Source organism: Lepisosteus oculatus, chromosome 9 (assembly GCF_040954835.1).
Source record: "Lepisosteus oculatus isolate fLepOcu1 chromosome 9, fLepOcu1.hap2, whole genome shotgun sequence".
NCBI classification, from domain to species: domain Eukaryota; kingdom Metazoa; phylum Chordata; class Actinopteri; order Semionotiformes; family Lepisosteidae; genus Lepisosteus; species Lepisosteus oculatus.
In genome coordinates this window covers 40,713,293-40,959,119 of record NC_090704.1, presented here as the reverse complement: position 1 = coordinate 40,959,119, position 245,827 = coordinate 40,713,293, and the positions used below count along the sequence as shown (strand labels likewise).

Here is a 245,827-nt window from a genome sequence, read left to right as displayed (position 1 = left end):
CATACCTCTCAGTGTGCACTGGTTACACCTTGCTGTGACAATGATGGGGGATAATGAGATCTGTCGAATGTCATACATATCCCTAGTCACAGAATAACCCTGGTCCTCAATTATGATGCCAAGATGGACTGTAGGAAGAACCATATCCGCTCTAGGCTACCTCAGCAGCTTCTCAAGTGATAAACCAATTTGGACCTGAGCTCCACCTCTCTGACATCGAGAGAAGCGCATTTTGTGGTGTCAGCTTTCTTTGCTGCAGACTCAGACCACTAAACCACCATGGTGATTGGATTCAGATGGGTTATCTTAAGAAGTCAGTGAGGCTCTGGTTTGACTGGAGCGATGAATCACTGGCCTGCAAAGTAGAAGAAACTGTCCCAATCTTGCATTTAATAATTCTTTTCAATTTATTTGGGGGTGCACAGCTGTACATAGTATCCTCTCATCTCCCTGTTTGTCAATAAAAATGTGTTCACACACATAGATAAAACGTGAAGCCTCCCTTGCACGTCACTAGCAAGCACACTTCACAATTCTGAGTATCACTTATGTCTAGATAAAGAGAAGTGGAATAGAATGGGAGATATGAGACACTTCTGTAAAAAGAAAAGGTTTTTACCTGAAAATGGCACTGTGCCCTGTAAATATCAAAAGCTGACAAGCTCTGGGATTTGTGCTCATTTTCTTTCCTAACAAGTCACACTCTTAAGTAGGCTTCAGTGCTTTCCGTTTGTTTGTGCTTGAGGATTTTTGTTACAGTCACAGCAAGGCAATGAAGTCTTGGCGTAATCCCTCTTTTATTCAAAAGGTTATACTCCACTGCCTCGCAGCACTCTCCAGCTAGATAAGTCGGCCTGAAATACCTTTTCATTTGCTTCTCATTATGCCTGTCGATGTTGCCAGGCTTTTGTGAGCTTCCTTTGATTCGGAGGAAGAAGAAGAAGAGGCGTGTGTGAGCAGTGCCAGCAACTTTGATATGATCTCTCAAAGGAACTGCCACGGAGGATAGCCACTAGAGGGTGCCAGTACATATTGCCTCACACTATTTATAAAGGACGTTGGTTTTTTGAAATGCCACAAAAGAGAAATAAAAATGATCCGAATGCAGAAAGAACATAATTTTTTTTTCTGTAGTTGCGTGATTCTGAAGTTACTGAGTTTATTCAGTGTTTCTTGTTTTTGTCCTTAAAAACATCTAAATATCCACTTATTTCTTAGTTTTGTGGCTTATTTGGTGCAGCCTGTGTTCCACAGTTGCTTTAGAACCTATTATCGGAGGAATCTACCACTTTGTGATATCTTACATAGCTAAAAGTGCATGCTCTCTTTGTTGTATTTGGGACCTGGAATTTTGAACAGATACATAATAGTTTTTTCCTCATTAACAGTATACAGTTGCTGTGTCTTTGCTTCCAGCAAGTTAAGACAATGCTTTATTCCATTGTGAGCTGAGCAACTGACCTACATGTATCTAAATGTAACCAGATGTGAGCACATTGTACAGTATGCTTACATCTCACTCATTGCCACAACAGGTTGTAGAAATGCTCTGACATGGTTTGGATATCTAAAATATAAACCATTCAAAATACACATGATGTGAAATAATCACAAGCGCCAGACATCTTCACTAATGTCACTCGTGTTTGAAACGTGAAATTTCAATTTTAGCTCCCCAGGTTCATTGTCAGGCTTGATTATGTTCAAATGGGCCAAGTCTGACATCTGGTGGAAAAAAACATACCTTTTACTTTGTGCAAGGAACAGAAAAAATAAGCTTACAGTCAGAGATTCTGTATACTTCACTGACACACTGTTTTAGGTATGTCTCTGTGAGTTACGCAGTTGAAATATGTGTTTCAAAAAACCAGCTTAGAGATCAAATCAACACTTGATACTAACAGCAATTTTGCTCTTGCTTTGGCACAGACTTCTCGGAAACTCTCATGTTAACATGTTCTCCATTACATTACATTTAGCAATGAATTTGGGTTTTTGCAACCTCACATTTATCAATGAAAATGTTGAAATATTTTTGGTCAGTGCAGAAGGCAACATCGTGTCCAATCCGACCGGGGACTTGTCTAATCAGACTTTTGCTGGAGTTCTGGCAGGAGCGCACTGCAGACAGCGCCTGACCTTTCGGCAAGGCCACGCTGCAGAAGCTCTAAATTTAAATTAGCAGAAATAATAAATGAGAAGAGGCAGCCCATTCGATCCACTATCGTGCAGATGCAGCTGGGCTGTGTGAGGAAGAAGGTCTAGCTTGGTTTTACGACCAGTAAAAACCATTTCCCTCCAGCGACAGTGAATCATCACTTTCGCTTCCCCCTGCTGTCTCCTGTGCTGTAACGGTTTCGTGGACGGCGGAGCGGACTCCAGAGGGCTCCCGGTTGATGCTCTCTGCCGTGGAATACATTAGTGGGCGATCAATACAGATCTATTAAAATCAGTCGTGGTCAATGCACTCGGGTATACTGTTCCTGTAAGTGGGCCACCATTTCATCAAAACGCAGGATTGACATGCAGCGGTTTTTAAACACGTTGGACAAGCAGCTTGGATCGCACACTGGCCAGCTCTTGTGATATGATTGTGGCAGATTGGAGTAGTGGTTGGGCCTCTAGGTTTTCAACTGGTGGTAGATTCCAGTTCTGGGGGGGGAGAGACACTGTTCTTGTTAACCTTGAGCAATGCACTCAGTCTGCTGCAGTAAAGCACCCAAGTAAACTTAAAGACTTAAATGAACGAACCCAGGAATCTTGGAGCTTAACACGATCAGTAGGTGAAGTCCGTCACTCCGATATAAACTCAAATTGTCTGAGCTGTTTTTAAGAAAAAAAACTGCAGAATGGGCCTCCTTTGCAGGAAAGCATTCCACGAAAAAAAAACCCCCAAACAATTGACATTTCTAACACGAGGCTGGTGTTACCGTTATTAAAGACATATTAAACACTGAATGTGTTAACATTAATCTGTTTCAACATATGTTAAACATTAATCTGCTTTTTGTCATTCTACAGAGAACATTTGCATGCACACCGTCAGCAAGTTCTTGAAATATCAATATAAGGCATACAAGCATGTAAATAAGCAGTTTTTCAGGTGAAGTGTGTAAATGTCTTTAAATTAAAGGAACAAGGAACACATTAGCCATTTAGATTGAAAACGTGAAGAGGGTGAATATTTCCCCCATTTTCTCTCGCCCTTAGTTTTAAAAGATAAAGTTGGTTAAGGCAGCAAAAAATACTACTGTTCTTGACTCCAGTGAGGTTTGGACACATAGTGTATTGTGGAGTACACGCCGGATTTTAACAATCAGAACTGAGCGACAGGCCTGCATCGATTCAGACGCGCTTTCTCGTTCTCAACGAGGCTGTGCTTTGTAGGGGGTGATGGTCGCAGTTTGTACAGATTGAATGAATTGGGTCAGGCGCTTGTAGGACCGGTGGTTGCGAGGAAGAAGATTGAGTTTCACTGAACCCGGCGTCTGGGGAGAATAAAATGTAATTGCAGCTTTGTATTGTAAAGGCGAACGGTCCCCCAAATGATCCCTAAATTTAAGTCATTGCATTGAAGCCTACATCCACTCCTGCCGCCCTCCCCCTCCAACAAAACTAGTTAAGAGAAGAATGAGGATATTATACAAGTCATCTGCTTTCGCTTTGTGTGTGGACCCAAAGAGAAATGTGTGTCGTAGTTCACTTTTTTAAAGACAGATATTATATCCTACGATAAATTTTCTAGATTGCCCGGATTTACGTGTCTCGAACCTATTAAAAGCAGAGAGGTCACGCAGACTTTAACATTAAACTGCCCTGCCTACGTGTACATTGTGCAAGTGATTTGCCAGTGTATGCGCAGCTCCGCAAAATGAAAACCACATGTGATAACAGACATGATTGTGAAATGTTTTTTTTAAGAAAACAAATTGTTGCGCTTGACAGTGGTCCAGAAATCACACACACACAAAAAAAGGTGGGAAGGGTAGGACATGCACGGCCTCCATTGAAAGATAAAAAGGGCAATTTGTTTTGATAGACTGACGAGAACATGCGCCGGCATTCCCGAACAGGGATCCGAGATCCCGGCGCCTCGGAACGGCAGCCTATTGTTCTGCGCTTGCCTCTTTAAGACATTCCTGGGAAGTGCTGTAATGTTTCTGCTTATGGTGCGCAGATCCCATCAAACCACAGAGCCGAAAAAGGAGCTCAGGTTCCGACAGTCCTCTTCGAAAATGCTTTGCAGGTGGGCTGTCCCGTTTCGAGCCCCCCTGTTCGGCAGAGCCGCGTTCACATCTGCCCCCGGCCAACCACTGGCTCGCTGGACACACTTCTGTTGCGTTTCCCACTGTTACACTTGCGAGAGAAGAGCCCCCCCCCACCAGCGGCGTTTAGTACCCCGCTAAAACTGGCGGAATGTTAAATATTTTGTTTTGCCATTTGCTGCGCATTTCTCTTCAGACTTTCCCTTGCGTACTGCTCTGAGGAATGCTTTACTCCGGAAAGTCACCACATCGCACGTACTGCGCAGTGTCTTGTAACGCACATCAGGATAACGGTCAGTTATAATCTGGGAACAATGTAACTTTTAAAAGATAAACTTTCTTGAGGCTACCCCACCTATACATATATATTTGCTTTTTCGACCTGTCTTACTATATGTAAAAAAAAAAGCGGCGCAGGGTGATTCCAAATTCGCCAAAACACACCAGCTTGTCTCGAAAGCCACAGCTGCTAGTTAGTCCGTTGTTTTGTTTTTGTTTTTGTTTTTTTGGAGGGGGGATACGGGTTTGGGGAGCCGGCTGTCCCTTTAAAGAGCGAGTTTCGGGAGGTGTGGAAGAATGTGCTTTTTGGAAAATATGTGGCCTCGGTCCCTTTAAGCCTTTTTGCCAGTTGCGTAGATCCTTCATGAATGAAACCACGTGACCAAACATCATATGACGTCTGGCTCCGGCACAAGAGAAAGGGATCAACAAGGAGAAGGCGAGGGAGTAAATTTTACAAATTACCCAGAAATAGAGGCGCCTCACTTCCAAATACTCCGATATCAGACCTCCGGCGGTGGGGAAGAGGGTCTCCCTTGAGTTTGGTGAGTCCGATGGCGGGTTTACTTCGATCGCGGACGGCACATTTGAAAGAGATGTGTTATTTTGCTGAGTGTGCACGCCTTTGCTTTGCCTGTAGATCTGTGGTGTGTGCATGTCGATGTGTGTGTGTGTGAGAGAGAGTGCATTAAAGGGCCAGACATGCTGATTCATCACGATTGGGTCATTAGGCATGCACGGCGAGTGCGGTCAGAACCGTGCAGGCACAGGGTTTTTAACAAAAGGATAAGGTGGTTGTAAAATCTCGGTTTTACCGGGGAGTCCCCTTGGTCTGGGACCTCGCTGGGCGAGAGCTGGCGCCGAGCCCCTGTCAGTCACACTGGCAGACAGCGGCGTGGAGCGTGTTGCCGAGAAATGTGTAATGCATCTGAGCTGGACAAACCTGCTGTTTCATCAGAACGGGGGCCGTGCTGAAAAACGGGCGAAAGCCGGGGCGACGGCGCTGTGGTAAGGCGGAGAGAGAGGTCAGGCTGGCCGGCTTTCTGGGAAGGTAAGGTGAGCTCAGCATCGGCTGCCGTAGCGTCGCCTGGTGCCGCTGGCCGCCGAGACGAGTCGGCTCGCAGCGCCAACTCGTTCTGCCCGTCTCGAAAAATGTGATTCTTGCGAGCAGAAAGCGCTCCTTCAGTTAAGGGGGGGAAAAAAATGTCTTCGCTACAGTAAAAGGTGTATCGCTTCATTGTATCGGGGTGATCAAGAACAAACGTTTCACTAACAAAGAAATTGTTGTAATCTTACACCGTGGATGAGAATTTGAGAGAACGGTGTAGGTCGGAGCCCGTGTTTCAAGTCGTCTTCTCACACCGTGTGACCGTTATCTTATTATTATTATTATTTTTTAAAACTATAAAAATACTAAAGGCTTGTTTTCGATTTCGAAATCGGCTCAGAAAGTACCGTATGTGCTGATTCATCACAACGTTGAATTTTGAGGCTGAGCAGGCGGCACTGGACAGGCACTGCTGACATGGACCTGCGGACAGAGGTCTGGGCTCGGCGATAAGGATCGGTGATTTTTATTTGCTGCCGGTTTAGGGAGATGTGCGACGATGCCACAGGGCCAGCAGACGGGTCCGAAAGGGGCCATGTTAATCCCGAAACCCGCAGGGCCGTCACGACCACGAAATGAACAATAAACTTCTTGGTGGTATTTGGATTTTTTTCCCCACTTCAGGTCGAACTGTTGTGGGGTTGTGCTGTAAATCACAAAAGGGCAATGCATGTATCTGTGTGGTGTTATGTAAAACACACACACACACTTTCCTTTTCTCCGTATGAGAATATTTCCTGCTTCTTATTTTGAAGTCACTCAGCGGTGAACCTTAATGAGAAGTGAAACAGGTTACGCTTGCTGTTAGTAGATCGGTGTGGTACGTCTCCTTTTTTTTTAGATGGCCAGCTTGTGACTCAGGTCAGAGAATCGGATGAATTTTGACTGATTTCCATCATGGCCGAAGTGTTCCTCGATTATTGTGCTGGATTGTGGTTTCTATGCCTTACCCCAACACCTGGGAGAATTGTTGAATAGCTGAGCATATCCAGTGGGAGGCATTTTTACCTGTCCCGTTATGACTGTCAATGTCAGAAAGCCTTGTCAGAAACACTAGATGTTTGACTAAAGTTCACAGTTTAGGATAACGCCTTTCTCTTTAAAGGTGGCACTCAAACTGTTTTTAACGGTTTTGATCTGTAAAGCTGTTGCGAAATGGATGTTGTGCTTTATATGAGAAAGGCTTTGCTAGTTATTTTCAGCAGGTGATAACAGTCAGAAGTGGGCGAATCACAATCGATTTCCCAGACAAATATTTTGAAGTATGGCTGAAGGATGAAATGTGCCTTTACTGTCACTGGATGCAATGCTGAATTTGCTGTGATCTGGTCATTCTTCGCTTTTTTCCCCCCCAATACGGGACGGCGGAGTAAATGAACACCTTTTTGTCTTTCCGCACAGAAAGTTTGAGATGTAAAAATCTGGGGAGTCTGGATTGCCAAGTGGCTAAAAGTCTGTGTTTAGTGGAGGCATAGGCTGATATTTATGACATCGAGCGTCTCACAATCTTATCTAGATGCAGTCAGAAGCTCCAGACACCCTCATACTAGAGGATTATACCAGACCTCTGTGGGAGTGTAGTGCTGTCTATTAAAGTCAATACTGGTGGTCTGTAATTACTGTTTTTGGCCTTGTTCTACTTCAAATCAGTGTGTTTACAAGCTGTCTCTAGGTCTGTCTTGGAACACCAGGGAACAATCACTCCAAAAATAGTCATTCCTTATGTGTGCCAGCTCGGCCAGTTTGAAGTAACTTCTGTGCCGTTGAGTTCACCTGCCCCTCCTCACCTTCCCCTTGTGAGCAAGACGAGCCGTACAGTCGTGTGAGGAAAAAGGGCCGTTTGTGGAAGGAATTAACAGGATTGCTGGGGGAAACGTTACGAAAGGGAAGGGCCTTCTGCCACAGCTCTGATACCTCCCACAGTGTGTAAATGACAGCCATCTCCTTCTGACACGCCTTCGGACTCTTTCAATGATGTTTTCTCACACGGTGTATATTTAAGTATATATGCAAAATCTCTCCCATGCTGATACAGCCCCCCAGCTGTGTAAATTCACCGTTTGGGCTTGCGGCTTCTTGTTTTAATTCTGCCGTTGTGGTGGTGTTATAAAATTGTAATGCCTTTTAAACTTTATTTTCAGTCTGGTTCCAAGTTTTCCTTTACTGTTATGTGCGTTTGGTAGCATTTTCCTACATCATCGACTGTACTGATTGTACCAGACAATGTAAGAGACTGTACTGACGCAACAGTGTTGAGGCTAAGCCTTGATAAAGTTATTCACTAAGCTAGCCATAAATTGGCAAATGTTGTTAAATGCAAGATGTTCGGTCTTTTTTGTCATCTTAGTCGGAATTTGTATGCTGTTAAGCAAATGCATAACATTGCCTGTGGACAGTTTTGATTTCCTGAACCCTGGTCAAAAAATTAATTACAGTTTTCAAATGGTTATGGGTAGAATTTTTTTTTTTTAGTTGAGATCAGGTTTGGCAAAGCCCAAAACTAAAAAGTGTAAGCCCAGGGAAGATTACTGAAGTGCCTGACCTGGAAACGTAACTGTTAAAAACAAAAGAAATAGCAAGGATGGTGAAACTACACAGCAAGGAGGTTGTGCTTCACACAAAAAAAAAAACAGCCAGAGAGATCAGAATGTTTAATATTTTTATTTTAAAAAAGGCAGCCCTACTAGTGTTTGGGTTGAAATTCAGACAGTGTTCCTTAAATTCCAGCACAGAAATTGTACTTCTGCTAAAAAAAAGCAATTTCTGTTCTTGCTTGAGAATGATGTAAATCATCTTAAAGGACGTAACGGTGGCAGCCTGTTAAAAAAGTCTTCTTTTCTATGCTCTTTAACAGTCTATAAGAACTGAACGTCTGGCTAGCTTGTGTCAAAGTCTGAAAAGGCAAATTTAAAACAACAACTTTTTCCTTCCAGGAAAATACACTTGTGTTTATTAGACATAAAATAAGCATCAACATGTAAAATACCAGGGGTCTCCAGACCTAGACCTGATTCCAGTTAGTCTTACGGGTTCTTCCTTGAATAAAACTGTTCTCCGTTTCTAGAGATAGGGAACACCTATAAGTTATTAATAAAATAATTTGATCAGTTAAGTTAATTTTTGAGAGAAGAATAGCATTAAGATTGTGGTCCCATATTATCTCAAAATAACTCCACTTAACTAATCACCTTCCTGATCGATACCTGTTGGACCAGGGGCAGAGACCTCTGGTTTATAGTATAACTGCTGTACATTTAAAGTTATAGAGTGGCAATCGAATCAGGTGGCAAGAAGCAAGAATGAATGTTTTCTACTATTTAATTTTTCTGTACACTTTCTTATTATCTATTATTTAAAATGTCCCAAATAGTTTTTAGTACCTGTACTTACACCTCAAAATGTAAATTTTAACTTAAATGTGCTATCATTTTTATGGGGGTTTGCGTAGAATTTAGTGGTTAATGTTAGAGAGGTGTCACTGTGTTATACAGGGAATAGGCAAGGTGTTTCATTTGTATAAACCCCAGTACTAATCAGACACTGTGAGTCTAATGTACAATTTCCATTTGTTGTTCAAATTTAAACGTCTTAATTTTCAGCCTGTGATGGATTTCATTATCCTCATTTGCCATATTTTCTGAGCCATGTGGCAAGAATCTCCTGTATTTAAAATATTATTGGCAAGTGGGTTTGGAATTAAAAATTATTTGCTGGGTTTTCATATGTAATGTCTTTTTTTTTCCCAGCCCCGATTTATTATTGTGCTGTCCTTCTCCATAACTCTTTCCCTGTGCAAAACAAGACTGTCTTTTTGAGGCAAATTCAGTTCAGCATCAGTTACCATGACTTGAAAACTCAGCTGTTAGCCTTCATAAACTGGCGTGGCTTGAGAGCGATGGGTTAGAATGATTATCGAAGGCTGCTCTTGACTTCCACTTCATTTTCTTACATTGTGCTGTATAGTTTCCATCAGGCAGGTGAAGACAGGTGATTTGCACCGTATGTTTTTTAGAGTTAATGGCACAGGTCCATAGTGCGTCCATGCCCCTTGACTGCGTTCACAAGCAATTGGTGTGCCTTGCATTGAATCGAGGTGCGAGAAGCATGCATTTTGTAGTTTAAAACCTGGATTGGTAAAGTTTGGGGAGCCATGACCCAGTACTGAGCTGATGCTCTGCCATTTACTGTAACAAAGAGATTCCAGTTGACTTTCACAGTTGGTTTTACTGTTGGTTGAGCTGCCTTGACTTTGGTACGATGGGATACAGTTTGTGTGTGACCGAAAGGGCACAAACAAGAGAAGGACATTGGGCATATGTGCCACGGTGAAGTTCGATTCTCTTATAACGATGGCTGGTCATAAACGAGTAGAATCTTTGCGTGCTTGCCGGACTCTTTGGGAGGTTTCCTTCTGGGGAAAGTGAAACCAAAAGGCACCCTTTTAGAACAGTAACCAAGCCCTCCATTCTCCTTTGATTAAATGTCAGCCAGGGTGTTTGTTTTGATTGGGTAGTGACACTCTTTGTAATAGTCTTTCTTTCTTCTTTTTTTTTTAACCGACCCAGGTTCATGGGAGAAAACCCCCCCAAGGTATTTAGTTAACTTATCTCCCGTTGCTCTCACTACCTCTGCGGAAAGGGAGACTAAATTAACCTACAAGGTCCTCCACAGGAAAAACGTGGTAAAAAAAAACAAGTTTGAATCCCCTGACAGTGCATCTTTTTTGCTTGTGTTAGGGAATTTGTCATTACACACAGACTTAGTACCTGAAATGGAAAACGTGTAGACAGATTTTTTTTTTGCTCTTTTAATACCACATACCACTGATCTTGTGATTTTTTTTCTCTCTCCAGAAAGCTGCTGAACATTTTTTTTCTGCACTCCTTATTTCACGCTCTGAATACCTAGTAGTTAATAGCTTCCCTCTTATCTGTTCGCGATGCTGTATCTATATATATATAAATAGGATGCGAGCTCCACATTAAAAGAGCATCGCTGGCATAGATGTCTCATTTTTAATTTGCTATTAAATGGTGGACGGCACATGCTGATTGTTAAATTATTTACTTTACACAACAAAGGAGAGCATTGGATCATTTCATTTAAAAAACAGAATGAAATGCAAGCAGTCTTCTGAGTGAGAATTAACAGCAAGCCTCTGGAATAAAGCATAGGAAGACTTGGCTAGACCAGTAATGCCTATTGATCTTTTTCCCTGTTGTGGTTCGAACCGTTAGCCTTTGTCAGACGGAGCAGCAGTTGATCCTAGATAATGGATGTTTAGCAGAACAAAACAGAGGAGTAAAAAGGCTTCCCAGATGCATCACTTTTGGATCCTTTAATTCGAGGGTCCAGGCATAATTATCTCATTGGGCTTTTTGATTTTTGTGTTGGCAAAGTGATTAGAGTTGCTGTCACACAGTGCTGGGGCCCTGCGTTCAATCCTGGTGCTGGGGTGCTGTCTGTGTGGAGTTTGTATGTTCTGCCTGTGTTCACATGAGTTTCCTCCAGTTGCTCTGGTTTTCTCCCATAGTCCAAAGACACACAGGTAGGTTAATTGACTTCTGGAAAACCCGGCCCTGGCGTGAGTGTGTTTGTATCTGTGTGTGCCCTGCGATGGACTGACACCCCGTCTTGTGCCCTGCCTTGCGCCCATTGCTTGCTGGGATAGGCTCCAGCTCCTCTGTAACTCTGAATTGGATGGAGCTGTGAGGAAATGGCTTGAGGGATCCCTATAGTTTCCTACAGACACCCGGCTTGGTCAGTTCAGGCTGGGAAAAGTAGATCTGCTTTGCATCAGGCCTGTCGGCATTTCTGCAGTGAAGGTTTGCTAAGATATTTTAAAATAGTACAGAATTTGTAACAAGCTATACAAAGAAGTAACTTTCCACTGCATCCCAAGTTGGCTGCGGATACAGTCGAAATATGTTTTTTTTTTCAGTGGGCTGCAGGTTGTCTTGTAAAAGATTTTAAGGTTTTGGATGATTGCACAATGTGGCGAACTAAAAAAAAAAATCCCAACCAGAACCTTAAATGTGTAATTACTGTTTACAGTAAGTTTTGCATTGTTGTCTTGAGGTCTCTAGTCAGTGGGGGATTACTTCACTATTTCAGCACAAACCCTCAGGTCGTTACTGGCTGCAAACATCACTGACAGGAAAAAAAACATTTGAGAAGTGTGGGTTTAGGGTGTGGTGTGTACACATTCATGTTGTGTGTTTTAAGAGTTGCCTAAATCTGCCCTCCTTCGCAGTGCTCTGTTTTTTTCTGCCGTTCTGTTGAAATTGAACTGGTCTCATTTCTGGTGTGGACGCCCTGCCATAGTCAATGGTGTGGTTTCCCAGGAATTGTTAATTTTGGAGTCTTTCTCTGCAGCCATCCCAAAATGTTGAAATAGCGCAACTTTGGGAGAGGACGAATTTCAGCTATGTCTCCTGGCTGCATGAAAAAAATGAGAATCCTTTTATCTGCAGGATAAAAAGGGCCATTAAGAATTCTGTGCACAGTCACCCATCAGCAGCAGAATAGTATATTGTGCAGGCCACAACAGGTGAGGTGTGTTAGTCTGTCATTATGGAAAGTCCAGTGCTGGCAAGACAGCCTTTTTTTTCAAAAAATGACCTTATCCAGCTACCCTATTAAAGATGCGAGCATCCTCTGTTTTCTTGTGTGTGATGTTAAAATAAACCTTGGAATTAACCTTGCAGATTGTCCCTTGTGTGTTGTTAGATGCCTTCGCCCTCGCCAATAAATAACTGTATAAATATTCATCATGGGAGATGGGTATTGCGCCAGGGTGCTGTTAAATAATCATGCTGTTAATTAACAAATTTGAACCCCACTTGACAAGCTCGTAGCATTTTCAGAGGCAGCTACAAAAGGATGAGATAATTAAGGGACAACACAAGGCGTGTGAAAACTTGTCACATCAGCTTTTTTTTCCCCCTTATTCTCTTCCACTTCTAGATTTATTAACAAGAGGGTAGTGTGAATGGTGGAATGATAGGAATCTCACTCATGTTAGCTCAAGTTGAGAAAGTTCCTAATTGGAGACTTGGTCCTGGTCGTTGCTGAGATCGGTATTTTTACCCCACCCCCCCCTCCCCTTAAGCTCCTGAAAATGTGTCGAGGATGCAGTTTCAAGAAGGAGGAGAAAAAAAAACTTTCCTTCTTTTTTACTCTGTGTTCACACTCAGCATTTTTTTTTCCTGTGGGTGTGATGTCTCTTCTACAAGTAATCAGCTCTGAGATGTCAGCATTCTTCTAGGCAATTCATAAAAATTCAGCCTGTGCCTGCAAAAGACGCCTCGGTCCCCCGCCAGCGCCCCCCCCCCACACACACACATCTTCTCTCTCCTTCCTCACTAAACAGGCGCAGAAGAGGTGAAATCGTTTACCGGAGGTAACACGTTTGCGTTGTGTAAGAGGAGGCTGCGTTGGGAGCTTTACTGACATGAATATGGAAAGAGCAAACCTGTCAGCGGGGATGTCGCTGGCCGGCTGCCTCCCGTGTGCGGGCTGGCGGGGCCTGCTGTGGCTGCCATCAGGATGTTTCCTCTTCATCGTTCGGGCCTAGTTACCCAGAGGTGCTCTTCTGAAAGTGGGGAGCTCAGGAGACGCGCCGGGGAAATAACATCGTGGTGCACCAGAGGCTAAAGGCATCCATGGGGCAGTGTTTGGTTTTCATTTTTGTCAAACGACTGAAAAGCCCGTGCTCTTCGATCACAACAGGAGACAAACCAGGACAAACCAGGAACCATTTTGTGACTGCCTGTGTGTTTACCCTTTACTGAAGTACTAAATTATTAAAGTAGATCAAATTATTCTTTTGAATGCTTCTCTTCTATAAGTATCGCCGAATTTGTCTCCCTGAATTAACTTTTGTTTTAGTTGTGTGGGATTAAGAGCAGCCCTGTGTTCTCGTGGCTTCCCAGACTATTTTTAGTCCTAATTTGACTTTTTTTTTTGTGTGGGGAGAATTTTAGGTACAGTAACAGCCAGCCTGTTCGCTCCATGTTGTAGATTTCCAGATGCTTGGTCAGTCAGAACTTTGTTTGGTCCCTTCTCAGTTTTTATTTTGGGTAACGGGTGGGTTTATGGCTGGAAGGTGCTACTTGCTAAGCAGGTTCCCTGTTTCATACAATAGCTGCTGTAAAATCACAATTTTGTAACAGCTTGGTTAATGTGGGTTAGTGTGTTCTTTGTCAATACTCCCCCTCTCTGCCTGTGGGCGTCTGCTTTGGGTTCAGTTGTGCTCCGTTCATATCATAGGAATGCTTGTCTTGATTGATACTGTGTTTCTTTATTTAGCTTCAGAGAATTTTTTTTCCTGTTTTATTCTTATTTTTGGTGTGGGGGGGGGGGGGGAATCTCTTTATAGCGTTGTTGGAAAATTGTCCCTGTATGGTTTGGAAAGAGTGATTGCAGTAATTTCTTCTTGAACTGAAATAAAAGAACTGATGGATTGTCGGTAGACTGTATTCAGAAATGAATTTAAATATGTTACTTTACACAGTGGATTCGAGTTACAGACAACCCAAGCTTGGAGGATATTTCCACATTTAGTCCACTATTGGAAACAAATGGTTAGTTCTTTTGTAAATGATTAAAATCCACCAAACATAAATACCTCCCCCCCAAAATTTACATATTTAATATGTTTATGATTTATTTCCACAATATAAATTACTCTCAACTGCTTGCAAAAGAAACAGAAGTTAATTAGGTCTCTGGTACAAATGAATCTGCCTTGAAGCATTTTTAAATATTGTCTTTATTGTCCTCATTAAAATGGAAGAAATCTTATAGGTTTTTTTAAGCAGTCAATGTAAGACACTGTACATTGCTGATGCATATTAGAAAATAATCCATATGATTCCCATAAGTTTAATAATAAACAATGAATAGCAAAGTTAATATTCTAAATTTACTTAATGCTTGTTAAATACAGTATGTAGCAAAATGCAGCCTTGTTCACACGTTTATTTTCTGTTTAAATCAGGTTTAGAACTTAAGGAAATTGGTGAACTGCACTGTGCTTGAGTATCTACATGTATGAAAGTTGTACTGGGAATTGTCTGAAAAGGTTTTTTTTAAGATTCCTGAGAATTATTTTGGAGCGTTTTTTCGAGCCGTTTTTCCAAATCACTTCTGTAGCTTTGTGTTTGTTTTACACCTTTAATTGTTTAGTCTTAGTTCAGAAATTCTTAAAAGTGACAGGAATGCAGAGCAAGTCTTGGAGAGTAATGGAAGTGTATAAAAGCAGTGAAAAGGGTAAATAAATACTGAATCCATTAATTCATGTTCCTTTTTGCTTAGCCTTTTTTAGAAATATTCTCCTCCTCCTAAGTGACTTGCTGTGTGTGTACTCTGTGAGGCTTGTTAGTGCGGAGTTGTGGGGTGGGGGTAGCCCAGTGTTGGTGGAGATTAGGAATCTGCTGAGTCAGGGTGACTTGATCCCATGATATTTGCGCAGTCACACTGCACAATGGTTTGCTTTTATCACGCAGTATTCAAGAAGCATTTATAGAAATCTATGGTGACTTCCACTGGTACTTTGTATACAAAGTTATTTTACTTTTTGTAACTTTCCTGTTGCACCTGTTTCAGTGGAAATCTCTGTGCTACAGACCTTGAATCTTGAAACAGATCAGAGACTCATAAAAGTCCACATGGCCCCGATCCTACTCACTTCCTTAAGATTTCTTCCCTGCAGCCTCAACGTCTTTGAGCTTGTTCAGTTGTAAAAGAAAAAAAAAAACAGCAACTCATCTGTTGCTTCAGTGTTTTCTTCACTTTTTTATATATATATTTGTCTAACAGAATGTTAAGATCTATAGTGAGAACACTTTGTTTTATACATTTGTCTCTGTTATTATATAAAACAATTGTTAGTGTAACCGTAACATAATTGAAATATAAGTTCTAAGTAGCAGAATATAAAGTGCTCAAGGTTTCTTGTATTTTATTGGGCATTAAGGGTGAATTCTCTCTTGCCTTTAAATACCCTTTTTATCGCCATACCTTGATGCAGTCCATTCAGAACTGACTGCTGCATTTGCAGTTGCAGAACGTCCTCACCTGTCTGAGGCTGAGTGCCCCCACCTGCACCTAGCAGTTCCCATGACGATACCCAGGTGGGGTGCCACTCCGCTTCTCCCTGTGTCTCTCAGGCTGGCACCGAGGACCAGCAGCCATTGCAGTGGGAGCAGTGGGTCGCTTGCTGACACAGGCTTTGCCGTCTGTGAAGTTAGCAGTGACAAGCTGCTGCTGAGTGCAACAAAAGCCACTGATGACCCTGTGGCTTCGCTGACCTTCCCTCAGCTTGCTGTGCAATTTGGAACTGCCATGTGCGCTCTTCTGCAGGAGTACGGTTCTCATCATTGTCTCTTTCGAGCAGTTTCTTAGCTTGTCATTACACCCAGGAAATCCCCTGGAATTTTCTTAAAAGACAAAAACACCTCAGTCTTGTTGGGGACCATTTCACAGCCTCGCTTGAAAGTCCCCACGTTTCTTCATCTGCATAATAATAAAAAGAATTGCTTAGCAGATGCCCTTGTCCAGATCTGGCCGAGCATTAATGAAGCTTAGCATGAAGTGCTGTGTCAGAAGGAATCTGATTTGATTACAAGAAAAACATGAAATAATTAAGTATATAAAACGTCTTCATAGATGAGCACAGTAATGCCAGTAAATCCAGTGCAACACAGAAACGGAGGCAGTGAACACCTACAGTAGCACAGACCGCACGCGGGGTGGAGCCAGACATAAGTGGTTATGTAGACATCTGCCTGGTATGTGTTCCATGTAGAGAATTGCAACAAGTGAATTACATGTCAGGATTGAGAATAAAAACATTTTTTGCGGCACAGTGTAAGAATTACTGAAGAGCGGGGAACAAGCAGGGGAAATTAGTTTCTGTTCGGTGTTAAACGTATTACCAAACAGGCTAGATGGTCTCCTTTCAGGGGAAAACTTCCTTGTGTTCTTATGAAAGCCCCTTAATTTGATTGTCTTAAAGGCATCTTTGCTTGGGGAAATGGTCACATCTGGTGCTGCTGTTGGCCCAAGGCAGATAGCACGGAGATGATTCTGACGCTCCTTCCCCATTGGCCGATATGCTCTTTTACGCTGTTATGATTTTAGGAGTGCCGATCGCTGCTTCATGACGACCCCAGGTCTGCTGTGGGACTCTTAACACAGACTCCCAGCGGTGAGGCATACATACGCACGTGGCAAGATGTGCCGCGTTGAATTTTCTTTCGAAATGAGAGGAAAACTATTCTGTAGCTAGGAGTTGGGGAAGTACGTACAGTTACTGTGACTGGGTAGACGTAAGTGGGTGAAAGGTCTTTGGAGTACATCAGCAAAATGACATTTTAGTGTTCCAAACTCAAGTTTCTCATTATTTGTTTTCCATTCTTCGATGTGTCGATGTGAGGTAAAAATATAGCAAGCAGACGTTGAGAGGTTTAGTGACGGTAATGAAATAAGGGATAGATTTTTTTTATTCTGTCGTTTTCTTAGAAATGGTTGAAAACCACTGTGCCACCAAGGAGCCTGCAGGAAACAGGAAACTGGAGGTTGTTATCTTTCTCACATTCAGTGTCCTACTTTTTAGAGTGGCAGGGTTCAGAATGCTTGCTAAACAAAACCTGACAGACTTTTTCGCCTTTCGCGATATGGAAAATTGTTGGGGATTTAGATCAGCTTCTTTCAAACATGCACTTACAGTACGTAGACTTGAGGATAAGAAGATGCAGGATTGAAATAAACATATCTGGTTGTTTTAGTACTCTGTTTCATTATTAAAAAAAAAACATTGTAATAGTAATGTGCAGTGGAGTCAGTTTCTGCAGATACAGCAGTTCCTCACTGGGGAAGTTCAGGTATGGCGGCTGTTGTGCCTTAACGCCTCTCAGTTATTGAAGATTTTAAACTTGTTTTGTTTTCTCTGCAGACCTGTGTTGTCGGAACCGGCTCTCGTGGTATGACGACCGCTAACAAGGGAAGCAAAGCCTTGAAGGTGAGGCAGTAAGGCGCTTGGAAAAGACAAGTGCGTTTTAAAGCCTTTCTCCTTCGGAAATATTGCCTTTGGGCATTTATTAGCTTTGCTTTCTGCCTTCTTCACGTTTGACCTCGATGGAGATGCAAGTTCTTGGTTTGATACCCTGCTAGCCGGTGAGTTACATCATATCGCCTCCTGTGGCAGCTAGCCTGTGAGCTTGCAGTGAGGGCAGCATATCGCCTCCTGTGGCACTGATAGCCTGATAGTTCGCAGATAGTCTGTGAGCTCTCAATGAGGGGAGAATATCACCTCTTGTGGCAGCTAGCCTGTGGGCTTTCTTTAAACACTTCTTTAAAAATGTGGAAACCCTGAACCTGAAGCCTGAGGAGGCCTCATAAGGACCAAAGCAGAATTTAAAGCTGCTTGTTTCTCATCCTGGTTTCGCCAGACTCAAAATCCACAACCAGTCACAACATGTTTATATCCCCAGGAGCATTGCACAGCAGGAAATGATAAAAACAGGCTATCGAATGTGCTTTCACATTTGGGTCACTTAGTTATTAATAACTGAGTGGCCGGAAGTGGTTTGCTACTTTCACCAAAATGGGCTGCTTTTGTTCTTGGTGCTTTTCCATACAAATAAAGAAGTTAGATTTTCTGAAGTGATACCAGGGGACACACACTGGTCAGCATTGCTGCCTGGGAGCTCCGGTGCCCTGGGTTCAGTTCCTGACCTCGGATGCTATTTTTGTGGAGTTTGTACGTTCTCTTCACGTTCCGCGGGGGTTTCCTCCAGGTGCTCCGGTTTCTTCCCACAGATCAAAGACGTACTTGCAGGTTAATGGGCTCCTGGGAAAATCAGTTTGTGTCTGGCTGTGCCCTGCGTTGGACTGGCGTCCCGCCCTTGGTGTCCCCTGCCTTGTGCCCGCTGTTTGCTGGGACAGGCACCGGCTCCACCTGCGACCCTGGATTGGGGGAAGTGGGCAGAAGATGGAAGGGTGGATGCAGTGATGCCGAAAGGAGCCGCGCCGGTTTATCCGTTTTTGATTCGGGTGCTCTCTGGCCTCTTTCAGGTGAAAAGGGAACCGGGGGAGAATGGCACCAGCCTCACGGACGAGGAGCTCGTGACGATGTCGGTGCGGGAGCTGAACCAGCACCTGCGCGGCCTGTCCAAGGAGGAGATCCTGCAGCTGAAGCAGCGGCGGCGCACGCTGAAGAACCGCGGCTACGCGGCCAGCTGCCGGGTGAAGCGGGTGACGCAGAAGGAGGAGCTGGAGAAGCAGAAGGCCGAGCTGCAGCAGGAGGTCGAGAAGCTGGCCTCGGAGAACGCCAGCATGAAGGTGGAGCTGGACGCCCTGCGCTCCAAATACGAGGCCCTCCAGAACTTCGCCCGGACAGTCGCCCGCAGCCCCGTGGCCCCCGCCCGGGGCCCCATCGCTTCCGTCATCGGCCCCCTCATTCCTGGCAAGGTGGCCACCACCAGCGTCATCACAATAGTCAAGTCAAAAACTGACGCTAGGTCTTAGTATCTAGCAGGGCAGGAGCCATTGGGAGGAACTGGTCAGTGCATCATAATTGAGCACAGAGCTTCATTGTTTGTGTTACCCCTCAAACTGAGCACCTCCCCTCTCCCTCCCCACCCCATCTCCCATCACCCCCCCCGCCAGCAGCAGCAGCAGGAGGAGGAGGAGGGGGGGCGGTCTCCTTGGGGGTGCGGGGGGGTGTAGCGCGAGCTGGCAGGGGTCTGTTGTGGTAGTGGTACCCTGCCAGCGTCTCACCCCGTCACCCTTGGGAGGCTGATCGTTTTACCCCCCGAGCGGCCAGGCATCAAGGCAAGACCGTCCAGGGGAAGCTGCCACCTGCACTTAACCGCGACGGTGTAACGTCAGGTCGAATTGGGTATTGCCGGAGGGGTAGGTCGGCCCAGCCGATCTAGATGTCCGTGTGAAGACCTCTCTGGATCAGATTTGTCAGAGTTTTATGGCAGGCGTTGGTCGCAAGGGTCCAAGTGTGAGCTCTGTCTGCTGTTTTCGAATTTGTGGTTGCCGGTTCCTTTTTTTTCCCTGTTTTCGATATAATTTATTTATCAGTGTCTTTTCCGTCCTAATACACCCTATGGGATATTACACATTATTGACTGCACTGGTTTAGAAGGCCCCAGAATCCAGATTTGTCTCCCTAGTTTGGGTACGAGCTTGCAAATCCGAGAATTAATTTCATGCCTTTTTACAAGCACAGCTGAGAATCTTTTAGCAATTGTTGCAAAGTTCAGTGAAATCACAGCACAAAACCATTTCTTTTACGGAGGGGTTGACTGTAGGCAGACCACATTTTATATCCCATTCACATGCGTTTTTCAAACTGTGCCTAATATTTTGCACTGACCAACCGTATTTTGAAAAAGACAAAAATCTGTAAGTGTTCACCTGTTTCAGAGTTGTACAGTATCTGAATGGCAGTGAAATATATTCGCTCAGATGACCAATTTATGTGATTGGGTAGTCCATTTTTTAATTAAACAAAAAAAGGTAAAAAATTGAGGTGTTTGTTTAACTTTTTGGGAAGTTGCGCAATTTTTGTAATATATTCCATGTCTGGAATAAGCTGGTATTCTTTGTAGATGTTTACGAGTATTGTTATGGAGACTATTCAATTGGAAAAGCAATACAAAAATATTTAAGTATGGAAAAGTTTCTGTTTGTCAGTGTTAGGAATCCCAAGCTTTAGTTCTTAAACTATTGACGGCTCAATGTATTGGTTGAATGGAAGAAAATACTTTTCTGATTTGCTGAAGATTCACCTATTCTATTTATTTTTTTGCTCATGATATTTGCAAAGTTAGCTTTTCTGGGTCTCGCACCTAAAATTGCACTTGTGCAACATCAGAGAGCTGCCAAACAACACCGCAGTGTTTTGGAGACCCGATGACAACGTAAGCACATGTGTTGTTATTTCCATTCAATTCGAGAGACGTGTGAAAAGACTCAATTAACCTTTTGTTGTCCATCATTTAAAAACGTCCCATGAAGGGGCTTTCAGTCACACAGAGCCTACGGTAAAAAAAAAATGGCAAATACTTTTTTTTGGTAATAAAATGGGGACTAGCTGACCACATAAATAGACAGATGTGTAATCACAGGAGCTTTACTATAAAATTGTTAGTGTACGTATTTTAAGGATCTTTGTCCGCGTTCAAGTGTTGATTTTTATAAATACATAGAGTATCTTACATTATTTATAAAACCTCTTTAAAAAAAGTACAAAAAAACTTGTTTGATATCCTTTTTGCAATTGTACCAAAAGTGGCTTATTATTGAAGTCGATAGCTTTTCTAGTGCATAGGCGCGTACTGTGGATTAGCGCGTGGCGTGACGTTTAAGTGACAAGGTGACAGTATTGTTCACTATATGGATGTAATGCTGTACTTTTCTTTTTTTAAAAAAAAAGATTACTGGTGATGTAAACAGAGCCTGTTGTCTTTCAGAACCCCCTTTTTTTGGATTCTGTCAACACTGCCTTCTCGCGCTGTTTGATGGCATAACGAAATCATGCGCCGCGAACTATTAAAAAAAATGTATCCCCGTCGGCTCCGAAAATCTGAGTGATTTAGGAATTTATATTGCCTGCTTTTGGCAATAGTTTTGCGTGTCAGTGTGAAAAATGATACTGTGGGATGACTTGCCGGGGTCCGAGTCCTCCCTTCATCCAGCAGGGAAATGTAGGTCTTCTCCTTGGGTTTTAATAATAATAATGGAAATCGCCTCACAGCTTTGAACCCTAAGGGTTTCTGTGCCACATTGGTATTGTGCTTGTGTGTGCGCGAACAACGAAGCGAGAGAAAGCTCAGCCTCATCTTTATGTACGAGATGCACTGTGGTAATATACACATTTTCCAAATGCTGAGAAATTGAAAGCCGTTTCCTTGGCTTCCACAAAGCAGGGCTCTTTGTGTGCGCTCTTTAGAATTGGTGTTCGGCTTCATTAAGTATTCCTGTTGATCTGGCGTGGGGAGATCTGTTCAGCTTTCAGATAACAAAACTGCTGCGGGGGTCTGAAAGTAGGAAACATCAGAATGAAAGCGCGACTGTGTACATCACCTTTCTTAAGTTATTTTTGTGATGTGTGATTTCTGTATATTTCTCTGCTATATTTAAGGCAAAAACATTTTTTTCTATTATTATTATTATTATTATTATTCTGATTATTTTTTATTAATGCCAGGGATGTGTGACTCTTCTGCACTGTGTAAAAAAAGCGTCATAATAGCTACTGCCATTTTGCAAGGGGCCCCATTTTCAATAGAATTTAATCAGAACCAGCAGATTTTACTGCTGAGCAGTAGGTAGTTTCTTGTGAGTGTTTAATAGAGAAAGCAAATTTGCATACTAAAGAATGCCAAAAGAGACTTTTCAGTGTTCTTGGAATTACTATTGGCTGCAGTTAAAACTTTTTCCGTGCAACCAATGAGTTTTTGAAAATGTTAAATTGCATCCGTTTCAAACAATGCTGGTACTAACAAATGTTTTTCTTGGGGGGAAAAATATGATATTGAACATATTAGCTTTAAAGGTAGTTGAAAATAAATACAGTGTATTCCACAACTATAAAGTGCAACAATTTTTAAAACTTCTCAATAGAAGGTATATTTTGTAACGGGTTTAGTTCAAAACCTGTTATTCGTCTTCTAAGAAATGTATTTATTTAAATGCTGTATTAATATCAAGTGCGAAGGAACAACAGGGCTTGATTTTTTTCTTTTTGTATATGAAATATTTAATAATATTTAAAAGGTTGAATGGTTTTTTTTTCCCAAAAAATGTTGTCTTTATGTAACAGTATACAGTATGTTTATGAGGAGAGATTATAATGGAAAACTTTGGTAAACATCAGTAAAAATGGCTTGTAAAGGACCAGAAAGGAAATGTACCTGGGGCAGCACGGTGATGCAGTGATTTGCATTTCTGCCTCGTAGTGCTGGGACCCCGGAACTCAGTGCTGGAGTCCTTGGGGTGCTATCTGCATGGAGTTTGCATGTTCTCCACATATTTAATTGGGTGTCCTCCAGGTGCTCTGGTTTCCTCCCACAGTCTAAAGACATGTTGGTAGGTTAATTGGCTTCTGGGGAAACTGGCCCTGGTGTGAGTGTGAGTATGTACGCCCTGTGGATGACTGGCTTCCAGTTCAGGGTGTACCCTGCCTTGCACGTGTTGCTTGCTGGGATAGGCTCCGGCTCCCCTGCGGCTCTGTGTTGGAAAATGCAGTTAGAAAACGGATGAAAGGAAATGTACTGAAACCGAAATTACTTTTAAAAAATTAAACAAAAGAGTATAAAAGGTTTTTAGTTAAACTAAAACAAGAAAGCAGTGGGGTCCAATGCAAATTGGTCAATAGCACAACAATTGAATGCCTTTTCCAAAGTTTGATGTTCCTCTTTATATCGACAGAATGACAAGTTAAACAGTTAAAGGCCAAGTGTTTCCTATTTAGTTTTATTTTTAAATGTGCTCTCAGAGAAGACATGTTTTGCGCGGGTTGTGTAGTTTTTGCTACAGACGGGTTTGACAAGGTCTGTGTCAGCTCTCTACTGGCCAGTGCAAGGTACAGTAAAGATGTTCTTTACCTTGAAATTCCCTTGATTGAAGTTCCCTGTCCCTCACAGCATTGCACCACTGCTCATATTGTGCAACTGTAGTTGGGAAAATTATTTCCCTTTCTTTGTGAATTGTGAAAAGATCATTAATATACTGCCTTTTTTTGATGGCTTTCTACCAATTAGAAATTTGCTCAGGAATGCAGAGGATGTGAGATCACTTTTTGTAACAGGCTATTCAATGTTTTGGGACCATATCATGTGACACAAGGAGTTGCCTTTAAAACCCAAGACTGGGAGTATGTACAGTATATAAATCGGTCTGTGGATTAGGGCTACTCCCGATTAGTAAGGGCTCATGTTCACTTGAAAACATTTTAAGAAACCAAAATACAAAATGGGATTTCAACAGAGATTAATGCTGCCGAAGGATCTTACACTGAACATTTCTGACATGAGAAACTATTTACCTCTAAAGTGGACCTGAACTCTTCCTCCCTCACACAAGGAAGTACTAAGAATATATATTTGTTCTGACATTTTACAAGCTCTCGAAAAGCCGCAAAATCACATTATAAAGTAACTAAGCTTATTTGCTTTTCCTTCAGAGACCCGACCGTGAATGCTAGGAGAGAAGCTAAAAGATGCAAAGCCCAGGAGACAAAGGTTTTTAGATGAGCTGCTCTGAGTGACAAAGGAGAGAGAACCTTAGCGAATTGCTGGTCTTTTGAACTTGCTTCCTGCTCAACACTTGGCCTTTACAATGCATTTAACTTAAAAACGTCTGAACACTGGAAATCACGCCTGAGGCATTTAATCCGAATAATATGTGTGTATATATATCGCTCTATATATATTATGCATATATCTTCTCTTTTTAAAAAAAGTAATTGACAAGACATGATTTGACTGGTTATCTGTGAAACTGCTCTAAGGAAGATGATCCTGATTCTTGGCATTGCCTTGTTTCAATGTTAACATTCTGTTTTTGCTGTGACGGTCCTGTAGTGTTACCCTCTGTGAACAATGTGTAAAGGTTTTTAAGTGCTTGTTTTGGCAAGCGCCTTGTCATTCATTTCTCTTCTGGAGACGTGTGGCGTACGTGCGTACGTCGTGGTGACTGTTGTGAAAAAGTGAACCTTTTTAAATATGCAACTCAGTGGACTACAGTGAGAGACTAGAGCTCAGAGCTACGAGTAGTGATGTTGTAAAGTGACAAAAGTCAATAGTTTTATACAGAGTGCTTATCTGTCTATGATTCTTCTTGAATTCATTTTCCCTCCCTTTCACCGAGCAAAAGAATAACCCTTTCCTTCCGTCATCTGTACAGTTGTTAAAGTACAGGGTATTTAGTAGGAAATGAACGCTGATTTTTAATGACATCCTTGCACCATGCAAACAATCTTTTCCATTATTTTCCTCATTTGGTGCAGTTTCCTTGCCTTTTCAGTTTTGTGCTCGTAAGACAAGGCAAAAATTGTACTTGTAGAATGAATGCAAGCACAAATGAACCCCTCTCTGCTTCCTCTGTTTTAAAAACAATCTGGAATGCCAATCGTCCCTGTCCAGGCAATGGACAAAACTTTGGGGGAGGAGGTGGGAGTGGAGCCTTCCCCCTCGTATTCTGCAACAGATGAAATATTAGTGGGCTCCTTTCATCAGGCCTGACTTCCTAAAAAGATAGCAGACTTCTTTATCTCCTGTTCCTAGATCAGATAAGTCCTGGTCAAAGGAGAGGACGCAAATGCAGAGTTCCTCCAGATTGTGACAGGGTGTGCGAGTTTGTGTTGAATAGCTGAATAGTCCGTACTGTATTTTGCTGTATGGAGGGAACCATTGTTGACTTCCAGGGTGGTCCCATGCCTTATCAAGTCTGTTTAACACCGCTGGCCACTGGAGCTCCCATTTAAGATAAACTACAATCAGTTTCCATTAGATATACCTGGCTAAGGAAGGAAAGAGGTTTGAAGATTGTGGATGATAATAGATCAGACACCCCTTTTTTTAATCAGGAGGAAAATGGGGCAGCGGGCTTACTCACTGAATTTAGAATTCTTCACATAGTGTTTGTTGTTGTTAAAGAGTTCTAAATAATAAACTCCCTCTGTTGCTGCTAGACCAATTACTATGACTTAGGCATATGTTGAAGTTCTTTATGCTTTGAGTAAATCTGCAAGTATCAACCCCAGCTTCTTAGAAATAATAATGTTTAAGCCCTTTTACAGTTAATTATTGGTATTTATGTTAATAGCACTATTGTGAGTACCTCTGCAGTCATCTTTTACTTTATTGAACACCCTTTTGGTCACGAATGAGATGTAATATATGTATTTTAAAAAAGAAGAAATAGTTTATCAGCACTTACGTGACAAAAATCTAAGCTTTAGACTGCTATTTTATTTTTAATCAAACCACATGTCTTCGTCAACCGGTAAACGTGATTTGGCAAGTTTAAATATCTTGCTCTTCAAGAATAGGTTTCTGTGTCTCAAAAGTGTAAAGTGAAAAAAATTAAAGCTATACAAAAGTAGTGAGTTTTATGAATATGGTAAATAACAATAATAAAATCTGTTTTTGTTATTTTTCTGTCTGGGGTGTAATAAGTTATGATATCACAGTACTTTGTATGAAAAATACATAAAATAAAAGTCCATTTAATTGTATTTATTAACTAAATTATTGTACTTTTTTGCAATCTGTAGATAAGTAAAATGATGTATTCATATATAACAACCATGAAATTAACTGTTTCATTCTCAGTCGGACGCGTCTTTAATTTATTGATGTATATACTGTATGTTTGTTGATATACAGCTTACTTTATTTTGTATATGACCAATAAACACATTTTGAAAAAGACTACCTATGCTTTTTTAATGTATGAGAAATATTGTTTCTGAACAAATGTGGTGTTGAAATACTGGCCCTTAATGACCCAGTTGTTTGTAAAAAAATAAAAAATAAAACCCCAAACTAAATGGGAATTCTTTTGGAAAAGGGTATTTCATCCCAGGCTGGTGTGAAGAGAAGGAGACCATTTAAGCACTGTGATTTCTTTTTGCAGGATCCAAAAAAATAGCAAATGACCCAGTTTAAGCAACCTCAGTGGACGTATTTTTGGCCTGACATTAGTAAAACATGACAGAGTCATGAAGGATGTCTAGGTGTGTTTGTCCTTAATGAGGACACACAGTCGTCTTGATATTTGTCTTCTCAACCCAAGTGCCTAGAGAGGGTTAGGAGGAGATGTGGTACCTTACATGCCAGCAACACCCACATTCTTCATGTGTGACTTCTACACATTATGTGCTGAATAAAACTAAATGACTTGGAATCTTAAAGGGGTACAACTGACTGTGCATGTATGAATGTATATAGATTGTTAATTGGGTCTGCAATATGTTTAATTGCTAAACATATTAAACTGATTTTTCTAACCTTTTTCCAAATACTGTCCAGATTACAGATTGATAGATGGACAGGTAAGCGATGATGAATATACACACACAAGCCATGCCAAAACACAACCTTTACATATCCAAAAAATTGATTGGATAGAACATTCTATGAAGATATTTCTTGTTTGTAGTAAAGAATAGCCGAGCTTTTTGGGGAAAAGCTATCAAGAAGGCACTAATTGTTTAATTAACCTTTTCCCTTCTTCTGTGTTTGCTGTAAGTCGCGCTCAGTCCAGTCAGCAAGAAAGAATGCAAAGAGATAAAAGTGCTTTGTTTGTTTTCCAAAGCAGGGCCAGCCTTATTTGCTTATGGATTTTGTCATTTCAATTTTTCTGGCTTGCTTGAGTGTGTGTTTGAGGACCAAGCAGGGTACTGTGTGCTCCTCTCATCTGGTTTGGGATCTGTCACCCCATCTGATTTGCCCTTTTGCTGCCTCTTGTCATTTTTATTTAAGGAATTCTCAGGATTGGAACAAAAGACATTGCTGAGGACTACGAGGGGACTCCTGCTCTACTGTAGTCTTCGCATTTCAAAAGACATGGGGGCAAAACAGTGCTCTCTGTGGCTCATTCTCCCATCATTCATTGCTGTTTTTACTGTTACTGTGTTTTGTGCTGTTAAGGAAAAAGCTCAGTTTTTCCATAGCTATTTCCTTAAATTGTAAGGAAAAAAACAACAACAACCATCTACTGAACTACTTGAAAGACAAAAACCTGAAAAGCAAGCTGTCATCAATGGCCTTGATTTCCCTTTCAGGAACTATTGATTGCACTTCAGACCAGATTAATTTTTTTGGCCAAATGCGTTAAGGTGATTTAGTGGCCAATCTAGGACGAGCCTTTTCTATCGTAACATTTGTCATTTTTACCTGCTGTTCCGTCTGGCCCAGATCTTTCAGCCCAAGCCCACAGCACAATCAATCTGCCCCCTCCTGTTGCTCAGATTAGCATATTTTGCTTATTATGTGACTGCTCTAGGTGTCTCGCAGTTATGGTACATTACATGCATAAGTGAGGGAAAAAGGTTAGTTTTATTATTTAGTATGTGTAGATAAGAGAGAAATGTTTATAAATGCAATAATATACGATGTTACTATATTCATAGAAAAGAATATTCATAGAAAATATGCTGAACACGTACCTACAGTAGGTCAGACATCTGGTAAGTGCCTTGTATTCTCTAGGGAAATTATGTACGTTTTCGATCTAACATTACGTGGTGCATAAATACTTTTGGGGTCCTCCAAAAGTCTTTAAACAAAACTATGTTAAACTGATTCGTCGGTATCTATATTTCACTACCTTTTTTTCCTTTAGTGAAAGAAAACTGACTCATTTGTACTCGATTTGATATCAGATCAGGCAGCGAAGAAAATAGTGTTTCTTAAGGCTTTAATGCAATCGATTTCCGTGAAACTTGCTTTGGGCCCTGAACTGCACGTCGATACCTCTTCAACAGAGATGAAACGACAGATATTTCTGTAAGAAATATTTTTTTTCAAGTTTTTATGTGAGCAAATGTGTATAAACAAAGCAGTGCATTCGCTCCCGAGATCGCCTGACGTCAGGGTTAAGTGTTTAGTTAAATAAAATATATTACAATATATAACAGATGCGTTTCAAGAAACATTAATACACATCAAAATTTTCCAAACACACTCCATGTACTTTTACGGTATTTAATCCTTCACGCCCGCAGGTGGCAGTATCGTAATTTCTGCGTCTGTAACGACTTCAGAAACCTGCTTTTCACGGAGACGTCGACTCGTTGGCACAAAGTAAGAAGTGAAATGGATTTTCCAATTCTTTGTGATGAAAAAAATATGTAAGCTTATATAAAAGCATATATAACGAAGGATATTGTACTTTACGCACGTAACAGTTTGTCTTGAGATTGTTAATTGAAGTGTTTCATGAGAGTCTTTTTTTCTACTTCGCGCACGCTGCGACACGTAACAGTTACGCAAATTACAGATCATCGTAACAGGTGACCAGTTAAACTCGTACATTAGACTGACTTTAAGCCTGCCTAAAATGGATTTGCATACTGCACGACAAAACTGACAGTGTCCGCAAGTTCATGCTTCGTTTCACTACGTGTTTTTCATATGTGCTTTGATTTTGTTTTGGTGAGTCCGGATCCACTTTGGCGAAATCCAGAGGGTGCGTAACGGCAACCGTTTCAGTTTTCCAAACTGTCAAAGCCGAGAGGAAGCGGGTAAGATACAAACGCTAAATTAAAAAAAAGAGCTCTTTTCTTCCTGGGAAATAGAATTATACACTTAAAAAATATAGAAATTCTTTTGCACTTCAAATAACTTCCATGTATAAAAAAAGCGTCGTTATATTTTGATGGTCTCTCTTGTAAGTGGAGTTGCAGCGATTAGTATTTGAATAGCCTCCCTCTTTTTGTTTTTATCCTCAAAAGTTTAAAAATGCGGTAAGAAAACAAAATCAAACACAATCTGTTTTTATTGAAATTTCTTCGTGTCACACCTTAACTCACAGGACTTTGACGGTGTGTTGGGTATTGCTGCGAAATTAAATAATAAACTGTCAGTTTATACAGATAGACAAACATGTTACATGGGTTACGCCCCTACGCCTGTTTTCTTGTTATTGAATTGCCAAGATGGCCAAGACGGTGTTTAGGCCGTCATAATATCACATTAGTTATAATAAATGCCCGCTTAATCATCACTTAATTCGAATAACTCAGTGTTCATATTTTTTTGCTGTGAAATTCTCTCTTGCGCCTCCAGTAAAATAGCACTCCGAAGTCTTATGACCTGTTTTGCAGAATGGAGAGCTATGAAGAATTTTTCCAGACTCAACTGTCTCTTGTGAAGGAGAGGGCTTTGTCCACAACCGACAAGAATGCAGACCCTGAGCTGGACAGCCGCCGCAGCTCGTCTTGCATACGATTTCATGGAATTCCCATCCTGCCTCCAGTGGTAATATCTTGTGATGTGTAAATATATATGAAATGCTTTTTAGAACATCAGAGTTCATCGCGCCTTGCGTGAAGCGTCAGTCGAGTTTCCAACAGGAAAGGGTGATATTTGGTTAGTTTGCAGAGTGTTGGTCTCGGGCGTGAGTTTTGGTGCATCAGGGAAAGGTGCAGCACACTCTAAACATGATCACTTGCTGAAGGCAGCACCTGTCTTTCTCACCCGCGTTAGTTTACCAGGGAGCGCAGAGCGGAGATGTGGAAGTATAAAGATGAAGCCGTGAACTTCATGAATCAGAAGAGGAAATTGCCCAAGGACCCGCGGATGTTCCGGGTTCAGGCCCTCCTTGACAGCGTCCAGGTGTGGCAGAACATATTCTCACAAGATTCATTTCACCGCATTTATTGTGTAAGGTTTCCGCTTCCACTTTTCTGTTGCTTTGTGGGTCTCAGATGTCTTATTTCTCTCTTTTAGCTAAGGAGGGCACCGACACTGGAGGAATTTGTCCGAGATGACTCTGAACCTTTGCTGAGAGAAAGCAGCAAATTGCAAGAAGCTGCTGTAAAGAGCATGGATGTTGAATCAGAGACTGAGAGAAATGACCATATTGATCCATTACTTTCCTTCAATCTGCCTGCCAAACCAGATCATAATGAAAACATGGACATCGGTTTTCCTAAATTAACATCCTCTGTTGATAGATTTTGTGCTACAGATTCTCCAGATGTCCAAAACACTTACACGGTTCCTGTGACTGATGAAGGGTCTGTGATTGATTGTCACCAGAGTGACACAGTTCAGTCTTCGGAAACCAAAAGTACCATAGCTAGTGACACCCAAGTGCTTCAAAACCCTAAGACTCATAATAATGTCAGTCAGAGATCGATGTCCTCGGGGTACCTAACTTGTGATAATACAGATCTTACATTTCATACGAACAGTGGAGCAGAAAATGGTTGTTTCAGTACCGACGGACATACAGTGACACAAGGTTTTTTCCTACACGAAAATGCTGGTTTGACGAGTAATGTCTCAGACATAGTGGGTGATACAGTAGCCGATTTTAGTTCAAAAGATATTTGCGAAGGAAGCAAAACTGCTGGCCAGGATGTTGTTTCTGAGGATTCAGACCTGAAAACTGTAGGATATGAGAAACCGTGTTATCCTGAGCACCCTGTGGAACCTTACCGTATGAGCCTCCAGAACCTGTTGAAGAAGTCTCAGGAATACAGAAACAAGCAGCGACAATTGAAGAACTCCAAAGCTAGGGCTCTGGAAAACAGCAAGGTTGACAGCCTTTCTGACAAGGAGAATGATACATCCCCTCAGATACTGAGAGGCGAGTCCGGGAAAACAAAAGAAAAAAAATCAAGTTGTGGAAGAGTTCGATTTTTGGTGTCGGAGGGAGCGCTGACAGGAGGCATGGTCTCGTCAATTTCCAGTGTAAATTCGGGCACTCGAATACTATTGGCTGATAAGAAACTGAACAGGCCTGGAATTCTGGAACGTAGTAAAATGGGTTTTGACCAAGAAAAAAAGGAGCATGCCAAGCAAAGATCAGGCATTGAAGCCAGTTCAGTTTCTTTTACTCCTTGCAAACCGATCGTAGTAGATAAGAGTTTTGCCAGTAATGAACCAGAAGTGTTATCATACACCACAAAACAAAATAAAGCAGCTGATCTCCCATACGATGTTTCTCGCTCTTTAACACCACAAGCTTCTTTTATAGATGTAAAAAAGCCTGACTGCATCCCATCACAAAGCACTGTGGATAAAAAATTTAGAACAGTCCCATGTCCCCAGCTGTGTAAAAGCCCAGTTCACTCCCAAAAAGTTAGCGGTCCTTCTAGAAAACTATTAGTGAACACATCTTTGAGTGTTGGAAATGAAATAGAGGGGGAACAAATCAGCAATAAGGCGAACTGTTCATATATGGATGATCAGATTCGGAACAGCAGGAATCAGACAGTACAGATCACGCAGCTTGAGATGAACTTGTCCTCTCTTAAGACCCTGATATTAGACTTGGAATCGACCATTACAGAGGTGCCTACCAAATATGCGTCTGAAGAAAGCATGGTGGAAAATACAGAGTCTTCTGTCAAGAATGTTGAAAATGTGGCTTTCCAGTTGAAGAAAATGCAACCAGACCATAGGAAGGTTCTTGAGGACTGGAAACAAATGTCAGCAACATCCCTAGCACAGAAATCGGGGGTTCCAGACATGTCAAAAAGCCACCTCGTCTCCAGTGTGGGGCCACAGAAGGGACGTGTTCTGGCTGACTTAAGTTCTCGAGCTGTGGCTGATTCAGTGAGACCTCGAGAAACTGAAAGCACGTGGTGTTGCCATTCAGTAAACCAGTCGTATGATGTTGAGATGCCTTCGGGACTTTGGCTTCAAGGGCGGGAGTCAGGGCAGGAGAAAGAAACTTGGGGAAAAGTCCTGACGCCTGTTAGCGAGGGGAATGGGCAGGAATCCCGAGCCAAAAGAAGACTCCTCATGAACACACCAGATTTAAACATCCGAACTGGTCAAGCTGCAACGGAAACCAGAATGGGAGAAAAACTGATGTCAAGCACCCCTAATGGTAAGGCCATAAAGGACATTTTCAGCTCTGTACAAGACTCTTTCAGTTAGACTTAAATGGCATTTTTACTAAAGACATTTAAGCCTTATGAGATTCTGTTGAGAATCACATTGGTCCTACATGTGGATCCTATATGGATCTTGTGGGACAGAGATTGAAGCCTGCTTGTATATATGGAGATCTGGTGAAGCTGTCCCAGAATATTTTACAGCGATGCAACATTTGTTTCCTGTCTTTCAGTCAAACGATCTCTCATGGAAAAACAGCAGCTGCAGTTGAGGCAAGCACATGCAATGCAGGTTCGCACTCTGGTGGAGGAACAGCAGAAAGAACAGCAACACATGCTGCAGGTGACTACCCTAGCTGCTCAGACAGGCTGTGAATCTGCTGCGCTTCCACAGTGCTTTGAAGGATCAGAAGAGCTAAAAGGCTTTTGCTTTTATACAATAATTGGAGAGAACCTTGTTAATGGAATTTTCTGATTTGGGCTTCTGTTCATGCGTTTCTAAAGTGTAATAGGATTCACTGTGTAAATGATGTTCACTCAGGGTAATGGTAGAGTAAAGACTAGATTAATATAGTAGATTCATTATATAGTTTAGTAGTTGTCTACAGTGATATAAAGGGAAATATTGGGAGAAGAAGAGACTTTCCCTTTTCGATTGTCGAAAATGTCAGTTTGGCTTCAGATCTTTTAGGATTAATGCGAATTTCATAAGCCCCACACAATGACAAACATCCAATTTATTTGTTTTCACTGGTTTTGGTATTTGGCAGATCTTTGTAAAATCTCTTTGTAGAGCTCAGGCATTGTTATCATTTAATCCCCAGCATCACTGACTCTGCTCAAATGCTGAATTACTCTTTGCAAGGATTTAAAATCCATTTCCCTGCCTTTCACCACTCCAATTTTTATTTGTAACACTGTCCTCATGCATTTAATTATGGTGTTTAACGTACACGGTTAATAAGGCAATTAATATAAGCTCTTTTGTAATCACATTTTTAATTCTCACTGCTATGTGTATAGTAAATGAATAGAAGCCTCTTATTATTAAGAAGAAATTACATCATGACATACTGTATGATGTATAGACATCATATGCTTTTAGAGTTAAGTGTGTGACTATCCCATTGTGCTTTATTATTCTCAAATTTAACTCTTGCTTTATCCATTAAATTCATTGTGCCTCATTAAACATCCCACTCATTTTTTTTTAATTTACACAGAAAATTGCAACACAGTACCAGTTGTTGCAGCACATTTCAGCCATGTCTCTTAACTGCAGCAGATATTGGAGGGACATGACTTTTCCCAGCACCCCTCTGCTTGAACAGCCTGTTTCACCTCCAGTTGCTGTGCAGGTAGTTAGCTGTTTCAGTTTTGTTTATTATTTTGCTGCTTTATTTTTTATTCCAAATTGCGATGTCCCAATTTAAATCTCACTTCTCTACACCCAGCAGCAGAAGAAGTAAAGCATTGAACACACTTCTTCTTGTTTCATATAATTTTGGAAGGTCTTTACCAAGAAAAGACACTGAAAAGGGAGAAGGAGGACAGTACGATATCATTTGTACCGTGGGAGCTGAGTTGATACCCTGCTTCCTGTTGCTATGAATGACTTCCTGTATTATTCATCTGTTTACAGGCACATGGTGCCCACTCTGTGACTCCGCTTTCCTTAATTACAGCCGTAATTAAAGGTTACCTCACCCGGAGACTGCTCCGTACAGAGCGCGTGGCCCAGCTTGTCCGGACCATTAAGGTAGATCCTGATGGAATTTGCGAGTTTTGGGTGGCAAAAGTAATCCATGATGCTTGCTGCCAAGGCCTTCTCCGTCTGTCTTTTTGTTCAGTCAGATATTACACAAAAACAAATGTTGACCAAGATAGCAAATGCCTATATCAACATGCATCTCTGTCTTGCCAGATTTATGTTCTTATTGGCACAGGCAGGAAGAAAGCAAAAACAGAGCAAACCCAGAATGTAGAATTTCACGTTGTGTTGGGAAAAGCTGTAGTCATGTCTGTAGGCCACAAACATTTCACTTGTCTTCTGAAATGGCTTGTGTTTGACTTAACTTGTGACGAAGATGACAACACTCCTTGTTTTATAGAATAACATTTCTTCTGCTTTTCCAAATAGTGTCTGTAGTTTGAATGAGAATGATAACCATCTGTTAGCAACTGAAAGTGTATTGTTGAACATAAAAATCCATACAGAACTTTGAAAACCCATAATCCTTCTCATTTGCCACCTGTTGAGATGAGCAGATACACAGAGAGCATCGTCGCTGTTGGTTAAGAGCTCAAAATAACTACATTTCAAGAAAGGTTTAAGTCGACCCCCTTAGGGGGTCTCGCACTTGTTCAATATTTTACCATGTTTTTTAATGACAGCGTTTCTAAAATATAAATGTCCTTATTTCTATATGTTTGTGTTGCCCTTTCTGGCTTCCCGATTGTGATCTTGATTTGCATTGTTCAAACCTCAGGACACTCGACACTTCCTGCTCACTCTGCAGCCGCACACCCCGGGAAGGGCGGAGTTCAGTTCCAAACAGGACCAGGCGCTGCGAGAACGAGTCCAGCACCAGGTGTGTCATTCTGCTCCTGGCCGCATTGCTGAAAGCTGATGTCTGGTGATGCAGAGTGTTGTGATCAAATCTAAGTAACGGCTTTAAAATAAAGTCAAACTGAACATTGTAGAAAACAGACAAAATGTCATCTATTAGCTTGCTGTTTGCGTAAGTATTCTGGTGTGCAACGGTCTTAGTCTTGTTATTTTGTGCTTCATGTTTCACTCAGCTTCTCCTGCTTTGTGCAGATCTGTGATTCTTTGGTGGTCGTATGCTGAAATTGGAGCCATTATATTCTAAGACAGGGGTTAATCCTTTTCGTAGGTTTTACAGTACAAAATGTAGCTTTGTGGCTGTGTAGAGATCCATATTAATGATGGAGCGCACTTGACAGTGGTTCAGTTAGTTTTTCTTGAGAAATGGATGCGATTTTGCTTTTGCACTCTCGTAGAATTTACGTTTGAGCTGTTGTCAAGGTGATCCAGTTTTTATAGATGGAAGATCAGTGTGAACTCAAAGATTGCAGTGAAATGACAAGCTTGGCTTCTTCTCACCCAAAACAAGCTTTTTTTAATAACAGAAGTGTTGTAATTGAAGAAGACAGTAGAGGAAGCTTTGAATTCGTTGTGTGTTTATTTCTATCATACATGTATTGTAACTCATCACTGTGTCTATGAAGTATAAGACCTTTGTACCTCAGTCTGTGTAAAACGGTTTAGGTCTTTACGTGAAACACAAAACTGACACTTGATTCCATGTGGTGTTTTTCCAGCTGCGCTCTGCACATTATGAAGTCCACGACATCTTCTTTGGTTTGTCCCCAGAAGAACGAATGCAGATCATCTCCTGGGATCGAGATTTAGTGAGAAACAGAGAAATCAAACAAAAAGTATGTTCTTGTGTACAGTTTACCATTTTTGTCTATAGCAGGTTTTGCACATCTTCATTGTTCTGTACATAGGCTAGGTTTATATTTAATAACTTATACATATATTATTTTTCCTCTTACAATGCCCAGGTACCATTTATTTAGAAATATAAATCTTAAATAGAATCACAAGTACAGATTCTAATATATTTTAATTGCAGATAAAATGATCACAGAAGTTGTGATGTAATGCATTTTGTTTCATTATCTGTACTCCCTCAGAATTGAAAACCTCTTATGTTATATTCAACAAGACGTTGTGCAGCCTAGGGTTGTGTCTATCCCGATGTGCCTTTATGCCAGCATTTTTCAAGTGCTTTTATTTAAACTGCCTTTGAGCAGAGTGCTGTTGCCAGAGTCCACAAGGTGGAGCCATCTTCATTTTCAAGCCAGAGACTAGTGATTAGATCAGAATTACTTTATTTGCCAAGTATGTAACATGCACAAGGGATCTGATTGTGTGTCTGCTTATTTTTACTTAAGCCTGGGTCATGGAAGAGAAATGTAAATTTTAAACAAGTGATTTTGTTTTTTTGGGAGAATGGGACAAAACACAGCAGAGGAAAAGGCTCACTTTCAGCTGCTACAAAGAAGTCACTGGAGAGGAAGAGGAGTTTACTGTGAGTACCGTTGTGATGGGCCTTAACATTGCATAAGCTTCCACAGCAAAACACAAGGACACCTTTTTCACCAACCTTATTTAAGTAGATCTTTCTCTCCATTAGGTAATATTCCCTCTTTATGTTATCAGTTCAGACCACAAGAGACTCGGCTTCACCCCAATACCTCTGTGCACATTCTGGTTTAGTTCTGTCTCTGCTGTGCTCTTTTATTGTATTATACTGTGGTTCAAGGTGTAAATGATCACAGCTTGACTGATGTAAATATCTTCTCTCTTGCATGCTCACAGCTACTCAAGTGTCAGCCTGAAGTGTACTAATTAGTTTTGTATTTTGGACACTGGGAGAATATTAAATCTGCTGTCATGATATTGTTCTTCCCATTCTGTAACCATGGTGATTGATGTGCATCCTCCTGTTGATTTTCAGGTTATGGAAAAGAGTTGCAGAGAGACAGAGGGGGCCAGGGAATGTTTATCCTGGGAGACAGCTCCGTCAGCACAGCTCCAAAGAAAACAGCTCTGCTCTTTCCACAAAACACAGATGACATATACAGACAGCTCATGCACACAGCCTTCTTCGGGATCAAGAGGGAATTCTTACTTAGTGTTACAAGAAACACTGCCTGTGCTGGGTGTCCATACTGTACCACTGCCAACCTCTGCCACTGTCATCTCCAAAGAGCACAGCATCCCACATCTGTTTATAGAAAGTCAGAGTGCTACCACAACATTATATCCTGCACTTGAAATAACCCTGGATAACCTGGGCTAAGTGGGGATTCATTGATCGGAGATTACTCACTGGTTGATCTGGACAGTAAATATAAACCTGAGATAATTGTTATAAAAAATCATCAATCCTAAGAAGCATAAAAACATAAGGTACAGGAAAAAAATAATTTTAAGCCCCATTTTACTGTTACTTGTTCCTTACAAAATTTGTAACTTTTTAATATTTATTTTTAGACGTCCTGTGTAAAAATAAAGTGTTTTCATTTTTCTGAAGTTGAGTTTCTTTTGTTCTCTGGATTCTCCGGATGCATCAGGGGACTTCAGACAAAGAAGCCTATCATGCACAGCACCTTTAACAGACATCAGATGTGCAGGGTGGAAACTGGTGATTATATTTAAATGTAATAGTAAAGCAGTAAAGGGTCTAGTACCTTTACAGTGACTGAACCACATACTTAAGTTTTGTTTGAAAATGTAGTTCCGACAAAAGTTGCAGTTGCAATTTATGATAAACCAATTGTATTTAGAGTCTTTTGGATATTGTCTAATTTTACCCTGTCTTTTCTATTACTTCTTTTACAAAAGCCTGTCCATGGGATAGCAAATTTATGTAATGGAATACGTAAAGTTTTATACCATACTGAAAGAAAAAAGAAAAGAGACACAACGTTTCGGCTGCGGAGCCTTCTTCAGGTGTGTCACAAATCCGAAAGCAAATTTATTGGGCAGGTTCACCCCGGACTAAAATGATCCAGCGAACAGTTGCAGTCGCCACAATGACCAATAGAGGGCGCTGCTTCATTTCGAAGGCGCGTTTCTGAAGCATCACATGTGTGTTTTTCCTCTTTCCTGCGTACTCGTTGTGTTAAATGTCGGCCGGTTGTTTAGATACATCCCCACAACAGGAAGAATGGAGGGGACAGCCAGGGACTGTGGTCGTGTGTCTTCTCGAACGGAGAGGAAAGCGCAAGAGAGAGCTAAAATCTTGCAGCAGGAGAAGCAGAGAAAAACGTTCAAACTGGTAAGAGCAAGAATTCTCAGTTGGGAGCTACACGAGTCTCTTTGTGCATTGTAATTTGTGCACACAGTGACACACTTCTCCACAAACATGGATTTACAAGTTAATCCCCTTATATTGTTAGACTATGAGCTGCTTATATTTTAAAATTCGCTTTTTGATTGTCCGTATTACCTGTCATCATTACAGAAGCAAATTGCGTTCCTTTGTATTGTCTAAAATCTCATCCATAGGTTCATTAATGTAATACAATTTGCATTTTCACATGTGATATGGTTACATTATTTGGGTGTCGCAGCAATGTATATAATCTTTATGTCACATCGGTAAAATGCACCTTTTGTTTTAAAACCTAGAAGAAATAGGATTCCCTAACATGCTTTTTGCGAGTTTTAGACAGAATAATTTGGGCATCAAGTTTCCAAAACACTGTTTCCAGCAATATTCCTCTTAATTAATGACTTAAAAGTTCTGCTGTCTGCCTATGACGTGCATTTTAAGGGCTGGCAGTCTCTCATAATATATATATCTAATTCACGTTTTGGCGGACATCCTGAGTTTCAGAAGGAGTCTTATGCCTAATGTGTGGAAGACCAGTTGTTGCACGCAGTGCTGCTGGCCAGGTCTTTTAAAGAGAATGGAAGGCGTTTTCAGTACTGTGTCAGCTGGTTCAGTTCGGGCTGTGGGACGAGCCTGCCTGCTTGAGAGGGAGGCTGGCAGGCTGTTGCGTTCTGTGCCTGTGCAGGTGTCGCAGATCCTGAAGAAGTCCGAGTCGGAGCGGACGGAGGAGGAGCTGGCTACCCTCCAGCAGTGCGAGAAGATGGTGCAGGAGCTCAGACTGCGGCAGATCAGACGGGACGCCCTGAAGAGGAAACAGGAGGAGGTGGGGCGGCCCCTGTCCAGCTCTGGCTGGAGCGGGTTTGCGTTTACCTTCAGCTCTCATATAACATCCGAATCCAAAGCGCTGCGGTTTAATAAACAGTCAGAATCGGACAGGAGTATCGCTCTATTGTCTAACTGCTTCATCCAAGTTGTGGTCACGACAAGCAAGCGGAGCCAGGCAGAACACACCCTGGGCAGGATGCCAGTCCCCTGCAGGGCGCGCACCGACATAAACACTCACACTCACACCAGGGCTAATATTCCCAGAAGCCAATTAACCTTGCCTTATGTCTTCGGACTGTGGGAGGAAACCGCAGCACCAGAAGGAAACCCACACGAAGGAGGGGAGAACATAGAAACTCCACACAAATCACTGCTCACAGCTCAGGAACTGAACCCAGGGCCCTGCACTGTGAGGCAGCAGTGGTAACCAGTGCACCACCGTGTCGGCCAGGAGTTGTAATACTGGTAATTTAGCCCTAAAATGACCACAGATTCCAACTCTTATACTGGTATAATCAACAAAACAGAGCCCACCTGGCACTAAGACTGTAACCAAAGCTGCCATCATACCCTTCGAACCTGGATGGTGTTGAATTATCCTACAAAAGGGGGTCCCGGCCTTTAATGGGTGAAGCAGAGGTTTCTGCTGTCTGGGGAGCGGTGCTGTGGGTCCACTGAAGTACTTAAATATAAAAAGTGGAGCATTTTAACCCCATCCATTTTGTGTAGGCGTGGGCATTATTTTGAAATTATGTACGAAATAATGCCTGTGAACATCATTCTGTCACTTTGGTTTAGGTGCTTGACGGGCCGGACGAGCTGCAGAGGAAAGTGAAGGAGCTGGCAGCTGCTGTTCGAGCAGCCACGTACCTTGTGGTGTACACAGGCGCTGGCATTAGTACGGTACTGTACTGGAACCCGTCGGACTTGTGGCACTGGAGAAAATGCATGAAGTCGCGAAACATTATGAGAAGGCTTATTCTTTTTAATTCAAATCTGGAATTTGGTAGTCTGAACAAAACGTTAGCTAGCATTTGTGAAATTATTCATCAGCGTTCGTAGAATGCCAAATGGCATGCTAATCTAGATCCTAGCACTGACATTGGTGTCATGATGGCGCAGTAGTTGAATGGGTAATCCTTTTTACACGGGTGGGTAGCTGCGTTGGCATGCGTAGGCTGCAAAGGAACAGGTAATAGGTTTATTCCATTCTGAAAAGAGAAGAAAGAAAACACAACATTTCGGCTGTGGAGCCTTCTTCAGGTGTGAGCCTTCTTCCTTCTTACACAGTCATTCTGATCATCAAACGACGGATATTCTGTAGCAAACAATATTTAAAATGCCAGACACGTGTATGGTAGCAGAAGGATAACATGACCATGCAAGATTTCCAGCGCTTGGAGGGATCTTTACAATCAAGTTACATTGAAGGCTGGGAATCCTTTTCCAGGTCCCACAACAAACTTGCAGCAGTCTGATTGGCTTCTTCCTTGTTTGTGGCAGGCAGCTTCCATCCCAGACTACCGGGGTCCTAATGGGGTGTGGACGTTGCTCCAGAAGGGCAGATCGGTGAGGTAAGGGCAGATCCACCTCTTTGTTTCAGATTAGATACCCTACACTGCAGAAGCGCATATGCACAACCCCCTCTCGCTTGCAGCCTCCCAGTCCAGTTTGCTAGTTTGGTGGTTTAGCAGCTGAGTGAATCTAAAATTTCATCTACTGTAGTTGTTTTGCAAAGGAGCCCAGAGTTTGGATCTGAATTACCTGGCTGGAAAGATTATTCCATGTGCTCTACAGCTGTTTCTATAAAACAGCTGGCTGTGCTTCAGCGTCAATTAATTCCCATGAAGTTTCTTGTTCTTGATTCACTGTGGTGTCTGAAATACTTTGTCATGAAATAGTAAGTGGGTTGAACCGATCTATACCCTTCAGGATTTTATACACTTAAAACCACTCAGCCTCCATTCTTCAAGACTGAAGAGATTTTTGCTCCTTCCACCTCCTCATATGTGGCAATCCCATGAGACTAGGAACCATTCTTTTTTCTCCTCTTTGAACTTCTTCTAAGGATTTTGTTTGTGTTATTGTGACTAAAAATTGAGCATAGTATCCTAAATGAGGTCTGGTTAGTGCAGCGTCAAGCGTCAACTTCCATTATTTAAATTCCTCACTTCTTGCTGTGTAACCAAGGATTCTCTTTGCCTTGATAAGGAGATAAACAATCGACATAAACGCCAAGATCCCTTTGGTGAGCAGTTTCCCTCAGCTCAGAATCACCCGTGAGATATGTATAACATACTGTATGTTCCTGTCTCTTGCGTGGACTACTTTGTACTTATCAATGTTACATTAAGTTTTGCAAGTGTCTGCCCAGTCCATGAATTTGCATTTTTGGCATTTTCTTGCCACTGTTTCTGTTTTTTCCTTGGTTACTGTTTTCATATCATCAGCAAATTTAGCTAGTTTGCTAACTGTACTAAAATCTACATAATTAATATAGATCAGGAGGAAATACAAGCCAAAAAGAGACACCTGTGCTATACCACTGCTTACATTTGCCCTTTAGAGACTATTCTCTTGCAGATGATGAATGGTATACTGTTTGTTACTCGTTGTTGATACTTGTGCTTAGAACGCCTTGGATTCCTGTGGTGTTTAATTTAAGGGATTATCTTTGTTATGGAAATGTAACTGCCCAATGTTTGATGATTTAGTGCTATAAACTGTTCTTGTTCCTTGTTTGAAGAATTCTAGTAAGTTAGACAAGATCCATCTGTTATAAATCAATATAGTCTGTCTATTAATAGTTTTCTTAAAATTCCTTTGTCTGTAGTTCTCTGCCTCAGTTTTAGTCTGTTTTCTTTAAATTTGAAATTCAAATGTGCAATTCAAATTTGCAGTTCTCCATGCCGAAAGGTATGTTCCCCTGCTAGGTGACAGTTGAAACATCCTAGACAGGGGGTCTTTAAATAACATCCGTCTTTCCTTAATTACAAGAAAATAGCATCTGCCATCAGCAATTTATTAGTTTTAAGATGTGTAAGATCTCACAGTCTGTTAAGCTACAAGTGCCCAATATTCATGGATGTCCTTTTATACCATTGGGCGTATTATTGATGACATCTATTGTAAGAACCTGTGAGAAATATTCATTTAGCATGTTGTTATTTCTGTTTCACCTTCTGTTATTGATGCTAGTGAAAAAGATCTATCATATTTTTGCCCCTGTTAGTCACAGAGAGACAGAAAAGAATATTTTGGTACAGTTTTAATCTACACCTGTACCTTTCTATATTCCCCCTATGTTTTTGACTTTTGTGACAACAGAAAGGTTAAGCTTTTGTAGGCAAGTGTTATCTTATCAAAGAATACAGTGGAGCCCGTACAGCTAAAACAGAATGAGCCTGTTGAAGTTAAATGTGTCAGAAACCTGCCCTGTCCCCTTTTTGCATAGTTTTTTTTTTTAAAAAGTAATTTAAACCCAGAGTAAGAATAATCCTGGTGTGTTTATTCGAAGAGGTTTTCAACAAATAATGCTGTTTGTGTTTTTTAGTGCTTCAGACCTCAGTGAAGCAGAGCCCACTTTGACGCACATGTGCATTGGAAAGCTGCATGAAGAGAAGCTGGTGAGAGGAAATTGAACCAAATAGCCATTAAAAATAAAATGATGAAACAGGGTTTGATGTTTTTTTTGAGAAATTGATGATAATGTATCGACAAATGTAACAGAAATCTGGCATTTGTATTGCTAAATTCTTTGGGAGTGCTTCTGCTTGTGGGCAGACTACAGACTGCAGACATTGATTTTTGCAAAACCTGAGTGCAGTTATATTTCTACTCTGAAATGTAGCTTGGCACAGGAGTGACTTAATTATTTTTGGAATACATTTTATCGCTCACTATCTTTTAACATTTTACTAGGCTGGTGTCAAGCAGTTCACTGCCAGTATGTTTTCTGGCAATGACTGTATAATTGTGGAGGTAGCAGTGGTGAGGATTGTTGAATGCGTGTTTGAAGAACGTACATGTCTGTGTGAAGGTGCAGCATGTGGTGTCTCAGAACTGCGATGGACTCCATTTACGAAGCGGACTGCCAAGACAAGCCCTCTCAGAGCTGCATGGGAACATGTACATTGAGGTGAGCAGCATCCTGTGTCCTTTTCCATTCAGCCCTGTTTTTTTCTTGGGCAGTAATGTTTACGCTGTGTGACTGTGGTGTTTAAACCAGCCCAACAAGCCTTTAGCTGGCTTTAATTGCACTTAGGGTTTGAACATAAAACCGTCTTCCACTTCATGTTGTTCTGTATCCACAAGGCCAGCATTGCAACTGCAGTCACTAATCGAGCCAGACAGTTCCTGTCTGTAGATACTGAAAGCGGAGTGCCTTCCAATTCAGTGTTCGAAATTAATGTCTAAAGTGCTCTTAGACATTGAAAGAATACAAGAAGCAGCATACAGTATGTGGATTAAAAGCAGGAGTATTCAAGTAGACCTTAACACGCACTATACATTATAGCAACCCTGAACGTAAGAAGGGTTACAGGTGACAGGAGGCCAGTCTCAGTCTGCCTGGCCCTTTGGGTCCAGCTGGCATCCAGATGCTTCCTGAATGAAGCCACTATGTCAGTGTGGCTGGGCGTCTTGATCTGTAATCCGCACAACCTTTGTGTAAAGAAATACTTCCTGTTATGAGCTCTAACTATGCTTCCCTGTAGTTTCCACTTGTGTCCTCTAGTTTGCACTTGGCAATGTCCTTGAAGGTGCTGCGTTCCTGAATCTGGTCCCCTTGTAGTCTTCTCTGTTGAGTGTGGCGAAGACTGTTTCCTACCAGAGTAGGACTTCTACTCTAAGCCCAGGGCTGTATGTGGTGAAGGCTGGTAGTTCTGTGTGGCAGGTGTGCACCGCCTGCTCGCCGCCCGAGGAGTGTGTGCGTCTGTTTGACGTGACGGAGCAGACAGGCCTGCACAGGCACGGGACGGGCCGCCATTGCTCCCGCTGCGGCGCCGAGCTCCGGGACACCATCGTCCACTTCGGCGAGCGCGGCACGCTGGACCAGCCCCTCAACTGGAAGGGGGCAGCTGAGGCCGCAGCGAAAGCAGACGCCATCCTCTGCCTGGGCTCCAGTTTGAAGGTACGGCCTTCTGCCCTGTCTGTTGCCTGGTTAGACCGTGATCACAGGGGCTAAAGTTACACCCCTTAAAAATGCATGTTTCACATCCCGGTGGATGAAGGCAAAATATATAGCCTCTTGTCCACAGTTTGCTGTTTATTTTTAAGTAAATGAGGTGTTGCACGTGCCATTTCAAATGATCTCTTATTTTGAATTGGGGAATACTGAAGAAATTAAGTATTTAGTCATCAGCTGCACTCACGTCAGAAACGGATTATGATTTTCTCTGTAACAGGTCCTTAAGAAGTATGCCTGTCTGTGGTGTATGAACAGAACTCCTAACAAGAGACCCAAGCTCTACATTGTTAACTTACAGGTGCTGCATTTACTTCATTACCAGCAGGTTTTTTAATAAAAAGAATATGATATAGATCTTGTTGTTATCTGTACATAATGTGTGAATTTAGCACTCCTATACAGATATATGCTTTCAGCAGGATATTTTTTCTCTGTTTTTTAAAGTTTATTCTGTGAAAGACTTAATTGGCTGCTTGTTATTGCCTTAGTATCTTGTGCTGAAGAGCGTTAAGTGTAAGGCTTGCCAGGAATGAATTGAAACATGAGGTACCTGTTTTTTTCTTTTTAAATATGAATGGAATTGAGTAATTGAAAAGCCTGTGGCAATCGCATTTAAAATTTCTTTCAGTGGACGCCAAAAGATGACCTTGCGGCCCTCAAAATCCATGGGAAGTGTGATGATGTAATGAAACTTTTGATGGAAGAACTGGACATCCAGATCCCAGAATATGACAAGTACGTTTTCTTCCTTGTCGAAAACCATGTGCACTGTCATTCAGACAGGTCAAGAGCAGATTGCGTGTCAACATATGCATTAAGAGCCTGCAACAGACTCCGCCTTTTCCTGCCAAAGAACTTAAAAATAAGCCACCTTTTGTGCCTTTATTGGCATGTCCACGTGTCACTGCTTTTCATGAGCAATTTAACTCCACAAGCTAAACTCGCTAAAGTTTAACCTCAGCCAAATCGACAATGGATGATGTTCAGTTTTCAGTAGTGAAATCAAGCCAAGTAGCAGGTGATACCACAAATACGCAAATGCATTTAATATATTGTTGGGTGTCGGTAACCTACTAATTGTAGATTTATTTCAAAAGATACAAATTAAATCGGAGTATATATTTTACAGTGTGTTCCTTTCCGCTTAATAGTGACTATCAATTTGACTATGAGCTCAGTTGATAAAGTAGGCATTGATTGTAATTATATCTGGGTTTTCATTGTGCTGCTTTAAAGTCCCATTCCCTACCATGTGTCCAGTTATAATATTGGTAGCTATTAGACTGCAAATCAAGTCTGTTTAAATTAGGGTATATGAATAGCGAACGCTTACCCAACCACTGTCCTCGCTGAGCATTGCTGATTTCTAAGTACTGTCTTTGTGTATAATTCCTTTTATGTATGCCTTTGTCTTTAACCCTCAGTGTAGTCCTTGCACTGAGGTTTGTTATCAAAGAACCAACATCAGTAAACTGCTGAAAAATGACACAATGAAAAGCTGAGTGTTCAACTCAGCGCAAGATTGCATTAGCCAAACACCAAACTGCCTAACTTTCATGTGGCCGAAAGTGCTAAATGCATAAGATACGTTTAATTCTCCAGTTCAACAATCCTGACCTCTTCCAGAGCTTTAAATTAAGGCTGTGCTGTCTTGTCTTTTTTTCTAACAATGAAAGATGAGTAAACAGGCAAGATGAGTAAACTCAAGTTCAGATATCACCTTGTTTTTTGTGTTTTTTTTTTCCTGGTGGCAGGTCCAAGGATCCCATTTTCAGCCTTGCTACTCCGCTGAGGCCAGAGGAGGCGGACAGTCACCACCGAAAGCTGATAGCGCCACCTTCAGGACGGCCAGCAATCTTCCAGGGCTCTGCAGAGGAATGTGGCAGGGCTCCTGTGCAGGGAGGGTGGTTTGGCCGTGGCTGTTCCAAAGGAAGGAAGAAAAAGAAGCCGTTGAGTTAAAAGTGACAGGAAAAAAAAACATGAAAGTATTCTGCAGTTGTGCAGCTGAACTGTTGATCGACAGTGTTAAGATCTGTAACAGAAGAACTTCTGTTGTCACCCTCTTTACCATCTCAAGAATTCCCTGAAGGTGCAGACAGAACGTTGGAGTCTGTTTATTGCATTTTAAATTTGCGCCTTATGTTCTGCTCAGGAATTTAGTCAGAGTGGCACCTTAGCTTAAGAGGTACAACTATTGCACTGACAAAACGTCTGTGGCCTGGAGCCCTGGAGTAAAACTATCTGTTAGAAAATGAAATAAGAGGAATTTACCAATCGTTTTACTAAAGAGCAATACATTTCAAATGTATAACTTGGGGTTTCAGCTTGGTGCTGTAGGATTTAACCATAACATTTGTTTCAGTTGGATGCCTTATGATATATATATATGTATTTTCTGGGCAGATTTAAAATGAGCCTGCCAGTGTTTACAGAAACAAACCTCAGGAGAGAACTCAGGGGAGAAGCGTTTAAAAACGGGGGGCCTTCGTGCTTGTCTGAGGTGCTTAAGCCATGTTGAGCTTCCTTGTATGGTTATACTTGAAGACTTGAGAAAGCGTCTGCAGCCAACTCTTACTTATGTACCACCAGTCCCAGGTAATTTTTTCTACACTTCTTTTTCTAGTATAATTCTATTTATGGTGGTTTTGATTTTTTCCCCTCAAACTCTTAATATTGTGACTGCAATAGTATTTCCGAACGGCTGAGACGAGCACGGGTCTTGTCACCTTGCTTTCTGAACTGTTTACTTCCTCTGAAGAATTTTTCAAAAGTGTTTGTAATAAGACCTACAGTACTTGTGTTTTGGCTATTGAAACGCCTTTTGTTTTCCCCAGCGGATTTTCAGTATTGCTGCTGCATTCATTCTCCTACTGCTACCTGGACAGTAAAACTGGAGATAATAAAATAACCTTTTGGAATATTGTGGATGTGCCTTTGGTCTTTGTGTCTTGAGAAACAACCTGACGGGACGTGAAATTACATTACGCCCACCACATTCTTTTTCACCGTGATCTCCATCCGTATTTAAGCAATAGCAACTAGAATGCTAATCGCATTGACTTTTGCAGATACTAAATGAGTATCTTGAAGAAAATAGCTTTATATGATGTTTAAAGACTAGGCTTTGATAAAAAGATAATGCTGTTAAATCGGATTCGTGGTTGACAGACCGTGATTGCTCTTTCGTTCAATGAAATTAATGTAAAGAAATCGAACCACCAGCTGATCATAGGGTGGTGGCGGCGAGTGTAAAAAAAAAAGTCACATGACGGTGGAAACCTGTACCTGTTAAGATGTCGGCCACCAGAGAGGGTTCAGTCATGTGTCTTTTGACGTAGCCAACTCCTCCCATGACGCCATGTCCCCGGCACGAATGAGGTTCTTCCCTCCTGCCTTTCCGTCACTCCTCTGCAGACACCGGCTAAATGTGGAGTGAGGGGCTTTAACATCTGTCATTTCCCCTTTATAAACTTGTTTTTTTTATCGGTTCATGACGGATTTTGCTATTTTAATATATATATATATGTATTAAACAATTACCCCTAACGCAGTCGCATTGATTGTATTTGTAGAAGGCCAGATCTCTGTGTTTTAAGATGATCAAGAACGGTCACCACGCAACCAAGGAGTCCGGGAACGAAGTCGGGGCTGGTCCTGGGGGCACCGCCGGCAGCCCGGAGAAGAGGAAGCGGGTTGTCCGTGTGTGGTGTGACGGCTGGTGAGTGCGGTACAGTGCGCTGGGTCGCGGGCGATTCGGAGAAACTGACATCTTCGTCCTGAAACTTGACGGGGAGTGCATGTTGGAACGTCATTGAGTTCAGTCACATTTTGTAACGTTATGCAACGGGGATTTTGGTACAGCGTGTACCCGATTTAATTCTGCAGTAAAGAAATCGGAAGCGGCCTTTTTTTAACGCGGTTCTCATATGTGATTCTGTTCATTTAGCGAGTTGCCCCCTCCTAAGTGTCAGGTTGCGTAATTTTACTACTTCGCGAAGCCTACGTCTGTTATCTGGTGGTGGGGTTTGGGTGTCAACTAAAGGCGAGCATGTTATTTTAATTTCTTCGGTCATACTTAGTTTGAGAATTCCTTAAGATGCTAATTCCTCCTACCTGCTACTTTTACTCCTTTTAAGCTTTTATCACAGTCATCGTCTTCGATCAAATTCCGAGTGTGCACAGTGATGATGCACATTGCTCAAGCGTTAGCGCCCAGCTGTCTAAATGACCGATCGCGTAGGCAGCGTAAGCACCACAGCAACATTTCTACCTTTTAATAATTTGTGAGGTCGAAACAGAGCCGTTTCAGCATCGCGCTGATCAGAGCTGTATGTGCTGGAAGTGACCCCCGTCTGTATCTCCAGCTGCGGTGCCACCCAGGCCACGTGATTTAAAAAAAAACAGATGCAGATTCTTAATAGCGTTCATTAGAGCCCGTCAGGCGTGTCACAACTTGGCTGTTTTGTTTGTTAAATAGAATTCATGAGCTGCAGATAATCCCGCAGGATTGAAACACTCAGCCTTTAGGAGCTCATTATGGTAGAGTAGCTGGATGGAATTCCTCTGCCATCTTCCTTTTTAAAAAATAAATGTCATGTAGCTACACATGACAGAACCACACTCATATATGCCTGATCATGTGGTGCATTTTCACATAATTGGAAGAATCGGGGTTTTATGAACCCATAGGGAATGTAGCTCTGGAAATTCCTGAGTGCAACAGAAGAGATTCACTAAGCAGTGTGAAGTCCACGTTCCTGTTCCTGTTCGCAGGTGCTGAGAGTCGAAAGTATTGATTCTCTTGGATGCTGGGATGTACATCTTCACCAATATCTTCCTGTGCTGCTAGTGCTAAGTATTATGGGCTGGGAGAGTCGCTCTGTGTGCTGAAGAATAGCTTGGCCTTCAAGCTTGCACTTCTTAAACATTCCGGAAGACAGTGTCTAATATTCTGCTCCGTCAATGCACAGAGAGCCTCCTCCACGCTTTGTCATCAGTAGCACAATAGAGTATGTAAGTGCTGCCATTGTTCTGAACTGCAGAGCCAACCCACTCAAAGCATCTGGGCGCTGTGCTGCAGTCGAATAGTGTAAATCACTGTTCGGTAAACTTTGAAACGTAAATCGTTGGTCCGTGGGCCTAGTTGGTGAAACAGTGTCCTTAAGTGAAGTGAATTGCTGAAGACTGACAGGCTATAGTCTCACCTGGTTCCCCTGCCTTCAGACGCTGGCTCTGAGTTGTTGTGACTCATCTTTCTGATAACGTGGATGAACTTGTACGTGACGTTGTTTCAAGGGAGGGCCTCTGCGATAATAGACTTGCCTCAGCGACTGCACAATTTATTTGATGTCTTGTGTTGACGTCTATAAGGGTGGTGCAGTGGTTAGCATTGTGCTGAGCCCTTAGGTTCTACTCTGGTTCTATCTGGGGTACTGGCTGTGTGGACTTCGTATGTTCTTTTCGCGTTTGTGTGGGTTTCCACTGGGTGCTCTGGTTTCCTCCCACAGTCCAAAGACATACAGTACTTGTAGGTTCATTGGTTTCTGGGAAAACCGGCCCTGGTGTGTGTGTCTGTGTGTGTCTGTCTGCCCTGTGATGGACTGGCGTCCCGTCTAGGGTGTATCCTGCCTCGCGCCCGTTGCTTGCTGGGATAGGCTCCGGCTCCCCTATGACCTTGACCTGGAAGAAGCACTTAGAAGATGGATGGATGGATGGATGTTAAAAAAAAAGGTTACTGTGTTGAGAGATGTGTTGCTACCCTCTAGCCTGGTCTTGTCAGACCTTGAAAACTAAGCACAGCTCAGGCAGGTCCTGGTCAGTACTGGGAGGGGAGACCTCTGAGGAGATGTAGGTTGCTGCTTTCAGTTGTGCCAGCGAACTGGTAGGTGGACATCTTTCTTGAGCAGATTTTCCAAACCATTGCTCCAGTATGGCGATCGGGGATACGGGGATAAGCAGGCCGTTGTAAATAGCCTCCGCAGCCTCAGCTCACAGCCTCAGCACAACTACAGTCATATTTCTTTTGGTTCACAAGGAAAACGAACTGAAAACGAGTGCCAGGTGACTGTTTATGTTCCTGATAAAGCCGCTGACGGCTGGACACATGGGTCCTGTTTTTTTTAAGTTCATTCTAATTTTTTAGAAAGTGTGTGTAGGCAGGTTGCGAAAGATGGATTTTTATGAGGAAGAATCCTATGAAAGCAAAATAAGGATGACACATAGATAAAAAGAATTTCAAAAAGCTGCTGAACAGAAAGAACTGTCATCTGCCGAAGGTTCAGCCCAGGCGGTTTGAATTTGTTTGTGTGAAGGACAGGATTATGGTGGCATTGTCTTGTAGGATTCCAGTAATTTCCCTCTCTCTCTCTCCCGCCTCTAATGTGACCCAGTGGAATGTTGGCGATGAACTTGTGTACCAAAAAGCTAAACAATGAGATGCATCTGAGCATGGCAGGTTGCTGTGTCTTTTCCACACGTGTCGTTGATGTAATTTTCCCCCGGAATGTGCAGTCCTCTCTTTCTGGAGGGGAATTTCTGTCTGCATTAAGCGCGCGCGGTATTCTGGCATGAGAGATCAGCAGTTAGCGTGGCCGGCGGGAGTCTGAACTAAGTTTATAACAGTGCTGCAGCTGACTGTCACGGGTGCTGCCATTGAGGCTGTCAAAAGCTGCCTTAAAAAAAAAGCCCACTGAGATCCTGTAGTAAGGGGATGATAGAGGTCAAAGCTTGTGTTTACGAGCAGCCAGCATAAATATAGTAACGTCATCACGTCGGTTCCAAAGTCTTTCCCAAGCCCCAAGCACTACCTGCTCCACTGCTCCAGTCCCAGTCCCTGGCAGGGTAGAGGAAGAGTGTTCAGTAGTGTGCAGACCTGCACTGTTTATTCACTGGGGACAGAGGGTGAAAGGGGAAAGTCTTTAGACTGCCTGCACTGCTCTGTGACGTTGGACTGACACCTGCCCCACTTTTGAATTTCAAAATATTAAACAAAAAAAGTCCTGTCCTTAGCAGGCATGCCTGCAGAAGACTGCTACATAGATAAACTGAGTGTTAAAGAATAAGAACATTTCTTATTGATGAATGAAGCGCCAGGTAGTGAAGTTGCCATTCATCACTACAAAGGAAGTTCTGTAATGACAAGCCACCCTGCCAGGACCATCACACTCGTTAAGGCCAGCCTTCCCATTGGCCTTAACAAGGTGTCATGACTTACAGCCTTCGGTCTGGAAGACCAACATTAGTGGGCTATTAGGCTGTAAAGCTTTGCCAGCATAGATACTGTTGTATTGCTGGCTGTGAACATCCCAGACTCTGAGTGACAGTGCACAGACTTAGTCCAGCCTCCAACATACTGAAAGCACGAAGGTGTCGCTCTTCTGAAAAGCAGGGGATATTGGTTCCTTTCTGTGTTTTTTTTCTTCCTTCATCTTCAGGACTTACATTTAGTAGGCTAAGTGACGTCTCTACCTGTTTCCAATCAGCTTTTTCACCAAGGAGCTGTTAATGATCACTGAATAAATGAATCAAATAAATGAATATTTAGTAGTGAACTTGATTACAGATGTCTTTGCACCTGCGCTGCTTTGCACTGTACAGCTGTCAGGAAGAATGACCTGCAGTTACCTTTAGTTTACCAGAGGTAGGCACCTATCTGAGGCTAATGCTGCAGTAAAGTTACACTGACACAGGTGGCCCTGTTAGCAACAGCTGTTTTACCTGCGCCCCAGCAGCAGCAGCTAAAGTCCTGTATTTATTGTAGATATTAAGGATGCTGATAGCAATCAGTACAAGAGCTGTCATTCTTAGGTGCAACACAAAGTTAATCCCTTCTTACCTTTTTTAATATTTATCAGCGAGAAACAAGTTCACATTTGGCTTGTCAGTCACAGGAGCAGTCTTTTTTCCACCCACGTTTATAACAGTATGTGCCTTTGTTTCCCACTTTAAGGTAGGCGCTTGATGTTAGTTTACAGTCAGCAGCTGTGCTCATTAATATTTCAGCACAGTTCAGAGTGCTCTTCTCGAGTACTGCTCCACTCCGAGAAACAGAGTGACCATTCCTCTTCCTTGCATAGTTTTTCAGTTTAAATGCGCCAGCTGTCTTGTTTCTTTGTAAGCTCCCACACATTTTGAATTGACAAACTGAAGTTGTTGCAGCTACTTCTACTGCTACAACCCTCATGGTATCACATTACAATGATATACAATAATGTTACTGTCCCTCACTGCCTCTTATCCTCTTGAAGGTGTTGTCTATGGGACCTAGACTGATATTGTCTGTCAACTGGATGGTGATTTTGTCTCAGATTTGTTTGTGGAGTAATCTATATATTTCAGGGTTTTCTCTCTCTCCAGTCCCAGATCACTGCTGCAGCTTTAGGTGTAGGAGGGCCAGTCAAATCACATTTGTTTTTTTCAACTGCAGTGCAGATGAAATTTAGCAGACATCATAAGGTTTGCAAAACTCCTAACTTGTGTGCTTTCTCCTGTTTGAGGACTAAAGTGATCGTAAACTGTAGGCCTTGGTCTGAATGACTGCTTGGCTGTTATTTAAAGCTGTATCATGGGAGCCTTTATTACAAGGCAGTTCCCTTACCCAAGGAATTATAAATCATGATGATGGAGATAAGATCACTTTATTAGCCATATTCAATTTCTTGCATTAGGAATTTCTTTTCGCATACCCCAGCTTGCTCTCCATGGGACACACGGCGGGAGAGAAGCCTGGGGTCAGAGCACAGGGTCAGCCATTGCACAGCACCACTGGAGCAGTTGGGGTTAAGGGCCTTGCTCAGGGGCCCAACAGAGTAGGATTCCTCTGCCGCCCGCGGGATTTGAACCGGCAACCTTCCAGCCACAGGCGCAGATCCTTAGCCACAGAGCAACTGCTCTGCCCAGTAATCCCTCCGAGAGTTTGTACAGTATATGTTGAGTGATGAGGTGTAAGTAATCTGAAACTTCAGTGAGATACAGATGTTCTTAATATATGTCAGCAGAATGGAAACTATTCTGTGACGAGATTACATTTCTGTTGCTGTTAAGACAGAGGAAGGCAACATGGGCCCGATGTACTGAAAGGCTCCTGTTTAACTTAAGACCGCAAACATTTTAAGTTATTGAATTCTGCCAAGTAAGTTCCTAGGGCGTAAATAGGCAGCAAGCCAGAAGTCATGGATAGTGCCTTGTGGACTAGTTAACTCAGATTATGGATTGCAATTTAGGTAATATTCTTATACTTTTTTTAAGTGGCAGATTTGTGACTTGATTCAGAAAAAGAGAGGGTTAAGAAATTTACCGTTGTGCCTTTTTGGCAGCATGAATATCTGAACTCTGTTGATGCATGATGACTGCTCAGATGAGGACTCTGACTCGGAGGAATCTGGCTTTCATTTGAATTTAAGTTGTATGTGATATGCAGTGTCCTTCCACTGTAGGCACAGAAGCTGGTGAGGTGGTACTGTACTGTAGGGGAGATACTGGGGAACAGATTTATATTAGTGGAAGGCTAAAATTAAAAAGGTGTTGTGGTTTTAGTAAATTTAGTAAAAAGAGTACGGCCAAATCAAAGGATGTTTTGAGAAGGTAAAAGTTATTTTTTTGTGAGTTTTACCCACCTCACCCTCCCGCAACCTCAAGGATAAGGATAATTTTATTGATGTGATGCCCCTGAAACAATTCATTCAGGGTTGCAAGTAAATCATGGTGAGGTGGGATTTTATGTGGACTGCAGCATACTGCCTTAAAATACATGCCAAATTGCTTTATCTTCTTGCAGAGTGAGAGGTTGGCATCCTAATTCAGATAAAATCTGTGGTATAAGTAAGCAGTTGGGATACGCCATTCATAACTGCTGTGTGGGCTTTTTATAATCCCGAGTTGGTGTTAATCTAATTACCACAGGATATACAAGAAGAATTTTCATGGATAGCACTGAGGTCAACAGATGATAAAACCTGTCTGCTGTAAGGAGCACTTTAACTTCCCATTGACCTCGAATTGAAGATAAACTGCAGGATATTTTGTCTTTATTCAAAGTAAGTTATTACTTTCCATCTAATAAGGCCGTGTGCATTTCAAACAGTAGTTGTTTGGCAGTAATAAAGCTTTTGGACTTTGTACGCTACATTTTCAATTGAGCTTGCCCTGATCCAGTGTGGTGACTACATTTTCCTGTACCTTATCTGAGGGAACTGCTCAGTTCAGTAAATAGCAGGAGAATAAACCTCTGTGGGAACCTCACCTAAGGTTCCCAAAGCAGTAGAAAAAATAACAATTTAATCCAAAAGTAGACCAGAGCCTGTACAGTGCACTGGATCATAAATCTCATGCTGTGCCCTGAGGCTTAGAACTGCCCTTTGGACCCTGCTGCTGGGTAGTGTGTAATCCTGCTTTTATATATTTATATATAGCCAGTAAATTGTAATTGGTGGTATAGACACTTTGAAGAAAACTCTTCACTCAGCAGAGTCCTTTATTCATGCGCATGGAGAGGATACAATCATACAGATATGAGAGCAGCCTCACCAGATGATGTCAAAGGTAGTGGGTTTTATACAGCAGATTCAGGGTAACATAGCTCATTCTAAATTTCCATGTTAGGAGCTGTTTTTCTCTACAAATGTTTCTTTGCAACTGACCACTTCTTAAGAAATGAAAATTCACCTTTTATTTGGTGAAAAGGAAGTATACCAATAGAAGGTGTGAAATCAGAAAGATAAAAAAATGTGCCTGCAATTTATTCCTTCATACTGTTGCTAAGTAAAAGGCATATTAGCAAAGACAAATAGTTACTATTCCTCACGCAGAATCCAGAATGACTTCAATGCTCCCCGCCCTTACTCCTGCACCTCATGCTACCTTCAATAGCCATTTCTTGGTGCCTCGCGCCCTGTGTCTCCCGCGAAAGCGCCAGCATGCCCTTGTGTTTGTGTTTCAGCTATGACATGGTGCACTACGGCCACTCGAACCAGCTGCGCCAGGCCCGGGCCATGGGCGATCACCTCATCGTCGGCGTTCACACGGACGGTAAGCTGGAAAGACAGTTTGCCGCGGTTGATTTCGATAAAGCAGAAGCCACCAGCGTCAAACTCCTACCTGGACATCAGGCCGGCGACGGCCAGATTCCAGCGTGGCCCGTTTCTGGTATCCCCTCCTAACTGACTGTGACCCGCTGTGGGCTCCTGTGGTAAAGCACGGGTCCTGATACATGAGAGCACAAGTTACGGCTAATCCACAGCGGAGAAAAAAGGTCAGCCATTTGCTCTTTCTGTTGAGGTCCCTACCAGCAGAAACTCACAGCGAGGCTGTTCCTTATAAAGGGAGTGCGCTAGTAAGAGATCTGGTGTTTGGTACTCTGCACATGTTCTCAAAGCTTCAAGAGCAGCTCGTCAAACCGTGGCTCGTCATCCATCCAGCGATGACTAATGGAGCGCGTTCAGGGTAGAATCCAGATTCATGCTCTGCGTGAAGAGGGCGATGATTCTCCTGGTTGATTCTTGTTTTTGTTTGCCTGCCCTGTCTCTCTCCGTCCTCCACACCCCAGAGGAAATAGCCAAGCACAAGGGTCCTCCGGTGTTCACCCAGGCCGAGAGGTACAAGATGGTGCGTGCCATTAAGTGGGTGGACGAGATTGTGGAGGGGGCCCCGTACGTCACCACTCTGGAGACCCTGGACAAGTACAACTGCGACTTCTGCGTCCATGGGGGTAGGCGATCGTTGGCGCAAAGATGCCCGAAGGAGATGTAGATGTTAAAGAGCAATGAGAGCAAGGCAGTTTGTTTTTTTTGCGCAATTAAACAAAAATAAAGTATATATTTCATTTATTGTCTAAATCGAAACATACTAGCTTCCTCTGGGCCCTGACTTTACAGAGACATTGAAGAGTTTGAGATGTTAGAAATTGGGGATCCTTAAAATAAGTAAGCAAGTGATTAGAAATGATGTTTGGAATAGAGGATTGAAACGGCACTGAAATCAAATTCAGCATTCAGCAACCTTTAGCTTTTTATATTATAGTGATTTAACAGGTGCTTATGACCAGAGGTGTAAGATATGCGTCAACAAGAAGTGGTATAGAGTCATGTACATTACTGCCTAAGTGTTAAAATTTCTTGGGGTAACACAGAGTGATCCGTGTGCCTGAACTGGAGCCCCTCTCCCTTCTCTGCAAGCTCAGCCCTGGACGTTCACGTACAAACAATGAGAAAATGTTCCTGTTTCATTGCAGATGATATCACGCTAACTGTGGATGGCAGAGACACATATGCAGAGGTTAAGACATCAGGAAGATACAGGTACTGTAGGATTAAAGGATGTAAAAACATTTAAAAGGATCTTAGACACATGACTTGCTTGGGGGTGGATCTTAGGATGACTTCATTTTAGCCTGATATTTCTAGAAATACGGAGACTTGAGGGGTGCATTTTCTCTCCTTTCCTATATCCACTTAAAATCCAGATCGTTTCCAGTTTTTTATTTAAAAAAAAGTCCCATCAGTTTCTCTTTTTGCACCATTGCCCTTTTTTCATGCTGAATATTCCCCTTTACACATTCCCTCCTGACTTGCAGACATTTCTCTGAGTGGTGTGTTTCTGCTAACTACCGTTTCCACAGAAAGACTTCTCTAAACATGGGGAAGTGGTGTAAGGTAGTGTGTCAGTCTTGTACAGTCTCCCCCTTTTAACTGTTTTGTTTGTGTCTTTATTTTTGTTTTATACCCGTCCAATTTGAATCCCCACTTGTTCCACTGAACTGGGTGGGGAGGGTGTGGTTGGACAGACGCCCTCCCACTCCCCACGCCACGGTGGCAGCTAAAGCCTATAAGACAACCGGCTCCCTTTAAAGCCCTGCTCTTGCATTTAGCCAGTTCTCTCCATTCAAGAGGCCATCAGCTCCAGTGTTCAAGTATCTGTCTTTTACTTTGTCTTAACCAGCCAGGTCAATTGAGAGCAATGACCGCCTGGGCTAGATGCTCACATCAGTACAGCAGAAACCCATGACACAACAAGTTTAAAAGAAAATAAATAGGGAGCTGCTGTTTCACCCAAACCTGTCTTACCAGTAGGGTAATGTAAGCTTATATTTGTACGCTTGTATCATAAGGGATATGATGGCAGAAGGAAATATTGGGTATTTAAACTCTTCTTACTTTCTGCAAGTATTGGCTATGGTTTACCTTCTCGTTTTAACTAGGGTATATATGCAGCCATGTTTTCTGCAACACTCTTAAGCTCAGAGAACACTTAAGGGGAAAATTAACTTAAGGCTTTTATTCAGCTGGCCATAGAACGTGACTCTAACTAAGACCTCCATGCAAACAGATTAAAATACGCGCCAGTGTCTCATTTCCGTCATTTCGGAAATCAGACTGCGGCCTCTCAGTTCTCAACCAAGGGCATTGTGTGTTGCAGGGAATGCAAGCGGACACAGGGCGTCTCCACCACGGATCTGGTTGGCCGAATGCTCCTCATGACGAAGGCTCACCACAGCAACATTGTGAGTGCCCCTCTGTTGGCCAGCCCAGCAGCAGCCCTGCTTTCACTGGGCACGGTAGAAAGGGACAGGGTTCGGCCCTTTTTCATCTTTGAACACTAACAGGTTTAGCCACAGCTCCCCAAAAATTACCTTTGATTCGTCAAATAGAAATGAATATTCTTAATTAATGCACTGAACCTGTCTATGCATTGAGAGTGGTTTTGTTGTACGATTAACTGATTTGTTTTGTTAAAGATTAGCCAAGGCAGTCAAACACCTTACTGCCTTCTGGTGAAAGATGAGGCGCGTCATTACAATTCTAATGCAGTGAAGGTTTAAGACAAACGCCTTCACGGTTCATTCGGTATCGGTTTGCCAAAGTCTGCATTGGTTACTTATGAAAATGTGTTGGTTTTTTTTGTCGCTCATTTAATGTGAACAGCTTTTTTTCATTAATCTGTTCTTAATCTCTTTGCAGGATAAATCAGATTACCAGCAGCATACGGACAACTTTGGAAAGGTGCGTTAGTCTCAATTCTGCATTTTCAGCTGATTAAATTTTAATTTGTCTGAAAGGACCATGATGGAAATGCCAATCCTCATATAGGTACATGTATACAATTAGGCAGGTGAGGAGAACTTAATAAAGTATTTAAAAAATATAGCAGAGGCTGTCAACACTCTGTACTGCTTTTCCAACACCAAAGCAATAAATAGCTTATTTATAGCTATTATGCCAGGGAGGCAGAAGTTTTGCCATAATCAGCTTGCTTGAATGATGTTTTAGTGGCTAGGAGTACGGTGCTCCTTTTTTACTGGGTTGCGTATCGAGTGTTGTTTAGTATCAACACAACCTTTAGACGGTCTGTCCTTCTTCTGCGCTGTTCTGTTTTAATGAATGGCTGGCATCTGTGAATGCTAGCTTGGCTAAAAACAAAGGAGTTTGTTGTGGTCAGTTTTATAGTTGATACTAAGGTGGCTATGGCCCAAGAATAGGGAGCTTTATTGCAGAATAAGATATTGTTCAGTGATCAGTCACTCAGAGACACTGCAGATCTGAGTTTGTGTAGTCAAAGGTTGCTGCATTTTCAAATATGACGAAAAAAGCATAACGTGTGTAACATCTCCATGAAACGGGCAGAAGTTATTTTGCAGGATGAAACTAGAACAGTCATGTTAATATTTATTGTGGCCACATGGTGGTGCGTTGAGACCAAGTAGTGCTGTGCTCAGAAGTATTTTATCCTGCATGTGAACGCTTTACTTTACTTTCTTTTTCATCTCTGGTTGATTTATTTCATGATAGCGCACTGGTTAGAGTGGCTGCCACGCAGCACTGCGGACCTGGGCTCAATTCCTGGAGTGCAGTCAGTGAGGAGTTTATATTTGGAGTATATATATCCTGTGGTCCTGACCCTGGTGTAAATGTCTGTGTGCCCTGTGAAGGACTGGTGTCCCATCCAGGGTGTACCCTGCCTTGCTACCGTTGCTTGCTGGGATAGGCTCCAGCTCCACAACCTGATTTGGACGTAGGGGTTAGAAAATGGGTGGATGGATTATTGATTAACATTACAGAATGGGGTACCTTGAAAACGACCTATATTTCAGGTAAAAAGATCCATGTCAGCAGCCACACCGAAGGTTATGTGCAGAAATTCTGTAGTTTTGCAGAGTTTGGTGGCCAGGGTTTTTATTGTGATGAGGTGTCTGTGTTCTGTGAGCCACAGGGCCCTACAAGCCGCAGTCCCTGGACAGGCGTATCCCAGTTCCTGCAGACATCCCAAAAAATCATCCAGTTTGCCTCTGGGAAGGAGCCGGAGCCCGGAGACACTATCATCTACGTGGCAGGAGCCTTCGACCTCTTCCGTATCCTTCTCACTACTTCGCAATTTTAACATTTAAAATGAAAATTAAAAAAAAAAACTGAAATTGCTGATTGATTAAATTATTGATTGGTGAATTTCAGATTCTGTTCAGAAAGGCAAGGGAAAATCACTCAGAGCTTTCTGTGGATTCAGGGGAATCTTTTGTCTCTTACAATCTCAGTATTTTACCACAAATTACTTTGCTTTCAGGTGTAGAGGGCTCGGGAGGGATTTGACTGGTTTGAGGGGGCTATTGAGGCTTTGTTTGTGGGTCTTGTCAGGCCCATATTATGTACTATGGATCTCCAGGTAGAGGTAGAGATGTCTGGGTCATTGTTACAAAAGAGTCAACTAAATGCACCCTTCCCTCTCTAATCGAGCTGCTGTTTGTAGGCTTCACAAAACAATAACTTCTCTCTCCAGCTCTGTAGTGCTTGCTTCGCTCCCAGTTGCCTGTGGGCTGGCGTTGGTTTCTTCTCCTTCTTGTTCGGACTCTTGGTTCCTTGCAATCCAGAACGTGTCCTGCAAGCGCTAGCTGACCCACGTTTTCCTCCAGCATATCAACCGATAGTGTTGGTCTTCCCATTTTATCCTCTGTCCATGACTCTTCTCCCTCACTGTGGGGTTGGACTAGGAGGACTATCTTCTTCCTCTGTCTCTTCCAGACTTGCTAGAATCCATAAGGCACCTCCAACCCTCATGACACCACACTACCCCTGCCTGCCCTTAACAGCACCTATAGATATCGGCCATGTGGACTTCTTGGAGAGTGTTTATAAGCAATCGGATAAGCCATATGTAATTGTCGGGCTGCATTTTGACCAGGTAAGCCATAAGGTTTCCAAAGCTTGTGTGAATGAAAACAGCATGAGTGTTATAGTACTTGCTTCTTAACGCATTATTTCTGCTGATGTGCAACAAAAGATTTTTAATGCAGAAGGCTTTAACAGATCGCATCTTGGGCTAGACCTGATTAGCAGTAAATAAACGTGATTGTCATTAGATACCAGTCATCCTGGATTTTTAGGGAGTGTTTGTGAGAGCTGTATGCAAGTACTTTAGCACAGAAAGAAACTATTTTCTATGAATGTGTTGGCAGAATGCATTGCTCAACAGGATCTTCTTTCTGCATTTTATGAGAGGAAAAAGAAATGCTGGTGTGTCTTTGCAGGAAGTGAACCGGTACAAAGGAAAGAACTACCCCATAATGAATGTTCACGAGCGGACTCTCAGTGTGCTGGCCTGCAGGGTGAGTGCTCTGGGCTCTCACACATCCACACTGCACACTGGCAATCGGCAACACACAAGTGGACCTTCACATATTCACAGGAAGTCAAAGTAACTAAACGTTATCTGTTCTGTGCCAGTGAAAAGCTGTATTATTTCACCCTTGGTGAAAGAAAAGGGTGAAAGAGGAAGAGAGCCGCAAAAAGACAGCTGACTGCATTTATACGCTGCCCTGTAGCAGTCAAAGTTACCAGTTTTACCAGGAGATCTTATTTTCAAGTCATTGTTCTAGTGCTCACCCTGAAAATGAGAAATGGCGGGAGGAGCTAATCACATGCGGATTTTTCCCAGGATTCCGTCGGGAATAATGCCAACCGATAATGCAAAAGTGCGGCCCATTGACTTTAACGCTCTGCGCTGTGTTTTTCCCAGTACGTGTCGGAGGTTGTGATCGGAGCGCCCTACGCTGTCACTGCAGACTTGCTGGATCACTTCAAGGTAAGAGGGGGAGAGACGTTGCCTGCAAGGGGAAAGGGGGGATTGGCGGTGAGGTTTGCACTGCTGGCGGTCAGCCCTGGTAGCTTACACATCCCTCCCTCTCTGCAGATTGACCTGGTGTGTCATGGGAAAACTGAGGTGTTTCCAGATAAGGACGGGTCTGATCCGTATGCTGTGAGTACTTTTGCACGATAACCATCCACCCTGTATTTTCCGTGGTAAGGTAGTGTGTGAAGGCCTAGGTCTGTGGGGACGACAGCAGAAGCAGAAAAGTTCTTACCATAAACGTAACGGCATCATCATTCTTGTGCTTTCCTTCGCACTTGACTATTCTTATCGGAAATAAACCCATTTTATGGCTCATTGGTAGTCTGGGAGATCTACACTGTTGTCCTTTGGTTTGATCATTGTGTGTATGGCAAATGTTTTCTTTGTTCAACCTGTTTCCCTTTAAATGTAGGAACCCAAGAAACGGGGCATTTTCCATACTGTTGACAGTGGAAACGACCTGACCACCGATGACATCGTTCAGAGGATAATTAAGAACAGGTGAATCCTGCTCCATGGTGGCTGGCTTATTTCAGAGCTCTCTAAAGCAGGGGTTTCAAACTCAGCCTAGGGTTGATTGATTTTTGTTCTGTCTCGTTCTGACTGTTTGGTTTATAGTTTGCCTTGTTATTCAAAACTTCTAACAAGGCTCGGAAGTCTTTTATGTGCTGAGTGTCAATGGACTTGCGTCAGTAGCATTTGTTGCATTTTTAATGCCTCTTAGTGTAGGTAACGGTAACTTAATGAAGTGAGTAGTTAGAGTAATCAGCTATAAAAGACCTTAAGAAAAATCCTGTATATATCTCCCTGAGATAAAACTTAGTCTTATATTGTTGCATCAATTAATAGCAAACACTCAGCACTGTACAGCAGTGGTTCTGTGTCTTGGGGTTGTCAGACTGCGTCAGAGGACGAGGCACAGCCCACCGATCAGTGCGGGCTGGACCTCAGTTACACCAACTGTGTTTCAGGCTCCAGTTTGAGGCACGAAACCAGAAGAAGGAGGCCAAGGAAATGGCAGTGATACAGGCCATGAAGAAACGAGAGGAGGAGAAAACCAAACAGGAGCAGGACCAGACTCTGCCACAGGACGAGCAGGAGAACTGAGCTGTCTGGAAAACACCGGGGGGAGGGGGGGGCTGTGCTTTCTGCACAACACATAATACAGTTGCTGGCATCAGCTGGTCTGTGTTTAACCTCAGCAGTAGTGGCAACAGGGGGTTGACCAACCTGCACACAACACTTCTTGTTAACTTCTTGTTGTCATGGTTATTTGCCCCATCTCTTTCTTCATTCAGCAAGGTGTCAGTGAGCCGGTTGTATTTATTCCTTAATGCATTCTATTCTTCCCTGGGATTCCTGGTCTTTATGAAATCCTTTTGCCAGAAAGATTAGTCAAGGTCATTTCTATTAAGAAGTTCCATTTAAAAAGTTAAAAGTTAACTCAAACTTAAAATTAATTACAGGAAACACCTGTTGTGAAATCCAGCTCTCAGTACAGGAATAGATTTAACAAAGCGCTACAGCAGAAAATATGGAATAAATTCACGATAACTGAGCTTTCTGATTACTTCTAAAATATTCTGTAGTCTAAAGAGAAGTAATAGACAAAATTAAGTGACTATTTTAAAAGGCACTCCTTAAGGATGGCTTAATATTTTACATTTTAATAATTTATTATGTTTTTAATGGGGGAGAATATGGCAGATGTTTTAAGTGATATGAGCCCAGACCATGGGCCATACTTATAAAAACAGCACCTTTTTACGTTTATGGAAAATAAATCTGAGATTTTATTCATCTTGTTGACCAATCGCCATTGAATGCATTTAACGTTTGGCCCGTCCTGACTTTGCACTATAATATTTTTCAAAACTGGATAAGCATGTCATAATTTAAATTTTTCTCCAAGCTCAGTTCAATTCAAAATTCCTTATTCATTCATTCAAGTGAGGAGGTAACTTTCATTAAAATACTCACTGGGTGGGCTCAAACCACCAACCTTTCAGTTAACAGCCAAAAGCGCTAAGCGATTTGGGCCACAGAGACTCCGGTAAATGATCCAGTTCCTCTCTCTATAATACTACAGTATATGTATAATATCAATACGTTGTGATCTGATCTTCAGCCGAGATCTACTTGTATGATGCTTATAAAATTATTTGATTTTGTTGGATGGTATAAAGGGGCAGCAATCCCAAAGTATGGGGGGCAAGACCACTTTGTACAAAAAGGTTTCAGATATTGCAGAAGCAAGAAATGCAACCTTTACGTCATCTAACAGATCGACTGGATGATATAGAGAATTAAACACTACTTATTTATAGCAGCCTGTGTGAGGGTGTTTTGCCATAGTGAATAGAGAAACTGCTTTATCCTCAGCTTGTACAGTTTTTTTTAAATTGTAATTGTTAATTTATATGACACTGTACAAATTAAAATAGTTCTGGAACTCGATGCTAATTTGAATGTTGATAATGCCGGAGTGGTTTTCTTTAGTGCAATAGTAATAATGGTTACACTTTGAAGAGACGAAACTTCATTATTGCGCGGCTGAAAGTGATGAGAGATTTTTCCCTGCGCGCAAGCATTTTAATGTCCTCTACCCTTGTACGTGTTTTGCTTTAACACTTTTGAGGTCACTATTAAGTCATCCTGTTTTTATGCCTATGTTTAGTCACTGCTTTCGTTATAGTAGACTCATTCTGTTATGTCAAGTACAGTATTGTGGATGAGCAATCTGAGAGTCTGGGTGTGCTGAGAAAGCGTTAATTGCGTTGATGCCTTGGGTGAGAAATACTCATCGTCAGTGTTTATTACCCTGAGTCCTCAAAAGGGATTGCCTTACCTTCTCCAGTCCTATTGTGTCAAAGGAACAGCTGTGGACAAGAAGCAGGGAATTGTCTTCCCAGTCCGTTCTTGTTGTCCGTTTCTGTTTTTCCTTTTGAACACGATGGCGGCGCACTCGCAGTTTGTCTTTTAATAATCTGTGCTCTGTAACGTTGTCTTTCGTTTTCCTCACTAAGTGGCACCGTTTATATCAGAACGATGGTGGTAAAACTGGAAATAAAATCGGCATTTCCTGTTACCTTTGGTCAGCTGGACACAGCGGGTGTTGGAATCCTTTTTTTGTTATTTCCAGGTACACGAGTATGCTGGTTGTTTTATTTCACTGCTTTTTTAGCTGCTTTTTCCGTGTATTTTCCTGCTTATTCTTTGAATATACTCATGAAGTTCAAAGTGTGAAGTGAACCCAGAGAAATAGCTCCCTGTGACCTCTGCCCTTGTCGTGTCTCCTGTGAATGGGTTTGGTTCTGTCCAGCTGTGGACCTGACAGTACACGAAGCTCTAAATACGATTTGTTTTTGGTTCACTGATGAAGAACTTTAATATAAAGCGAAGTTTCTCTGGCATGGCAATCCCTACTATATATCTGAAGTGATGTGGGCTTTGCTACACCACGCTGCGTGGAGTCGAATGATAGAGCTGAAAATAATAGCTGCCTTGTCTGCTTTCATTGTCTTTGCGACTTCCCTCTAACAACAGGTTTAGGACTCTTCCAATCCCACAAGGATTGAACGACTTCTAAAACTACACAGCTGAAAGTTTACTGCCTCTGTTAGTTTAATTTTCGTGCGTATCCGGTAGAAAATGTACATTTCAGCTGTTCGGAAAGGTTGCAGAAGGGTCCAAATTTATGAGTTGCTATATGGTCTCTAAAACATTTATTGAGGAACACTTGTAACAGGTAGTGTCGTCAGTATGTGCTGCAGTACACCACCTCTTCCACTAGAGAGTAGTCCCTCTATTTTTCTTTTAAAAGTTTGACGATTTGAAAATGTATTAATTGACCCTTCACGTAAAGCGATTTAGACACTTCCTAGAAGCACACTCATATCTTTTAAACCCTTGAACTAACAGAAGTATAATGTACTGTGAAAAACACTTAAGAACCTTATTCGGGCATTTACATTAGCCTGTCGTGCAAATGCACTTCAGTTCACCCGTTTCACTGTGTAGCTTTTCCTAACTCGACTTACACGAAGGCTAAGTCGCCTTACATCATAGCCGGACACTATGATTTGTGATTTTAAAGAATGAGGCAATCGTATACAATACTAAGCAAAATAAGTACCAAAACTGAAAATACATCGGTTTTGTCCGTGGCCATAGACAGGATATTCAGTTTTATATCCTATGTATTGGTGCTTAGATCTCTATTTTTGCCTTTGGTCTACATGGAGAATATACATAAGGTTATCCTCGGAATTGATTTTTGGTCCGTAGCTGATAAACACTCACCAGGGATCTGAACAGACCACTGCGAGTTATTTTTGCTGGACATTTCTGAAGGTCACCTACGTATTCCTCCCTATTTTTAACTGGGAAGGACACTGTAGGTATGGAGCTTTGATCACTGTAAATGAGCACGGTGTGGGCCTACGCTTTCTGTCACATCCCTTACACTCATAACCCCTTCATACTGAGAACCGCTAAATGTCAGTTCATTAGGAGAGCTGTGATGCTGTTTTTCCCATTCAAGCGCTATAGGAAGCAACGCTTCATGTGGAAGCAATCAACTTTGGAAATCGTCGGCAACCCGATTACTTACTTAAAGAGTTTTGAGTAACTTAATTAGGAAGCCTGAGCAGTCCTTCCTCTGCAAGACATCACGAAATGGCTGATAACAGAGCATTCCTCGGCGTTTTAAAAAAATATTCCTCTCTCCGCGAAAATACAATCCTTCCCTATACAGCCCATACAAGTATATAGTGGTGTAATGTTGCCTTTAAAACAGGGATTTCTAATAATCATTCCACATAATTTTCAGTGCTTTCCTGCAGCTGTATTTGTATTTAACATCAGATAAACACTAGGAAGCATTCTTTCGACAACCACCTATGGATACAAGATTTTAAAAATAAAAATAGTTTCTATATTTTTAACGGGACTATTTTTTTGCACTCTTATGAAACAGCTGACATTACGTCCATAAGGGCGAGGTACAAATCTTTTACAAGATGATGTTTCACAATCAAATAGTCACGGTATTGGGAATCGTTTACTTCATTTTTTTTATTGATTTCGTGGAAATGATCATACGATCGAACCAACGTCTCAGAATTTTCAATTTTCAAAACATCAAAAACATTAAAATCGACAGGTTGTTCCAGTAATTACGTATCAGCAAATTAAATCTTAAAACTATTAATTGCAACCATACTATGCAGTATCCATCTGAATTTGATACCGTTAAACTTCACATTACCTCAAAACTGGCAGCAATTAGCAAGAATCAAATCAGCAGTATCTTAGCAGTTCCACTGTTATGATGTGGGCGCTTAAGTAAATATTTGTATCTCTTTCACATTCAAGTGAGTTTCGGGTTTATGTTAACTTGCTTTAAAAAAGCTACATTCAGGTGTCAATTTTCTCAAAATTACGTCACTTCCCTTTGTAAGCCGAAACTCTACAACAGTTCGTAGTAGTAGTCGCCGAAGTAGTTGGACGGGGTGACTTCTTAACTAAGTTTTAAAAGTTTTGCACCGGTGTGATTTCGCCTGTTCTAAATCCATTGCGGAAAAAAAGCCTCAATCTCAAAAACAAGAACATAGCAGCAATAAAACACAAATATATGCATTTTATATTTTTCTGCTTGTCTGAACGCTACAGGTAACTGCAAAAAATAGGGCATCCCTGTGCTCTTAACGTGTGTTAGGGACGGCAAAGCATATTTCGGAATCAGGTATGTGCAGCGTAATCTCGAGGAATAAAGAAGCATTTAAAAAAGCTGGAAGAAATGAATCGAGTTAAGATTTTTGAACCTTGGAGGTTCGCTTTACTGTGAATCTTCAGCAAGGAAGATTTTTTTTCGATCGTTTCTTGAAGAAATGAGCGAAGAAGATGGGATTGTGTTTGGGTTCTGAGATGACAGAGGAGGAAAAGAGAGCCAGGATTCACAGTGACAAAATCGACCGAGATCTCTATGAGTATGCTAAGCAAGAAATGAACGTGGTTAAAATTCTGATGCTGGGTAAGTGATCAGACTAGCCTGAGATTTCGAAAAAAACAAAACGCCGGTTTTTGAACATTTAATGTGAATGCAGCTGTGTGCGTGGGTTTAAAGCGAGGGTGCTCTCTCATGTTCAGTAGCATATCTCAAACTGCGTTCCTGGGGCGTCTAGTGTCTTCTGTTGTTGTTTTTTTTTGTCACCTGAGATCTGTTACATAATTGGTCTAAGTGTTGAAATAACTACATCATTGTAATACTTCTTTGCCGGGCTCGCAAGTATTTCATAAGTATGTTTACCTTTAATGAAGCGAATGGTTTGAGTGTTCAGCTGTAATAGACCTTCAGCATACTAAATGCATGCATCTGCGAGAATTACCAGGTTAATCGTTTTGTGGACTGCTCGGATTGCAAAACAGACCTGTCCCTAGCCTTTCCAGGATCTACCTGAAACCCCTGCAAGCACACATTTTGGAAATAATGCCAGCTGCCAATTAGTTACCTATTCGAAGAATTTAGTTATGAGCAATCTAGGTGTGTACTCATATTATGGGTTTCAGAAAAGTCGTGTATTCGTACATATTTCATATGAATCCACACAATTCAACAATATTTTTTACATCAATAGGAGCCGTAAGGCCACATGGTGAATACTCTAGAACCAGATAAACACACTATATTTGGACATCCAAGCGCAACTGTAGCTGCCCGATCTCGCATAGCTAAGACATATGTGAACCAGCCTTTTAATTAAAAAAAATCTCTGGGTTCCCTGTACGCTAGAGCTTAGGGTCATGGATGTCCAAAACGCTGATGCTTCTCTTTGCCCTGAAGTGCGCAGCAGCGATTATTGGAAATCTGGTTATTCCTAGTAAGGAGGCTGCCTTCTGAGAGCATAGGGCACAAGACTTGATATAGGACAAGTTTAGAGCGGTATTGTTATAGAGTAGAATTCCAGTGTGTCGGCAGGTTTTCTAGATCTCTTGAAAACACCTGTACCTGAAGATCTGCTAGAAGCATTCAGCCAGTTATGAGCTGATTGAGTTTAAGATCTGTGTTGGAATGAATAACCTGCGAAGACTCTGGCCTTCTGGGACAAGAAATGCTCACACCTGGTTTAGAGATGTGTCTAGCATGTGTTTGTTCAGTCATAGATGTGTATGTTCCTGTTCTGGGGGAGTTTGCAGTGCTATGTGATCCTACGAGTGGAAAAAACCCATGCATGCTTGAGTTTCAGATTTCTAGCAGATGGGATTGCCGGCCAGTCAGGTGGGTTTTGTTCTGATGGTTGTCTTGATGGGTTTTAGGAGCTGCTGAGAGTGGGAAGAGCACCCTGGTGAAACAGATGAAGATCATCCACAGCCATGGGTTCACAAGGAAGGAGCTCATTAGCTTTAAGGTGAGGGTCTGGAGTTCTTTGTCATGGATGATCTCTGCAATGCTAAGCAAGGTTGTCTTCTCTTCAGTCTGGAAAAAGCCTCCAACATACTGAGACAGTTAATCCAACAGGCCACTTCAGGATCAACAATGAAATCAAGACCCAGGGAGATGGTTGGAAATTAAGAGATACTGCTTTTAAACATGTCTTTACAAAAAGAGTTATGGCTATCTGGAGCATTGTTTGTGTTATTCACACATGATTAACAGGAGCTTGGGAGTTTGGATTGTTTTTTTCTCTTGACTCCTTATCCCTTTAAAAACACTACAGTTAATTCCCTGCATTCTTGGAGCTCAAACAGAAGTGGGCATCCATTCAGATACATCCGTCCATCCATTTTCTCACCTTCAAACTCGGAGGAGCCAGATCTTGGCAAGCAACGGGCGCAAGGCAGGGTACACCCTGGACAGGACGCCAGTTCATTGTTCATTCAGACACAAATGCACCAGGGACCGTTTTCCCAGAAGCCAGTTTACGTACTGTACCAGTATGTTGTTGCTCTGTTCGAGGATTCCCATATTTACAGGGAGAATATCCAAACTGCATTTGGCAGTGCTAACCACTGCACCACCATGCAGCCTTGAATTCAAATACAGTGCCAAGGAAAAATCTCATTTAGTGTTCAGACAAGCTGATATAACCATTTAATAAGCAAAGCACAACAGACAAAGCCCTTTGTATTTTTAAGCAATGCACAGTGTGGACAAATGCTAACTTCAACATTACCCAAATTGCTCTGAGACTCATAATGTGCCCAGGAGACAGAACTTCATTTAATCAGGAATACAAAATCACAGAGGGAGAGCTCTTAGTGCGAGTTTTATTTATTTTTGTTTATGGATTCCTTTGAGAAAGTAGGTCCTGTCGGTTTCATGATTATATGGCGCTGATATTAATGTATTTATGCACTTGTTTTGTATACCTGTATGTTGTTTGGAATTTGTGGTCAAATAGTTTGAGTGACTGTGAATTTCTAAAAATCAAGTATAACATGCATTTAAGGTGGGGTTTTTCAAAGCCATGAAAAGGATTGTAATTTTAGAAATTATAGAGAAATGGTGAAATCATGAACAGTGAATTTTTTTAAGTAGCAACTGCTTATTCCTTGGGTTGGGGCTTTAGTGAATTTAATATTTCAAAATGGACAGTATTTCAAGGTACTACTTCATTCATGAAACTGTGTAGTAGTGAGCTAATAACAGTTTGAAGAGCAAATATATCTGTCTTTAATAAAGTGTGACACCAGAAGGAGATTCATAGTGAAAGGTGCAGCAATAAATATGCCTGTCCTCTTCATTCGGAAAGTCCATCACCAGCTCTTTTTGTACTTCATTCCCCCTTGTAGTACGTAGGTAAGCTTATTGATGTATAAAGGGTTAAACAGCTTTATTTAAAGGATTACTGTTCACTAAAGTCTAGCCAGGTGCATAATAGTGAGGCATGCCTGAGGCTCATCTGGTTAATCAAAGATCAAAGAACCCATAGCATGATATTCTGATGGTATTAATCTCAGCTTTAACAAGAGGGTGTTCTGGTCTTTTCTAAGGTGTTCTGCGTTGTGCTTTGTTCCATGTCGTAGAAACTATTGTTTTAAAAGATGACAAATGTAAAGGAGAGTTTTTTTGTTCCCCAAAAAGCTGGACATACTAAATTTCACCGTCGTTATTTGTGTAAAGAATGACATTACTTTATCCTATAAAGTGAAATCGGCAGATCAGCTCCGTAGTACTTAAATGTCAGGAATAAGTATTCCCCATCACCAAATTCCCAAGTAGTAAATGTGTGGGAAAGAGGGCAGTAGATAACTGCACAAGAACATTAGTTGGTTAATCACAAACTCTGATTCCTGAAGTGGAAGACCTATCGTTAATTAAACAGGTTAATATCTAATTTAGGTGGGTAGCTGCGTCAGCATGTGTAGGCTGCAAAGGAACAAGTAATAGGTTTATTCCATGCTGAAAAAAAGAAGAAAGAGAACACAACGTTTCGGCCGTGGAGCCTTCTTCAGGTGTGGCAGACACCTGAAGAAGGCTCCACGGGCGAGACGTTGTGTTCTCTTTCTTCTTTTTTTCAGCATGGAGTATCTAATGTAGCCCAGTGTACCTTCAGGTTGTAGTAAGATGTTAACCTGATGTTAGCCTAACCCTACAGGGGGGGAATAGAACAAATGGTTCAATCAAAAGGGGGTTTAGATTTGATATGCGAGCATTTCACTGTAAAATACGGATACACACTCCGTCCCATTAGAGCAATCCATGCTGTAGGTGTTGCTGCCGAGTCCAAAAAAAACTCAGAGTGCTGAAAAATCTCCAACTTCCCTGCCAAATGAAACATTGTGAAGGATAGAGTGATGTCTTGGTTCTTAAGTATTTGTCAATGTGTACAGTTACAGTGAAATGTGTTTACTTGCAGACCGGGCAAGAGAGGGCAGAACAACAATTGCACTTGAGTTCACAAGGTCAAATAGGGTGGGAACTACTCAGAGTCCAGGATGAGGAATTTGAATCCTTAGGTGTGTTTACATTAACAGAGAAGTGAAGGAATGAACATTCACAATCATGTTTTAGTATAGGTTTACATTTTAAACATTATGTTCTTATGAAACCTTTCCCCTCATTGTCTCAAAAAAATTGATGTCACCTTGCAGACACAGCCACAGTATTCAGCGGTGGAAATGCATTGAATGTATATCTGAAACCACTGGAGAAAATTCACAGAAAACATGGCACGCTCGCCAACAATGTCTTGAAGCTGTTGCCTTCCCATATGTCAGTCTGGAAATTGAATTCAAAAGAATTGTAATTGTATTTATTTGCTATTATAGTACTTTGTGGCGATGAGTCTGGTCATTTGTAAATTGACATGCGGTGAGTTCCACAGATCATAGCAGATGTAGTGCTGAATGGAGGAGCTCTTTCTTGCCGGTGTGGCTCATAAAGTCACAGCAGTCGTAGTTGTTCCAAGATCTGAGAGTGCTAAGAATCCTCAATCCCAGTGCTACTGTATGCTGGTAGTACTCAGTCAATGGTGCTGTGCTGCTTTGGACACCCTGGCTAATAGGCAAGTGGGATTGAGATTCCTTTGAATAGAAGCATTTCTTTAAAATACAAAGTATGGATGCTTAGGCTTCTATCCTGGAGGACATCCTTCCTGCTACATATGACTTCACCTCAGTGGACTGATTCTGGGACACGGGTGTAAATGAGTGTAGTAGAGAACACTCCTCAGACATTAAGTGCTGAGGAATGCAGTACTTTCTCAATAATTCTCAACCTTTTTTTTGTACCAGCAATCAGTTCCAAAAGATCCTTTTTGTTTGCAGGAGAACGCCTATAGAATTCCCCCAGTGCAACTGTGCCTCTCTGGCTCTGTCTGTGAGGTCACAGCTGGGGCTGGTCAGGATTGCTCCAGGGACCAGTGCCAGTTGCTCAATCCATAGGGGACAGAAATCATTGTGCAGCTATACATGCTTACAGCTTGTATAACATCCAGTACACCATATAACATCCTACCCTCCCCCTCTCTGTAAATATTTTCTTCCTTCTCTGTCACATCCTTTTACTTAATATAAAGTACAAGCACGTTTGAGCAATAAATTAGTTTGAGCAATAAACCAGCAACGTTGGACCCAGTTAAATCCCAAGTCCTGGTTTGCAGCTCTTCTTGAGGAATGGAGGGGAAAATTGTCTCGTAAACTAAATGGTGACACATTTGTTAATTCAAGATTCAGGAGTGGATCAATATCCTGGATTATTTTGAGCCTGTCGTGGGGAGGTGGGTGTGGGGAGCAACTTTCAATTTCTGAATATGGCATTTCACAATTACTGGTGTACTGTTTTCTCCCATATAAAACAGCCTAAGAACATTGCTGGAAGGGAGAGAAAATAGATCCATGTTGTGGAAGAAGTATTGGCTGATATATACATACCATGCCAATATTAAATGTGCGTTCACGTACACTTCACTGCTATAATAAAGCAATTCACTGTTTCAGTTGTGGGCAAAGAACAGTTATCTATCTCTGGGCCCCAGTGAGAGGAGACCACCTCAGAGAAACAGAGACATCCGATTCACTACTACTGTGTCTACTGGGAACTGCCTGCAGTCAGAATGTAAAGCAATCCAGCTGTGAACTCTTCCTGTCCCCCTGTGCCCAGAAAAAGAGGCGACTCTGGGGTCTTCAGGAATGTGAAGATTAAAATTGCTCAGTACTTGCTGTGCAGTATGGAATGAAATGTTTTTTTTTTGGGGGGGGGGCAGCACCAATGCACAGTGTTTGTCCTGGCCTCCATCAAAAAAAAATGTTCTTGGCAGGCAGCTATTAACGTACCGAAAAGATTACAATTCATGTAGAGTTAATTATTTTTGGAACAAGCGCAGGATTCCTTTTGTGTACTGAAAGTCCAAAGGTCTCTCTCTGTTCCCTGTGGTTCTGTACAGGAATGTGCTTTGCTGTTGAAAAAACATGGGCTTGCAGCCTGATATACAGTCCTGTCTCTGTCTTCCTCAACCCACAGAACCCACTTTCCCATTAACATGAGTAGATGAGGTGTGAACAAGTGGTGGAAGAGTCAGATGCTGTTTTCACCCCTTTTGGTTCTTCCCACTGTGCTTTTGACAAGTTTCTTCAGCATTTTATAAATTGAAATTGCCTACAACTTTCACAACTGTTTGGTTTGGACATATTTCCTTGAAACGTCAAAGGGGGCAATGCTTAAACCTCATGGTTAACATTCCAGGCAAGGGAGCTTGTTTGAGAAGATTCTTCTTGAACAGGTTGACAAAAATCACACTCGGATTCCAATAGAAAGGGTCTCAAAAGTGGCGGCTGTCACTTTTGTCTGTTTTCCAAGTTCCTTATTTTCCCAGATTAAACAGGTCCTCTGAGGTAGGATGATTTGTATTGGCGTTAAAACTCAAATTCAGAAAGCATAAATACATTTTCCATTTATCGTTGAGATGACACCTGCCTTTGCTGGCATTTTTCTGCTCCACTTGAATGTGTACACCTTTTTTGTATAAGGTTGAGAATTTGAGAATAATGTGTTCACTGGTGTTCTGAGGTGGCGACAGTGTTGTTGACCCATGTTGGTGTCTGTTCTGAAATCAAAACAGTCTAAATGAACTAGTCAGCATCCACTGGCAGATTACTTTATTGAATCCAGCCAAGCTGCCTTGTCTTTTTGGCATTTTACGCTTGTAAATATTTTTGCTGAAGTGTCCTTAGGCAAGCACTTCACCTGCCAGAGTTGGCTCATAAAGGGATCTCTTTTTAGATGAAAGTGAAATCTGGGCACATTCAAACACAACATCTGAAAAATGCAGGTGGTTGACACTGGATATCTGATGACCTGTGTGAGTTTAAGCCAACTAATAAAGAGCAGCTTTTCATTCCACAGTCTCTGTGTGAACCTTGAGTTTTTTATTATGAGTTCCTGATGCTGCAGAATGGAATCCTTTTTAAATGAGGGGCTAGTCTGATTCTCGGGGGGAGATCATTTGTGCAAAACTAGTGAAATTCGCCAGGGGTCTTTATAGGATTTAGTATTATATTAAGTACATGTTTGACAGAGCTTTCTGAATTTTAAAGGGTTTGAAGAGCTCTAAAAGTTAATTGAGAGGTTCACATTTGTATGACTTTGTCTTTGAGTATGTATAACTCAAACCCTTAAAAGTTTACACTCAGAAAGAGACAACTGAAGTGAGATGATGGAACCGACTGGGATATCGTAAGGGTCCTGATGTCTCTCTTCATTGCTACTGTATGTGTTGGAGTACACTTTCAAGCTTCCTGCTGTAACGTTTGCTTTCAGTAAACAGAGGATGATCTGGGTGAGGCTGTTGTTTCGCATTCATGACCAGTAGTCTCTCTGCTGTGGAAAGTCACTCATTGTGCTTGTATCACAACATCCTCTGGTTGCCAAAAAAACACAATGAAACTGTCACGGTGCCCTTCCTGGATGAAACAAACAAAGCGATCTCAGTTGCTGCTGTTACTGGTTCGTTTCAACTGTAAAACGAGTAATGTTGGGAAATACCACTCACATTAGTGTCAGCCATCAGCTATCCTACAGAATATTGTCAACAACACTTTGTCAGTGTTAGCCCAAAACACATTTAAAACTGGATTTGTTGTTTTTTTCTACAAAATGCCATAAAGATGCAACTACTATTACATTTTCTGCTGTACAGTGGCAGTTGTGTGTGTGTGTGTGAAGAAAAAAAAAACTTCCTTTTAAATATGACCTTAAACAGTTCTTTTATTCTTCCCCCTGCTTTTTGTGAAAAAACAAAATAAAGGAATTTTCTAGCTCTTATTGGGGTTCTTGAGTATATATGTAATCTCAAGGAGATAGAAATGCCAACACTCCTCCCCTCTCAGTATATAGCCTACTGTGGTTTAGGAGCTTTTTATGTAGTTATATTAATTTCACATTGCTTAGAACTTGTGAAGTACCATTGAAGTTAGTGTTAGCCATCAGCTATCTGACAGAATCAAACTCTGCAGGCTGGCGTTACTAAAGGATGGATGTAGTTTGAGTTCTTTTCAGTTTGGCACATCCTAATTATGAGGAGTGTGGACACTTTAATAGCTTTAAGTGCTTTGCCTCCCCACAAGCTTGAATACAAGAGTTGCTCACAACTGAAGGCTGTCAGGCAAGATAATGACTGTTCATGCTTCATTGAGGTCTTTTCTCAACCTCTTAGTTAAAAAACTGTGGCTCTATGGCTGCTTCCCAAAATTCTCAGCTTTCTCTTTTAAGCTTCCTTACAGCAGTACTTCTGAAAATAGGAGGCACGCATTTCTGTAAAAAAAAATGATATACTGTCCTTTAAGGTACAATGTTTTTTTTTTTTTACTGTGGAACAATCGTTAAAGTATTGGTTTATCGATTCCTGATCTTCTAAAACACTTAAACACCAGTGAGCCTTGTAACAGCCTTGGTCAAATAAGACAAAACACAAGGCAAGTCAACTAAAGGGATTTCTTTAGATTATGTTTAAATATAATTGTTTTTTTTTAACAAGGCAAACAGAATTATTGTAGTTATTCTCTTTAGTGCTCCTTACTTTTCTCAGTAATTTGGATCAATACTGAGATCTAATCATTATTTTCAACGCTAAATAAAATCAGGTGTTCTTGTCGCTAATGCTACAACAGCCAACTGGTTATTATGAATGAACAGTTCTACCTAGAGCTTGTGTGGCTTAAGGCCACAAAATATTTGTTTCTGGTGTGCTTTTTTTTTTGGTAGGCTACGTGTGCTGTAAATATGACCCGATAGTTTCGGGATATGATCTTAAAACTGATGGAACCTGTTCAGGTCTCCACAGCCGTGAGGTGATGAAACTGTGGCACAGTTCAGATGTGGGTTGGTGTGAGGACAGAGAAACAGTTCTCGAGATTGGACTGGTTAATAATTACATGAGAAGGCGGACCAGTTTTGCGGCATTCCAGATTTTTTAATTTATAGTTAAAAAAACAAGGGTATTATCAGACTTATTCCAAGACTTCATAGAAAACCATATCTTTGAGTTGCTGTCTGTGTAATCTCGTGAGGACAGTAGGATATTCTTGGGAGTGGTGGTTTGGCATGCAGGAGAATCTGAGCATGAAAGCAGCGTTTTTTTTCCTCCCTGCATAACCCATAGAGCACCCACTTCAAAGCCTGCTGCAAATAAACTGTTATTCACTTAATTATATTGAGGGTATGTGAGTCTTAGTGGGGGGGGGAATGCATTGCTACTCGTGTCCTAACAAGATTCATTCATCTCCTATAAGCGACTCTGTGATCCGGAGACTTTCCCTCTAAGACCTCACAAGATGACGTGTGGAAGCTGAATTAGGGTTAAAAGCAGAAGATCACCTGAATAACTCGAGAGGAAATCCCTGTCTGTGGGCGTGAAAGTTGCCTAGGCTTGAGTGGTTTTTACTGCCTTATTTTATTCCAATGAAGAATATAATCCACAACATTAGTCTGTCCCAGTCATTTTAGAACATTGACTGAAACAGAAAAGTAAACTAACCTTTCCCTCTATGGAAACTTGCTTTGCCAAGCAATGAATACATTCAACTGTGAAAGTGAATTAAAGTAAAAGTCTTCAAGAAAAGTGAAATTAATTTGGTATAGCTCAATAACAGTGGCAATTTCCAGACATTATAGGTTACTTAGCTAAAAAAAGCCCATCAAATAAATTCCTGTAATATTTGGTGTTTCTCTCACTGCAAGAGAGGACATCTCAAAATAACCAGTTGGGGAAAACCATGTCATAAAAAGTGTGTTTGACTGAAACAAGCACATGCCTTTGCCTAAAAACTGAAATAAGAGGAAAAATTGCTGTTTTCTGCACCAGTTTGTCTAGTGTGCCTTACCAGTTTCTGAAAAAGATTGTTTCAAACAGTGTAAAATGCAATGCAGCTTTTACCCTGGACTGGTGCCATAGGATGGAGGGTTTCAGTGTTTATGCTGAAATGGAAGCCTGTGACCTCCACTCTCTTTCTTTTTATCCCTTTACAGTGGAAGGAGCTACCTGGGTTTGCCAGGAGGCCTTCAGGCACTTGCTGGGCAATTACGAATGCATTGCACTTAAGGATGCACTGATAAAATAGAAAGCCGATGCATTAAGTATGTTTGCATGGTTCTTTTTATTATAACGCATTATAATACCGTCTGAATTGCAAAGGGAAAACGAGTTCCCTGTTTAGTAATTTAAAATGAGGTACAGGGAGAGATGTGGCTCATATGGCTGAAAGCTTTTTTCCCCCGCTTCCTCTGAACATTGTGACTTCATTACTAACCACAGTGTTCCTGATGGCCTGTCATGCATCAGCCCTTTCAGGCACTGATCTCCCCACAAGCACAGGAAAGGCTATTGTTCCCATGTGAAATGAGAAACCGGACTCAAACTCCTTGAAAATTTCTTTTTTTTTTAAGTCTATGCATGCACAGAAACTTGAACCTTTCTAATAGGCACAGTGAATTTCACTCATACATTTTAAAGATAGAGGAGTTCAGAACTCCAAAGTTTAGAAAATGCAAAGCATTCCGAATTCCTGCACCCTGTTGTTAACGCAAACATATGTAATCTGAGCCTTTGTGGAGGAAACAAAGGAGAGACAACAAAATTAGCTTGGCTGTGTTATCTTACAGCATATGCAGCATATGGTCCAGATTTAGTGGCTTCAAGGTATTCCTGGCATTCGTCTTTCTTGATTGAAATGCTGCAGTTATAAAGTTACATATGACCTGAGGGCCATGAGCGACTTCTTTGTTTTGGGCTTCTTAAGCCTAGTCCTTACACACTTTTCTCAGGGTTAATGAAACATGGCATGATTTAGCTCCAGCATCCTCAATTAGAAAACATTTGTAAAGACTGTGTAAGTATGAAATGGCTTTGTAGTAAAATCTTAAGGGGAAAAATAACTCTACCGTTCTGGAAAATGAAACATTTGACACTAAATGCAAAAAAAAAAGCCATTATATCGGGCCACATGAATAGATTTTGGACTGCTTTGGCTTCTTGTGTCTTTGAGGGCTGAGCGTGACCTGATGTGGATCAGTTGAAGCAGACTTGTGGGATTCTAAAACGGGAATAGGCCTTGATTTGCGAAGCAGAATTTGTTGAGTTGAGTAAAAGACCTGGCAACCTGCGCTGACACTGAATCGCAAAGCCGCCTGCGATACATCCGGACAGAGCTGTGAACAATGGAATCTGTGTGGAGTTTGGATTTGCAATGCAGCCTTGCTCCACAAAGCAGCTGACCACAGGATTAGGTTAGAAGGCGGAGTCCTGACAGCAGGGGCAGGTGGCAGCAGGCGTGGCATGGCCTGTCTGCAGTTCACCTGTGTCCTTTACAAACAAAGCCAAGAGCCTGGTTTAGACTCCGCTGCCTTGGAAACCTAATATGGTGAAACCTTCTCGATCATACTAAACAGAAATCAAACACAATTCTGTGAATATGAAAATAGCAAACTGAAACAGAAATGATGAAGCACCTGAAGCAACTGATTCCAGCCTAACAGGTTTAGTACGATTTTGTTCAAAACTTGAACAGCTTGCGACAAAGAAATTAAAAATGTAATCAAGAAATAATATACAATATTCTGTTATATATTATTGCCTTTAATTCCTGTGGGTTTAGAAGGTTTAGTGCTACAGCATGCAAACTTGTGCCTGCTTTTAAAAGATTACTTAACATTAAAAGATGCCTTTTACAAGATCACTTAAAATAATCCAAACAACAAACTGACAAGAAAATGTCTAGGCGTTTTGAAAAAATAAGAGGGAACCCGACTGTGCTTCATTTAAAGGAGCGTACAGTGTGTAATTTTAAATGATTAATTAATTCACAGAATACACTTACACCTCTCTTAACACACATTGCATGTAAAGCACAATTCAGCTGGCCACAGTCTATACACTGACCCCACTTGAATTGTGACTTCAATATTGGAGAGAGCAAACAGCAAAACTTTATTACAGCCGATCTAGTAATGTGTGCCGCTTCTCTGGTTGTATTAATGGAGAGTGTATATATATTTGAAAGCACTTTCATCTACTTCAGGATTGCAGTAATGGAGTTGTGAAGGGTGAAAGGACGAGGCAAGCCACTGAACTCGGGATCAGCTGCTGGAGGGGGAGGCTAGCCCTCTCCAGTCTGGATTCTGCTCTGCACGCTTGACAGGAGCTGCTCTTTCTCTGCTGCCGATCCCCTTCGCTCAGCATGAGCTGCCTCCGTTTCCTTTGTCTTCATCTTTCTGGATCTCGCTTCCATCTTCAAGACTGCGGGTCACTCTGATGTGGCACTGCTAGTCCCCAAGCCATCTTCTTCTGGGTGCAGTCCCGTCTTCTGAAACACCCTGTCACGCCCTGAGCTTTCTTTCCTCTGTAGGCCTCTCCATCACCTTTTCCTCTTGACTGCTACAGTACCTCACCCTCTCCCATGAATCGTGGTGGTTCTCTTCACCCCCCCCCTCCTCTGTTTCCCACACATTTCTTGTTCTCCACGCTCCAGCAGCTTCTCCTTGAGCGACATTTGCAGAGTCCTTCCCTCCCACTGCAGCTGTTCTGCCCAGCTCCAGGCTCTGGTGCTCACACACAGACTGTCCCAGCTCCTGTTCGCCAGTGCTATCCGCCCGCTTCAGCAGCTCATCCCAGAGTAGTGCGGCTTGCCTCGTCTTTTCACGTGCAACTCCCTTACTTCAGTCTGTCCTTTGGCTCCTTACTGCTGCACACTTTCAGTTCAAAAGCCCATTCCTGTCTTCCGCTGTCAAAACTGCTCACTCCTGCTCTCTTTCCTTTATCTTTGCCTGAACTCCCCCTTTCTCCTCCTCTCCTCCACCAGGATAACAGCTGTTCCCATTACCTGTTTTCCCCACTTCGTCTGTCCAGAGAGCACCTTTAATCCGTCTGCTCTCAAACCACATCTTTCAATAAAGGTGAATTGCGCTACAGCGTATACTCACAGTGGGTTTCACACCCTTAAATGTGCCGTGTGTGTTATGCTTGCACTGTGATGTGGTACTAAAGTGTTTTTGCCAGCAGGAGTCCTCATGTCAAAGGCAGGAAGGAGGAACCAATAGTTCTGGAATTGCAGCAATATCCCCACTCTTTGATGATAAACAGGAAAAGTGTGGATATAGGATACAAACTGATACTAATGGAGTATATAAATTCCAGGTGATAGTTTGATATTTTCAAATAAATGCACTTGTTTTTGGTAGTGGTGATGCAAATCAACCTGGTTTCCATTTTTTTTTGCGGACATTTTGTCTGTTTTATAACTGTGATTGTGCTGTAGTGTGAAACGCATGACTGGACTACAGGGATTTTATTTTTTTCTGATCTAAAATGCTGCAAGTAAACGCAGTACTGTGATTCACCCTCTACACTGTATTGCACTAATGGTTCAATTCTCCCTATAATTATCTAACTTGCAAATTACACGTGTTCATTGTGGAATATAAACCAACAGACTGATTACATTACTGCTCTGTATCCACACTTCCTGTACATGGTTTTAGTTTGTGATATTTTTATTTTGTTTCTTTGGCATTTGCTTTGCTCTTTCAGTTTGTGCTAGTGTTATTCAGCCATGAGCTATTTCATTATTCTTCACCTTATTATAACTGCATGATTGTTCCTCGTACTAAAAGTAATGTAAATCTTCTGTACTGTAAGCCAACCTGGGTAAGGGTGATAGCTTAGCAAATAAGTATATTGTCAAGTATATATGCACACATTAACCCATCGAGCTTGAATGACAAAAGCCTGGAACCTCTTATAAAATGCCGCCTTGTCAGTTGTAGTGAGATGGGTGGCAGGGTATTTGAGTATATAACGCTGGGAAAGGAAAGTCTGAAGTCTTGCAGTGATAACATAGTGAGCTGGTCATTTGGTATGGAGTTAGGGAACTGTCTTTCTCCTGAAGTTTAGTAATTCAGCTGTATATAACACATTCATACTGTAGATATTTTTTGGATCTACCCAGTCAAGTCCAATTACTAATTATGTCACTATTAAACTTTTAAGGATGCAAATGCTACATTTTCACGTACTTACAGTTGAATCACTTATTAGTGTTTTGGTTTAAACCTACATTAGAGTGTGGATGTGTATTGTAATTTGTCTGTTTGTTCTTTCCAACTAATCCTTTTAAGAATTATAGAGTGTTTTAAGGAGTGAATAAGTGTTGGCATTATCTTTTCTAATTGTTTCTCTTTAGCCTGCTGTGCTGGATAACCTGCTGACATCCATGAAGTTTGTTCTGCACGGAATGGGCGTCTTAAGGATCAATTTGGCGAGCAGTAAGAACAAGGTAAGAAGTCATCAAAGATGAAACTTTGACTTCCAACAGCTGCACAGACCATGGATCTTAATCAAGAAGAAGCAGCATTTGTCAATGATATTTTTGAAATTAGAAGAAAATCGGAATTTGTAATGATGAGAAAGAAGGTTTTGTTCTTAAAAGATTAAGATGAAAAATGGGTTAAAGTGAAAAGACCTACATACTGATCTGCTACAGTACATACTCATCCCAATGAGTAATGATTGTGGGTTATCTTTGAGGTTATTGCAATGGCTCTTGTGGAAACAAGAGAAAACAGTTTATCTGTGCACAAAGCTTACATTGTCAAAGATATTAGAGTAGACTGCATTAGACTTCTGTTAAAAGGAATGCATATCTAAATTGTCTCCTTAATTGCATAATCATGCCAACACCAATAGGCTCCTCAAATACTGAACACACCCTCAGTGCTATGAAGAATGCAGGTATTTCTATTTTACAGAGGCGTTTCCAGTTCTTGAACGAGGTCTACTGAGGACAAAAATCTGCTTGTGGCTGCTTTGGTAAAGCTAGAAGCACCACTATGTTATTATGTGTTATTTTAAGAAAGTAGAACAACACTAGGTGGCAGCTATGCACTGCCATTTCTTTCTCATCAGTGGTACTGTGATGTTTGGGTCAAGGCATTTAGCAGGTTTCTGTGGTCTGTAAACTGTGTACTTGGCTGCTGCTTCAGAGACTCATATGGGATGTTTATATTCCAGTACTGTACCTTGTATCTGCACAGCTCCTTACTAAGTTAAAGGTTTGTTCTTAAAGGCAACATAGATCTTACTTATCCAATAATGGCTTGATTTGCTCTCCCAAGGCAAAAACTCAAAACGAGAGATTAAGGGCAGGTTTTGGGATTTGGATCGTGTATTGACTTGTCTTAGTTCATCTCTCAGATGAAGCACATGATAGTGTTTCACCTAATACTTATCCTTAGATCGCGAGTCTTAATGTCACTGTAGTGTTTTCGACTGTGCGTTTTGCTGCTGTTCCATGAAAATCTTGCGGCGCAGATTGAAATGTGCTCTGTTGGCGGCAGCACACAGCATGCCTTGCCACACTGAATCTGTTTGAGCCGGAATGTGGGAAGTCTTGGCAAGGAGGACAGTGAGGTTATGGGCAAAAAGGCCAAGTTGGCATGCCAGGCTTGCATCACCGAGGAGCCCTCTGTGGCAACTCTGCCCTTTCTGCTCTGGTTGCAGGGTGGTGCTGCTGTTCTCGGAACAAGATGAGCATGTTTGGATTTGAATTTTATTTAAAGTCTTCTGATTTGATGTTCATATTGATTTAAAAAAGTAAGTCACGGCAGTAAATGCCACCTGGACAGACGAGGGAGGGAAGTGATGGATGGTATGTTCTCGGTCACGATCGGGTCTCTTTTTAGTCTTTGTTAAGCTGCGCAGGTGGTTTGCTACAATGCACAACAATTTGCCTCATAAATCTTCTGTCAGGATGCACTGCTGTACAGCACAGCTCAGCGTAATGCCCCCCAAGATCTATTTGTCTTAACTTCCAGTCGCTCCGCCTGTCCTCGGATTCTTTTCAGTGGACACAGCTGTAAGGCACTAAGGCAGCTGTGTAGAAGGCATCTCGTGTCTTGTGTTTCTGCTTTCCCCTGATTCTGTTTTTGTTGTTCTGTGTTTGCAAATGTCTCTCTTGTCTGTAGCGATTCACTCTCCCTCTAAGGCTGAGTACGTTTTGTGTGCCAGAACAATGTTTGCCCAACGTTTGGCAGTTTCAAGAAACTCACTCAGGCATCATTCCTTAAAATAGTTACGTGCCATTCTCTTTGAATAACGGAGAAATAGGGGGTTGAGGTTAAATAACAATAGCAAAAAGAGATGTAATTATTATTTTTTGTATTATTTAGGCACTTAGTTAAATTACAGCTTGTCTGCTCATTATCTTTTCATTAGGACAACAGATGCTTTAATTAGCAGCTGTTTTAAAGATGATACTGTGCAATGTAATTAAGCATGTTTAAGCATTCATCTCCTCAATTATGTGCAAAAGCTAATAGCTGTGAGTTAGATATGAACTTGAAAAAGAGATTTTCATTCAGACTTAGTTGCTCGACTAATGTTAAGTGCTATTAAGCGTGCCTGTAATTAAGCTTCTAATATCTGCTAATATGTTTGGGACTTTGGCTATAATAATGTGCATTGTAAAATGTAATTGAAACAATGTTTTAAGACTGCCCAGTTTGAAATTAATAAAGAGCTGAAAGAAAAAAAAATGTGACAAGCTGTTATTTGGTGCAAACTTACAGGATCTGAATCCAGGTGCTCTTTGCCATTATTTGCCTGGTGTATGAAAGCTTGGTTTTAGTAAGTTAGTTTGACCCACACAGCCCTGGCAAATCACGAAAGGGTTTAATACACAATACTGGCTTTTGTCTTGCACAAGGCGGCCACACACTTACATTATACGACTGAAATCAACAGTACTGGCGGATGGGATTGCAGCCATGGTTTGTTAATTTGTGCCCATTTAGCTGAAGTGCCTTGCTTGAAACAAAAACTGGGCCCTGCTAGGATCTGAACCTGCAGCTTTCCAGTTATGAGTCCAGAACCCCAGCCACTCCACTCCTCTACAATGCTGCCACTGGCCGCACCTAATTGAGAAACCTCCACTTCTTGTTTTTGCCGCACTATTGTAGAGTCTGTTGATCCAAGCAGTAATGACCAGATAGTTTTTTTTTCCCTCTCTGGCCGCACCTCATGAATGAATGTCTGCTCTGCTTGTCCCATCCCTGCAGTAAGTCGAGTGAGTGCATGTTCGGTGCCTTTTGTGTATGTGTGTCTTGCCCTGTTCTACCATTCATCTGCATGTGCTCTGGTTATATGTGGGTCATGTTAATTGTTCTCAGTCAACAATTGTGTATGGTACTGCTCTTGCAAGATGAGGAGGAGATGGCAGAGCTCATTTTCTCTTAAATCTCTTTAACACGCTCTCTTTTCCTTTTAAGGTGTTTACTTTGAGATGACGTTGCTGTTAAAACGAAGGGAAACCTTTTAAAATACGCATTGTCTAGGTTAGCAATGCACACAGCTTGTATTTAAACAAAATGTAACTGAAAAGAAGAGATTCCTCTCTTCTGTGGTGCTTTACAGCACAGGTAAGTCCTAGCGAGCCCTTTCTGGGTGCTGTTCTTTTCTGCTTGCAGGTGTGTGCACATTTTGTTCTTTTTGGTGGTGCTTTTTTGTGATTTCAGCTGCTTGCTTCTTGCCCTAATAAGCCCTCGCTGGCTCGTCCCCAGGTCCACGCTCACTCGGTGCTGTCCTGCGGGCGCTGCTTCGACGAGGACCAGGTGCTGTTCCCCTTCGTGAGTCACGCCCTGCGCTGCCTGTGGGCCGACCAGGGCGTGCGCGTCGCGGCTGCTCGCGGCTACGAGTACGAGCTGAATGATTCGGCCATGTAGTGAGTACTGCCCCCCTCCCCATCTCTACCTGCAGGAGAGACCCTGCCTTTGTCAAACCTCTTTGCTTGAGAATGCTGTCGCATTCATTAATGGACAAGTGCTCAAAAATTGACTTCTCCAAATGCTGAAATGACGTACATGACCCCAGCCTCCTTTGACGTTGAAACTCATCTCCTAATTTGCTTCCTAATTAAAAAGGAATGCATGGAATGAATGGCCCCCTTTGAATGCTTTTTGGTGTTTTAGTGACGAAGGAATACCATGGCTAATTGCTAACTTTAAAGCCGTCTCTTTATTTGCTGGCTGGAGTCTCACCTTGAACAGAATCTCGCAAACAGGGTCTGGGGATGGTGGAGTAGAGTTTGGAGGGAGGGGGTAAAGTTTTTTTTTTCTTCAAAGGGCCTGTAAAGGTTTCTGTCACAGTGTTGATTAAAGACATCGTGGTGTCCTGGGAGTGAGAGCTTTGGATGGTGAGGAAGGCTTATCCGATGGAGAGAGACAACTGACAACCAGAAAATTATTACTTTCATATTGCCAAATAACAAGAGAAAACTCAGACGTTCTGGCAAAAATTGAGTGACCTGCTGTGGCAGTGGTTCTCTGAAAGCATCATCTTACGTTTTATGGGCAAGACTCCATAGTATCTGATGTGTGTGACTGATGGCTGGTGAATTCTTTCTTTAGAATTTCTTTTCAAGAATTTTTTAAACATTGTTTGAGCACAACCTATTGCTGAAGTTCATTGGTTCTAGAATGGGATGTGGAGATGAGCTGAAGATCATTTCAATCAATCTCTGTTAACTTGTAATTTCTCCTGTCTCATGTCATTTACTCATGTCATGTATACTCATTACCTAGGTGACAGAAGGTCTTCATCTTAATCAGCAATTAACTCCTCATTCCAATATTGTTCAGTTCAGTGTTTCAGTGGATGGCACTATTGAAAGTGTTATCTCATGGGGCAGGCAAGACCCACAGTTTAATTACAGCCATTTCTTGATTACAATCCATACTTCATGACTTCTGCTTATTCATACTCCTTATCTCTTCTGCTACTGTAGTCTTGCCAATTTTTTTAAAGAAATACCTGTGATTGCTCTTTGAACACTTGTCATTTTGTATGTTCGGAGTTCAGTATTTGCCAGAGAAAGAAACAAACAAACAAAAAAAAAAGCCAGGTCATTGAATAGCACAGAAAGGCCATCCTACTCATCAGGTTCAGCTGGCAAGAAATTAAAACAGACTTACTAGTTTCACTCGACTATAATATATTTGTATCAAAAACATTGTGCACAATATCAAAAAATGAGAAACTTTTCTGCCAGATTTATTTTCTTTAAAAAAAACTCTGAAACTTTAATTGAATTAAATTTAATTTAAAAAATGTTTTGAATTGAAGATTCTAATGTTGGCTTTAACTTTTTTCTGTTCTCAAACGTATGTTAGGGTTAGGGAAAGCCTGTCCTCTCTATAGCTCCGGTACTCCCTTACATAAAGGCAGCAAATGTAGCTGGAGAAAACCACAAGGCAGGTTGCAAGTGTCTGCTGAATTTATGATACTGAGCATTTTATCTGTAAAAAAAACGCTTTCACAATTATGATATTTTCCCCGTGAACTTTAGTGACACAAAACTAAACTTGCCCAACTTATTCAAATAATTTATACCAGCAGTGCGAACACATCTATCTTGCCATCAGGGCAGTGTTGCTATAGACTTTTTCTTCAAGCACAGTTCATCAGCTGAGAATTTGTGTTTCTGACATTTCAGAAGGAATGTTTGCTTCTTGGAGTCTAATTGACAGTTAACAATATAAAGCAAAGCAGAAAGCCAATTAAGGCCAAGGCAAGATAAATTTGATGTTGGTTTGGTGATGCACAGAGTAAATGTCACTTAAACACAATTTCTGTTTTTTAAAGTCTTTTTTTATATATGCAAACATCATTTGCGGTATGTTACAGCCATCATATAATCGCTTATATTATCACTACTCGGCGGTCACTTTAACAGAAAATGGCACAGAGGTTGTGCCATTGTTGGAGCATTAATGTACTTCATTATTAAAAACTGAAAACCTGTCCTGGAATTACTCTTGTCAAAATGAGATGTTATTTATACTATAGGTTTCAGACAAATAGAATGTTTGTTCCTGTTTAAATACCTTTAACTTAATGATCAATTTCTTAGTTATTGTTGTCCTATCTGGGTTTTTCAAGGCATTTATTAAATGGTAAATCACACATTAGAGATCCAATTTTTTTTTTTTATCATAGCCGCAGTCCCTTTGAAGCCCATAGAGAGTGACAGCATGACAAATAATGGAGATACCTCTAGCTTTTCCATTCATTTACAGCAGAAAAATGTTACTGAAGAGGCAGTACCCTCAAATAAAGTTGCTATGGAGCATGTCCTGATGCAACTGCAGTTCGACGGCAAAATTACAGCAGAGCTGGAAGGGAATAGCTTCTGGTACAATTGCGCATTAAAAGCTTACGCAGAAACAGGAAACATGGAATTGTTAAAAAAAAAAAAGAAACCCTCCACACACTTGGTGGATTTAGAACTCATCTAAAGTAAGCGTTTCCATCTTTCCATTTCCATTCGCCTCTTCAATATAAAGCTAAAGGTTTCTAAGAAAGGTGAGACTAATACAAAAGTGAGCATGACACTAACAGGAACAAAGACCTGAGAGAACGAATGTGCTGTAAACTTCCAAATAGATGATGGCTCTTATTTTTAAATGCGCAGTAGCTGAAATTATGTATTTCTGTGTTTCACTAAGTGATAGTATTAGTATTTTAAGGTGTTTTCTCATTATAAGTAAGAACTCCAGAAAGCTTATAAATAAAAGGGAGCCATTTGTCCCCTCTTGCTGGTTGGTTGCTTCTAGTTTAATGATCCCAGGATCCCTGTGAATTGTTTGTTGAATGCTTCGATGGAACCAGCTTCAACAACATGATTAGGCATTTGCTATTTGGATTCCTACAGTCTTCCGCTCTGTAAAAAGCATGGTCTCCTCTGTCCTGAGTGCTCGCAAGCTTAATTTCAGTTACTCAGTTTTAATTCCAGCAGCTACCATAACCCCCTGAAAGCATTGTACAAACAAAATACAGTAAATGCAACTCACAACTGGCAGCCCACTGAAGCTCAGCAGGTGTGAGCCTGGGAAAGCTCAGGTTGCTGCTGGAAGAGGTGTTAGTGGGGCCAGCAGGGGGCGCTCACCCTGGAGTATGTGTGGGTCCTAATGCTCCAGTATAGTGACGGGGACACTATACTGTTAAAAGATGTCATCGTTTGGATGGCTGTAAAACCGAGATCCTGGCTCTCTGTGGTAATTAAAAATGCCAAGGCGTTTCTTGAAAAGAGTAAGAGTGTTCCCCTGGATTTGACCAAAAGTTCCCATTGGCCTTTACCAGTCATGGCTTCCTAATAATCCCCATCTCTGAACGGAGAACTCTGTTCTCTCCCCACTGAGGACTGATGTGTGGCGAGTGTACTGGCGCACTCTGGCTGCTGTCGAATCATCCAGCTTTGAGTGGAGTGTCCAGAAAAGCTCTATATAAGTGTAAGGAATTATTGTTAAATGGTTCATTATGTTAAATAATAGCTTAGATGGAATACTCGCAAGATTTTATCTTTTTTTGTAGCTTCGATGGCATGAGATTTTTGTTTTCCAGCCACTTTTGATTTTTGTCCTCAGGGAGAAACTGAGACTGTATAATTTTTTTTCTGTGGTTTCATAGCTGTAGATTGCTTGGGGCTCCAGGTGGTGTTTAATCACATCTTCTCATTTAAGAGGATTACTCTCTGGCACCTTGAGGGTACTTAGACATGCTTCTTTTGTCACAGCCTTCTTCTTCTCATTGAATTTATTTTAAAGAATAAAAAAGCCAGGCATATTTCACACACACCGTGTTCTTTCTGTAGCATGACAATGTGAATTCTTCCTTTGGAATTCTGCAAGGCATCTGCATAATTTGTCAGGGTGTTTTTTTTTTTGTTTTGGAGCTCTTTGAAACTTTTTTCAAAAGCAATTTTTTCTTTTTGGTTTTGGAGTATCCCCAGTAACACTATGCAAAAATAAATCTACTTTAATGGTTTTCTTTCACTTGTGTTGAGAACAGAAACAGATTTGTTTGGGGATTCATGAAATCTATATGAATTAACTCCATTAATAAGTCTGTTATTCCATATGGAATCTCAGGTTTATTTTTCAGTGAACGTTCTTGAAAATTTGTCTATAAATTAGAGACTGTGACTTATTTCATCAATAGTGTAGCTAGATGTTCAGATGGGTGCATGATTGTGTGTTTGTCTCAAACAAAAGAGAAAAGAGAAGGCTTCTGGCTCTTTTCATTAGCTTTGAAATGTTTAAACACTTATTTAAACAACTGGTGGACCTACAACCAGGGAAACCCCCCGAGTGTCTTCTCAACAGACTGTAGGTAATTAGCTAAATGAAGTGAACAAGCTTCCTGTGTTCAGCCAGTTCGCAGCCACACGCTGGCTGTCTGAGTGTCTGAGCATCAATGTGCTGCAGAGCAGAGGGATGTTAACAGCAATTAGTGCCCAGTGCAATCCGGGCAGGTTTTAAATGTTGAGCATTTTTTTCCCGTAGCTAAATTAAATCTTTAATTCATTTCTTCATGTTGTGGAGGATCAGGGAAGGAGATTTTTCAAGTACAATGAAAGGATATGGTATGTGTTCATTATACCAGTTCACACCCGAAGAAGGCTCCACAGCTGAAACGTTATGTTTCCTTTCTTCTCTTTTCAGCATGGAATTAACCTCTACTCGTTCCTTATATTGTTTGCTTGGTTCATGAAAGACTCAGAATCTTGGGAATTTAATCAAGTGTGTGTCTCCAATAAGGATATTGCCTTGTCCTTGGCATGAAATATGGGACTGTGAGTTTCATTGCAGGTCTTTTGTGCTTGTAAAAGACAACTAATGCTTTATAAAATATGCTGTTTTCCTCTTGGTTTTTGTGAGGTGCATGCAGTTAGCATAAAATGCCTAGTTACAGGACTCTGCAAAAGCTGTGGTTTTTAATTTTGTATCGATTTACCTAAAATATAAGATGTGGGATTAACTCCAGACACTGATTTCTTATATAACAAAACATATTTTGGAAGCAGAATGGAATTTATTCCACCAGTTTAAATGGTGACATAACAATTCTGGATGGAATAAGCCAGACTTCAGCGCTGTTCTGTATATCTGAGGGGAAAGAAGGATGCCTCAAAATAAGAAAAGGTCAGGCTCTCAAGTTTCAATGTTCTTTGATATATGACTGTTGATGTTTTTCAAAATGGTGGGACAGGAAGGTAGTTTCCAAAGGGAGCCTGTGCCCTTTGTGTAGCTTAAACACAATACAAGTCTTGACACCTGTCAAAACATTTGCTACCAGATATAGTGTCTTATCTGTTTGAATGATCATAAACTCCAGTTTCCCATTTCTGCTGAGAAGCGAGTGGGTGCCTGGTTCTGTCATTGTGAAATACATTGATAGTTACAATTTGTCAGGGCAGTTCTGACTCCATTGACACTCTGAATTAAACACTGTAGCATGATAGCACTGCCTTTCTGCTACTTTTTGCCTTAATTGAATATACTGTTTATTATTACACGTATAAAAAAGTTTAAGAAGCTTTGAAAATGTGGAAAGATGATTTTTTTTAACACTTTGTATTTCAAGGTATCCATTAAAGGTGGAATTCTTTGTCTCCCTTTTGCGTCTTACTACAGCAGGAGAAAATAAACATTATCTCGGGGACCAGGTGCTGAATATTATAGTGTGAGGGACAACCATTTAGCAAGCTGTCAGACTTGGAGGGAAAAGAACAGGCAGATTCGTCATTTGAAGTCAATAATGTGTCTGTCAGTAGAGGCCTGATGTCAGCATGGCATTTGGATTATCCCGGCATGACAGTTTACACAAAGAGGATGCAGTGAGCCCTTTTTTTCGGCTGGCGTGTTGGCAGGTGCTGTCTGAGGCGACAGAAGTCAGGCCTCCTGTTCTCCTGCCCCTCTTCCATTTGTGCGCCGACTGATTCCTTGGAAAAAATAATCATATCTTGGTTGTGTTCCATGTCACTGGGGGAAGGTTGATCATCTTAACTATCTGAAATGTTAAAAGGGCTGAGCAGGACTTTATTCTTTTGTCTGACAGAGCCGAGGTCTTGTTTTCCGTATCTCGAAATACAAATCCAGCTATGACCCGACAAGGCATGGTACTTTTCCAGTTATGATTTCTGTTATATTAAACAGAGGTACATCACATTAGATGAGTTTGATGTAAGACAAGAAATAAACAACTGAAGGAGATTGCTCTTTTATTATTCCATTTGAAAGCTGGGTACAGTGCATTCACACCCAGTTCTTTAAAAGTTCGTGTAGCGCATTTAATTTTAAGACGTTTAAGGAAGCCAAGTAAATTTAGGTCACATTTTTGTGCGCAAGGCTGCCCAGTAAAGATGCTTCTCTTGCAGTTTTAAATTGCTTTAAGTCCAGACTGTAATCCTTGAGTTTGAATATAAATAAGAAATTAGGAGGCACTTTATTTCATTGTAACCTCCAGAGTGTTTATTTCTCATGGACTGTTGTCGATTATGGAGATCACATTTCAGGAGAAAAAGAAAGGAACCGTCATATTACAAACAAATGTTTAATCTCTCCTCAGTAATGCATCTGCTCAAGAAAAAAACTTTTTAGGTACAATTCAATCCATCCATTTTCTAGCCTTTTTTTCCAATTTAGGATTGCAGGAAAGATGAAGGCTATTCCAGCAATATTTGTTTTGCCTGTCAGTACAGGTTCTTTTCCACATAAAGTCTACATTTCCATCAAAAAGAAAACGCTATTTTGTCTCCTAAAGTAATGCAAAAAAGAAAGTGAGGATTGCGATTCAGTTGTCAGCATTCTCGATGCTAAAAGATCTTATGACCTATCACAACGCAGTCTGCATTTGCTCACTGAAATCTATATGAATCTGCAAGCCTTAATATTCCAATCATTTGTAAAGCGCTCTAGATTGGAATATTTGGTTAGACAAGACATTTGAGCCCTGCAGTGCCATTCCTGGTTTGCATTCTGAATGCCAATGGAAAGTCATGCAGTTTTTGGTGAGGGATGCTGTGGATCATCTGACTATTGGGTTTGGATGCAATTTGTGTGAGCCCCACAAGCGCCTGGATTCTGCAGGTAGCTATTATGACTGTGCTGTGCAGTCAGCTCCGATTATCTCTATTTCAGCCCTGTCTCCACAGTACATAAAATTAGCAGGACAATCCTAACACCTCCTGTGGGTGTCACACTGATTTTGCCTGCAGCTGGGCAGGCTGTCTAGCAATGTAAAATACAAATAGGATCTTGTACCCAAATAGTTTTTCATTTGTGTAATTAATTAACTATAGATAGATTAATTCTGACCTAAAATAAACTCACGTTAAAAGTGGAGATGACTATCGGCCATTCTTTTGCCTTGGTTTTTAGAAATGTCGGCTTGAGGAAATGTGATTTATCTAAAGCTGCAACAACTGTTCTTTTGTAAAGCTACTGATGGCTGTGATGGGCTTTCAAGGATTTCTGCTAGGAACTTCAGGCATTATTGTTGATTAGCTTTAGGCCAAAACAATAACCGGAGTATTTAGTAAAAAAGACAGACTTTAGAAGGCTTCTGATAAAATGGTCCCATCTTGTTTTTCCTCTTCTGAGTATTCTAGATGTTTGTCTGTGCTGATCTTTGAAGTGGTTAATGTTGTCACAGCTGACCTATCATGTATAAAAACATTACATTATTAAAGTTGGTTCAGCGAGGAAGTGAGAGATAATTTCTCAGTGAGTTTTTCAGTGGGTCTTGAAACCTGTTTTTTTCCATCTAATGAAGTTTAAGCTGATGATAGATTGGGTGGATTGGATAGCACAAACTAACATCAGTGACTTCCATGTTCCTTTTCTCTGCAGGTAAAAAGACAATTCAGTCTCCAAATTTCGGTATTTGTTATTTGTCTAGATTTTTATTTTGTAATTTTGTTTAATGCTAGCTTTAGTTCCTTAATTCGTGTTATACATTTGTGAGCGCCAAGTGGTCTTGTCCACATTTTCTAAATAACAGAAAGTGGGCTGTTGTCTGGTTTCGTGTAGCTGAGAATTTCTCACACAAAGCATATTTTAGAGGTTGTAATGTATACCTCAACTTTGTTGTAATACCTGTGATGCAGCTAAATTGTTCAATATGCAGACCATTTTCCTCTATTGAGAATTGAGAGTTCATTTTCTGTCAGGGTGGTGCGTGTTTTTTTTTGACACAAGATGACTAAATGCTATCAGAGAGTGCTTAGAGGCTCACATATGGATGCAGACATTTAGAGTCCTTCAAAGAATACAGTCAAATTAAAATATCGAAGTTGTCTGTAAGATCAGTCTATAAATATTATCAATTGTTCAAATGAAGCCCATGTCCCCCTAGTGTGCTGGTATCCCTGTCGGGGGCTAACAGATTCCTGCAGCAGGCCCCTGTAACTCTATGGGGTTCTGTAGCAGAGCTGAGGACAAGTCCTCATGATCGATTCTGACCGCATTAAAACTGTCATACAGGCTGTGCTCATCCTGTAACCCACACTAATTAAAAAAGCCACAAAGCCAGAGCTATAAGTTACCTCTTTTCTTTCTGTCATTTTAATTCCTACTCCTGTCTGTCTTCCAGTTTTGCATTGTCCACCTAGTATTTTGTACCCTCACTGCCCAAAATATTGGGAATGCCCTAGGTGAATGTGAATTAGTGACAGGAAATACGATGTTGCCTTGAGGAACAAGAAACACCTTTCCTTTCTGGCCCAGTTCCCCGAATTCTAATCCATATCAAAAACGTGAGGAACTGGTGGAATTTGAAGTTGGATCCCATAATCCAGCACTCTCAACACTAGCCTTTGAGGTAATCCTGCTAGAGGCGAGATACTTCCAACCTTTGTGGGATACGTGCTGTGGACTGTTCACCCAATTGGTACTCCTTGTAGAAGAATAATATGTTATCCACTGGGGATTTCTAATAATTTGGCCAGTATATGTATTTATAGCTCACAGGATCCAAACTGTAATAGCATGCTGATTTTTAACCAATGAAAATTAGAAAGACGTTCTTAAACTATCAAGGTGGTATAAATTGTCTTAAATGGATTTATTTTCCTAGCTAAGAAAAGTTTTGGAAAGTCATATGGTTTTTAATTTATCCAGACTTGCTCCTAACAAGACTGTTCATTTTGAAATTAGACAGACTCCCTCTTATCATCCACCTAAAGTGGGACAACAAGAGACTATCTTTAAGACTATGCATTCATGTTCATTGGCTGCAAAGCAACAAGAAAAGGTTAATTCTGTGCTGTAAAACACAAAGTGCTTCTTCTATTGAGCCTTCTTCAGGAGAGAGACCATCTTTGTCCAGCCTATTACTTAAAATTTTGCTGTTCCTCCACAGTTTCTTTGACAACATGAATCGGATCATTGCCCCCGAGTACATACCCACTGAGACAGATGTGCTGAGAGTGCGGCTTCGGACTACAGGCGTGATTGAGACCCAATTCAAAGTGAATCATCTGGTTTTCCGGTAGGTGAATTTAGTCACCAGGAATGTTTTTACTGCATGAACATAAATAATATGTAATTGGTGGTTCACAGCTATTTAAATCGATCCCAGAAAAAAACATTTTCTTATGAAAGTTATCATGACCTTATTTAAAAAAAAAATAAAGGTACTAAAATAAAATCTGAATTTATATGGTTTTCCTGCATAGTGTCCATCAATAATTCTGGACTAAATCCACCTTATTGTTTATAATATGACGGCTCAAGATTCCTGCAGTAATAGGATTATTGACATTTTGATTAAGCTAAATGTTTTTTTTAATTAAGTCTTTGCTAGCTGGGTTAGACATTCATATGACAGGCGTATAATTAGTGGCACTGCGACCAGATTACCATACAAAGAGGGAGTGCAGATGGACTTAACTACATCAGTTTCAGATCATAGATAGTGGCTGGGGAAATACATTGGATGTGTTCTGTGGTTAGGCCAGTATCATAGCTTTGTATTAATGTTTCATTATATGGTTTGAGCAGCAGCTGCCACAGTATCAAAGGTGATTGGCCACTTAAGCTTGGATGTTCTTTTTTCAGCAATCTGTTTGGCATGTCGTGTTTAGAAAACTTATCAGCAATATGATTGTCAAATTCTTGGCACCCGAATTAGAATTCCGTTTTACATCATATCATCTTCTATGGGGGAAATGAAAGGCAAACAGAGTTAGGATATCGAGTAGTAGAATTTAAATCAAGGGCTCTTATATTAAAGTTGTACAAATAACTTGTCAGATCTCATTTTGAATGCTGGCCTCTGCATTTAGGTTTAGGAGACTAGGCTTGCTTTGAATATTTTGAATATGAACTTGAACTTCTGTAAACTTCAGTATTGAATTCCCTTAGTAGATGGGTAGTAATTTAACTGAAGACAGAGTGTTTTTAAGCCTTAGGGGTGTTTTAAGTCTTTGATCTGATATTTGCAACTCTGTGTTCATTACATTTAAGTGTCGAGGAGTTTCTGCAAGCTTTGGTGTAGAGCTCTGGATGTTATATAGTTTCTCAAATTGGTTAGCTAGAGTAGGCTGGAATAGTCTTACTAATTAAGACCCAAGAAACGTTCACATGATTCAGTAGCATGAAATTGTCACTGCAAGAGTAACAGCTCCAGTCATAATATTGCACTTATGAAGAGTTACAAAAAGCTATATGAGGATTGTTTTTAAGGGGATGACACCACAAGTTCCCAAGTGTCATTTATGCATTTTAAGCTTTGCATTTGATTTATAGAGTCTCAATGGACACATCTGCTAGAGCACAGCAAGTGCCTCCTTGCACCTGTAGATTCTAGCTCACTCATTCATGTAATATCCCCATTACATTTTTACAGCTGTGGTTTTATTACCTCTTAAGAGTCGAGGTGTTTTGAAGTCTGAGGCTGGACCTAAAAATAATTTCGGATGTCAGCTCTATGACCAGAAAGTCTATGAGGGGTTGGTTTCGTGACTCTGTTGGGTTCTCCCTGTATATCAGCCTGTGGAGTTTACGGGTTCTGTCTAGAGTGTGATTATTTAACAAGACTATTTGCAACAGTGGTATTTCCAAATAATTTTCCGCTCTGCGGCTCGCTACTGATTTGAATGGTAATGGCTTCTCGCCGAAAGAGCAGATTTTCCGAGTAAATGCCACACATCATCCCTGATGTGGTCGCAAGTGGTTGAGATGCCGAAACGCCAGATGAGAAAATCTGAGCGAGAGCAGGTGTGAGAAGTGTTGGGCAGCCACGTAATGTCTTTAGTTGTTTAGCATTTTAATCAGAGTTTAGAACCCCCGAGGTATTTTGTGTTATACAGTTGTTTGCTGCTTTTTAGGCATTTACCCATGGCCAATACCTAGACATGGTGTTGAGCTGTACAAAAATGACAAATAGCTCAAAACGTGTAGCCATTGGGTTGTCTTGGAAACAATAACATTTGAAATTCCATTATATTAGGAGACTGATTTAAACTTTCCAACAAGGTAACCTTTAAAGAAAGTTGTCCCCATGGGTAGCTCAGCCAAGTAAGGCAGGTTGTTGTTCTGGATGCAAGCTGAGCCCTCTAGTGCAGACATCATTGTTTCATTGGAGGGCTTATGTCCTTAACTGATTGGGGCTGAAGTAACTCAAGCGACATTGTGTTGGCTGTCCTGCTGTCGAGTAGGGTTTACTCAGCAAAGGCAGTGCAGCAGTGACCTCTGTAACTTGTCTCTGTGAGCTGATGGCAGTGAGGAGTGTATCTCTCCTCCACAAGTGAGCACAGCAGGGCATGTGGCAGATGATGCATAGATTTTGGAAGAAAGCGCACACAGTGCTCATTGCTAATAAGAGGCAAAGCAGCGAGCCAAGTTGATGAACTGATAGCTGTCCTAAATTACAAGTTATTAAAAAAAAAGTAATTGACATCAGCATTTCTTTTTCAAAAGTAATTTCTCGTGGTATTGTCAAAGTTTCAAATGCTTTAAAAATTCATTTTAAGATTACTTTGAATACTTTCCATCTGCAATTGTTTTTATCGAGTACTCCAGTAACATGTAATTCAAGATGTAAATTCCATTAACGCTTGATGTTTAAAATGATTGTTCAGTCCTTTTTTCTTTTGGTTGTAACTGTACTTACTGAGTGCCTAGTCTTAAAGACTGATGTAATGCAGACTGTATGTAGGTATGTTTATTTTTACACTTTTGGATTGTGAGATCTCGGGTCATTAGGAATTGTTGACACCTAATTATATGCAGGTGGTAATATTATTATCCTTGTTGAGGTGCTAGAAAGAGTGTGCTAATCGTCTTAGTTAAATGAGATTAATTGAAATTGCTAATTGGCAAATGAGGATTTGGTTAGCTGTATAAAATTATTAGTACATGGGGGCTAAAACCTTGCATGATTTTAGTTGCTGAAAAAAAATGCAGTTTAATTGGATAATGCAGAACTATAATTATGGTCTTTCAGTAAAAGGCAAGGTCGAATGAATTCTCATTTTAAGATTTAAAATTCTTAAGATTTCAAAAAGGTTCTTGAAAATAAATCTTTAAAAGGCAAGGTCGAATGAATTCTCATTTTAAGATTTAAAATTCTTAAGATTTCAAAAAGGTTCTTGAAAATAAATCTTTCTGAGTGCCTTATGTTGATATTGCAACTCTTTCATATAAACAGTGTATTGTAATTTAGTTGTTTTTCTGCAGTTTCATTTTGAATCTATTCATCTTTGAAATGCTACATTATAAATATTGCCAAATGTTCCTTATCTGAGTTATTGAATAATATCCTCAGTAAATTCCGCATAGACAGTACAGTGTAGGTTTTGGAATGTGAAAAACTTCAAGTATTTTCTCATAACTGCATTCCTGATGTGTATGAGCAGTTATCTTCATTTTACTTTTGTTATATCAGTAGCAGTAGAATTAGTTCTAATTCTCCTGTTTCAAATTTGCCATTCTGTGAACATGCTTCTGGGTCATTTAAGTTCTTTTAATACTGGAGTTTGTAAAATTGAATTTTTGCCAGTGATCAACATTCCTCCTAACCTATGCTTGAGTTTCTGTTCAAAACTTGACCTACAGTATAAAGACCAGTAGGACTCCTTATCCTGGCCCTGGAGGAACACTCTCTGTTCTGATTTTTACTCCAGCTGTGTTCTGAATCACAGTCGATTTGAATTCAATTGAATTGAGCTGTGTATAAATTTGCTTTCAGCTCTTGAAAGGTAAAATGGAATTTGTAACTGGCATCGGCCCTGTCCCAGTTTCTGATTTTCAGAACAGCCCTCGTTCAGGTGTGCCGTCTGAAACGTGACCAGCTCTTGAAAGGTAAAATGGAATTTGTAACTGGCATCGGCCCTGTACCAGTTTCTGATTTTCAGAACAGCCCTCGTTCAGGTGTGCCGTCTGAAACGTGACCAGCTGCACCTTACCCACTCTGTGGAACGATAAAACACCGTGGACGTATCTGATACAAAGTTATTCGTGCCCATGTCTGATCATCAACAGTAATTAAGAGCTGTTTAGTCAGAAATAAGAGCAAGCACCTTGATGTGCTTGAGGCTGTGCACAATTCTATATGTTAAATTTGTTGGAAACAAAACCCTTGAAGTCGGTTGTTTCTACCACTCAGGACAGACAGGAAATTGCAAATTAAATTAAAGGAAGCAGCTCAATAAAGTCATCAATTAACCGTGGAGATGTAGAACTCAGCTGCAACGAAAAAACAGTTTGCAGTGTTCCTCTAGGACCAGGGCTGTAAAACCATTAATACAGACCATCAAAGGAATAAAAAAGTTTTACTGTCATTAATTTAAGATGCAGTAGGAATATATTCTTTTTAGGATTCTGTTTCCAATGTGATGTTTTGTAATCTGGTGTCTTGACATTGAAGCAGCCTAGAACCAGTGAGTAGATGTTTTAGACTTTCATGGGCATATACTGTATAGAGAAGAAAAGTGGAACACCCCCGCAAACCTGAAATAGCATCAGTACTGATTTTTCCCTCCCAAGGAGTCCTAATCTCTTCCCCCTTCTTTGGGTTTACTGAGATATCAGGTTTGCTGCAGGGCTGCCAATAAAAGCATGAATCAGCCATGAAACATTGATTAGTTTATGCCACGAGTCGTGGGTGCTCTATGAGCTCTGCAAGAGAGACGTCCAAAAGTTCTTCCCCGTGTGGTGAGATGCAGTTGTAATCTTCAGCGAGGTACTTCAATCAGATTACTTCAGTAAAATGTCCTGTCGTGTCTCCAGGTTGTCATTGTTCTCAACTGACTAATCTGGCTGAATTGATTCCTGGAGGTGTTGAGGAGGATGGGTGATCACTTCACAAACTGGAAATTATTGATTTTTATTTGCATTTCTCGCAGTTGACCCCCCCCCCCCTCCTCCCGGCATTATCGAGCCTTTGAAAGTTTTAAAAATGTTTTGCTGCAGTAATCTGATGTTTTCATTCACGCAACACGGACACATTTATTTTATACCCACTAGGGGGCGCCCTCACATACACATGGCTAGTAAATCTTTGCTCAATGTGTAATATTCTCTAATTGTGCTTTAAGAAATGCTGGAATACGTTGACAATTGTCAATTTTTAACCTCTCCTTTACTGTCAAAATAGAGTCAGTTCCTATAAGGGTGCTTTATATTAATTGTCCGCTTTGAAGTACAGTGTTAATGAGCTGACACCATTTCCATGACACCAATGGAACCTGATGTACAAATTAGAATAACATTCTTCAATAATTAGCACACACTGCTGAGATTTGTTGTTGCTGCACTTACTAAGAGCTTTAATATAGACAGTGGATTTAATGTCCTCTAAAAGCTTTAAATTCTCCCCACAGCCTGCTTTAAACATTTGTAACTGGTCCCCTAGCACCTTGGTATTGATGGCAGTACGTGGTTTAATTCTCATGACAGCATGCTCACAGAAGCATGCATTCTTTTGTCAAAACAATTAAATTGCCCTTGTTATTTTAAAAGTTGTTGTCAAAATTAGGCACATTCTCCTCCACAGGCACTGTCATTTTCCTGGCAAATGGTGACTGTGGGGGCTGCTGAACTTTCTCACCATCTCAGGTGCTGATAAAGCCGTGCAGCTGACATTATGAATTCTGTCAAGCACACCCCCAAAATTGGGATCCTTCACAGTGGATCTCGTCAAAACCCTGACCACGTCCACCGAGCGAAATATAAGAATCCCAGGAAGGATTTTCTGATAAGTCCACAAAATATTTCCGTAATGGCTTAATGCTACCATGATCCTTCAGTAATTCTATGAGAAAACCCTTGAAAGGTTTTGTAATAAGTGTCTATTTTCTAATGGCAAAAGCCGATTACAATAGCGTTCGTACTTGTGAATAGTTGGTGTATAGCTTCCACATTCTTGAACAGTGTTCTGCTCTACCTTCAAAGGTATTTGAAGGCTATGGAGGCTTTAGTGCCTTTGACTGTATGACGATCTGTTTATAAACCTCTTTACCGTTGGTACCAATGTCATGCAGGTGCTTCATGAGATGCTTATTGGAGGCTGTCTAATGACACATCATTTAACCTTCTCTTATATAAGTGCCATGCATCACCCGATAAAAGATCATGAATGTTTTAATAGTGTTTTAAATACCAGCACTTATTTTTATTGAATATATTTTGTCTCCTTTATTACCAAACGGTGATCTTTTGTTATTCTCTGATCTCAAGAGGCAGTGCAACTGGAGCTGTGGAAAGATTCTGAGGATGTATGAGGCCTGAAAGAAGATTTTGAACAAAGCAAATCGGAATGAGAAACAGAATTTTCCTGTTTTTATCCAAGAACTTGAAAGAGCAGCTTCATTAGTAGCATGTTTTCAGATAAGCAGTCAACTGTACGAATCCCACGTGTATCCTTACTCACTTTTGTCACTCATTTTATAGGTTAGTTGTGAAAAATGCACAACTGCGATGTATAACATTTTCTATTCCTTTCTAGGCGTCTTTGTAATTGAACAGTAGTTTTGTGAACTTGTGTTTTAATTGCTGTATGCAAGCGAGATGTTTACATTGGTGTGCCTGATGTTTGTAACAGCGAGCTCCATAGACGAGTTTAAATTGATAGAATACACAACACGCCACAGTGATTCTCATACCGTCCTTAATGTTCTCAGGGTTATAAACAAATCAAATCAGGTGTATAAGGTGTTTTTTCAGATTTAATGATTCCATAAGGTTGTCTTATTTATATATATATATGCTAAACTGAAAAATAAGAATTCACTCTCTCAGCCTGCGCTGAGACTCAGTGTGTAGTTCAGGACGTCTCCAGTGGGCGAGGTTTTGGGCCTGTCTTCTGCCTGGGTCCAGGCTGGTATAATGACACTCCCCGGCTCCCTCTTTTTGAGATATTGCCACTCTGTGTTTTTTTTTGTTTGAAAGATAATTAACTATGCAATGAAAATCAAGTGAGCGGAGCGGTTTATTAATCCCTGACATCAGATTGTTCCACGAAAGGCGTCCGGCGTTGCAGTGAGAGGCATTAGCATACTGAAAAGCGCAATGAGCAGTGACTGACTTGACGCCTGGAAGAATCTGAAAGGCTCCATTCTGACCTCCTAGAATGGGAAAGAGATTAGGAAGCTTTGTCTTAAGAGGCTCCATTTGCAGATCAAGGGGCCCGGTAATTAAAAAATGATAAGTGGCTGTTAGCAACAAAAGAATTCTTGATGTTGAGTGATGCACGTCATATTAAATCTTGATTGAACTGCTTATATAGTTAAACTTTTCTCTCAAATGTTTTAAAGGGATGGAATCTTCTTTTTCAGAACATCCTAATTTTTTGAGAGAGGAAGCAAAGGTAGATGGCATATGTTGTCCAAATTACAATCATTTCTTTTTCCAGAAGTGTGAAACGGTCAAACTAGAATAAATAAAAGGTCTTCTTCATGAATGTTTTGTGAAACCAAGCTTGTTAAATGAAGACGGCACTGTTATGTTGCTCACATTAATATATTTCATATTTAATACCGAAAATAGCAGCAAAGGTATGAGCCAATGCCTGATTTCTTTAATCAGTTGCCTTAGAAATAAGAAGCAACCTTGAGCTGTGTTTAAAATTCCCCCTTTCTCGATGTAGTTTCAGCTGTAAATTCTCCCATGTAATAAAAAAGTGAACTATGGAGGGAATTATATTTCATAGCAGTGAAATACCAATAAAGTTTTTCATTTTGCTTTCTTTTCAAACAAACAAAAGCATTAATTTTGAAAAATGAAGTGGAACTAAAGGTCCCATGCATCATTTACACTGTGCGTGAGTGTTGAGGGAATCAATAAAACGCACTCCTGTGCTTTAACAAGTGAGCCATGCTTCCCCCAGGGCCTCAAGCAGATTTTATAAATTTCTTGATAGATTTAATTTGAAATACTATAGATGAAATTTACATAAATACCAAGATAACCACTGTATGTATTAAGTTTGGTCAATTCCTGATGGGCCATTTGATCGCTGTGTTCCTTGCATTACTCAGTTCTTAACTGACCTGTACAAATGAGAGAAAAAAACAGCTGTCTTACCACTAGACCACCAGGTGGTGGGTTTATTAAAACTTGTTCTTACAAGTTTTCTGAAGCAGCCTTGTTTTCAAATGCAAAAAAAAAACAACCACAGACCTTTCTTTAGCATTGTTTCAATTATTCTGATGAGCCTCAGTGATCCCATTTTGTCTCTTTCTGAAGAGTGTTTTTAACCTGTTTTAAGATCACCAGTGTTAACTGCTGTGCAAATGGCCAAATGGTTATTTCCGAGCAAGAGGTCCTACAGTGGGAGAAAAAGGAGCAAGAAAAACAGCTGTCTGACTGCGTTTGGCTGCCTGCAGGGAGTATTAACTTTGAGAGCAGTCGTCAAGTCTGTCACGCAGGAAAGACGGGTCGTTTTGCATAGTTCTAGTGATTTATGGTGTGCAGTGGGTAGATTATTGTTCTTTTTTCTATAATGACAAGCAGTGCATGTCACGGTTTCTGTGCAGCAGAACAGGTATCGGGTGTTTTTCATTTTTCTTGATGTCATGTTTTCAAACTAATCGCCAGGGAGTTCCACAGCTCCCATCTCATCAAGGTGCAGTGAGGTGCCATATAATAAGTGTTAAATGCAAATCTGGAGAATGTCCGGAAGCGTTAGCTGGATGGTGTGTTCAGCTATCGTATGATTTTGCTTCCGATTCGTTGGGCAGTGTTCATGCAACTCTCCCCTGTGGCACTTTGCCTTTCCTCGTCTCTGGTTTAGGATGTATGACGTGGGAGGGCAGCGGACAGAGAGGAGGAAGTGGATCAGCTGTTTTGAGGATGTCAGGGCGGTGCTGTTCGTGGTGTCCCTCAGTGGCTATGACATGACTCTGGTGGAAGACTCCTCCATGGTGAGCACCCAGGAATCTGCCGCCATACCACCATGACCATCGCGCTGATGACTGCACCCGCCACTCTCGGTGCCAACATTCAAGCACAGTACCAGAGAAATCTGCTTTCCTCCTGCCAAATCCAAACTCTAGCAGTACTCAATTAAACTTGATGTTAACACAGAGTTTTATGTGGCTATACTTTTAAAATAATAGTGTCCTGGTAACAGTGTTTCTTGGGCGGCAGTTCCTTTGCCTCAGAGCAATTCCATTTGACAGGAGGTAGTGGGATATATTTACAGCACTGTACAGTGAGAACATATATTTTGTCATCTTTGGTCCAAAGTTCATTATTGGTTACTTTACTTTATATTCCCATGAAGAGGTCCTCCTCTTTTGTAATCTTATCTTTTCGTGGTGGTATTGCTAAGTATGGTTTTTTTAACATATTTCAGTTGTTCACCTAAAAACATTTGTTTCATTATTCATGTTACGTTACTTCATAAAAATGACCATATGCTAGTCTGAACAAAGTTGAGAAAAGTACATTGATGGATGGTTCCGTTCACCATCTCTCTCAAAACCCGTTAATGTTTGTCTCTCTCCAAAGAATCGTCTTCAAGAAAGCCTGAAGCTTTTTTCTTCGATCTGCAATAACGTGTTCTTCAAAAGTACATCAATGGTAAGTACTGGCATAAGTACCTGCAAAATCACAGGAGGGAATCAAGAAGTGCTCATAATACAGTATACTGTATCTCAAACTTACACTCTTACTTCTAAACAGCTGTTTTCCTGTTATTCTGTCAGTTTTATGTTTGGTCTGAGGGCCACAGATATTTTATTAAAACTTGACACACAGACTTCCAGAGATCAGGTCTGAAGCTCTTCCATATTAGAACAGCCCAAAACCAATTTGTTTAAATACAGTCTAAAGGCATCAAGTTTCTGCATTTGTATAAGTGCTATTGACCAGATATTGTCTGTGCCTGATGTGCGTTTGTGTTGTAACTAAGGGAATGCTGCAATTTGAAGATGACATTGCTTGAAACATGATGGAGAAATGGAACCTTCAGTTAACTTTGAAATCTTTCTGCAGCTTGTAAGAGAAAGTCACCATGCTTTTGCAGCACACCAGAATGACCTTTGCAAAGTGTTGGTTGTGATTATATTCACCTACACACAGAGCACGGCATGTTCCTCAGCACGATCTCCGTGTTGACCGAGACGCGGAGTGTGAGCGTGACAGCCGCGCTGCAACCCTTTTTCGCAAGGGCACGATGAAAGCCATCATTCGGCAGTCTCATCTTCGGAGTCTGAAAAGCCCTTTGTATTTCCTTCACTTCGATGAACTGTTAATTGTCAGAAAACAAGAAACCTTAATGGCATCTACTGAAGTTCTCGTCCCGGTGAAGGCAGTGGCTTTATCAGAGGAAGCTTCCAATTATGAGATTCCATAAGATGTGGCGCAGAGTCTTGCTTGGCTAACAACGCCCGCGATTTATATTGCCGTGATTAAAGCCCGTGACCTTCCTCACCTCAGCTTGGTTGCTATTATAGCTCTCCCTCTAATTGCTTCTGTCATTTGTAATTAAAATGCAAGGCATAATTTAGGTGTGGAGGATAATTTCAGTTCTGCTTGACAGTCCGAGTTACTGTTAAAAAGCGTGTAACGAGCCTGTTTAATTGGTCTCATTTAGCCTGTTATAATGCAGCATTAGTCATCAGCTGGTGGCCAGATAGGGATAAATTATGGTTAGTTTTTGCCTGCTGTGCTTGTTTAATTACATCATTAGGTTGGCTGCCTAGACCACCCCTTAGCCTTTCAACGCTCCTTCCTGCCTTGTTTAGTTTTAATTACAAGTGTGTTGTTTATTTATTCATTTTCGTAGGTGTTCACAGAACGCCTGCAACTGCAGGCTTTTAATTGGTCAACAACAACAAAAGGCTATTTTTCAAGTTGCCAGAAGACCCTAGTTTGAGCAGGAAGACAGGCTGGTTTATGACGCAAGAAGTTTATGACAAGACAGAAACAAGTTTTGGCAGTGATTAGAAGTGGTTATTTAGCAAATAACTTTCTGGTGATGAACCCTGCGTATTCTTGTAATGCGAACAAAAAGTATAATGACACTGGGAGGACTTGTGCATATGTATGTGGTTTTCCAAAGATAAAGTTTTGCTAAATTCCAGCAGTTAAGATTACAAATGTACCAAGTGGCATTAAACCATAAGTTAATATTAGAAGTGATATTTGTTCATTTTTATTGCCTCTTAGTCAATTTATTAAATTGAGATTTTTTTTGCATGTGTAATTTTGCTGTTTGTAATCCAACTTGCTTGCTCCAGCCTGCATATACTTTCATAATCCATAAGGGCAGGACCACAGTGATTATACTGTCTGTTAGTCATATTATTTACGTGCCATACTATTCATATTGATCAGTTTATTAACAGAGGCTCATAAATTATATTGTTTATTTAACAAAAAGGGAGGTCTCTGAAGATTTAGCTTGGTTTTAGTGTTATCCTTGCCATAATGTTAGTATAGTTTGCAGTGGGGGTAATTGTTTCTCAACTTCCATTTTGGCAGCTGGCTGTTTCATGAGAAGAAGGTAGAGGCGCCTGTCTGGTTAATATTCTTCTGTTTGTTTTCTTTACAGATTTTGTTTCTGAACAAAATCGATCTTTTTCAAGAAAAGATTTTACACTCTGGGAGACACTTGAGACTGTACCTCCCACAATACAGAGGTGGGTAACTGATTATCCTGCTCCACTATCAAAGAAACGTGTTTATTAGCGACCGTCGATTGCAGTTCAAGAATTCGAGAATTGGTCGTTACCAAAGTAGCGCCAGTGATTGAGATTTCACTCCTGTGCTCTTAATATACCTCGTTAATAGGCTTTAAGAACCTCCAGTGATCATTTGAATCGCTTGCACTATATCTTCCAGAGCAGGCTGTGTACGTCTGAGTCCTGTTACATATGGCTACTTAAAAGCATCACAGACAGATAAAGTCATTCTGGAATTACAGACTCTGTAAATGTACAACTGTACACGGATAAGCCAACAGGAAGCATTAACCTAAACAAATACTGAAATTTTGTGCACCATTGGTATGTACTTTCTGTCATGATTCAGAGGCTTTGACACAGTAACGGAAAACATTTTTGTTTTGTGGAAAGACCGTTTCAAATCCTCAATATACACGTGGACAACTGAAGTATTTTACATGGAATTTGTTAGATCTCCTTATGAAATTAATGTACTAATTGACATTTTAGGAATGTAGTAATTGACATTTTCACAAATATACTATGGTCATGAGGAAATTGCAGGACAAATGGAACCACGTTAAATCATTTGTTTATTTGACTGTTGTGCAGATATTGATTTTGTGGTGAAACCGTCAAATTTCATGGATTTATTGATTGTGGGTCAATCTGTTTTGACAAGGTAATCCGATTAACAGTGCTGTTATTTGTTGTTCTTCGCCGTTCACATTAAATTGATAGAATTTAAGTATTATTTAGGTGCTAATAAACATCAGAATCTAATTTTTAACTGAAGTCCAGCATCTTTCTCTGTGTCCAAACTGTTCTTCAGTCTCGAATGGCAATGTTTGTAGGCAGGACAATACAAAGCACCCTTACAACACAAGCCTGAAAGGTGGTTTGTTTCTGAATGTCATTTCATTAGTAAAATTTTGTTTCTAGACAAAGATGGTGATGTGTATATTTATGGGTCTGGTGCAGAAATAGAAAAGCTAGCAAAGTCTGTTCTTGGTGTAAAAGTTTTCATTACAAAAAATTAGGCTGTTTACCAACTTTTTGTTATAGGTGTGCACAGATTATTTAGAGCTTTGAATGTGGGGACAACTGACACAATAACTGCAGAGTATGCTGTTACTCATAACTGCCCAGTTGTATTAGAAGTTAGATGCTAGCTGTGTCAGAGAAACTATACTATTGCCGAAGATATACGAACCCAATTGTGTGCCCCACCTAGATACAGTACCTGCCTCTTTCAAGCCGGCTTCTATCGGGTCCATATCAAGTGTTTAGCAATGCTTGCTCCTCACTAAGGAGACTAGAGGGTGAGTTGGGCGGATCATACTATGGGTCTGGAGAAGGATGCAGAGAAATAACCATGGCAGGTGGTGCCTGCATGAGTTTTCCGATTTTGTCACCATTTCATTTAACTCAAGACCTTCTAAGAGAGAGATTTCCCTGAGGGCATATCTGGAGGTAAACGAAGATGTGACAGCTCTGTAAGATTACGTACAGAGGAAGAAGGTGGCGAGGGTGTCGCCAAGTGCATATGGTGCCATTGGTGGCACAATTTGTGATTTTGGTTGAATGTATTTCTCCCAGCTTTGTGTGTGCGCTCTCCAGAAATAATTGTAACCTCTGTCAAGATTTCTTTGTTCAGAAGTAATCATTGTGATATATATTCCCTGACCATTTGATCTATTGTGTAATCTAGGTCTGTTTTAAATTGTATATCATGAATGGTGCTATAATAATAACATTAGATTAATCTTTAGATATAAAAATATCTTGCTAATCTAAATAAAGCACTATGATCCTCAGAATTCATTCTACAATGAGCTAAATGCCTGGTGTAAAAAGCATGGAAGACGGGCAAAATAACATAAATTCTTTCATTTGAAAAATTATAATAAAAACAACTCCTGGTACCTTAGGAATTTTAGACCTAAACAGAATGAATGAGAGTTCTGCTCTTGGTACATTTGATAATCGCTTTTGTACAACAATTACACCTTTTTGTACCTCTACTTTTTTGTAATTACTATAGATTGTTGAAAGATGTCTCGTGTAGTGACAACGCTGGGGATTTGGGGTGTTGGAATTTTATGCAGGCTTCCTTTTAAATAATTTACCGGACTTTTAACTCTCCATGAAGCTTTCCCTTGAATGTGAGGCTCCACTGAGATGGATTAGATAGTGCCCTTGACAACAATGTTCTGCAGTTGTAGTTTTTGCTGATATGTTGCGACACATCTTAAAACAGCCCTCGTCATAAGGCTGATGAAAAGAGGATGTGTGCTTATGGATATGATAGGCAACTTTTAGGCACCCTCTGCCTTGTGGTATGTAGCCAAGAGAGATTAACTCAATAATTTACTGTCTGTTGACTCAGTCATTTGATTTTCATTCATTAAAGTGGAGAATTTCAGCACCGTAACGTGAACCTGACCCATTTCAGACTGCATCCGTTTCTCCCAATCATTTTGTAACTCTTTTTATTTCTCATTTCCTCCCATGATTGCCTTTAGAGTTCCACGTGATGGTTTTCCCTCAGCAGCAGCGATGAACTCCTTTGACCCTCCTATATTGAGGATACAGGGTTGTATGGGACTACGGCTGCTTTTATAATTAACAATATTTATGTTTGCACACAGCAGCTTTTCACTGCCTTCAGAAGCCTGTGGTGTTGGCAACCCCTAATGAAGATCTTTTTAAAGATGTTCCCATTGTACTCCAGCGAAACATTCACTTTCCCTTTTGACTTCCGGATTACTGTTAGTTTCTGCAATGGCAGTGAGTAGATCAAAATTAATTTTTTGTAAAACCAAAAATATTGGAAGGATAGATTAAAATTTGAAATAACAGAAGAAGAATATTCAAGTTGTATGAAGATCTTTTGGATTACTCAAAACGTTAGAATTTCAGGACTTGGACTGGAAAAGTTTTTGTTTTGTTTGGCATGTTCTTCCCCCTTATTCATTAAATCAGATGTTCCGCATGCCAGGGCTCTGCTATAAATCGCCTTCTGCAAGTTGTGTTGGGCCAGTGGCCATTGTCACATGTGTCGTACCCCTCTTGCATGAACAGATAAAACAAAATTACAAAATGAAGTCGTATTCCAGTTGCACTTATTAGTTACAGGTCAGAAAGATGACTGAAAGTCCAGTGTTGTTCTGTGTTCTATCCTCCTTCTGTGAGTATCCTCAGCCAGAAGCAAGTGCCTCCACCTACCAACCCATGTGCTTTGGTGATTCCCAGACAATACCGTTGACAAGGCATCAAAAAATCAAAATATCTCTTAATGCTAATCTCAATTTGGAGGCAAGGGAAGAAAGATTGGATTTTATAACTAAGGGTCAACTAATCTGCCCTCTTCACCTTACTTATACATACCCTTTTCCGATCTGCAGGGATCGAAATGTAATCATGCATTTTTCAATCTTACCATGGGCAAGCTATGCTTTATAAATAATACATGGAAATGATTCAGTTACCATTTGAAATGAGTGAATTTTTTATATTGTTACTGAGATGTTTTTCTCCTCCTTTCTTTTCCGCAATGTCTAGTGTGTTCTTTCATTTTTTGAATTGCTGGTGGTGATATACATACAGAGCAGCTTATAGATGGAGATGTGCTGTTTTATCGGCCTATGTGTTGTCCAAAGCAGTTAATGTGCCTTTTTTATACAGCAGCCAGCTGCAGTTGTACCGAACACAGAATTGAGAAATTAATCTCATGCAAAGAAAAATAATTTTTAGTATGCACAATGCATTTTCAGATGAATGCAGCTTTTTATATCTTGGTTTTACTGCCGAGGGAAGTGTTGGAAATTACTTTGTCTGCTCTCCCTGAAACTGAAAGACACGAGGGCTTTCATTGACTTATTTGTTTTCTGCGCCATGTGGTATGGATCGGGAGAGGAAGCTCACACACAGGGAGGATGAAGAGGCGCAGACAAGACTGTCACGCTTCTGTGCTGTTGCAGGCCCGTCCCAACACCGTGTGCTTGCTCTCCCCACAGGTGCTGACTGTGATGTCGACTCAGCTGCTCGATACCTTGCCAGCATGTTCCTCTCACTCAATAAGACCCCCAGCAAACTCATCTACCACCACTTCACCACCGCGACAGACACGTCCAATGTGCAAATTGTCTTTCAGGTCGTCATGGACACCATCATCAAGGAGAACCTGGAAGCTGTGTCATTGCTTTGAGAGGAAAGCTCCGTCTTTTTCGAATGAGAACTGAGCTGAGAACGTTGGATTGCAATTATGCTTCTGCGTTCTTGCCTGAAGCCACTTTTAAATTGAAGTTAAATGCGTCTCGGACAAGAGCTTCGTAGCTTAACTGTCTTGTTTTTAAAGGAGCTGCATCAGGCAGATTTGTTTTTCTAAGAACTGCAGTATTTGTACCTTGTATATTTATTTTCTAATCTCTGGAGTTCTTCGCATTTTCATGATGCATCAAAACCTTAATGCAGCGACTGCTTCAGTTTAAATAGTTTTTCTCTGCTTGCTACAGGGATGTAGCAACATCCCCTTCGTCCACTGCTTGCCAAGCATGCTTCCTGTACCTGTCCTGAAGTAACTAACAGATCACGCAACACTTGTTTTGAGAAGACGGAACCTTTTAAAGAGCAATGGGCAGGCTGAGGCTGTCATCAGGTCTGTTGCTGCTTCCACAGAATGGAGGGTGAAATAATAAACTGCAGACATGCTCAGAGGTTTTGTCCAAGAAGCTGAGTAGCAGAATGACAGAAAGCTAGAGTGTGTTTGGATATTTATTTGTAAACCAGATTTACTGTTGCCTCCAGAGCTTTACCCATGCATATGCATCACCTTTGTGCACCTTATAAATCAGTAGATCTGTCCCAAGTCAGGCTCTTGTCTGTCACGGGGATAATTGCACCTTTATCTTGCTGAGAAAAATGCCCTTATTTACTGTAATAAATCCATGAACACTGCCATCCTTCCCAAGTAATTAAAGAGCTGCATTGCCTCATGTCAGAGGGATGTATTCTTTATTGTCAATGTCCTGAAAACATGCACCAGGCAGTGCAAAGACACTCTTTGTGCAATTTCTGCTTGGAATCTGCCAGGGTTCTGCCATGGTAGTTTATACCTCAGGGGTACTGTAGGTATCTGTGCTCCTTGAGGGCCACAGGAGATGCGCTGGGCCCCAATCGGCCTTATTTTATCAATTTCTGTCAACTGATGCATTTTAACCCTTTTATCAGGTCTTCAACAGGTGTTGGTTTAAAGCAACTTACAAGAACACTTGCTTTGACTGCTGCCCTCAAGTGTATAAAAAAGATGGTTTAATTCACAGTCTAAAATTTTGTCTAAAGTAGATTTTCTTCCTGGAGGGCAAAGAGTATGGAATAAGCACACTGTGAACTGAATTATTTGATACCGATTCTACACTTCACTGCCGTTCTTTTGAAATGAAAAGGAACAGCATTGATGTGTGTTTGAGATTTTTTGCCACTTACAAATTCCTTATTCAAACTCTGTTTTTTGTTACTGTTTTTGGCATTGGTTCCATTAAACACCATGATAATTGTTGGAAGTACAGTACTACATAGAAGACTGCATTTCTATGTTAATAATTGGGTTTGAGTCACTAAATTGTATAGTCTAGAAGAGGCTTCATACTTTTTCATTTTGCAGTGAAGCCTTAAGATGTTTGGAACACAAATGGGGTTGTTCACCAGCAAGCTTCAGTTTGTACTTTGGGTGTATTTTCTGGTAGGTACAGTGCTGTGAAAGTTAGTTGTTAGTTATTTCTCTTGTAGTACACTCGAAATACTCCAGTTTGTTTTAGAGTCACACATCAAGCAGGAACACAGCAATTTCTTGTCCAGACTGTGCACTGTTTCCTCAGTGCTGGGTTGCACTGCTGGACTTAAGTTGAGTAGTCGTGAGTATGAAGCACTGTTAGACCTGACAAAAAGGGAATTATAACCTTAACTGAGACTGTCCTATTGGAAAAGACCTGTGAGTGCCTTTTTGTAATGCAATTATTTTGTCATTTTGTACATTGCGTTTTATTATATGTATCAAATTATTAAATTAAATATAATATTTTGTGGCTCAGCTGGTTGAATATTTAATGTTGCATTCAATACGACACTGTGAATAGACGTTTTTAATCTTGTGTTAGTTGTGCAATGAGTAGACTTTGCTGGTAGAAAAAGTAGCATCTGCCTTGTGCTATTTTTAATCTTAGAAATGTGATGACATTGATTCCAGGATCGTTCATAAAGATATAATTTATAGACCGAGCAACATCCTCAAATCTGTTCTTATAATGTACCCTTTTAAAAGTCTGTTTGTGTTAAATGAAATGCAGAACACAGATACAACACTGATTACTGTATGTGTCTGTAAGGGTGCATGATTTTGTATAGTTACTGCATGTCACTGTGCTTAGTGTTTTTGCCTTGCCATGCTGGGGGCCCTGGGTTCAGACTGGACTGGGGTGCTAGCTGTGTGGAGTTTGTATGTCTTCTCCATGTTTATGTAGGTTATCTTCCTGGTGCTCTGGCTCTCTCCCACAGTCCAAAGACATACTGGTAGGATAACTGGATTCTGGGAAAATTCTCTGGTGTGAGTGTGTGCTGTCTGTGTCTGTGTGCCTTGTGATGGACTGGCGTCCCATCCAGGGTATGTCCTTCCTTGTGCCCATTGCTTGCCAGGGTAAGTTAACCAACGACCCTGAACTGGATGGAGCAGTTAGGAAATAGATGAATGGGCTATGTGGCTTTTCCTACAATGTGCACCAAATCACCATGAATTTTTAATATTAGTAGCACGAATAGTAGTAACTGTAGCACTCAATCAAAAATCTGCGTTGAAGAATAAACCAACTGCTGTGCACTTAAAAAAATCCAAAACACAAAGGTATTTTAAGGCTGATATATTAGTTGAACAAATCAAATATAATTTATTTTATGTTGCTTTTTTATATAGAACATTAATACAAATGTACACATAAAGTTCACAGTTTATGTAAATTTTAATAAATAAAAATCGAAACAAAATAAAGGATAAATCTTCGAGAAGTTCTGCTCAGCAGTTAACAATATATGATCATTTAATACATTTGGCAGAGGCGACGTTGGATATGGATGTAGGGTAGGGGTAGGGTATCAAACTGAAATAACCCTTCTCGCACACCGTACTTTGGATTTTTTTTTTGTTACATCTTCACATATGGTGAGAAACATTCAATGTCATCGGTCCGTCACACTTGGTTGTAGTTGTAGTACTCCGTGGAAAGAGGCGCTGCGATCAGTGTGTTTTGCCGGTGAGGGATCTTTAGGCGTTGACGCAGTCCTGTGAGTCGAGGGAAAGGTACACGTCTGCCTTACACTGAAACGTGCTCATCCCATCCTGCACAAGTTCACAGCTTTGCAGGTTCGGAGAAATGTCTTTGACACACACAGCCTGTGGAAAAGTTAAGCACATACTGTTAAATCGACTTAGACAAAGAATGCAGTAATAACACAGTATAGATCGCCACGGATCTTTTTTTCTTACCAATGCCTTTGCGCTACTATACTTCCCAAACTGGTGTTTTGTAATGGCTCTTCATGAATAATATTAAAAGCGTTATTACGAGTGTTAAACATAGTTTTCCCCCATAATTGTATTGATTTATCCGCTCCCTTTCCAGTATACAACGGATTCCTAATTTCGCAGCGTTGTAACATTAGGCTAGGAATTTAGAAAGCTGTCCGTCTTTTCAAGATTTAGACATTTATCATGTATATGGAATAAGAATTTTGTGTCCTAAAAATAAAATCAGTTATGTACGTGTATGATACATTTGGATTTTTTAACGGAAAAGTTGGTGTTGCTTTTTGCTGTCATTAAGGAACACCATGAAGTAATAAAACTCAGTTTCTGAACAAAAGCATTCAAAAATGTATTTGGAAGCTCCGATCGCTGTTTTCCTTTGTGCCTGGTCAAGTGAGCTTTTCTTTTTCGTGTTGATGAAGTTCACGTATTAAGGTGATGCTCGCTGATCTCCGTCAGCAGCGGACTCCGTACAGTACATTCGTGCAGATTATGGAAGTTAGCGCCCTGCGTCGTGGTGCTGAAGGGACAGCGCCCGATTACGCGCATCATTGTTTAATGTGGAGAGGTGCCGTTTCAGACGGCACACCTACTAAATTCTGTCAGTATTTGGACCAAAATACATGACACTAGGAGATACAAAAAGTCTGCCATTGCGTTTACTGGTTTAATGAACTTTTTCCTTCGTTGTATCGTGTGGTTGGCTAGGACACTAACACTTCGAAATTGTATTCCCTTTAAGGCGACTGCACCAAATGAAATGTCACTCGCATATAACATTAAATACTTTGCGATTGTGGAGGGTTTGTGTTAGAACTGATCTTTTTTTTTGTGCGAAACGTTACGAATGTTGTAATTACGACTTACTCCCGTGTGTTGAAACATCAGATCTCAGGTTCGTAGTTTTGACGTTTGTTTTTGTAAATGAATGAGTCCTCATTAAAAAAAAAAGCTACTCACCATATTCTTCAGGAAGGCTGTCTGTCGGGCTTGGCTACCCATCTCCGTCATAAAGTTTCCAGTGGACTCTCCGCTTTCGGCCATAGCCTCAGGTTCAGACCTTCTGATGTAAGGTGATCTTCGGATGCCGGACAGCAAACCTGAAGCTCTCCCTACGGAGTAGTAGCTTGGGCCAGTCGCTTGCTTGTACCACGCCGCCGTGGGGTGGCAAGAAATGAGCATGGAGATGGCCGCCACCACCAAGGCAAATTTCATCGATCTCTCCATGGCGAACATCGCTCGACTGTTTCAGGCAGCGAGACGAGTGGTCTTGATCCTGGAGCGACTTTCCGTTGAGCTCACTTCAAACTCTTACTCTTTCTGTTCTGCTGGTAACTTTATGCTCCAACGCAGAAAACGCCGTCTCTTATATAGGAGCCCCTCGATCGTAATCACATTCGTCAACTTAATCGGAGAAGGTGATTCATGTTTCCGCTGGGGAGAATTCCAATCTGAATTGATCGTATAATTTGCGTTTCAGAAAGTATCGGGGGGGTCTCGGATAGACTAGGTGAGGTGAGTTGTATGAGGGCGTCATTCTTGATCACAGTTGGACTTAGGGGTTTAAATTGACGAAGGGATGTGGGGTGACGCTTTCCCCAGTCTTTTTTTATGAGTCAGACAACTGAAAAAGGCCACTACGCGCTTTTAGTAGTTTTGATGGTTAAAAATAATTTATTTTGATTCATTATATATGCAATAAACATAATTAAATGGTTTCAATAGGGCAACCTTAAAGGGCAAATTTCTTACATAGTTTAGCTTAACCATACCAACTTTTTTCTGCCGTAAAATGTTCCAGCGAAATACTTCACACAATTCGACAGAGTTTAAGCCTGTATGATGGGGATACTGCACATTGAAACAGATTAAGAGTTTCATCTAAAATATAATTGTCACTTACTGCATGTTGGCACAAAGGGTTTTTTTTAACTCACAAGCAGCACGATGACAGCGTGCACAATACAGATTTGCTGGACCATTGACTCTCGAGTTGCCCGAGAGCAGTTCTGTACCTTCTGCCCAGTGTCGCATGAAGCATTGTCCTTTTTGGTGTGAACCAAAAGCATCCTGATCAATACACGTACAGTACATGTTCCAAACTACGCCATTCGTGCAGCCACAAGAAATCTGTAGTTCATTCCATTGTAATTAATGCAACAGCGCCAAAAGTAGGTCATTCTAATGCTGATCTACCTTAATTATCAAAAGATGATAAACCGTGAAGTATTGAGTTTTTTCTGTATTATATTATAAGCCGTTTAGCATTTTGTATCAGTTTTGTAAAAAAAAAACGGACGAGAGACTGAAAGTATTTCTTTACTTTCCTCCGGATAATGTAATGAAACGCAACACAAATAGAATGTAATTAACTGACCGTGCAAATTTCAATGGGAAACAATTCGTCGAGGTTCCTCTCGACACTGCAGAATTTACTGCGGTCTCAATAACTTAACCTTATGCTGTTATCTTTTTTCATCGGACACCACAGCGTTCTTGACTTGAACATCGGTTCAAAACCTGCGTACGTTGAACTTTTAGCATGAAGGTGAATAACAATATTAAGAAAAGGAAATAGCATTATGAACCAGTCTACAATCTGTTTTATCATCATTATAGGTGTTGTAATTCACCCGCTGGTAACAATAGGAATCCAATACCGCACTGCAATCTCACAATTTTACGATACCTATAGATTAACTTGTTCTCGCTAATAAACTTATTCAGTGTATCATTTACCATTTTATAACGTCTTTCGCGTTTGGAAATGAAAATGTCTTTGAGTATGCGCATGATTTTTACAATGCTTTTTGTAATGAATCCGGTGTATCGTTCTCGAAGATCCTCAAATAGCGTATCCAATTCACAGCCGCTATCATGAGTTCATTTCTCTCAGAGCCGTTTACCGAAGTAAAAAAACTCAGAAGGGGGAAATACTCATAAGAAAATATATCATTGCTTTTATAAAACATCTATTATTTCGTTTTTCAAACGATATTTTGTATATGTAGTTTATTTATTAATCAAATAACTGAAAACGTAAAAAGATCTGACATCCAACATTTAGCTCTTAACTGCAGAGAAGTGTTAAAAATAGTACCCTAATTTTTATTTTACCGGAATAATAATTTTCTGTGAGTTTGAATGAAGATTTGTAAAGTATTCCACAACCTGCACAGTAAAGAACATGTTTTTTTACATGTTCCAGCTTTCAAAAACCATCGAAGCCAGTCGGCGTTCATTATAAAAGATGAAAGCTACTTAAAAAAAAGTCACAGCACAGTACAAGCTAATCGATGGTTGTTAAAGTCAGATTTAAGACACAACTCAAATCAGTGGCTTGATACTAAATTGTCTTTTTAAAATTAAATTTAATTCTACTAGATTTCTGAATCCATTTATTTTATAAAGGTATTTAGGAACTTGATATCAGCTTGCCAAAAACTGTAGTTGTGCAGCTTAGTTCTACTCCCAATCTTCCTAATGTACAGATTCTAAAAACAACACTCTGGAGTGTAAAGGCAAAAGTGAAACTCGCTTTTAAATAGATATGTCTGCACAATTTTACCTGAAAGCCATGTTTCAACTGAAAACCAGTGTATGACTGGCTCGTGATATTAAAGTCCACAGTCGGAGCAGCATGACATTGAAGTGATTTATACTTCTTAAAATGAAACTATAAATTAAATACAGCTTTTATCATCAAATTAGATTGAAACACAATGAGCTGTTTAAATGTTTTTTAAAATGTAAGTTTTTAGTGGTCTACAACAGATGAAATATTATTACATAGGTAAAAATAACCTACAGTAAATGTAAACCGCGCATAATGTTTTGAAAATTAAAAAAGTGTAACATCAGACTATTAAAAATGCAAAGCACACCAATTTAGTAAAGCCATCTCTCACATTTTTACATTTCCCCAAGTCTTACAGTTAGATTAAGATTATTTTGATTAGAACTTTTAATAAAACCAGTCTAAATAAAATAAAAGGTCTATACAATTCTACTTGCTTTTCTAAAATGCAGAGGTACTGTATTCACACATGGGAGATACGATGATTGTGGTCATGAAAAAACTTCTGTTACCAAGCCCATCTGCACTGTGATAAGACCATGAGCCTTACCGCTAGGGGAAACTATAATGTTATCAATCAGTACAATCTGATGGCTTGAATCGATCAGTTCCATTAAAAATGTTTTAAAATTTTAGTTGAGAACCGTCTGGATGAGGGAAACTGATTTTAGAACTACAGCAAACATGACTAAAACTCCTTCAACAAAAATAACTTTTCATTTCATGAGAAAATACAAAATGCTTTTAGCTGCAGTGTGATATAATTTACCAGGACAGCACCAGATCATGACATACAGTATAGGACTGTGTGATTTATTTCATCTGTTGTTTCACCAAAGAGGTGGTCCCTGTTGGAAACCAACCTTGATTGGGTTTGAGGGTGGCATGGTGGCGCAGTAATTAGCATTGCTGCTTTGCAGTGCTGGGGCCCCGGGTTAAATTCCCATCCCAGGGTGCCATCTCGGTGGAGTTTGCATGTTCTCCTTATGTTCACACTGGTTTTCTCTGGGTGCTCTGGTTTCCTCCCACAGTCCAAAGACATACCGGTAGGTTAATTGGTCCAAGGTGTGAGCCTGTGTGAGTCTGTATCTTTGTGTGTCCTGCCTTGCCTTGTTGGGATAGGTTCTGGTGCCCTGAATCAGAAGAAAATGGCTGGATGGTTGGGTTTCATTGTGTTCTTCGCCGGTTTTAGAGTGAGAGGCGTCCGTTCACGTTATAGGATCCAGCTTTCACCAAGGTTCAAAAGATTTGACTTTTTGTTTTCTGGCAATGCCAGGGACTGAGATTGACGGGCACCAGGCTCAGCCCAGCCCATTGAACAGAGGCCTGCACTGCGGAGTCAGTTTCGATTCCAGCACGCCATCGGGGGCACACACCCAGGGGTCAGAGGTCGCCCACTGCCACTTCAGCAGCTGGGCTTTGAGGTGCTGCAGTGTCTCCCCGTAGGCGGGGTCAGACGCCAGGTTCCTGATTTCCGAAGGGTCCGCTCTGATATCGTAAAGCTCCCAGCGGTCTCTGTAGTAATAGCTCTGGAGCGTCTTGAACCAGTGGGTGGGCTGGCCGCTCTGGGTCCTGCTCAGGAGGTCCTGGAAGGTGGGGGAGATGTAGAAGTCCTGGTCGATGGGGAAGGGCATCTTGAAGTTGAGGTTGTGGATGAGGCGGTAGGAGCCCTGCTGGACCGCCCTCATCGGGTAGTACATGGTGACCTCGTGGTGGCCCTGGCTGGCGTAGACGGTGGACCAGGGCTGCTCCGAGGTCAGCGCTGGCAGGAGGGACTTCCCCGACAGCTGGACAGGCTGCTGCGTCCGGAAGATGCTGTACTCAGGGTAAGGGATGGAGAACCAGTCCAGAACAGTAGGGGTTATGTCTGGTGGGGAACCAGACCAATGGCAGGTTAGAAACATCACTGTTTTTACAATGAGGGGGAAGACCTGTACTTCCCCCACGTTAACAGAAATATAAAAGTAACTGCATGACTTTATGACTGCTCTAGGTCACTAAGCTCACCTGTATATTTTACATGTATGCAGCTGTTTTTTTTTGTTTTCACTGTAATATACTGTAACTGGAGTGTATGGGGGATAGTTTTGTATCTACAGTAAAAATGTGCACACACAAGAACTTGTGATGAGGTATCCTCAAGCACATGAACACGAAAATATTTGAGAAACCTTTGTAAGTGTTTTTATTTTTTCTGTTGTTGGGCTTGTGCATGGAAACATGGAAAAGCTCAAGAAATATTAGGTTGCAAAATAAAAGAAATGTCATGTAAGTAGAAAAACTCTGTGAGTTAAATTAAAAGTACTTTCCACATCCCATGATTCAGAATATTTGCAACTTACAGTAATTGCAATTTAATTTTTAGAGGACATTTTTAGAGGTGCATCTGTCAGCATATTCCTCTTGTCGGTCCTTGCTTCATTTTACAGGAAGTTATAACTCTCATGTAAGGTCAGCAACTGAATATACATTTCTGTTTATGATAGTTATTTCCATACTGTTACCCGTGCTGGTATTTCAACAATACTCTTCGATATTTATTACTTTTAACCTCCACATGTGTTTTGTCTGCCAAGCCTGTTTTATAGTGCAAATCCTAGCCATTTCCTAGGGAAAAGGTTCCTATTTGAGCACGCTGTTTATCACAAGTTAAACTGAACAGGCTGTGGCACAGGCACCTGTCCTGTAGCGCCACCATGTGGCTCTAATTTTGACTGCTCTGATGCCACAATGTCTTGAAAACAGATAACAGCTCTTGCAGCAAAAAATAACACTTCAATGTTCTAAATATCTTTTCTCTATACCTGTCAGCCTGATGATCTGACCACAGACACTTTTACCCCACAGTAAATGTCTTTATCAAACTTTTTTGGAAACAGGATTTTCTTAAGTGCTGTGTTTTCACATGACCAGAGACACAAGAGGGTCTGCTCAAGCTGCTTACCTAGCAGGCTGACGAAAGACTGGCTGACTTGGGCCCAGCGCTGAGGGTGCTCAGGAGATGACACAAGCATGGGCTCCGCAGTGCCGGACCAGTACAGGTTAGTCCTGCCGTTGGGGAAGGGGATCCCGTTGTCTGAGCTGTATATCACCAGCGTGTCATTCTCAAACCCGGCATCCTGTAGTTCCTTCAGAACCAGCCCGATTCCTGAGACCAAGGGGTTAAAGAAAAGACAGTGTCAGCTCCTCCGGCGGACACGCACGACTTGAAATGTACCAGTACTGTGGTAATACATGACAGGTGTTTTGTCCGTTTAGCTCACTGACAGGCAGGGAAAGAAGCGTACTGCACTCACCTTGATCCAGTCTGCTCACTGTGGTGTACTGTGCAGCCAGGTCAGCCCTGGCTGCTGGTGTATCCGGAATGAAATATGGGACCTGTTGAATTTAAAAGTATTAAAGTAAAGAAACTAAAATAAAACTAATTAATTCTTACAATCTACAGATACCTTCAGAAATAAACAAGCTCACGTACTCCAAATTCCTAACACATTCCTAATTCCTTCACTTCTTATCATAGGACCACAGAAAAAATTACATACTGTAATTACATGGCCATAGGATAAAGTACATAATTTCTGTGAACTTAACACAACTTCCCCCATCGCTTGGAAATGAAATGCAATCTAATAATTGTGGCTCTAAAGAAGCCATTTCCTTTATTATGAAAGGATTTCAGACTTGATAGAAACAAATAAATTGCGTAAAAACAAAGAAATTAGAAAATGTTTTGAAAACAAATCTACAGTGTCTTTCCACAGCAGAATTGCTCTGAGACAAGCTAAGATCTGAAATGTTCTGAACTGAAAAAGCGACTGATTACCGGATAGATTAAAAACCAGACACAGGAAGGCAGCTGCCGGGACTGGGACTCACTTGGACCTGCTCTGGGGTGTAGTGCTCGGGTTTCCAGTCAGGAATCCAACCCATTCCACTCTCCCCATTCCCAAACTTCTCGCAGAAGACTCCATACTGGGGCTGGGAGTGGCCACACCGGTGAGGATCATGGAAGGCAACGTACAGGAAAAATGGCCTGAAGGGCGAGAGACACAGAAACAGCATTTCAAACCGCCAGCTAACACTCGACACTGACAGCACTTCCTCACTCATTTCTCTAGTGCAATGTCCCCGGATCTGAGGCTCCTGCAAAACCCTGTTTATTCACAGAAACCTGATAAAGGCTTTCAGGGCAGTTTGCATTTTATTGATTAAGAATTTGTTTGCTACAAATACACACATATTTGTGGGGTATGGTATTGAAGTGGTTACCATTACCGCCTCACAGTGCGGGGGCTCTGGGTCCAATCTGGGACGCTACTGTATGTCCACGGGGTTTGCATGTTCTCTCTGAGTCTGTGTGGGATTCTTCCCCCAATCCAGACATACTGTTAATTGGCTTCTGGGAAAACTGGCCCTGGTGTGAGTGTGTGGTTCTGTTCCTGTGTGCCCTGCAACGGACTGGCAATCCTGCCCTGCGCCTGTTGCTTGCTGGGATAGGCTCTGGATCCCCCATGACCCTGAACTTGACAAAGTGGTTAGAAGATGGATGGCAGGATGGATGGACATATGTAAGTGTTCTCATGTTTAGATATCCAGCACAACAAACTCAAAGCACCAACGTCATCCAGGGACAGGGAGATTGGGAGGAATATGCATCTGTATCTGCGTGTTTTAGTGCGATAGATTCAGGCCTGAACAGATCTGGGTCAGCACACCTCACATCAGAATGTTTTATTGTCACACATACCTGTCATCCTTGGCCTGTAAGAACTGCCGCACCAGCAGCTTGATTTTCGTGATGTTTCTGCCCACCTGCAGCACGGAGCTGTTTTCCTCGGTGTGAGCAAAATCGAATGGGTAGACTGTCTGAGGACCAACATGTTTTTTCCCTATAATACCTACAGGTGCAAAGCATCAGACAGAGTGAATTCAGGGCATGCCGAGATTTAAAATAGAAACAATGAGCGGAAGTGTCAAACTATATACTTACATGACTAGTCCAGGGGAAAGTGAGAGTAATGATGTTCGTTATAGATGAGCTATACTGCACAGAGTCACAGGATTTCTAAATCAATAATCAATTAGAGTGCCAGTGCTTCACTGTGTAAATTATAATGCTATGATTTAGTTTGCAATAAAATAACATCTTACCTTACTTTAAATTCAGTGTCTTAGATTATAAAGAAAATCATACAATAACAGGATTATAGCTATAGTACGTGCTGTATGCAGGAGTACAATATAAAAATAAGCACGGATGAACTATTAGACAATCTGACAATCTTTCTGGGACTTTCTAATGCTTGGAACTCAGTGTGTGCCTTTATGTAGCTACAGCTCTTTTGCCTTCTTCACCTGTTCGAATGCCGGCTTGACTCAGCAGGAGGGGCAAGCTCATTACGCCATCAAAGGAGTTGAAATGGTGCACATCCTGATGGAGGCCGTACATGCCATTCTGGTGCTGGAAGAGTGGATGAAACGCAAGGTGAGAAGGTCAGAGCCACACACTCGTACAGGGCTGACCGACACAAACAACGGCAAACGTGGGTCTAATTGTGAGCACAGCTTCGGTCCGTATCCAACAACTCTGAGTCCTTTGTCCTGTCTCTTCTAACTACCCGTAACCATTGATTAAAGAGCTCATATGCACTGTATGCTAGAGATCTGGATTATAATTACCTTTCGCAGATGCAGCTTAACTGGTTTTCACCCCCCTTCTTCACTTGGAGAAATTACTTCAACCCAAAATGTTTCACAGTGCATTGGATCAGCCACAGCACCCTGGCTACATAAAGCAGGTTTTTGGCAGCTTACATACATTACTTGTTTGCCTTAACTTCTGCTAAATCTGTATTTCTCAAAGTAGATAAAAGAATGAGACACATATTCAGTAATTTCCCGCTTCTCTGACCACGTTAATGTTTTAATAACTTCTAAGCTCCTTCCTGCTATGTGTCTAGCTCACAGCGCTTCTTATGCTCTCACGCGTGTAACCGATTTCCACCACGGTCCAAGTGGTCCACGATCCAAGTGACTTTCTCCAAGTCCTCTCACTTATTGTTCAGTTAAACCACGGAGTTTAACTGAACAATAAGTGAGAGGACCAAAATCACATTCCGGATTTGACATTCGGGGCGATTCCCCCGCAGTATTTGTCTCTCCGGGGGTGTGACGTGCCGGGAGTCACAGGCCCGTAGTCGTGGCCAGTCATGGTGGAGCGGCGGAGGGCTGGACCGATACCTGAGGCAGCCCAGTGAGGATGGCGGAGCGGCTGGGCGAGCAGCTGCTGACCGAGGTGAAGGCGTTCCTGAAGACCAGGCTGCGCTGAGCCAGGGCGTGGAGGTGAGGGGTGCGGATCGCGGAGTTGTTGTACACATCAGTCTCGAAGCCGGCGTCATCCGCTGAGAGGAGAGTAACGAGGAGTGAGCGACTCTGCTACTCTCTGCGTAGTTCAGCAACGATAAAGACTCTAGCATACAAGAACATATACAGTATATGCACACACGCACCTCTAAACATTACACTGACCACAACTGGGTCTGATTTAACAGAACTTTTTCAGATTCTTTCATATCACTGCTGCACTTTGGCCTTTGTTGATCAAATGAACAATAAGCGAGTGATCAAATTAACACTTCTGCACCCTGGCTTTTCTTGATCATAGCCGTGTTGTAATTACTGTAAATGTTTTCTCGTGTGGCACTTAACAGCACAGGCGAAAAGCTGCTCGAATTGCACGTTGGCTTAACTAACATGTTATTGCAGTGTAAACGGATGCGGTCACGTAGCAGGCTGAATCTGATATACAAGCATTACAAGGATGACTCGTACATCCAAAATACTGCAGTGTTTGTTACACGTTGACGTACTGTATGTGTACTTAGTAACGTACTATGCATCTTATGAGCTAAGCCACTTGTTTTAAGGTCTTCCAGTGTAATTAAGCTGTTGACTCATTAAACTCACCAATTATAAGAAGTACGTTTCTTTTTTTAGCCCCCTCGATAGCACAGAGGATTAAAAGGATAAAGAAACAAATAAAAAACAGGGAACTACGTACGAAGCCCATTTTAAATGCGTCAAGACATTAAATTAAAAGTTTTTATCAAAACGAACATTTAAAAAAAATCATCATTTATGATCAACGTCGAGGTTCGAAGTACAACCCAGAGCCATTTGTTACAATAAAGTTAAAAAGTATACGCGTATCAGCTTGAAATCTCTTGTAATTTCTGCTTATTAAAGCATGTCGTACAGTACATCCCATGCCTATGCGCTCTTCCTGGACAGCTGACAGCCTTTCTGGATCACATGACTTCGGTCACATGAACACAGCTCTCTCGATTAAAAAAAACGCACCAATAAAAGCTGCGATAACGGGTGCTGAATCGTTCCTCTTATACTGCAACATGAGCATAGTAGATGGAGGAAGTGGGCAGGCTTTGTTGTTGCAGTGATTATACCAAGGTTATGTCATGTCTTTTAAAGATTTGGAAGTGAATCCTGTAAGATTGCTTGAAGTAAAAATAGTAAAACATTAATTAGAAATGATAACTACATTACGTGCAAAGGCCGGGGTACGTATGTTTTTTTGTGATTTCTGCTGAAAGGGTTGTTTTTAAGTCAAGTTTTATTTTTATACAGCCTCTCAATGCCTTTGTATTCTTGCTTTAAGTAAGGCTAGGAAAATAATATATATACTGTATAGTGTGGGGAGATACTTTTAGGGAGAAAACATCTGTCATGTTAAAAGTCTCAGAACGCGTCTTTTAGATTGAACTGTTGTTCATTATTTTTAATGTCGGGTATAATGTCGTTTTAGTGTTAGAAACAAATAACAATAACTGTCATTTGTATAATTTCTTATGAATCTGGTAGTGTTTTGTTTTGCAATGTGTAATATAAAAAATACGTTGATGTTTGTTTTAAAGTTATGTGAGATACAATGAAAATACAATCTGGTTCACGAATGCTGACCGAAGTTGGGTCGTCAGTAAAACATGCTAGTATTTATTTTTTTCATTTAGTCGAATAAAGTAAATAAAACTATCGTTTTAAAAATGGAAGTGTTTGTGCGTAAGTACAATAGCCTCGAATTATGATAGCTTTATTATTTGCTTATTCATACATGCCTTTATTGTAAATAATGTGAAGGATTAGTGAAATGGAGTTGTTCTTTGGAGAATAGTTTGCAGGAATGAAAACGGTTGTATTGGTTTGTACTTTTAAAAAATAGACATGTCTACCTACAGAATTACAAAACAATAAGTAACTTTAAATAGGCCTATCATAACAATTCTTTGGACTAGGCTTACCTGTTATATTGCATAGTCAGTGATGAAGGTGATCTCACCTGAGCGAGATTAACAGCTCTCTGTACTCTGAAAAGTAACCAGAATGTGACAGGTAGCTGAGAGAACTGCAGCAGCTATATTTCACCAAAATATGCTCTTACCCACAATATACAGTCATGCAATGACAATTCAAGGCTGTTATTCCTGCAAGAATTTAAAAACCTTGTAGTGCACAACCTTTGACCAGACTAACCTAACCTGTTGCATGGGCTTGTGTCGTAGTGTCTTGAAATAGAAATTTAGTATGAGTATTGAATAAACACAAAGGGAATGTTTTTTTCAAAAAGAGAGTCAGATTTTAAATGAGCATGAAAATATGCTTTCTTTTATAGGCAAGGCATGCTTATATTTATTATATTAAGTTTGTAAATGGATTTTAAAAAAGTTCTGTTCTACCTTGTTACACTAAGAGCAGATGTCTTTTTCAAATATATAAATTTGTGTCGTCTAATGATCTGTATGTATTTTCCAGATGCACTTCATGCGGATGACTATGTTGTTAATCAACAAGGAATTCTGTGTGCCTTGTACTTGAAATTCCAGTTGTTACAGAAGAAAGTGGACAAGGAGGTGGTTGACATTAAAGGACTCGTGTGTCCTAAGCAAAAACCCAGCAATATTTCTCAGCCTCGCTTACTTTTGTGCAAAAACGGATGAGATTAACAGCGCATGTGCGGAATTAACAATGTGATTTCCACTTGCAAGAATTTTGTAAATATGGCTGTTGTAACATAAGGAAGATTCGATATCAGTCTTTTTCCACTTTATCCATACTTTTGTGAGATATGTAGGTGAGCACTTTAGTGCACACAGTGCAAATGACCATTTCTTCTGAAGACAGTAGGTGACATTTGATAAGACATGTGCTTGAAAGCAAATACCTCATGCTTTTTTCATGTGGAGTGTTCCTTACTTGTGTTTACTGACGCAACACCTGGAGCACTTTTCTTTGTTTGTAAACCGACCTGACAAATTTCTACGCACTGCACACGGCTTCAGGAGCTTATGAACGTCCTCATTTTTTAAAAGTTTTGTTCGTAATAAGCTCCTTCAAGGGAGAAAATGGAGACGGTGATGGACAGGTGCAGGAGAGGTGGCTGGTGTGCCAGGGACAGGATTAGAGGATTTTGCTCGTTCAGTACTCTAAAGAAGATACTGCCGATTCTGGGGTGGCTGCCCAGGTATTCTCTGCAGTGGCTGTGGATGGATCTCGTTGCTGGAATGACAGTGGGGCTGACTGCAGTGCCACAGGTGCTGGCTTATGCAGAAGTTGCTGGCCTACCTGTGCAGGTATGTGCCCCTTGTTCCTGATGGTTACCACACTTATGAAAGATCACAATGCCAAAGCATTGTTAAGCATATGACAGAATGATGATGAAATGCTATTCCAGTGATATAATCTTTAATCATAATTTTGTTAATGTCTTTTAGAAAGCATCAATTCTAAAAGAGTTTTGTCACATATACAGGTTTTGGTAGGAGGTAGTTGTGGGATTTTTGTAGTTTTGGTGGAGTTTCACTCTTACTGGTTGTCTGTTAAAGGTGTTCTTGCTGTCACTGGCTTTAAAGGCTGAAAACAAACTCTTGTCCTGGACTTAAGTAAGCTATAACTGTTCATTGACATTCTTTCCCTTATGGCTTGCAGTACGGCCTGTACTCTGCATTTATGGGCTGCTTTATTTACTGCCTCTTTGGGACCTCAAAAGATGTGACACTGGGCCCAACAGCAATCATGTCCCTGCTGTGTGCTTCCTACATCGACCACGATCCAGTTTACGCTGTGCTGCTGACTTTCCTCTGTGGGGTCATCCAGGTCGCCATGGCAGTTCTTCAGCTAGGTAAAGTGTTTCTGGGTGGATGCCCTTTTTGTGTTAAGGAAACCAGAAGGAGGGTGGGTAAGCAACAGGCGAATTTCATTACACATAAAGTGTATAGGCCCTTCCAATGTAGTACTAAAAAATATCATGTACATTTGGCTTTGTAGGGAACTCATGATTATAGTTGTGTGCTGTTGCTACTGTTTATTCATTGAATGTTCATATATTTTAAAATAATTTTTATGTGTTAAGGATCAGCCTTCATAAACATCAGTTTGCATCTGCCGTATTACAACAGTGTTTCCTTAACGCTGCTTTGCTTTGATTTCTATTTATATTGTAATCTTTTTTAAGGTAGTGGTTCAGGTGGGTAGCTGCGTCAGCATGCGTAGGCTGCAACGGAACAGGTAATAGGTTTATTCCATGTTGAAAAAAAGAAGAAAGAAAACACAACGTTTCATCCGTGGAGCCTTCTTCAGGTGTGAAGAGGCTGAAGAAGGCTCCACCTGAAGAAGGCTCAATGGCTGAAACGTTGTTTTCTTTGTCCTTTTTTTCAGCATGGAATAAACTTATTACGTATTCTTTTTTAAGGTAGGTTTGGTATAGCAGTTTGAGCTCATGAATTCTTGTCAAAAGGAGAGTGAACAGACACCAGCATTTAGCTTACTCTGCAAAAAGTTACATTACCTTTTATATGTAAGAAAAAAAACTAAAAGTAAAGAAGTGGTTGAATATGTAGACCTCCCAGTTACAATTACAAAGATTTTCTGTTCTTTATTTGATGTTTCATGTTGTCTTGAACCGTGTTTTGGTGAAGAAGCAGGGGTTAGACCTGGGGTTGGCATTGGCTATACTACTCTGAAGCCAGTATCAGAAATGAAACAAGACGGGGGTTAAAATGAGTCTTAAAATGAATCGGAAGCTTCAAAACTAAATCAGGTTTCTTTAGAATGTGGACAGGTGGGCTGTTTTCTCTCTGAAGCAACAGCAGGGTGATGAGAAAGGTTGAGCCTGCATATGGTCATTAATGCTCCCACGGCACAAATCCTAGGAGTAGAATTCCACTTCAGGCTTCCTCTGTCTGTTGTACCTAAATTTCTCACTCGTCGTAGTGCATTTCTCATGGATGTGCCACAGTGAGATGCCAGTACAGTATGGCTGCTCTAGGCGAGATACAGCTCTGTCTCGTTGCGGCAATCTCTCCTGATTTCTCTTGCAGGTTTTCTGTTGGAGTTCATTTCGTATCCGGTGATTAAAGGCTTCACTTGCGCAGCTGCTGTTACCATTGGCTTTGGTCAGGTCAAGGTAGGAATAACTGGAAAACACCCTGGAAAACCCCGAGAGGGGTGTGGAGAAGGCTCCACGGCCGAAACGTTGTTTATTTTCTTCTCTTTTCAGCATGGAATAAATCTTTACTTGTTCCATGACAGATTAATGATAAGTATGAGGTAATGATATGTTGCCATTTAAGTAATTGTGAATTAGATTGACTGAAATTATAGAGATTTACAGAACAGTCAAGCATAGTTTTTATTGTTTTTTAACTTGATCGCTTCACGGCGAATTCAACTTTTATTGCACGTACTGCTTCCATCGAACATGCTGTTGAAAAGCCCTTAGCTAGCCGACAATGCGCTGTATGTTGCCGACTCCTGTTCTAAAAAGTAATTGTATATCGATGTCCTGATTCCGATGCTTTGCTTGTTGTTTGGAATAATAAAAAAAATGGTAATTTCTCCGATTTACAGAACATCCTTGGTCTTCGGAACATTCCCCAGCAGTTTTTCATGCAGGTTTACTACACATTCCACAACATATGTGAAACCAGGTTGGTATTATTTTCTGATCCCTTCTTTTTTCCCCACTGGAATGAATAGAAGATGAAACGTCTTGTTGCTGAAATCTGTTTACGTGTGGAAATATCTGTTTTTCATAACCTTGTGATTCTTCAACAATGTCTAGCAGAGTACACACAGTACTAGAGTAGTGACCTGACTCCTACAAAGCAGGTACAGAGCTGCAAGCTTCACTGCTGTGCTGGGCATTGTTAGTGTGCAGTAAACACAGCAGAGGTATTATTGTGTCTCATTCCAAGTCCCTATTGATTACAAAGATCTAAGAGGATGTTGGAAACTGTAAAAGATTGGAAAATGGGAGATTCTGACTCTGCTTTTAATCATTGGTCTCCTCTTGTTCTTAAATTCGGCAGAGTTGGAGACCTGATCCTGGGTATAATCTGTCTGATGGTGCTGGTGCTGCTTAAGCTGATGAAAGACTGTTTCAAAACACATGGAGTGGACTTGCCCCTTTACGTCAGGGTGTCTCGTGGAATAGTGTGGTCAGCTGCCACAGGTCTGTATCCGCAGGAAATCCTCATGCTAAATCATGTCTGTGTGTTTCACTTCTGCATTCTCCAGAGCCATTTTTAATTTAATACTTCAAACAAGCACCCCTCTGAATATTTTCTTGTGTTTCGTTGTTGCAGATCTTAAGTATAAAATATTTTGATGGGCATACTCTATGAATCTTTGGCTGTTTGTTGTGTTTTTTGTGTTGTATAGGGGTATTCTTATAAAATGAAATGGATCACACTGTAAACACATACCCGACCATACACTCCCTGGATATTCATTCAGGAATCCCACATTGTTTGAGGAAAAGAGTTTTGTTAGTGATAGGTGATGCTTGATTGGCTTAAGAGGCACAGAACATCCATCACTTTGACCAGAACAGTACCTAAAACCCAGTCTCTCTAAAAACATACAGTAAACCTAGGAAATTTTGGAATGTGCCTTTCAGTCCTGTACACTATTACGCCCATCAGAACCTCAGTTAATGGGGATCCTGTTAAAGGAATAGTATAGTACTAGGCTGCAAGTATTTCATAAACATGCTTTGGAATAGTTGCTGCATCCTGTTTTTCTACAGTTCTTGCCACTTAGATAGAGACACAACACACTGGGGTTTCCGAATGATTTGTCCACCGACAGTATTTAGACAGTTCAGAGAAGTTGTGTTCAGGTCCCGCCGTTTTGCAGCCAGAAGGGTTGAAAGGGCCCCGTCTTGTGTTTTCCAGCCCGCAACGCCCTGGTAGTGATTGCCGCCACTTGCCTGGCGTACGCCTGCGAGGTCACAGGGCACGGGTACTTCACCATCACCGGGAGCACAGCCCAGGGCCTTCCGTCATTCTCCCCTCCTCCCTTCTCCGAGACGACGGAGAACGGCACGGTGATCGCCTTCAGGGAGATCGCTCTGGTGAGCGGCCCGCTGTCCTGCCTGCAGCTGAAGGCTTCCGTACGCCTGCTGGAAACAGAACCTAGTGGCGGCAGATTCACAAGTTCCTGTTTTCAACAAACGGGGTGGTTTTAAGCATGTAAATGTATTGCCTTTTGAGCGTAACGGCACTTGGTAGCGTTGGTCTATCTGTAGTTGCATTCATACTGTAGATTTTCAGGGTTTTTTTAAAATGTGGGACAGAGGACGTGCTGAAAAAGGACGGGATTAAAACTGAATAGATTAAAACCAATCCCTCTCTGGGGGGGATTTTTCTCATTCTTTTTCTGTTTCTAGGATTTAGGGGGAGGTCTGGCTGTCATTCCACTTATGGGTCTGCTGGAGAGCATTGCTATTGCAAAGGCATTCGGTAAGCGTCGGCAGTCCTGAATTTTGTTAGTTTAGTGAGCGTGTGCATTTGTACACATCCAGATGTTCTCATGTGATTCTTCATCCAACAGTGTGTTTTTCTCTTCCCCTCCCCCATAGCCAGTCAGAATGACTACCGCATTAATGCCAACCAGGAGATGTTTGCAATCGGTACGTACTTCATGACAGTGCTGGTCGTGCCCTTCATTTGCTCTCTGCCATTTCGAGTTTGCACTCTGCCATGTCACGGCCACGAAAGATACTTTGCCTGTTGTCTTGTTTTGTAAGGAAAATTGTGCTCGCGTGATATCCCGACAAGAATGGGATATCTCACCATCTCCTGTTAAGACACGGCTGGTTTGTTCTCATCGAAAAGTGTCTCGGGTTATTATGCGCGGTTATTTAAAATAGTGAGGCTAAAAAAATAATGAGAATGAATATGTTTTTAGTAATGAGAGAGTATTTATTCAGCAGGCTCCAGAAGATTAGGATTCTGTTCATTTGAATAATGTCACTTCATATTGCATGAAATTACAGTGCGCTTTCTATATTTGAATGATGAAATGACTCCTTATTCTACTGCAGCTCATTCAAGTAATTCCAGGTTTGCAACATCACACCATTGTTGCCAATGTGTCTTCCTTATGTGATTAAAATTTTGATTTGTTAGATGTACTGTTCATGTTTTGTCCTACAGGCCTTACAAATATCATGGGGTCCTTTGTTTCTGCCTATCCTGTCACTGGCAGTTTTGGAAGGTAAGGCAGTTCCAAGTGTTGATGCACATTTTATCGCAATAATGTACAAATTGTCCAGGGAATTCTGGGTTCTTGTGATGTCTCCACATTGCCAGGAAGCTTCTTGTGGTTTTGTTGCTGGGAGTGCCGCACTCGGACGTTTCCTCCTTTATGTCTGCAGGACTGCGGTGAACTCTCAGACTGGGGTGTGCACGCCAGCAGGGGGAGTAGTCACTGGTAAGCTAGGTCTATTTCCCACTTAAGGCCAATACATTTAAAGCAACTGATATTGACCTAACATCTGAAGAAGGCTCAACAACTGAAATCATGTTTGACTTTTTAGTGTGAGGTTATTCTGTTGAGGTCCCAGATCATGTGTCTCAACATTAAAAAAAAAAAAAAGTACAGCAAGACAAAGATTACCTTTCCAGTGTGGAATGTTCCATTTGTACATTAACCTGACTGACTACGCTGCACAGAGAGAATGAGGGCCTTTGATGACCTGACATGCTGGGTGAATAGTGCCTTACAGGAAATATTGTGCAACAAATCCCATATCACGTTTTTTAATTACATTTTTAAATTTCCACAGTCATTCCCAGAGAACGCTGTTGTCAGATAAGCCTAAGCTACCTCCGCAAGCATAGAGCTATACAGAAATCTAAGAGTTATGGGTTGTGTGGCTCCACTGTGAATTTACACTACCCCAATCTGGGAATTGCCTTTGTATCTCAGTGTGTAAGGGTAATACTCAGGAAATCACACCCTCAAACAGTGGAAAATAACTCTTATCTCCTGAAGCGCTGCTGGACTGTGTTCTTTGTTGGTGATGTTTGTCTATTTTTTGCACACTGCTGTGAAACAGATTTCCCCTAGGGGATAACAAAGCTTGAATTGAATTATGGTGGTCCAATCATGCCAGCTCAATCTTGGTGGTTTTTGGCCAGATGTGTGCCACTGCAACACTGTACCCCAAAGGTTGGAGAGTCCCAGCCACTGCTAGCGGTCCGAATCCGGCTCCCACCAGCACCTACAGGGCTTGACCGGGGCTCTGACCAAGTGCCTTCACAGGTTGTGCCAGTTGGGAGCCTACTGCTGTCATATGGTTGTCATATTCAAGGACTTGGGGCACTAATGGAATCTCTGTTCTCTGTGTCTCAGGTGTGATTGTGCTCCTGTCCCTTGCATTCCTCATGCCCCTCTTCTGTTACATCCCAAAGGCAGCCCTGGCTGCAGTCATTATCTGTGCTGTGGCTCCCATGGTTGACTGCTCCATAGTTCTGAAGCTCTGGAGAGTGCAGAGTAAGTAAGGGCTGTGACCTGATGTTTGCTGCAGAAGAATAGTGAGAGAGGGATATGGGGGATTGGTGTGAAAAACTGCAAATGAATATAGCGAATTTAAAAAAGAAATTATTAATAATAATTCCTTACATAGCACTGGACACTTCACTCAAAGTGCTTTACAGGTAACGCGGGGACTCCTCTCCACCACCACCATCACACACCAGCTCTCAGTGGGGGAGGAGAGCAGAGTGATGAAGCCAGTTCAGAGATGGGGATAAGAAGGAGGCCATGATTGGTAAAGGCCAGGGGGAAATTTAGTCAGGACACCGGGGTAACACCCCAACTCTTTTCGAGAAATGCCCTGGGATTTTAAATGACCACAGAGTCAGGTCCTCAGTTTTACGGCTCATCCGAGGGAGAGCGCTTTTTTACAGTATAGTTTTCCCATCACTATACAGGGGTATTAGGGCCCACACAGACCGCAGGGTGAGTGCCCCCTACTGGCCCCACTAACACCTCTTCCAGCAGCAGCCTTATCTTTCCCAGGAGTTTCCCAGGTACTGTCCAGGCTCACACCCACCTGCTGAGCTTAAGTGGGCTGCCAGCTGTGAGTTGCAGGGAGATATGGCTGCTGGCATTACTAACTGCTTGAAGTACCTGGTCTAATTTCAAAATACAATAATACAAATTATCATCTTTATTCATAATAACAATTTTTAGCAAAATAATAACATCTTATTTTTTGTTGAAGTTGAAGTTTGTTTCTCTTCTTAGAATTGGACCTCCTACCTTTCCTGGTGACACTCCTGTTCAGCTTCTGGGAGGTGCAGTATGGCATTGTTGGAGGCGTTGTTGTGTCTGGTTTCATGCTGCTTTATAATATCGCACGACCAAAATTACAGGTATTTTATCAGTGCAGTGTATTTCCAATGAGCCTTGACCTAGTCTGTGACTAATACAAAATATATCCCCGGACATTTTTAGAGTTGCTGTCCTCTTCATGTGCAGGTGCTGGACCATGGTGTGCTTGTGGTGGAGCTCGAGAGCGGATTGAACTTCCCTGCCGCTGAGCACATCAGCGAAGTTTTGTTCACGGAGGCTTTACTGGGTAAGACCGGGGCACAACAATGGTAAAGAGTGAAAAATCTTTATTGTGTTTCTCTTTCTTTCGGTTTTCATTTTTTAAACTTGGAATTGCCAGTTGTTAGTCATCTCCACACAGTGCTCCCTCCCCTCTGTGCAGAAAGGGATACAGGACAGTCCTGTGTGTGCACTCCTGCCGCAGTCCCATCTGTGAGAGACATTCATTGCTTGACCTGTCCGGAGCTCTGCATCACCTTACAGGAGAATTATCAACATTGGAGGAAGCGGTATCACATTTTGGAGCTGCAGTAGGCTGTAGTGGCCTCATCAGGCCTGGCAGTACTTGAACAGTCAAGCAGCCTGTTGTTTGGGGGATTCTGGCTAATGTCCAAGTTTGTTAGAGCAATGTCTCTTCCAGCCTCTCTCTGACAGACTGTTTTCAGTGTTTGATGCCAGGAGCCTCCTTGTTTTTCCAGCTGCTACTGGACTTGAAAGACCTGTTTTTTGGACGCGTAACATGCAAATGAAAATACAAGCAGTATCATCACAGATTAGGTGATACGTGCAATGCACTTTTTTTTAAATTCAAGCTTGTATTGTGAAACATTTAAACTAAACCAGCAAGCATACTTGTGTTTCTTGTTAAATGCTCCATGTTTTTCCTTTTCTTTGTTTGACCATTTTCTGTGACAGTTTTTGTAATCTCATCAGTGCTGTTCTAGTCTTACCGGCATATGGAAATGAACAGCATTTTAGATCTATCGGCCTGTTGAAGTAAAAGGAAGCTTAACAAGTCCCCTCCGAAGTGATATTTTAGAGACAAAGATATAATTGTCAGGTGATTAGTAAAGATACAATTTTACTTCTAGAGGTGGGAGGTTGCATCTGTACTAAAGTCCCATATCAAATTTTGAAATGTAAAAATCACTTAACCTTGCATTGTGAAATGCTAAATATTTCCTGTCGCCGGCAAGATCTTAGTCAAAGCTGTTGATGATAAACCCAGTTCATCTTTCAGAATCTCTGTAATGGACGCTAACCCGTATGTTTAACATGGCTGTGCCACTGACACATTGACATTATTGGGGGTTATTGTGTCCTTTTACAGTGTCTCCTCCTCGCTCTGCCATCCTTGACTGTCATCACGTCAGCAATATTGACTACACTGTAGTGAATGAAATCAGGGACTTGCTTCGCCAATTCAAATCCAGGAATGTCTCTCTGGTCTTCTCTGGGCTACCGGTAAGCCTGCTAAAAGTAATCTTAATGAAAAATGACTTGATGCACGAGTTTTAATGTAGCAGTGCTGTTGTCATTGCAAAATGGCAGACTCCCATCAGATCTCTTTTTTTTTTTCTTCAGGCTTCAGTTTTGGAAGTGCTGCTGGCAGCTGACCTGCCTGGTTTGAAACACACCGACAGCTTGGACTCCGCTCTGCAATATCTCTCTGGTAACTAGGCTTTTGATTAATGCTGCAGAGTCTCAAAATCATAACGTGTACAGGTACATGATTTCTGCAACTTGATCTCTAGTTGACTGTGGGGTCAATCCAGTTAGAAACAGCTACTGCTATACTGTAAATCAACCAAGTGGTTTAATTAAGTTCAGTTGAGAGAACTCCGGTCCTTGAGGGCTGAAGAGTATTTTCATTTTGAGCTGATTATAAATGATCATAAAATGACTTCATTTATCAATCACCAGTTCAATTAACCACAATGAAGTTGTTCAATATCTTTAGAACATTCGGTTTAATTAAGATCGACATACTCTGCTGGTATTGGGGCTCTCTAGAAACAGAGTTGGAGATCTCTACTGTCCCACTGTCTTGACCGGTTTTCTGCAGAGATTCCTTTCCCTAAATTTATTTTCCTTGTATCAAGACGTGTATCTTAATAACACATTGAGCTAATATAGTTGGACACAATGGTGAAAACCAACAAAACAGCTGTATCTTAATCTGTGCAGATCAAATAGCAATAAAGTTATACAAGCAAAATATCGACTTTAAGTTGGAAGTAAAACTTGCAGACCAACTGGAACTTCAGGACCCAGATTGGATGTCCCTGCGCTGATGACTGCTGAAGTCAAGGCAATAATTCTAAGAAGGGGACTGTTTTCAGTCATGGGTTTTGAAACCTCTAGGTGCTTTTTCACACCCCCCTTTCACTGCACTTCATTTTCTTTTCATTCTGTGGCCAATCCATTTTTTATGGATTTATTCATTCTTATTTCTTCAAATCGGCATATCAGAAAAACGGGAAAAGGGAGCTAAATTGGCTTTAGCTATCAGTCTGAATTAAGTGAAAACTGGGAAAGCTTTGCTGCAAAGAAATCTGAAAAACAATCAGAAGGCTAAAAACTAAATCAAAGGTGACTGCATGAAGAAAAAGTAAGTTTACCACAAATTGGATTTCAGTTATGTGAACCATGCACTTTGTATTCATAAAGTACAAACATTTTTGTGGTGTCTGCTGGTCATAAAAGGTGTTTCTTTCAGGTATTTTTACAGTTCTGGAAAGCAATTGGAATTTCATTTTGGCCAGAGGGTCTGTTTTATCTTTGGAACTTGACTTACTGTAAACCCTAATAATAGTAATCAAACTACATCATCAGTTGTCGTGACCTGGTCTAGGAGGCCAGAACTCAAGTATGAAAGTGCTGCTCTTAACTGAGTAACACAACATTAACTACAACTAAATTACAGACTTTCCTTTGCTTAATGTCAACAGAAAAGAATCTCTTTGAAGAACCTGATCAGAGTGAACATCTTCTAAGCAAGTAATGAGGATCGACTCTCCTTTTGGATGTGGAAACCAAAGGTTTTTGATTGTCTGAACCCAAAGAATGCAATGTACTGTACATCACGCATTTTATTCACATTTTTATAAAAAAACATGGTTACATGTTGGCGAGATAATTATACCTTATGAATATGCAAAAAAATCCCTGATGCACTACAATGAATATTAAGTAGTACTTTATTTTTACTAAAGAAATATTTCTTTGGAAACTGACTTGCTGAGTTGCTTTTATGTTTATAATTGAAGTGTTGGAGATGTTCTGTGAAAACCATGATCATGCTAATCCAAAGCAAGATGTCTATAATTACAGGGCTGGCATTTTATTATTTTAGCTTACTGATTAAACAAACTGATATGTAGTTTATAGATTAACTAGGCCAAAACTCTAAGAATAACGGTTAATAATTTTTGTACTAATCTTCTTAAATATGATCACCAGCTCAGTACATTCCAAGATGTAATTTAATTGTTGGAATTATTTTTTGTGAGATTTTTCTAAAGCACACTAGAATGTTAAATATTTACATTCTTATAGAATGTATTGCCTAACAAAGCATTTAAATTATGACTGACAATAAATTTGGAAGGGTTCCAACAAATAGAAAACTGAAATTTGGATGTTTTCTTTAGTGTTGTTAAAGTTATTTAATGTATATTTGACATTAAAGCAATATGTTGGGTGAGAAATTGTAGCATTTTTACATTTTAAATTCTTTCAAACACTTTAATCTAAAAAACCTTTGCTAAACTACATTGGGTGGCTTGGGCACTGCAATGTATGTAAAATATTTTGGCATAAAAGCCAACACATCAAAGAAATAAATTAAAAACATTTAAAGCAAAAAAGCCTTTTATTTAACAAAAATGTAATTTTGTTCTGTGGTCCAGTCTTAAAACATTATTAAAAGCAGTGTGCTTACATTTAGTGCTTAAATCTTTTGCCATTTTTAGATCTTTACAGCACTTTAACTCATGTACTAATTATTGAATTCCACACCGGTACAACAAAAAGCTAGGGCTCTACAACATCGAGGGTGTCGCAGTGAAGACACATTTTTTTGTTTGTAAAAGTACTTTAAAAAATTCAATTCACTGCATTCCAAAGAGCAATTTAAAAAAAGGGAACTTCATATTATCGAACAGTTCTTGCTTTAAACTAACTGCTTGTCTGGATCATTTTAACCAGGTTAAAGGTCAATCCCCACTTGCACAGTAATAACAGTGACTGCACACGTATAGAAAACCACCCACGTTACAGTATTTCCTGCTTTCTCAAATAAAATACAAACTGATTGTTTTCTAACGGCGATCGCTTGTAAGCTCAAGAGCTCCTTTAAAACTTCAGCAGTGTGGTGAAGAGGGAAGTTGAAGCTAAAGCCTTTATTTCAAATCTTAAGCATTGGTTCCCTCTAGTGGTTAAGTATATAAACCATTCTATTACAGCAACCGTTGGGAGCTGTAAAAATAGTGACTGTAAGAAAGGACACAAAAAATGGTCCTCTTGGTGTACACCTATCATAGCACCGCATTATTGAACTCCTTCATTATCTCTGCATTTACTTGTGGATTTTTACGACGGGCCCATAAGTTAAAGACACCACCAGAACGTAAAATATGCATTTTTCTGAAATGGGCAGGGTCCTCTGTTGAATTTCTCAATATTTTGCACTGAAAGAAGTCCTTATCTTGTTGTTATATATCAGGCCCAATTAGACAGATTTGTGGATTGATTCCCTTTATTCTTGAGGAGATTACAAAGAACCAAGAAAAGTGATTAGCATTTATTAGCAAGACCGGCCTGACACAATGATTGAGGCTTAAAAATTAAAAAAGGGCCCGAGAACACAGTTGGAAAATAAAGATAAAGCACTTCTATGATGTAAAATACAATAGGAGATGTTTGTAAGGTTTGCAAATCTGTAATCGATTATCTAGAAATATTCAGAGTGACTCCCAGATCTGAGTCCTTCTGATAAAGTCTAAGAGAAAGAGCTATTACACTGTAATGAGAATAATAATGAAGTTACCAGGGTCTTGGAAAACTGCTGAGTCACAGTGAATGATGAAATGGTATAGGAAAAGCCCATTCTTATCCTCCCGAGGAGCTGGGAAAATCCCAGGAAACCTGACTCCTGCTGCTGGATGGAAAATTGATTGTGGGAATGCACTATATTACAAAATACAACAAATATTGCCTGAGGAGGTTGCTGCTGCAGCAGGCTGCATACCTCTCAATCAATAGACCACGAGTGTGTAAAAGCCACAAACATATTCTAGGCTTTATGGCTCAGTTGTTCTTTTTCCCCTAACGAAAATAGTTTAGGAGTTTAACCACACAAAAAAAACCCCAACAACAACACAACCCTACACACACAAGCCATAGCAGTGGGATGGGCATCCCTATGAAACCTGGCGCGGTGCAGTGAAAATAGAGCTACAGTCTATCCCCGCTATGGTAGCACATTGCACGAAATAAACGTTTAAAGTCTTATTTCAGAAAGGACATAACTGCCGCTATACACCGAAGTGACGAAAACCCACCACAGCAATGCAGGTTGTTATTATAGTATTATTTTCACTTTTTTTAAGCGTGGAAGGCATATCCTAATCTGCTGCTTGAACACTGGTGTTCCACACTGCAGGAGGAATAAGTACAGTATACAATAGGAATAGAGTATGCAGAAGTCCCCAGTTCTAGTCCTGAATCTGGAAACGGCTATCTGCGCGTTTTCTAGCATCGGCACCCAAACAGCAGTGAGACGTTGGTAACAGGTCTAAATAAACGCAACGATTATTTTATTCTGGTCTTTATAACCCCAGTTAAGACGGCAAAACTGCTAACATACCGCCCCTCCCGGAACAGGACTGGGGTACCCCGGCCTTTAAAGTTGAAGTAATACAAAGCTTATCCCACAACAAACAGCGTTTCAAAACATCTAAATTTACAGAGAGGAGTGTTTGCTCACGCTGGTATAAAATTAACATGTCCAGACACACCGTTTTGCAGCAACGTAAAAAAAAATCAACTTTAGGAATCATGAAATATGGCAGATTTTATGAAGCCCACAGAATATATATCGTCCTAGCTGAGGCATTTTTTGCAGAGGATTTGTATTATTGAGCCGTGGATGTTGTATTACTCGTTGTAAGACTCGGTTATAAACTAACGAGAAAAACAAGGCACAACAATAGCAAGTTCGTCATGCTGCCGATATATTTGATCTGTCGGAAGTCCCCAGCTCTTTCACAAGGGCTAGTCATTAAAACACTGCGCACAGCAAATAAATTGTGCGGCGAAGCGTAGGCTGTGTTGTGACGTTCAGAAACGGAAAGCTGCAACTTTGCACTCCCTGTTCAGAGAAAACGAAAGTTTATTTTCAGTTACCGCACACGGGTTGCGGTAAGATTTTCGTAGCAGAGAAGACACGGAGAACGAACAGCTATTTCGCAGAGGTAATGATAAAACGATTAATTATCACGGAGTGTAAAGCTGCAGTATACGTTTTTATCACGTTTGCAGACATTGGTGTATGTGCGCTATTTATAGGACATTGTTGTGGAATAGTTTACTCTACAAACTTGTATATATTGTATGTTGTACAATAGTTGTTATTTTATTCCGTATTTCAGCTCTTACTAGTATCAATGCGAAACGGAATAGGGCCTTTAAAATGTTTAAGTTCCTATCAAAATGTCCGCTACAGTTCTGCTTTGGGCGAATGCTTTTAATCTGAAAACTGGAGGACTTTATATTATATCAACATAACTAGTTTAAAATGTTCAACTGCATTTGACGAGTGAGCGGCTACTGACACGCGTCCAGCCTTAGTGATGCGACTTGTGGTCTGTTTTGATTAAGATTTTGATTGAAACGTAATGGTGGCTTTTATGCCCGATTATTTTTTTTTAGGTTATCGCATTATTAAATAAGGGGTATTTTTCTGAGGTGCATTACAATACCGAACTCCATTTTATTGAGCGGAGAAGGAATTGCGTTAACTCGGACGCTTCGCCAGGCCATCCGGGGTTTGCTACATTGTGATTGGACAACTGTTTTAATAATCGTTTCCCATTGGACAATGGCAACCCGGCAGTGTGTTGTCTGCTGCGCGAATGGGTGGTCCGGGATACACGTGAAATAGCTCAACTATGTCAGGTGTTCTAGTTCAGAAAACTAAAGGGAAAAAACTCTCCAACGTCCTTAAAGCAAATACTATAACTAAAGTGAAACCAGAGGTGTATATAGCAAGATACAGCTTCATTCCTTGAGATGTGTAACAAATTTAAGTACACATATGTTAAGAAGTATCTATCACGGTTCCTAAATGGATTTTAAAATAATATTTAGTAGTCGTCAAGGCTGGTACCCTATACATTGCGTACTCCACCTGGCCCTCGTTGCCTACCAAGATAGACTCCGGCTTCCCCCGCGACCATGAATTAGAGGAAGAGGTTAACAGGTCAGGAGTTCCAGGTCCTGGCCGAGGATTCTGAAACATCTGCTGGTTTTCGTTATAGACAATATTAATTACTTAATTGAAACCGTAATTGAACGAATACGTTGCTTGATTGGAATATTCGCAATAGTTTTATCTCTTCAGAAGTTCGGGTTTTTATTTTACTCATGAAATGCGGTGGTTAAAAGAGGGCAACATCCCACGTGTTTAAGAGCTGAAAACTGTCAGTTCCCGTTAATCCTGCTGTTAAGTCAGTTAGGGGTTCAATTGTATATCTGAGAGCCGGCCGGAACTAAAACCAACTGAACTAAAATCTCCAGGACCAGGATTCGGAAATCCTGGACTAGGTAGTAGTATTAATTTTTTTTTAAAACCATGGTTCAGAATTAGTTGAATAAAAAGAGGAAATGACAGAGCTCTTTGTATAAACAGTACACTTTGCACATTCTAATTACAGAAAAGTGGTGGTGTAAGCATTGCTGTGTCACAGTGCCAGGACCCTGGGTTCGAGTCCATACCTGACGTGTAACAGTATACGCGCGTGGTTTGTACAGTACGTGGGCTTTGGATGAGTGCTCTGGTTTACTCCCACGGCTCTAACACATTCACACTGTTAGGTTAATGGGATTCTGGGAAAGCTGGCCCTGGGGTGAGTGTGGGGACTGTATGTCTCTTTTTGTCTTTGTGTGCCCTGCAATGCTCCTTGTGCCCAGTGGTTTCTGGGATAGGCTCCAGCACACTGTATTAGATAAAGCGGTTTGGAAAATGGATGGATGGAAAAAGGTCCATTCATCATTTGAATAATTTTGATAAAAGTGAGTTTCTCTCACTCTATGGGTGAGATAAATCTGTGTCTTAAGTGTTTATTACAAGCCATAAACCATATCTTCCTATTGTTCCTTCGGGGGAATGAGCTGGTTTCATTGAGTTATGCTGTGATTATTATAATTTTGAGTTATTAAACCTGGAATGCTTTGCGTTTTGTAAATTTTAATTCACAACAAGCAGATTTGAATGCTTTTGAATGGAGTGTTGCGTCGCTGTGCGTTGGCTTTATTTCCAAGAAGGAAATAAAGGTTAATTCCAAGCTCAAAGAAACAGTTTTGCTGAGCCTTCTGACCCCTGAAGAAGGCCCAGCAGCTGAAAGTTTATGCTTCTCCTTTCCAAATTTGGAGATTGACGACTCCTGAACAGGGACAGCTTTCGTTTGTATTTTACTGCTCTTCCCATGTTTCCCTGTGTTTTATTCCTCCCACCTTCCAAAGACATACAGTATTGGATAAATTGACATCTCAGTGTGTGTCTTGCAATTGTCTGACATCCAGTCCAGAATGTGTTCCTGTATTCCAGTGGCTTTCTGATGTTGGATAAATGTATAAAAAATAACATATGCAAGATAATGTCTCGCTGTCTTTGCAGATAAGTGCTACATAGTTATTGCAAAGCATTATTTGATTTTTATCATTTTTATTTTCCATGCTAATTTAAACTAAAGTACAAATATGGGTAAATCAAGTAATAAGTTTCATTTAAAATAAAGCAGCATTAATTGTAGTCAGTGCCTTTCTAGTTTAAGTGATTCTCTAGGAAGTCAATTGCTCCATGTGACTTAAGTCAAGCAGCAGGAAAATGTGCGTTTCATCGTCAATCATTAATTATCCCTCTTGCAAGTACAGTTAGCAGCTTTTTCTTGGCAACATCCTGTAAAAGGAGAATAGAAAGTGAAAGAATTTGCAGTGAGACATATGACTTTATGAGTCAGCCTTTTTCTTTAAACAAAACTGCAGCTAGAAGATCCCTTCCTTTTCCTCCCAGACTCTGATTCGAGACTGTTGTACTGAAACTGGAACATGAAGTGCTCAGACTGTGGACATGTAGCAGCGGAGCAAAATGCTAAATTCTGCAGTGAATGCGGGAAGAAACTTTCACAATCTCAAGCTCCCAGCCAAGGTTAGTACAGTGCTTTCCTACTTCTTTTCTCTTTCTTTCTTACAAAACCTTCGGCTTCAGTGTTCTGGATTGAAAAATATTGATCCGAGAATCTGATCTGAGATAATGTACCAATGTGTTTCTTAAAGCATAATGTTTTATGGCATTTCAGCTGAGCAGCAGTTTTCAAATTTAGAACTTCATACTCCAGCCATGTCTCTCAATAGCTTAAATAATGGTGCACAAACCTCAGACCTCAGACCTGGAGGGCTGCAGCATTTTTCTTTCACTTTACTTCTTAACAACCTAATTGAGATATGTCCGGGTCTAACTTGATCAATTTAACACCTGCTAAAGGATGGAAGGGCAGCACACTGGAGCCCAGGGTTGATCATTATTCTTGAGGCTGAGGTGTTGGCTCATTTGCCTCTAAAATTGCATCTAGAAAGAGTGTTTTGCAAAAGTGACACAGGATATTAAAGCAATGTATACCTGCTGAAATGTAGATATGAATTACTTTTTCAGTGGAAAATAATATTTTTTAAATATTTAATAACTTTATTCTTATGAGTTAATACATTATATAATTTACAGTACATACAGTATAGTAATTTAGAGAATTATACAATGGGATTTTGAACTGAAAATAATTGAAACATCCGCAAATTGTCTATTTTGTAGACATCAAATGCATTGTGAACCATTTACCCTCTTGTTGACAGTGTTTTCCTTACAGTCCCGATGGCGTGGTAGTTAGGGCTCTGGAGTCTGAAAGGTTATGGGTTCAGATCCCAGGTGGAACACTGCTGTAGTAAAAATTGAGCCTCATGCTTCTCCCATGTTGCTAAAGTAAATTAGTTATGGCAGATATAATGTATAGCAATTCCCAAAGTATACTTGGTTGTCCACATACTGTATATGTGTATTGTTTTTTTGTGTTTAGACATATGTTACTTGTTGTATATGGGGTTCTAGTAATAAAGGAGGTGTATTTGGGAAAATGCTGCAGTTCTCCAAGGTGGGTAGGTAGAGAAGTGCATGTAGTAACTTTCCTGCTGCCGGTGCTAAACTTCTCTGAATCTGAAAGGACAGTTGTATTTATGATGTGAGTGAAAACCTGAAAAAAGTCAGCATCCAGGTGGTAGAGAGCTGAGTCGACAAGTGACGCAAATTGAGGCCTGGTGTGTTATTGATTACAGGCAAGACGCCCCCAGTACTGGAAGATCAATTGAAAAGAGGAGATGAGCAGAGGACAGACAGTGAGCCATCATCTGTGGAAAGCACAACGATGCAGCACAACGAGCAGAAACGGCACAGTGAGGATGAGGACTGCCCAAAGAAGAAGGTGCAGTTATTACCTGGGAGACGTGTATACAGTATATACTGTATTTCTTTTGAAAGGAAAATGTATTCTTTAACCTTTGATTTTAGCAATCTTCGCAAATTTTCCCATATGTTTAGCACAGGATTGTAAGTAATAACTGACTGTTTTTAAGTTGCACCTCTTGGGTTTTAATAGTCCAAGCAGACTATTTGTTCTTTTTTCACTGTTTGTTCTTTTGCACAGTGTGCATGGTCATGTAAACCCTGATTGTACTGGGGTAAAGATAATTGTGAGCTTTTAGCCCTTGTTAATACAAGTGTAATTTTTTAATAATATTTTCTTCACACAGAGGAAAAAAAAGAAGGATAAAAGGAAGAAAAGCAAACAGTCTTCCTCTCTGGAGTCTGAGGAAATGGCGACGGAGCTTTCTGACATCTCCTTGGCTGACAAGCCCACCTCAGCAGTCGAAGAGGAAGCAGTGCCCTCTGACAGCGAGGATGAGTCTGGTGCAATGGATGACACTGCTGCTTTGGTACAGGAAGCAGGCAGATCTACTCAACCTGTAAACACCAACACGGCTTCTCAGGAGCCTTGCCCAGGCAGTCCTGCACAGGTTCAGAAAACCAGAAAGATGTCTGACTCTGCACCCTTTGAAAAAGCTACACGGGAGACTGTGAAGACCAACATACCACCTCGTGTGCCGGCTGGAAGCACTGAAACGAGCGCAGAAGGCAGGGACTCCTCTTTTATTCCATCTCAGGAGCAAACAGGAAGTGTTGTACCCAGCACAGAAGGCAGCAGCTCCTCTCGCTGTAGCCATCACTCCACACCAGAGGCTTCTGCGTCTTCTCCAGGGGCCGTGCAGAAGCCAGCGGAGCCTGAGAGACAGAAAAACCCTGAGCTTGAGCAGCACACAGAAAGCAGCAACTCCTATCTCATTCCACCTCAAGCGCAGACTGGAAGCACTGAACAGAGCAGAGAAGGCAGCAACTCCTCTCCTACTCCACATCGCGCGCAAACTGGAAGTGCACAACGGAGCACAGAAGGCAGCAGCTCCTCTCACTGTAGCCGAAATGCCACACGAGAGGCTTCTGCGTCTTCTCCAGGGGCAGAGCCGAAGCCAGCCGAGCCTGCGAGACAGCAAGACCTTGAGCAAAAACCTCAAGCTGCAGGCAAACCTAAACAACCGCAGACGAAGGCCACGGATAACAAAAGTGTCAAGAGCGGAAAGGACATGGCAAACGTGCAGCAGACAAAACTTGTTCAGAATGCTGCCGTGGAGCAAACAAGACAGACAGCAGAGCGTTCAAAAAATGATGCACTGCAAAACCAAAAAATAAATACCACAACTTCTGCTAATAAAGGAAAGGCCCATGCTTCACAGAATAAGGCGAAGGTAATATAACTTTGTTTTTTTTTTAAGAAAAGATGCAGAGTTTTTTTTTGTCTGTTTTTAAGCTCTATTTTATCCCAAATATAAGAGAGGACACTATCAAAAAGTGGAAAGTAAGGAAAGATCACTTTATTGGCCCTATACAATTTTTTCTATTAGGTATTTGCCTTTTCGCATACCCCAGCTTGCTCTCCTTGAGACACACAGACAGGGAGAGGAGCTTGGGGTCAGAGCGCAGAGTCGCCCCTGCAGCGCCCCTGGCAGTTGGGGATAAGGGCCTTGTTCAGGGGTCCAATGGAGTAGGATTCCTCTGCTGGCTGCGTGATATGAACCGGTACCCTTCCGGCCACAGGCGCAGATCCTTAGCCACAGAGCCACCGCACCGCTCTGGTAAAAGTGTCACATTTATTAATATGGAATTTTAGAAAGTCCTGGATTAATTGATTTAAAATTGAAAAAAAAAACAATAAACAATTATCTCTCAAGGTGACTTGTTACTTGTTCTATAATTCTCTTCCCCAAATCCAAAAACAAAAGCAGGACTGTCAGAAATCCTTGCTGGAACGCCTGCAATTCTGAAGCCTTTTCACTTCCTTGTTTGGGAAATAAGATATTCAGTTATGCCTTTGTACTTGCTGCTTTATAATGAATTGTTTTTGGTTGTCTGGTTTTTGAACACAGGCAGACGAGAGCGTATCCCATGGAAATAAGAGTCTAAAAAAGGAAGAATTGGTGGAAAACTCCTTGAAATCTCGAGGTGAACAAATTGAGAGCACGGAAGTGCAGCAGTCACCCAGCAGCACTGATTCAACTCCTATTTCTTCGGGAATCTCGGAGCAAAAGGATTCAACCCACGAGCAAAGTGAGAATGATGATTTTAAAGTGGTAACCCGGAAAAAGAAGAACAAGGAAGTGGATCCACCTAAGAAGTATGTATTATGATATAGTTATGCAATTGTGTCTTGATTTTCTCTTTCTCTCTTAGAGTTACAGTAATCCAGGTAGTGCCTTATCACAAAGCATTCAGAATTCAAAATAATTTGTTTGCATTAATTGTTCTTGATTTTCTATGAAAGCATTTATTTTTACATTTTTATACAGATTTTGCTGTCTTAGGAATGTCTTGGAATGACGCTGTCGAATGTTTCCGCTGTGAGGCAGCAATGCTATTTACATTCATAATTTAAATTGCAAACTGTTTTCCTTAACAAAAGGAAAATGTTTGTTAAGATTTTTAAATAACCTTTTTAACAAGGGGCAAATTATTTATTTGGTTTTCATGTATAAAGTTTGATTTTGGACACTTGTAGTTTCATCATCCGACTTTTATAATTCTTGTGGATGAACTGAAAGTTACACTGAATTTCTCCTTTTTTATTTAACCATTTTGCAGCTTAGAGCCTTCACAGCTTATTCCTGCTGCTGACAGACTCACCATTTGCTTCCATGCTGTCCTCTCTAAGGATTTTAAACTAAACCCACAACAGGATTTAGTTTACTTGCGAGCTGGAGAACGGATTGGTTCATGGGACAAGGATACAGTTAAAATGGATGTTACTCGGTAAGCATGCATATTTTTAAACGTACTACATGAACAACCTATTGGAAAAATCTTTGTTAAAATAACAACTAAATCCTTGGATTAAACAAACGAGCTTTGTATTAAGTCAGACATTTGTATTTTGTTTTGCAGGAATTTAGGGGAACATGGGTTTCTTGTTGAAGGCCGGCTAGTAACATCCAAAAAACATGCATCTGTCTCTATACCATATAAATATGTTGTATACAAATACAAAGGAAAAAAGTATGAGATGGAGTTTGAGCACATTTATAAACTGGATACGCAGAATTTTGTTAACAGATGCTTATTCATCAAGCCACATCTTTTAAGTGAACAAGGTACAGCAAGATATATTCTCTGTTTGTCTGGACAGAACTCTGACAAATATTAGATGCCTTCTGCCTAGTTAAGTAGTTTCTGATAAAAGAAAGTACGTATTTCATGTAAATATTTAATAAAATGTTAAAGTGGCGCAATATACCATTCCTCTTTTTCTTGTGCTTTTTAGGAGAGTGGCATCAATATGATGACATAATCTGTGTTGAGCCTTCTAAAGGTGTGATGGCACGTCTTAAAAACCTGGTCTGGTCTGAAGAAAAGAATAAAGTTGTGAAAGGAAGACAGATTGCTGGCAAGTTCATGCTGGAAACAATCTTTGAACCTCTCCAGCTCTGGGGTGACATTAATTGGAAAAGTTGTTTCACCCAACTTAATCAGTTTTATGAGACATACAAGGACCCATTTGTGTATGAAGACACCCATAAGAGGTGGTCCTCTCTGGAGTATGGGGAGAAAGAGGTAAATCATTTTTAGGCTAAAGTGTATTTTTAATAGAAGGGTTCCAGTTGTACTGGCCTCCTACTGATTAAGTAATAGGTTGATATCCATTATGGCAGATCATGTGTCTGAACCTGTTTAAGAGACAAGTTAATATTTTTTCCATGCCATTGGTAAGGTTCAAAATGGAAGCACTAGTAACTTCATTTTAAACCATAATTAAAAGCAGAACAAATATCCATATTATAAAATAGGAAATACAGAACAAAATCATTCATTGTCTTGGAAGCAAATGAGGTTCAGATTTGCTGTGTATTTTTGTTTTCTTCTTGTTTCTTGTTACTTGATCTCTTTATGTGATTCGCAATAAATCAGTCATTGGGTGTAACATGTAATGTGTAATTTTTCTTTCAGGTAAAAAGCCTCTTAAAAGAGTTCATGATTGAAAGGATTGTTCCTCAGTTGCAAAAAAATAACGAATTGAGTCATGGTTTGATCAAAGACCCTTTAAAGGCTGGTGTAATTATGCTGGTCATTTGGACCAAATACCATATCTCTCTGGAAACTGGGGAGATGTCAAGGTTATGTAATCTTTTGTGCTTGCCGAACAAAACAAAAGAAGAATTCATTTTGTACTGGACAGACTTCATGCAGAGTATAAAGAATGAACAATGGTGAGTAATATAGTGATATTTTATAAACCAGATTGATAGCTACGTTGACAATTTCTTTGATCTGCAGAGAGAACAACCAGTTATGTTTGCATAAACAGTCTCAGGACTGCATTAGAATGTGCAATATTATGTTGAGTGTTATACTGTTCTTTTAGGATTCTTTGAGGAATCAGATTTATTGTATTACAATGCAATACATCCATCCACCCATGTTCTAACTCCCTTCAGGCTGTGGGAGAAACAGACTCTATCCTGGCAAGGTGGGGTACAGCCAGGATGTAATGTAATGCCAGGCCATCTCAGGGCACACACAGACACAGCAAACACTCACTAATGCCAATTTTCCCAGAAGTCAGTTTACCTACCAGTATGTCTTTGGACTGTGGGAGGAAAACAGAGCACACAGAAGAAACTCACATGAACACAGGGAGATTATACAAACTCCATACAGATAGCACCCCAGGTTTGGAATGGAACCCATACGAATCACTGCCCCATTTGTGCCTGCAATGCCATTCATGTGTGAAGAATCTAATGGAGATTTCATCCACCATCCATGGATGTTTAGCACCCACCAGGGTGGCACGTCAGTCATCATGTCTCAGTAGTACTACCACACATTACACCAGGTTTGCGGAGATTAATTTAGTTGGGACACAGCAATTAAAGCATAATGATCTATTGGTCTGTGAACTCAGTTAAATGTCTCATCCTTAGGATGGTACCTCCTACAGCATCTATCCCTTGGTAATCTGATGAGAACATTTGTTTAGAATTTCTAGTCCAGAGGAAAAAGTGCCACCAACTGGTCCACCAGCACCACTTATAGTACAGCACTAATTGGTTTGTCAAGCCTAATTTCTTAAAAGCTTCTCACACTTATACTGACCATACTGACCATGCCCAGCTTTCCTTAGCTTCTCAGATCTGATGCGATCAGGCTAGAGGATGGTAACACTGCTGGACTTTCCTATATTGAAGGAATTATTATTATTATTATTATTATTACAAGAGGGTTCTAGTACTACAGTATATAAGATAATAACAGATGAGTGAAAATCAAAACTTGTAAGTTAGGGAAAACAATGTATAATCACTAGGACACAGCTGATTGGGTTAACTCCCTTTATTTTATCTTTCAGCATCTTGGATTCTGTGAGGATGTTTTGTCAGGCAGGAGTAAAGTCCAAACTAGTCAAGTGGGTTTTGATAATTCCTCTCCTACACTTATTGAGAAGCGACTGTCAACCATTTGAGTCTTTGCCAGTGAACGCCAGCTCAAAATATACTATGTCCTGGGTTGGGCTTGAAGGAATCAAGTTAATGGAGTTTGAGTCAAGCTCACAAGACCGAAGGTATGCCTATCATAGAATAGACAATTGGTGCAGAAACATATTCTTAGATGTATTTCCTATGGCTAAAGTATAATTAGGTCTTTAGGATTATTCTTTCATTTCAAAATATTAATGAAACTGTAACTTTATGGGTACTGAATATCAATACGTATCTCATTCTGTATTCATGGTTTAAGGAAAATAAAGTATGGTGATTCTGGAAATCAAATGTTTTGGTGTAATTTTGATTAATTGATCTTTCAAACCTTATTGTGACACACTGGAGTGACTGCAAGGCTTAGTGCAGGTGATGCTGTATATGGTTAACAAAACTGCACTGTGTAAGAACTTCTTAATCACCCATGAATGCCTTTTTAAAGGGCTATAATGAAGGTGATGACAGCAAATAAACACCTAGTTGAAGTGGACCGTCTAGTGTCTCGCTCATGGATGTGCTTGTTGAATTTGGAAGACTTGGCTGAGTATAGTTCTTCTGTACCAGTTGATCTCTTGGACATTTTGCACGGATTTATGTTCAAATTAAAACAAGAAATTTCCTACTCTAACTATGAGGTTAGTTGTTATTTTTCTCTTTCAATTTTTCATCTGATGTCAATCATCATTCAAGACACTTACAGATCTGCTCTTTGCTGCACTTTTGCATTCACGTGCAATGGATGATAATAATAATAATAATAATAATAATAATTGCTTACACTTATATAGCGCTTTTCTGGACACTCCACTCAAAGCGCTTTACAGGTAATGGGAACTCCCCTCCACCACCACCAATGTGCAGCATCCACCTCGATGATGCGATGGCAGCCATAGTGCGCTAGAACGCTCACCACACATCAGGTATCAGTGGGGAGGAGAGCAGAGTAATGAAGCCAATTCATAGATGGGGATTATTAGGAGGCCATGATTGGTAAGGGCCAATGGGGAATTTGGCCAGGACGCCGGCCTACACCCCTACTCTTTTCGAGAAACGCCCTGGGATTTTTAATGACCACAGAGAGTCAGGACCTCGGTTTTACATCTCATCCGAAGGACGGTGCATGTTTACAGTATAGTGTCCCCGTCACTATACTGGGGCATTAGGACCCACATGGACCACAGGGTGAGCACCCCCTGCTGGTCCCACTAACATGATAGTATTTAAGATACATAATGTAAATTACAGCTGTACTCATGTTAAATATCAATCACTTTTGCAGGTTATACAGCAACTATTATCCCACCTCTTCAGTAAAGCCAGTGAGCAACAGTACAGGTATGAACTTAAGCTTGATATTGTAGGTTTGGACTGCATAATTTTGATATTTATTTTGTAATTTGAGCTGCAATGCCAATTAATTAAAAAATCATTTATTTTAAAAAGTATAGGTTGTTGCTTTGGAAACTACATGCTAGTAACTGAATTTAGTCTGAGGAATAAAGCTGTAGAAAAATAGAAATTGAGGAAATTAAAATTAATTTTCCTTTAAAATTAATATATATTATTTACTGACTGTAATACACATTATTATAAACAGATTACAGTGAAATACCATCATTTTCTGTATAAAGAAACTATCATCTATCATCATGATTAAGAATTTTGGTCAGTTTTTGAACGAACGCCACAAGTTTTTGATGCACAGTCATATGCCCTCAGTTTGTTGAGATGTTAGCAACTGAGCCACATTTCTTCTTTTACAGTTGTGACAGTTATGGAGAGACTTGCTTCAAAACAGCTGTGAAACTTTTGGAAAACATCTGCAATTTAACAAAAGATCAGAGGTTTTATGAGATTCCCATTAGCTGCATGAACCTAGTCATTGTGATGGCTGAATTTGCTGGACTTTTTCCTCCTGTGGTATGTATCAGCATGCCCTCTGATATTTTTATGAAGATTTTGAAATCATGTGCATGCATTTACTTTTTAAAGTTCTTTGAACAAAATTCTCGCTTTAATATTTCAGCTGCAATAAATGATCTATAATGTGGCACACAGATTCCCATTCTTTTTTAAAGATAAATAGCTTTGCACTGCCCTTTAATTTATCAAAAAGTTATTGTATGTGATAATGTGTATATAAATATTTCTTTACTTATGTCGTAGACAATGGAAAGTGGTGACACTGAGTTGGAATGTAAAAATAATGAGTTACAGGAGACACTGCAAATGATTAGAAATTGGATAAAAAGCACATTCCGTAACAAACTGCTGAATGGCACTTACTACATTGATTTCTCTTCTAACAATGAAATAGAGGTAAGATTTGCTGATGTGTACGGTGTTGGCTGAGCTAGTTTCTGAAATCTGGGTGGCATCAGCAGGGGCATGATGCCTAATATTTTTAGGACTGCAGGGTCCTGGGTTCCAACCTTAAGGGTCTGTCTGTGTGGAGTTTGCATGTTTCTCTTGCACCTTCTAAAGATCATGGTGGGTGTCCCAGACATTGGATTTATCCATTTTTATAAATCATCCAACACTGACATTCAAAAATGTGAATTAAGTATAGCAACACAGAACGTTAAATCATCTTAAGGGCAACACTGCTGCTCTACCTATTGAGCTGCTCCAGGTAATCCAGCTGTATAAATGGGGACTAAATCTTGTAGAGAGAATTGGAGGTTTAAAATCATTTTGGATAAAACCATCACCAAATTCGATAAGACAAATATTTTTTATGGTTCTTGAGAAAATATTCATGTCATTAAAAACTTTGTAAATCATTTTCTAATTAAAATGTAAAAGAAAAAAAATCATAAGAATGTATAAAACATTTTCTTAAAACATTTCAGAGCCCATAGAATAAACCATTATCCTTATCCCACTTTCCAGTGTAACAGTGGTAGAGTGTAATACTGTAAGTGCTGTGTGCAGCATTTTAAGACTGCATCTCAGAAAACCTTTTCATCTTCTGGACCTTGGACAAAGATTTAAAAACATAGGAATTATGTCATGTGACTAAAATCATGGGAATGATGACTAATTCTGATCTTTTGTTAGAAATTGTGCCCTTAAATATGAAGAAGGTAAATTACATGGGATATTAATAATGCAAGGAAATTAAGTGGCAAGTGTTGATATTTAAAGTTCAGTAGTTCTCAGCAACACTTTGGGCTCATTGAACTTCCTACTGATGTTTGGCATCATGTTTGGTTATTTGTGATTGCAGAATGGATCATCTTGGGTTTATAGTGCACTTCATTACTTAGATAAAGTTTAGGTGTTGTGCAGTTCACTTTCAACTTTATATTTTGTATGTTTTACCTTTTTTTGTTTCTTCAAAAATGAATTAATTTAGGCATGGAACAGTTCAATGTCCCTGACATTTGGAAGTAAAGAATTCACCAGTTTCTGGAGGGATACTCTTCGGAATGATTTTGAAGGAAAACTTAAACGGGTAAAGAAAAGTCAATTTGCAGTGTGGCTTCTAAATAGATGTTTTTGCAAAAGCGATTGTTTAGATAATCATAATAAAACAAAGAATAACAATGGTAAATACAGTATGCAATGTGGAATGCTACTAAAACTCCAGCCTGTTCAGCAACTTCCTCATATCACTACAGGGGAGGGAGGATCAAAGCCATTTCCCCTGAAACATGCATGCTTGAGCCATGTGCCATTGTTTTGCACTGCCAGCCTCATAGGATCTATAGTAGAGAAAGGATCAGACAGGAGTTACATTTGTCCCTGATAATACTTCATCCTCACAGCACTTATCGTTCCACAAGCTGAAGATCCTGTGACTACTGTACCTACCAGACCCTGCTTGTTCTTGGACAGCTGCATGCTGCTTAGAATCTCCTGTTCAAGGCAGGCTAATGACACTGAGAGACTCAACAGGCAGTTTTACTGGTCGAGTCCCAAATTATTATGCATCTAAAATGAATTTGATCACCTATTCAGTTGAAGAAGTATTCAGTTCTCTGTGCATAGACCGAAATCCTGTATTCCATTAATACAGATGGTATATACTGTAGGAATAACAGTCCAAAGGGAAAACTAGACCTGGAGTTAGTGTGTGTGTTTGTATCTGTGTGTGCCCTGTGATGGACTGGCGTCTCATCCAGGGTGTATCCTGCCTTGTGCAGGTTCCTTGCCGAGATAGACTACAGCTCTCCCGTGACACTGTATTGTATTGGTTAGATGATACATTGCTGGAGATATGGATAATAATCAAATACATGGATGGATGCGTTTGATTATGTACGGCATGCCTTTTCGTAAATATTGTTTTTCACTTTATGGTGATTTTGTTTTGCTGTTTTTGTTGTTGTTTGTAAGGAGCCTCCAATGAATCAGATTGAAATTTACTGCAGTAAAAATGAAGAGATGAGCAATACTCATCCGCACATATCTCGATGCCTTGAAAAATGTGCCCTGGAATCTGTCAATTCTATTTGCCAGGTATACATCTTTGTTTTCTGTCCATAATTGCTTGAACTGTTACAGATTTTAAATCTTATTCATCCTTTTTTATCTGTATTGTAACATATCTGTAAGTATAAGTGGCTAAATATTCTTCACTTTAAATTGATTTGGGGTTACAAATCTCAGATATAGTAGTTGAAGAATTAAAGTTTATCTATAAAATAAATGAATGATAAAATATTGGTTAGGCAGCAGTCTAAGGCCTGGTTTCTTCTTCAGATTCCAGCAATGCAGTATATATTCCAGTCTGACTCTATGTGGTATGCCAGAGATACATTAACTTAAGTTGGGTTCCTTTTTGAAAAATGCCCAGCCTTTCTCATGTCTCTTTTTTGTTAACAATGTTAACAACATGCCCCCCAGACAGTGTAGAACACAAATATGTCTGCAACACCATTTTTTCAATGCATGGTTACATGCGTAAGTTGAGACCCAAGTTAAATGGCTGTAGTACATATCTTTTTCAGATTGCTTTTATTGTGGATCATGATAAGTTCATAATTTCCGTGTAAGATAATATTTAATATACAGTAGACAGGTGAAGGGTTTTACATGTAGGTAGTAAAAGCATACATTGTTAAATGGGAAAACAGTGAGTTACAAGATGCTACTAATGGAAAAGACGTACTTGTTCATGATGACACATCATTTAAATCTTCTAGAATAGTGGGTCACAGGGAAGAAAGCAAACTAAGGGGTTAAAAGCAGTTCCAGAACTGTAGGCGTAACTTACTGTAATGCTTTTCTTAATATGCTGAGAAGTTGATATGCCAAAAAACATTTTAATTACCAGGAAAAATCAGAAGGGCGTCTCTTCGAAAAGTTGAAAAGACATGATTTTAGGAAGTTTGGAAAGCTGGTGTCCACAATCATCGAGAAGTCCTGGCCGAGAGACTCAAGGGGACAGTATCGTCAGGGTGATGAGGTCCTTGTCGAGCACTTGCTCAACTGGTCTGCAGCCAAGAACATCTTCCAGTTACAAGGTGCTTATGGGACAATTCACAACAGCATCAATTTAATGATTTTTGAGTTAGAAAACTTGAAAACATTGATCACTTTAAAAACATTCTTTGGGTTCGGGTGCAGTTCCAGGTTCTCTTGGTATCATTTTGCCACCTTTTTAAAAGAAAAATCTTGACTACTGACCATTATTTTACTCTTCTTATATTCTCAGTGAAGTGGAAAAATAGCAGTAATAAAAATTAAAAAACAGCAATAGCAATAAACAAAAAATGTTTATTGAATTTAATTGTCTAAATCTAAGTACACTTTCTAGAGAAGAAGCTACTGTATGACTGTATGAATTGTATTTTATGACAATTCCATTGTTGTTGTTCCATTGAAATTTTTAATCACAGTCTATGATCGCTAATTAGTTTTATTTTTTTCCCTCATTCTTTACAGGTGCAGATGGGAAACTGGTTGATCAGCTTACAGATGATGCAAAAGAGCTGATTGCTATTGCAAGCTCAGCTTTCGTAGCCATTACAAACCAGTTCATCAGAGGAGACATCCAAATAAAGATTCTGAAATACATCTTTCTAAAGAAAACCAGTTTTATTGAATTACTGAAAATAGGTAAGTTATGTAGTGAATTGACTCTATTTCCAGCTTAAAATAAAAGATTTATGTTTGAAATATTCGTTTTTTTAACAAATGTGTTGTAATTCCATCTGTGTATTTGTTTTATGCACTGAACCTCCTTGACTGCAGCAAGAGTTTACAGTGGCAAAAGTTAAAGTATGGAACTCCATAAAAAGGATTGTTTGGTTTTGCAGAAGGCCTCTCTGACTGTGAGCAGTGTAAGGACACTGGGGCCATGAAGAGATTGCTGCAGTGGCGGGAAGCTGAGGTGAAGTCTGTTATGCATGAAAAGAAGCTTGTAGAAAGTCTTCTCGCAATGTGCCGGAAAATCAATGAATATGTAAAAGGTGTGTATGCTCAAAAGAAAACTGATATTCCAAAAAAGCATTTTTGAAAAACAAATCACCTTGAGTTGAGAATTGTCCAGCTTTAATTTTTAGTAGCCCTTGGTCAGCTGCACATCAAAATCTCTATGCAAAATCAATCCAGATATTTGACATTCTCTAATACGTTATAAAAGAGTAGCATTTCAGAATATGTCTTAAATCTACAGTATGCTAATGTGCACTTGAACTGAAGGCTTGGTAACTGATATTGAATAGTTGTTTAAGAAATACGTATTACAATGAAATATCAATAAAAGAGAAGATGTAAAAAGAGATTGCACTATTCAAACTGTTTTCACTATAATTCCAGACTGCTAAAATATGCTGAATAATTCTGGCATGAGAGTTGGTAAATTGTGATTTTTATACATTCTTGAAGTAGTACTCGTTGGAAGCTTTATGAAGTTGTATGTTTTTAATAAAACATTTTTATAATATCACATACCACAGTCAAAAGGTGGGGTGTGAATTAGGAATATCTTTAAGATGTTTGCCATATTGAAAAGGCATGTACAGAATATGACCAAGACATTTCTCTCATTCTGTATGTATTACAGTAAATTTGGAGGAGCTGGAATCAAAGTGCCAAAGCAACATAGAGGTGAAGAACTTGGGTGAGTTCATGGTTGTACACAGACTGGAAGAAATATCTTCTGAAGAGGCGGGGCTGGTCACATATTTTCATCTTGACGAAGAGACCAGACAGATGGCTGAAACACTGCACACTTTGAAAGACAGCTACATCTTTGAAATGTGCTGGGAGAATCAAGCAAAAGAACTGGCTGCAGGGGATCTTAATGAAGATGAGGAGACAGAACCAGAGCTTGTTTGCCTGACGACACCTGGTGTGATCAATGAGGAGATATTTGAGCCATGTTATGAAATCTATCGTGACATCTATTCAAAACTTAAGAAAGGTATACTGACATTGGAGGAGGTGGATAACGTTTTTGAAGTTTACAAAAACCGCTATGTAGAACTGGAGAAAGAGCTCCAGAATATGTGCAAGGTTAACCCATCTGATGACAGAAGATGGATAACAATCAGGATCCAGCAGATCCAGCAGTATCATGAGCTCCACCTGGCTGTAGAATCTGCTCAGGTCATTATGGATGTGAAGAACACACTTCAGCTTAATGGGGATTTCCAGGTTCTGCAGACATTATTAAGTGTAGTAAGTGCTCAATTTTTTCTTCTTTCACTTTGATTTCAACATGATGAGCCTTTATTGTATCTGCCTTACTTTTTAACTTAATAATTTACATACACATTAGTTTATTTTATAGAATTTTGTTGTGTTTTGTGGAACAGGTACAACTAATTGATAGTCATCCAACTGCCTTGCAAGAGAAGTTTAATGCATTATTGTATTTTCAATGATACTTTCAGACACAAGAGGATTTTAAAAGAGAGAGTATGGACCGCATTGACAATGACTTAATCCAGGCTAAGAAGATTCTTGTGGATATCACAGAAGACCGCAGGAAATGCCTTTTGGAGCTTGGTTTAAGGAGAAACTTTGTCTTTTGGGTGAAAGGAGCTCTTGAAGGTGGGCTATTTCAGAATGAGCACTTATTAAAGAAAATCAGTATTTTGGTTATTTGTACATGCATACCATTTATTTAAAATTGTTTTGGTTATGGGTTGCTCTTTGTGGATTTTATTTCTTGAATTTATGTTGTTAATTTTCATTTTAAAAAGTGTTTTGTTTCAATTGTAGATATCAATGAACTGAAGGTATTTGTTGACCTGGCATCTATATCTGCGGGGGAGAATGACCTGGATGTGGATCGTGTGGCTTGTTTCCATGACGCTGTCCTGGGATACTCCTCCATATTGTATGACTTGAAGCCAGATACTGGTTTCAGTGCTTTTAAGGATGCATTAAAGAAATTGTGGAAGGCATTTGATAATGATCCTAACCTTCCAAAGAAACTGGTAAGATATTCATCCTCTGAAACAACATAAGGGGTTTTGTACTGCCGTGTTAAAGGTTGTTAATGGAGATTTAACTACATAGCTCAAAAGAAGTAGTCCAGAGAACTTAAACATAACAAGTATAGACATCCATGTTTGCTACTATGGAACAGGCAAAGAGGGTAGATTGACAAAGCAATTAAGATTGTGGTTCTCTCTCTGGTTTCAGTGTGACACAGCACGCCACCTGGAGTGGCTGAAAACGGTGAAGGACAGCCATGGCTCAGTGGAACTGTCCTCACTCTCTCTGGCTTCAGCCATTAACCAGAAAGGCATCTATATCATCAGCTTGCAATACCAGAAGAAGGTTTGTGATGAGGAACAAATATGTTTTTTAACAAAGAATACAAGTTATTTGGCAGATGGGTGACCTGAAATGATGCGTTGCTAGTTTTTAGGATGAAACTCGTGCACTTCTTCAGCATGATGCGTTTATGTGTTCTGAGACAGTAGTCTGTTATTCTTGAACGGAAAGACGTACTGACTTATCCCACCAAGCATGAATATGACGGTATACAAAAAAAATCTTGAACCATTTGATCATGAAGCTGATGCTAGCTTCTCTTGCTGTGTCCACCAGGTGAATTTAGACACCGCTCTCAAATTGAAGATCCCTGAGGAGCATGAGGATGGCCAGGACATGCGCTGCTATTCCCTGGAAGACCTGAAGGAGCTGCAGAACAAGCTGATGCTGATGTCAGGGAAAGGAGAGCAGGGGCAATGTGAAGTGGAGCGCTTTGCAGAGGTGAACCTAGCATTCCTTAGGCAACTGCTCACGACTTCCACTGTTGTCTTTCTCAGGGCCTGTATCAGTGCAGGTCAGGTACAAATAGACCCTCTGAAAAGTCAGATTCTGATCCTCTAACACTTGTAATGTCACATTGTCTGCTGTCTGCAGAAAAGTGCATTGGTGTCACTTTCTAATTAGATAACTGTTAAAGTCACCATCAAATTATAGACAAGTAATTTTTTTAAGGTTATATTAATCAGGGTTACAGTCTTCATTTATTTAGAATGAAGAGTTAAGATCACACAACCCAATTTTGCACAACCCAATTGCAACCCAAACTGGAAGTTTTGATCTGATCGATATCAGGGAAATGTGGTATTATGTTTGTACCATTAATCTCTGGTTAAATGACTATGAGACAATTATGAAATGTTCCTTTGTCACTCCAGGTTTTTTCCAGTGTTCAGAGACTTGCTATATCATTTATTGATCTACATGCTGCTGGGAACATGCTCTTCAGAGACTGGGAAGCTAATATTAACTGCAGTGAGCACAGTGAAGCTAGTATCATCATTGACTTCAACCTTGAAAATACAATTGGGGAGATAATGTTCTCTGGATCAGTGGTAGAGGAGCTTCCAGATATCTGCAAGAAAATGGAAAAATGCTTGAAGTTCTGGAAAGAGTTCATGGATAGGAAGAGATCCCAACATTACTTCCTCAACTACTACACTGCAGAGCAGATTGTCTATTTGTGCAAAAAACTGACTCCAGACAAACAGGACAGTCTTGAAGACCAAGTTCTAATGTTGCTTTCCTTCATTACACCCAACTGCACAATCAGTGATATAAGGGAATGCTGGCACAAGTGGCAGTATGATGATCTTAAGGATATCTCTCAGCCAGATGAAGAGATGGACTTTCAGACATTTGTTGATGAAACCAACATGGAAGTGGATATTTTCCTGGAGAGCAAGGAAGGTACTTACACCCTTGAAGACCTGCCAGCTTTACTGCACAGTGCCAAGGGGGCAGAGAAGCTGGATCTGGTGTGGAACTTTTACATGAGAGACATGAAGCATTTTCTGCCCAATTGTATAGACATCGGAACACTTGGGAAGCTGCTGGAAATTCTAGCTACCAAAGAAGACAAGGAGAAGAAGACTGTCCAAAGGAATTTGCCAAATGGCCTGCAGCAGGGGTGCCCAAACCTCATAATTTGCCCACATGATGAAATTTTGACATCCTGTATTTGCATCTACATGAGCAGCATGGATGAGGACCTTCCTACCTATGATGAGGTGCTCCTCTGTTCAGCCAGCACCCCGTATGAGCAGGTGGAGATCTTCCTGAGGAGGTGCCTGACAGAAGGTTATAAGGGAAAGAAGATTTATACCATGTTGTACGCAGATGAACTGAGCTATGACGTTAGCTACAGATTTGAGCAGTTATTTCAGAGGCTAAAGATGGAGTGCAGGGGGGATTACAGGCTGGTGATCATCTGCAACTCTGACAGGGAGCACTTTTACATTCCCTCAGCCTTCAGCCAGCACAAGGTGCACATGATCCCCCATGAGCGTCTGGACAAAGTTCAGGCCTACCTCTCCGGGCACTACACTGTTTCCACAGAGGTGCCAACTGCAGCGTCGGTTTTTAAGGACAGAATGTTTGTAGGAATTGTGTCCTCCAAAAGGGCTGGAGTTGGTAAGTACAGCAGATCAATGTCAGTTTTTTTTCTGATACAACTCTATTGAGAGAATGCTTTACCACCATTCTGTAACATTTTAAGAACATAAGCAGAGGGAACAGAATGAGAAGGGGAGCAGATTCGTCCCATCCAGGTCGTTTAGCTTTTCAGTAGCCAGGTTGTTTATCGTGTACTCCCACATCCATTTGTCATGAAAGAGTTCATCCTGTTCTAAGTTTTATATAGTATGGGTCCCTATATTTTCCAATTATGTCTTCAGGTTCATGTTTCAATGTTGGAACATGAAAACTGTAATGTATTACATGTCATATTTCGAAAATACAGTATGTTTGTTTTAGTAATAGTAATATCTTCATATATCTGCTATCTTGTATATTATTACTATCAACAATGCAACTATTTCAATGCTACCTGTTTTTAGGCAAATCCCTGTATATCCGGAGGTTGCAAGAAAAACTGAAACAAAGCACAAGAGATAAGAGTGCATTGCTGAAGTGTATTCGCCTAATTGAGCCAAGAGTCAATGAAAATGCCATCCTTCAGTCCTTGTTGAACACACCCAAGAAGAAGAATCAGCTAACAATCTTTCATTTTGATATCACATCTTCAGTAAGTACTGTATGTTCTCAACTGTCTTAAAATTGTAGAAATGTTTAATTATCCAAATATGATAGTGTAGTGCTTTTGGGTTCAAGTGGGTTTGCGCCCTCGCCACTGCCGCCTCAGGTCGGCCGCCCACCGCTGGGGTCTGGAACCCGGGACTACGGCGTCACTCAACAGGGAACCAGCCAGCTGAGCTAAAGGGAGATCTCCCATCAGCCCAGCGGCTGAGGACCCTGCTATTCACAGGGAAGGCCGGTGACATCACCGCGCTGGCAAGCCGGCTCGTACAAGCAGTAATGTCGGCCGTATGTGTTACACTGTCCCCCGCTTAATTTGGCGTCCCTGGCGAAGGGCTATCCAATCCCACTTTTAACACCAATGTAGCATATTGGGGTTTGGCAAGGATGGACACAGCCAGAGAGAGAGAGAGAGAGAGAGAGAGAGAGAGAGAGAGAGAGAGAGAGAGAGAGACACACAGGGGTCTATTCGTGTAGTCACACAGAGATAGGGTGGCAATTGAATACGAGTAGAACAGGGGTGCGAATCCAGGGAACTATTTACAAGAATCTGGGCGATCTCACTAGACTGTACGCCCGTTTTGCAGTGGGTCAGCTGCACTGGTCAGCGGCTTTCCTCGTCCCCGCCCTGACCACTACTACTCCCCTCCTGCCCCTCGCCGCGTATCCCAGCTGGGCGCTCTTCAATAGGGATTATTGTATAGTTTTATGCTTATTGATAAATATAATTTATTACAGATGATAAATACACAGTGAAATAGGGATTGTATTAAAACATTGTGATTTGCAGCTGTGAGACATGTTCTGAATAAGTATAACAACTAGTGGATAGTTTGTTTATCCTCATTTTTGTCTGTCTCTCAGTTGGGGTTCAGTTTCCCTTGGTCTTTAATCTTAAGTATGTTTCTTTTTTTTATTTAATTAGGTTCAGAAGGGCCTGTATGAATTTCTCTTCACACTGTTAGTCTTGCACTATTTAATGGACACGGAAGGGCACATGTGGAAATGCAGCAATAAGCACTTGTATGTCATTGAAATCCTGGAGACTTCAGGAGGACTGCCCAGAAAATCTTCAAGAAATGCAAGTGCTTTTTTTGTTATGTTGTATAGTAAGCCACTGTCCGATAATAACAATGAATTCTCTGAAAAATTTGGTTGTGTGCACAATGCTTTATTTTTGCAAGTGCAGCTGTCATAATTTTAAAATGAATACAAAGGCCAAAAATGCCCAAATTTGCCAAAAATGAATACAAACCTAATTTTAGTTTGCATTTTAATGAACACTAATTTTATTTTTTAGGTTTCTAAAGCTCAGTATGTCTTTCTGGACATCTTCCCTAAAATATTTTGCCGACCCCCTAAAGAGGTACTTGAGTTGGAGATGAGGATTCAAGATGACAGGATGACAGATGTCAGTGACCCACTCATGGATGACCAAGAATTCAGAAGTGAAGCCTATCAAAGACCCTATCAATATCTGACACGGTTCCATAATAAGATGAACCTTGACAGCTTCACCTACAGGGGTGTTGAGGGAACACATGTAGAATGTCTGCAGATGTTTTTTGTCTATTGTGGCATAGTGGATCCTTCATGGGCAGAGCTGAGGAATTTTGCTTGGTTTCTTAATCTTCAGCTGAAAGACAGTGAGACATCTGTGTTTTGTGATGTCAACTTCACTGGCGACACTTTGCAAGGTTTTAAGAACTTTGTGGTCGACTTCATGATTATGATGGCCAAGGATTTCGCTACCCCATCACTCAGCATCTCTGATCAGAGCCCTGGGAGGCAGCAAGTTGATCTAGCTGGGGTCAACGAGGAAGACCTAGCTCCTTTCCGCATCAGGAAGAAGTGGGAGTCGGAGCCCCACCCCTATATTTTTTTCAATGATGACCACATTTCCATGACGTTCATTGGTTTTCACCTTCGGTTAAATGATCAAAATATGGTCGATGCCATTGATCCATCAACACAGAAAATTATTAAGAAAAACATCATGACTAAGCAACTATATGATGGCCTTAGGCTTCAGAGAGTCCCTTTCAATATTGACTTTGATAAGCTCCCCCGAGGTGAAAAGATCGAACGTCTTTGCAATGTGCTTGGCATTCAGTGGCCTCTGGACCCTGATGAAACCTATGAACTCACCACCGATAACATCTTAAAAATGCTTGCAATCCACATGCGGTTCAGGTGTGGCATTCCTGTCATAATCATGGGGGAAACAGGCTGTGGAAAGACCAGGCTTATCAAATTCTTGTGTGAACTGAGGAGGAGTGGAGCTCCCTCACAAAACATGAAACTTGTCAAGGTTCATGGTGGGACAAGTGCAGAGATGATTTACACCAAAGTTAGAGAAGCAATGTCCTTGGCTTTAATCAATAAGGAAGAATTCCTTTTTGATTCAGTCCTCTTCTTTGATGAAGCCAACACAACAGAAGCTGTGAGTAGTATCAAAGAGATCCTTTGTGACAATACAGTTGAAGGAGAACCGCTCTGTCAAAACACAGGCCTTCAGATTATTGCGGCATGCAATCCTTACAGGAAACATACAGATTTGATGATTCAGCGCTTAGAGTCGGCTGGTCTGGGATACAGAGTGAGAGCTGAGGAGACTGAGGATAAATTGGGTTCCATCCCACTTCGACAGCTTGTCTACAGAGTGCAGGCACTACCTCCAAGCATGATCCCTTTGGTGTGGGACTTTGGGCAGTTAAATGACCAAACTGAAAGAATGTACATTCAGCAAATTGTTCAGAGAGTCATTCAGACCATTTCAATTCATGCCAATTACATCAAAATGATTACAGAGGTGTTGTCTTGCTCACAGATTTACATGAGGCAGATGAAGGATGAATGCAGCTTTGTTAGCTTGAGGGATGTGGAACGCTGCATGCAAGTCTTTGTGTGGTTTTACAGAAACCATACAATGTTGCTGGAAGAGCTGCATGCATTTGAAACCAAAGATCACAATCAGCACAATGATCACAATACAAGAGATCCAGTTGTCTGGTCCCTGATTATGGCAGTGGGAGTATGCTATCATGCGTGCTTGGAAAAGAAGGAGAAATACAGGAAAAAAATCTGCAAGCACCTTCCTGAAACAAACACCCATGTAAAAGTAATGCAAGAAATCTCTCTCATGCAGGACCTGCTGTTGAGTGGTGTACCTTTGGGTAAAACAATAGCAAAAAACAATGCTTTAAAAGAAAATGTCTTCATGATGGTAATCTGCATTGAACTACGGATCCCCCTATTCTTGGTTGGGAAACCAGGAAGCTCCAAGTCATTGGCAAAGACCTTAGTTGCAGATGCAATGCAGGGCCATGCAGCACACTCAGAGCTGTACAAAAAGCTGAAGCAAATTCACTTAGTTTCCTTCCAGTGCAGCCCTCACTCAACCCCAGAAGGCATCATTAATACATTCAAGCAGTGCGCACGCTTCCAAGAGGGGAAGAACCTAACAGAGTATATATCAGTGGTAGTTCTGGATGAGATCGGCTTGGCAGAAGATTCACCAAAAATGCCCCTGAAAACCCTTCATCCTCTCCTGGAAGAAGGGTGCATAGATGATGAGCCTCTGCCACACAAAAAGGTTGGCTTCATTGGCATCTCCAACTGGGCCTTGGACCCTGCCAAGATGAACCGAGGTATTTTTGTGTCCCGTGGAGATCCAGATGAAAAAGAGTTGATTGAAAGTGCAAAGGGTATCTGTTCTTCGGAGCCGATGATTCTGAAGAAGGTTCAGGGCTTCTTTCAAGTTTTTGCCAGGGCTTATCTGAACATTTGCAAAGAACAGGGCAAAGAGTTCTTTGGCCTGCGGGATTATTACAGTTTAATAAAGATGGTGTTTGCGATGACCAAGGCCTCTGATCAAGAACCCAGTGCCAAGCAGATTGTGGAGGCGGTGCTGAGAAACTTCAGTGGCAGAGATGATGTGGACACTGTGGCTGCTTTCACTTCTAAGCTGAAGGAGAATCCAGAGATCAGTACCATGGAGCTGGTGAGGCAGAACATTGAGGCCGTTGGTCAGGATGACGAGTGCCGATACCTGCTTGTCCTCACAAAAAACTACGCTGCTCTTCAGATACTTCAGCAAACATTTTTCTCAGACCAGCACCAACCAGAAATAATCTTTGGTTCCAGCTTCCCAAAAGATCAGGAATATACCCAGATTTGTCGCAATATCAACCGTGTCAAGATCTGCATGGAAACTGGTCAGACAATTGTCCTTCTAAACTTGCAAAACCTCTACGAGAGCCTGTATGATGCACTAAACCAATACTATGTCTGTCTTGGTGGGCAGAAGTATGTGGATTTGGGGCTGGGGACTCATCGTGTGAAGTGCAGGGTGCACAGAGATTTCAGGCTCATAGTCATTGAGGAGAAGGAAGTGGTCTACAAGCAGTTCCCTATCCCCCTCATTAACAGGCTGGAAAAACATTACCTTGACATCAACACTGTCCTCAAAAGTGACCAGAAGCAAATTGTGAAAGAGCTGGAGAAATGGGTTAAAGATTTTACTGCACTGAATTTGCAGCACTCACTCAATCCCCAGGCACATAATTACGTTCCATCTGATGTCTTTATTGGCTACCATTCTGACACCTGCGCTTCTGTGGTCCTGCAAGTGACAGAAAAACTAAAGGGGAACTTGGGAGCCTCGGAAGAACAAAGAAAAGTCCTACAGGAAACCAAACTCGTCCTCCTGAACTGTGCCACTCCAGACTCTGTGGTTCGGCTAAGTAGCACCTGCTTGTCCAACGTGGAGACTGAAGAACTGGCAAATGCATACTTCGAGACCCAGAAGCACGATTCGCTTGCTAGCTTTATTCTTTCACATGTGCTGCAGGAGGAAAGGAGTCAGACATCTTTCACGGAGGTAACCCTCATTTATCACCTGCTTTTAAAGTAAAAGTAAAAAACTCTTGACCCTTTTCGTATGAGAATACCACTTCAGTCTGTAGGATTATAGTCGTTGTAAACATACTTATCTGCAGCGTTTTCTGCCCCACACATTTAGTTTGTAAATTGTTTCCTTTTTTAAAATGGAAAATGTCTGACAAGATGTCAAGATGAAACGATTGATTTAGTTTTTCTAACGTATTTTTGTGAAGGTTACAACTTTCTCCAGACTCCTCACCGCATCTGATGTTGACAGACTCCTCCAGGATGTCATATCTTTTCAGAATGTTGAACTCCTTTCCCTGCAGCAGTTTGACACTGAGCACTCCTTCCTCAAAAAGATCAGGTGTGTTCCTCATTTCCTGTCTTCCAGGAATACCTTATTATAGTTGCCGAGAAAGAAAAACAAACGTGTACTTCTCTTCAAAATCTTTGTAAAACAGGCATTGCCATAATAGTGTCACTTTGATATTTTCAGGAGTTTTCTGGATACAAGATTTGGAAACAAAATCCTTATTATTCAGACGGACTTTGTTGAAGATTCGCAAAGTAGTAACCTGATTGCGTCTGCAAAGTAAGCAGAGTTTTGAAATGAATTGTACATTCCTCATTACCGAAATGACTACAGACCTGGCAGTGGACATCATACGTTTACATTTCAATTTCTCTTTTAGGTATTCTGCAATAAATGAGATCAATAAATCTAGAGATGAAATGACAGAGATTTTAGTGTACTTCATTACTAAACTGCCACGAATGGAAGGTGGAACATCTTATGTTGGATTCCATGGAGGTAAAATTGTAAATTTACTCTACTAGATGAAGTCAAAACCAATGTAATGAAAAGACTTAATTTATCATAAAAATATTATTTGTGTCCATTTGAGATCATTTATAATAAACCAATATACATTCATAATACAGTACATACTGTATGAATACTCTGCATATTCTTTATAATGATGGACTTGGAAAGTGTGCATTTAACATTTTTTTTCTTTTGTCCTTGCGAGAATAGGACCCTGGAGGTCAGTCCACATTGACGATCTCAGGAAGTCAAAGGACATTGTCTCTGACATTACTACCTTGAAGAGTCTCACTATCAGTCAGCTCTTTGAAGAACGTGAAAAACCCAACAAACCAGAAGGTCTTAAAATATTTTTATGTCGATTTCTTGATGAATATGGTGAAATCTTAATGGTCACTGAGTTTCCATTCACTATGTGAAGTATTGAAATAGGAATTAGGATGAGACTGTCTAAAACTGGAATTTAGAAAATTGTCAACATTTAGGGTGACTAATGGTGTTGAGCCAATGTGAGGTTTTAGAAGAAGAAAGAGAGATTACAAGATCTGTGTATATAGGCCCATGTATTGCTGTATGGAGTTCATGGACGGATGATGAGAGACAGCTATACAGTACTATATGTTTAAGAAAGTATTAGTATTACTTGTGATGGGCATTGCCTACTTAGCAGAGTCGGTATCTTTCTTTATCTCTATGTTATTAACAACTTTGCTGGTAGTGTATCTTAATTGGAATTTTATTAACACTTTTCTAGCAATGGAAACAGATGACACTAAGATGGAAAGCCCTACGCCGGAAGAGAATGCCGTAAGTATCTTGCACTCTGAAGGCGGTGATTACTATGTATCCAATATTATGTACCATGCAGTGAGTACAATATTGTCAAATTTCTTTGTTTCTTCAGTGTTAACAAGCACGTTTACTTCTGTATTTAGTATGACACTAGTGGTTACATGTCATATATTCCTTTATATAACTTTAAGACTATTTTTATTTGCATTTTAAATATTTTACATCAGGGGTGGACAACCCTTGTCCTGGTGGGCCAGTGTGTCTGCGTGTTTTCCTTCCAACCCAGCTGTTGACAAGCTCATTTAGCTCATTATTGCCTAAATGGAACTTATAGTTTTCCAAGTGCAGGTACTTTGAAGGGAGCTAGAAAACCTGCAAACACACCAGCCTTCCAGGACCAGGACTGGACACCCATGCTCTACCGCTGCCAGCCCGTGCTCAAGAGGAGGCCAAGAGATGATGTCACTGTGTTCCTCTGCTGGCTTGTTTCAGGACTTGGAGGACATCCTGGACACCACGGCGCTGGTGCGGAGCTGTGTGCAGAGTGCGGTGGGCATGCTGCGCGACCAGCACGAGGGGGGCAGTCGCAGCACCAGGAGACTGGAGATACTGCTGACGCTTCTCGCAGAAAATGAGGAAACGAAAGGTGCCAAACGACGGGAGATTTAAGTTTGTCATAGCTTTCCTGACTGCAGACCGGACATCTGGGAATTTTAGTGAATGATTACTACCTCTGCATTTGTTTGGTATTGGATATAGACCAACTCAACCATGATTCTTAGCTAGAAAAAAAACACACTTGGTTGAAACGAGGAGCATAAACTATTTCCTTGTTGTATAAGTGACGGTGATGGATTTTAAACCTTACTTGGTTTCTGTCCTTCTAGCCTCCTTTTTGAAAACCATGAAGAGACGGCTTCACGCTCTGCTGGTGACGCATGATGAAAACACTCCATCGCCCAAGAACTGGGTGTTCAAGGAGGCGTCGAACATCGACGCCCTGCAGGAAGGTGGAACCTTCAGGTGAGTCAGAAGGATCACTGGTTCTTTTAGTGCAGAAAGGATTAAGATATTGCCACAGTCCACTAATTACATCTGACCCAGGTTCAGGCTTTTCTAGCATGATTCATATGTTTTCAGTTCAACAAAATGTACAAAATTGCTGTACTGCCATATATCTGAAAACTGTTTAATTTTCAGACAGAGTACTGTGGGCTTATGGTGACAGATTGAACTGATTTTATTAAGGCAGTTTTTATATGCAGCTTTACACTCAAAAGTATGGAAATATATACACTGTATATTCACTTATGTTTAATAAGGGTATGCAAGTGAATGTACAGTAAAAACACTTTGACTGCATCTAACTTCTAATGTTGTAAAAAATCAAACCTTAGAAAAGCAAACCTATAAAAACTATATAGAAGACTTTTCAACAGTAATGTAGGCTTATAGTAAAAAGTACTCCTGAACAGGAACAGGTATTAAAATGTACAAATAGGATCTTCAACATTACTGACACACTAAATTAAAGGAAGGGTGAATCGTTTTTCCTACTTCAAATAAGTAAAAACTGAACATGTAACCTGGTGTTTGTTTATGAATAGTATATTTATCTGTAGGCTGAGCAAATACTGAAGACTAGTATTGACGACTGTCAGTTGTTAGAGACTTGTTGTTCAATGGGTCAATCCACAGACACAATTAGAAATGGAGGTTTTTCAGCTTTCTGGAGTCTGTATGTGTATTGAGAAATTTTTAATTGATGATCGGATTTCTGTCTTTACAGACACACTCTGTGGAAGCGAGTCCAGGCTGTGGTCATTCCATTCCTGGCCCAAGTCATCTCCATGATTGACCGCGATTGTAACCTTGACCTCCTGGTTGATAGCAACTCTGTGGAGTCTGTGAAGAAGCTTTGGTTGGAAATTTTTGGGAATTTGAAGTTGCTGTACATACCTTACACAAAAGTGGACCGCAAGTATGTATTCTGTGTTTCAAATGTGATTTGTCATCAAACTTGTGTTCTTTGTATTAGATAAAATGTTTTAGTTTGATAAGTAAGCTAGTAGTAGATAAATTTAGTACTGGGTAGTCTAGACTAGACGACATCTGCCAATAAGAAACTGAACAGAATGCAAGTATCTCTCTACTCAATTTTAATATTAAAAATGACATTTCAGCCATTTGATAGGAAGCTAATTAAGGTGACTTAAATGATCAATGATACATGGTGAAAGAATGTTCTTTCAGATTGTTAGTAATATTCATATATTTGGGGGAACATTATAATATACTGTACTGTAGCTGGCTTTAAGTATTTTCTGGAATATATCTTTATTATGCAGTGTGGTAATGAGTCAGGATTTCTACAGGATTTAGATCTAAATCCATTGTGTCCTGTGATTTTTAGTTCCGAGTCCAAGACGATCCTTGTCCAGAACTACATGAAGCTGGATCACAACCTTTGCAGCACAATGCCTTTCAGCTGGAGGATCAAGGATCATCTCGATGAGCTCTGGGTTCACGTTCTGCAACGGGAAGGTAGAGATGAAGTGCATAAGGAGATTTAAAGATATTTAATTTTCTTTTAGTGATTTACACTCAAGTATGTTTTAAAAATAAATCCCATATTTAGATTCTAAGGAATTCGTATGCAGGTGAAATCAAGATCAGGACAACATGATGGGCAGTATGATGTATGACCTTATTTATAACATATATGCTATAATCAACTTGCTTTATAAAATAAGTTGATGCTGCTTTGTTGTACCTGTTCATGTTGTTTAATTTTAATTACAGCTGCAACAATATTAAAACATTTTTGTCATGACACTGCACATTCATGTGGTACCAAGGCATATTCCTTGCTACCATGCCCTTGTGATCCTCAGTCATGCGAGTTGAAGCTAATGAATCCCCGAGTTTATCAAAGCCAGACATTTTAACATTATAGGTTTATTCCATGCTGAAAAAAAGAAGAAAGAGAACACAACGTTTCGGCCGTTCTCTTTCTTCTTTTTTTCAGCATGGAATAAACCTATTACTTGTTCCTTTGCAGCCTACGCATGCTGACGCAGCTACCCACCTGAACTACTACATTTTTACATTATGTTAAGGTGTGAAGAAGTGAAGCAAATGACACACATTCTTTTTTGTTGTTTCTCAAGGGCACACACACAATCAGCTTGAGGAGTTCTTCAAGAAAACACCTCTGGGAAGGTACATTGCAGATGCTGATGAGGAAATGCAGAAAGAGTTTTTCCACAGGTATCTTCAGGATTTCATCTCCATGACAATGAAAGTTACTTCTCCAGATGAACTAATGGTGAGTTTTCATTGTGGCATTCATTCAGGGATCAGTGAGAGAACTTGCTTTGTGAATATAGAAATGGACACATTAGGAGAGGTGGGGAAGTACACTCACCTATTTCATTTACTATGTTCACGGTACAATATGAGGACCATAGTCTCATTATGTATTGTCAGAGGTGTCTATTTGAATTCAAACTTTGCGATGTACAATAATTCATCCTGGCAGCGAAAAGGTAAATCCACTCTTAAGGAGTCTTCAGGTGACATGTATCATACTATCATAGAGGTGTCTTCTTCTTCTACCTCTTTAAACAGTACTGGCTTCTGTTTTGAGTTGATGCATGTAAGCCGACAGATCACAGGCTTGGAGCACAGGGACGTTCTCTGTAAGACCGTTTCTCAATAAGCCTTTGGTCCTTGTCTTCTAGCTTCTCCGCAGTGCTCTGCTATCCTGCGTCAACGAGCTTAAGATTCGCAGCAATGCCAACAAGGAAAAAGTAACGTCACTACCCTGGGTTCATACTGCTTATCATGAATTCAAAACCCGTCTGCAGAACCTCTCAAGAATGATCACCATTGAGCCTCAGGTGGCCCAATTTCTGCCTAGGGAAGGTGCAGAAATGGTAAGACTAATGTAATCCTCAAACTGTTGTTTTAGTGGTTTGAGCTCCTTTTTCAGGTATAAAAGATTACAGATCCCTGGAATACCATAGTGCACTGTGCATGTATACAGTATTTTCAGTAGGACTTATGAATTGCTCTTGTGGTATATGGCTCACAAGTAATTTTCAGTATTCCAATTTTTAAAAGAAAAACATTAAAAAGTAAAACAACATTAATACAGTATATAATATATAAGAATTTGAAATTTGAACACTTTCTGATATAGATTTTTTGCTACTTTCTTACCAATTTGAATCTGTCATTATTGAGTGGCTGTTTTAAAAGCACCCTTAAATGTATTCTGCACTGTACTATTCCAAGGCAAACCCTCTGTACCACTGCTGCAAATGAAGATAAACCATTCTCAGCAGAGTCCATGAATGCCCAATTCATTGCCAGTTGCAACCTTCTGACACTGCTGTCCAGGTTCTTGATGTGTACGCGGCTGTGGCCTGTGTTGAGCTCTTGGAGCCACACAACCTGGACACGGATGGGCTGTGCCTGGAGTGGCTGAGGAGAGTGAAGAGACTGCAGGTGCCCATCGAGCTCGTCTGTGCTGAGGAGTGCGTGCAGAACTACGGCTCGAGAAGCCAGGAGCTGGTCAAGTTTGTCCGGTGAGTTTATCTCCGCAGCTCAACAGAATATTCACGCTGTATATTACATGTATTCAGTATTTTGTATTCTATTGTATAAATTCGGAATATACTTTCTGAATGTTAATAATTCCATTTTAATTTTAAAAAGACTCATTTCTTTTTAAATTCTCTCTGTTCATTTATAGCTCTTTCACACCCATCCCCCATATCTCTCTTCCTGCGTGTGCTCTTTCTCACATGCTCTGATCCCCTGGGCTTTTTATTCTCAGCTCTCCTCTCTCTCATGCACCTAAAGAAGGCTCAACAGCCCAAACATTGCATTTCTGCTTCCTATTTTTTCAGTGTGGAATTAAACTTTACAGAATATGAATGTCTCTTGTGAGGGATTCTCTGTTCTTTCTGCTTAAATACCTGTTCCAGAATGAAATACTTTTTACTGTAGTCATAGTTTCAGAAGGAACTGGGGAAAGAAAAGCAATACTGCACACTTCACTTTACATAATAGATTTTGAAACTTCTCTTCTGTATTATTTCTTAAAGGAGTGGCTGGAATCGCATCTTTTCATCATCTCTGTTTGTGGAACATGTGCTGCTGGGAATTGAATCCGTACAAAAAGATCTAAAGGTCCTGGTTGTGGCACATGCTCGCAAGTTGTGGAAAGTGAGTAATTGAGGTGGAAGTTATCATTGATTGTAGAGTGCTTGTTCTTCATATTATTAGAAATGACACGGACCTTTGGCACGAGGGTGGTATTACAAAAATATAACATTATATAAGTGATCATAAGTGACAATATAAGTGATCTGAATTATTCAGTTGATACCAAGAAATAAAAATGCAGTTTAATAAGCTTTTGAATGGTTAAAACTGATAAAATGATGGTTATAATTTCTTCCATTGTCATTTGCTAATCTTTAAGTGACAAAAACTAGTATCCTGTACATACTGTACAGCAGCTACTGTAAGTCCCTTTCAACCTTAAGAGTTTGTTGGTAATTCTATGGCATTTATTTATTTATTTATTTATTTATTTTTTTTTTCTTCAGTCTCTGGAGCAAAACTCTGACTTCAAAATGGAGCAGCCCTTCTTAGCTGTGATTGAAGTTCTGAAGTCCTGCAAAGATGAAGCCAGTGAACGTCTTTTCAGGTAATGGGTTTGATCTCAGCATGACTGGTATTTTTACTAAAGTATCTGCCCTTGGACATGTTTCCACAGCTGTTTGTTTGTAATGTGTCCTAGGTTTGGAAGACAGCTGTGTGCTGTGTGTCTGGGGGAGCCCACGGACCCTCTGTGCCTACCATGTGAACATATTTACTGCCTGGTTTGTATAAAACAGTGGCTCCTACCTGGGCAGATGTACTGTCCTTTGTGCATGGTAGAAGTGCCACAGAACTTTGAACTGAAGGTGTCCGAAGATATAAGGTAAGTTTAGATTAAACCATAAAACGCATTAGAAGGTAAAAACATAGGAAATAATGCAAATGAGAAGAAGCCATTCAAACTTGCATGTTTGAACACTGCTAGCACCCAGCGCTTTCTTGAAAAATCTGATTTAATAAGCTTTGACTACATGTCTATGCAGCTTGAAGTGACTAACCACAATTGATGTAAAAACAGGCTTTATATTCTCGGTCCAAAATGCACCACCTATTCATTTCTCATTGTGTTCTACCTCCATGTTTCATTCTTTATCTTGACATAGTCCTTGCTTTAACTCCTTTTCTTAAATCTTCTCTGAAGCTCCCTTTCAATTTCATCTGTTTCGCACTGAATAGATTTCAATTCTTCTATCCTTTCTTAACAGAATGTTAAAAATTATTCAGTCTGCATCTGTAAAAAATTGAAGATGTGACTGAGACAAATCATGTGTATTGTATTTTGTCTTGTTTGCAGACATCTTGTCCAGTTGTATGCCCAGTTCAGGAAAAGATGCAATGCTTTTTTCATCGACATGGTGTCCACTTTATGTTTCAAAGACAACTCTCCTCCTTCAGACAGTATTATTTTGCATCTTTTGTCTTTCTTGATGGTCGATACTAATGCAGTTCCAAACATTAAGAAAGGTAAGCTGCTTTTCTACACACTTTGCTTTTCTGGAAGTCACAAAATATATTTTGAATATACTTTACAAACATATTGTGAAAGGATTTTACACCAAATGCTTCTGATTACAGTTATTTTTCTCTACCTTTTAAATAGGCCGCAGGGTGTATACCAAAGCTCTCTCACCTTTCAATGACTCTGTGGACAAAAATCCTGTAGTCCGATCAGTGGTGCTCAAATTTCTGCTGAAGTACAGGTGAGAGGATGATATGCATTTTTAAGTATTTCTTACACCATTACTCGCAAGTCCAGTTTTACTCATTAAAAAAACATTTCATTAGAGAAATTCAGCACCTTTTTAAAAATATTGAGCCCTTAATTCTGTCTTTTAGAGACATAGCCAGTCTAAAAGAAAAGATCGGTCTTTGTTGTTGTAACCTATTAGCATATGGTTTTGTTCTGCTCACTTCTGATGTTACAGTTTATGAACCCGTTATGGCTGTGGGTACTGTAATTTTTTGTTTCTTTAAAAATTGACTTTTAAATGTTTTTTATTTCACTTCTTTCAGCTTTGATGATGTTAAACGTTATCTGCAAGAACACTTGTCATCGGTTGAACAAAGCAATATTCTGGAGAAAACGGATAAAACAAAGCTCTGTGCTCTGTACATAAACTGTCTTGAGGTAGGATAGGATACTTTAGATTCATGTACACATAAATTATTATTAAGATGACATTTTACCCAGCCTTCTCTAAAGTGTTAACTTGTATACTCTTTACTAATGAAAATACCGGAACAAATCGAGCATGTGTACGATTCTTTTCTGAAAGTAGTTTGCTCTTGAGGTTGTGAATAATATCTGCATATAAACAGTAAATCAGCATTTATAATTGCCACTATTATTCCTGCTTATAATAAAAGTGTTACCCTCTTATATTCCAAAGTGAAAATGCATACTTTTCTTGTACACAGGACTCCATGTATGAGAAGACACAGAGTCAAACAGAATTAGAAACGGTGGCATCTCTGGAGCAAGAGACTCGGTTCCTGCAATGCTGTGTTCAAAATACTGAGGCTGGTCCCGAGAAGATTTCAATAGAATACCTGCAGAGTATTGCCAGAATCCGCCTCTGTCTGGACACTGCTGCATGCTTGCTGGTTAAAGACCTGTCTGGTTTAGGTAGCTCAACTTACCTTTAACTAGACAATACCTAATATTGATCTGTGCCAATCAGCCTTGAACACCTTAAACTTAATGATGCACACACATATCAGATGTCTCATGTTTCGCAATGTAGACTAGGGCCGATCTTATCTGAATGTGATCACCTTCACTCCCATTAAGCTTACTGTAGAGCATGTGCACACACAGTCTGACCTATTGTTCTACACACACTTCAGATTTGGATGCTGTGCAGGGAGGTTATGCTTTTTTTAGCCATGCTTACTGTACCTGGGAATATTTTTCACTCCACCTTACTTGGAACACATGTAATTCTGCTGTGTAAACTCAAAGTATTACTGGATTCAGTGGATGCTCTTTGTAGAATGAAGGCATTAGCACACAACCATATGTAGAGAACAGGAATCTGTTGATCCAGTAAACAAGTATAAACTACTGTAGTATTTTGCTGGTGATTGTTAAATAAGCATGACTTATTATTGTCTTCATTGATCTAAATACACTGACCATAGTGCAGACTGGAGGCATGCTCATTTAGTGAAAGGTTGTCACCTAGATGTTATCTATAGTATATGTATTTGTAGTGAACAGATTCAAATTGAAAACAATTTGATTACACAATACAGATTGAAAATGTATCAATTTGGTCATCTCTGACTTCTCAGACTCTTGCTGTTTTCAGTTAAGGAAACTAAAGTTTTATTTATCAGAGATATTTATGCACTGTTTGTCATTTTCTGTTGGTGAAGCCACAGGAACACAACAAGACCCTGAGGTGTACAGGAGGATTTCAGCATTCCTGAATCATGTGATGGAGTTCTGCAGAAGGAGCAAGAATGACTGGTATCGCATTTACATGATACGGAAAATCTGCAATCAAAAAGGCATGGAGTTTGTGCAGACACTCCTAACGAAACCAGAGTTTCACTGGTTGTTCCCTGAGGAAATTGTTCAACAGGTAGCATGATTTTCTTCCAATACCAAAAATATATATGAAATACTAAGTCTTTTAAAGCTGAGAACAGGCTCAGTTTTTTTAAATGTACAGTAGTCATAATTCATGTTTTGCAACAAATACAAATTCTACATTTTTGGTTGCCTCTTCATTCTGACCTCTATTCTTTATATTTTTCATTAAGTCAAGGATATAAATTAAATAAGATGGGTAGAATCTGCTAATGAATTGGAATATAATAGATTAGATGAATATGGATGGTCTTTTTACTTCACACTTACAGTATTTTTGGGTGAGAAAATAAGAGTAGTCAAACCTGGTGTAATGGAGTAGTCAAGAAGATGTGGTGTAATGGATGTGGCATTATCAATTTCATCATCTGTGATTTCATCTCTCAAAAGTACAAAAATCTTGCAGTTGAAGAAGAGTCAATGAGTTGATGAACAAGTAACAAAGCAGAATTTATATATGTATTTCCAAGTTATTAAATACTTTAACCAATCTACTGTACATTTTTTCTGGTTTTTAGAATGAACATACTGGCCAGATTGACCAGTATCTTGTCTGCGGAATCAATTACCAGGCTTTCCGAGATGCAGTTGGTAGGGCAATGATCGAGTGCAAAACTGAGGGAATAGAGGAGGCAAACAAGGTATACAAGTTTTTATTTTTTATACTATCTTTCAGAGCCTTCATTCAGAAATAATACTGTAGAATTCATGATGCCAGACTTATGTCACGGCTTTATGATGGTCACAAATTGCATAAGTGAAGAGGTGCATTCTCCTGGCTTGTGAGATTGGGATCTTCTGGTAGTTAGGCCTGTACATACTCCTGACAATAGTGTTTATAGTGGTATCAGTGTTCTTAGCTGTGCTTCTGCTGTTAACCTAGAATTGCAGAAGTCCCTTGCAGAAGAAAACAGCACGTCTGCTCCTGGCCATCTTCAGAGAAGTTACCACACTGTACAGAGCCGCAAACCAAAACGTCCATCCCAAACCTGAAGTAAGTGTGATTTAGAATGGTGAAAATATTGCAGGAACAGCCTGATCAATTGCAAATGGACCTTTGTATGAAAAGGCAATGTGAAATAATTCATTGTATAAGGATATGTTTTTTATAGATGCCTGGGTTGTTCATTCTTCTTTTTTTTTAGATTGTAGCTGCCTCATAATGAGTGATGAGTATCATTGTCGGCTTGTTGAGTAGTAGTTATAGTTACTGGTATCCTATAGTAAACGCTTAACCACTTTTATCATCCTATTCAGCAATGTCAAGCAATTGAGGACTTCATCAAGGGGTCACAGATCTTTGGTAGCCCTGAACTGAAGAACCTTGCCACATCCTTGGTATATAACAGGCTTGGAGACCTATCTGTACGTCCTGATTGTACCAGTTCAGAGCACACCATCACTGAACTCGCCATTCACTTGACGACAGTTCTGTTATGTGGACAAGATGGAATCCTGACACCCTTGAAACAGCTAGCTTTGGCACCTGTGAACATGCAGGTAGAAGCTCTAGGTTTTTGTTATATATAATTTAATTATGTATAAAGCTTTTCACTTGGTAAGCTGAGAGAATCTGTGTTTGTCTGCAGAATGCCTTCTTACCAACAATGCCTGAGGACATGTTGGTAGTAGCTGTTCAAGTCTTAGGGAACTTGCAGTGGTATTGTAAGTACAAATTTATTTACCTATCCTCTTATTTACATAACTGACTCCAAGCTCTTTCAAATATCAGAATTGCTTGGTTAATTAGGCTTCTGCAACTGATATAATAAATATAAGCCATGTCTGGATAAGGTCAAACATGCAAGTTATGTGATGAAATAACTTAATATATTCCTCTGCATTCCTCCCTTTATAAATGCATGTAATCATAAATAAAATTAAGAAGATTCCAAGTCATATATTTCGTTAGAGGGAAGAGCAGCCTGAGATAGTGCAATGATTTCACACAATTGCTTTCTTCTTCACAGCTTGTCCAAATGGCCACCCATGCACTATTGGGGAGGTATGTACAAATGCATTTGTGTTTTTACGTACCATAGTGTGTATTTACTTTATTTACAAATGCTTTATTTAACAATCATTCGGCTCTTACGGTTTGGTTTTTAGTGTGGACAGCCAATGGAGAGAAGCCATTGTGTGGACTGTGGTGCTGTTATTGGAGGGGACAACCACAGAGCTGTTCAAGGATTTCAACAAACTAACTTCACGTAAGTCTGTGGGATGATAATTCAGCATTTTGTGCTTATACAGTAGTTTATTGATACAAGCATCTCATCCAACTGTTTCCTGAAGCATCATAGGAAATCAACTTCAATTACATACTGAGCTTTTTGCAGACCTCCATAACCTTTTGTGTTAAGCAACGTTTTTTAATTTTACTCATAATCCAGGATGCTTTAAGAGTATATAGTCTCAAAATGCTTTTTTTTATTATGCAACAAAAAAGCAATAGCAGTAACAATCAAATGCAAATATGAAAGATATGTTATTCAGCTATTCCTGAACTGCAGCTTGTCCTGCAGTTGGCATGAATAAGAACTATTGAAGTGGTATGTTCAAACAGTGGGGATCGCACCCAGACTGGCCATGTCCTGGGAGACGCAAGGAGGAGAGACAATCCTGACATGCTGGACACTAAGAGCATGTCCCCTGCCCCTTTCATACTGATCCGACTCCTCACCCACTTGGCGATGCTGCTGGGAGCTTCACGTGACCCTCGGGTAACTACTTTATCACAGCTCTGTCCCAGGGGCCTAAGTAACTGATGTCACTTAGGTAAGCAAAAGCAAAAATATTTAGGGTCATGTGTAGAAAAAGTAAAAATGATTAAGACAAATAACCAGCAGTTAATCATTACACGGATCAGTCACGGAGTCTGCTCAGATAAATTTATTTACACTTGTGTGTTTCCTTCATTGTTTTTTTTCCTTTCATTTTTTGTAGTCCATATCACAAATGATTAAACCTGCTGTGCAAAACCCACATGTCTTTCTGGTGAACCACCTTGTCAAAGACATGGAGCAGCTGTCCAGGACTCTGGGGAAGGGCACTGACGACTCAGTGAACATCGTCCACCTGCTGCTCAGCCGTCTTCTGGAGCCACACCAGGCCCAGCAGTGTAAGTAGCACCTGACGTAGTGCGCTAGGTGTTTTCAACCTCCCCTACACTCCCTGAATCCACAATTCTGTCTTAGTTAGGAACAGAACTGTACTTTTTAGAACAGTAAAAATTACAGTCATACTTTGCAAGTTATAGTTCTTGGTGGGGCGACAGAGTGCTACAGTGGTTAGCATTGTGCTCCACAGAGCTGGGTTCAGTTCCTGGGGTTCTTGTATGATCTCCTTGTGCTCAAACGGGTTTCCCCCCGCAGTCCTACAGTCCATAGACATGCTGGTAGGTTAATTAGCTTCTAGGAAGATTAGCACTGGTGTGAGTGTGCCCTGCAATGGACTGGTGTCCCATCCAGGGTGAATCCTTCCTTGTGCCTGTTGCTTTTCGGAAGAGACTCTGGCTCTGCCGGACTCTGAATTGGATAAACAGTAAGAAGACGGCTGGATAGTGAACAGCACTTTCTTTTTAATTGTGCTTCTTTTGATTTTATAACACTTGATGTTTCAGGGCCTGTTCCTTATGATAATATACTTTCAACAAAAGAAGCACGTAATGGTTGGGAAACCGTCATTGCTACAGAAATCATCACACCTCAACTCAAGGTAACTTTCTAAACTTTCAAACTTCTCCAACTATCAATTTAAGAAAAGTTGTTTTAAAAATTTATCAAAACGAGTACCTAACTGAGTTTTTTTTTCCAATTTAAATAGAAGTACACGTTTTTTCGATTAGTTTTGCCTTGCATTGAGCATTCGTAATTTCCCATGTTCTGCAGGTTTGTCGGTGTTAAATCTTCCCATCTTTTTTTAACATTTTTAAACAGTCTTTGGAACGCAGGCTGAAAGAAGTCAACGACCTGATCCGGAAAGACTCTCGTGTCTCCTCAAGCCCGATCATGAAGGTTATTTATGGAGACCCCCACATATTTCTGAAGGCTCTGCCTCTGGATAAGATTTTCCACTGTTCAGCCATTTGGAGCTGCAGGGAGAGAGTATCTGTGCAGAACCTGGCTCACATTGTCGAGCAGCACGATGGCAAAGACACCTTGCCAGTGCTGTGGAAGTTCCTGCAGAAGGTAGGTACAGGGCTCATAAGCTGTTGTTTCAATGCCAAGGAAAAATCTTGAAGCACTACAACTCAAGCCTGGTTTAATGCTTCAGAGATATAATACAATTGTAAGTACCAGGTTAAAGTGGAGGAATAGTTCTGTGGAGCTTGGAATAAGAGAGGTTACCTTTCCCTGATAGGAACACCACCTGTAATAATTTGTTTTTCCAAAAATTGAGAATGTACCATAGTCTCCACACCTCAAAAATATATTACATATTTGTGTTTTCTAGGTCTCTGATGTTATTTGATTTTTACTCTGCCTTTTCCTAAAAGTGTTTTCCTTCAGTCCTGGCTGGACTAGCCAAGAGTGGACCTGGACAAGCTCTGGACTTTGAAGACTTTGTCTTTTTTAATGACATGAGCTGTTATTTTAATTTGGTTATTTAGGAGGCTGAACTGAAACTGGTGAAGTTCCTACCCGATATTCTAGCCCTGCAGAGAAATCTGGTGAGGAAGTTCCAGAATGTGACCGAACACATGCACAAAACAATTGGCGACTTTATTCAAAGTCAGAAAGCAGGTACGTGTGGTGACAGGATTGTGACTTCCTGTTCATAAAATCATGTTACAAAAAATATAAATGAATTCTTTATCACCGGTCTTTTCCCTGCTTTTATTCAACAGAATCACTAAAAGCCTGGTATGAGACACGAATCTGCACCTTTTTGACTGTATGGAACCAACTCAGAGCGTCACTGGTCACTAATGGTAACTAGAGATGTATCCTATAGAGTTGCAAAATGTGCAGCATCTTCCTCATGTTTATTCCCTCAGTTATGAGAACAAATACTGATTTAAAGTAGCTCTATTAAAGATAGAACACAACTTTTACTGTATCTTGTTTGTGCTAGATGCTTAAAGCATTTGTAAATTGTGGTGAAACCTTTTTTTCCGCTGCTTCATTTATTTTTTAAAAAATAATTCCACAGGTGAAATTAAGATATCTGAAGATTACTGCAAAGAGGATCTAAACCTTGACAGTGAATTCCAAGTGCTTCTGCCTCAGCGCCATGGTCTGGGACTCTGCTCCACTGCTTTAGTTAGCTACCTGATCGCCCTCCACAATGAGCTGGTCTACACTGTGGAAAAACACACAGGCGAGGAGAACAGGTTTGTCACGTCTTTTTAAAGGCTGGCAAGAAGAGCCATTTTTCCATTAAAACTATTTAGTCTTTTGGGTTACCCATATAAAAGTTTAGAGCGGTACAGGTAGTCCCCTTTGAAGGTTACCCTACTATACAGTACATTGTTTCACACTTGCGTCATTGATGAACTTGATGTCACATTTCCTCACTCTAACATAATTTTTAAATACACCAACAGTCGGCAACATAGGTGGTTTGTGGATTATTTTGAATCTATGAACGAGAGCTTTCAAGTCGTCTTCCACCTTCCTAAGCTGATGAGCAGGAAACAAACTGGGTGAACTCACTAAAGCATTTGTTTGTATAGCTACTCGGTGAGTCCGGCAGACCTCACAGACTTGCATGTGATCAAGTATGAAGTGGAGAAGGACCTGATTCCCCTCATCCTGTCCAACTGCCAGTACAGCATGGAGCAAGGACAGGAGACTGTACTGGAGTACGACCTGCACAAAACACAGCAGCAGATCCTCAACCACTTCCTGCAGGGGAAGCCTCTCATTACTTTAACTGTGAGTCTGCTGCCCAGCCTTAGGTCCGTCCCAGAAGTGGAATCAGATACTGAAGCCAGCGCAGAAGCTTCGCAAACCCGAATTTTCTTAGAATTATCTAAAATTTTATTGTATCAAAATATCTAAATTATCTATCTATCTAAATTATATTATTAAAAGATTAGTAACAGTGTCTGTGAAACTTCTGGAATTAAGTTGTTTTTTCCTTATTCCTGAGAATGTCTGCATGCTATAAGGATTTTTGCAACAGTAAGAAAAATAGAAGAATATAAAGATTTAATATAGAATGAAATTGTTGTGTTTTAGCTTAAATAATAATGAAATCGTGAGATGTGCCTTCTTTCTGGAGACATTTGATTTTATTTGGAGATTTTATTGAAAGGATTTAACATAGTTAATAATGTAATCTTGGTTCACTGGTTTAAGTGGAAGAGTATATGCAGGCATGAATACCATTTAAAGATATTAGATGGTATAAAATATGAGCTTGTTGCTGAAAGCTGAAGAGCGGACCTGCCTCTACACCTCATCCCAAATCCATACCACATCATAAACTTCTCAAACCACTTTAAACAGTACCTCAGTGATAGATTAGTTTAACTGACCTATTAAATTAATTTCAGGGGATCCCAACTCTGGTAAACAGACAAGATCGAAATTATGAAAATATCTTCAAGGACGTGAAAGGGAAACTCATGCAGGTTGGTCTTCATCAACACTTCCTCCATTTGAGATCTGAACAGATCCGTGACTACTGCTTTTTTCTCTTTTCTCACACAGAATAGTATTGATTAACTCCCTCAAGGTCACAGTTTATGACCTTTAAGATTCTTTTTTTGATGCAGTTAAGATGAATTCTGATAATTAAAAATTTGTCACATCTGGTTATTATACATTTTTAATCAAAAAGGATATAATACTTATTCAGTTGAGTATGAACCTTTTTTACTTAGGATTCCCTGCCTGCGCTGATGCTGAATGCCTTGAGTGGTGAGCTGCAGTCATATACTGATGTTTGCGAAGCTCTCTCTGTCGTGGAGGTGACGCTGGGGTTCTTAGCCATGACAGGGGGAGAAGCTGAGATGCAGCTAGTAAAATATGTCCAGGATATCCTGCAGATGGGAGACCAGACAGCCCCACACATCCTGAAGGTTAGTTCCATCTTCGTTGTTATTGTTATACAAGGTGCATGCTAAATTTAGAAACCACTTATCTAAGGTTGTATTGCGATTTCCCTGATTTTAACGGTAATAATTTCACTGCAAATAACAAAGAACAAAATCCTGTCTTGCAACTTACAAGATAAAGAGACGTGAAAAACTGTAGGACGCCTGCTGACTGGGCCAGAGGTAGGATGCCAGACAGACCTGGGGCTGAGGAGATGGCAGCAAGAGTTGAGGAGGAGGAACCTGGTGTTGAAGGCACCAAAGAGGTTGCGACTGAGCCACATTGGATGCTGGAGATAGAGGCAGAAGAGAGAAATAGATTAAATTAATGAATGTGAGGATGAGGAAAATCGTATGGTGTATGATAGTGCGTGCTTGTTATTCACCACAATGGTGCATTCCTTTTTGAAGGCAATGCTGTGATTATATGGGGATTGCAGTAATGGGAAATGCAGAACGGAAGCAATGTGGTAGCAGAGGAGGTAGAAACAACAGGCTGATTATGAGAAGCAGAGATTCCGAAAGTTCTTTGAGCAGATCTGTAAATTGATCACAAAGAAAAATATTTTGAAAAAAGAAACAGCTGACTTTCTTTCCTTCTGTCCTATAGATCAGGGGTGTCCAGACTTTTTTCACTGAACATACAGAATTAAAGTTTTGAAGAGGGTAAAGTGAAGGAGAGGGGGTAATCAGTTTCGAGATGTGATTTTACGTGATGGCACCTAGTGTTCAAAATAGGAACTGCATATTTTTTACTTAACATTGGACCAAATCTAATTATAGTTCTAAATTAACTCACGGGCCGTTTCAGTAACATTGTCTTGCCGCAGTTGGGCCATAGTTTGGATACCTCTGGTATAGATCAAAAGTCAGTAATGATTGTAATGATTAAAACAGCAGTGTGAGATTGGCTTATCTCTGTTGTTATCCCTCCCTAACTTTGGTTAGGAACTTTAATTTAACATCTTACTTTAGCGTCTCTCTTCTAGAGCTAAAGAACTAGCTAAAAGAGAGAATTTTGCTTTAAAATCTTTATGTCTGAAGTTTCTCTTTGTTACATTTGCACAGGCATTAAGCAGGTGCACCCTGAAGCACTCCATAGCTCTGTGGCAGCTGTTGACCTCACTGAAGTCAGAGTGTATGTTGCGCTTAAAAAGGGTAAGAAGGTGTCTTTGAAATACTAGTCTTAAAGGACAAGGGGAGCAGTATAGGTCAACCATTATATAATGAGTATTCACCATTGTCTTGTTTGAGAACTCAGTCAGTCGGTTTCCCTATTACCTGTATGTATTTAACAGAATTATTATTAAAATAATTTATTCGACAATACATATTTTTACGATTGCATATTTTTAGTATGAAACTTGTACTGTGTTTGGAGTTTAACATGTCTATACATTACATGTAATATAGTACTTTATGGTACTAGAAAAAACACTGCTTTAAAATCAGATAGCTCAGTAGCTTACTGTTAGTGTGTCTCTCTCTCTTCAGGATCCATTTTTGGAAATCTCAAAGGTTTACAAGAAACCTTTACTTGATGGTGATAAGAAGCTATTGACAGGGTTTTTAACCAAGGGATGTGTAGACACCTTTGTACTAGAGATGCATGAATTTCTCCTCCTGAACCTGAAGAAAGTCAATGCACCTGAAGAATTCAGGCCTGACTGGAGGTAATGTAATGTTTGTAATGTAATGTTTCTTTGTTAGCCCTGTACAATTTCTTGCATTAGGAATTCGTCTTTTCGCATACCCCAGCTTTTCTCCATCGTGACACAGACACACAGACAGGGAGAGAAGCTTGGGGTCAGAGTGCAGGGTCTGCCATTGTAAGGCGCCCCTGGAGCAGTTAGGGTTACGGAGTAGGATTCCTCTGCCGGCCATGGGATTTGAACCGGCAACCTTCCAGTCACAGGCGCAGATCCTTAGCCACAGAGCCACCGCTCCGCCCCATATGATGTGTGACACTGTTCCCATTAATTTTATGTTTCAAAATATTACCCCTTTTCCAGTTTGTGTCCCCAGAAGCATCCAGTTCATTGCTTTTTTTCTTCCTTAGCCTGAAACACACACTGGTGTCTTATATTGAGCGCAAAGACCTGGATGTCCCTCCAGACATGGAAGAGATCCTTCCCGAGGAAATCTGTCTGTCCCAATTTGTGGAAACCTGGAAGTTTGCTGTGGCCTTCAGACAAGAACGACACCAAAGATAAACTTGTGCTGCCTATTAACTGCCATCTTAACTATTGCCAATATTTTGTACTTTTAATAGTGCCTATGAAACCCCAGCAATGCAAACTCTTCGCATGAATTCCTCTTCCACTGTATTACTACAGAAGCGCTGAGAAAATAATATGTAGTATATGAAATAATATGAAGAAAGATAAGTGTGTTATAGAATCCCCTTCGGATGTAGCCGTAGATAAAGCTTTTAGCTGAACACAATATTCATAAGATAGTTATCTAGTTAGCAGTAGTTTTCTGTAGAGGGCAGAACTCACCGTGTAGTAAAGCCAAGGTATGTTTTTCCCTGTTTTTGATAGTACTGTATGTTAAGGTGTATTTACAAGCATTTGCTTCAGGGTTTTGTTTACAAATTTAAACCAAAACTAGAGCTACTGCAGTTTTGAAAGTGTTATTGCTTAGCTGATAGGATATTCTCAGGGAGTCAGTAAGATTCATTTAAGAGCAGTTAGGAGGTCTACAGATTTAATAAAGCCTTTTTAGTACTTTATCCTCAAATGACCACTGTCTAAGAATTTGATTGTGATCTCCAAGTTTACAGTTTTGAAGCTTGCCTGATGATAATATGGCACCACTTGAGCATAATGTGCTTCCTCTCTTCAGCGGGTTTCAGAAATGTGTTAGAACCAAGGCAAAGCATCTTTGCCATGTAATTGAAGATAAGTTTACTGCTTCGGCTGTTTTGTCTACTTTAATGTGAAAGACACTTGGGACCATAAAGCCCACAATTGTCATTTTGTAATATTTAATTAGTTTTTTTTTTATTTTGTTTACTCTTAACATTTTCCCCTTGTGCTCTGTGAGCTGAAAGTTTTGTTAATTTTGTTTGTTGCTTTGGTGTGTTTGATGCTATAATCATATGGTCCTGAATGCATAAAAAATATTGCTGCTGTTATAAAAATGAAATATTCTGTTTTTAAATGTTCAACTTTGTTTTAAGTAATCTTGACATTTCTTTTCAAGACATTAAGGATATTACATGAAGATAATCTATCATAGTAATTTCTTATTTTGTTTCAGTGAGGAATCGGTCATTGTTAGATTGTAGTGACATAATATTTGATAGTTTTGTGCGTTAAAAAATTGTTAAAATGAATGAAACCTTATTAATGGGACAATAATGACTACGCTGTCCATTCCTGCTAATTAATAACCATTTATGGACCAACTTTGTTTATTACATTAAAATCACAGACCAAGATTCTGTAAAATACAGCATAGTGGAGCAAACTGTTGCAAAGATTGAGTTCAATTAAAAAGGTGCCTTTAATCATATAAAGTCAGAAATTATACATGCGCTTTTTATAATCCATTCTGTATGCAGTACCAACAAATGCATGTTATTTCCTATGTTTAAACTTTTTTTCCCGAGTAAAATCAAAATAGAAGATTAAAAGATTTGTCATTTTCCTCTTTTACATTTTGATTCCAATCATTTCCAGGTGACATTGAGAAGTTCATGTTGTAGATCATCTGTTCGATTATATCTGTATATTATCTTGTCTGTTTTACTGATTGGTAATGAGCACATGATCCTCATGCATAAAAACAGACTTTTTTTAAATTAAGAATACTTCCATACTTAACATTGGAAAACTAACACTTGGAGTAGCTACATCCTGTATTATAATTGAATGTTGAATTTCCATAGAAATCACAAGACCAGATAACTATACACAATAATTGTAAGAGATATGCTGTAACGTCCCTTAACTTCTTCTTGGATGAATTTCATAAATAACTTATAAGTTACAAAACCAGTCTATGTATTCAAGCAGCCATATGTTTTCACTGGCTGTTAAGGTTTTCTACATTTTTCTGTGATCAACACTAATCTTTAATGTAAAAAATGTCCTTTCTGTGTGCCATACATCTTTGTCAGAAATAATACTGAGCTTTAATTTTTTTTTAATGAAATGACAAGATTTTAGTTTTTTTAAGTCGTTTTCTTTTACCGTAACATCCCAGATAGTTTAGTAAAGGTTGAATTAGAGAACTTGGAGCTCAGACATGCACAACAATGCCATTTTTTAAATGCTTATACTGTACATGCCTTGCTCAGTAATTTGAAGTGGTCGCCATCTTTTCTGGTTTGAAGATAGGGTTAATTTGAAGACGGGCAGATGCTCAGAAAGCTCCAAACTAAACACAAAACAGCACAAGAACACAATGTATTGTAGAGCTGTGGCAGTTCAGATATTGTAAGATTTGAGTCAGTTGATATTTTTTCTTTCATGTGAAAAATGTTCCTTACACACTGATGTACTTCCTCCCTGACATCACTAGAGGGGGATAAGGACCTATAGAATGAATGCACTGCAGAACAGTAAAATGCCACAAACCACTAGGGTGCAGCAGTATAGAGAAGATGCAGAGTACCTTCCTAAGTATTTGTCTGAATTCTATAAAACTTTATGGCTCTTATTTTTAAAGTGTCTGTACCACATAACTTATTCAAAAATATCATATTGCAATATAACATTTATGACATGGCCAGAGTAATTAAAGGGCTTTTCCTTCTAAAACAATTCTATGCTTGGGTCAGAAACCTGCTAATACAGACATTACGTCTGATTAATTTTATGGTGTAAGTAATCGTTGAGAGTCAAAAAATCAAAATGTTTCTGAGTGCGGTAGTTCAGTGTTGTATAGAAAACAAAATGTTTACAGCTTTTATCAAAATGTGCCTTCTATTCCAATTCAGCGCAGTTAGCATGCTTTAAGAATTGAACTCCTGTGTTTCAAATCGGTCATCTCTAATTGAACTTCTAATGTAATATAATTCCCACACTGAAAATTTCTGCATCCTATTGGGATGCATGTCTAATACCCATTATTCACCATTGTTTCCTGGTAGTCTTAAAAGACTTCCATACTAAACATTTGTTCGCTAACCAGTAACCAGTCAGTGGAAATGCATTTTGAAAAAAGCTCACAGTATTGAAACAGAGATACCAATTATGTTACCTGCACTTTCAATGAAAGTGTTCTGTGCTGAAATATGGTTGGTACATGTCCCATTCCCACAACTCTCACACAAATCAGCACGAGAAAAATCCATTTCCGTGTGTTTGTGTGACACTGAGGGGGTGGCAAAAACAGGAAACCCCCTGTAACCTGTAACCACTCAAAATGCCCCCTTTGTGCTCGAAGTCAGATGACCCCTTGGCGTGCCCTTTGACCTCTGTGTCAACTTTTGCCTGACATCACCTGATGACACAGTGGGAAGCAGAGAAGGTGGAGGAAGCAACCTCTCTGAACAAGGGCGGTATGATGGCAGGTTTCATTTCTGGAACAACTTCAAATATACACAGCTAGCTTCTTGGGTAGATTTAACTGGGACCTTTTTTATTTAAAGACGGGGTAATGCAACCAGAGGCTTTGTACTGTAATATATAGGCAACTTTGCAGTCAGGTCACTGCTTAGATTAGAGGGAAAATGCCTTGTTCATCTCCATTGTCTTTCCTGCATAGCCTATTGCTAAGGAGACAGACAGTAGAATGATTTTTAACCCTGTTTGCTTGGGGTATTTTCAGAGGTAACCTAGACCTTGTTCTCAATACCATCATTATCCGGAGCTGTGCGTGGGTTGCTTTCACTGCCGAACACTATACCGCCTTTTTAAAAACTCAGAAGAGATTAAAGTGTGTCTTTAAATAGCTACTGAAAGAAACTTTAAATCCAGCGGGCCCAGTCTATCATTTATCTACTGAAGTCACCCCCCTACGCAGCCATAGAGCAGGGTCATTGCCAGTCCAGGCATTGTTTGCACCTGCCTCCACAGGAAGTAAAATCACAGCCCCCCCCCCGTTCTCTCCAGAATCATTAAAAGGCTCACAATACAACCTCTCTCCCTTGTTATCACCATCCTGACCCCCGGTAGCAACTCCGTTATTTTACTTCTGTTAATTGCTTATTTTGAGATGTACCACACAGCAGCTCAGTCGAAAGACCAGGAGCTCACCAAGCTCTTTCTCACAATTACGAACACGAGCCTGTTTTAAAAACAAAACTTTCTAGATCAAAATGCACTTTTTGTAGAGCTCAATTTGCAGTAGCTCTACAAACAGTGGAAAGGGACCCAAGTCGCAGGTTTATTCATTTATTATAATAACAAATGTATCAAGACATATTGACTTTCATGTAAGAAATGAGCCCCCGCCTTTCATTTTGGTACATAGAGTTTTCCAAATGGTTTAAAAAAGTCAGTTTTCTGTTGTCCCAAATGCAATGTCTGTTCTCCCAATTGCAATGTGTTTCAACAGCAATTACTTTTGTTTACCATTGAAAGCTTTTGTGAAGGCAAACAAAGGCGTGTAAAGCATTTTTTATTTAAAGGTTGTTCTGGATAAATTTGACCTTGAATAATCTGTATTGGCAAACAATAGCAGGAGGCAAAGACATTTTTTCACATGAAAAAATTTCAAAACATAACAGAGATTTAACAACATGGTTTTTAAACTTCAAAATGCTACATATTGTCTCTGGGCACAACCCAAAGCCCATATTGCCGCTCTTGCAATTAATATGCCGTTACCAGACACTGTATATTTCTGCGTTCTTTTACATTGTCTAGGTAACACTGCATTCAGTTTATTCTGGGATTTGTTGTGTGTGAAAAATGACCGCAAAACGAACACCCACCATGATTTATCCAACTGTTTTGTTGAACTATTTGTCAGATGTATAGTCACATATAATACTATAGTATTTTGGATATAAAAGGGGACCCAGAAGGAGGAGATTAGTTCATACAAAGGGTTGTCCCCCTGCTACTTCCTGTCCCTGTGTGTCGCAGGTGTTTGGCTCCGTTTCCTAATGCTGTCATGCTAAAAAAAACTCTGCCGTTGCCCCTTTTAACCTCCCAGCATGGCAACCAGTAGCAGTCGTCACCAGTCTCCTGAGTTTATTAGGCAATAAATTACCCACAACCCACTCAGTCCAAGTCTCTCAGCCAACCAGTGTTTGACAGAATGCTTCCGGTAGCCCAAGCACACAGTATTATAATCTGTTTTATACTGAATCGGGGTGAAAAACTTTGACCTCTCAACTGGGGGTAAGGCTGAGAAAATTCATCATCTGCGGGGAAAGATGTTTTTTTCTGGAGAAGGGGGTGTTGGTGGTGGGGATGGCAGCGTGGGAAGGACATGGTAGCGTTTCCTTGAATTTTCAGAATTATATGAAGTTGTTTGGTGCAGTATTAACTTACAATTTGTACGATTTGCCCATTTGTATGATTTAGGCTGGTTTGCTGCCAAGACTTTCGCTCTAGTCTTATCAGCCAAAATATTTACCAAATGGTTAAAATAATTCTCATAAAAATGATGACAAACAGAAAAACAAGACAAGTTCAACAGGTACCATTAAAGATTTAACTGATGAGCTCTTCATCAAATTGCTCAAATTCATCTGAAACGAGAAGAGAAGACAAACATTCCTTTGGCTCAATTCACATGAAGTCAAGAGACGAAAACCGTAAATTAAGCGTTAAGCCTCTATGAATTCAGACCCAAACTAAAAAAAAGATTAAGCAGAACGCTGTAGCAATTGCATTAATAACAGAATGTTTAGACAAAAAAAATAATGCTCTGGAGCTTGGACTGCTTGTGTCTGATTTTGAGTCTACAGAAGTGCTTTGCCTTTTACTTGGCGGTGTTGCTGGGGAGTTGGTGGGGGGTTAGATGGCTGTGATAGATGGTGTTTTAATTGAATAGCTGGACAAGTCTAAGGAGAGAAAGAATAAGAACCCTGCAGGAAGTCATTTGAATAACAAGGGGGCACATCTGCACCAGAAGGGGGTGGAGGGAGTGAGTTAGTCAGAAAGTCCAGTGAGACTGAAGCGGTGCGCGGGGAGTACCCCGTCGTGTGATATCCTTCTCCAGTTTTGATTGACTTGAAATCAAATCAAACCCCACATTTGCAATGGGTGTCGCCACTCAAGACTTTCCACTGTGTGAGCAATGCTGGCAGTGGAACAAGCTTCCACAGAGAATGCTTCTGCCCTTGTTTTTTTTTTTTCATTTCACACTAGAGGTATAATAAAAGCCAGGAGTGGATTAAGTAGAAGAGAAAATAAAACAGGATGTTCTGATCAGTATTAGATCACTGAATTAAACTACAAGGCATTTAATTTGTAGAACAGAACATGGAAACCATATTGCAACCAAAAAGAGGCAGAATTCTCCCAAATATGTGTTATGATGCTCAAGGCACAGAAAAGGGAATTTTAACTGTTTCAAAAACGTAAAATCGTTTTAGTGGTGGTTGAAGTCACAAATGATGAACAAATATTTTCATCTCAGTTTTTTTTTTCTACTCATCATGCTTCAATATGTTTTAAAGCTCAGAGGTTGGAAATTAGAAGGAATGATCTCAAAGCCATAGTTTTGAGCTTTTATAATTAAATTTCCTCAGCTGAGCCTTTGTTTAACATAACAATGTCAAATGGGTCAACGTACTTTTCAAAATATAACCCTCTTTGGCACTTGGCCCTTTTATTCAGCCACCAGGAGTAAATGAGATCTCGTACACAAGTTACAGAAAAGAATGTTCTGCAGTTCCTAAAAAATGTGTGCTGACTCAAATGTGCTTCCAAGGCCTCCAGAAAAATCCATTATCTATTGTATTTAAATGGAATTTCAATTTTGTTTAAATTTACTATCTGATCACTTCTGTAGCCTTGCTATATATTAACCAACGGCTCCATACTGCTTGCAAAACACAGAAAGTTGTATTTCATATGGGAAGAAGCAGTTAAAGCCATAAGACAGACTTTTGACTTACTGTACATTGCTACCTTTTCACAGACTACAATTGAAATGTCATTTCCAGAGAGAAAACCCATGTGAATTCGCACTATATAGCGAGCAAAGTAATTGGGTTAGGTTACTCATGTTTCTCATATTTTCATGTCCAAATATTAAACCTGTCTTCAGAATAATCATTTTTCCTTGTTCATGAGCATTCTGTCAGTGTGAGTGGAATTCGGCTCCCTTCTTTTATTTTCAAGATTGACTTTGTTTTTCCTTCTTTTGCACAGCACATTGAAACTTGAAAATGTCAACGGGAACTGTTGTCCACTTAACTGATCTTAAAACACGTTTTAAAGCGGTCTTTAAGGATTTCTCTACAGTATATTCCACATGGAAGCTTTGACATAGAAAGGAGATTATGTTGTGGTAAAGGCATTCCTTGATGGCACAAGCAGCTTGAATAATGTAAAAACCTTTTAACCCTGGCTTGTGTACGGGATAGAATTTGCTTCCCTTGGCCATAAATCTCCCCGTCAGAGATTCTCATACTACAAAAAAACATTTTCATGACATTGAACTACCCACAAAACTGAAGTAACTTCAGCAACCTGAATATTCCCATCTTATTAGCTGCATTGGACGATAATGCAGGAATCTTTAGTAACCTGTTTATTTACTCATTTTAATTTCCAGGCTGATCTTAAAACATGTGTACTTTGAAGGCAATGCCTATTTCACTATTATATTCCGGCCCACAGAGAAGTGCAGACCTCTAAAGTTGGCCTTTTGCTGTTGAGTGACGCACACTCTGCCGTGGAGCTTGAGAACGCCTAGAGCTCTGCTACACTCTGTTCTCAAAGCTACAGAGGAGGCTGCCTGATGGTATACTGTAAGCTGGCACTAGGTTGGCACATTCTGTCCTTGTCTGTCAGAGGCCAACACCTATTCTATGAGCCCCCAGTGCCTCCGTATTCATTAGCACGCCCGACAGAAAAGCACATGGGATAAAACTGTCGACAATGGGGTGTCAGGCGTGATTTAGGATGCTCGGACACTGAAAGCAAGCTTCAGTGAGCAAGCTCAATCGCTCGTTTTCTACTTTGTTGGGCTTCCAAGCAACCACATAAAGAGGGAGGGGAAGAGAATAAAATAAGGACAAAGGAAAAAAATTGAATGCCCTGCCTCCCATTGTTTCTGTGCCTTTGAGAGAAATAAATTAGTTGCAAAATGTAACATGAAATTGATTTCTAATAATGGTCTTTATAGACAACCGTCCAGAAGACCTTCCACCAAAACATGGGTGTGCGGTTTGGAAAATGTGTTGCCGTAGGTCACCACACATGAACTGTCGTCTCGCGGAAGAAGAAAGAGCTCGGGTCCAGGTTTTTAAATCTAATAGAAAAAATTAAGATGATGAATATTCATTTTCATTCATCAGGCTTACCTGTGACAAACTGGGAGAAATGCTAACATATGGCCTAGTCATTGCTATACACGGAGAGCAGGAAGTCCACTGCACTTAAAAACAAATAAAGAAAATCTGTTAGCTTTCCTGGCATATTTTCATACAATTTCAATCTGTACTGCTTGTTTGCATTCTATTTTTTTAAAACATTTGAAAACACTTAAAACCAAAACACAGAAGGCCCGCTTTGGAATTATAATGCTGTGGAGAAGAGATAAGTTACAAAATACTTGTCTGAGCTGTGGCTACCTACGACATGAGAGAAAATATTACCAAACTGCAGTATTTTTCTTTGGCTTTTTTGTGTGTTACTGGAAAAGGACCCTGCCAGTTTCATTAATCTCAAAGTCAATATGAAACAGGAAGGAGCTTGGACAGGTCATAACACTTACTGAATATCAAGTCAGTAATGTTTACTGTACATGATGTTTTCTGTTAGTCATGTTTTGAAGTACATTAGCAGGACTTTCTCGTTTTTGTTGTGGGATGCTTCCATAAGCACTTCTTTGTGATTTTTATAGTTTCTACCATCTGGATAGCAAAGACCAGTGGTTTATAATCTTTAAAACAGGCGTTTAGGTTTTGTTTGGCAGTGGCAAGTTACATCATCTTCAAGTCAAGGTTTAAGATGTTTAATATAAACCTGCCAGACTGTGGTCACAGATAACTGTGAACTGTCATTGTCAGTGACTGTTACCAGAGTGTATGAAAGGCAAAACATTGTATATTTCGAAGTAATTTGAACTATGTTTTCTTCCTTATTAGAAGGATATGCCACGTAGTTATGGTAACTAAGTTTTTTACAGACTAAAAATGAGAATAATCTTAACCATGACAGTAGGAGAAAGGAGGTACATAAGCAACAGTGAACAGTGAAGTCATCCTTTTATACTCACACATGTTAGAGGAGGACTTAGAATACATTTTGTAGGTGTCCAATAGATGGAGCCATTCACCAGTGCTATCAGCCAGAATAAAATAGGGTTAGGAGTAAGCAATATTTCAGGTTCCAAATGTGAAGTTGTAAAATGTATAAAATGGTTAAGATGTGGAGAATCATACATAGGTCAATACATGTATGGCCTTTTTCAAAGATATAGAAGCTCCATGTTTCAGCACACACCCAAAACATTTGTTGTGGCTGCAATCAAACGTGTGTATGTTTAAAGTAACACTAAAAAGTATTTAAAATAGTGTGATTTGTGATCAATATAAATTTGCCTGTGCTTAGGCAGAGATTCAGAATTTAATATCCATGTGGATTTCAGTAAGTGTTCTTTGAAAAGCTTCATTGTTTATATATTTTGTTTTATTTTGTTATTAATATTAAGTTATCACTCGTCTCCTCCTTCACAGAATGTTAGCTAATAATCAAACTGTACAGGACATCGAATGAGGGTGTTTGAGAGATTTGTTGGTCTGTCTTTTTCACATCTGTTTCAGCAATGTACTGTACCTTTCTGTACTTCTGCATTGTGTGGGTTTAACAAAGGTCTACATCTACACCTCCTCTGTTCTCTCCTGGATAGGGGAATAGGAAGGATTTCTGGTGAAAAGAAAGGTATGCAAGAAAACAGTTTATGCTTTCTCCTAAAAGTTTTTTTTGTTGAATTTGTAGTTTTGTTACAAAAGTCATTTCAATAAAATATATAAAAATGTATTTTGCTTGTAATAATAATGTACAGTAAGTCTTGAAATCCAGAATGAAACACTTCATTTTTCACTTTCGTAAGCAATGCTTCTGCAGATGATAGGAAAGAATCTGTGCTATGTGCTAATGAACAAACATTCTTTATCTATGAGACAACTGGTCTTCAGTAATTACACTTCTGCTTGCATTCGTTTTGGTTTTAAACTGAAGTTAAAGGACAGCTTTATCCCACTGTGAATGTTACTGCTGGTTTTAGATATTAGATATTCTGCCCGACTTTCACTTTTGCTGACAGGAAAATACTTTCTAAATGAGAAGTATCGCCAACAACATTTCTTGGCCTTATGGACATAAATACGTTTTGACCTCGCTTTTTTCATAATGAAAGCCCACGAAACAAAAGACTACTTCACTCGTGAAGCATCATCAGCCATTAATCCAGGAAATCCTTATTTTTTAACCTCTGGAAAACAAAGGCAGACTTCCCTTCTTTTGCACCTTGGGATCCAATATCATTAGCCACTGGGAGTGACGCCACACAGGCTCTCTGAAAACCAAGTTAAGATGTTAATAATTACAGTGTGAAATTATTAAATTGAAACCGATTACCCTGCTTATGGAAAGGTATACACAAAACAGGCTACTGTAACTCCTTGGGGAATTAGACTCTTGAGAGAGGCCTGGGTAAACGCCTTTTATGATTAGCCTGCTGTGGTGCTGGTGTTATTGCTTTATTATCAAATTAGTGTATTTTAATTAGAACGTCATAGGAAATATATGTGGGACTGGGTCAGAAAGAGGTTACTAGGGGCCTAGAGCTAGGCCCCAAAACCTGGGTTGCCTACATTTAGCCTTCAGTGAAAAAAAAAGGCAGGCCAACTTGGTACATCTGTGAACTATATTCCATCCAGTGTTGGTGTTATTCTCTGCGTCGAACACTTCTCTTGCCCTCCAAACACATGGAAGAAATTAAAAGAGAGCACAGCAGTGTTGTTCTATTAGATATGTGAAGAGAAAATACAATTATTGCTAAAGTGGAAACATACCACAAGGGATTATTTGAAGCATGATGTTTCATGTTTTTAAAGTGATTTAATTTTGTTCAGTTGAGAAAAAAAGAAGTTTGGGGCAGAACCTCAATGTTCGTTAGTAGTTTTTTTCTATGCCATTAATTTCTAATTCTTTTTCCTCTTTTAATGCACTTTAGCAAGTTGTTGAAAACTCATAAAAAATGAGACCTTATGTATCACATTCATTTGCGATTTCCTGGTCTAAGAAATTTGTAACAATGATGGCATACTGGAATATGCAATTGCACCTGGTCACCAGTTTCATCATGGCAATACACCCACACCAGGCCAAAAGCTATTAATGCTGTTATGTTTGCATTTAGATTTAAATATATTTAAATATATAAACATGACTGTTTCAAAGAACTTTCTATACAGAACCAAAGGTTCCTATCTGCATTAACACTAAAGTTCCTATGGATTTGTTAAAAAATCTGATGTAACCTGTGAGCACTGGTATAGAAGCATAAAAGATGCTAGACAGATATATAATGGGCCCCAGATATTTTATTGTACTTTAAATTAGTCTTCAACAGTACACTAATACAGTATCTAGAGACTTCAAAGATTTGACTCCATTGTGCTGCAATATTTGGTATAGATTTCTAAGTGTGTGACAAGTGCTTGTGTAATCTCAAAATACTGCCTAGACTTAACAAAGAGTAATATAGCAGACTTTGTGATTTATTACGAATTATTACAATACCAAACTCTGCTTTAACCGACATCTCCTCTCTCTCACTCAGTTGATTAAAATAAAACATATTAAAGTGACTTGTTATAGTAAAATGATAGGCTGTTTGAAAAGCACAGAAATATGTCTAGCATTTCCCAAATAATAATGCAAGCGGGGCACTCCAGGGTTGTGGTATCAGGTAATGTATTACATTAACAGTGAAAAAATGCTATTCACTTATTCTGCAGAGCTTCATGCAATGATGACACTGACACATTGGAATCAGTTCTGGGTTCCAGAGATTTGATTTCTCTGCACATTAATCTGGATTGTTTTTATTCGGGCCAAATGTTTGGAGCCTAATGTTGTAAGGCAAAGAATAAGAAAAAGTGATTTCTACGCAAAGCTGAAATAAAACTGGACTCTATCACCTCAGACCCCTCCCCCCCCAAAAAAAGCTGACGTATGGCCATAGAAAACCTGCAATTCAATTGACTAAGGCTATTTTTACGAGCTAGACTACAGCCAAAGTTTTTATTGATCGGAGATTACATACATCCTGCTTTATAAAACTGAAATGGCTAAGCTGAAATAAATGAGGTGCCATGTCCTGTACTTTCCATCAGTACTGGGCTGAATTCTTGCTTTTATTGATCCAGGCTAAATTTCTAGAAAGTCTGCAATGATGGATCTGTTCCTTGCAGAGGGTACGATTCACGGATTTTACATATTCTATCACTGGGTTTGAAGGGCTGGCAGTACAGATGGGGAAGGTGAAGGGTTTTCTATTCTTTTGGCTCAATTGATGAGTGTTGATATCTTCCTCTCCCTTTCCTCCCACAAATACACGTCTCTTCCCATATCTCAGCACGTTTCACAGCCATCTCCTCCTGGGTACACTCCCATCATCTCAAACTCAGCCTGTCAAAGTTAGACCTATGATCCCTGCCTCTTTCTCCCCCTCTGTGGACTCCATCACTTTTTCTTCTTAACTATTCCTTCTCCCCTCTGCCGAGAACCTTGGCGTCATTCTTGTCCCCTCCCTCTCTTACTCCCAACACATTTCTTCTCTGACACATTCCTGCTGCTTCTTCCTCAACAACACTTTTAGAATGTTGCTTTTTCTACGCAGATCCTAGTCCAGGCCTCATACTCTCCAGCCCTGGCTATTGTAACTCACTCTTGGCCAGCCTCCTTACCAATGTCATCCCCCCACTCTAGGTCATCCGGAAAACTTGACTTTTATTTTTTTTTGCTTTTGCAACTCAAATACTCCAGTCCCTCCGCTATCTCTTGGCTGCCCTATGCCCACTCTGTTTCTGTTTGCCTCTGTCCCCTTACCTCTCTGTCCACCCCCTCCTGCCCTCCCTGCTCCTCCTCTTCCACCAGACTCTCAGTAACCCCTCTTCATTGTCCACTCCCAGTGTCTCTTTGGTTACCACTTTTGTTTCTCAGTGTTGGAACTAACCAGCTCATAGTCATGACAGCACATGTGAACTCTGAGCATCCTTCCATAACTCTCACACTGCCTTCTACTGATATTAGATTAGGCATACTGTACATACTGTACAGTACCTTCAAGGTTTCTGGCAATACTGTTCCACACTATCTGTGGAGTGTTTTATTTCTTACCATTTCATATGTTCGCTTAGCACTTGTGCTACGTGCTCCTCCAGTTTGTGCTAACCTCTTTGTCGTTGTTGATTTAATGTACTGTAGCAATTAATTTGACCTTTTTCCTGTACTTTTTCTTACAATTCCTTGCGCTTACAATTTACCTTTCTGCATTGTAAGTGAAATAAAGCAGGTAAAGCAAGTGGTAGTCACCAAATGAACAGGTAAAGCTTCATTCCACGCTGCAAGGTAAAAATGTTTTAGCTGTGGAGCCTTGTGTTTCTCTTGTTTACCTCTCTGCATTGAATTAACATTTACATATTCCTTTGCAGCCTACACAGGCTGATGCAGCTCCCTACTCAAAGTTTTAGTCACCTCTTTTTAACCAGTTCCGCCTCAGTGTTTCTAGATGGCAGCTGTGCTTAGTAAAGGCCTGGCAGGGAATGGCGATGTGATGCTCAGGTTAGGATAAAAGGGTGGTGTCAGTGCTGTGAGAGGAGCTCTGAGCTCTTGGTTCTCTGCCAGACTGCAGCAGTTGTCAGTGTCATTCATTTTACAGTAACAGGCGAAAAACTGCAAGACAGCAAATCGAGTGTTTATAGTAAAACAAAGGTGAATTGTCATGTTTATATCTTTACTGCGTGCATCTGATTCAAATGCTTAAAACTTTGATTAGGCACAGTAATAGGTCAGTAGTATGAGTTAGCATGATTCTTATTACAAGGGTGCTGCACAAGTACCAATGCCATGACTTCATAAGAAGTCATTAAAGTCAACAAAGTGAGAATTTACTAATTCATTTGCAGGCTGTAGCAATCTAGCAGTTGTTATTTTTACCATTTTATTGTTGGTGTAGCCCCCCTACCTCTTCCAGATATTTTGGTAGTTTTCAGAATACTTTTGTGCAAATCCTTTTTCCAGCCTCCCACTCTCTAGTCATGCCATGATTTCACTGTAGACTCTACAGTATGAAAATTCAATTCCCTAGTCCTTGCAAATTAACATATAATTATGCACATAAACCCAATGAGAGTAAGTATTTTTGCATAAAAACCAAACACGATTCTGACAAAGAAGTCAGAGTTGAAATGGCATATACTGGTGAAATAGACCTGGTCCTGTTGCAGATTACCTACTGAAGGGGTAACTAGCAGCACTGTGCTGCTATGCTTAAAAACCACAAAATAGGGCTTTGAAAAGACTTAGGACATACTAAGGGTGAAAATGAGAGTGCTGAACTTACTGTACGTTAAACAGAAGAGGGAGCCTTCTTAAAGCAGTCAGAAGGATAGCATTAGTTTCAATAATTAAGCTTTGTGTTACCACATTGAACAGATTGTGTACCAGAGATGGAGGCAAGAGAAACCCTTTAATTTTCGGTTAGGGCACAGAGTATTTGTTGACTTCTGTACCTGGTTAAGCGTTAGATATTTTTCGACATTTCAAAGAAAGTAGTGCCACTGTTTCCTTATGAAATGCCGCTTCTCTTACTGTCTTTCCAGCCCCCCCCCTTCTTGCCTCTCTGATGAAGGCGCAGCTGCTGCTAATTCTCCAGGCCCTGATAAAATTTCAGCTGTTCCCACTTTCTCAGGAGTTCCTGTGTGAGGGATTAACACTTTGGTTCTGGTGGATTTTGGGTCTTAATGGATGCCAGAACTGAAGGCCACACATAAAACACAGTAGGAAGCAGTTTTTGGCTCCAAACTACCTTTGGTTCAAAACCAGTTCTGCTTTTTTGAGGATCTCTTGAAATATTGCACAAACAAAGGATGCATGTGCTAAAAAGTAGCTGTGAATTGGCAAAAGCAAAAAGAAGAGTTTTAAGAGATCATCGATTGTTAATCATCTACTGAGATTCACTTTTATTGTTGAAAAAGCGTGTTCTGGATGTTCCTCCAGGAACACGTCTGTGTCAAATTCTTTTCCATTCCTTAGCTCTCAATCGTCCATCCTGACAGCCCACACCCTGTTAGAAAAGCTGATTATGTAAAGTAAAGTTAAACATAAGCCTTTGCTTACTCCACGTTACATCCTAAGCGACTATAAAGGAGAAGAAAAACAGGGATTGTCTAAATATCTTCAATTTTGTTGGCTAGCTATCATTGCAGACCATCGCAATCCATTAACCCATCTTGACATCTGCTGTTATGATATAAGAGTGTGGATGAACGTGCTCCCTGCTGCACTGCTCAGCAATTAAACTTTTCAGCACCTTGTCTTCTGGCATTAACACAGGCTACACAGGGGCCTCATACTTTCGGCAGAGGAAAACTCTCAGAAAACCAATCTGTCTTGCACCTGCCCCCTTCTTTCCACCAGGGAGGGACGAAAACACATAAACAGACAGCACTGCCTGCGCTGGGCTCTTCCCGCTTATGGGCCGAGCCACTGACGGACACACGGCTGCACGGTAAACAAACTTTTGGAAGCAGCGGTGACAGATTGGTGAGACTCCCAACAAGCGAGAAGGCAGCGGAGCTTTCATTTCACTTCCTGTTGCCTGAAGCCAAAGCAGAAACTGTGGACAAGGCCTGTAACTCACTGCCCTTGATAGGTGATCAAATTCTGCCTCCAAAGGTGAATACTTTCACTATGTTGGAAATTATTCATCCTGCCAGAAAAAAAAAGAGTACATATTCTTGCTTTTCCTGTTTTATCTGATCTTCCATCAGCTTTCAAATGATTGATTCTTTCAATACGCATTAGTTTAACCTAAACATGATTATATAATTAGCCTATAACTTAGTGTGACAGTCTTAGGGCTTTCAGGTCTTACAGCTCAAACACTAGTATAGAGTAGTATATAGAATATATACAGTATAGTAACACATCTTTTCTCAAACTCCAGAAACATTCAGAAACAGCCGCTTGCCTTCTGCTAGTTAATTCAACAGGTATAGAAAAAGCATCATAGAAGGACTTAAACAATATTAGTGTCTTTGTCCAGAGTTGTGGTGGCCATGTCCTGGTAATATATGATGTCCTGTGGATATCCAAATGGGGAACCAAGAACGCAGGTGAGATGTGAAGCACAGGCTTGCTCTGGTTCTTGACGAATAGTCAGTTGGGAATCACTCCCAGCTTTCTCATATTGATTGGTTGGTTAACTGAGGAAATTTCAGGCTCTAGACAACTAGAATCATTGGATCAATTCCCTGTTTTTCTTCCCTGGTCTCAGTCTAAGGCTGGAGAATCTGCTGGGTTAGAGATTTCACTGCCCGTCCTGATTGGCCCAGTGTCTATTAAGCTTGTAATTAATTAATTGCACCCCTAATCATACTTCTTGCTTATTTAAACATATCTGTCTTCAATTCATGAGAATGTTAACTATTTCAAATGAATTAATATCATGTTTTGTACATAATGTGAAATGTCTGCCTGAACTAAAAATGAAAATATTTTTTTTTGTTTTCGATAAGCCCCTTTGGATCAAACTCCTCTCCTTTGTAACCCTTCTCATATTGTAAATTGCCACGACATCATATTGAATGAGGCAAATCGAGCTAGTCCTGTTGAAGCTTGACCTGCTGTCTTGTAAAAAGCTGTTGTTTTAATGAACTAAGAGGAATAAATGGTGTACAAAGTGAAAGCATCAGGCATTGCAAAATTCTAAATAAATCACAGAAATCAAGAAGATGCAGTTCACTTTTTCAGTCCTTGGGATGTGCCGGTGTAATCTGCACCTCTCCACTGAAGATGAGGTTGCACGAATTTGGATTTGGAAGCCGATTAGAAAAACATCTCTTTGGTTATTGCCTGAGAGTGCTGCTCGCATCTCCTTTTACTGGAGCAAATGAAAGATGACAGGGTACGCATACCAGAGCAGGTCACTGCCACTCTTCACTCTGTTGTCATTATCAGGTTTCGCTGCGGCACCGGTAGGGCGGGAGACCTCCGGCAAGCATCTGCCAGCATCCCTGCCAACTTCTGAAAGCCAGGCTTCCTGTGAGACCAGATTCCTCGGATTACTCTCTCCTGCAGGTTCTTAAAGCAGCAGGTAGTGGATTTGAAAATGTGGTTCTCCTTCAGATAGTCCCCATAATAGAAATGGCTTTTTCTTCTGCAGGTAAAATAATTTATAAAACTTTTTTCGTAGCCTAAAACACTAATGCATACTTCATATCATGTTAATGAGAGGTAACGACAACAATTCTTTCTATCAATGGCAGTAAATATAGTCCCCTCAGTATTGTATATACAGTACTTACATATGTGAAATGGAATTAGAAGTTGGATTAGACAGTTCACTGAATTAATATTTACTGTATAATCCGATAATTAATTGCAACATGGTATTTAGCTTTTGATCAGGAACTAGATATCTTTTTTTGTGCAATACATTTGACATTTTCTTTTCAGTAGTGTATCATCTCACTTATTTTGCAGAGGTTGTGTGTATACTGTATCAACAATTTTTTGTTAAAACCATTGTTGTAATGGAGGGACAAGGTTACTTAATTGGTATAGACCTTGTCAGACCCAGTAAGACATCACACAAGTTTAACAGTAACAGCTGTTTTCACAAACATTTGTTAAGATGCAAACTAAGTCATTGTATCACTGAGAACAATGTTGTAATTGAGATAGGGCTGCCAGTATAGGGAAACAGCCTCACTCCTGCTGAACCCTTTGAGGAAAGGCTGGCCAGCTCTGACAGATAGTAATGTGGATCTGCTAGAGCACTTTTCAAAGCCTAATTTACATATTTCTCTCATTAGATTGTGAAACTGTGCAGAGAATCAATAATACTCCAAGTGCATGCATTTTTGGGTGAAATCAAAAGTTGATATCCCTTGGATTCTTTGCGTTAATTTTTCATTGCAGACAGCCAGTCAGAGTTTAAGAAACTGCATGGAAAGTAAATCAATTTTATAATCTTTTGTTCACTCTGCACTCCCTTCACTCCACATCAATTCCACCGACTCCTAAAAATGGCTAAATAATATTTCAGATCCTCCTTGGGCAGCATGTTTAATATACCCATGCAGAGGAAAATTAAAGAGACCAATAAACCTAAAATTCTTTCAGTCTAGATATGACACACCAATTTAATTTTCCCCCCCTTGATTTCAGATTGAAAAATACTTCATTAATGTGCCTTATCTTGTATTCAACTAGCGGTCTCACGGGTCCCTGTGAGATTGTGGGTATTTAGGTTTGAATAAGCACAGGAACATCTGCAGCCGCTCCAGGCTTTCCAGGATCACAACACTAACGTAGGCCTGGCTCCCCAGTGAGGTGGGGGGACTCTGGAAGAGGGCCTTGCCAACTCAGATTGAGGAGTACCAAGTGAAATGAGACAAAACAAATTCGTACAAGTCACTGGCCGTTGTCTTTCCAATGACAGTGCCTGTTCTGTTATTCCGGAGTTAACTATGATGAATAGCTCTGCCCCAAGCACCCTTCGGCTCTGCACCAATACACCAGCTAGAGCCATTAATCACAGCCTAACACTCTGTTTAGATTCTTCAGTGTGTGGCCCTTTGCTCAGCTTGACCTGCCACTCATGGTATCAAACACGCACCCACTTAAATGTACTTAAAACGTCAGAGGCCATTAGTGTGTCATTGGGCAGGCTCCTCCAGTCCGTAGGTATGGTTTTGTACCACACAGTAATTCCACTCTCAGTCTGTCCCTTGATTATCTGCTGTTTTTCTACGAGCAGGGGGTGAAAATTGGCAAACTGCTAGCTCCAGGTTACTAAAACATTGATCTGTGGAGTTTCAAAGTGTGTTTTATTATGAAGCTTTCGCCAGCCTGATGTGGAATGCTTTTATAGTTTTGTCAGTCACAATCGTGAAAAGTAACAATGGTGGCGCCAAACCATTCCTCTTATTTGGAGTCTCTCTTGTATTTTTTACTCTTTTGCAAAGCACGATACATTTTTTTCTGACTTCATGTTTCTGTGCAGTCTTTAGCAAAATTCTTCATTGTAATCCACCACACTGTTCATTTGTGACATATGCTTCTCAGCTTTCTCCGATCAAGTCATTATCCAGTGCTTTGATAAACACTTCTCCCATCAGAGTTCTTGTGGACAGGAAGTTATAGGAAACTTGATCCCGGGTTTATGAATATGTTGAAAACAGCACTGAGAAAACCCAGATAAAACTCAACCCAGTTTATCCTCTTATAAACAAGAGCACAACAAGAGAATTAACAATAATTGTCACTGGAGCCTCTGTAGTAATCCCTTATGAAATCTGATCATATTCTATAGCTGTGTTGAGAACTTTTTCTATACAAGGTGTGAGAGAGCATTTGGTGATTTCGTGATTTTATTTTTCTTTCCGTATAAACAGCAAGACGTAATGGCAAAATTGAGCAAGAGATATGCAACATAATTACACACGTTTTGCTAGTACAAATTCTTCAGGTCCCTAGCCAGTTAAACTAGAGCATGTCATATCCTACCTGACACAGAGGCTATTGAGTTGCACACAACATGCGAAGTGTTTTCATGTTGTGATCTGGGTAGAAAAAGCATTACTTGTTTTTCTTGTGCCTGAGCTGTGAAAGACTGGTGCTTTCCTTACTGATGCCAACATTCCCTACAGAGTGCCAAGTGAGCTGTCACTCACACGCTGGGTGCAATAGTGGACTAATGCGGACTAATGCACTGACAATGTGCTCACCTTTGACTCAGAACTCCTGGGACACTACCAACGCAGAAGTTGCTGGTCTAACCTCCAGCAAAGTCCCACATGCAAAACCTTTGTTGGTTTCAGTTTTCAGACCTCATCCCAGAGCCTCAACAAAAATACACAAAGTCATCTTAAATTGCACCTAATAATATTTATGCTTAATTATAATTGCATAAATACAGATTCCAGGCTAAAGTACAGTGGCAGAGGAAATTTTGGGACTGGGGCCTTTGTTTCTGGCATACCCTGCCACAGTAAGGTTTTGTCCCCGGCAGGATTAATGGACTGCACAGAGGTAGTGTAGTAAAATAAGCAAACTGGTCATGAAAAGCCTTTTTTTGGAAGAATTATGAAAATATGTAAAACAATGGGAAATCATGAAAATATAATATTTAGAAAAGTGTTGTTAAAGTTCTTTTAGATAGTATGAATACAGTGTGTTGGATATGTAAAATCCAGACATTAAGGATTTGAAGTAAGGTAATTGTTTTTTCCATTAGAGATTAACATAGTCCACAAGTGGCAAAAAATCAGCCAAGAATTTTATTTAATCAAAAACCCAGTTATGGTTTTGGTGTACAGAAGATGTGGAAAGTGTTTTATAGCTCAGCAAAAAATGGCAAAAAAAAGTTCGGAGTAAAGTATCACTGTTTACAGACAGGCTACAAGAAATCTTGGTAAAGTACAAACCCATAATCTTATAGATAAAAACAAATGCTTTGTTCTTGGCACAGAACTTTGTGGTTTGAAATAAAGCATGCTGTATGTATTAAACAGTACCTTTCAATAAAAGTCTCTAAATATGGCTTATCTGATTTGTCTTCAGCCATGTTTACAAACATGCCTGAATTAGAAAACGAACCTTTTGAAATCCTGTATAACCACTAGTACTACAACTACTACAAATAAGCAATGCTGAATCCGTGTTGGAAGGCTGAACGTTTCATGTTAATGTGTGTGTGCATGCTCACACAAAAGAATGTCAGCGCTTTCTAAAAAAAAAAAACTTTGGTTTTCAACACTTGGCATTTCGCTTTAGTCAAAACACTCCTGTTGTATTACATGAAACAAAGCACAAACGGACCAAGGTCAGAGAAGCACTTTAACAGGATCTGGCCAACAAATTGTTATTTTTTTCCAAGTAGCCACTTCACTTCACCTTTTTACCATTTAAGAGGCTAGACGCTACTTCATATGGGAAATTGTTGTGGTTAGATGATATTTAAGATCACTGAAATGTGGAGTTTTTAATATCTGCAGAGTTATTACATTTTCCTGTTTCTAATTATCCTGGTAATTATTCCGTCGGACTAACACTGGATTTGCCAGATGGAACAATGAAAAGCTGAGTGGTTTTAAAACTCATGTAAATACCTTTAAAATGGACTCTGACTTATGCCAATACCGCTAAAGTCACCCTTAAACCCAATCTAGGCAGGCAGGGTTGTGTAGTTGATGCCTATATCCACTATGCCAGTATCCACATAATGGTTAGTCTATTGCTCCTCCAATGGCAGTGATGAAGATTAAAACAGACTGTATAAATAAACTATGCTGGTTCATTACACATTATGACCACATTGCTCTGCTTCCAGTGCTCAATGTACAGACAAAGTCACTATGATTTTTCCTTTTCTGTGATTGTCATGTCACTGTCCAAATTCAATTTTCCTGATGTTTGAAAAACTGTAAATGACGAGTACATACAGTATTTGAAATTAAATGTGTGCATACAAATTACACATGTATGTATGAGGATGAAGCATGATTGGTTATCTTTGCAGGTTTCAGGTGGCGAATACAGTAAATACTTAATCATCCAAATACTTAATCATAACCTAATTGTCATTCGCTCTGTCATAAATATCTGTCCAGCTACCACAAATAACATACATGTAGCAATTCGTTGTGAGTGTTGGCCACTCTTTATATTTGGAAAAGATATTTGCATGTGTGGAAATTGTGGGGTGGCTGAAAATGTTGATTTTGTTCTCTATATGATTCTTGTTCAAATAAAACATAATAAATTGCTCACATAAAATATGGGTTGGTTTTGCACTTCAAATATTCTCCCAAAACAGTGCCTGTGGAGACTTCATACTGTATATAACTCTGTCTTTGTGAGCATGATCTCTTCATCTGTTTCTTCTTCTCTTTGCAATGAAAGAGGGAATATACTGTATTTCAGAAGGGCACTTTTGTAAAGGGAATAAATGTGTGTTAATGACCTGTTCTTACTAGATTCTTTGACAAGTTGCAGGATGAGACTAGTTAAAAGGCAACTGTGACCCTCCACAGCAGAAAAGAGACAAAACAGTGGGCTGAGAATGGTTCAGTTCCTTCTCCCCAGCCTTCCCACTTTGCACCAGGCCCAAATGACATCAGCAGCTGTTCACCAATGACTGCGCTATCCCATGAACCACCTAAAGCACAGCTGTAAACATCTATCACACCCCAGGCAGAAGGATCTCCATATGGAAGACATATACTGTAAAGGTTAATTTTTCATTTCTTTTCATTTTTTTAAACTTTGTGCTGATATCTTAATAGGTCCCTTGTTACTTAAGGAGTGTTTTATACACCATGTGTGCTTGTCCTTGGATCCTCATCAAACTCCTGCTTTGGAACAGAGGATCTGGAGACAGCAAGTGGTATCGTATCAAGGTACAGTAGGACTAGTTTACCCCCTACAAACGTCTATACTCCAAGTGCTGTAGCTTTGTTTTTGCAAAGTGTGTGTGGGAGTTTGTTTTACAATAGTCTTGGAGTAAGTGACCTCTCTGCATACTAGGAGAAATTATTTTAAAAAAGGTAATCAATCCCATTTTTGCCTGAACTTTTGAATACCCATGGCTCATTTAGAGAATTATTTTCACAAGCTGCATACTATACTGTATATGATGTCACTTGGATAAAGTTTTGCAACTGAAATGGAAACATTTCCTTGAAATCTTGAATCTCGATAAACAGAAAATACATTTTAGCAATTTATTTTAGCAATAACCATGTTGCAAATTTTAGAAACAACCAGTAATTATAAATACTGTTTTCCCTTCCATGGAATCCAAGGTGTTTTGTGGTCTGAAAATCCAAGAAAACGGGGAAATAGGAAAAGTGTACAAGAAATATTAAGCAATCTGGCCCTTTAATGTGTAACACAATTTGAAAGATTTGTACAAAATTATTGTTACTGGCAAAGGCATTTTGGGGCAGTCAGCAAAATTTCATGATGTACAGGTACGACACGCATGTCTGAAGGTTGGATTTGTAATTTCCTGCCAGGGGCAATAATTTCTTTATTACTGGCTTTGGCTGGCTGGCTGGGGATGTTCTGTCTCTCATTTCCAAAATGAAACATGTATGTTTTTCTTTTTCAGACAAAAGCAATAATTCTAGGCAAAATCAATCCAAATTTTCTGTGGATTTTGGTTTATAATAGACCATTTAAAACATCTGAATTGGCCCATTTATAAATATGCTTCAAAACCACTTTCTGTTCAGAAATACAGTCCATGTATATGTAACAGCTTGTAATGTGTAGCACGAAGGATTTATAAACTATATATAAAAACTATACCATAACAATACTTGTCTAATTGAGCAGAGCATCTTAAATTTCTTCCTGAATAGCTTGCTAATGGAAAGCTGATAACAGCTGGGTTAAATATCATTAAATTTTATTAACAATCTGGCTCCCTTCAGCCTTTTTCCAAAAATACACACACAATTCCCAATACAGTTGTCAGCTAGTTTTTGAATGTCTTAATTTTGCACTGAATGAAAAATATTGTCTACATTATTTCTTCAGATAGTCAAGTGTATGTTTAACGGCTACCATGGTAACAGGTTTAGTACAGTTTTTAAAGCCAGCGTTAAAATAAATGCTCTTTCCAGAGTTTTTCTTCTCCTTGTATGATGGCTGTCACCTGTGATTTTTTGGCTCTTAAACAAACAGTAGCCACTTCTCTCCAACCTCTTTAAAGGAGGTTACAACGTCATCATTACTATGAAATATGCGTCTGGCAGGGTCCAAAGTCATTTCAAATGCAAAGCACCACTTTTCACAATATTTTTTTAAGTATGACGGAAATACAGTTATTTCATGATAAAACAAATAAGAATTTGGTCGTTATAATCACGTAATAAAAAGAGAAAACATTAAATAAAATAAACATTATAATGAAATTAATTTTGTTCACTTGAGTACGATCAATTTGGAAGAGTCACTTCTGTGGACAAATAATAATTTTGTCTTGTTGCAAAATAGTTTTTTCATATCTAATCAGTCATTTAAGAATACCCTTTACATACTCACACTGCCGTGTGGTGTATATTTAATAGAACATAGAGCAGTCAGCTCCTACACTGGTCCTTGACAACCCCAGTTCTTGCAGGTGCCTTCAATTAGTGGCTAAAGGTCATGCTTATCTTCACTAATTAAGCCAATAACTATTTGCAGCAACTGGTGACTGTGCTGGAATGAAAATCAGAAGACCTCTTCCAAGTCAGTAGAATTCTGGAGTCCTTTCACTCAGGAGTATGTTTAAAATAGTCATGAAGTCATGCCTCTTTGTACACATCTGAACGTAAAACCATATACAGTATATTATTCTTTATAATCATAGATTATAAAGTACGTCAAACATTAGAGCAGCTACAAATGAGAGGCCCCTAATGTTAATCAAGCTAAAAGACATTTGAGAGAAGCCAGTCAAACTACTGTACATGCATTGGCAGGCGTATCTGGCAAAAGATCAACAGGCAGAACATGCAAATTCCACACAGACAGGAGCTCAAAACTGGAACCAAACACAAGAACCTGGAGCTGAGAGGTGGCTGCACCAGCCTCCACGTCACTGTGCTGCCCTCTCAGGATCACGACTGGCCCAGGCTCAAACCTCTCTAGGTTTATGTACTCTATACACTGGTACAGTAATATTTAATGGTTAGGCATCAGAACAATCAAAAGAAACAATCAAGAAACTGGGAAACCCTAAAACAAATAAATATAGTAAAATACTTTAAAACATTTGTTCTAATGAGCCAACAATCTCTTTTGCCTTCTAATTTCTTGTTAATTTTCTGGGAATAACAATGCATGAGGGTGGCACTGTGGCACAGTGGTTAGCATTTCTGCCTCTTAGTGCTGGGTTCAATTACGCACCTGGAAAGCTATCTATATGGAGTTTGTATATTCTCCCTGTCTTCACATGGGATTCCTGCCACGGTCCAAAAATATACTGTACTGGTAGGGTAACTTAACTTTTCTTATTTTTTCAGATTCACATCTTTATGTAGATGATAGACAAAGCAGCATTTACCACATCAGTACATCACCCATACCTTTAACAATAGTCCATACTCCAACCTAGAGTGTCATCAGGGCAGACTCTATCTTGTTTTCTGTAAGTGGATTAAGAGTACAGTATGTGACACGCTTCTGGGATGTTAGGTGTATGCAGGGTTACCTCTGGCCCTGAAAAAAGCAGCCCATTCCATAGAATTCCATAGAAAAGCAGTGTTGTTAGCAGTCTTGAAACTCAAAGTATCACCAAGCTAAAGAGTTGTATTTAACTATTAAAAAAGGAGTTAAAACATACTTCCATCCAATAACGCACACCCCAATGTTTTGCGAGAAGAGCCTTACTGTCAATATTATTTTTCTTTCCAGAGCTGGGTTTTAGAAAAACAAAAGAAAACAAACAAACAACAGGAACCTTCAAGTTTTGAAGAAGAAGAGACAAGCACAAGTAATCACAGCTGACAATTAGTATTCTGGAGTCATCAGATTGCTGGCCCAGCATTCTGCACAGCCGGTGTTATGGGCAAAGAGCCAGGCTGCCTCTAATGGCTGAATTATGAGTTCCAGGCAGCTGGGTCGAGCAGCTAGTGGTACAGATCATTTGGGGGCATTCTTTCATTCTCTGGGCATTCAATAATAACAGGAAATACAGATTAGATGGATGAAGGGGACGAGTACAGACCTGAGCTGTCTGTAAAGGCAGGATTTTGCCAGCTAAGTGTTTTACATCGTAGGGGAGGTGCACACAGTTATCAAGTCAGAGTCATGGCAGCATAATGACCTCAGATAGAGCATGACGGAAAACAGTACCCATAGATTGTTTCTTAGTTAAATAACTAACTTAGATGTGTAAATGTATATTGTCTGTTTGGTGGTGTAAAGGGAAAATCAATGAGAAAAAATAGCGGAAAAGTGACAACTGCATATTTACTTTTGGAAGCACAATTAATCTATTTGGTAAATTAGTCTAGTTGGTAAAATGTGTGTTCTGCACACTCTGAATTGCACAAGTTCTTCCTGTGTGCAGTAAAAACAACAGTGTGGAGAGTAACGAATGAAAACAGCTCAACGGATCTTCATGAATTATTGCTGTGTTATCATTTTACCAGCACAAAGGCAGATTTGACAGTGCTTGCTCCTAACAGGAAACCTGTCACACATGACAGGCTGTTGTGGCACTTTTCAGGTTTAGTACAGAAACAACCTTGCTGGTAATCATCCTCCCAGTGTTTATCTGAAAGCAGCCGGAAGACTAGAAAACCAGGAGTCAAGGCAATGCCGAGCTGTTCTTATTCAGCTGCTGATTTCTTCAGCTTATCACAACTATTCAGACCCCCAGGCAGAGTCTACAGTGAAACCTTTTCATCGGCTCTCAGTTGAGAAGCTTTACTGTTACAGTCATTGCTGATAAAGCACTAGAATGAGTTCCAGCACCCTCTGATACCAAAAGGACCTCTACATCACTCATGGCTTTTAACACTTTCACCAGCTTTTTACAGCAGGGAAACCCTGACTTATTTAAAGCAAAAGACCCCTTTGTTATAACACCCTTGTTAACAGGACAGTGCTGAAGTAGTAATTCGTATCACTGTACCAGAAACGTGTCATACCATGCTTGCATATCCAGTATAAAACAAAGATGAAATATTACCTGTACAGCTTAACAGCTATGTATGGAAAAAACCTACAGTAAGTGCAAATGAGTCATCTCTCAATGTGGAAACACTCTGGTAACACTGGCAAACAATTTCTCTGCTAGTTCATCCTGATATCAACAGTTTTTGGGGAGGAAAACTAACTTGCTGAAAAAATGTAAAAAGCATGTTTTCTGCCACAAACAGCTGGGTAGAGTCATACAGAATAAATGCATTAGTTTGACTTTTTCTTCAACATTAGGAAGATAACATTCCAGAAAGTGCACCCACAGCTAGCTTGGACCAATTCAAATGGTCAAGCCCATTCTTGGGGTCAGCACAGGCCCTGCAAATGGCTACAATAATAAACAGTGCTGGGGTAGGATGAGAAGACCGCTGATGGATTTAGTGCTGAGCTCAGGCCCTAATCAATGTGTACCTGTCACCAGACATGTAAATCAGACTTTTCAAATAAACAAAGTGTAATTCACAGGGAGCTGTGAGTCTTTCTAGGCCAGCCAATGACAGAGGTCAGAAAACTTGGCTCTGTGATAGCTTGTGCTAATGAAAGAATAAAATATTAACATCTGTTATATGTATGTGGTTTTTTTGACAGGATTCATGTTCAGGCAAGAACCTTCTTACACAAAATGATGTTAAAGTATTATACAGGGCTCTGCCTTTTTCAGCTCCCTAAATAGTGGAAATTTCCATATTTTCCACAATCCTTCATCAACACCAGCTTCGTGTTTGATTGTCTGCATCAATTCCTGCCTGTGACAAAAAGCCAAGCTACAGATACATTATAGTTCAGGTGGGTAGCTACGGCAGCATGCGTAGGCTGCAAAGGAACAAGTAATCGGTTTATTCCATGCTGAAAAAAAAGAAGAAAGAAAACACAACGTTTCGGCCGTGGAGCCTGAAGAAGGCTGAACGGCCGAAACGTTGTGTTTTCTTTCTTCTTTTTTTACAGATACATTATGTATGTTTGTGTGTTACTGCAGCAGGTTGTCATTTGTATTTTGTTGCAGCTGTGCAGTTTCTATGTTGCTTCAGTTGAAAAGAGAGGGACCTGTGTCATGCATATTTAGGTAAAAAAGCTTTATGAGAGTCAAAAACTTGATCTTGCAGGCCATGTTCTGCTGTGTTGCTTAGTATACAGTCTTTTACTATCGGACAAAAAATTAGGAAGACAATCACATCCCAAGCTTCTCTCTCATCTGTGCGACTGTGTGTCTCATGGAGAGCAAGCTGGGGTGTACAAAAAGACAAATTCCTAATGCAAGAAATTGTATATGGCTAATAAAGTGATCTTATCTTATCTTATCTTATATTCTGGATGGTGAGTCATCAACAGGGCGGAGGTGGAGAGGACAAACACTTTCACCAGCTGTAATATAACAGCAGGAGATGCAGGACCTATTTCAAGAAGGCAGAGGCATTTTAATTAAATCAGTTCTTTTGATTCGGCAAATATACACAGACAATGGAACAAGTAATAGGTTTATTCCATGCTGAAAAAAAGAAGAAAAAGAACACAACGTTTCGGCTGTGGAGCCTTCTTCAGGTGTGACGTGAGAGAGACAGGGCAGTAGGCAAAGGTAAAGTAGCGGGAGAACAAAGGTTGGGAGGGAGGAGGAGTGAGAGGCGGGAGCAGGGGACAGAAAGAGAGGCCACCTCTTGATTGGCCTACGCATGCTGACGCAGCTACCCACCTGATACACAGACAATGTAAAATATGAAATAATCAACCAACTATTCATCATTTTTGGACTAGGTCAAAGTTAACCTTTTCAAAACTCACTTCTAGGTCCATCAAAAACCCTTGAGTCCATGACATCATCATCGTATAACTCAACATCAAATGATCAAGACTTAAGGTATTGAATAAAACTGAACTGTCAATGACCTAACTTCATTTTCTATGGATTAGAAAAACACAGAAATACCTGTTTTACTGATAAAATATCAATTTTCTTTTGAACTCAAAAGCCTAGCATGTTTGGGTATGACATCATCTCCTGATGATTTTAACACACAGTTCCAATTCCCCTGTTGGGCTCATTTGTCTTCGTTAGCGGGTAAAAAGTATAGATAAATACACAGTGAAGAATTACAGGGATTTAGATTTGTTTGCCAGGGAAATGTTTAACACACTTTGAACTGGATTAGGGCTTTTATCACTCATCAATAAGGGTTTCCTTAGGTGAAGGGCATGAGACTAAGTTTTTTCAAAAGACTTACCCCATGACAATGAAAGCATTTTCACTGTTCATTTATACTGAGCTGACAACCCAAAAAAACGGGGAAAAGAATTTAACTAAAAGCAAAATCAAGACTTTTCTTTGGAGAGTGTTATTGGGATGATAAGCAGAGAGACTCCAAGAAACTCTTAGCCTTTGTTACATCATCATTGCATCCTGAAGAGCTTAGACTCCTAACTGGAAAAGACTGCACATAGTTTGTGTACTGTACACCTTAAAGATAGTTCCAAGTCCACCATTATGTCTAAAATACTCAGTAGTGCTTGAAAGCATAGAAAAACAAACATTTTGAAAATAAGAACACAGGGAAGGTTACTGATGAGAGGAACCCACTTGCACCGTTTCTTGAAGCAGTGTTCTTAAAACCTATCTGAGTAAACAGGACATAACTGGATAGTTTGCTTCAAACTCCCACAGCTCGTTGTGTAAACAGGTACCTTATGTTTTGAGTTTTAAATGCATCGCCCTTAGTTTCCAATTCTTTTGTGTTTTGCCGTCAATTCTGAATCTGTCCATTTTTATTGATTTGTCAATACTTTTAAAGATTGTGAATATTTGAACTTCTCAGCTCAAAACTAAAAAATAATTTATTTCAGTGCCAGTGTAGGCCATTGTTTTAAGTCCAGTAACGGATGTGGTTGCACTTTTCTGAACTGATTTCAGAGCAGCAGTATATATACATAAGTTTGTAATGTGGTGACACAGTCCTGTGGGGGTGGTACAATTTTACCATACCATACTTTAATTTGATTTCAACACTTTGAAGATATATCTATAGCATTTTGTTTGCCTTTTTAGTGGCTTCCCTACATTGTGTAGAGGATGTAGATTTTGTGTCAGCATCCAGCAATCTGTTTTTAACAGCTTTACCCACTACAATCAAACACAGAAAATGATTAATATAAGCAGGTAACGTGGAAAAAAAAACAAAAATCAACAATTCAGGCTGAATGACACCATCACAAAGGGTCCAACTTTATCACCTTCAAGTATGACAGTTGCCTGATGCATAATTGGAAAATACAGAGCAGTGTCAGCATCTTTAAAGTATATTTCTTTTCAATTTCAGACACTTCGCTGCCACACCTTCAAAATGGATAATTCTTAAAAATGACTGTTGGCAGAGCAACAGCGGGAGACATCCTGAGCTTTGAAGTCATCGCAGAGTTTAGTTAAGAGGCAGCCAGGGGATGCAGACTGAAGGAGAAGCCTCTGGCTCCCCAAAGACATCTTGCAGCTTTGAAAGTCATTACTGGAGGCACGTACTGTACGTCAGTGAAATGAGAGGCATGCAGGTGGGCACTGCAGCTTCAGAGAAGCCAAACTGCTACAGGATCGCCCCCTGCCCCAGTCTACTAGCAGTTCCATTGTGGGAGTAGGTTGGGTGTAATGACGACACAATATCCACGAATTAGCTGGTGCTCCAGGCAAAAATGAGTTACGGCACTTTGTAAAACGTCATGGGGGATTTGGTTGGTTGCTGAAAAAACCAACAGACATAAAGGGGACTCTTAAATCAGTAACACAGGACATCCTTATTTGGGAAACAAAGAAGGGTTTCTAAAAGGTAAGTATTTTTTCTCTCTTAGCCCTTCTTATTATTAAACTAACAATTTATGATACAGTAGCTTTTTAAATGATGACTTTGGGAGACTAGTAATACATTAAGTAGGGTAATTTCTCTTTTTTCACATAATTCAGCTGCCAACAAAATAACAACAGGCTTCGTCAAAGATGAATGGCATGGCATTTGCAACAACTCTGGACTAATTCAAAAAGCATTTTAACTCTATTTTATGTCTTTAGGCCAACATCCCCCTCAAAAGTTGCCTTAGCTGAACATTTTAAAAAATGATATTTCTGAATCTTCACATTCTGTTTCCTCCATAGAGCATTTCTGGAAAACCCACTAAGGTTACACTTTGCTGTCTATCTTTTCCTTATGGTTCTCTTCCAATAAACAGCCTGAAAAAATATTATCTGAAAGACGTGCTAACAGATTTATTGAATCCCCAAGCACAGCGCTCTCATACATTAAAGCCTGTGTGGGATGGATGTACTGTACACAGAAGGAATCACAGAAGAAATGCTCCCCTATTTAATAGAGTGGAATATAGTGATTGTGTACTGTATAGGTAGCGATGACACAAAACCTCCTCATAAAATAATATTTTGTGAATCTGTCATTGCATCTGCTATTACCCTGCATGCAGTACTTCAAAGTCAAAGACTTACTCTGTCAGCAAAAACACTTACATTTATCAGAAATCCATTATTATGGAGTTCTAAATTGTTTCGAGATAGTATAAGACTGTTCCTTGAGCCCTACTTTGAAAATGTATACATCTGGGTCAATGAACGCTGGTCAATAGCAGTAATGACCTGAAAATTGTCCGTTATGGGGCTGTTAAAAAAGAGGAGGTTGTGAGGTGGGGAACGGCTTTAGTAAATGTTTTCTGGAAAATAGAAACTTCCTTTTGGAGGCAAAACTTTTCATGTGAATTTTAAGTGACAAGAAAGCAGAACCGATGGCTTCAAACTCCTGTCAGTGTATACTGCACAGTGTGCTTGAAAGGCTCACCTATATTAAGGCCTGTTTGAAAGATATGTTCCTGAGCGTCAAAGGTCCTGAAAGCCAGTATCTGTGTGACGATCAAATGGAAGAAAACAGTCTTGTTCTGCATTTCTCTGTGTCCATTATCACAGACAAACTTCAAAATGACCTGCACTAAACTCTTCTTTGGGCCTTTCTTTGGGCCAAAACACATCTCACACTTTAGAGCCATTGAACTTGATGTGAGGGAGAACCGTGGTACCACAGAACCTCGCACTTTAAATGCAGCTGAATTAGAATGTTATCAGCTTGGGGAATGTCCGGATGTTTAATCTACTCCAGAAGCAAAAATGGAAACAAGCTGTGTTCATCTGTAGAATGAAACAATGCAATATGCCATCTTGTTAACTGGGATTGGGATGCACACATCGTTTATGAGAACATAAAAAAATACACAACAGCAGTTTTCCTAGTCCTGAATGACTTCTAAAACACAGAGCATAACACTCTAAAAAAGAGACAGGCAAAGGGGATACTTGGAAAGAACTGGAGCAGGCCAGTAAATTACCCACTTGTTTGGCAATTTACTGTACTGTATGACATCAAGGAAACTACCAGGCATTTTTTCTGTATTTCTACTTTTTTGCCTTAAAGAGATCTGCCTGGCAAGAATCACTCTTTATGTTTAGTTTTTAGAAGCATCCAAAAATTATAATTATGCATTATTACTAATTTTTGTGTGTGCTAAGGTTAGCGTTATTTTTTTATTTAGTGCACAAAACATTGAAAGAGGTAGAAGATGGGATGCTTTATTGTTGCTTATCATGTGGATGTACTAAGCTTTCTATGTATAGACAAGACATTGCTTTGTTATTCTTAAATGTGCCCTGTGTGGTACACTAAATGTCCTTGACTATGATATCCAGTTTGAGAAGGACGGGAGAACTGAATAAAAGAGTTTCTAGTCAAATCTAGGGACCTCAAATAACCTCTGAATGGAAAAGAATCTTAAACCTATTGATTCCGAATGAGTTCTATTACTTCATGCTTTACTAGTTAACATCAGAAGCCCTGCATGTGTACAGCTCATTTTCTGTTGCTGGAGTCTCACAGGTGTACAATATCTCCTGTGGGTGTATTTCCTCCTGCAACGCCAGGCACAAAGCACATGGCCACCCTGCAACACAGTGGAAAACTAACCAAACAACTGCTTGGAGAATAGCCTGGCCCCAACCTAGGACCTTACCATATGCCTCTTATGCCCCACAATAAACCGAACTATAAAAGTTAGTAATGCATGACGCTGGCCACCTCACCCATCTGTCATGGAATTTTTATATTTTCCTCTGTATCACTGAGCTCTGCCTTAAGCTCCCTCTCCGTTGTTAGTTCACAGGGTCATACATTATGTTCAGCATTTGTAGGCTGTCCAAGAACAGCAACAAAGAAGGATTGAACTTCACGTGGATGATGCACGGAGACCTGGAACTTGTTATTTTAATATTCGGTTCAGTTGCAGTTGTGGAAGAAATTTACATTGCAGTATGAATAGAAATTATACATATATACATACGTATAATTTAAGTGTCTATCAGAGACTAGTAAAGCCTATATTGAGCACTCTAAAATGCAACACTGGAAGCATTTTTTTGTGCTATTAGGCTACTCTATTTATTGAATTTTTATATAGTATGTGTTTTATAACTACCTTTTCAGTTCTGGAAAAGCAAACAATAAATATCTAATTTATTGGTGAGAAGCTTTCTGCTAATCAATACTGTGGGAACACTAAGCTGTTGCAAAAACCAAGAAGCAAGATTTTAAGAACAACTGTTTAATTGTAATTCTGAACATGTCCCTGACAGTGCTAGGGACTGTCAGGGACTAGCATGCTTTAGCCAAGAAATATCCACTGCAAATAACTGAAGCTAGTTCAATTATGATGCTACATTGTTTCATTCTCACTCTTCTTTAGGTGAAAGGTGAAAGCAGTTTATGTATGATAAATATTATCTAGACAACCAGGGAATGTAACTGAATCCCAGTTTTTTTTTCAAATACTACATTTACTGTAAAGAATTACAAATAAATATAAACTTAAATTAATTAATTTAAGGTAAATTAGGAATCTTGCAAGTAATTCATCCATTAATAACATTTTTACATTTGACCAATATACAGTACATCTCTAATTTACATTTACTTTGTGAAACATAAAGAGCCATTTGTTCAGGACAACTTCATTGCATAAAGAAAAGCACAATAACCTGTGTTTTGTGAAACGGCTAAACCTGCACTCTCCCTGTGGTCAAACTAAGTGATGAAAAATCCCCCTGTAGCGCAGTGATGTCTATCTGACAAGTATTTTACTCCTTGAATAGTAAAAAAGCATGAAGTCTACTCTTGCCCACACACTGCCAATCAATGAATACCACTGACGGACTAATGAAAGAGATGACAGCCTTCTTATTTTTTTTTACAAAGGAACGTGCATTTGGAAATTTAGACAAGGACTTGCCAACCAGATAACCTGCGATCAACAAACCTTAATTATTTTGTTTTAGACTGCTGAGCCTTGTGCTTATTTGAACATTTTGAAAGAAGTCAAAGCTTCCATCTGTCAAAACCTCCCAAATGTTCAGGAGCTCCAGCACATTACAGAGGCAACACGCACTGCAAACTCAGCTCTCAACAAGGGGGCTGATACCATGACAATAAACAGAAACATTGCAGAAAAGAAAGAAGAGGTCATTGGTAGAGGAAAATAAGCATGGATAAAAATAATACAACTTGCAAGGCAGATTTCAATGAGCTTTTCCATTAGCAGCGAAGATTTCCATTTTCCTGCCTTCTGTTCACAAAGCAATGTAGAGCTACTGTACAGTATGCATCTTGGAAGCTTTGCTGCCATCTTTGGGATGTGTTTGACATATTGACGTTTGACGCCTTGAGCTATTCACCTGGGGTGAGAAGGTAACTCTGAGAAACAGTTGAATGAGGCTGTGTTGTAAACGAGGATGGCGTCTCTCCATGAATCATCTCTGAACCCCAAACCCAAAATTGATCTTGACATTCTGTAGCATTTGGCAGCAGAGCATGTCAGAAGGACAGAAGTAGAATTAAGATGACAAATTGTTTAGTGTAGCAGCATGGGACACCATGAGGTAAGGTACAGTTGGGTGAACAACTTCCCAGAACTGTGTCTGGGTTTGGCTCAGAAAGATGAAGAATCGTGTCATCAAATGATATAGTTCTATTCTGGGGCTGCAAAACTCACACTTACTGGGTTCTGCTTGTGAAGAGACCTTTGTGTAAGGTTTTATTCGGTAAGACTCAAAGGAAGCTGTATTAAGTTACATTAAACACTTTATATGAGTGGGTAAGGACTTTAAAATGCATTAATACAGTATTCATACTGTTTTCAGCTAAAAAATAGGCATATGCAATGTTTTTTTGTGGAGTAATTTGTTGAAGATGGCTCTTGCATGCTATTATTTTTGTGATATTTACCATCCATCCATATACTACATAATAATATGGTTTATGTTTAATATCAATATAACCAGAATAAAATTAATGTATCATCTTGCTATCCTTAAATTAGTTTTTGAGTCACAGTATTTTTAAAAGATCAATTTTAAATTTTGAAATAGATTATACAATTTGAAACAAATGTACTGGAGGACATGGCAAATGAAAGAATAAAAAGAGAATTTTAACTAGAAATGTTAAAGTGATTTAAGTGGAAAGCTAAATGAATTTGCATTTTCTTCCCGTAATTAAGCACCACAGATTCAGACTCAAATTTGATCTCAAGTGAAAACAGAACTTGCATATGAAATGTCTGCAATTCCTAATTTTAGCATTCAGAATTAAATTATATGGAACATAATAAGGTATATAAATTATCAAAATATACTTTCTATACTTTTTGAAGTAAAATTTGCGTGAACTTTGCTACTGCAGTGCGATGAGTGTGCTAATAGCCTTTTCAGGATAATTTTGTAAAGTAACACTGAACATAATAATAGATACATGTGAAAATGTGTAACTTGGTTAACCACCTGTAACATAAATTCAGTGTAACACAAGTCAAATTAAATACAGTACATGCTCCACCACAGATTTTTAAAAAGTGTAAGTAGAACAAACCTTTACGATTTGCATTTACAGTAAGTGGTGTGTTTTTAATGAAAGCTCGGGATAACAAATACTTTCCTTTGCCCTGCTATTAAAACTGATACTCCTCCATAAAGTAACTTCCTGAAAGGTAAGAAATGCCATACCAGTTGTCTTCCTGCACAGACTGTGTGTATGCTAACACTTGCTACCACAATCGATTACTTTCTCCCCATCCACTGCTGATTCGTTTTCTCCAGCTCCAGCTGTTTGGGGTTTTTATTTATTATTTTTTGTTGCATCCTTCTGCTTTGGAATTGTTACCACAACAACGTGGTCCTGCTACGACCTCTAAACAAGCTTGAGCTGAAACAGGAAATGTGGCCGAAGCACTGCACGTGTGAGTGCACGCCAGTGTGTGCACGCATCGCAAACTGCACTTAGGCGGCTCTGCAGAGGTAGCGACTACTGACTGCTCGCAGATAACACAGATAACACTGCAAGTTCGCCTGGCAAGAGTCAAGGACAGCTCTGAAACACTACCCTGCTCCTGACAGCAAGTTGTGCTTCACTACTGTGAAAATTCTGACCAGAGCTGTCTAATGACCAAGGCTTGAGTGGGCAATGCATGAACCACAGGGCTCAACCTGTGCACCAAATTAGCATCCAAATTGGAGCCACTCAGAAATCAGAAATGCATAACTTTTCGTGAGTAATTTTACTGTTTATTGTGTTCTTACAACTCCTGTTTATGTAAAATTTAAACTATATATTACCATAGTACTATATACTAAGCACTATATATTCAAAACAGTTTTCTTTTTCTTCAGATTACAGTATATCAGAAGGACATGGTGCTCTCTGAAAAATATTTGAAAGCAGGCTCACTGATGAAGGAGAATAAAACTTTAAGTAGATACGGTCAAAGCACATCAGCTGTGAATGTAGATACAGTATGTTTCATTCAACTTTTGTTCACCTGGACAAAGAGCTTAAAAGCGTGTTGCTTTGTCTCCAACCTGTATATGACATTCATTTCATTTTGAGAGTTTTAAATGTTAACACAAAGAGGCTAGGGATCTGATCATCTTCCATTGTTATGGGTTTGGCAGATTAACTAGAAAAACATTTTGAGATGGCCATTGAAAATTCATTCCATCAGGCAAGAAGTTGTCTTCAACCTGTACGCATCAGAAAAACCTTTCACCACATGTACAGTATGTTAGCTGAAGTTTCCTTTCCCCTTTTTTGAATCTTCAGTTTCCTTACTCTCTGAAATCCCAAGAGTCTTGCAGAATAAGTTAAATTCCTTCTCAGACATCTGCTACGGTTTACTTTGGCAAACACATTCCTGGACATTCCACCATTGTTATTTCATTGTTCAGCTCTTTGGAAAGAAAATAAAGATCTTACAAACAATGTCTACACGGCAAAAATGGTCAAGGTGGTCTCAGAGTGCATATAAAAACACCTTGTAGAAAATACTGGATATAGGGCTCTTTAAGTAATTAAAGTCTTTGTGGAGCACAAAGCATCAGTTTTGTGGAAGGATTTTTGTAGCAAAAAGGACCGGTTGGCTGAGTCTTGATACTTTTCTTTCTGTCAAAAATAGTGCAATGGTGTCTGCCATTGCTAAACATCTTTAAGGTTGTTTTTGCAAAGGCAAAACAGCCTCCCACTGGTTTTAAAACTTGAACTGTCCTTCCCACAATATTTTTTTAGTCTTTGCCAGAACGTTAAAACAATAATTTGTAATGATTTTTCAATTTGCTGCTGTGAGGGCAACGTTTCTCCCAAACCCTTGGGACCATGCTGCTAACAATTGATAAGGAGGAAATCAACTGGAAAGGGAAGTTCCAATAGAAATTCAGCTATGCTGTGGTTTCAAATAGAAATGATCTATTTCTCTGTTCCTTTGAAAGAAATTCTGTCTTCCTAAGAACCATTGAACGTTCAGAGAGAGGTGGTGTACGGCCTGGAACTCTGCCTAAGAATGCCAGCAAGGCATGAGATAGGCCTATCATTTCATTGAAAAAAACTGTTTCAGCAAATTAGCTTCAATCCAGTTATATGAAAAGTGGTGTTACTTAGGAATTTGGACTGCAGGTTCCAGATTAAATGATTTTAGTTTTCTGTACCCAGTTGCTACAGGAAAAAGGCAGCACGAGAATTCTGAGACTAAAAAGGGATTTATCTGCCCTTGATAGAATAACCACAATGGCAAAGTGAAATTTTCAGTGGTGGAATGTAACTGCAAAGCTGGCTTTAATTGTGCTAAATTAGAAAGATAAGATTGTGGAGCCCAACACCTCATGCTTTCACCGATCTTGTTACAGCATGTAATCCAAACTGATGCCGAAAAAGACCAAGAGAATACAGGACAGATAGTCTTATAGTGATTCACTCCAAGATTTGTGGGGGGTCACAAACATACCATGGAGGGGGAAGAGGGAGTAGGGGAATTACACTGAACATCTGTGCAGCTGTTCATCTTTAACTGTCAAAACTGAAAAAAAAAAAACCCTTAAAATCCCATTTTAACCCGCCACCTACTTTTCAGTGCTTCACCAAGCTGCTGGCATGAGAGCATTGCAGTGTAACATGTATCCATGTCCCTCTCTGTACTGCAGCAGGTAGTGCAGCAGCATGGAGTGACAGGGCATTCTGTCACCTGCTGAGGCTCGGGCTAATCTGTTGTGAAACAAGACTGAGATTAACCAATGCAAGTTTTGCAAGTTCAACACATTTTATTTCGGCCTTTGCGAAACAAAAAAGAAAAACATATTGAATGGGTCTTTCGAACAGCTCGGGTCTATCTTTCTCAGTTTTGATAAATTGTTGTTAGTGGTTTTTTTCTCTTGCTTGACTAAGGATGAGGAGAACAGAGGGCAGCCCAGGCCTTGATAAAGAACAGCAGCTTTTCTCGGGAAAGGCTGAACTGTCTAGTTTGCAGATGAAACTGTCGAATTGACAAAGGAGTGCCTGTGTTGATATTAGCCGCCCCTAATCGTCCCGCTAATTGGACAACCATCGGAGACTCGGTGCGAAGAGGGATCACCTTTCACTTTAACTACTCATCCAGATGAGAGCAGACCCCAAAGCCAATACTTTATATCAACACGGCAGAATGACTGTAAAAATAATACCACATGTGCTGGGGGCTAGCTGGTAATAAGTGTCTTCCTTAATTTACAGAACTGTAATTGGCACTTCATTTCACAGCATGCACAGTCTTTAAACAAGCTCACTGCAGTATTGTCTGGTAAAAAAAAATAGCTAAGCTTGATAAAGGCAGTAAGTCTATGGCCATGTGCTATAAGAAGATGAATATGAAGCGTACCAAGATATGAAAAATGAAGATAAATGGCAAGGCCAGAGACGGAAAGCATTGTGATTAACATAAGATTCTTTTCAAACATACAGTACTACAACTTTAAGTACAGTGCTCCTTCAAAATACTGTAGTTCAACAACAGCCTCGGTTTCAGTGTGTTGGTAAATCCCCATGAGAACCTAAAGGCAAATCTTATTTAATAGTCTAATTTTTCCTTATTAAAGTTTTTTCACAAAAACTGAAAAGTAAATGGAAGAGTTAAATCACATGATGTTCTGATCTGCAACACCAAAATTACAAACGCCACACAAATTTGTTCTCCTGCATGCTGGTATAGAATAAACTATTTCCTGGCTTCTACCACAGATGACATTTAAACATGTCTTTCCAAACTGGTTTCAGGTCAGCCCTGGAATTTATAAAAGTCAATCTTTTCATAAGGGTTAGAACTTATGAACTGCTGCTGCCAAAATGATTTTTGATTATTAGTCCTCTTGGTATGATATATGTTTTCATTCTATAACTTACAGCTGCTGTCCTGAAATAACATACAGATCTTAATAAAATTTTGATTCTTTGGCTTCTGTCCATCATTTTTGCAGAGTTTAGGCTATTAAGCTCTCTGTGCAGCCCTAGTTTACAGACCATTTTCCTTATATTATCCAAAGCTCACTTTAGTTGTATGGACATTACTTTTTTAGCTCCTGAAAAAGACCTTATTTGAAGTGACCTAAATTTACTTTTACGAATAGCAGATTTTCTCAGTTTTCATATTTATTTCGGGACAACAGATACCTGTTGAGATTTTCCCAGCTGTAAAGGAAAAGTAATGACTGAAAATTAACTAGCCGGGAAAATAATAACTGGAAAGAAGACACTTTCATTTTTTTACAACACAGTGTGTTTTTCAGAAGTTAAAAACTTATGGGGTGTCTTCCAAATTTGAAAATATGTCTACATCCAGTGGGTTGCTAACATATGCTCACCATGACAAGATGCTCTATAAAATAAAGATTAATGGACTTTGCTTTCCTGGTTTACGGAGAATTATTCAAAGTTAGAATGATCCAGAGTTAAGCACTGGAAACTAGCTCAATCTGCCAATTGCCTCAGTAAACTTCATCAGTGTGTAGGCAGCTTTGTTTAACCATATTGTCATCTACATACAGTATAGCACAGCTTACCATTATTCGTTTGCATCCACAATATGGTACATAAAAGGCCTCACAATATACTGTACAAATCTTCACTTGCATAATATACCACTTCTATCAATCCTGAAAAACAGCCTTGCAAAGTCAAAAAACCAAAACCTGAAGCATTCAGTCCCAAAGATTATATGCTTATATTCAGGAAACATACATGTATATTGGAATTAATTCCATATGTGTTTTTTTAGACACTTACAACAAGTAAATTAGTTTGTTTCCCTGTACAATACTTCTTGTACAGTACCACAATTTAATTAGTACATTTGTTTTGGCCTCATTAATTAGCTTTATTATAACTTAACTTGCTATAGTTGAGCAGGGAAAAGTTAAGCATGGTGGTTCTGTATATTTATTGGAGCAGCATATATTTTTTTTAAATGATAGGCAGATTCAAAGAAATTATCGAGATATCGAGATACATTATTATTACTATTCCATTATTAGGCCCAATACAGCGATTAAGCAGCAATATCTTTAGCACTCAATTTGCATGTTAGTTTATTTCAGTTTCAGGTCTACTTTACCAGTCTTAGTCTTTTATATGGGTTTATTTTCCTGTTTCAACTTATTTTTGATTTAACTTGCTACTCAAGTATTGGAGCAAAAATACAATATGCTCAAGAAGTACAGGTAGAAACAGACTGGTTTAAAGTTTAACAAAAGCAAATGTGTATTTTATTCTGAAGTGTCTTTGCTAAGTGCTGTGGTCTGAATTCAGTTAAACTCAAGGATATTCAAGAAATGGTTGGTTGAGATCCCTGGATCGATTATCTATTAACTACCAATTATGCAGAACAAGCAGGGGATTAAACAAAAGCAAAAGTGGGATTCTGTGCTCAAAATTGCTCATTTTGAGGCTCGTAAACAATTTGTGTGGGCTTTGCTTCACCTGAATTTCAGTTTCTGTTTTAAGCGCTACCTACAGGGGGCACTGTGGCTCCACTAAATTAGCCAGGGGTGGCAGCAGCACATTTCCAGGGTGATAAATCTCTGAAGGGAAATCTGTCTTAGCACGTCCAACTCAGGAAAAGGGGAATTATAACAAGTAATTAAAACGTATTGACACCAGATGTACTCCACCTCTCCATTTGGGTTTAAGAGAAGGTGTTTTTGTCTAATTGCTGCCTGCCTTCCAACAATTATTATATAACATTAAATTGAGCAGGCAAAATGTTACAATGTTTCTCTCCTATCAACTGAGAAGAGCCGTCAATAATTTGTCATTACTGGGCCATATATTAACTATACGCAAACAAGGATAGAAATTTTGGAAATATGCAGTTTAAGTCCAGCAATATTACACTTTTCCTGTATTAACACATGCAATTTATACCCAAAATATATGGAGTGAAAAAAAGCATTAGAATTTCATCTAGGGTGATATTTCTGTCAAGCTTTACAAAGATCAATAGTGCCAGCAGGATAGATGAAGTAGAATAAGAACATAAAAAATGGGTTGCAAATGAGAGAAGTCTGTTTGGCTCATCTGACCTGTTTGGTGGTCAGAAGTTATTAGAGAAAAAGCCAGGTTATCAATAGCATTTTAAGCACTGTTGCTTACCCCCACAACCCTTTGCGTAAAGACGTGCCCACCCCGCCCCACGAACAGCTTCAGCTACAGTCTAGATTCAGTTGTGTGTGGGATTTGAAAATGCAAATTGCAGGGGTCCCAGATACAAGGCTGTTTGAAAAGTTGCCTACCATATGAGAAAAGAATCACCAAGGCTGCTTCAAAAGTACCAAACCAATATCATGCAGAAAGATTCTCACAACAAAACCTTGCTCCTGGGGTGGAAGAGTATATTTATTTATTAGAATCCCATTCACATTTTTTAATATGTATTACTTAGAGTGTTTGGATATAGGCATAATTAATAGGAATCAGCTGGAAGCCTCGCTGTGAAAGAGCAGAGGAGTAATTAAACTTTTAAGGAATCTTTATCTGTTTATCAAGATACATCAAACTACTGTATCTGGAAAGGAAAATAATGTTCACTTTACAAGTTACGGGACTCATGAAGTTTCTTTTCTGTGAACACTCTTAGATTTATAGTGGGATGCGCATACAGTGATAGCAGCGTGTTGAAGAAAATTGTTAGGAAGAAGGTAGCATGTGTCATGTCAGTGTCTTTTATATGTTTTCAGTTATTGACAGTGTGGCACAGCATCACAGTTAGCATTAATATTCTGCAGCGTGTGGTCTCTGGTTTCAGTTCCAAACCTGGGATGCTATCTACTATATACTGTATGGTGTTTCCCTGTGTTTCCTCCTAGTGCTGGTAAGCTGGGAAAATTGGTCCTGGTGTGAGTATGTGAGGGTCTGTGTGTCTGCCCTGCGATAGACTGGCATCCCATCCAGGGTGTACCTCGCCTTGAGCCAGTTGCTTGCCATGATATGCTCCAATTGCCCTATGACCCTGAATTGGACCCTGAAATGATTACAGAATGGATAGATGGATAGTTATTGTCTGACAGCTGTTTAAGACGATGCAGAAAATACATCAAATAATACATGAAAATCTACTAAGATAGCACATACAGGATCGTCACATAAAAAATAAGTTTACTAATGCATTGAATACTACACATATACTATAAATGCTTTCAGAAAACAATCACGCTGCCATATGTTTGCAGCTTGATTAGAAGAATAATAATCTTTCCACAGGTGGTAGAATGTCGAAGAAACAAGTACCACAGAACTTGACTCACTGAAATTAGGAAATCTGAGCATCTTTCTAAGCTTTTATAGCTTTGCACCGTTATTGCTTAAAGCCTCTTCCGCACTGTTGAAACTGTCATACTCCAAATCTTTAGGGACGTGCTTTAAGAAATTTGATTTGTTTTCTTTGTTAAAATGTAAAAATTGAAGAATAAAAAACCAGACTGAAAGGTACAGTGTGTCCTGACCCTTCAATAATATTTTTTTTTAAATATAACGCTAAAACCATTGAAGCCATTCCTATTTGGCTCAACTAGATGTGTTAAGCTTTCCAGAGCTCTGACTGGAAGCTGGATTGTGTTCTCCATCTAAAACCTAGAAGTCAGTACCAATGAAGGACAACATTGATTGAGATGTGTTTTTTATAAAGTGAGCTAGTCTTATTTTCCATCAACAAGACTGGCATTGTAGAAAATAAATATATTACCATTAATCACTATTACCTATGTTAAGAATATACTGTAAGAAATGACAGGAGGACATCTGGCTTATCTAGCCCATTTGGTAGTGCAGGTTGATGCACTCAGCTATAAAAAATATATACAGTACACCATATAGTAGCTTATATGCAGTAGGCTGTTCATCTATCTTTCTCAATCCCAGGAAAACAAAAGCTAACTGAACTGTTTAAACCAGTGCAGTGAAAATTAAGCTCTGATCATTGAGGACTCTCATGTTTGTCCCACAAATTACAACCCTATGCTATCTAGTACAGCTCCATCCCCCCTCCTGCAAGACAACCACTAAAAAGTCTTATTTCTTCTGTAATTGACTGTGACATGAGGTCAAAGGTTATCAGGAAGCTCTGCGGCTGACTAGTGATGTCACCAGCACCCTTGGGGAAAATGAGGTCAGTAAGTGGGCTGTGCAGGGTGATAAGAACCCTTTAAAATAAACAGGAATATCATATAATTACCCAAATCTACTGAACGATGATTAAATTGTTTAGGAGAAGCCAAACGTTGTACCGTTATGCTCTTTGCCTCTAAAAGGACCAGAAAGAAAATCTTGTCAAACTAAAAAGAATTGCTTTCAAAAGGCATTTCTTTAGAACCACAAAAAGATACACATGAGGATTATATTACTCTTGCACATATAATGTACATATGCCTACCCAAATAATATGAAGATCCAGGTTCTTATCTTCCTGGCAAACTAAATCCTTGCAAAGATGGGCTTGGTAGTACAGCAGGCTTAGGATGGGCTGGGGTGTCTAGATTTATGAAAAAAATTATGATGTTTTTAGACCCAAGAGAAAACCATGTTGTACTAAATCCAGGAAGGGGTATAGAGAAATCAACATTGTTGTGGCTACTAAAGCAGCATGCTGTAGAGAGTACAAAAATGAAATAAGGAATAGATGCAATTTTATGCTCTAAATATCAGACATTTTGTAGTGAAAAAACCAGTGTACAGGTGAAGATCAGAAAATCCCAAACCACAAAAGCGGTATATCTTTCTGTTTAAATTAATCAGTTAATCTCTGAACCAAATCGTTGCTTTTAAAGTAGGATTTGAATCATATTAATTGACTGACGAGACATAACTAGCTGAAAGTGCCACCTACACTCCGATGAGAACAACCCACATTCATTTCAATTTACTAATGATAGTTTTTATTCTTTTTTTCAAATGGGAATTCGCTTGCTACTTTCCTAACCTCTAGCACTTACAAAGAGAGCAACATTGAAGAGACTAGCAAGAACACAGTGCTGTAGTCCCTGAGCTTGTTTATAACTGCTGGATCACAGTAGCTGTGGTCTTGCCTTAAATTCTGTACAACAGGGATCTCTAGTCCTGGTTCCTGAGACTTGAAATACTGCAGGTTTTGTAAGATACTGTACCATTAAAGCATCAGTTTCTAAAGATAAAGAACAATTCCATCAAGATCAATTAAACATGCAATGTGTTAAATTAATTAATTAAGAGATTGTTTAGGAACAGAATAAAAGATAATTTGTTTGATTAATTAGTTTCTTAAAAATGTTCCTAATCTTTAAAAGCAGGCAAATAACAGGACCATGACAGGAAATATGCTAAATCTTGGGAAAAATTGAACACAAACATTTAGAACCATTTTAGGCTGAGATTAGTTTAGACCACAGATAACATTAAAATAAAATGTGGAAGCTAACTGAAAAGATTAATAACTGCACTCCAAGGCTTGAATGTTGCAATTTGTACCCATTTATTACAGAAAAAGTGTTTCTTCCAGAGAACTATTTAGTAAAAAGAAGATTCAGCTTCAGGTCTAAACAACTTGAAAACAAAGTGAAAATGCTTCTGCTATTTTTCTATTTCATTCTCTTCAAGGAAACAGCTGAAGTCAAAATGTTGCTTCTTATATTCGTGCTTTCATATTGAAATATTTAGAGGTATAGACCGTTTGATTAACAGCCACCAATATGATACATACTGTATACTGTTAGGCTGAAGTAATAAAATAAAAATGGTAGATAATTTGCTACGTGGAACATTACCCATGTGTTTCATGGTTGTGTTCTGCTGGATTTATTAAATTTATAGCTCACAATTTGTGGATGTTTTGTGCACACATTTTGTCTGTACCAATGTTTCAGATACAAACTGATCTCTCCAAAGAAGCATGACTTACATCTTCAAAGACTGGCCTCAAAATTCAACACCTTTCCCTGAAAACCACATTAAAGACTGAAGACTAAAGACGAGCATCTTATAAGAGCATACTTTAAAAGCTTCATACAGTACCATTATCAAACACTGAAAGCCAGAATTAGGAGTTACACCATCATAGGAATTACCTCACTTACTGTATGCACAAAAGCATGTCATTTCTCTTTGTTTCCTGAGCCAACTTTTGCTGTTAGCCTTCAAAGTCAATACAACTGTCACTACAGTTGCTCTGGTTTGTCCTCATCAACAGGGAATTCTTCAGCTCTCTCTCCAGCCCTTCTCCACTCACTCTATAGGGAATCATTTGTTTTATGGCAAGTTCAAAGCAATGCACATAAACGCTAGCACAACAATTTGCTTGCAACAACATGACGAAAGTTCAAGTACCAGTCTGCATCAAAACCCACATGTCAGCAAGACCTGAAGACCCTTTTAATTAGCGTTTATGAGCTGTGCACCCTGTTATCACCCATTCTTGTGAGTCTTCATTCAGGTGTGTTGGGATATCTGAACTCTTACTAATGCTGGGTGCAGGTGTGTGCCACCCCACAGGTGCATTGTAATTCATAGCAGCACTCTCATGCAGCCAAAACGTAGGACTGATACAGTATGTACACAGTAGCAACAGAAAAAATAATAGGTTGCAAGCAACTTTACAGCTTAGTCGTAGGTGTCGTACATCAGCTAATGGTAGTAGACACAGGTATGATATTTCAAATGTATCTATTCCATGTCTTCTCTAGTTTGCATGTGACAATATATAGTCTGTTTGCAACTAAAGTGCTTGACTTCTTGATTAGGAAAATAACATCATATTCAGATCCACGGAGTAAAAAAATGGCATTTAGTCATTTATTTTATTTGCATATCACCTTTTCAGAACAAGCATTTTATTTGCTGGGAATGATCAATTTCATTCTCTTCTAGGGAATACTCACATTAGACATCTGCTACTCTGTGAAGTTTCATACAGTACTGTATGTCTAAAGTCGTTCACTATATGTAGAATATGCAGTATTTTCACATTTACAATGTTAATTTACTATACAAGTAAATTTTATTTTATTATATGAGTTAATGGGTGTCATAGTAGCATAGTCGTTAGCATTGCTGCCTTGGGGTGCTATGTACATGGACTTCGTATATTGAAACAGAGGTCCTGACTCTCATTAAAAATCCCAGGGCGTTTCCTGAGTAGGGGTGTAACCCCGTCGTCCTGGCTAAATTTCCCATTGGCCCTTACCAATCATGGCCTCCTAATAATCCCCATCTATCAATTGGCTTCATTACCCTACTCTCCTCCGCACTGATAGCTGATGTGTGGTGAGCGTTCTGTTGCACTATGGCTGCTGTCGCATCATCCAGGTGGGGCTGCACATTGGTGGTGGTGGAGGGGAGACCCCATTACCTGTAAAGCGCTTTGAGTGGACTGTCCAGAAAAGCGCTATATAAGTGTAAGCAATTATTATTTTTATTATTATTTTTTTTTCCCACAGTCCAAAAACATACAAGTAGGTTAATTGGCTTCTGGAGAAATTGGCACTGGTGTGAGTGTGTGAATTTGTGCCTGTTTGTGCCCTGCGATGGACAAGCATCCCATCGAGGGTATATCCTGCCTTGTGCCCATTGTTCACCAGGAGAGGGTCTGGTTTACCTGTGACCCTGAATTGGAAGAAGAGATTAGAAAAAGAATGGATACGTGTAAGTTAACACAGACCAAGACTGACATTAACTAGTCATAGTTCACCAGGAGCAAAAATAAACGTGGTTACCAATCCAAAACAGGTTACATGCTCACTCACACTCAAGTTTCAGAGCTGTACTATTTACTGTTCTGAGAAGAAAAGTTTTGAAAATCTTGCAAAATCCAATGTTGTAGCCATACCATGTGATACAAAAAACAACTGAATTGCAGCTCAATTGTTCAAGAGGTTGTGGTGGAACAAAATGTGCAATCATCTATAATATATAATGCACCAGACGCAGCCACTTGCAAAATGAAACGTGCTATTCACCATGGAACCTGAGGCCTACAGATGAAATGAGTTGTGTAATTTTTTGTAGCTTGAAAAAGAAACGTGATTGCTCAACATGAGCAACAGGCTTCCAAGCAAGAAGGTGCGTGCCAAAATATATGAACCCTATGAGGGTTAACTGTGGGCAAGAAATGACAATCATTAATAATCTATATCTGATATGGCTTAGAATTTAAGATCTCTTACTTACATTTCTGAGGGGACAGTCCTAGAGTGTGTATATTGTTTCAGTAAATACATGATTGTTGATGTAATAAATATGTTTGGATTTCTTTGATATGTGCTCTATATAGATCTATATAGATCATAACTGTATGTTTCAGGAGCAGCCCTGATTTTGGAAACTGATTTTTAAAAATTCTAAATGCTTTAACCCTGCAAGCATGTATTCCAGCTGATTCTCTGTTGACGTGACAGATGATGCTGCAACTCCTCACCTCCTTTGGCTCCAGTTTCTAGGAGTTGAAAAGCCAGAATCTTACATGGCTCTCAGGAGAGAGAGAAACTGAGAGGCGAAAGACAGGTAATTAGTATCCTTCTGACAGCAGTAAAAGCCAGCTGCAATGGAGAAGTCCGGAGGCTCTCAGGGATAACCTCGTTGCATCTCATCCATACCTCCAAATAAACAATCATAAAAATATGTAGTGATAGAAAAAGCATTGTGAAAATGCAGTAGGCAGATGGGGGACCATTTGTTACCAGCCTATTTTTCTTGAAGCATATTTGCAGGCCAAATGGCTTTCGATAATAATGTGTAACAGCCGTGGTTTAGAAAGAAACAACAATACATATTTTTAATGTTGAGAAAAAGGCTCAGATCATGTGCAGTGAGAGATTTCCAAGAAGTGGAATGAAATGTTCCTGCAGACCAATGCAGATAAAAATAATTTTCAGTAGCAGCTCAATAACCCTGATAAAAGAGTACCTCATACAGAGAGAGGAGGCAGTGCGGAGGATGAGTGACATTTGAAAGTTGGCTAATGTTAAAGCAGCACTGTATGCCGAAGGTGCTATTAGTGGCTTGGAAGCAGCTGGAAGTGATTCCAAAACATGGTGCAGTAAAAGTAGTTTAAAACCACATGGTTCAGTGGTGTTTTCACAATGTTCCTAGCAATTTATTTCCACTAGCTAAATGGTTTCAAGATTATGTTGTTGTCAACTGCATTCAACAAGCAAAGGCCAATAAGAGTAAAATGGAGCACAGTAATTAAACAAACCAGAAACAAGCAAGCACCTTAGCCCTAATTACTAGCAGAGAAAGTCAGGTTTAAAATGAAATCTGATGGATGAGATTCTTCTGAGCAGTCATCGTTACAGAAAGAACATTAACAAGACAGAGTTTGCATATACTGTTTTTGAACAGAGCACTGCAAAACCGATTGAGATGAAAGGGAGGATGTAGAAAAGTAGAGAATCTAAAGAAAATAGATGTATGAAGGTTTGTAATCAGCCACTTTAATTTACAACTACCAGACTACAGTAGATAAAATGGAAAGGTACTGGTCATTACTGTGAATCACAAAGAACAAAAGTAGGAGATAGCAGGACATTGCCTCTTTAAAAGACTGCAATATAAGATATTTTTAAATACCCCATTACCGTACAAGGTACATGGTCTGTACAATACTGAAAGGGACAGTCTAGGCTTCACTACTGTCAGCTTAACATGATTTAGTATTTTGTTCAGCTACATTTGTAGAATAATGTAGATTGCTAAAGTTTGTAAATGTACTTTTAAAGGAGCATTTTCAAACTCTAAATAAAAGCATTAGTGTCAAAAGAGGGCCCTCTTTCTTTCATATCCCTTTCTCATTGAAATACTAAGATGTGACCGCTCCTTGAGGACACATGCAGTAGCTATAACCCTGTGATATGAAAAGCAGCACTGGAATGGAGCAACACTTAATTTCTGTACCAGAACTTCAGCTATTAACCATTTTGGGACTGCAAACTCGACGAACAGCCACCTGCTTTTAATTTGTGGCTTGATGAGATTTTGATTTTAGTATTTAGTAAGCTGTTAAATGGAGGTGGTTGTTCATTACATTCATACCCATTTGACACTGTATGTCACTGAGGTTCATGACGCGTTGCATGAATCTCTCTGTGGCTTCACTTTGCTCTCTGTAGACAGCATTCCATTTCAACAGTCTGAAGGGCTGGGGAAAGTAAAAAGATCAAATTCATAAGGCCACTGTCAAGACTCCTGGGTGCAGTTAGTTTTCAGCTCCAGCAAAAAAAAATGCTTCAGGTTGGGCTCAGACTTGCTTACCTACCCTCTGAATGCTATTTTGCAGTGAATACTTGCAAAAAAAAAATCCTTTGTTGTATGCTCTCCCATGTAAGTGGACATATTTAAGCGATATCACCTGCGTAAACTTCCTCCTATATCTGAGCTAATTACAGGATTACTGCTCAGGAATTCAGAAGCCCTTCAGGGCTCAAAACAGAGAATGCTTATCATTGAGGAGGCCAAGGCCAAGGACTGTCAGTCTTTCGGGGAGTTTCCATTCTGCTTGCATTCTGATATCATCAAAGAGCTCATAACAGCAATCGCTTTTACATTTTATCACATACCTTTCCCTTTCATGTGTTCTTTAAGTAATGCAGCTGCTATTGTTGCGTTGGCTGTTAAATGATCTTTTTTTTCCATTTCCCATAAACAAGTACAAATGTTATAATTTTATGTGTGACACAAGTGGTGGAGGGGAGTCCCCATTACCTGTAAAGCGCTTTGAGTGGAGTGTCAAGAAAAGCGCTATATAAGTGTAAGCAATTATTATTATTATTATTATTATTATTATTATTATTATTAAGTGCTTCTTCCAACTTTGTCAACAGTGTACAGAGATAACAGTCCCAACAGAAGTCATTGGTCAAAAATGGGTCATATGTGGTTAAAGAGTCAAGACTGTCACGTTATCATAGAGGCCTTGAGCTACTTTACACAGATTCTGTGATTGAGTATTTCAAAACAGAAAGCTTCTTAAGAGTTCTTGCAGCATACCAAAGATGCTATCTTTTGTGAATGGTTAGATGTTTTTAATAATAAAATATGTTTTGAAACTGCAATTGAAAAAATTCCTTCTTGTCTAGCGACAAGGGCAAAAGGAATCTAGAATTACAAACTTATCAACAGTTGCCACATCATCTTTATCTCTGCACTGTCTATACTGTCAATTTTCACACCTCAGTATATCACTGTGCTTTCTTGGAATGTTAAATCAGTATAATCCTTAAACATATCTAAAAGTGTCAAAGAAAGATGATAGGAATCAGACTGAAAACATTTGGAATAAAGTGATTCATGATTATACTGCTGTGAAATGCAAGATTTATTAAAACCATAATAATTTCAGTTCTCTGTGTGTCTTGAAAAATATCTCTAGATACCTCAAGTAACAAGAGAAAAGCAAATAAAAGACTTAATGTTTACCATTATCCATGCTCCACTGCCGAAACGTTGTGTTCTCTTTCTTCTTTTTTTCAGCATGGAATAAACCTATTACTTGTTCCTTTGCAATTCTACATTAAAGGTAACTTTAAAGGTCATTCACAAAGCTTTCAAGAGGATCCCAACAAAGCTCTTTAAGATTTGGTGCTACTACGGCCTTGCAATCCAGCCTACAGCTGTTTATAACAAAATATGCACGTGGTTACTTGAGTTTTTTCTCAGTGACAAAATCTGACTTCTTACTATAAAAGACCAATGTTCCAAAAAGAGAACATACCCGTTAGTCTTTGTATGATGTAACAACCAAGCCCTGAAAAGTTTTCATAAACAATTCTGTGCATGAATTTAGATTTAATTCTATTCATCAGAACTCCAATTGCCTTTTTATTTCTTTTTATAAAGAAATTGTGCTAATAACACTTAAATAGTAAATGGCTTCGTAAATTTCCCCCAATTTGTTGTCCTAATGGGCCACATTAAAGACTTGCGTAAGAAGCAGAAAGGTCATTCAGTACCTCTATGATATTATCTTGCACATGTGCAGCCAATACTGATCCAGTGGTATGAGGGATACAGATATTGTATATTATCATATTGTATAATTTCAGCAATTGTAGGTCATTCTAGAGGCCATGCATTCTCAGACCTGTAGTCTTTCCATGGAGTAGCAACAGACCGCATCAACTCGGCACTGTACATGTAGATCATTTTGATTATGATAGACTAAGCCACTAAGGCATTTCACTGCTGCCTGTTTTGTGCAATTATAAATGCAGTCTGCTGAAATAAAGACCAATAAATGACTGATTTATTTAAAAGGCATCTAAAAAATAAAACACAGCAAAAAAGAAATAGAACAAAGCAAGCTGAGGTCACAACACTTTTTAAAAACTTTTTTAGTCAAGTGTCCATACATGAATTACAGTGTCGTCTTTTCCCCCAGATTCTGAGGCATAAGGCTGGCTTGAGTTTTTTTTTTCAGAAAGGACAGACTTGTTCAAGCATGAGGATCTTGAAGTGAACTGGTGTCCAGCTGTTGTATGCTGACGTGACCGTGGAATAATGTGAAATTTGTCTCATGAGTATAGGGCACTGCTGACCCTTGGTGAAGCTGAAAATGGTGCCATGAGCCTCTATAAATCCCTTGTGAGAAATTGTGTCAATCCATCACAGCATGAGAATTCCTTAAACTTAAAAACAATGGTCTGCATAGGAAGATATCATAAAAGATGGCAACATCCTATTAACAAACATGTAAGGATTAGTAAGGATAGGATTAGTAAGGATTCCAAAGTAAGAGATCTTACAATTCTACACACTGCGACTACTGACAGATGCTGAGGTCTGTTATAAAAAAGACAACGATGACACAATCACAGGCCAACTTTAAAAGCCACAGGAGGTGCTATTTCTTTTTGAGGTCAGTCTTCCCAGAAGACACCCTCATACTTGTTGCACCAAACATCCATATGACCTGGTTTTTTAAAGGAAGATGGATTTGACGCCCTTGTTTGATTAGGAAGCTCCCTGTCTGTCTGTGGTTTAAGTAGAAAGAAAAAGCAGACCACATCTGGCCTTTGGGATGCTTACAGTATATGCTAGTGAGCAAAACTTTCACTGGATCAACATCCCATAGAAGAGTCAAACGTTTTTGTTTTCCAATCAGCAATATTGACATTTATAAAGATAGAGATAAATATATTAATCTCTCATCCTAGGGTTAATCCTGCATCAGCAGGGTCTGCTTGTCAGCACGCCCGTCTCCATTTGAACCAAATCTTTGAGCTGACGTTGCCATCAAATGCGACCGAGAATACTCCAACCGGCGCGTCGCTCCGCCTGCCGTCGGAGAGATATATTAATAAGGTGAAAAAATAGGGAAGCGATTGCAGCTTCCAATAACTCCGATGACTGCATTCTTGTACATTTTTCTGATGCAAACATCTATGTCTTGAGAAGCACTGATGCACGGCCATTAAATGAAAGACCGGGAAAATTCTTATGCTGATTGAAATATTTTTTTTTCTTTAAACAATGACTTTGAAGTTTGTTCCAAGTCTGAACGTGTTGCCAACCATTCGTTTGATTCAAAATATGCAATCAGTCCTGAGAGAGAAACCACACCGCTGGTGAGAGTCGTAAAGTTAATATCACTGTCAATCCTAGTGTTTTGGTCTACTGATGCCCGCAAAACCATGTTCTACACATAGACAGTCTTTTAATTGGTAATAAAGAATTTAAGAGAAACAAAAGCTAAACTAGACTCAGCTGTTTGGGGGGTAGAAACCTGTAAGTCATCACAGTTGGCTTGAATCAAACAACAGCCAAAATTTATTTTCATTAGGCTTGCTGGCTGCCTTCATTGGTACATAAACGTGGTCACCGTGTCTTTAATGAAAATACACGTCAGAATGGGAAGCCATGACTGGGCCTGCTTGTTCCTTTCCAGACACTGTTAAGACCAATCAAACTCTCTATTTTGTCCTTCTGTCACCTTGGCAACAGCCACCATCATGACAGGTAAACAAATTGTGAAAAATGACACCTGAACATTTCACACCATTTGTGACATGTGAATGACGTGCTGTTTTTAGTCACTAACCAGGCTAACCTGTGGCTTTTGTTCACTCGGTATGTTATGTGTGCTGATTTTGGGCAGGAATGTGTAAAAGACAGACCAAGAAAAAGCAACTTCCAAGATCTCCTAAAAACAAATGGGTTACTTTATAACACCCAAGTTGTAGAAACAATGAGGTATTTCCTTTATAATATCCAAACACTCCAAAACTGAGAATGCAACAAAAAAGTAAGTTACATATCCTAAATGACAAGCAGTGTTAACCGTTTAATAGGTTGAAAGTGACTTCACTAAATTCCAACCAAATCCATTTTCCTCTTAAAATATAATCGTATTTGAATTACGTGATGGGCCATTACATTAATGGACCATAAGAGGAATTTTATACTCTCCACACTTTTTTTAAAACAGTTTCACAAGAAACTACTGTTTTAAATATTTTATATGCAACCCAGTCAGCTGGTAAAAATGTGTCATCTATTTTCCCATTCAAAAAGCTTTGAATACAAATCTGTCTCAGTGCACAATGTATTAATTCACTTGCTTTTGATACCATAGAACTGGAAGATTAGGTGACCTATTTACTGTACAGGTCTTTCTAATTGCAAATGGTGAAATTACATTATTTTTCCAAGTCATAACAAAACAAAAAAGTGTTTAATAAAGAACAAAGCCATATTTGTCATCAGGAATCATTGTCTGACCTTAGTTTAGACCTTAGTGACCTTCATCCTTAGTTTAAGTGCCCATCAGATAAAGTCTGAAAATTTGAGACGCGAGGGAAATGCAAATGACACATAAATTCTATTTCAGTCTTAAAAATACCAGCAATTTAATGGTCTGAACAACACATATTTCTGAACTCTGGATACCCAGCTTCGCAAGCAACAAGAACAGGTGGAGAGGAAGTTACAAAAAATCTTATTAACAGTTAATATGTCTGGATTTGAAGGTTTAAAGGAAAATGACTGCAAAGAAATGAGAGAAAGAGAGAGATATCTTCAATATGAAAAACAGGTAAAATTGAATTTAATAGCTAATAAGTGTAAATGGTGTCACAGTGGTGCAGTGGTTCGCATTGCTGTCTTACAGCCCTAGAACCCTGGATTCAATTCCTAGGGTGCTACTGTATTTGTGTAGAGTTTGTATGTTCTTGCCATGTTTGTATGGGTTTCCTCCAGGTGCAATAGTGTCCCCCCATAGTTTAATGATATTGGTAAGTTAATTGGCTTCTGTGTCTGTGATGGACTGGTGTCCCATCCAGGATGTATCCTGCCTTGTGCTCATTGCTTGCTGAGAGAGGCTCTGGCATTCTGTTGATCCTGTACTGGCTAAAATGGTTAGAAAATGGATGGATGGAAGAATAAGCTTTAAAACCCATTATGTTGTTTTTTTCAAGCAGTACTTCAGGACAATTTATTGATCCTTGTATTTAATGATCCCCTATAGTACTCTGAAGAGCAAGACAGATCATATTGTAAAAATTAAAAGTTTTCTGTTTCCTGGAGGAAGCTGCGAGTGACTGCCAAGTTATCATTTTATTTTAATGTCAGTCCTAGGGGGTCTTCTGCAACCATCCTCTTTTCTCCTACCAGAAAAATGGAGGCTTGCTTTGTAATTAGGACCTTACTTTAGCAGGCCTCAGGGAATGGAGCTTCCTGCATCAGTGTGTGTCTGTGTTACATTACACACTGAAGGAAGAAGAAGAGAAAATAAACTTTGGTTGTCCAGTCAGAATGCGAGCAGGTTATATTCATACAGCATACAGTACTCTAACAAAGAAAAATTGTTAGAAAGAGCAGTGAACTTTCAATTCATTTTGATGGTTGTTTGTTGTTCCAAAACTTATAAAATCTGGACTGAATTGTTTAAAGCTTGTGAGAAGTTTATAAATAACAGAACAGAAAGAAACCGTTGGGTGGTGCTGAAAGTGCCTTTTGAGTTCCCCTACTACTGTAAATTACAACGCCAACATTTATAGAGTTTGCTCTTTAAAAAAAACAAATCAATTCTGCTTTTATTAAGAACTTGGGGATGTGGATTACACAATCCCAAATGGGCCCTACTGTGTCTCACATTACTTTTGTCTCTATGCTTCGAAACCTGAAGGGTGACAGCCTTGGGGAAAGCTAAAGTCAGTCATTTCAGAAGGAAGTGGTGCCACTGTCTTGGCTCAGAAAGACCTCCTTCCTTTGGTTTCCTGGTTGGATGCTTTTGCTGACCGTGAGGGGTGGCGGGTTGTTTGGGTTGACACTTTTACAAGGATTTTGCTGTACGCGTTTGCACATTTAAATATTTTTGTTACTGATTTCGATGTAAGAAAGTGCACGCTTAAATATTTTTGCAACCGATTTTCTGTCAGCGTCTGCTTTCATAGTCTTTTAATAGCAGACAGTAAAATGTTTCATGGGTTTGTTTCTGGGTGCAGAGAGGTGAAGACGCATGTTTTTCATCTATTTATCTTGTAATAATGTAAGCTCCATAATGCTGGGTCTATGGCCTTATGCAAATAAAAGACTATTCAAATAGGAAGTATTTCGCAAAGCAGCACTTTTTTGCTCAAATACTGAAAGTATCAGCTATTAGATTTGGCATACATTTAAATTTAAAACTTCACTGAAGGTAGCAAGTAGAAATAAGTTTTATATTTACTGGAAATCAAGATTCGTAAGTGGGTATCATTTTATTTAATTATATATACTGGCAAACAATGAATAATTGATATGCCATATGACTTCAGAAAGTATTTCATCTAAAATGCTTTGGGAATAAAATGTTTTTATATTCATCTTAATTAAAAACTCCCTGTTTCATATACAGTACTAAAACTATGACATTTATGCATAAAATACGTGTTTGAGAAAAAAGGCCTTTCCATTCTCTATCTCGTGAATTGATTATGTGTTCATGCATAATTCAAAAGGGAATCATAACTCATTGATTGAACACAGTTGAACACAGGCACCTTATGCTGCCTGATTATACAGTATGGTCTTAATTCTGCTTATCTGCATTGCAGAAAGTCTTATCAGATCATTTACCTGCACACACCGTGGGAGACAGACTTACTCGGCAGGAGTTTATGGCTATAAAGTTTATGGTTAATGTTATTTAGAGAGTTCTGCTTATAAACCTACTGTACTGTACATTCCTGTGTTTTTAAAGATACTCTGTTATGCATATTAACTTTCTCGAGTCAGGGAGAGCTGTATTAGATATACATTTTCACTACACTTTAAGCGCCAAGGCTGCTGACCGCCTTTGATGGTTGTTGCTAGGAAAACGTAAAACATTTAAGCTGTGATTTATTTTTTGACATCAAAAATCTCTTTAAAATGAGCTGTAGGTTGTAAAGATGACAATCATGTCGTATTGTTTTATGGGTCTCCAAAGTGTGAAGCCTAAACTAGGCCAGCATATTTCATTTTAATTTCCTCCATGGGGAGATCTGGGCTCAGCAGGGTGCGAAGAAGGATGTTATTAAACTACTTTCTGAGACGAGTACTGTACAAGATAACAAAAGATCAAGGCAATCCTACAGCGCTGGAACAAATGGGCTGATGAAAAGAGATCTGGGTCAGGTTTCAGCTTTTGATATATGTATGACTCAACTACGAACATAAACTGCTAACCACTGCTTCAACACCTATCCATCGACAGTCTTAAGATTTGTGTTTTTTTCATTGCCGAAAAGAAGGCATTTTGATATTGGGCTTGAAAACAGCTTCAAGCATTTGTTCTTTTGAAGACACTTGAGCAGAGTGTCAGTTGGTGTCCACAAGGGTGGGAAATACTTTGATTCACACTCAACATTGTAGCACATGTGTTATGTGTGATGTTTCCTTCAAAGTGCCATAAAAATTTAAAGCTGGGCTCTTAAGGCACACGTAGACCTTTATGATCCATGTGGTTTGAGCTTGAACCAGAGTCATGTCACTTGCTGGCTACAACCAGAATCCCCAAAAGTGGCGTGCACTGCTGGGACCAGCGAGGGTTTTGTTGGCTAGTCAGGTTCCAGAAGTGATTTCTACAACTTGATGTGCATATGAAGGCTTCCAATAATGCTTCCAGTCCAGTCGGCATTAGCTCCCCTGTCAGGCACTGTGGAGCTTGCTGCATGTCAAAGGATGGAAGTATTTAACAGGTGAGCTTGTCGGAGGAGCATGTCTATACTGTATGTCTCATTCTCCTCTGAGCATGTTCAGGAGTTGTTTTCTTGAGAGCTGAATATTAATAAAATTGGCAATTCCCAATGAGGTGCATGTATAAAATAATAAATCATTGGCTGTTAGTGAAACTAACTGTTAATGAACTATATTTACTTTCATTTACTGTCAAAAGGGCCTAGGTGTATCACCAGTTTCACTCAAAGTTCCTAAGAAATACAGCAGTGACTTTCACATGTTTCTGAACATTCCCCAGTTCTTTATAATATTGATACTTAGGGTCTCTTTGAGATTCACATGCAGTTAAGCCATAAATTTTCTGCATACCTCTCTGAAGGTATAGGTCAAGGGTTGCTGACCAAGACACGGATTTACTGCCAGGAGTTATCGCTGGTTACTGCTTTTTGCTGAAACCTGGTACAAAGTGATAAAGCTACAAGAAGAGCCAATTTCCCCACAGAGAGTCAAGCATTTACTGTAGGAACCTGAGCTTGATAAAAGTTTGGAAGAAAGCTGTCTGCCAAAGGTCCAGAGCTGTAGATTTGTGAAGGCAGGGTCAATCAAAACCACATATTGTTAGTTAACTAAAGGTAAAGGACATACAGACTGAAGCGTGAATTCAGTCTCCTTCTATTAGCAACTGAAAAAAATAACAATATCTTACAGCTTAGAGAGAGACCCAACTCAACGCTATAAAAATCTGAAAGATTACTTATTTCTGGTGGAATACAAAAATAAAATTTACGTTATGTGTTCTGCAGGTCAATATGAGATAGGAGGATAGACTTACCATAATTCTCAATAATGGCAAAAACAGTTTCTGTTAGATAATCATATAAGAGCAATTCAAAATATGCAGAAAATCAGATCAAATATATTTAACACTTTAGAGACTTTTTACTATGAAATTGTTATTGTAATTATTGTTAAAATTAGAACTAGATCAAGAAATCAGTTTCCAATTTTAATTACTGAACGAAGCAGAAGCTGGAAATACTAAAGAAATAGATGCTATACAGTAGAGAACCCAGGAGCCAATTATGTGTCATTTAAATGTCCTCTTAAAATGAAATGTTAGTTGAGGTGTCATAACTTTGACCATCTTAACTAAATGGAGAATGCAGGTTGTAGATTTATGGGTGCATTACTGCATTAGCAAAGAAAAAAAGAGTTATGATTTTTCGGAGCTGGCAAATTTGTACAAATATTTTTAAAAAATTAAAATAGGAAAAAATAGCAATGTTTGTTTGAACAATGGCTGCCTAGACCCTTCATCATCAAACAGAGCTTTCAATGAGATATATGTTGCTGCCAAGTACTTCCTCTAACACAGAGACTTACAAGCACATAAAACAAAGCCTAGAGCTT

General features: G+C 39.9%; 9 protein-coding genes across 19 annotated transcripts; 7 read left to right on the top strand and 2 right to left on the bottom strand.

Annotated features, from left to right (window-relative positions):
• The first annotated feature begins 4,374 nt into the window (after positions 1-4,374).
• On the top strand, positions 4,375-26,108 carry mafgb (v-maf avian musculoaponeurotic fibrosarcoma oncogene homolog Gb). Of its 4 annotated transcripts, XM_069194529.1 has the most exons (5): positions 4,998-5,089; positions 5,503-5,595; positions 17,179-17,234; positions 17,612-17,677; positions 18,733-26,108. In XM_069194529.1, the coding sequence occupies exons 3-5, from the start codon at positions 17,181-17,183 to the stop codon at positions 19,183-19,185; spliced, it is 573 nt and encodes a 190-aa protein (XP_069050630.1). In that variant the 5' UTR covers positions 4,998-5,089; positions 5,503-5,595; positions 17,179-17,180; the 3' UTR covers positions 19,186-26,108. The 4 variants fall into 4 exon arrangements, with proteins under 4 accessions (XP_006635210.2, XP_069050630.1, XP_015211966.1 ...); XM_015356480.2 differs by lacking the exon at positions 17,179-17,234; XM_015356481.2 differs by lacking the exon at positions 17,179-17,234 and having other exon boundaries at positions 5,503-5,600.
• Positions 26,109-28,408: 2,300 nt separating this feature from the next.
• Positions 28,409-37,379, top strand: cp110 (centriolar coiled-coil protein 110). 3 transcript variants are annotated; one of them, XM_015356783.2, is made up of 12 exons: positions 28,409-28,484; positions 28,841-28,924; positions 29,507-29,660; positions 29,889-30,017; positions 30,132-32,244; positions 32,485-32,594; positions 33,475-33,609; positions 33,894-34,010; positions 34,741-34,842; positions 35,597-35,713; positions 36,293-36,372; positions 36,802-37,379. In XM_015356783.2, exons 3-12 carry the CDS (start codon positions 29,508-29,510, stop codon positions 36,917-36,919), a joined length of 3,174 nt encoding a protein of 1,057 aa, XP_015212269.2. In that variant the 5' UTR covers positions 28,409-28,484; positions 28,841-28,924; position 29,507; the 3' UTR covers positions 36,920-37,379. The 3 variants fall into 3 exon arrangements, with proteins under 3 accessions (XP_015212269.2, XP_015212273.2, XP_015212268.2); XM_015356782.2 differs by lacking the exon at positions 28,409-28,484 and having other exon boundaries at positions 28,532-28,924; XM_015356787.2 differs by lacking the exons at positions 28,409-28,484; positions 33,475-33,609 and having other exon boundaries at positions 28,531-28,924.
• Positions 37,380-37,737: 358 nt separating this feature from the next.
• Positions 37,738-47,119, top strand: sirt7 (sirtuin 7). Of its 2 annotated transcripts, XM_015355893.2 has the most exons (11): positions 37,738-37,799; positions 37,995-38,127; positions 38,870-39,007; positions 39,808-39,912; positions 40,513-40,583; positions 42,563-42,635; positions 43,049-43,147; positions 43,904-44,140; positions 44,415-44,495; positions 44,826-44,932; positions 45,952-47,119. In XM_015355893.2, the coding sequence occupies exons 2-11, from the start codon at positions 38,017-38,019 to the stop codon at positions 46,154-46,156; spliced, it is 1,227 nt and encodes a 408-aa protein (XP_015211379.2). In that variant the 5' UTR covers positions 37,738-37,799; positions 37,995-38,016; the 3' UTR covers positions 46,157-47,119. The 2 variants fall into 2 exon arrangements, with proteins under 2 accessions (XP_015211379.2, XP_006635465.3); XM_006635402.3 differs by lacking the exon at positions 37,738-37,799 and having other exon boundaries at positions 37,955-38,127.
• A 507-nt stretch (positions 47,120-47,626) lies between these two features.
• pcyt2 (phosphate cytidylyltransferase 2, ethanolamine) lies at positions 47,627-64,397 on the top strand. Its single transcript, XM_006635401.3, has 13 exons — positions 47,627-47,915; positions 55,134-55,222; positions 55,740-55,901; positions 56,424-56,490; positions 57,608-57,692; positions 58,150-58,191; positions 59,399-59,537; positions 60,279-60,361; positions 60,708-60,785; positions 61,196-61,261; positions 61,370-61,435; positions 61,722-61,810; positions 62,281-64,397. Exons 1-13 carry the CDS (start codon positions 47,794-47,796, stop codon positions 62,414-62,416), a joined length of 1,224 nt encoding a protein of 407 aa, XP_006635464.1. The 5' UTR covers positions 47,627-47,793; the 3' UTR covers positions 62,417-64,397.
• A 2,193-nt stretch (positions 64,398-66,590) lies between these two features.
• gnav1 (guanine nucleotide binding protein (G protein) alpha v1) lies at positions 66,591-111,243 on the top strand. 2 transcript variants are annotated; one of them, XM_006635146.3, is made up of 9 exons: positions 66,594-67,343; positions 68,627-68,718; positions 81,485-81,577; positions 84,858-85,018; positions 94,495-94,623; positions 103,369-103,498; positions 104,088-104,159; positions 106,135-106,222; positions 110,266-111,243. In XM_006635146.3, the coding sequence occupies exons 1-9, from the start codon at positions 67,214-67,216 to the stop codon at positions 110,454-110,456; spliced, it is 1,086 nt and encodes a 361-aa protein (XP_006635209.1). In that variant the 5' UTR covers positions 66,594-67,213; the 3' UTR covers positions 110,457-111,243. The 2 variants fall into 2 exon arrangements, with proteins under 2 accessions (XP_015212129.1, XP_006635209.1); XM_015356643.2 differs by lacking the exon at positions 106,135-106,222 and having other exon boundaries at positions 66,591-67,343.
• Positions 111,244-113,145: 1,902 nt separating this feature from the next.
• npb (neuropeptide B) lies at positions 113,146-115,242 on the bottom strand. Its single transcript, XM_006635145.3, has 2 exons — positions 114,783-115,242; positions 113,146-113,690 (listed from the first exon to the last, which is right to left on the bottom strand). Exons 1-2 carry the CDS (start codon positions 115,056-115,058, stop codon positions 113,562-113,564), a joined length of 405 nt encoding a protein of 134 aa, XP_006635208.2. The 5' UTR covers positions 115,059-115,242; the 3' UTR covers positions 113,146-113,561.
• Positions 115,243-115,476: 234 nt separating this feature from the next.
• sgsh (N-sulfoglucosamine sulfohydrolase (sulfamidase)) lies at positions 115,477-124,686 on the bottom strand. Its single transcript, XM_006635400.3, has 8 exons — positions 124,366-124,686; positions 123,640-123,800; positions 122,755-122,860; positions 122,147-122,297; positions 121,276-121,432; positions 120,696-120,777; positions 120,344-120,547; positions 115,477-119,266 (listed from the first exon to the last, which is right to left on the bottom strand). Exons 1-8 carry the CDS (start codon positions 124,466-124,468, stop codon positions 118,701-118,703), a joined length of 1,530 nt encoding a protein of 509 aa, XP_006635463.1. The 5' UTR covers positions 124,469-124,686; the 3' UTR covers positions 115,477-118,700.
• Positions 123,652-137,963, top strand: slc26a11 (solute carrier family 26 member 11). 2 transcript variants are annotated; one of them, XM_015356537.2, is made up of 17 exons: positions 123,652-123,741; positions 126,226-127,043; positions 127,399-127,591; positions 128,790-128,875; positions 129,319-129,398; positions 129,780-129,922; positions 130,647-130,825; positions 131,141-131,213; positions 131,333-131,383; positions 131,910-131,970; positions 132,131-132,186; positions 133,111-133,251; positions 134,008-134,135; positions 134,242-134,341; positions 135,425-135,558; positions 135,679-135,766; positions 137,046-137,963. In XM_015356537.2, exons 2-17 carry the CDS (start codon positions 126,816-126,818, stop codon positions 137,096-137,098), a joined length of 1,794 nt encoding a protein of 597 aa, XP_015212023.2. In that variant the 5' UTR covers positions 123,652-123,741; positions 126,226-126,815; the 3' UTR covers positions 137,099-137,963. The 2 variants fall into 2 exon arrangements, with proteins under 2 accessions (XP_015212023.2, XP_006635462.3); XM_006635399.3 differs by lacking the exon at positions 123,652-123,741 and adding an exon at positions 124,738-124,976.
• Positions 137,964-140,366: 2,403 nt separating this feature from the next.
• rnf213a (ring finger protein 213a) lies at positions 140,367-187,979 on the top strand. 3 transcript variants are annotated; one of them, XM_069194526.1, is made up of 68 exons: positions 140,369-140,570; positions 142,032-142,223; positions 143,390-143,524; positions 144,703-144,848; positions 145,177-146,223; positions 146,902-147,149; positions 147,614-147,781; positions 147,914-148,119; positions 148,290-148,579; positions 148,973-149,232; positions 150,375-150,587; positions 150,947-151,139; positions 151,784-151,839; positions 152,268-152,424; positions 152,671-152,823; positions 153,863-153,961; positions 154,846-154,968; positions 155,786-155,975; positions 156,397-156,570; positions 156,771-156,923; positions 157,520-158,136; positions 158,352-158,511; positions 158,683-158,900; positions 159,109-159,246; positions 159,520-159,684; positions 160,119-161,373; positions 161,799-161,986; positions 162,923-163,078; positions 163,298-166,879; positions 167,115-167,248; positions 167,381-167,476; positions 167,577-167,695; positions 167,921-168,049; positions 168,465-168,517; positions 168,995-169,148; positions 169,390-169,525; positions 170,292-170,483; positions 170,916-171,046; positions 171,673-171,830; positions 172,246-172,440; positions 172,907-173,094; positions 173,617-173,737; positions 174,124-174,224; positions 174,318-174,500; positions 174,972-175,141; positions 175,278-175,377; positions 175,691-175,805; positions 176,096-176,303; positions 177,056-177,264; positions 177,791-177,913; positions 178,156-178,266; positions 178,530-178,772; positions 178,862-178,937; positions 179,243-179,277; positions 179,382-179,482; positions 179,839-179,995; positions 180,219-180,393; positions 180,895-180,989; positions 181,211-181,462; positions 181,885-182,017; positions 182,122-182,205; positions 182,427-182,607; positions 182,950-183,151; positions 183,775-183,852; positions 184,105-184,302; positions 185,386-185,475; positions 185,812-185,990; positions 186,377-187,979. In XM_069194526.1, the coding sequence occupies exons 3-68, from the start codon at positions 143,425-143,427 to the stop codon at positions 186,528-186,530; spliced, it is 16,014 nt and encodes a 5,337-aa protein (XP_069050627.1). In that variant the 5' UTR covers positions 140,369-140,570; positions 142,032-142,223; positions 143,390-143,424; the 3' UTR covers positions 186,531-187,979. The 3 variants fall into 3 exon arrangements, with proteins under 3 accessions (XP_069050628.1, XP_069050627.1, XP_069050626.1); XM_069194525.1 differs by lacking the exon at positions 142,032-142,223; XM_069194527.1 differs by lacking the exons at positions 142,032-142,223; positions 185,386-185,475; positions 185,812-185,990; positions 186,377-187,979 and adding an exon at positions 184,454-184,650 and having other exon boundaries at positions 140,367-140,570.
• Positions 187,980-245,827: the final 57,848 nt, after the last annotated feature.

Excerpts from the sequence above, each read along its gene's own strand:
- mafgb (XM_006635147.3), top strand. The coding sequence starts at position 4,913 with ATGAAACCACGTGACCAAACATCATATGACGTCTGGCTCCGGCACAAG. Across the intron at positions 5,090-17,611 it reads GAGGGTCTCCCTTGAGTTTG|ACCTGTGTTGTCGGAACCGG; the intron begins GTGAGTCCGATG and ends TTTTCTCTGCAG. Across the intron at positions 17,678-18,732 it reads AGGGAAGCAAAGCCTTGAAG|GTGAAAAGGGAACCGGGGGA; the intron begins GTGAGGCAGTAA and ends GGCCTCTTTCAG.
- cp110 (XM_015356783.2), top strand. The coding sequence starts at position 29,508 with ATGGAGAGCTATGAAGAATTTTTCCAGACTCAACTGTCTCTTGTGAAG. Across the intron at positions 29,661-29,888 it reads TTCCCATCCTGCCTCCAGTG|TTTACCAGGGAGCGCAGAGC; the intron begins GTAATATCTTGT and ends CACCCGCGTTAG. Across the intron at positions 36,373-36,801 it reads GAGAGGAAGAGGAGTTTACT|GTTATGGAAAAGAGTTGCAG; the intron begins GTGAGTACCGTT and ends GTTGATTTTCAG.
- sirt7 (XM_015355893.2), top strand. The coding sequence starts at position 38,017 with ATGGAGGGGACAGCCAGGGACTGTGGTCGTGTGTCTTCTCGAACGGAG. Across the intron at positions 38,128-38,869 it reads AGAGAAAAACGTTCAAACTG|GTGTCGCAGATCCTGAAGAA; the intron begins GTAAGAGCAAGA and ends GTGCCTGTGCAG. Across the intron at positions 40,584-42,562 it reads CAGAAGGGCAGATCGGTGAG|TGCTTCAGACCTCAGTGAAG; the intron begins GTAAGGGCAGAT and ends TGTGTTTTTTAG.
- pcyt2 (XM_006635401.3), top strand. The coding sequence starts at position 47,794 with ATGATCAAGAACGGTCACCACGCAACCAAGGAGTCCGGGAACGAAGTC. Across the intron at positions 55,223-55,739 it reads CGTCGGCGTTCACACGGACG|AGGAAATAGCCAAGCACAAG; the intron begins GTAAGCTGGAAA and ends TCCACACCCCAG. Across the intron at positions 60,362-60,707 it reads TCGGGCTGCATTTTGACCAG|GAAGTGAACCGGTACAAAGG; the intron begins GTAAGCCATAAG and ends GTGTCTTTGCAG.
- gnav1 (XM_006635146.3), top strand. The coding sequence starts at position 67,214 with ATGGGATTGTGTTTGGGTTCTGAGATGACAGAGGAGGAAAAGAGAGCC. Across the intron at positions 68,719-81,484 it reads AGGAGCTCATTAGCTTTAAG|CCTGCTGTGCTGGATAACCT; the intron begins GTGAGGGTCTGG and ends GTTTCTCTTTAG. Across the intron at positions 85,019-94,494 it reads CTGAATGATTCGGCCATGTA|TTTCTTTGACAACATGAATC; the intron begins GTGAGTACTGCC and ends GTTCCTCCACAG.
- npb (XM_006635145.3), bottom strand. The coding sequence starts at position 115,058 with ATGTTCGCCATGGAGAGATCGATGAAATTTGCCTTGGTGGTGGCGGCC. Across the intron at positions 113,691-114,782 it reads CAGCCTTCCTGAAGAATATG|GCTGTGTGTGTCAAAGACAT; the intron begins GTGAGTAGCTTT and ends ACTTTTCCACAG.
- sgsh (XM_006635400.3), bottom strand. The coding sequence starts at position 124,468 with ATGGGCTTCGTACGTAGTTCCCTGTTTTTTATTTGTTTCTTTATCCTT. Across the intron at positions 123,801-124,365 it reads AAACGTACTTCTTATAATTG|CGGATGACGCCGGCTTCGAG; the intron begins GTGAGTTTAATG and ends CTCTCCTCTCAG. Across the intron at positions 120,548-120,695 it reads AGTGAGCAGACTGGATCAAG|GAATCGGGCTGGTTCTGAAG; the intron begins GTGAGTGCAGTA and ends CCTTGGTCTCAG.
- slc26a11 (XM_015356537.2), top strand. The coding sequence starts at position 126,816 with ATGGAGACGGTGATGGACAGGTGCAGGAGAGGTGGCTGGTGTGCCAGG. Across the intron at positions 127,592-128,789 it reads CATGGCAGTTCTTCAGCTAG|GTTTTCTGTTGGAGTTCATT; the intron begins GTAAAGTGTTTC and ends TTTCTCTTGCAG. Across the intron at positions 135,767-137,045 it reads CGCTCTGCAATATCTCTCTG|AAAAGAATCTCTTTGAAGAA; the intron begins GTAACTAGGCTT and ends TAATGTCAACAG.
- rnf213a (XM_069194525.1), top strand. The coding sequence starts at position 143,425 with ATGAAGTGCTCAGACTGTGGACATGTAGCAGCGGAGCAAAATGCTAAA. Across the intron at positions 167,696-167,920 it reads TTATGTTGGATTCCATGGAG|GACCCTGGAGGTCAGTCCAC; the intron begins GTAAAATTGTAA and ends TTGCGAGAATAG. Across the intron at positions 177,265-177,790 it reads CTGAGGAAATTGTTCAACAG|AATGAACATACTGGCCAGAT; the intron begins GTAGCATGATTT and ends TCTGGTTTTTAG.